General features: G+C 38.0%; 1 protein-coding gene across 2 annotated transcripts; it reads left to right on the forward strand.

Moving 5' to 3' along the window:
- Positions 1–30439: 30439 nt before the first annotated feature.
- Positions 30440–186899, forward strand: ATP9B (ATPase phospholipid transporting 9B (putative)). 2 transcript variants are annotated; one of them, XM_069853751.1, is made up of 30 exons: positions 30440–30586; positions 49706–49879; positions 56966–57116; positions 61710–61823; positions 64604–64712; positions 72960–73018; positions 82762–82813; positions 96725–96819; positions 102800–102880; positions 107273–107348; positions 112850–112926; positions 135157–135317; positions 144127–144269; positions 152884–152996; positions 156230–156478; positions 166184–166345; positions 168400–168492; positions 169606–169689; positions 170234–170404; positions 170925–171023; positions 173528–173617; positions 174026–174170; positions 174504–174568; positions 175014–175169; positions 175330–175394; positions 177972–178080; positions 180335–180392; positions 181043–181246; positions 183498–183530; positions 184979–186899. In XM_069853751.1, exons 1-30 carry the CDS (start codon positions 30489–30491, stop codon positions 185113–185115), a joined length of 3423 nt encoding a protein of 1140 aa, XP_069709852.1. In that variant the 5' UTR covers positions 30440–30488; the 3' UTR covers positions 185116–186899. The 2 variants fall into 2 exon arrangements, with proteins under 2 accessions (XP_069709852.1, XP_069709853.1); XM_069853752.1 differs by lacking the exon at positions 183498–183530.
- Positions 186900–205914: the final 19015 nt, after the last annotated feature.

Here is a 205914-nt window from a genome sequence, read left to right on the forward strand (position 1 = left end):
ATACCTCCATTATATATATATTTTTAGAAGATACTATATTGCAAAAATACCTAGAAATCTTCTTTGGCTCTGCCTGTAGTCCAGTGAGACTCCTCAGTATCCACTTTGAGTGCAATCTCCTCTTGAGTAACACGTCTTGTAAAACATAGAGACATTTCTCATTCTTTAGAGAAAAAGCCTTCAAGATATAAAGCCTACTTCAATTCATTATAATGACTATTCAAATGAAAACAAAAGCCAGAACCTAACAACACTACACTAAAATAATATGCAATTGAAAGACTGTTATGCCAATACCTCAGATTCATCTGCTCTTCAAGCTTCTGTTTGTGTGATAGCAATGGGATTCTGCCTGCTGGAGCATTAAGCATTCTTCTGCAAATTCTGAGGAGGTGGCTGCTAGTCAAACCCCCTGACTGCTGCTGGGGTTATGTCTTCAGAGGCTTAAGATATTGATACAGATTTCTTAGCATTGATTTTTGTGGGGAATGCTAAAATGTAAAGCTTGAAATGAATTGCCTCATTTCAGCTGTCTTGAGTCTTTGGCTAATTAAATAAAAGCCAAATGCAGATTTCAGCTGCTGAAATCATGCCACAGCTAGGACATCTGTGCCAAGATGCCGTTCATGGTCCATGAAGGTTAGAACTTGCACAGTGTGTTGGGTTCCTTGAGCTATACTGTACCTGACTGCTGAACAAAGCACCCACTAAAATAGCAAGACATTAACAGGGTGTTGGAAAGTGGAAAAAAGTCCCTGTTGCTCCACTGCAAGACAGAGATAGACTGATCTCCTGAGCACTTCCAACTGGTGTGCTATTGTTGTCGTGATTAGAGTGTTACAATAGAGCAGAAGCTCTGCCAGTGACTTCTATATGGATTTTTTATGTTTTGTTTTTAACTCATCTATATGCCAGTTCATTAACTTGAGATAAGCTTTTCCCAGCTTGTATTTCACTTTTGATATCGTTATTCTAATAACTGGCTTTTTTCCATGCTATTTTGTGCCCTGGCAAGTTTCACTTCTCTGTTTGCCGTACGTATTACTGAATAACCAGCTGTAGCATAAGTGAAAGTATTCAGAGAAATAAACATCACATTGCTGGTTTTATTTGCTTAGACATCAGATACTATACTCGTTTATATTCTTGCCTTAGGCTTTACAGAGTAGGTTTTTCACCATTTTTTTATTTCAGTGTACACCTTTAAGTAGGGCACAGTACTAAAATTACCTCATATTTGATAGCTGATCCTCTGCCTTGAAACCAAACCAACTCCCACTAGCTTATGCTCAAGTCTGAAGTTCGTATTTCTCCTGGAGTGATGTATCCCTATTATATATTCCTCCAAGAGTTATTTTGTGGTTAATATGTAGGAACTGGGAGGGTATTATTTTCTCCCAGAATGATTCTTAGATTTTAATCATTTATTAAAGCCTTGCATCAAAATTATCAGAAAACGTTGTTAAAGCTGCAGCAAAACCCAAAGGCAATAAGTGGCATAAAGTGATATAGGCAGCCTTACCACAGCACAGAATCAAGTAAGCAGAAGACAAAGAAAATGCACAGGAAGAGATGGAAGAAGAGAAGGAAGGAGGGAAGGAAGGAAGGAAGGAAGGAAGGAAGGAAGGAAATGGAAGAATGACATAAAGAAGTGATGTAAAGCTATCTGGCTGTTACACATTTAGGAAAGAGTCTCATTTTATACAATGTCTACAAAGAATACATGACTGCAGAAGTGATACGAAATGCATTTACACTGTGCAGACTGCATGCTTTTTCATTGGTTTTAACTGCTTGATTTTGCTTATATGCCTTAAGACAAACCTTACAATTTATTACTTTTCTTCAGTATTTCACACTCTGAAAATCACTCATTAATAATTACCAGCTGTAGTTTTGCCTCAGTGTTTATATTTAAAGCTAGAATTGCTCCACTGACTGCTATAAATGTTGGCTTGTTGCAAGTTACAGTAATATAATAACAAATTACATGGCCTCATTCTGAGCATATGAAGTGCATCTCAGTTAAGCAAAGCAATTATCCAAGACCGTCAACAGCTCTTCAGGACCCACTGCCTGTGTTCTGGTCTCACAAAATTGGCCTTTCAGCCCTACTGCAAGGCTCAACTGTTGCTGTAACAATGGCAGACTATGCATTTGATGGGTTTGTTGTGATTTGGCTTTATTTTCTTTGAAGAAGCTAGGTAGACTTGCCAGGGGAAATTCTTGAAGCGCTACTGAACAGATCTGGGGAGAGACTGAGGCTAGTAAGACCAGTGGAATCCTGCAGAATCATTGTAGATTTGCTCTGCTTATGCTTTTGAGAGACCAAAATGCTGAAGGAATGGCTGGGAAGCAGACAACCACACCTTGGAGGCAATGCAAAAATGTCATAGGGATGTGGGGAAACTCAACAGAGCTTTCTGCTTCTTGGTAAGGAAACTGTCTGTAATGAAAAACCCACCTACAAGGCTGCTGTAGGCAAACAAAACTGAATGCAACACGGTTTGTTTTGTCTTTTAAGGATATTTTTTCTATTTGAAAAATTGTTGTGAGCTTTTATTCAAATAAAACTTAGCTTTCCTGATAAGATCTGAGATAGGGAAGACCATGGGGATGGGGCACATCTGTCACTAAGCTGTAGTTGAAACAGAGCTTGGTGATCTTCTCCATCTATACAATACTGAAAATTTCTTAGGCCACCGCCAGCTCTGGCAGATTCTCTCTCTCCTCATTCATTCATTCAGCCAGGGTACAAATTCCAGCCAGAATGTAAGGTCTGTTTCTGCACTCTTTTGAGCTTCTGCAACTCCCAGTGTCTGCATCAGATAGGGTAAGAAGGAAATGAGGAAGGCTAACATCTGTCCTAGACAAAATAGTAGTAGTGGAGATCTGAGGTAGCAAAGAGGAGCAACTGATCAGGAATATAATTCCTCATTAGTTGACATATTCTATGCTTGGGCAAGAGGTAAGTGTGTTTCTTCTAATACGCAGCTCACTGCAGTTAATTGCCTTCAGGCTGATTTCTGACTTTCTGACAGTATTTTAAATGAATCATGAAAAACCATTGATGGAGAGTATGGCTTTCCACTCCTTTCTTCCCACTTAGAATGCACTATAACTGAGCCTGTAGTTGCATTTGCTTTCATATGGTGCCAGATACAATTTATAAGAGTGGTTCTAACTGATAAAGCAACAAACTAATTCCTGTGGAGCTTTCTTCAGGAAGCACAGTGGCTGAGGTGGTGTGCTAAAGCCATCACATACACGCACAAGAAGGGGTAAGCAGGATGTGGGGAGAGGCTCACCCTTGCCACTTCTGAGTTTCCCAGGGTGTGTATTAGTTTGTTTTGAGGGCATGATTCATGTTCCTGCTATTCCCTTCTGGGGAAGCATGGATGGAGTATCTGGGGGGAAATGAAAGGTTGAAATTGGTTGAAAGGAAGGTGTTCTAGTCTGGGCAGATAGAATGGATTTACCTATGGGCATTGGCCAGCCTTAGTTTTGTACATGTGCAAGCATACTTTGTACTTGTACTCAGATTGGAATTATGCATTTTAAAACTCTATAACTACCCCATTTCTGAAACATCTATCTTTTCTACAATAATGACTCATGTTTTCCTATGCCACCAGCATCTCAATTCAGCTGTCCAGGTTTTGCTTTCTTCGGTATCACTTGCTTAGGTCAGTTTTAGATTGATCTGCCTATCTAATGCTATTGAGCTCCTGAATACATGTGTGTTTTCTACCATCCTCCCTCACTCTTTTTTTCCCCTTTAGCAGCTACCACTGTTTGTAAGTCATTACAACTACACTTCTGCTGGTTTAATTAAATTTACCTATGGAAAACAAAGACTTAAGATCTGGCAGTCAGGGAGCTCAGGGAGACAAGGTGGTCTGTTACTGAATAAAGTGATGCTTGAGAGGTACTATTCTTTATGCATCATCATGATCATCAGATAAGGAAGAATCATATGACAGATTGCAAGAATGCTTTGAAGAAAGTGAAATTCTAATCCTTTCCCAACGTAATCATAATGATGTAAATATATCCCTTTATATGGTGTAAAATTGATTTTTCTTCCCTGTTAACAGCTGTACAATTTCTGTTCTGTACACATAATTCTTCAAAATTGCCTACTTCCCTCTGAGTACATTGTTGTTCTTTCCATTCTCCTTTCTGTAAGCCCATTCATTTTTTATTTGTTTCATTTGCCATCCTGACCCTTGGTAAGGTTAAAATGATTATTCAGCAGTTGTGCACTGTCGAATTACTTGTCTTTTGTTCCATGGACTATTTTGTTGTTAGTGTACTCCATAGACGCCTTGGACTCAATTATCGCCGATATTGTTAATCTCTGGGCTACTCAAGATGAATTCCCAAACTGTATAAAGATGACATTGGTCTTTTCTATTCTTAGAAGACTAATTCTTTTGACAGAAATCCAGGAAACTTCAGTCTGTGAATGAGTAAGGTAAAAAGGACAGACTAATGATGTGATACTTTTTATCACACTAACATTGTAACTTGATTCTATTATAACTGCTTTTAGGAATCTAACTGATATCCTGGTCTACAAAGTATGGCAGCTTTTATTTTATGTAACAAAAATCTAGCTTGTTCATGCACACTGCTGGACCATAGCTGTAAGAATTTGGTCAAAGGAGTGCAAAGGGCTGTGCTCCATTCTCAGAAATAACTTCTGTGCTTGGAAGTGTAAAGAATCCCACAGATGTCTCATGATACGAGGAAATTTTAATGATAAAACTATCTCAATTAGAAAAAGGGCAGACTATTGTACTTCTGAGTTCCCACGGAGAGGCAGGTGTGCTGGAATAGAAGCATCTTACAAACTCACTGGACTTTTTCAGCAGTTTGAACTGAAGTAAAGCCTACAATGTCATAGTTTTCTTTAGAGGCTCAGTGCAAGGCCTCGACATACATTTGGGCATGTATTCTGATCAAAAATGCCAAGAGCAACACCTATCAGGACCTCAAAGCAGTAAGCACTGCCAGCTTTCAGCACTGAATACCCTCTAATGTTGTAAGGCTAAGGCACATGAAACATGGGTAAAAGGCAGACTTTTCTGCCTAGTCACTGATTCCATTGTGGAGTTAATACTACAATTCAATGCAGTTGTGAATGTCAACTGTCTACGCTCGGTCTCTCACCTTCCTCCAGCTTCTCTGACCTTTCACCCCTCATCCTCTCCATAGATTTTTCTCATTCCTGCCTATTCCATGTTTACCTGCCACAACTCTCCCCCAACCTTGTCTGTCATCTCACTACCCAAATAAGCTCTGGCACAATATTCAAACCTAACACTTGCCTTTTTTAAGGAATTCCTCACTCCCTTGCCTCCACTCACACTATCTGCTAACCCAGGAGAAGTTGGGTACCTTTTAGACCAAGATTCATTCTTACTTCCAGAGCTTCCAACGGGATCTTCTGAGTGAACTTGCTATGACTTTAGCCTGATTAGGTAGCTCGGATAGGACTTAAATACATGACATGAAGGAGATTATTCAAAAAGGAGGATTAGACAGATAATCACTAAATTGGCAGAGAGGCTAATCCTGTGCATGTGCAAGAGGGACAACATAGCTGTCAACGGACTTCTCTCTCTCATCTGCTTGGCTGCTAAGGTAAGATAGATGGGGAAGCCTATTAGATGAGATGCATGTGTGGAACCAGGTGGGGTTAGGCATAGCTCTCTGACATCTCCTGACGTAGCCAAATTAGAATGCTGAGTCCCACTGCGAGCCTTCACAGCACTCCTAAAATGGGAGTTGGCCTTACCTGTTAGAGATGGATACAGATACTGTACTAAGAGTCATCAGTCGATTTTTAGTATTAAAAACACTGATAGATTTGTATATAATGTAGGTATGTATTTGTAGGAACTTATAAGATACTTCATGCCTGTACAGCTGTTTCATCTATTTGAAACAAATTTGTTACACTACTAGAAAATAGTTATTTCCACTGCAAGTGCAAGAAGAGCCATGAATGTTCTCCATTTTTTGTTTATTTTTTTAGGATGTGGGGTGGTGGTGGCATTAATAATATAGAAAAATTTAATGTTTGGCCTTAGGTGCCTCAGTCACTTAGGACTTTCAGGAAGGCTAGAGCATTGAAGCTTCTATTTTCTAAAAGTATCATAGTCTTGTGTTTTTTAAAAAAGACTATTCAACTGTCTGTCTTTGACCACAGCCTCTTTTAATTTACTATGACTTCTTTACCAGTTTTTCTGACAGTGTGCTTAACAGTGCAGATTTGATTTGTCTAATTCTCTTCATGTGTAGTTTTAGGAATTATCATGATTTGGTCCTCATTGTTCCATGATGATCCTGGTCCTCTTTTCCCCACCTAATTTGCATTCTCTTCAAAGGATGTGATGGTGGTTGTTTTGCAATATTATTTGTGCTATTTAACCATAGTGGCCTTCAAATATTTTTAAACTTACCACAGAAAATCATATTTGTTTCATTTTATTTTTAATTTTGGCTATTAATTGATTTGCCAGTGCAGAGGTCTCAGGCAATTTGTGATGTTTTCATTCTGTGGCAATTCTCCTTGCCTTTCAGATGACTGGCCATCATACATTCTGCTCCAGGAGCCCACAGCAGTCATGCAAGGGTTTTATTAACACTTTAGGAAAGTAAAGAAGAGCTAAAACCAACTCAAATTTCACTCAAGATGTTTATTTTATTCTAAATGAAACAATATGTGCAGGTTTTATTTATACACTTGCATATTATAAGATTTCAGAGATCCTGAAAAATTATTTAATAGGTAGCCTCCCACGGCACTGGCCCACTGAAATGGAGTAAGAACCTCTCTCTCCTCCTAGTGCAAAAATCTGTTGATTGGTGTATTCTTTCTTGGTTTGTTTTTTTTTCTTTTAAATCATTTTAGGGCAATGGACCTTAACTTTCAGGTGATTTTAAAATTTCAGCTAACTTGAAATGAAGTTGCGCTTTCCAAATTAATGCCCCATAAACCAAAACATTGCCTTCAACTGCTGTTTGCAGGGCTTTACAGAGTTTAACTCCATGCAGCCTTTACAATCCCTAGTTTCCTTTATCTCCTACCTAGTTGCACTGTTAACACACTCATGAAGTACTATTTACAGCACAATATGGTGCTATTCACAGTTAAACCAGGATTTTGAATTTTCTATACCTGGAGAAGTACCAAACCCAAGATCTCCAGAGAGACAGATTCATAATGCAGACAAACACTCATGAGATAGTCCTGAACCTAGCCCAGCCAAAATGAACATCACCAGAATCCACTGAAGTGACAAAATTACTTCCCATGCATTTGAACTTAAAGATATAATTACAACGAGATCTGCAATTAAGCTCTTATCACTTACAAGAAAGCCAACAAGGTATATGGCCTTGTGTTCAGCTAAGCTGTCATCTGAGGAATCTCTAGCTTGCTTGTTTGCTTGCTTTCTTGCTGTGACAAACTCATGGAATCACAGAATGATAGGGGTTGGAAGGGGCCTCTGGAGATCATCTAGTCCAACATCTCTTCTAAAGCAGTTTCACACACAGCGGGTTGCACAGGAATCATAGAATCATAGAATAACCAGGCTGGAAGAGACCCACCGGATCATCGAGTCCAACCATTCCTATCAAACACTAAACCATGCCCCTTAGCACCTCGTCCACCCATGCCTTAAACACCTCCAGGGAAGGTGACTCAACCATCTCCCTGGGCAGCCTGTTCCAGTGCCCAATGACCCTGGTGGGGTTTAAATATCTCCACAAAAGGAGACTCCACAACTTCTGTGGGCAGCCTGTTCCAATGCTCTGTCACCCTCACAGTAAAGAAGTTTTTCTTCATGTTGAGGTGGAACTTCCTGTGTTCCAGTTCATACCCATTACCCCTTAAAATGAAACTTATGAAACAGTATTAATCATAATTTTCAATGTTTTTACCTATGGTAAGAAAACAAGCCAAGCTAAGTGAGATGTCTGGTTGTCTAGAACAGTGAGCAGCAACATCTGATTTCAAATGACTGAAAGCACAGACATCCAGTATTGCTACAAAATAAAGGGCTGGTTTATGGATGAACTTTGATTCAGTGCAAATTTTTTTAAATGGCTCAGTAAACAAATTGCCATTTTATACCAGGTTGCTCAGAGAGCTGGTAAATGCCCCATCCCTGGAAACACTCAAGGTCAGGTTGGATGGGACTCTGAGCAACCTGATCCAGTTGAAGATGCCCCTGGTCACTGCAAGTGGTTGGACTAGATGACCTTCATAACCCCTTACAATCCAAACCATTCTATGATTCTGTGACTCTACAAAACTCTACTCTGCTGCTACGCCACAACTGCACTTAAGACTAATCTACTATTTGCAATTGTAACTCAGCAAGTTTTGGCCTCTGTGTAACAAATTATTACTTTCCTGACTGCCAAATATTTATCATGTTATTAACTTCAGGAAAATCAAATGACAATTTAGCAAACCTGAGCCAAACAGATGAGTTTTCATGTATTTTTAAATATTAACATAATTAGTAACACTGTCAAATCAAATGGCTGCTCCTGAAGAATATACCTGGCAATGTACATTAACATGGGAATAAATGGCTATCTTAAAATTATTGGCTTTAATTGCTGATGCAAGGTGGGCATCTTATAAACGTACTGCCTATAGCAAACATGGGCTTTCAACATTACAGTGTTTGTGAAAATGCAACTTGACCTATATTTACATCATTCCTTAATTAAATATTATGGCTTAAATTTACTCAGGAACAGGATAAGTGGAGTTTAAAAAATAAGAGTCTAGAGCAGAGCTTTCTCCCAGGCTATGAAGCTTGTCAGACAATAACTGTGAAATAAACCATCCAAAGGTAATGCACAAATTTGAATGGAACTAAAATGGAAAATAATGTAGTGATTTGCGCTTGCCACCCTTGGGTATGGAGAAAGGGACAAAAATAACAATGAGGGGAGTTAGAGACATTACTCCAAGTCAGGAAGATCAAGGTATTCCTGTCCATGTCCAAAAAATGTTAGATTTGCAATTCTTGTATTAAAACACGGAGATACATAAATTCTGGTGCCCAACAACTCAGCCCAATGAATGCAAAGATTATTCTACTTATTGTTCAAAAGTGACTAAACTTAATGGGAAACAGGACTGAAATTAAAAATATTTTCTGATCTCAAAACTACCTGCACAGGAGATAAAACAATAATGAAGAGCAGTTATGAAAGACAATAATGATTTGCGGGGAAAAAGTGCATGAACTAGTATGTTTAAGACACACGTGTTGGGGTGGTTGGTATGCTTGAACATGCAGAAGGCTTAGACCCAGAAGGTTTCTGTTACAAGCTGGCTGAAAGAGTTATTGATACAAGCCAATTTAGCTGCCCCAGTTGTGCTGGCATCTGCCAGGAGGCTTCTTGCTAAATAAACTTCTACTTCTCCCTTTCTACGTACTGTGCTGGTGGGTTGTGTAATTGTTTTTGTAATAAACAGGCTCCTTAAAACATCAACAATAGCTTCTAATCTGAATTACCAAAGTTCCACTCTGGGAATATATATCCAGATTACACTATGTTACTTTTGAAAAGGAGACAGATGTTCATGGCTGTGAAACAGATATTTCAATATATTGTTTTTTTCTTGTGCAGTTCACTACTCAGTCAGACTTTGAGTACAAGGCAATAGGCATATGGACAGCTTTTTACTTCTGATGAAGCAAGTATATTTGAACAAGATCAGTGCCAGTGAGATCACTGCATTTGCAGGAATGCAGAAATGAAGAAATTAAAAAATGCCCTTAGAACACTTTATGATGGAGCTGCAAAATACGGAATTGAAACATCTTCATGCATAACATACTCGTGGACACCCTTATTTAATTCCTAAAATAAGATTTAGAGGAAAAATGCATACTAAAAACATTATTCAAGAAGGAAAAACTTATATGTTCTGGGAGTCACTTCTCATATCATCAAATCATGGCTGAATTTTAGTTACCTGATACAGACATCACAAAGCAAATTAAGAAGCAAGACATCCTGAAGCACATAAACCAACCATAATTCCTGTTGGTATTCACAAGATACGCTTGTGTGCACAGGGAATTATATATGTAGTCCAGCTGACTATAAGCTTTTTCCACATGAATCCAACCTATATGTTAGCAAAATAGAACTCTCCTGAGGCAACCACCAAGTACACTAGTGCAAGGACAAGGCCATTTGACAACAGTAGTCACCTTCTTCAGCTGGTTTAACTGAAGCTAATGGTTTCTGTGATACAGCAGCTCTGATGGAAAGGATGTTGGAATAGAGGGGGAGTGCAAAGATTGCTCTAGACATGGCTCCCTTTACAGGGAATGCCTCTTACTTTGATAATGTGGGTAGAGATTTTTCTAACTGCAGGAAAGCTTACTACAAGTTCTTTAGGAATGTCCGATCAAGATGCTTAACAGTTTTCAATGCATGCTTCAATCTGTCAGAATGCCCAACTTCACTAACGTATTTTCACTCCAGAGTGAAGGGGAACTTAGTTTAATAACTGCCAGACTGTACCTACCCATACAAGACAACTGTCCTCAGAGCCCAGGTGTGCTTACTATTATAACAGCATATTGCACAAATTGCTCTTTTAGGACAGATCTGTTTTTCAAAGAGGAATCTCCTGTTCTGTAGATATGGCAATTGCCTTCCTGGCACCCTGCTGCTGGGCAGGCACAAGAAGTTTCAATCCTCAGAGGATTGGTTGGTCCCTTACCAGCTTTCATTGAAACAGACTAGTAGGAAATGTTAACATTTATATGCATTTCTAAATCCCCTTTGATTTTACAAAACATATTTCAACAGTAGTGTCTGACCTGGGGATCCAAAGAACAGCTATACAATACAGAAACACTGCCAATTATTTCAAATGTGTTCTTTTTATTTCACAGGGTGTCTCCTCTATCTTGTATTGTAACCTAGTAATAAGGAGTAATTGACTGATAGGTTTTACACTATAATGATATTATGGTCATTATAATATATCACTTCTTATTCATCTAACTCATAAACAGACCTAATCACTCCACATGTGGAAATATTTCCTAGCCTCAGATCACTGCCTGTAAGTCCTTTCAGTTTACTGTATTTCTGCTCTGTTTTGTGAGAAGTTCTCACAGACAGTAAGCAAGATCAAAACTGAAGGGTGGCTATTGATTTATAGGACCACACGATAAATGTCTTCTACAAAATGCCTTCTATTCCATCTCTTAATACTTCCTAAAACACTCTGTTTTCATTGTTGATGGTTTTATTTTCATTTTTAACTGCACATTGAGCAGATGACGTCACTTGAGCCACACACAGTGCTGCTTAGGTCTTTCTTCTGAATGTATACAGTTAATTTAGAACAGACCCAAACTCCCACTGAAGTCAATGGGGAAAATCAATAAGAACTACTGAGGAAGGCCCAGGGGCTGGCAGGATACAGCAAACTGACATTCAGTGTAACTTGAAAAAAAAAGGCAGATTTTTTTCTAAGGCACAAGCTCATTAAAGGGGTAGCTTTCTTTACATAAAATTCATGGTATAAGATGTAGCTATCTATTACTTGGAAGACAGATTGATCTATTTAGAGTATTAACCATATAAACAGGCTAGAAAATTACTTTTCTCGTTATTCCAAGATCATAAGTTTTTAGGATAAAATTTCCACAGCTGGATATTTCAGCATTCTTCTGGAGGCACAAGGAGCTGTAAGTGTTTAGTGTAACTGAGAATCACACCTTTATTTATGTGACTCTAAATGGAATCAGGATCCACTTTAGGTACTCAGTTTTTGAGGTCTTTTCCCCTGGGTCTAACAGTAATTTCACTGAGGACGACTACCCCTTCACACAAACGAAACAAAAGTAATGGAGAGGAGCTGAGTAGTAAGGGGCTGTTGCCATCACTTGTCTCCTCCTTCTCCAGAAAATCATACATGGAAGATGTACAATAACATAGGACTCATGTTACTTAAATCTAGACATACAAGATGTGAACAGCTATATCTCAGCTCAGTTTGTTGACTTCTTCAGTGGTGGGAAACAGATACCAGTTAAGTACCACATCTGATATTTGGCACCTGTGTGGTCTTGACTCTGTCCTCAACTAGATGAGCAGAAAGCATCTACAATACAGACCTCTACAATCCTGCCTGTAGCTAGTAAGAAACCATCAGTGCATTAAGAGCTCTAGGCTCATGCATCCTTGGCACTGCTGACCGCACATGTAGCTGAAATGCCATTAAGACGTCACTAATATTTCAGTAGCTCATTAAGTCCTTATGGGAACATCCTCCATTAAACTCTTGTTTTAATTACTGTATTCTGGTGTTTGTTCTTTAAATTTCATTACATTTCTAAAGAACTATTCATTTCTGTAATGTTTTTTCCATGGCAATATAAATCTATTCAAAAGTGGTAAGTGGAATTTGCATGAACGTAACATTTTATTAATCTAACCTATGCAGTTAAATACTAACTTTTGTGAAATAGTGCATTTTTTGTTGTGCAAGTAGAAATTGCCGTTGATTGTTGGAAATAATTTGGCATTGCAAAAAATATCCTATTCTTTCTCTAGCCATCTTATAAAAAACTTGTGTAATTTGCTTTAAGAATAACTACTTTTATGCATTATATGCTGGAACTGATATTTTTCTTAAAAATCCATGAGGGAATTTAAGAAAACCATATTCAGTTACAGGCTCACTGTGATTTGACGAATAATTTGACAGATTTATTTTTGCAAACTTTTATTTTCGTAGATATTAATTTATCCCTACTGTGGGGATTTTTGCTGTCAAAATATTTCTTCACTAGGTGAACGTGCATTAGCAGCAGAGTTGGGCTAGATGATCTCCAGAGATCCCTTCCAACTCCTATTGTTCTGTAATTCTGTGATTCTGCAGTAGGAATTTACTTATGGAAAACAGAGTATTCTGTGTCCGCTGTCATAGGTGAGTAAACATTTAAAAAAAGAACATTTCTGTGAGGGTCCTACAGACTTCCTGCATGTAGGATCCATAGTTTGTCACATAGCAAGGAAGATATTCTCAGGAAAATTAAGATAAAAGCTACATTGTTATTAAAAGATGAGTTCCTTTTGGTTTCTTATACTGAAAAAGGTAGCTTGGGAGACATCTTGTAAAAGCTTACTAAAGGAGAGGTTTGTATATTTTTGCTGAATTATGTTAGTGACAGTGTCCTAGTCTTCAAAACAGACATATTTACAATGTCTTTGTCTGCAACAGCTACTTATTTTGAAATAAATATGTGGGAAAAAAACAGCATGACAACTTTCCAGACCAAGGTGTTACAGGAAATTCTATCAATAATTAAGATACAAATGAACCAATAGTGTTTGCATAATAGCTCAGTGAAAAGACCTGTAGTTTATGAGATACAAAGCTGAATGATATAGCTAAGTTCTGAATAATCAGAACACTACGAGAATGATGTGTCTAGTTCCTCTGGTCCTCTCCTGAGTAAGAGCCTTGTGCAGTAGTGTGTCCTTTCCCTCCCATTTCTCTGATCCATGTACACAGAGGTATGTCTAAACTAAAAAGCAGCAGCATCAAGAAATGTTAAATAAAATACTGAAGTAATAAATTTTTTTGAATGTTGGCACCTAAATGAAGCAGATGAAAAATCTTAGCTGGCTGTGGTTAGCCCAGGAGGAAGTGAACATGTTTGTGTTAATTCATCCTTCTGGCCAAGATGATCAGAAGTGGCTTTTTACTAGGACACGAGAGGCTTGATTCTGTTTCCCATACATAATAATTTAGTGTCATCTGAGATGCCCTCAAGTATTTCCCTTGGCCCCCTGTTTCAGAAAGTGCAGAGCTCTTCTAGTCCTGTGCCACGCTTGCTGGTGGAGCTCTTGGCCATCTTAGGCTTGGATGTCTTTGTTTAGAAAAGTGAACTGTGTACAAGGTCACAGTAGGAGCAGCTTTGTTCTTACACAAAATTATATATGTATAAACAGTATGCACAGGTTTTGGTGCATTTGTGTTTTGCAGTGTGTGTTATGGGAATGTTTATAAAGTCTGTAAAGGACTGAAGGTAGAAGTAGAGGAGGACAGAGCTGAGTGACAATAACCTAAACTACCATGACTGGTTTTGCAGCGAACAAGTCAGAGCCCCTTCTTGTTTTGTTGGGAGGGGAAAGTGGTGAAATTGACAGGTTTTTTAAAATTATTTTAATTTACTGTGGGATAATAACAGCTTAGATCATTACATCCTAACAATGTTGCAATACTTGAACATTTTTTTTAACAAGGGTCAAGGTATTAATTTTTAATTAAGGAGGACAAAGACAGGTAGATGATGCTTCTATGTGTTCTTCATTTGGTTAAACTCAGTTAATTATCACCTTAGGGACCAAACAATATCCCCTCACCCAAAGACTGTACCATTATCCCTTGTTATTTGCATATTTTTTTAATGTCTGCATTCAGGAGGAGATAGAGGGCTAAAATGAAACACAGATTCAGTACAAATATTAGTTTTGTTTAAAGAGACAATATTCTCCAATGGCTAGTCTCAATCTCACTGACTACTCCCTGTTCTTTAGCCAAAACTCTCATGTCTACCGTGAAGCTCAAGCTTTAATTTCAACTCAAGGTGTTAATTAAGCCTGATTGACTTCAAATGTCTATTGAATCCAAATTTCAGGCTACCTCAAGGAACAGCTTTGAAAGGACTGGTCTTATGATCCTTTGTCTTCATCAGTTCTTTGGAACCTGTTCATAAAGTACACGAATCTTAGAAGGTTCAGGTTAGTGCCTGTTTAATGATGTTGATTAGTAGCTCGCTTTTCAGGACTCTGCTTCCTGACAACTCCTCCAGCACAGGTTCTTCATGGTCTATGCTGCTGATGCTCGGGCTGGACAAGTGATTGCTGTTGAGTATCTTCCAGCTCCTGATAGCGAATATTCTTCTTTTCTTTTTTTTTTCTCTAACTATCTTGTTCTGGATCTAAATGTCCTTGTTTGCTATCCAGTCATCTGATTTCTGGCCAGGACCTCAATGGTTCCTCTCTGACAATTTTCAGGGCTGCAGAAAGCTGCCAAGGGGATAGTTAGCACAAAACATCTGCTGTGAAAGGATTTTTTTTGCCGAGGATAGTAAAATTCTGGAGGAAGTAGAGCTGCCCTAAACAAGTTAAGGAGAGCAGCAGTTCCTCTGTAAATGATATCAGGCTCTCCTGGGAGAAAGGTGTGTTCAGGTTGATGATTCAATGATCTGGTGCCTGACCAGTCTCCTGGAAACTGGAGCTGAAGTGGGAGAGATTTCCTTCTGGAAGAAGAAAGATGGGAACTTAATATCACTTCTGCAAGATGCTGAAGTAAGTACAAGAGCTGGAAAGAACAGTTCAGTATCAGAAGGACAGGGTGTGTACTTGTATACAGGTTTTATCTATATACAGATCAGGATGTGGTCATATTTATGCTAAGGTTTATACAGCTCATTTGCTCATTGCATGGTTCAGAATGTTAAGTGATGACAGTATATAGGTGATCTTACGTAGTGGGTTTTCTATCCTCCCTTCCCTTTTTTCTCCTACCTGATAAATTTGTGTAAGGTGAATGCACACACATGCTTGTGTCTAATTAATGCACTATGTGCAAGGCTAGAAAACAAGGAGTAGACTAATTTCTAAGTAACTGGGATGTCACTCAGTTGAGTACCAGATCAGTACTCAAGTCTGCTTCCCCAGGTGAAAGACAAAGCTGTTTATCCACCCATGTAGCGCCCAGTGGGTTACGGGGAAAGGAAGTGAATATGAAAAAAATTCTTCACAGATTAAGGACATTCCCTTAAAGATAAACCACAAAATCAATTATTATGGGTGTCTGAACATGTTCAATGCCCCTCAAATCAGATTCTAACTGCAAAATAGGTCCTACTTATCTTCAGAAATACGAAGATCACAGAGGAGGTAAGAGAGGAAAATGTCTTATAGGATGAATATATATATGATGGCCTGCTTTGCAGGCATATTGAACAATTTCATGAATCAGTACATATAAATGTATCTTCAAGCATAAAGTGATAAGCAATTAAGTGATGTGATCTAGGGAAAAATTAGCTAGCAAATAGTTTTTAAAAAATCTGTTACAGAAGACAGCGTACTAAAGTATCTACCTTCATGAATTGCTGCTGCTTTCTTTCTGAACAAATAAGTATGATAAGAAACCTAGATAGAAGCACCACCTATGTAAAGACAGGCTACCTACCGGGGGCATTCTCCATGCAAGGTCATGATACTGAAATGGAGGAGAGCCCAAGTGAAACATTCCACCCATCTCCAAGAAAGGACATATCAAATACATCTTTTGGAATCTAGCAGTCATTTTTGCCCAAGATTTTGGTATGAGTAGAATTGGGTCTGAAAAAGAATGAGGAGAATATAAGAGGATTTTATAGGCTAGCCTTTAGAGAGGGATGGCCAGTCCCCATGGTACAAAGACTCTACTATTATCTGTGTACATTTTCACTAAACTTTTAATCAAAGACATCAGCCACGGAGAACTGTGAGAAGGTGGGATTTATTTGCTTGCTCACTGCAGAAATATTTCTGTTGCTTTTAAAAATGAGATTAGGGAAAACATATCTCTCTGCTCATATTAATTATGAGTAGACCCCTTTCACTGATGGCTACTTATGCCTTACAAGGACTATAGGCTTGATATGGCACTGCAGCATTGTCTTTCAGGGATGTGTCTTTTGTCATTCTTGTACATTAACTGCCCACATGTGGTCCCATTACAAGTCTTTCAAAAAGTATCAGTCTTCATATGGTCTTTGCACAACTGTTAGGCTGGCTGGTGCATTCATGGAAAGGCATGTTTAAAGTGAGTGTGCTCTAGCCTTTTCTAGGTGCTCTTTCTGGCCCCTGTGGTACCAGAAATGAGATCAGGCTCATCCCCTCTTGCCCTTTCAAAGCTTCCCATCTACAGTGGAGATAGATGTCTGACTGGTATAGAAAGGAGAAAGAACAAGGGAAAAAAATGGGTTAAAGATCTGAAAGGATAAACTGGCAGGTCTTGGAGCAGACTTTGACTGACAGAGTAGAGGAGTCTGGGATTGACACTGAGTAGTGTGGCTAAATGACATTATAAAGTATATAGAGCTGCATTAACATTGTGTGGGTTTGGAGGTCAAATGATGTTATTTTTGTCTGGCTAAAATAGACTAACAGAGAAATACTGAGTATGGGGTGTTTTTTTGTTTTGTTTGTTTGCTTAGGTTTTCTTTGTGCAACTCTGAAAGTGAATTCATTCTTTTTTTTCTTTTTCCTGACAAGCATATAAAAAAATCCTGCTCCTCAAATTGCAAGCCTTTATGAGGACTTGGCGAAAGCAAGAGCCTGAAAAGCCTAGGAACACCTATTATGCTTGCCTTGGAGCATGTGTTACGCCCTGCATGTTACTAATTATCGAGAGGACTGTTGTACTGCAGCATATGCAGCGACACCCTGCAGTGTGGTTGCTTCTGATATTTATACAGCCTAGAAAACACAGGGACTCGAGGGAAGAATGATCATGAGATATAAATACTTTCTGGTAGAATAAGGAGCAATGACCTGAAACTAAGAGAAGAAACATTTAGACTTGCTATTAGAAAAACGTCCTTAATGGGAAGAGCAATTGGGCTAAAGACCAGATTACAAAGAGAGAGGAACTGCTGCTATTTTAGACTGCATTAGATTTAGAAGAATAGCAAAACTCAACGTTACCTGTGGAAGTTCACTTCGAGTGTTTCATACTTGTAAAGAGTAGGATTCTTTTCTTAAAATATACAGTTATTAAGGAACTTCTTTTCTCCTAATTCTTTTTCAAAGCAGTGAATATGATACATAATGATTGCAAACAAAGGCAAATGAATGGGGGAAAAAAGCCGTAATAAACTGAAAATGCCTGAAGAGGTTGTGAAAATTCCTGACCAGTATGAAGATACAGCACTTATACCTATGGTGTTTCTTGGTTACCCTTCCTGGAACTTTTACAGCAATGCTAAGTACTAACTGAACTATCTGGGAGAGCTGAGCCAGTTAGGACAGGAGGGATGTGTTCTGCATATCCAAATTCGTTGCACTCTTCCACTAGACTGAAGCTTTGCAGCTCTGAGAACTGTCTGATCTGTCATAGTGGATACCTGGAGGAGTTGCCATATGGCAAAAAAATCTAGATAAGTTTTAGCACTAAAGAATGCGTTCAACAACTGTCATTTAAAGAAGGCACACCTCAAAAAGCTTTGTAAAGTTAAGAGGTTTTCTTCTATTTCTAAAAGGCTTACTGCCTTTTGCATATGTCTTCATGTTGAGTCAGATCCTCAGTCATGCACTAACATTAAATTATGACAGTGGTAATAATAAAAAATACTCCAGAGTAACATAGTTTTGGCTTACATCATGATTTGAAATCAGAGAACTAATTACATTATTTGAAACAAGGAGAGGCAAGCATAACATCCAGTGCAAGATGTTGCAGAAATAAAATAATAATCTCATAATGATGTTTTGTTTCTGATTTTTAATAGCAGGCAACATCTGGAATAAGTAAATGTTATCTGGTTTCATGAAACACTGGAAAAGCTACATACCAAGCCCTCTTACTATTGAAAATAATGAATGCCTGTGGAAATATTTTTGAGTTATGACAGACAGGAAATTTTTATTGTTGTCAGCTACTCATTTACACTGTTAACATTAAAATTTAATCTATCTTTGCACAAACTCTCCCAACCAAATACAAATAATCACTGTCTGAGATAAATAATGCTGTTGCTGATGGAATACAACAGCAGATAATGGTATCGGGATGCTTCAAAGCCCCAGCAGATGTTATGGTTCAAGGAGGATGTTCATAAAAATATGTATCTATTTATCCTTTACAAAGTACTTGTGTTTTTAAGCAGCAACTTAATCAATTAATATCATTTACACAAATCAATTAACATCATTTACACAAATGACAAGGGAAAAGTACCTTTGCAAATTAATAGGCTCCAAAAGTATTTCTTGAGCTCGGAATGTATTTTTTCAACACTAATGTTTCACTGCAAATGTGATGATCTAAAGTGCCTCATCTGCTTTTTTCATATGTGAAATATATGATGGCACAGTTACTTTACCTGTGTGTCCTAGCAAGCACAGGGTAATTTACTTCAACCTCCACCTTCTATTGATCACCTGCCATACATTCTTTGGCCTGAGCTGAACCATTTGCTCTTATAATTTAAAAACATATTTAGAGCATGCATTTTAGACAAGATTTTGTTATTGCTAAGACTGCAAACTTCACTATGCAACCACAGCTAATAGAGCAACCCTAATGAGGATTTCAGCACCATCACAAAAAAATAAACTTATCATGTACTCCTGGAAGCTTAATCTAGGAAAGTGACAAAATTAATTTGTTCTTTTCTAGGCTGGCCGTATTTTTATGTTGGGGAATAGGTTTTTGTAGTGCCATTTAAAAGATCTGCTGCATTCCAGTGTGCCTTTGTAATAAAAACTCAGTGTGGGACAGAGGAACAGCTGTGCTATCTGAGAAGCATCTTAGTGAACCTAGAATTGCCTCATTCAGGTTTTTTTCCTATTTGTCAGAAAATGGATAATGTGGCTGAATGCAGATTGATTTTTCTTTCAGTTTTCTCAAAGCTCTTAGAAAGAGGCATTATCTCTTTTCTTTCATCTATAGGAAAGACTTTTTAAAATACTTATTTAAGAATCCAGTTTTCCATCAAAATAATTTTGTTTGTACGCTTTTAATCAGCCTAGCTTAGAACCACAATCTGTCATGTTTTCCCTGCTCTAGAAGGAGACTAAGGCAGTATCTTCGTTTGCAGAGGCAGACATATACTGGCAAGAGTACATTTATTTCAGCTTCTTTCTTCTTGCCTTTGCTTTATGTACTGGCCATACAGGGAACCAGGAATCTGTATGTGGTAATGGATTGTGTGTACTATTTGTAGGGAGTAAGATAGTTTGGTTTTGCCCTCTTGCACAAACGCATATAAGTATAACAAAAATTGGTCAATTAGCATCTTGTCTTTTGATTCCTTCTTCATAAATAAGCATCCTTGCCCGTCAAAGGTAAAGTTTAATCAACTTCACCTGGGCATATAGAAGATGGGTGAGCCCAGCTCCTGATGGAAGCACTAATCCTGCACAGCTCTTAGAAGAGAGTAGGTGAGGAGCAGAATTGCAAACAAAGCAAATAGGTTTGCAAAATATGCCAAACCACAGGTCTGCAGGGCAGGTTTTGTGGATAGATAGGAGGTCACAGACTAGCTAATATCTGCTTTAACTTTTGAATGTGAATGATTGAGGTATTGTTCATGTTCAAACACTGGGAATGGTCAGTCAGTGATATGGCTGAATTCTATTGGCTCCTCTTAACCTATGCAAAGCAAGCAAGGAGGGGTGTCTTGGCTCCTCATTTGGAGATAGTGGAAGAGTGTGACATGGTGCTCAGCACAGTTGTGTATAGCATAAAAATTACAAACTTCTATGGCAGCATAAACCATAAGAATGAAAATTTCTAGGAAAATACCCAGTAGCAGGACTGCAGCTCTATCCAAGAAGGGTATGGCCCACAGTGCCTTGTGAATTGTATCTGCACTTTATCTTAAAGACCAAATTTTAAAATTCTTTCAGCAGCAAATGGATATTTAGTTTTAAACAAGTTAATTCACAGGGAAAATACAAGAAGAGTAGGAAGAAATGTCTGCAGTATACCAAAACTCTAAAAATAATGATAGTACAAAATACAACACTGCAAAGCTGTTTCCTGTTTCATGGGACTCAAGACAGTAGATAACCACTGATCTCCAGATCTCTGCACAACACAATGAGGCTGGCATTTTGGGGCTATGTCTCTGTGCTAAACTGCATTAAAAAACAAGGCTTTTTGTGGCCATGTAGAGCGATTTATTTCTTTTTGTTATATGTCTTTGTAAGAATAAGTTTAACACTGAGAAAATATATGTATGTGTTTATTATTACTATCATAATAAAAAATTATTCTGAAATATGTAGTCTATAAAAACATCTTGGCTTTTTTTTTTCTTATACCAGTGAGAGTGCTGAGAACCTTCAAGAAAGACCACAGTACCATGCAGAAACAGACATGAAGACAGAGCAATTTACCCAATATATGTGGGTTCTCCCTGATTTTTGCCAATTATTTATCACATATTCTTGTTGTTTATACTTTCCTTTGGGTCCCCACATGAAAAAGCAATGCAATACCCCAATCATAAATGTGCCGTGAGATTTATCCAATGTCAAATCACCAGTTACTTGGAACTTAATGATAAGAGATGGGATTCCATGAATGGAAGGCTACATCCAGCTCATCTTCTCTCCCTTCTTTGAGATTGTGCAGCTCTGCAGTATTCCAACCTACTAATGAGCCCTGTTTACCCTGAATGTTCAGCATACCTACTCCAGATCATGACTCCTTATTTTTTGTCAATCAGTAGCGTAGCGTTTCTAGTCCTGTGGCTGACTGGACAAGCTAAATCATGAGTCTATCTCAGTCGTAACTATTTGTTAAGAGAGGGAAGTATGGATAATTTTTTCCTGTTTGTTACTTCTCCGACGCAACATAGGATGGAGGTTATCTATGCTAACGTGCTCCATAAATCTGCAACGTGAAATAAATGAATATACTATAATCACCCATTTAGAAATGCAGGAAGATTTAGACAGAATAATTACTGAAGCCGGAACTTAGCCAGGATGCAAAGGCTGAACACGCTTCCTGCTGCAAATACTACCATGGATCCTTTCCTGACTGCATGTGGCCAGGACCTGAATTTTTGCATGTTTTATAGCAAGCTATCATCTCCCTTCAGTCTTGTCTGAAATTAAGAATGACATATTACATCCAAATCATGGACCTGCATTATCAACAGCTCATAGGACAGTCTTCAACATAATCAGTGTAAGTAATTTACCAGACAAAAGAATGTTAATAGCACGTATAGTATAATTTATGTGGACACAAATTGCACATATCGTTCAGAAGAAGAAAGGCACTGCTGCGCACAAAGAGTTGATCAAGAGCAAGGTCAAGTGTAAGCACTTCTCTTTAACATGCACAGCCTGAAAACAGCAGGCGGAGCTTTAAAAGATAGATGGAAATTATGCCAAATAACTATATTATAAATAATTGCTGTTTTTTCTCTCCTAGTGGGCTTGATATGGGAGAGGCAGTTATAAATGGAAGGTCTATTCATTAGAGAGCATTTGATGAAGACCATTGCATTTCATCAAGTTAGAGTTGAAAGTTTACAACTTGTAAAACTAAAAAGAAATGGCCATTTTAGCTAGCTAAGTTTCTTACCTAGCATGTGTAGTTAAATACATGTAAAACACGTGTCACAAGAGATTTTGTTCATAATTCTTGAATCTCAGTTACATATGTCCTGAATGCAAAACCAGGTAAAATTTTGTCTTTTTATTTAAGGAGCATGTTATCTTTCTGGAAGTACCAGTGCCTACAACGGCCTAGGCCACTGGAGAATGGCAATCAAGTGTCAAAACTGTTCTGTATGTTGTACAGAGATCACCCCAATAACGTATTGTCTACCATTCTGAAAACCCTTATGCTTCAGAGATGAGCAATACAATATGCTGGATGGAGGCCAATTTCTGCCTTAGGGTGTTCCATATTTTCCAACAGAGTAAATAAGCCTGGAACAAGTTGTCAGACAGATATTTTCAGGACAAGATGCAAGACTAGGACAGAGGCAAAGTGGGTTTTGTCACTGGATTGCCTGATCTGACTACACTTTTTTCTTAGCGTTTATTACTGTTCAGTCCTGGTCCTATGCTTTTACCACTGTAGATGACTTCCAGATCCAAATTTACTTGGGAAAAGCAGAGAATGAACGAGGCCAGATGTGTCACACTGATACTACGTTGTCGGCACATACAAGTTCACTTAACCTGCTTCTGGGTATGTACTAATTTTCACTACATTATCTTCATATTCTTTAGTTAAACCTGTGTCCAAGGGCTGTGTCTCGGGCTCATGCCTCAGGAGCTTTACGTAGCTGATAATATCTAATCTAGTCAGTTCTCTGATACTGAGAATTTGGATTTCCCCTAAGTCTATCTAGACTTTTAGTCACGCTCTGACCAATAGCGAGGGTGAAGTGGTCTTAACAGGCAGGTGAATAAAAAGAAATGTTAGCATTCTGTGGCAACCACAATTATTGTAACTCTCCTGAACCCTTTTTTTTTAAGTACTGGCCACAGCATGCAACAAAGGCAGATTTTCCAAACTTTATACATGGAACAGGAATCTCAGTTACAGTATATCACAAATATCTATTATACGCACACATATTTTTGAGTAACTTGAAAAGGCAAGAGAACTTGAAAAAGTCACTGTAGTTTTCATGCCAAAGCATTAATTTGCAATGCATGCTGTGCCACCCTTACCCTACAATGAAACCCTCTCGAGCATGTCTCACTGCCCTCTTCCTTTTCTTTTCCTTACTTGTCTATGTCCGTCATACTTCACTAGCGTAAAAGGAAAGAGAAGGATAGAGAGCCTGGTGCAACACAGCATTTCTCTCTTTTCAGTTGCAGAAAGAAACCTCTCTGCCAAAGACAGCCTGCATAGTATGGAAGCAGATATAACTTGGAAGACTTAGACTGATTAGAGAGTTGATTAGAGAGCTGGAGCACCTCTCCTGTGAAGACAGACTGAGAGTTGGGGTTGTTCAGCCTAGAGAAGAGAAGGCTCTGGGGACACCTTATAGCAGCCTTTCAGTATTTAAGGGAGGCCTACAGAAAAGATGGGGAGGGGATTTTTATTACGGGTGTAGTGATAAGACAAGGGATAATGGTTTTAAGCTGAAAGAGGGGAGATTCAGATTAGATATTAGGAAGAATTTTTTTTCTGTGAAGTTAGTGAGGCACTGAAATGGATTGTCCAGAGAAGTCATGGAGGCTCCATTCCTAGAAGTGTTCAAGGTCACGCTGGGTGAGACTTCGAGCAAGCTGATCTAGTGGAGGGTGTCTTTGCCCATGGCAGGGGGTTTGGAATTGGAATTATCCTTAAAGTCCCTTCCAAGCCTAACCATTCTATGATTCTTTGATCCTCTATAATACACAGACATATATTGAACAAAGGTAACCGAATTAAAGTCAGCCTTCCACAAGTTCCCTTACAGGTAGGTCATGCTCCAGGCCCTGTTTCTCACCATCCTCAATGTCACTTCTGCCTGAGCTCTCTGCCCAAATCCTTTCATGCTAAGTATGCTACAAGGCACCAAAGACATTAGCACAAAGGCTCCTTGCTGTAAGGAGGCAAGGAGATGACCAGGATGCCTGAGGAGCAATTGAATTTCAAATCATCCACACGAATCCAAATCACCTCACAATTATTTTTCTCTCTTTCCATAGCTCATTCTCTTTGATAGTACCGAAGGATAAATAAGCATTTCATTGACATTTCACAGACCCTAGTGAGGTTGAGGTACCTGTTGAATGCTATTTTGAAATGAAGCCTTAGGCCACAGGTCCATTCTGAGCTCCATCTTTTACGTACTACTACACCCAAATTGTTCACTGTTCAAAGATGGCCAAATAATACATTTCTTCTTCCTACCAGTGGTGCTACTATGTCCTCGCAGGGGAGTCTTCTAATAGCATCAGGTTTATCTTCTAATAGAGACTATGTTGCACATTACTAGGGAACACTGCACATTGCAACTAGTTGCACATTACTACAAAGGGCAACTCAGCTAAGACATAAATTCTTATTTTACAGAAGAAATGCCTTTGGCCTTAAAGTTACATATATTTTCTTGAAAATGTTGTATAAAACTTGCAGGGCGCATTTCCCGATACATTTTTAAGACTAATCAGCTTGCTTCTTTCAAGAGAGAAAACTGGATACAACTTGAGATATTTAATAGTGATGTGGATAATAATCCATGATTTTCATAGAAACAAAGGATATTCCAGTGATCTGGGCAGGACAGCACGAGTCAGTCCTAATCCCATCTGAATCTGCTAGTGAGCAGAAAAATTTAGCTTATGTTGCCTTACTGCACAAGAGGTTTGTGAAATTATTTTCAAGCAGCTCTGTTATGGAGTGAAAACTCACCACTCATGTCTTTGCTTGTTTTAAATGGAATTTGCAGAAAGCGGAAAAAAATCAAGATGATAGAAAAAGCATATAATCCCCAAACAAAAGTCCATCTTCAGCTTCAAGAAAAAAATAGTCGGTCTTGTGATATTGATAGAATTCACAAAACAATTGTTGCTTCTTTTCAAAATAGGAAACTTATGAAAGCTGAAAAATTTCCTTAAGATTCCCACTTTTCTGAAGAGCTTCTTCCTTGTTCCTTTCCTTGCTTTCTTCTTGCCAACCAGAAAAGGATATTGCAAGCTGCAGGTAACTCATATTTATAGACTGCTTAGTCTTCATCCCGGTACTTTGTCTGGAGACGACAACTGATGTTCTTTATCCAGTATTATTGAGGGCAATCCTGCATTCAGTTTGCATTGTGGAAGGAAGCTAACCCTTCCTAGTTCTGAACCCTCCCTAGCCATGAACCCATTTTTTTTTTTTTATTTATGCAGAATTCCCCCGAAATGGGAGAAAACATTTGTAAATTATACAAACAGACAAAATCCACTGGAATAATCTGTTAATTAGTGATGGGAAACAATATTTCAGTGAGAAATAATGGGTTGAGCAGAAAATATTGCTGTTAAATCCAGTACTGGGGAAGAAGCTAGAGGAAGGATAGAGAAAGAAACAAGACATTAAAAGTGATGAGCTGGGAAAATGGTGTCTTGAGATCGTGCTGAGTTGATCTGAGAGTAGCTGCCTTTTGCAATACCAGAGAAAGGGTGTAGTAGCAGTTGTGAGGCTAAGAATGTGTAAAATCATACTTCCTATATGGATAAGAGATGCTATAAACGGAAAATCTGTAAAAATCAAACTGCTGCTTGTACTGATATCAGTATACAAAGAAATGACATCTCAGTTTTAACAGGAGCCAGATCTGACTGGCTAAAATGATAGAGACACAAGGTGTTTCCGAAGCAGATCTGAGGCAAGTATACCTTTTCGCTATGAGACTGAGCTACTGGCTGGGGCAGACAGAAAGAGATATCAGAGAAAGAGGAGATTTTAAGTAATTTCTGACTTTTGAAGGATATGCTATAGCAGACAAAAAGTATTTTGTCACTTATCATCTGGGAACTTTCTTTTTCCATCTAATTCTGTATAGCTCTCAGAACAAAGAAGCTATTTCTGGTATTTTATTCTAAAGGAAAGGCTGAGTGTAATACAGGTGAGGTTAGCACATAGCTGGTATGAAGCTTGTGCTGCAGGATGCACCAGGGTGGACTAGAAAAGGAAGAGCAGTTTTAGCAGTCCATAAATCCTGCAGAGCTGTGGAGAGCTGACATTTACCAGAGAGAAGACCTTGAAGGAAGGTCTGAAAGAAATGTAACAGCTGGGAGCACAATTAATTGACAAGTACTGACTGCTGTGAACATAAAATGTATAGAAATATACTTATCCTTCCTGTAGTTATGTAGACAATAGTAATCTTTTTAGTAAGTGAGTAGTGTTTTGTTTCCCGTACCTATTGCATTCCACTTTGGTTTTATGGTATAGTAATGTTTGATATTATTATTTTTACCTCTTGTTGGTGCTTTTAAACTCATTGATTTTGGTGTATAACTGAATTGCATAGTTCATTGTCTGAAGCGATCTTTTAAAACAAAGATCCTTCCAGAGAAAAGAGTACCTCCAATTTTTTTCTTCTTTCCTATAGCAAGACAACAATTTGTAACATCTTACTCATAAGGAGTGAAGATATGAAAGCACCACTATTACAGTCATTAAAACTGGTAACTGTAACTGTTTTAGCTCCCTCCATTTTGTATTTGTTCTGCTCCCTCACTCTGACAGAGTAAGGATTTATTTGGTTTTGTCTTCCTTGCTGCCTTCAGCTCCTCCTATAAAGACAACAGAATTCTTTCTGTGTTGCTGTGCCAGTAATGGGTTGGGGTTTTTTTTAAGCCTCTAGGTGTCCTGGATCAATCCGCAATTTGCTAAAAATTAGAAGACAGTTTGTGAGCTGGTTCATCACTGACAAAAAAGTTCCACAATTAAGATGGAACTGCAAGATGGTTTGAAGGATCAGGTGATAAAATGTCTAGTGTACAAGTAATGTAAATTCTGTATCATGTAACATTATGTGAGGCTTACTGAAACTCATTTATTTTGTTTTATATTCAGCTGATTTTAGTATCACTTCTGCAGATTTACTCCAGTATAACTGATTTTATAATCTGGCTCCAAGAAGGATATTGAAGAATGAATTAGCTTCAAAATGTCTTTCATTTCCGCCCCCTCTTACTCTAGCCCAGACTGGATACATAAACAGGATTAGGAGGGAGGGAGCATTTAACCTTGAACAGCAGAAGTAGAATGGTAGCGAAAGTATAAATTATTATAAAATGCCCTCTGGAGACATCAGGCAGAACTAGTTACAGATAGGTCCTGCACCTGTAGCAGATACATGCAAAAAATGCAAAACAGTTTCCATGCCAGCTTGTTCCTAGTTAAACCAAGAGTTCACAAGATCCATAGGTTCTGGATCTCTGCCACTAGTTATAAATGCAAAAAAATGCAAAAAAGAAACACAGAAAGGATGATACAAAGTTAACTTCTGATTGGTGTTATATTTACTTATTATCATAAATGTATGCTATCATAACATTTAATGATAAATGTTATTTAGCCAGTACTTACGAATCCCAGACCTTGGAGTAAATAAAGTCTAGAGAAAGGAAGACCTTCCTCCCTTGGTTGAAGAAGATTGGGTTAGAGGTCATCTAGGCAAAGTGGACATGCACAAGTCCATGGCCTTGATGGGATTCACCCATAAGCGCTGAGGGAGCAGATGTTATTGCTGAACTGCTCTCCACCACGCTCTCCACCACTAAAATCCACTTTGAAAGACCATGGGGAACAGGAGAGGTGCCTGAGGACTGGAGAAAAGCTAACATCACTCAAAAAGGGCAAGAAGGACGACCCAGGGAAATTCATTGCCAAAGATCTCAGTCATTATCATCTTGTGTAAAACAAATAATTTGTGAAATATTTTTTTATTTCATTGTATTTTGAAATTAGTAAGTTTAATGCATTTTTTTAAATGATTAGTGTACAACTAGACAGTGAAACTTGGCTTCCTATTGCACTATTGCTAAGAAATCTGAAATAATCTATTGCAAAGGTGACCCCAGCAACTTACATTATTGAAAAGAAACAACAATTGTAAAGATAAGCTTTTGCCATGTATTTTGCATTTAATCTTGTGGTTTGCATGTTGGACATATTTTGCTGTCTTCTTTTTGTGGAAATTTCTTTGAATGAAAATTTTTCCTGGTAGATCGTTTTTAATGTTTTATTGGATGTTTCTTCTATCTTGAACAGAGATTTAGAAATTTCTCTTTTTTCACTTTTAGTAAAAAGTCTTCCATATTTGTGACCGTGATAGGCCTTTGGCTCCCCACAGCACCTGATTTTGGAGAGCTATTGAGGGATAATGTCCTGCAGTAGGTCTACCATAGAATGGTTTGGGTTGGAAGGGACCTTAAAGTACTAGGCCCCTGCCATGAGCAGGGATGCTTTCCACTAGGTCAGGTTGCTCAAAATCTCACCCAATCTGACCTTGAACACCTCCAGGGATGAGGCTTCCACGACTTCTCTGGGCAACTTCTGCCAGTGCTTCACCACCCTCACAGGAAAGAATTTCTTCCTAATATCTAATCTAAGTTTACCATCTTTCAATTTAAAACCATTACCCCATATCCTACCACCACAGTCCCTCCCCGTCTTTCCTGTAGGCTCACTTTAAGTACTGTAAGGTTGCTGTAAGGTGTCCTCAAAACCTTCTCTTCTCTAGGCTGAAGAACCCCAACTCTCTCAGCCTGTCCTTGTATGGGAGGTGCTCCAGCAACATCCTTCTTGTGGTGAGAGGCCCAGAAATGAACACAGTATTCAAGGAGCGGTCTCACCAGTACTGAGTACAGAGGGAGAATAATCTCCCTGGACCTGCTGGCCACTCCATTTCTGATACAAGCCAAGACGCCATTGGCCTTCTTGGCCACCTGGGCACACTGCTAGCTCATGTTCAGCCACCTATCAATCAACACCCCTGGGTCCTTCTCCTCCAGGCAGCTTTCTAGCCAGACTTCTCCTAGTCTGTAGCACTGCACAGGGTTGTTGTGCCGCAAGTGCAGGACCCGGCATTTGGCCTTGTTAAACCTCATGCCATTGGTCTCAGCCCAGCGGTCCAGCCTGTTCAGATCCCTTTGGAGAACCTCCCCACCCTCCATCAGATCCATGCTTCCACTCAGCTTAGTATCATCTGCAAACTTGCTAAGGGTGCCCCTAGTCCTATCACTATGAGGTCTTCCTAGAAGCCTTCTCTTCTTCAGGCTGAACAATCCCAACTCTCTGAGCCTATCCTCACAGGGAGAAGTGCTCCAGCCCTCTGATCAACCTTGTAGCCTTTCTCTGGACCTGTTCCAGCAGCTCCATATCCTTCTTATGCGGAGAATTCTCTGGAGGCCCCTCGCCACAAAAGGAGGAGGAGCTCTGGGCCCCTCACCACAAGAAGGATGTTGAGGCTCCGGAGGAAGTCCAGAGAAGAGCAATGAATCTGATGAGGTGGCTGGAGAACAAGTCTTAGGAAGAACGGCTGAGAGAGCTGGGATTGTTTAGCCTGGAGAGGAGGAGGCTGACGGGAGACCTCGTTGCTCTCTACAACTACCTGAGAGGAGGTTGTAGAGAGAAGGGAGCTGGCCCCATCTCCCCAGTGACAGGACAAGAGGGAATGGCCTCAAGCTCCACCAGGGGAGGTTTAGGCTGGACATTAGGAAAACAAAATTTCACAGAAAGGGTCATTGGGCACTGGAACAGGCTGCCCAGAGAAGTGGTTGAGTCACCTTCCCTGGAGGTGTTTAAAGGACGGGTGGACGAGGTGCTCAGGGACATGGTTTAGTGATGATAGGAATGGTTGGACTCGATGATCCAGTGTGTCTTTTCCAACCTGGTGATTCTATGACTCTGATTCCAGAAGTGGACACAATACTCCAGATGAAGTCTCACAAGAGCGGAGCAGAGGGGCAGAATCCCCCTCCTCAACCTCCTGGCCGCGCTCCTTTCGACGTAGCATAGACAACTACCGGCTCCCGGGGCTGTGAGCGCAAACCCCTCCCTCACGCCAACCACGTTCCAGCCCCGACTCCGCCTTGTTTACGCCGAGGCCCCGCCCCGTCAGCGTTATGTGACGTCACGGGGCTAAGGAGGCGGGGTGGGGGGTAAGGAGGCGGTGCCGGCGGCGGGACGTGCCCGGGCGCGCGGGGCGGGACGCGCCCCCAAGATGGCGGACCAGATCCCGCTGCGCCCTGTGCCGCGCGCCGGCCCGCGCAGGGCGGCCTATTACGGCGGCGACGGCGCCGCGGCGCGCGGGCACAGCAGGTACCGGCGGGGCGGGGCGCGGCGCGCGCTGTTCCCTCACCCCCCCCAGCGGGGTCCACCGCGGGCGGGAGCGGACGGCGGCCCCGCGGGGGGCTGTCGGCAGCCCCCGGCGCGTCCCAGGCCGCTCCGAGAGTGCGGTCACATCAGCTTGGAGACTCGTTTTGGAGTTTCGGAAAGCAAGCGCCCGTTACCAGGCCCGGGCAACACGAGGAACGGTCTCCATCGTGTGCCCCGAGGCAGGAGCTGGGGACGGGATAGATTCCTCTCTTACGGGCATGGAATAAATCCTCCCAGAAGTCTTACACGTTTCTGTTACTTTTCAGGGTCTGATTTTGATGTTTTTATGAGATTTAGTTGGGGTTATTCAGCCTGGAGAAGAGGAGGCTCCGAGGAGCCCTTATAGCGACCTTCCAGTACCTGAAAGGGGCTACAGGAAAGCTGGAGAGGGTCAGTTTACAAAGGCTTGTAGTGATAGGGCTAGGGGTAATGGGTATAAAGTGGAGAGGGGCAGATTTAGACTAGGCATAAGGAGGAATTTTTTCACACTGAGGGTGGAGAGGCAGTGGCACAATTTACCCAGGGAAGTTGTGTGGTGTTGTGTGAACAACCTGGAGTTGTTCAAGGCCAGGTTGGATGGGGCCTTGAGCAGCGTGGTCTGGTGGGAGGTGTCCGTGCTCATGGCAGGGAAGTTGGAACTGGATGGGCTTTGAGACCCCTCCTAACGCAACCCAAACTATTCTATGATTCACAACAGTAAGAGCTCTTGCTCAGTTGGAGCTTTGGAGCCAGCTCCACCTGACCTTGCATTAGAGATGGAGAAAGGCCGCAAACAGAGGGGGTTGCAGAAGAGAGAACTGTTCAGTACAGATCACACTGCACACAAGGTGTTGTCATCTTCAGAGAATGAACAGTGTCTGGGAAAAACATTTTGAAAAAAACCCATGCTATCAGAGGGATATTCTAACTTTCAAGAAGTACAATTATTTAGATGAAACTTAACTGTACTTTAGTTTAAATAAAAGATATTCTACTTTTTTAATTAGTAGATAATTATTGTATCACTGTGGGGCACCACCCCCAGCCCTGAGCAGCACAGGCCAACAGTTTGCTTGCAAGCGGGACACCAGTGTTGGGGAGCTTGTTTGGGCATCGTTAGCAAATACCCTGTGAGACAGTTATTGTATATTAGTATGGGACATGTTCTTGAATGAGAGAGTTAAAACTACTCCAAATTTTCCCAAATTGTGGTACCCTAGAATCACTAGGTTGAAAAAGACCTTTGATATCATCAAGCTCAACCATACCTGTCCGCTACTAAATCACATTCCTGAGCACTTGATCTACCTGAGTTTTAAACACCTCCAGGGATGGTGACTCAACTTACTCCCTGGGCAGCCTCAGCCAGTCCCTGATGACCCTTTCAGAAGCAGTTTTAAGATCCCTGTTTTAAGGTCTGTCATCAAGTGCCCAAGTGGCCAAGAAGGCCAATGGTATCTTGGCTTGTATCAGAAACCACGTGACCAGCAGGTCCAGGGAGGTTTTTCTCCCTCTATACTCAGCAGTGGTAAGGCCACACCTTGAATACTGTGTTCATTTCTGGGCCTCTCACCACAAGAAGGATGTTGAGGCTCTGGAGTGAGTCCAGAGAAGAGCAACAAAGCTAGTGAAGGGGCTAGAGAACAAGTCTTGCAAGGAGAGGCTCAGGGAACTGGGGTTGTTTAGCCTTGAGAAGAGGAGGCTGAGGGGAGACCTCATTGCTCTCTACAACTACCTGAAAGGAGGTTGTAGAGAGCAGGGAGCTGGCCTCTTCTCCCAGGTGACAGGGGACAGGATGAGCGGGAATGGCCTCAAGTTCCACCAGGGGAGATTTAGGCTGGACATTAGGAAAAAATTCTTCACAGAAAGGGTCATTGGGCACTGGCACAGGCTGCCCTGGAAGGTGGTTGAGTCACCTTCCCTGGAGATGTTTAAAAGATGAGTGGATGAGGTGCCTGAGGGGCATTGCTTAGTGATTGGAGGGAATGGTTGGACTCATGATCCTGTGGGTCTTTTCCAACCTAGTGGTTCTGTGAAATTAAGTTTTCAGGTGAAGACTGGATGTTTCTTTGCCTCCTGTTATTCTGAATAATTTCTGGGTATACTGTTGTAAGCAAGGAGAAGCTTTGCTTCATAAATTTGGTCTGTCCATTGGACAACACTCTTACAGTGGATGATATGGTTATAGTAGTTTGAGGGTTTTTTTTTCTTCTCTTGTTTTTTCTAAGACACTGGTTGTGGACATAAGGACTGGAGGTGGCAGTTGTAGGATCCGAAGTAAATGGACTTTATAAAAACAAAATAGTTGGTGCTGTTGTTCCAATTAAAACACAGTGATAAATCCATTTCATCATGAATAGAATGAATTCACTTCTTTGACTGATTGGAATAACTAATAGAAAAGGTAGATTAAAACTGTGTAAAATAAGTTATGCTTAAATTATATTCTCTTGATTCTTAAGCTAGACAGAAGTGTTCTTGGAACATTCACAAGCTTGTAGGACAGTCTGTCATCGTAGTAGGTTTTTTTTCCCCATCTCACTAATGCTTGAATGCCCCAACAATTTGTAGTCAATTTTGTCCCCTTTTGAATTAAGGCAGTGTTATAATCGTCGTCTTTATCTCTGTTCCTCAGAGAACTGAAGCAGGGGAAGCTTTTGTTGTGGAATCCATAAGCTTCTCAGTAGGTGTTGTGCTTTGGAATGAAAAGGGGAATGGGTGGATTATGTAGGCAAAAACATAGTCCAGACCATCAAAGGTATGAGGTTCTGTTGAAGGTTACCCAGGGGTGCTTTGGTGATATGAAAAATGCTGCAGATATGGTGGGCTGAGTCCGTAAATCAGGTGGGTACATAGGCTTGTTGAAGGTAGGTTTGCAGCCAGTAATTACAGTTAGTTATATGAACCATTTAATCTTGCCTTTATAGGCAGATTCCAAAGGGATTGAAAGGTTGCATCTTTCAAGGTCGCAGTCTTCTGTAACCTGCATGCTTCTCAAGTGCAGGTTGTATGTATTTAACTTAGTGATCCTCCAAATGATCATTTATGTTTTTTGTTACTTTTGTTCAACTACTCGTATATTTATAAAGTCTTTAAAAGTTGACAGGTATGTTTATTATGTACCTTTATTTTGATCACAATTGAATACATTTCTCTTTCGAGCTCTGAGAATTAGAATGTGTATATAAACCTCTTCACTAACTTCAAGTCTGTATATTTTTCTTAAGAGGAGTTGAGTAGGTTGGTCTTTCTCCTTCAAGAATACCATACCCTGGATTTGGGAGAGCGCCTATTGTGTATTTTGGTCCTGTAGACCAAAGCAAGCATGAGAATGCTTGTGTAGATTCTACCACAGAGATCTTGTGTAAAGTCAAAGAGGAAATATGACAGCACAGGTAGTTCAGCCAAGTCTTAGATTCTAAGCTTGTAATTAAACTACAGCTCCTGTGTCTTCATGATTGATTCATCCTGCTTTTCTAATCTTTATCTTCAGCGCAGACTTTGAAGAAGCCTTGCGTTCCAGTGGAAACTGCAGCAAAGGTCCTGATGTTGCAGATACTTAGAAGTGTTGAAGTCATTGAGGTCACTGATATGCAGAAAGTTATCACATGCATATATGCATGCGGATTTTACCTAAAAGGATATAATTTAGACTTCCGAAGACATCTAGAAACAAACACCAATTAAAATATTATAGAGTTGGTATCTCAGGTTTAATCCAGTACTGTGGTTTCTGGGGCCTCGAGAGTGTTTGACCTGCTGTGATTTATTTCTTCAGTGAAGAATTGACAGCCTTTTGGAAGTCTTGTACACAGATCCTTGACTTCAGTGTGGTTGTGGTTTTAACTCAATTTGATTGCCCTGCAACATCAGTTAATAAGACTCATCAGTTGCAAACCTTTAGTGGCCTCAAAGCTAATTTGTAGGATGGTTTCTTCTGCTTGAGCTAAGCAGTCAACAGGAGTCTTTGCCAGTGTTGCTGTAGTTTGCTTTGCAGTGAGGACAAAGACCTTCTCATTCCATGTTTGTTCTTAATGAGCTTTGGGCTTTTGAGATTATTTTGACAGACTGATAGCATGGATTTTAAAACTGGAATATATTTTTCACACGTACCTAAAGAAACTTTGATACACATCTGAGATTGTACACTTCTGCATAAAATTGTAGTCATATAACAGCAGTGAAATATTCAGGATGTACTTCATTTGTAAACGTGACAAGGTTAATGTATTTTATCTATGCAATTTGTATATGTTAAGACATGTTTAAAACAGTAATTAAAAATTCATATTAAATGCTACCTATGCTTCAGTGAACACATGCATCCTATTCTGCTTTTATTTCTGATGTTGAATGCAATGTGTTACTTTGGCAGTAAAAATTCAGATTTTATATCTTCTGCCAGCCTCTCCTGCCTCAGATGGACAGAGGACTGTGTGTGCTGCTGCTAGAAACTAGGGAAATCTATTTTGAGGTAAAATGCTGTTCATCTTCACATTATAAAAAAACCCTCTGATATATTGTTTAATATATTCAACTTGAATTGTTGTGGAAAGCTTGGGGAAAAAGAGGTGATTGATTCATCAGTTGTTTTTAACACTTTGTCAGCACAAAGGATCTGCTATCTACAGGAAAAAAAACCCTGCCTTTTGTTTATATTGCGAAGGGAAAAGTGAGCCAGAGAACATCCAGGATCACCTTAAATGTGCAGTGAGAAGTAACATGCTTGTTCTCATGTTAGGCTTGTGTTTGTCATCATCAGCCACAGAGTAATCAACTGCTAAACACAGGAAGGAAGTCAACTGTAGTGCGTCTGTGTTGTCTCATGAGGTCGATGAAAGGAAAACAAGAAGCCTGGTGGAAGCCGATAAGGAGTTAAACAGTAGTCAACCCTCACTTATCCATATGTAAAAAATCTGGGTTTCTTTCAGGTGTCCTGCACTTGGCTGCTGCCAGGGCATGCTTATATTTGGCCTAATAGGGCTAAAGCATGTGGTGGTATTGATTCCTGAGCTGGTACCAAAAATCAGGACTTCCTAGTTGTGTCCAATATTATGTAAATTCAGTTGCACTCAAGTATTCACAAAGGCGATGTAATGAAAAACACTCACTCACTGGAAGGAATTCTCTTGCGTGATTATTCATAGTATGGGTGACAGTGACATACTTAGGAATGACCACACTATGATGGGTGGTTGCAGTAGGGCAAGTTGTGAAACACATCAACTGCTGTTGCTTGTCTCTGCTTTGCTTACTATTAGAGCAACTCTGTGTTAAGCTGCTGGCTACACTGTTATTTTGTAATTCTTCTGTCATTAGCAAAGAAGAAAATAACAGCAGAAGGAAAAAAAAAAACCAAACCCAAAATAATAGAATTTTGTCCTTTGTCCAGGTAAATGTGGGGTACTTGTTGCTTTAACGACTGGTGGATTGTAGCTTGTTTTTAGTGAGGTATGTATACTAGAGAAAAAGCGAAACAAACTATTCCATGCAAAATGGACTGGAAGTCTGCAAAACTCAAAGTTCACTGAGCATTCACGTGCTTCACTAGTCATGAGATATCAAACAGATTTTCATATTGCATGGGAAGTAAGATGATTTAATTTAGTATTACTGTTCCAATGCGTTTTGCATAAATGAAAGCCATTCCCAGCAATCCTGTAGTCTTTCTGGTTATAGTTTCTGAAGGAGTTTGGCTAGGTTTCACAGTGAACCACTGAGAAATAGACACATACAAATGTCAACAGATAGTACTAGATGCATATATAGTAATCCTGTGATTTCTTTTATTTCTGACATTGTCTGAAGTGAGCTTTGTGGTGCTTGCTTTCAGTTGTGTGTTAGGAGCATGTGTTCTAGTTCTGAATTACAGTATGATTTTCACAGTTCAGATGGTATTCTTCATATTCCAGTGGCAAATTATCTGCCAGATATTTTCAGTGTAATAATTAAGAATAAAAACTTACCCAAGTAACTCAGAATGTTGTTTGTTGAGACCTGGAGCTAATAGGACCTAACATCTATTGTAGAATAGTGTTTACAGAAAGCTGATTACTTATTTTGCCATAACTATGGGTCTGGAAAGCCTTGTGAAATGTCCATAATTGTTAAAGAAAACAAACATTGATATGTATCAGTAGAGTGTACCTGTTGCATGAGTTGTATGTGGTTATACTTGGTATTTCTTGCAGTTTTTCTGAAATGTTGCTGGTTCCTATGCATCTCTTTCCTTGGGTACTTCTGAACATTTAGAACAAAACTTGTGATGCTATTTGGGCAGAGTTTTACAGGTTTCATTTTAATATGCTCTTCTTCCACACTTACCTGTTTAACTGAATGGCTTTTCTTATTTCATCCTGAAAATGGGTTTGGAAATGAAGGATGAATCTTAAGCATTGATATTGATATTAATTTGAATTTTAATATAGCTTCTGTGGTAAAGCATTCTGAAGATGGAACTGAATTTACTTTTGATCACTTATGTTTTGAAACTGCTGATGCAGTGACAGTAACTTCTTCAAACATCTCTTGCTTGCCCAGAAGCAATAAACTGTTTAGTCCAGGAACATAAACTGTGAATGTTTGTTACTTTTTTGTAGAAATAGCATTGTTAATGCTTACTCAGGATACAGTCACAGAAACTCCTGGAACTTAAGCAATTGTAGGACTTTGAAGGAATGGATACCGCTTCTAATTGTCTGCATGTGTATTGGAAATAAGAACATATTAAAATACACGGCTGTATATTATGCTGATACAGTCAAATGTTGATTCAAACACAGCTCTATCCTTTCTTTTAGCAAAGGATCAAATATGATGCAAAGAAATCTCTGTAGAATTCTAGTTGGAAGAATTTTCTCCGCTGCTATGCCAGTGGTAGATCAGCTGCCAGGGTTGTTTGTGTAGCAGCTTTGTACTTGGGATGTTGTATTTGTCTGACAGTGGTCAGGTCTACATTTTCATGACTCTCTTAGGCTATGAAGCACAACTCGTTTTCGGAAAAAGAAGTTAGAAGTGATTTTTTTTGTTTATTTTTTTTTCCCTTCCCCTTTCTTCTCAATGCTTGTTCAATGCCTGTATTCACATTCTTAGATTGTGTGTTGCTTTGTTTGCTGAAGGCTTTATTCATAGGTTAGTACTGCTTGTTGGTACTGGTGCCTGATTTAGGATAGATCTACTAAATTTTGAGATTTTTGCTTGGGACAAACGTCAAAGTAGTTTGATGCATAACTTTTGAAAAAATAGCCTTACCATATGTTAACATTTTCAGAGCTTTGGTGCAGTGTGTGGTGGTGTTGTTCTTTTAGTTTCTATAGCATTTACTTTTCAGAGCAATCTTTGGTTTAATGATGCAGGTAAAGCATATTACATGTAGATAGATCTGCTCACAAGAGCAACTGTAAAACATTTGTGCACTTTCATTTGTGTCATACCTGGCAAGTATTTTATAATACTTTTTCTGCAAATGTGAAGTTGGATGACGTAGGAACTTTAAGTGATTTTTGTAATTAACTGCCATTCTTTGACTTTACATTATTTAGAACTGAGTATGTGGAAAAAGTTTTCCTTCCTTTTTTTTTTCTTTCTATACTAGTAATACTCTTTCACACCAAGATTTATACACAGTCATAATCTTTAGCATAATTATTCTTAGAATACTTAGTGTGATCTGAAGCACTTAATCATTAGGCAAAAAAATGTTTGAGAACTTTAAATTGCTGTTGCAGATGATGCAGTCTTTAGCAATGAAAACCTGTGACTGTGTGCAGTAGAAGAAACTGTAGATGTATTTCTGAGGTTATTCATATTAAAGCTATTATTTTTGCCCTGTATTCACTTACCTCCATAGTTTTTATCTGTACAGTGATTTGTGTTGCCTGGGCAGGCATTTGGATTGCTAAGAAGAGGGAGAGAATGGGCTAAAATGTCAATAACAGTACCCACTGGCAGTGATAAAATGGTCCTATTGTTGTAATCGGTAACATACCCTACTAATTAAAAACACGGTACTTGTGAATGTAAATGGTATATGCAGCAGAACCTTAGTAATTTTTGGTGCCTATTTCTTAAACAGGCACACACCCATCTTGTTATGGGTTGAAAAAGATCTTATATTAGCATATGCACAGCCCTTTGTAAGGTAAGCAAAGGAAAATACAGAAGAGTTCCTTGTTTCATGAGGGCTTCATTATGCAGATCTTCAGAATTTGCTTCATCTGTGTACGGCTCTGGTAAGAAGTTGTGAGCTAGGATAGGGAAGGCAAATAGTCTGTAGTTTGAGTATCTGTGATTTAAGAAATTCTTGATAAGCTGTTGATGAAAGGGAGCTACCTTGGTGTTATGTAGTCTGTTCTTAGGTCTTTATCTCAACTAATGCAAGGATTTTCCCCTTAGTCCTTCATGACAGAAGAGGCCAGGCTGTGGGGTTTTTTTTTTGGCTTTTTTTGTAGTTTTTTGGGGGGGTTAGGTGTGTTTTGTTTCTTCATTTTGTGTTTTGTGTTTTTTGGTTTTTTTAAGGGGGAGTTGGTTTTTTTTAGATTGTGTGGGGTTTCTTGAGTGGTTTGGGTTTTTTTGGTTTTGGTATTTTTTTTAATGGTAGTGGTTGATAAAAAAATGCCACCTTGCATTTTTCCAGAGTGTCTCTCTTCACCATTTGTAAAAGGCTGGGCAGCCTTGGGGAAACTTGAAACTTTATTTGGTCTCATTGCAGTAAATATTATTTATCAGGGACACAATTTATTAATAAACTTGCCTGCATATAGCAGAACTACTCTTTTGTTCTGTCTGTTCTTGTCCAGTAGATAAACGTGCACCATGATAGGAGTGTTGTAATAGATTTTTTCAAGAAGAAGAGAAATGTTTATGGCCTCTGGAAGAAGGGACAGGCCTCTTGGGTGGACTACAGGAGGGAAGTGAGATTGTGTAGGGAAAAAATCAGAAGGGCTAAGGCTCAGCTAGAAATTGGATTGGCCAAGTCAGTGAAAGATAACAAAAAATCTTTCTACAAATATATAAATAATAAAAGGCGGACTAGGGAGACCATACAGTCCCTATTGGACACAGAAGGAACAACAGTAACAGGGGATGAGGAAAAGGCTGAGGTACTTAATGCCTTCTTTGCCTCAGTCTTTAGTTGTAAGGAGGGTCGTTCCGTCTGTGTACTAACCCAGGAGCTAGAGGAGCATAATGAGTCTCCCATGATCCAAGAGGAGGTTGTCAGAGCCTTGCTAGCCCGACTGGACAGCCACAAGTCTATGGGGCCGGACGGGATTCACCCAAGGGTACTGAAGGAGCTGGCGGATGTGCTGGCCAAACCCCTTTCCATCATCTTCCAACAGTCCTGGAAGACTGGGGAAGTCCCACTGGACTGGAGGCTGGCTGATGTTGTGCCCATCTTTAAGAAGGGCCGCAGGGAGGACCCAGGAAACTACAGGCCTGTCAGTCTGACCTCAGTGCCAGGGAAAGTCATGGAGCAGGTGATCTTGAGTGCTATCATGAAGCACATGCAAGAGAACCGGGTGATCAGGCCCAGTCAACATGGGTTCACAAAAGGCAGGTCTTGCCAGACTAACCTGGTCGCCTTCTATGACAAAGTGACTCGGCTGCTGGATGAGGGAAAGGCTGTGGATGTGGTCTTCCTGGACTTCAGTAAAGCCTTTGACACTGTTTCTCACAGCGTTCTGCTTGAGAAACTGTCAGCCTCTGGCCTGGACAGGCGCACACTCTCCTGGGTGGAAAACTGGTTGGATGGCCGGGCCCAGAGAGTGGTGGTAAATGGTGTGAAATCCAGCTGGAGGCCAGTGACAAGTGGTGTTCCCCAGGGCTCAGTGCTGGGTCCAGCCCTGTTCAAAGTCTTTATCAATGACCTGGGTGAAGGCATCGAGTGCACCCTTAGCAAGTTTGCAGACGACACTAAGCTGGGTGGAAGTGTCGATCTGCCAAATGCTGGGTCCTGCACTTGGGGCACAACAACCCTATGCAGTGCTACTGACTAGGAGAAGTCTGTCTAGAAAGCTGCCTGGAGGAGAGGGACCTGGGTGTGTTGGTTGACAGCCGACTGAATATGAGCCAGCAGTGTGCCCAGGTGGCCAAGAAGGCCAATGGCATCTTGGCTTGTATCAGAAACGGCGTGACCAGCAGGTCCAGGGAGGTTATCCTCCCTCTGTACTCGGCACTGGTGAGACCGCTCCTTGAATACTGTGTTCAGTTCTGGGCCCCTCACCATAAGAAGGATGTTGAGGCTCTGGAACGAGTCCAGAGAAGGGCAACAAAGCTGGTGAAAGGGCTGGAGAACAGGCCTTATGAGGAGCGGCTGAGAGAGCTGGGGTTGTTTAGCCTGGAGAAGAGGAGGCTGAGGGGAGACCTCATTGCTCTCTACAACTACCTGAAAGGACGTTGTAGAGAGGAGGGTGCTGGCCTCTTCTCCCAAGTGACAGGGGACAGGACAAGAGGGAATGGCCTCAAGCTCCGCCAGGGGAGGTTTAGGCTAGACGTTAGGAAAAAGTTCTTTACAGAAAGGGTCATTGGGCACTGGAACAGGCTGCCCAGGGAGGTGGTTGATTCACCTTCCCTGGAGGTGTTTAAGGCACGGGTGGATGAGGTGCTGAGGGATATGGTTTAGTGTTTGATAGGAATGGTTGGACTCGATGATCCGGTGGGTCTCTTCCAACCTGGTTATTCTGTGATTCTGTGATTCTGTGATTTTTTAATGATCCTGCTATGCAAGGACACTGAAGCAAAACTGACTATTGAAACGGTTCAGCTCTACATATCTTCAGCTTTCTTAAAAGCTGTCCAGATGTGTGATGCTTTCTTTTTGTTATAACTGGTGGAATACTGTAGTTGGTTTCATCTTCCATGTCGAGATCTTTGATACACCTGTTGCTGCTGATGCATATAAATTTGTAATACGATTATTTTGTGTGTGTGTATCTATTGTTTTAGACCAGGACTTGGGATTCAGAGACTTCACAAGTGAGACTGATTAGGGATGCATGTGCATTAGAGATACAGCTAGACAGAGTCAAGTAGTGGTAAGCTCTTACAAGCTCTAAAAACTTATGAAATAGCCTTCCTTTGTTTTGGAGGAAGGTGGTAAAGGACGTGCTTTTAAATTTCATGGACTTACCTCTAGAACGTTTTTCCATTTTCTACTTCTCTTGTAACGTAGGAACAGCATGATTGCTCTGTAGTTTAACTGAATTTACTGCTGTGTAAAGCATAGAGGTGTTTCAAATTAGAGGAAAAAACTAAGCTCCAATCTTTACAAATGCAGAAGATTGAGAAAACCAAGTATATATAGCTTGATTTTTCTGAGCTAGCTTCTAACCTATCAATCTGTTTTATAGAGACACTGGGTATTTAAATAATATGAGCAGTTAAATGAAAATACATTGTATACTTATAAGCGTGGTTATGGATGAATGTACTTCTCTTAAAAAAATTTTCCTGCTGCTGTGCAGTTTCCTGGAATTTCTTTTCTGTCACAGGGTAGAATCTGAACAGTTATGTCATTGATACAGGCAGCCTACAGCAGTTGCTGCTTTGGTGGTTTGTCCTTTAAGAAACAGTTCTTGCTTGTTACATAAATATGCCTGTACCTTTTTTCTTTACTCCTCCTGCAGCATCTCTACAGCTTGGTGGTCTCCTTCTTTATCCTCAGACTGGGAATGTGTTCACCTAGGTTAGCCCTTGGGGAAAATACTTGACATATAGCAGGATATGGCTGAGGTATTGTGCTCCTTAATGCTTCAGCCTTTCTTCCACCCATGATCAGAAACAGAGAGATTCCCATGGCTGGCCGAAGCCACTGAGCCAAATTGCCAGTGCTTGGTTGGATGAAACAGTCACCGTAGTGGCAAGTAGTGATAGCTCAACTGCCAGCAATTGGCCTTTCTCAGCTTTTCTACTTGGATGCTCAGCTGGAACTTTCCTTTGCTGTCTGTCTTACATGTTACTCTACATCCCACAGCCACCCCCTGCATCCAATTCCTGTGTACACTTGTGGCCATGTGTTCGTTTTCCCTCCCTCACAAGGTTTGAGAAATGCTGCTGTAAGACATCAGCTTTGTTTTTCCTTCTTGTGAATTATGGTACACAGCACAAGTGATAGGTGACAAGGAAGCTGTATTTATGCGTTATCTGACACAGTACTTATATCTGGCTTGGGTCTTTTAAGCAGACAGGTATACAAAAATCATCATAGGCACTACTTCTGCATTTGTCAAGAGAGTAGAACCAGAAAAATGTGCAGTTGTGACTACCTTGTCCCTTGTACCTTCCTGCTGCACCCTTGGGCATTGCTCTTTTAAAACAGTGGAAAGCTGGCAGAAAATACAGAAGCAATTGCAGATTGAAACAGGTAGCCAGATCAGACTGAAATGAATTAAAATGATTTCCATTGGCGGTTGTGGCACCCATGGAACTCTGCAGCCATAACCATTCTGGCAAACAGCAATACAGGTGACTTGAGGCATCATTTTCACAGCAGATGTTTATATCAAAATTTCATGTAGAAGTATTTATTGTACATGGTTTCCTTTCACTTAAATCTGTTAAGTGATATTCCTAAGACTAGTCAGGTTTTTTTGAAAGTTGTTTAATATTAACGGTCCTTTTTCCTTAGGAAACCATATTTCTGTCAGGATAGTTGTCTCCATGTCTGATTTAGTAGCGCTTATGCTGAGAGTTTTGATGTTTTCATTATGGATTCTTTATTCATGTTGCTTTCAGTGCTTTCCTATTTTAATAAAAGTTTCTAGGATTGTACTTAATTGATTTGTCACTCAAGGAAAATCAGCACTTCAAGCAATTAAGTGCAGAAAAATAGTAGGTAACAAAGACATAAAGATTTTTGTCCTCATCCTAGTTATGAAAAATCCATTATTCATTGTCTTATTGTTTTTAAATACTGATGTACAAATTTCCAACACAATAGCAAAATTGCTTTTGAAAGAGAATAAATTGCTCGCTAGTTTAGAGGCTGTATTTTGAAGTCAGGATTACTAAACATGGTGGTGGTTATGCTCGTTATCATCACTGCTTGGTGAAGCTCCATATTTAGAAGTGCAAACCTAGATACTGATTGTGAAAATAATATTTGTTTATAATATAATGGCAAAAAAAGTAAAGGAATTATGATTAGGACATAAACACACTCTGCAAATAGTACCACATTTACAAGAGTAGATTTAAGTATTATGCATGTCTGTGAATTTTTCTCAGCCATGTCTTTTTCCCATAATACTCTTGCATTAGCATGTTCCTTCAGGAGCAACTTTTAACCATGTTTGCTGTGTTGCCTTTATATAAAACAGGTATTATGTTCTGAATCGGATACTTGTTAACTTTGTACAGAAGTAAAAAGGGATCTGTTAATTCACAGTGTTTTGCTGTATGCTCCAGTACAGCTAGCAGATTTTGATTTCAATGGGTAATGCTACAATTACATTATTAATTGTTTGGATGTCTAAAAGCAAAACACAATGCAACAGAAAACTCAGTATTAAAACTGTGATAATCCAGTTTGCAAATTTAACCAGGAGAGATTATGAAAGCATTGAATGTGAATCTGTTTAAACACAGGCCTGTCTTACTGGAAGTCTTAGCATAAAATAATGTCTTAAGATTTTCTAAGCAGTGGTTTTATTGTCTAGTGTTAAAATTAGTGTAGCCTGAAAGTAATCCATATAATTTAGTATAATATATATGTTAACCTGTAATAACTGCTCCATTTTGTGAAGAGAATTTTCTGTATAGTGTTTTCTTAATGACATTGATAGTAATGGAAATGGAAAAATATATTGCCAGATTACCATATTAAACTAAACACCAGATGCAGCTTTTTGCGAACATTGTTTGTGAGGATGTTTTTCATTTTTGCTTTAAATTTCTTCATTTTTGCTTTAAATTTCTTCATTTTTGCTTTAAATTTCTTCATTTTTGCTTTAAACTTCATTTTCTTGAAGTGGGTAATGATGGTAATTACTCTGATAGCATTTTCTATGCCGTGTTTTCACAGAACTAATTTTATGAGAACTTGTAACTTTAAATAAATTTGTGTGGCTTTTAGTTTGAAACTTTTGTTGTGTTTTCTGCAGTGTGGTTGTGCCTTCGCATCATTTGAAATAAATAAAAATTTTTCTTCTCAAGAACATGGTTAAGGTTCCAATTCTCAGTTGACTTGCAGCCAGGGGTGGTGGGATGTGTGTGTTTATTACTCCTAGTTATGCATTATTTTTTAATCTGGCCTGAACGCATTGTTAACATCCCTTAATGATGTTCCATGCGAAGTGATTCAAAGGAGGCGCGGAAATCGGAGTGTCATTTACCAACCAAAAGAGGGAGTGTCAGTAAGATAGGACAGTGCAAATCCACTGATGGCACTTTCTCATACTTAATGTTTGTAAAGTTACTTACTTGTTAAAGTATTGGGTTTATCTGTCAAGATTTTGTACTGAATACTGTTCGGGGTGCTGTTCTATGTCAGCAGAATCCCTCCATGCTCAAGCAGGGCTACCTAGAGCTGGTTGCCTAGAGTCATGTTCAAACTGCTTTTAAACCCATCCAAGGCTGGAGATGCCACAACCTCCCTGGACAACCTTTGCCAGTGTTAAGTTATCCTCATGGTAGAAGTGTGTTTCCTGATGCTCAGATGGTACCTCCTGAGTTTCGGTTTTGTGCCCATTGGCTCTTATTCTGTTGTTGGCATCACTGAGGAGAGCTTGGCTCAGTTATCTTTGCAGCCAGCCTCTAGGTATTTATAGACATTGATAAGGTCTTCTCCAGTCCCGGTTCTGTTAGCCTTTCCTCATAGGAAAGATGCTTCAGTCCCTTAATAATTTTCATGGCCCTTCATTGAAGTCTCTAAAGTATGACCATGTCTCTCCTGTACCAAGGAGCCTACAACTGGACACGAGAGTCTAGTGTGGCCTCTCCAGTGCTGAGCAGAGGAGAAAGATCTCCTCCCTTGACCTACTGGCAATACTTTGCCTAACGCAGCCCAGAATACCAGTAGCTTTCTTTATGGCAAAGGCTTGTGTTCAACCTGGTGCCCATCAGGATCCCCAGGTCCTTTTGTGCCAAGCTGCTTTCCAGCTGGGTGCCCCCCAGCATATCCTCATGTGGGGGCTTGTTCCTTGCCAGGTGTAGGACTTCGCATTTCTCCTTGCTGAGCTTCCTGAGGTTCCTGTCAAACCTTTTTTCCAGCCTGTCAGTTTTGCACTGGATGGCAGTACACCCATCTGGCCTGTCAGACACTCCTTCCAGTTTGGTGTCATTTGCAGATTTACTGAGAGTGCCCTCTACCCCATCATCCAAATCACTAACAAAGATGTTGAACAGGATTGGACCCAGCATGGACTCCTGGGGAACACTGGCCTCCAACTAGACTCTGCATCAATTTGCATCACCACCCTCTGGGCCTGCCTGTTCAGCCAGTTCTAAGTTCACCTTGCTGTCCTCTCGTCCAGCCACTGCATCACCAAATTGTCTATGAGGATTTTACAGTAGACAGTATCAAAGGCCTTACTGAAGTCAAAGCAGCCATTATTCACTGCTATCCCCGCATCTACCAGCAGAGTCATTTCATCGTAGGAGTTTGCTAAGTTGGTTAATCATGACTTCCTGTGCTGACTATTCTGATGTTTTTGATGTCCTTCCTGTACCTGGAAGTGGTTTCCAGGATGAGCGGCTCTATGACCTTTGCAGAATCATGATGAAACTGACAGGTCCGTACTTCCCAGGGTCTTTCTTCTTGCCCTTCTTAGATATAGGAGTGGCATTTGCTTTCCTCCAGTCTTCAGTCACTTCTTCTAATTGTCATGATTGATCAAACATTGTCAAAAGTGGTGCCACAGTGACATCTGCCAATTCCCTCAGCACTCTTGTGTGCATACACTTGGGGCCCATAGGTTTATGTATGTCCGTTTGCTTAAGTGATCCCTGACCTGATCCTCTTCCACTAGGGGTATTTATTTCTTACTCCAGCATTTTGCCTTGCTCTCTAAGACCTGGGACTCCTGAAGGCCAGTCTTGCTAGTGAAAACTGAGGCAAAGAAAACATTCAGTTACCTCAGCCTGTTCCATATCCTGTGTAACCAGGTCCCCTGTCTCATTTGGCAATAAGCCTATATTGTCCCTAGTCTTTACGGGGTTTTTTGACATCCCTAGTCAGATTAAATTCATTTTGGGCTATAGCTTTCTGAGATTTGTCACTGGATGCTTGGACAGCGTTTTTGTATTCCTCCCAGGTTACCTGCCCATAATTTTACCCTATGTATGCTTCCTTTTTGTGTCTGAGTTTGGGCAGGAGCTCGTTGTTCATCTAGTCAGGCCTTCTAGCATTTTTGCCTGACTTCCTGTTCATTGGGATGGAAATCTTTTGAACTAAGAGGAGCTGATCTTTGAATACTCAGGAGCTTTTTTTGGGCCTCTCTTGCTCCCAAGGCACTATTCCATGGGGTTCTTCCAAGCAATTCTTGAAAAGGCCAAATTGTTCTCCCCAAGTCCGGGGTTGTGATCTTGCTTGCCACACTTCTCCCTGCCTTCAGGATCCTGAACTCTACCATCTCGCAGTCACTATCCCCAAGACTTTGTTTGACCTTCATGTCCCCAGTAAGCCCCTCCTCGCTTGGAGTGTAAGAGATCTAGCACAGCACCTCTCCTTGTTGGGTCCTTTAATTACATGGAGCAGTACAGGACCCTTCAGCATTACTTAAGTCATTTTGTGTTGTCCCTCCAGCACGTATCAGTGTGGTGGAAAACCTCCCTGAAGACCAGGGCCTACAGATGTGGGACTGTTCCTGTCTCTGTGTAGAGGGCCTCATCTGCTTGTTCTTCCTGTTCAGGTGGTCTGCACCTATTATAATGTCACCTTTCCTGTCCTCTCTTTAGTCCTACCCCAGAAGCTCTCAGCTGGCTCCTCATCCATTCCCATGCAGAGCTCCTAGCACTCCAGCTGCTCTCTCAAGTAAAAGGAATGGATTTTTTTTGATTTTTACCCCTTTTTTACATACACTTGTTTTGGGTTGCTCTGAGGAAAATGCAAAACACTCATATTTTTCTGTGACTCAATCCTTTTTTTTGTTTATATTTCACATTCCTGAGCTCTATGAATTATTCTTCATTATTCCCAGTGCAAGAATAGTTTCAAGGTAGATAAATTACACATTACACAACGAGTCGATTGATCATAGTCTTTTGAAGTTTAACGTATTTGGGAAATGTTGAAAATACATATGCAGATTATCTTTTGATTTATTCTGGTTGGATATTTTTTTCGTCACCTGTGCCTATTTAAAGGCTGCTTAACTGCCATTATCAATAGTTGTAAGTAATATTTTAAAATATATTCAAAAGATTTTCCTTTTCAGTTTGATACATTTTTCATGTATTTTGTTAGGCATTTTCTGACCATTTTATCTTCTGTATTGTGCATTTTTATTGATTAGGGTTATTGTATCTGTTATTGCATACAAGTAGATGATCTTTGCTTGACTTGATCCTGCACTTGGGACACAACCACCCCATGCAGTGCTGCAGGCTTGGGGAAAAGTGGCTAGAAAGCTGCCTGGCAGAGAAGGACCTGGAGGTGTTGGTTGACAACTGACTGAACGTGAGCCAGCAGTGGTCAAGAAGGCCAACAGCATTTTGGCTTGTATCAGAAACAGTGTGGCCAGTAGGAACAGGGAGGTGATTCTGCCCCTGTACTCAGTGCTGCTGAGGCTGCACCTTAAATCCTGTGTTCACGTTTGGGCCCCTCACTACAGGGAAGAAATTGAGGTGCTGGAATGTGGCCAGAGAAGAGCAATGAAGCTGGTGAAGTGGCTGGAGAGCAAAGTCTTACAAGAAGCAGATGAGGGAACTGGGGTTGCTTAGCCTAAGAAAGAGGAGGCTGAAGGGAGACCTTATCGCTGTCTACAACTGCCTGAAAGGAGGTTGTAGAAAGGTGGGTGTTGGTCTCTTTGCCGAAGTGACAGGAAGAGAGGGAATGGCCTCAAGCTGCACCAGGGGAGGTTTAGAGTGGACATGAGGAAAAACTTTGCTGAAAGGGTTATCAAGCACTGGAACAGGCTGCCCAGGGAGGTGATTGAGTCACCGTCCCTGGTGGTGTTTAAAAAGACTGTAGATGAGGTGCCTAGGTGTATGTTTTAGTAGTGGATGGATATGGTTGGACTTGATGATCTCAAAGGTCTTTTCCAGCCTAGGGATTCTATAATTCTATGACTGAAAAGCTTATTTCCTTTAAAAACTTTATTCTAATTAATATCCTTGTTAGGTTTTTTTTAGTAGTCTATAAAAGAAACCTGAGTAATAGTGCAGTTTCTTTCAATCATCTTCACATGAACTGAATAAGTTTTTGAATTCACATGTGCTTAGGAGTATTTTCTTACCAAATATTCCAGTGTTTTGTCTCTACATAAAAAGCATTCCAGAAATGTAAAATTGAAGTGGGGATTAGATTCTGGAGAGGACAGGACCATTGTTAGCTTAGTGTTATTACCATAGGTTCCACAGGCAAACCTGTTTTGACTCACTTTGAGTGTTTTTGTGTTGAATTATAGCAGTAACTATGATGTTCTAGTAAATTAAGGTACTCATGAGCTGTGTAGAAAGCGTGTCTCAAATAGAGGTCTGTGCACACAGAAATAGACATCAGGGAAGTTGAAGAAGCTCTGTGGAAATCTGAAGTCTATACTTCTAATGAAAACTCAATCATTTGCATTTGCTGTAAACTTTGCCAAGTAAATTCTGTTTAACAAAATCTTACAAGGAATCCTTTGAAAAGTATGAAGTTGCAGCTCTTTATGTACAAATGATATAAGAAATAAGAGTTTCCTAGACTGATTTATACTATCATTGACAATGGTTGATTGCAGGCTTTTTTGCTGTGTTACATGTTTTTTAACTCAAATTATAATTTCTTGTTGATGTGCTAGCACGAATATACATGAGATGCTTAGATGAATATATCTCTCTAATAAAACTCCTTATGGCAAAAATGAACTTGTTACTTTAGGAGATTCCTAGTAATAAAAAGTGATGTATTGGCTATTTATTTAGTGTTTTTATTTAATTTGCCAGGTACCAAGTGGAAGATGAGTCCTCTCATTTGGACGAAATGCCACTAATGATGTCTGAAGAAGGCTTTGAAAATGATGAGAGTGATTACCATACTCTACCAAGAGCCAGAATTTCTCAGAGAAGAAGAGGCTTAGAATGGTTTATCTGTGGTGGCTGGAAGTTCCTTTGCACTAGGTTTGTTGCATGCCAGTACTTCTTACTAAACTATTAAATGAATTAAGTAAATAGTAACTATATATTTCGTGATATGTGCAGAGTACAGGGACACGGTAATTTGCTTGTCATATGCTTTTTGATTTCTTTGCTTGAATTTTCCCCACTAGGACAGTACTAGCTGTTAGTAAAAAAAGTTCTGAAGAGCTGCTGCTGTGTATTTCTCCTGCCTGCTTTGCTGAATTGCAGGAAAAATAGAGGCTTTTAAGAGAGATCACTTGGTCAACCTCTGCTGGTCTGAGGTCCATCATGTGTCATGTAAGCCTGGTCCTTACTTCTGCTGAAAACTGCGTCGGAGCAGAGGGGTTAAAACTTTCTTTTGATACATGCTGTGGGGATAGGGAGGCTTCTTCTGGGCTGAGAGCACTATTGAGGCTTTATTATTGATAAAAATCAGGGATATGCAGTCAATGTTAAGTCATCCTTCCTGATGGTTTCTCATTGTAATCAAACTGAGGTTTTGCTGAATTGCCCACAGAATACTAGTTTTTGAAATGCCTGTGCAGTTCACAAAGTTGCGTAGGATCATGCAGAAGATGATACAAGAAACCTGGAGGATGCACGTTGTTATTACTTACACTGCGTAGTAGAATGAGTTACACTGGTTTTATGTGGCGTAAAGTATCAGTTTTGGTTAGAATTGGGTGTCTATGCCTTCACGCTTGGACTGGAGAGGAGCATGTGAGAAAACAATTTTGATGTGTTGTGATGGTGGATTACACATGTTATGCAAACAACTGAAAATTATTTCCAGAAGGCGTGCTACATTTTTTGAAGTGTAATGTGAGATTAAATACAACATAGCAGTCTGAAGCCTGTTCAGTTGAGCAGAATTTAAAATTTCACTCTGTTTTTAATGGAAATTTGTATCTCATACCTGAGACTGAGTAAGATTGAAATCGCAGTGTCAGCATCCACCGTATTCTTTTGTGCTTTGAAAAATTTACGATTTAGTTTAAAGCTGTGACAGAAAGATGAACACAATAAAAGCCTAGGCATTTGTCCGGAGCCAAGCTCAGGGGGCCCCTGATTTCTTTTGGGTGAAAGTCTTATGTTTGTGTTCAAAATCACTTTACTTATTGCAAACAAACACCACCACCCCCCTCCCGCCCCCCCCACTAGTTTTTTTTGTCTGCCCTGCATTGTTAGGATTAATCTCATTTTTGTGAGAGGGAGTTTTCTGTGTCTTACTTTGCAGCTTTAGAATTTTGTATTCTGTAGATTTTTGTTGCTGCATCATAATCTGTCACTGTTTAGTTGAAAGTTTCACCGTTTTGGCAGGAGCAAATATGGAAGGTTTGACAAAGTTTACTGTACATTAAAATAGATTTTGTAGAAGTCCTTTATTCAGTGTTTAGCTTCTGTTTAGACAATAAACTTTTGATCAGAACTGAATGTCATGGACTTGGTTTGCAAATCTATAGCTCTTTAAACATTTTACATTTGCAAGAAAAAAATCATAATTAGATCAAATGTTGTCTTTGATTTTGAAAAAACTGAAGACTTAATTCAACCAATATAACTTTTAACTTCAGAAACTGCTTATTTCTTGCTTTCATAGCACAATTAATAGAAAACTTTGTGATATAGCAGCTGTTTCGTGGCTGTAATCATTTCTCCTTTAACTTACAAATTCTCCTCAAGCTTGTGAAATTATAATGCACATAGATCAATACTCTGGGGTTCTTTTGGCTGGATTGATTTCTTTCTCATGAGATTTACATTCCACTTGTTATCAAAAACCACTTTGTTCCTATGAAAATGGTGCTATTGAATGGCATTTCCATATGAACTGAAGGGGATATCAAATGCTCGGATTAATTTGGGCTCTAAGATGGCCTGTACACTTTCAATTAATCTGCAACGCATTTGTTATGCAGAAGCATGGGAAAATGCTGATCTTTTAAGATGACATGACCACAGTGTTGCTTTTGGCCTGATTACTGAAGCTACCTGTTGAGTACAATAATTACAGTATGTTTTCTTTGCAGAACTAGTTTCTGCTACTTAAAACCTAATAAGGAAAAGCTGACCCTTGCAGACAATATAGAGCTTTTATATTATCTTTCCATTCTGATGAAAATGCTGTGTTGTGAAAGATACTGGCAGTTAAGCTTGTAGGATAAAAGTAATGAAAAGAGAAAATAAAAAAGCTCTTTATTGTTAAAGCCACAGAGTCAGTTCAGACTTTTACTTTAGCTTTTGACTTGGAGACATACTTATGAAAAAGTTAAGGGTTCTTATTTAACAATTACTCTTTTTTTTTTTTTTTAATATGGCATCATGTACTAGTATGAAGACTATAGATATTCTTCCTTCAAATAAAAAAAAGGTACATTAAGAAGCAGGCAGGTAAAAAGCCATTTAATAATATTCTTCAAAGTTCTTTTATCAATTGTAAATATGCAAAAATTAACTAATCTGTTGTATTTATATAGGCAACATGGCTTATAGCTTGCTTAAGAAAAAAAAAAGCTTTCTGTGCATGTGTTGAATTTTCTAGGCAAGGACATCTGAAATAAATGCATAAATCAGTAAACCAGAATGTGATTTTTAATTGATGAATCCGTAGCATAAGGTGCGATGTTACATTAAAGATTTCAGGAAAATCTAAAGTGCTTCTTGGTCATGCTTCATTTTACATTATATTTTTAGGATATTTGAAGCTCTGAGAATGCTATTCTGATTTATCCCCTGATACTTGCTTCATACAAATTCGGCAGGTACAAAAAGCCCATGAAAGGGTCCATACTCTGGCACAAAAATGGTTTCTGTATTAGGGAGTGTTAATTAGTTTCTGTATTAGGGAGTGTTAATTTGTGACAGATTAAGTATGTGTTGGGTGTTGATAATCTGAATTTCAAAAATTTTGTGTCGACATCATTGTTCTTAAAAACCTGAATAAATGTAAATTGATCAGGATTTCTGAGGCCAGCATGTCCATCTCTTATTCTTCCTATGATATAACAGTGATTACTGCCAAGGCTGTAAATGGCAGAATAGAACTGATTTTTGCTTTTAAGGTAGTAAAACTTATCTGAACTATTGCCATAGTGATTTGGGCATAACCTGTAGTATTTCCATCATCTCAGAACTCGAGTGTTTTGAGCTCTGTGTCAGTAAAGTTCCTTTTATCAGAGGTATCGCAGTTGTTTCCCAGTCAGACATCATTCCTTTGTCTGTACTTCTTGGCAGTTGATAAAGCAATGGTCATTATGGCATCTTTTTCAGCTTCAAAGCCAATATGTAATGGGAAAAGTAGTTTCACGAATGGGGAATTATGGCAAGGAAGGAAGTATAATTCCACTGCTTTAGTCAAATGTTCAGTTTCAGCACTGGAAAAATCCTCGGTGTCTGAGGAAATTATTCTGCCAAGAGACCGTGCCTAGTCAAATATTCAGTCTGTTTACAGTTTAAATTCAAAAACTGAGATTTAAATGTGAGATTTCAAAGGCTGCTGGGAAATTTCTGTCTACAGGCTAGTAGGGAGAAACTGTCATGCTTGTTCCCTTCCCCCAGGAACTTTTTTGCTACAGATCTGTTGACACTTCTTGCTGTACAGCTAAGCTGTCTCTTACATCTGTGTTGTCCTCTCCACTTCCCTGCACTGGAAATTAACACATTTAAAGCCTTAATTCTATTAGCAGTTTTATTCCAAGCTGGCACCAACTGCAGTTATTGTTTCAACTATTTTTACAGTTTTATACAAGAGTGGATTCAACTTAAAATAGTCCCCATTTTTATTCTGTGTTAGCTTACAGCTGGATCAATTTGCAGGTCCAGTTTACCCATGCAGTTGCATGAGCAGTTCTGTCAGCACAAGGGGCAAGAATCCACACCTTTGTTGTGGGAGGAGGGTGGTACTTGCCACTTCAGCAGCAGTAGGATAAGTTCACAGACATTAAACTGTGTAACTGTGACATAGGAAGACTGCTCTTCATTTTGCTTTAAAGACAAATTTAAGTAATGATCAAGGTAACTTGATTTTTCTGACTTGTGTGTTACTAAATAACAGGGCTGATCTTTGAATCTTGAACTAACAATGTACAGTTTGTATGACAGAATAATTCTTCGTCACTATTAAAAGTGGTGGGAAAAAAGTTGCTGAAGGGTCTTTCTTGCATTTGTAACAAAGATAAAATTCATGTTTATGTAAAATCAAAACAAATTATGTCTGTCCCATAGTGAAAGGTTCAGGGAGGATATCTTAAGAAACCAGCATTTAAAAATTAAGTGCTTTAAATGTCAGCATGTGAGTATTGGTGTACTGACATTTTCATAACAAAGTGAATGTTATTTTGAATTATTTTACTACTGTGTGACTTCGAGTTTTCTTTAAAAAGAGACTGCAGCTTTGACTTCCATTTGTTCTTTGGAAAAGTTAGTTTGTAATAGGCCTGCATTATGTAGGCTAGAGACAATAACATTTTAAGTGGGACTGTGGAGATGTAAGCTAACTGTTAGCCTTCCCTCCCTGTGTATTTGTGTACACATGATCCTGTAATTGTGGAAAAACAGAATAGGAAGGTAACGTAAGAGGTCATCTAGTCAATTCCCTGCCTGTACAGGATGAATTACACATATCGCTTATGTCTGATCTAAGCAGATCTTGGGGACCTGCAGTGGTAGCAACTCCAGCCTTCCAAAGTGATTGTTTCCACCGTAGTCATTAGAAGCATTTACTCAATGTCTGTGCCCTCTTTGCAGCTGTTTCTTACGTGCTTGAAACCATATTAGGTTCACACAGCCTTTCCAGTCTTCTAGTGTAAAGTAAATGAGCCTGCACTGCTTTCTAGACCTATAATTGTTTTGTTGTTCTTGTGTGTGATCTTTTTTTTCCCAATAGGCCTGTTTGTTGAAATTTGGTATTCAAAATGGTACTGTAAACCAGCTGAAGCCTTGCTAGCACTGGATTGAGAAAAAGGAAGGCATTCATGATTTGCTAGCAATATGTCTGTCCACACTGACCAGGCATATGCCTTTTTTTGCACATGTATATCATGCAGTAACTGAGTCCTCCTGAGCAGGCACTAGTAACTCTTTTCCAGTTCTATATTTCCATAGTTGATTATTTCTGTGTAAACGTATGACGTTGCGATGTTGCCTGCATTCTGTCTCTTCCAGGTGGTTTTTAAAATCTGTCAAGATAGCTTTGAAGTCTGATCTACTCATTGCATGAACTCCTGTCACTTCTACCTTTTTGTTGTCTGAAAAATGAAATTTTCAATAGTCAACTACCCAGGAAGTTCTTTTCAGAACTTTACCAAAGTTACTTCGGCTTTATAACAAGCTACTCTGGAATTACGATTTTTCCAACTGTGTCTATTCCAAGAATATGTTCCTTACTTCCGTTATGAGAATTGTCTTGAGATCTAAGTTTTAGTAGAGACAGAAGATCATAGAATGATTTGGGTTGGAAGAGAACTTTAAAGGTTGTCTTCTCCCACCTCCACAGCCATGGGCAGGGGCACCTGTCACTACAACATGGTGCTTAAGGCCTCAGGAATCAAGAGAGGACACACGCTCTCAAGCAGTAGTGCGTCTTGTTCTTAAAAATTAATTCCATTTTAGAGGTTGCTCTTGACAGGTCAGTGTTGTTTATGACTTTCTGTTTTCTTTCAGATGTGTACAAATACATACAAATAGATTGACTATACAGAATTTACCCCAGAAACAACGTGGAGGTGCTTGGATTGTTGTTTCCCCCTGCTGCTCTCAGCAAAATCCTTTCTGTTGCTTTGAATACAATTCAGAAGAGCTTCCAAATAGTTACTTTTTTTGCATCAAAAATATTGTCAGTATACTCAAAAGCCTTACTAGAAAACATGTGAGTTACCTTCACCTTCAGCTTCACCTGCTGACATAGCTAAAATCAACTGTGACCATTTAGGTCTGTGCTTTGGCTGCAATAAGTGCTCATGGAGGCCTGTCTGCTCAGTCTTCCTAGTTCTCTTGCCTAAAACAGGTTCCCAACGTGATTAAGGCACTCCTCTCCAGTATTGAAAAGATGCAGAGGAATTCTCCTTTAACATACCAGGTTGTAAAACATGTATATACAGTGTATTGCAAACCCACTTTTCACACTACCAGTTCTTTCAAAACTGCATTCATCTGCATTAATAATCTGCCCCTGTGGATAGTCCAAGCAAGTCTTGGCTGGATTGCATTATGCAAGTTGAGTGGCATCTATGTTTGTTTCCTGTTTTACTGTTGTTAGTAAACAGTCTGCTGAGCATCCCGGAGTCATTCCATTTGCCAGCCTTTTGTTCCTGCTACATTGTGATCCCATCCTGTCACTTTCGTGTCCTTGTCCAAATTGCTGCTGTTTAAGGTGGCTGTGAGCTCTTCCTGTCTATCTCCTTGCTCACAGTTTAAACCCTCTTCAGTAGATTTGTAAGCTGCTTAGGTGAAGGATGCTTTTCTATTTTCCTGTGAATTGAAGTTCACCCTTACAGATGGTCGTATGATCTGCGTTTACACTGGTGTTTTTCTTTTCCTTTTGTTGGAGACATTTTGACAAGTGTGGCGTTGGATATGGTTCCCTGCTATGCCTGCTATGGGCAGTCTGGTGGAGGAAACCAAGCTGTTGAAATTTTTCTAACTTTATCTAACAGAAGCCTTATTTACTTTTCAATCATTAGCATAATTTGAGTATCAGTAATACAGTAAAGAGGTTGCCAATAAGACTGTACTGTATGATGGATGAGTTAATTATTTAACAGTGAGGGAATTTAGTCACTGTGAATGCAGACTTGTGTTAACTAGAATTCTTTGAACCTGCCTCAGGGCAAGATATAGTGAAACTTGTCATTATTTTATTAGGATTTCCTGTAAAGAATGTGCAAGTATTTATATATTTATATGTCTGAATGAGTTGAATAACATGTAATTGCCTTAAATACTACAAGTCAACATCATGCTTGTTTGCTTAGGTGTGGCAGAAATTTTTAAGATTGTTTTTCTCAGTTATTTGCCTTCAGGTTTGGAAACAGTAATGAAATGCAGTAAACTTCTAGTCTTAAAGTAAATGATTGTTTTCCTTTTCAGTTGTTCTGATTGGCTCATAAACATTTGCCGAAGAAAGAAAGAGCTGAAGGCCCGCACAGTGTGGCTTGGGTGTCCTGAAAAGTGTGAAGAAAAATACCCCAAAAATGCCATAAAAAATCAAAAATACAACGTCTTTACCTTTATACCTGGGGTAAGGTTACTAACTGTTTTTTGGTGTTAGGCTGACTATGTGTTCTGCATAGGTATTTGATGATTCTGCAAAAAGATTTATTTGTCTACATTCTTCTTCTGAATTAATCCAATGTCTTCAATTAAAATTGATAGTCGAGATAGACTGCTTTTTTCCTAAATTGTTTTCAAAGAGATCTTTACTAAAGGAGTGCGGTATGATTGAGTGGTTGGAATTCAGTGAAGCTTAAGAAATTTAAGATGGTTTTCCTTGTACGTTTCTATTAATCATTAGAAATTTGTAATCCTCTTTTTAAAACAGAAGCACTTCTCTGTTGGCTGTGAAAATACTACAACGCACTCACTTGAATGGAGAAATAAATAGTTGAAAATATTAAGTTGATATTAAATAGTTGAAATATTTTATCCCATAGATATTTTCTCATGCTTGTTGCCATTGAAAAGCATAATAAATAATGTGTTCTTAAAACAAGCAACTCCTTGGGGACAAAAATAGGCTACCTCTTCAATTTATATGATAACAGCTAAGAACTAGTTTAGTTAACTCGTACTTTCAGAGTTGTATTTCTTATTGCAGTTTTTAAAATAGTGATATCTTTTTGGTTTTGAGCACAGTTCTTCAGACAATATTTTTGTTGTGGAGCGGAAGGGGTTTTTGTCATTATTTTTTTTCTAAGGAGACATTGCATCATAATTTCATTTTTTTATCTATAACGTTCACAGTGTATATGAAGACAAGAGACATTACAGTTTTAAAAGTATGAACTAGGGAAAAAAATCTTGTTTTAATGAAGTATAGCAATAGAGATGACAACTTCTGAAGCTTCTGTAGTTTAAGGCTAAAAAGGTATGCTGCTGTGGTATTATGAATATTACTTTTTTACGAATACCACCCTGGAGTCCCGTGTCTTGTTGCAAAAACTGCATTTCTTCTACATTTGAATACAGACATGCTTTGTCTGAAGTTTTTCATCATGCTGGTTTGTAAGAGTATTGACTCTGTTCTTCTGTCCTCTTTGGTCCAATGAAAAGCAGGTGCTTTCTAATATTTTTCTTTATTAAAACACAAAAAATATAGTAAAGAGTGATCTGTTAAAGAAAAAATGTTGCTTTCCACAGACAGATAAAATATTCTCATCTTTATTGAACAAAGTAAATGTTTTCTTCCAAATTTAAATTATTAAATACACTACAATTGGTTAAGCTACATGCTTTCCTAAAGGTCACAAAATTCATTAAACATATAGTAAGCCATTGATTATTGTGATGAGAAATCTGTAGCGTAGATTACAAATTCTAAACTAGATTCATGTTTCCTATAGGGATCAGCCATAACTGGCAGTTACCACTTGAGAGAGAGAATGTTTATTCTTTTTTTATCTTTTGAAAATCTTGGTTTTTTACAGTATAGGCAGAATCATATTTTTGTTTTGGTGCTACTATTTGGAAATTCAGTCATAACTTAAAAATAAAGCGAGATCCTAAATGTAAAGCCCAACAGTTGGTCAAAATAAAAGGTTTCCTACTTTAATTTTAGACATAAATTAACACTTTTCATTGATTAGAAATACTGTGTAGCTGTCTGATTTTTTTTATGCTATTCCTCTAGAAGTAATTTGTAGGGAACATAGTTTTATTGGTACCAAAGCCATAAATGTTACTATGTCATAAGTACTGACTCCAGTGATTTACTCCGGTTGAAATTTTCGTCATGTGGAGTTCTGTCTTCTGTTTAGAGTTGTATAATTTTTAATGTTGCAGCTGGCAGTTGGTAATAGTCCATGATTTTAGATCAAAGCACAAGCTTAAAATAATGTTCAAATTAACAAAATTTTACTTAGTGGCTAAAAGAGCTGTAACACTTCCAAAATATCTAGTTCCCTAAGGCTTATATAAAGTACTTGTGGCTTCCACCTTTACACCAATTTGTTCAATTTCCATTTAGTATTTCATATATGGTTTGGTGTAGCTGGTTAGGAGTCTTCTATAAATTTCCATAAAGAATATCTTCTGAGGTGGGCAGGTTTTTAAGATTCCTATGCCTCTCCTGAACTTAAAGCAGTGGTCTATTCTATCAGTTTTAAGTAATTGGAGACTTTTGAATTTACTTGACTAGACTGAAGTGCTTAGCTTTGTATTGAGTGAACGGTCAGTGATCTGCCAGGATTTCAAAAGATTTATAGAAAGGTGCTTTTTGACTCTCACCTTCTCCTGCAAGATGGATACACTTGCAGATCTGCACATCCCAAAGTAGTCTGTGGACTTATTTTTGACCTGGTGTTTCAAGTCTTTGTAAACACTTAAACATACTGTTAGAAGCGAGTAGGTGAACTTCACGAGTATTAACATAAGGTACAGATTCAAGCTGAATTAGTTTCATTTTGCAAGAATGCTCCAACTTTCCCTGCAACTTAAAATTTGACATTTTTTGCTTTACAGTTTTGTTGGTAAATATTGGAATGATGTTGCGTGCTTTTGAGAAAAATCTTCTCATCTGAGACTATTTAGGTAGCATTTAGCTGAGCACTAATGTAGTGTCTTTGCAAGAAACTGGCAATTTTGAGGTACCAGCAATTTTGAGGTACCAGCCAGAAAGACACTTAGAAATTAACTTTCCTGGGTTTTTTTTTTCCTAGGGATCGGGTTTTTACATAATTGAATGATAGCGTTGGACTGATAAGAGCAATAAATAACTTTGATTTTCACACAGAAGTAGTATTAAATGAATTGTAAGATTAAATGATAGAAACACTCTTTAAATGTGGCTTTTTGGTCTATTTTGAATCTTATAGCTTTGAAACAATTGATTATCCATTTTCTCAAGTGTCAGTGTTACAAGTTCAGTAACCACCTCTGATCATCGTGCTGGAGGTGTCGTTATCGTAGCCTACTAGAGAAATACGTGAAGTCTTTGAAGATTCAAAATGTTATAAAAGGAAAAATGTTCTTAGCATTGTATTTGTAAGTAAAGCATTGTTGAGAACATGCACTTGGTGAAGTGCTGCTTTTAATTATGAAAGGAGTCTGCATCTGTCACTCATTTGGAATACAGGACAGCGTATTCTGTGATGTTACCTTGTCTTCACTTAAAACTTGGACAATTATTTTGGAGTTTAGACCAAACCTTTGATTTATTATTAAGCAGATCTTATGTACTAATATTTATTGCAAAATAATCTTCTGAGAAATTTAATCCTGAGCATTTCTTCTCAATTACTTCAGAAGCCCATGTTATTCTGTTACAAATCTTTTGTAGTTTAAATTCTCTGAAAGTTTAAATCATGGTTGCTTTTGTACAGAGCATATTTTACTATGGAAACTGAAGACTTTCCATAGTAAAAAACTCTTATTCTGAGATTTCCACACATAGTAAAAAAACTCTTATTCTGAGATTTCCACACAATAGCCATTTGGAAAAAGGGCAGTGTCACTTACCCCTACTCACTGGATCTTTTCTGTAGTGTTCATTTTATCTTCCTTAGCATTTTGTTCTTGAACGTTAAATAGCCCCACTATTTTTAAGAGAAGTGGAAATAGTAATATTGAAGGAATGCATCTGACTTGATGGTAGCCTTTGTCCCTTTAAAAACCAAAGGACTTCAGAAAGAAAGCAAAGGAGTTGTAAAGCTCCTGCCACTGCAAGAGACGAAACTTCAATGATGGTGTTGAGGCAAGAGTGTTCTGAAGGACTGTGGTGAACAGAAGTAATGAGTTCATGGATCCTGTTTTCTGAATGTGCTGCAAGCAGGGCTGACGTTCTAGGGTATTCTCACAATGATGCAAAGCAGGACGGTATAGCCTACGCAAAAAAAAAAAAAAGCTCCTACTTTTATTACTCTGTAGGATTTCAAATGACAAGGACTAGGATAATATTTTTGTAAATGTTTTCTGTTCATTTGATGCCTATTATTGTTAAAGACCAGGATATGAAAATTTTTAAGACAAAAAGACATTGTGAGACACATAAAACAGAATGTAAGTACTGATACTTAAGGAAACATTAAGATTTACTTCTAATGCTGTATTTTTAGGAAGAAAATGTTTAGCAGTTAGGAATGAAAATGTAAGCAATGAAAGTTCAAATACTCACAAACTTTTTTTGCTTTTTAATTGATATTATAAAAGAAAATTTTCAAAATCTGTTTTAACTCATGAACATGAAGGTGACTATTGTAGATATAAAATTCTTGCAAGATGCTTCTACAAACATCTAAATTCTGTTTACTGTTAAAATTTCAGAGTAAATCTTTGTGCAGTGATATTGATATATATTTAGTATTTGTAAAGATTTAGTTCACATAGTAGTTTTCAAAATATCAAAATGTAGCAAATTGCTTTTTCAGAGTGAAAAGAGGCATTAATATAAAAGGATTTTTCTCAACACAAATAGCAATATAATATTGAAGTAACTTATAGTGCATGTAGTACCTTGTGACAATATATAGCATATTGTGCTGTATAGTACTATGATAGAACCATATAGAACAATATGTCATATAATGGTTTTATATCTAATACCATGAAAAAGTGAATTTTATGTACATTATGAGTACAAATTTTAAGGCATTTATCTTTGTTGTGTTTTTCATTTTAGGTTTTATATGAACAGTTCAAGTTTTTCTTGAATCTCTATTTTCTCGTCGTGTCCTGCTCACAGTTTGTACCAGCATTGAAAATAGGCTATCTGTACACGTACTGGGCTCCTCTGGTAAACAGAAAAATACTATTAAATAGAGGTTTTGGGGTTTTTTTTAATCTCACATGAAAAGTTTGTGTAACGTACAGTTCGTAGATTTGCATCTGGTAAGCTACAGTGAGTATGGTATGTGACAGAAGTAAAACGCGCATTTGAAATTAGGGTATTTTACAGCAGATGCACCAAAAGCTTTTGTTTGATAGCCCTCCCTTCCACCTGCCTACCATGCTCCTGCCCCACAGGCTGAAATTTCCTTTTGTTAACCAGCTAGTCTAAGTAGTGCTCATTTCTAGCCACTGGTCACTTGAGAGGTTTAAACAAGCAAACACAAAAACCTCCAGCTAGCAGAGAACCTCATTTGGTAACACAGGTAATTTGTGTGTTAAATTTCTTTCAGTTTATTGTTTTTGCTCACTGTTTCATGTTTTCAGGCCAGGTCAGAATTGAAAGCAGAAATCTTTCTTATTTCTTTTTTTTTGATCATATCTTTTTTTTCACAAAAATTGAGATGAAATATTTTAAGCCATGGTTAAAGCAGGAGGAGAATGCATCTTGAAATTAAGTTGTTCATAAAAATGCTTTTCCTAATTGATCACCCTACCAGTTACACTGGATTCCTTTCAGTACATTTCTTCTATTATTGACCCCTTTCCAGTATTTTCTTGGGAAACTGTTCAAATCAGTTGCTTCTGACTCAGGTTTCCTAAGGTTAGGAAATTGTATTCTCTAGCAAGGAGGCCATTTGGGTAGTCTGCCATCTGTATGCCTGTGATGTGGAATTCTTTTCTTGTTTATAACCAGATCATTACCTTCTCTTTCACCTTCCGGTCCCTCCACCCCAGCTTTAAAAGCAAGGCAGGAAGAACAAACATTTTGTTTTCCAAATTCATAAAAAACATTATTTTTCAGTAACATTTATTCTCAGTGGTATTCAAGAGGAACAGTGACATGCTGACTACTTGAGTAAAGGTCGTTTTAAACAAGTCAATAGAGTAAATATTCTGAATTGATTTCATTGTTTTAATATGTTGCAACATATATTGATAAATGGAGCGACTGTTGTGGAGGTTCTTCACAACTCTATTTCAAGACAACTTTTGGTTTCTGCTGAAACCAAAAGCACTTCAAGGCAGAAAGCTTGTTCAACAGTGGGATTTGAAATGTATATTTACAAAAGTCTTTGTCACTGACCCAGTAAGAAAAGACAGAAGGCAGTCTGGGTCTGGAGGCTGGTCTCTTTACTGTGTACGGCTATCTGTGTTAGTGGGTTAGTAAGGAAAAAAAGTCATTTAGTATCTCAACCCATCTCATCCCTTCCCAGAGAAGGGAGAAAATACTGTATTTCGCCAACACAAGTAGTTTGTTCTGTGTAGACATGTTTGTCTTATTTGAGGATATTTTGTTTCCCAGTTTTCATATGGAGCTTACAAATACAACAGTATCTTAGTTAGTGCTAGATGTACTCTTTTTTGCTAAACTTACTTGTTTCTACTTGAATAGCATTTGTACTAATGATTAACCTGTAGATAAAAGAGATTAATTGGATATTGAGTAAGGCTCACTATATATGATGGAAATACAAAACATTTAAGTTAGACCCATTGGGCTGTCTTCGTTGCTTAACAAATAAGCTTGCTTTTCTTTGAAGGGCATGTAATTGTTGATAAATTTTCAGTAATTTTCAGAGGAGGAGCTATGACTTGGCTTATTTTCTCTCAAGAATTTACATGAAAAGAAAAAATTGTTTGGCCTGACACTTAAAATCAATTGAATAGAAGTTGGATACGTGCTAAGAGAAGTTTGGGAGTTTTGGTGGGATGTGTGTGGTTTTGGGGGTATTTTTTGGTTTGTTTTGTTGTTTGTTTGGTTTTTACTTCAACAGTTACTACAGCAAACAGTCTTGATACACTTAGATCAGGCATTGGAGTTCTTAAAACAAGATTGTATTGTACTGGTTTGTTGGCGTTTGCACAGTAGGGAATGGACTTCTCGTTGTGAGTCCAACATACAAGATAAGAAGCATGCAAATTTGATGGTAAGCAGTATGTTAAAGATATTTAACTGCTTACAGGTAAAAAAACCTGGTGGTTTTGGAGAAGTTTCAAGTTCTTTTGAGCAAATGAGGAAAAAGGGAGATGTCTGTCTTAAGTTGTGCCTTGTCGTCACGGTCAGTTGTACTGAGCTGTCTAGCAAGGTATGGTGACTGCTAGGGGAAGTTCTTGTGATTAACACCTTGCATTCTGTGCTTTGATTAAGGTCTAGTTAATGAGGTATGTGCAAGTGGCAAATACATTCAAAGGTTCTTCAGGAATGCCTTTTTTTATGCTTCTAAAATATCTATACTGCCTTAGCTCATGAATATGCTGCTGCCAGAGAAGGGTAAAAACCTTCTGCTCATTCAATTATGCCCTGGAAGTGAAAAGGAATGAATTTCACAGAGGCACTTTTTTTGTTCTACATAGTTCTAATATAATCATTGTAGCTAATATAAACCTGAACAAACAAGTTTTTAACTATAAGTTTGCAACAGAGTAAGGATTGGAATTTTGAGCTGGAACTGGTATTTGGAGATTTTTTTATTCTAGCTATATTGGCACAATACATGATTTTCCTCATTTTTGGATCAAACTAAGATACTATTTTAACAGATTGAAGAAAGCACTAAAATCCAAATGAGAAAAAAAGTAAATATTCTAAGCACATGTTCTTACTACTCTTCATATTTTTCCTACTTGTGTGTTTCTACTCTTGCTATTTGAGAATTCTGAATTGCATAATTATATCTTTAACAGGGATTTGTTCTGACAGTCACGGTGGCACGGGAAGCTGTTGATGAATTTCGACGTTACAAGAGAGACAAGGAAATGAACTCACAGTTATATAGCAAGTTGACAGTACGAGGTTAGCAAAACCATTTATATAAATCCTTAAAATATTTCAGCTTTTTCTTCTACGCACATTTGCAGACTTCTGTTGAAAGAAATAGTTATTTCACTAACAGTCTCAAGCTGCACTGTTTAGAGTGAAACTGGTACTGGACTAAATAAATTGCTTGATTTCCCTTAGATAACTACAACTGTTAAACTTGACTGTTTAAGGAGTGTTTTAAGTCTTCTGTTGTTTGTAAAGGAAAGGTGTATGTATATTATTGTACATATGTTAGAAGCTTTTTGCTGTTCTGTTCTGTTACTTCAAAGTGCAGTTCTCCTCTGAAGCTGATACTGAGCAGTAACTCAGCAACACTGTCAGCTATGTATCAAGTGTATTTAGGAAATAAAGGTTCGGCAACTAAGAAATACAATCTAATTAAAATTCACTAGAGCCTTTCAGACTTGGTGGATATATTTGTGCTTGAGAAAAGGAAGATGTATTATGAGTCAGCTTCATTATCAAAAATATTGATTACAAATTTTACATTTTTTTAATATATTTTGGAGTCTGTGTAATCATGAAGTAGGAACAGCCAGTTCTCTTTCCAAAAATAATGAAGTGAGAAATCACAGTTATCACTTTTTTGAACTTGAAACCTCTGACATTTTTTCACAAAAGCTTTTAAGGGAATGAAGCTCGTCAGCTGGGAAGTGGCAATTAAATTTGGTAGGATATTGTAAATTTTAAAATGAGCATAAGTGGTGATACAACCTGGTAACTGAGAGGAATTGTATTTCCTTTCACTGTGGAGACTTACATTGTTTTCTGGAGTTTGTATACATAAGGGAGCAACTTTAGGGAATATTTGCCTTTAGTTCTTCCCTTCCTTGTCAGCTTGAAATAGACTTATCAACATTTAACCATACCACTGTGGAAATTTGCAAATGGGATAGCTATCATTTGTTTAACACAAATGGTTGCATTGCTGGACTCCAGATCTTTACAGCCTTTAAGATGATCTGTACAGAAGTAGACTTTTAAGAGCTTTTCTTTCAAAGTTGCAATTTAAAGTACTAGTTGGTTTATTCACTTTTTAGATCTGTTATGATAGGCCTCTGAACACACCTTTGAAACAGAGAGTACAATTCTACCCTATTCACCAACAGTGTAAGTAATTGAAATTGTTAGTTCTAGAAGCACATGTATAGTTTATAGTTACTGCTATTATGTAAATGTCTAGACCAGTACTTGCTGTTTTAAGAGTTAAGTTTGGTGTCTTTTGTGCTTCTTTTTTAACTTAACTTGTTTAGAGTTAATATTGTAGCTTCTGTTAAGTTGTTAGATACTTAAACAGTGTAGAAGATTTGGAATCCTGACTTCCTCTTTTGCAGTTCATGAAATATTTTGTGATGTTATGTGCATTTGAGAAACTTTTAATTTTGTAGCTTCTCCTAGAAGTAAAGAAGTTGTCAGATTAAAATTGGATTTGGTCTGCTTGACACAGCTGTTTTCTATATTTGGAGTAGAGATTTAAAAGTAGTATACAGTAGTATATAAGTAAAGCCCAGCATTTTTATCAGGAGCTGACGTGTAGAGAATAGCTTGTTCAAAAGAAGTTAAGTTGTGCTAAAAATTGCCACAAACACTTACAGAAAATAATTAAGAGATGATAAATTGCATCTTTTTCATAATACAGGGATCTTTTATAATAAGGCATTCTGTAACTGAATGGTGTCATTTTGAGGCAAAACATGGGACCTCCTACTATGAAATATTAGACTGAGATTTTTACAGTTTTTGAGAAGGATTTAGGTATCTGTGCAAATTAATAAAGTCAAGTACTACACTTCTGCAAGCATTTTTTGTAAATAACTTCCAATATAATCTACCTAATTTTTAATATTGGCAGTACTCTTCAGGTGGAAAAATTCAGTTAGGCTTACCATGCTAACCTACAACCTGGTGATTTGGAGAAAGAAGGCTTTGATACTTGTGAATGAATGAACTTGATACTGATTTAATTAAAAGCCTGGAAATTGATGCCACTCTTAAGAGAGTGACTTTTTAGAGTGGAACTGCGCTTTATATTGCTCTAGCATCTTTTATTTTTCCTAGTGATTTTATAACCTGTATAGGTTTTACAGTCTTTTCTATGAAGTGGGTATTTTTTCCATCTCAAAGATGGAGAAACTGACGTGGAGAGATTAAGCAGGTTGCCTTTGCTCAAACTGGACACTTAAAGTTAGCAGTGTTCATTGTTACACTTAGTTTAACTGCACCATTCATGGAAGATAAAGTTGAGAATTTAATCACTTCTAGTTAGCTGTTTTGCAAAATTGTTTGTTTACTATAGGGAAACTAAGGTATTTGTAGCAAGAGCAGCAGCTGGCATTTGAGTTGCAATTTATTACTTATATAAAGTTAGTGTAGGTAAGATGATATGTGAGTTTAAATCTTCCAGTACTCGGGAAGTCTTTGACTACCTAGCAATGTTGACTTTCTGTGGAGTCATTCTTAGCCTCATGAACCCCCAAACAGATAAAACATGAATGTTGTCTTGTAACCTACAAGTTGCTGGTGTAAGAAGCACCAGCTTTTTGAAGATGGTGAATTCATGTTAGTGGCTCTGAAGACTTGGAATTATTTTTTAGTAATTCAATACCTTGAATTAGTATTTGTTCTAATCAGTAAGTCAGCTTTTCTTATAATAATGAGCTGTTCCAAGCAGGAAGCCAAGGGAGAATGAGACATCTGTTTTAACTGTTACTTAATTGTACTTAGGTAGCAATGGCCAGCCTAATATCCGCAGGCTAATTCTGATCCATATGAGATACTGAGTGTAACACAGTTTTCTATTTGTCATGTAACATGGCAAAGCTCAGTCTTCAGTCATCCCTTGGTGAGTTTGATGTGTGTAACTTCATACTTGTTAGGAAGATGATCCTGTTATAACTGAAGTTTGAACATTTTCTACTTTTTCAGCCCTTTATGTCAAGTCACAAAACATGCAAATCAGTAAATGTATTGAATTTTTTTGTAAGCAAGTCAATTAAGTGTACCTGTCTCTGTTTCTTTCTTGTGAATCTTTCCTCTTGTACACTTTCCTAGATTATGATATTGAATCTCTTTACTTCGTTGAGTTTATGATGCATTCTGCTGTCCTTTATTGAGATGTCTCTTGCAAAATCTGCGTTCTTTTTTTGCTTATCAAAGTCTGCAAATTCTTAGTTTTCAGTCAGTATGCAAGGTGAAGTTGGAGGGAGGAAGAGTATCTGCCTGTAGAACTGAAATTATCTTGCTACTGAAGATCCTGTCAACTTAATTGCCTTTTTCTGCTTTAGAACAGTTCACCTATGTGTTCTTGTGTAGAGCAGAAATAGCAATGGAAAAAATTTGGACCTGTGCATGCAGGTCTGTTTTTGTTTCCCAGGAGACCATCCTACTTTTGGTGCAGCTTTTTGTCTCATGAACTTAGGTATAAGCAGTTAAGTGCCTGTGAAAAACAGCTGATATTCTGTAGAACAACCACCTCAAGTTCATAAAAAGGCTGCTATCTCTAGGCAATTGGATAATAAAATTCAAAGCAATTTTAACTTTTTTTCCCCTTTCCGTTCTTGAAGTTGGCAGTCATGCCCTGAGCCTTTCCTAGTTAGGTTTGCTTGTACTGTGTTACTGATGTTTTGAAGAAAAAGATCAAGAATAAAATAACTAACTGTAGTAGTTATAGCTGCAAGTTGCAGAAGAAGCATGCATCTGTCACTTCATCTCAGGATGTTTAAGGTGATGTTTGGAAGTGTTGCAGATCTCTCTCTCACTTTGCAACCTGCAAAAGAAAAAATGAATGTCAGTAGAGATGAATTTAATGAAATAATTCCATCTGTGCTTCAAATGTGAAAGACTTTTGTCCACTGTATCCTTAAAAGATGTTTAAGAATGTAGTGGAGTTGAAAATATATGCTGAAAATGTGTGAAATTTAACTGCTCTACATAAGAGAATAGAGTGTGAAAACTATGGTGTTTCCTCTAAAATCAGAGAATTGAGAAGTCTGTTCTAGAAAGCTACAGCAATTTGAACTTTTTTTTAACTTTTGAAGTTCCATTTATGCCGTGGAAGTCGCTCTGTTCCTAAAATGCCACCTTACTCAGTTTATATCTCAGTTACCTTTTTTTAAATTGCAAATTGGTCTCTGTCAAGAGGCAGTTTTCAATCATTTGTACCTATGTTATCTGTGACTTAAAAATAAAGTGTTTGTCAGAATGGCCTGATTATTGTAATATTATTCTTTTCCGGTTATTTGAAATCTGTATTGAAATCTCTTATAATGTTAGAATTTCAGCGTTTCAAGAACAGATTGTCTTTCTGCTTTTTTAAAAAGCCACTGCATTAAAAGAAGACAACAATATTTCTGACTCTGTAGGTACCACATTAGGTCTTTATTGCTTGCAGTGTTTCAAACCTACTGACAACTTCACTCCTGGTATTTAGACCATTTGGAACACAGAATTTTTAAAAGAATTCTATTAATTTAATCTAGCTGATTAGGGGAGCAAAAACTAAGAGCAGAAACAGAATTTGAAATTGTTATGTAAAAGAATTCAAAAAGAGGCTGGAAGAGAAGAATTGTCAAGGAGGCTGTTTTCTTCCACAATTTTGCAGCGTCCAGGAGGTTGGATAAGAAAGAACGAAGGCTTTCCATTTCACCCAGTAGAAGACATTACACAGGGGAGAGGAGCTAAGAAGCTGGTTTATATTGGTGATTAAAACTAACCTCAGTTCACTATGCAAGATGGACTTGGAAAGAAGGCCCAAAGAACAGCACTTGTCTGGAAAGATCAGTGCCCTCACCTTGGAGTCACTGTAGCTTTAAGCCTACCCACACTGCCTGCCTGCCTGCTGCCCCCACCCCTGCTCCCCCTTGTATTACATACACTAATTACAGGGAGCACTCAGGATAATAGTTGCCAGGTAAAACTTTCATATGGTCTGTACTTAATTCCTTTCATTCAAGAGTTTTATATTTATGGGTTAGAGACAAGCTCTGTTACCAACTCCAGAAGCAATACTTCAGACAGTGCTTTAATGTACCATGGGTAAGATCTAGTAGCAAATTAAAAAGAATTTGCAAATACTGTTCTCTGAAGTTACTGTTGCTTCAGGAGTGACTTGCACTCAGGTATCAGAGACACTTTTTAATAAAAAAAACAACAAGGTAGTTTCTGATGTAACCTATACCCTCGTTTTGTTTACTTGATTTCTTAAATTATGTGAAATACTTGTTAGCACATATGAGGTATTTATTAGTTTTTCAAATCATTGCAATTTGCTTCAGAAGGCTTTATCTTGGGAGTATAATGAATTACTACAGACACATTTCGATGTTCCAGTTTTGCATAATTCTGTATGTTGCTTTAGGCAAAAGCCTTGTGCCTTGGTGGACTATAAAGTCTGGATGCGCAGCCACTTCTGACAGCTTTGGACTTTTTATTGGTAATTACACAGATGGTGAAGAATGCTTTGCTGCAGAGATGTTTTTAGAGAAAAAATAGTTTGCAAAAATAATTTACGCAGTGAATAACATTCAGTGTCTTTTTTTCTCTAAATGCATCTTCACTAAGATATAGTATTACATTATTGTAATGTTCTCTGAAATGGTATCTAATGATTCTCTTTTTTGCCAGTCTAAAGGAAAGTGTTATTTGTTGACTTTTCAAAATTTTAAGCCGCTTCTTGAATTACTGCTATATTTTACCATTTACTTTTTAATGGGATATGTCCTCCCATCCAAATTCATTGTAGAATTAGTCAGTCTTGTGCCTCACAGGCCACTTTGTTGTGTATGAGGATGTACAAGACACATTAGTGTGTAATAAAGGTGATTATTCTATATTCTTATACTAAGCCACCTGAAAACAGTCAGATAAGAAAACTTTTCAGTTCATTATGTGAAATTCCAAGGATTATGTGCAATGAAAGTTGTAGTGTGGGTGTACTTGGTACCAGGAGTCTTTTGCTTTTTGTCTGCCCTACCACGTGTTGCAAATGAGGGTTCTACCTTCTCTTGTTCTCTGAAGGCTTTTGATCTTCACCACAGATGCTGTTAGAATATGACTGTGGGAAATTCAATTGTTTAAGTCGGTAAAGTTGCTAGTAGTTGCATTTGATTAGTATCTCTGAATGATTTTGATCACACATGACCGTGTAGGTGGCATAGATTTGAGACCTAATGCAGCTGGTAGTAGCGTTTTTGAGGCTGTTACTACTATAATCAGTCGATTGTCTTGGTTACCACACTGATAAACTGATGAAAATTGTTAGTAGAGGAACTGACAACAAAATACGAAATGCTATCCTTTTGCTAAAGCTAACAGACTTAAAAAGCGAAGTAAACGTTATGAAGTTTTTCTGGTATATACTCTTCGCTTCTAGTCAAAATCTGAGAATTTTTAAAGAGAATTCACAGACTTGTGCAGTTAAGCAGACCAAATACATTGATTTGGTATAAGACTGTTCTTTCAGTGGTTGAGCTTCAGTAATAGTTACTTTAGATTAAAAACAAAATTGTTGAGATTGACACTAGCTTAATTTCCATAGGTATCTTGGAACTCCTGTAGAGAAGTGCTAATGCTTCTTGCTACAGCTTTTTATACCTGGGTCTTCTGCTATTCCTTCACCCTCACGAATGTGCTGTGGCAGAGTTAGGAGTCAGATTGGAGACACAATTTGGTTTATATTTAGGGGTGGAAGGAAGGTAGGTCATTTTGTCACCTGAAAAATTGGAACTGGTGTAAAAGACCATTATCAATAATAAAGACTAGCTCTCAGAAATAACTTTGCCAACAGGCCAAACAAGTTTTGATTTTCCTCTGACATTGCACATTTGGGAAGTGCTTATTTAGTGGAAAATGTATTAAAAATTACATGTAGGAATACATTTATTATTGACAGAATTAAATATGAAACAACTGTTGCTTTTGCATGAAATGCAATTGTAAAGAGCAAGTACTGAAAATAATTACTTATAACATGAATCGTACCACCTTTGACTAAATGCATATGTAAGCAGAAGGAAGTTCTTGAGGTTAACTGTCTGATCTCCTTTCACTGAGAATTAGTGAGGAGCTTTCATGCATGTAGAAGCTTAGTTTTTCTTTTATACTTAGTATAACTTTGAGAGATGATAGAATGTGCATTGATAAGTCTACTCTTCATAATACCGTTGATTAAACTCCAAACTGATTGCTGCTCATCCTGTGCTTTTGTGGATCTTGTAATTTATTCAGTGTGATTTTTATTTAGAACCCTCGCACCTTACCGTATCTTGACATACTTGTGATCTGATACCTGCTGATCAGATACCTGCTCCTTGGAATTATGATAGCGTTTCTGATGGGGAAAAGATACTTGCTATGGGTGTGTGTTTCAGCCTGTCAGGCTGTGTAAATATGTATGTGTTTATAACCTGAGTTAGGAGGCTCTGAATTATCACTTGTTCTATCTTGGAAGGGGATATCCCTATGTTGTAAGTTGTTCGCCTACGAGTTTTTGTTTGGTTTATGTTTGTTTTTAGCTCTTGGAAGGAACTTTTTCTAGCAATGTAGCAAGGATGTGGGACTAGAAGTCCTGATTTCGGAGATCTACAAAAGCTCATTTTTGGACAGTAGCTTAACCTCTCTGTCTCAGATTTTCAGTCCATCAAGTAAAAATGCTAAAACTTAACAGTCTTAGAAATATAGAAATATTTCTAAAATGAAATCTTCAGGCATTTCTTATGACTTCAGAGAGACTTACTACTTTTCTGTAATTGCCTACAAGTGTCAGGCAGTGTTGATTACATCGGTAACTTTAGTGGCCAAGCAATGCTACCTATTGGTAACTGGGCTGTGACTAATACCCTGTGTGTGAGAATGCTCCAGGACTGTAAGGTTAACAACTCTTGACTTATCAGAAACAGGAGTGCTGTCTAGCAGGATCCTTTTTCCAGTTTTTCAACTCTGTTATTGATCAGACTTGAGCATATTCCACACATAGTTTTTTCCTCTAATGCTTCTGGCATAGCTAACTGGCAGAATCTAGACTTTTTTAAACCAGTGAATTATTTATTCAAATAGATGAAATATATTTGTTATTGTGTTCATCAGAGATCAATTTTGTGTAAATTGTAACATTTTCACAAAACAGTAACATCTTTAAGTATAACTTGCATTCTGGGATATATATTTTTGTGACTCTTCTATTAATGTCTGCCTAAGTTGATTACGTTTCTTCTTTTTTTTAAGGTAAAGTGCAAGTTAAGAGTTCAGACATACAAGTTGGAGACCTCATCATAGTGGAAAAGGTTGATATTTTTTAAATATATTTTAGAGATTAAAAATTATTAACATGCTAATTAACTTCCAGAGAAAAGTATATTGAGGTACTTACCTGTGAAGTACTAACTAGCTAGTAGTTTTAGTTCAAGTCTTATTTGAAAATCTCATGGAAAACTATTTTGATTAATTATAGACTTAATTGAATGTAACTATTTATATTATGCATATGCTTAAAGTTATCTAGTGGAGGGAATGCAGTTAATAAGTTAAATTCTCTGACTTGTGCTCTGGTGAATGTTCTAAGCTGTCTGATTACTGATACCGTCCTTCTGATGCTCAAATCAGTGTTTTTCTATGTCTGAAGCCTTTAAGGATAAGTTTTATTTATACATATGAAATATATGTTTATATCATGTTATTATAATATATATAATTAATGTTAAAGTTAATATATTTTTTAAATGAGAAAAAGCTTTCCAGTTTGATTGCAAGTGGAGAGTGAGAGCTGTGAACAGTTTTTCCCTCTATATTAGTATTATAATAAAGTGAGTGTTGCTTATTTCAGATGGATTTCTGGGATACTAAGAAATTACTGTGACCTTGAAAGTCAACTTAATTTGCCTTGTCAGAGGAAGCTACTTTTGCTTAAGTTCATTCTGGAAAGGTGACTCATTTTCTGTGTGCCGGCAGGTGACTCCAATCGTGCTTTGCATTAGGGAGCTAATCTGGGGAGGTGCTGAAAGGAGGCACCTCAAGTTGAAGCATGTATCTACAGCTTTGTTTGAAGTGTTGTTTGGCAAATTGCAGCTTGGTAGAGTAATTCTTAGTGGAACCTAGCCTAGGAGTGACCAGGCTTTTCTAAACTTCTTGGTAGTTTTTCTCCTATTTAAGTGGAGTAAATTACTTCTGATAAAATCTTTCAGTAAAGGTGGCCTGGTGCATTTTGTGCTTTCGTATTTGTTAACACTTCTCCTTTTACTTGGAGAATTTGGAGAACTCATAAATTGTTAGTTGATAGAGATTATTTTCTTTTTTTCAGATGTATATAAGAAACCATTTTTCTGTTTATTTTAGAAAACTGTTTATTTCCTTTCTGTTTCTTCTATAGTCCAAAGAAAGAACTATACACTCAGTCTCATTTGGTTTGTTGCACTCAGTTTGATATATATGTAGTTTATACTGTTTATTTCTTTTTTTTCTTCCTTTTTCTTTTGTCTCCTGTCTGTATCTGATAGTATCTTGGGCCTGTCTGAGCAGCGCCTACTAGCGTGTATACGAGATTAGCACTAATACGTTTGGTCATTACATATGCTTTCCCTTACAATTTGCTATTTTAGAGTGCAGGTGGAGTCAGCTTGCAGCTGCTCACTTGCACCAATTCCAGATCTTATAGGAAACTGAGGTGATGTTAGTTTTGATTTTAATGAGGAAACTTTTTAGGGCCCTCTGAACTTGTAAACCTGGAATTAATTATTATAGAGTGTAGGGAAGACTCTAGTGGCTATATTTGTAATCAGCCTTCCCTGGAATTTACTGAGATCCATCAGTCTGAATTATGCTAGAACCTGGAAAACAGGAATTACTTTTGGGAATGGCCCAGTGTCCAGATGAAAAGTGGTGACTAGTGGTGTCCTTCAGGGATCCGTACTGGGATCAGTACTGTTTAATATCTTCATTAATGACATAGACAGTGGAATTGAATGTACCCTTGGCAAGTTTGCAGGCAACACTGAGCTGAGTGGTGCAGTTGACAGGCCTGAGGTTTGGGATGCCATCCAAAGGGACCTGAGAAAGCTTGAGAAGTGGGCCCATGTGAACTTCATGAGGTTCAACAAAAGAAAGTGCAAGGCCCTGCACCTGGATCAAGGCAACACCCAGTATCAATGCAGGCTGAAGGATGATGGGATTGAGAGCAGCCCTACAGTGAAGGACTCCAGGGTGCTGATGGTGGACGTGAGCTGGTGGAGTGCGCCTACAGTCCAGATGGTATCTGGGACTGCATCAAAAGAAGTGTGGTCAGCAGGTCGCGGGAGGTGATTGTGCCCATCTGCTCCACTCTGATGAGACCCCAGAGCTTTGGTGGAGGTCCAGCTCTGGAGCCCTCTGCACAGAAAAGACCTGTTGGAGCAAGTCCAGTGGAGGGCCACAAAAATTATCAGAGCTCCTATGAGGAAAGACTGAGAGAGTTGCGACTGTTCAACCTGGAGTATAGAAGTCTCCAGGGAAACCTTAAAGGGGGCATGTAAGAAAGATGGGGACCAACAGGGTCTGTAGTGATAGGACAAGGGTTGATGGTTTTAAACTAAAAGAGGGTAGGTGTAGACTAAATATAAGGAAGAAATTTTTTACTATGGGGGTGGTGAAAGATGAGAGAGGCTGTCACTGGGAACTTTCAAGGTCAGGTTGGATGGGTCTCTGAGCAACCTGATCCAGTTGAAGATGTCCTTGCACACTGCAGGGGTGTTGGACTATATGACCTTTAAAAATCCTTTCCAACCCAAACTGTTCAATGATTGATCAGTCTGTCTTGTATGAGGTAGGTCATTAGCATCTATTTCAGCATTATTTGCAGCAGATTACAGGTAGTATGTTGTGAGTACCTAAAGTTTCTAATGAAAAAAAGTGATGTTTAAGGATTTAGGGAAATAATGAGTAGAGTTTTACTTGGGTATCTCAATAAAATGCATACAATTTCTTGAAAGTTGTATTTCAGTTAAAGCTCCCTCCCGCCCCAGCAGACCTTTGTTTTCTTTTGGCCTTGCTGAGAGTGCCTTCAGACTAATGAAATGAAATGTTTTCTGGTTCTTTTGAGCAGACTTTTTTGTTGGAACAAGCAGTTTTCAATTTCAGAGTATGACTTGTAAGCCAAAGAACCAGTCGGGAGTGAAATGTTCAATTGCTCACTCGAATGGCAAAGGAACAAGTTAACATTGTATTTGACTGGAGGATGCATGAACAGCGTTTCTGCAGTGAAATTAATGACTTATTTGAGCTGAAGATCCATATGTTAACTAGTGACTGCATTGCAAATGCTAACAAGTGAAAGGCTTTTCTGTGTTCAAACCTTGAATATCTAATGATTGTTGTCTTTCTTTTTTTTAAATAGGTCTGATTAATTTTAAAGCAGCCCTAAGTGACTGAAATGTGCTTAAAACAGATTAGTTCCAAGTAATATATCTATTGTTTCAAGTGGAAATTGTGTAATGCACTAATACTAGAGCAGTAAGAGGCCTGAAGAGAAGAAAATATTGCCTGTTTTTAAAAGCTAAAAGGCATTTATATGTTAGATGAAAAATAGTCTCCTGCTACTTCCTAGATGTTCTCTTTTGCTTGTATTGAGATACATTTTTAGTTGCCAGCAGGAGCACAGGTGTGCATAGTATTCCTAAATAAGACAATTGAAGGTTTGAATTGAAGAGTTCAGATATTGTTATTTAGACATTGTAGCATATCGACAGTTTGGAGTACGTTTTAGATGTGTGAAGAAGGCATAAAACTTAATACAGTTATTAATTATTAACATTTACTTAATGACATTTAATAATACTACAGTAGTGTTTTAAAATGTGGAAGAGTAATGCCTTATCTTAAAACTGAGAACTTTTGTTGATCTACAAAATGATACAATTGTTTTTTCTTAATCTTAGGTGTAAAGTGAAGTTAATCAGTGGTGTAAATAAAATATTTGTAAGGCTTACAGTTAATGCTAGCATACAGAATTGTACAGCATGCAAATGCAAGAAGGCAACTGGGAAATGCCTCTTCCCTCTATAACTCGGATGCAAGCAGAAATAGTTTAGTTAGTGAGAAAAGTACATGGTTCATTACATGAATGGAGAAGAAACGACAGTGCAACATACTGAGGGTCCATAGGTATGGGCAGTTGTAGGGGAACTGGAAGAGAGACTAGGGAGTAGGAGAAGCTTATGTAAATAACAATTTTATGATTATCATTGAATGGTTTGGGTTGGAAGGGGCCTTAAAGCCCATCCACTTCTTAACCCCCTTGCCATGGGCAGGAACACCTTCCACTAGACCAGGCTGCTCAAAGACCCATCCAACCTGCCTTAGGGATGGGCCATCTACAATTTCTATGGGCAACCTGTACCAGCCTCACCACCTTCACAGTAAAATATTTCTTCCTAATATGTGATCTAAATCTCCCCTCTTTCCACTTAAAACAGTTACCTCTCATCGTCCTACTACACTCCCTGATAAAGAGCCCCTCCCCAGCTTCCCTATAGGGCCCCTTTCAGTACTGGAAGGCTGCTATAAGGTCCACTGGAGCCTTCTCTTCTCCAGGCTGAACAAGCCCATCTCTCTCAGCCTGTCCTCATAGGGGAGGTGCTCCAGCCCTCTGATCATCTTCATGACCCTCCTCTGGACTTGCTCCAACAGAGCTATGTCTTTCCTATGTTGAGGATTCCAGAACTGGACACAGTGCTCCCAGTGGTGTCTCACAAGAAAAGAGTAGAGGGGCAGAATCCCCTCCCTCGACATGCTGTCTATGCTTCTTTTGATGCAGCCCAGAATATGGTTGGCCTGCTGGGCTGCAAGTGTGCACTGCCGACTCATGTTGAGCTTTTCATCCACCAGGAATATAATAACATTAGAAAAGTGAGAAAGTAATTTGAAAGCTATTAGAAATTGTATTTGTCAAGTGAATATTGTAGCCTATATTGCGGGGAAGCATAGGTGTGTAGGGGTTTTCTTGTTCTCCAATTTGACCAGTATTTCTGGATGGCATGAAGTTAGCCATGGGAACCCCAAAGCTGGGGGAGCACTTACCTTGTGTTGACTATTGTTTTGCCATAGTTAGATCTCTAGGAATAAATCTCTAAGTGTGTAGCATAGACCCTGTGAGAAATGGAAGCCCTCCTTTCCTGCAGCTCTAATTCTGCCACGACTTAAGCAAAACAATGTTTTCAAACCATTTTCATTAATTACCTATTCAAATTTCAGTATAGATCCATAAACATATCTAGTGTCATCTCTGTGGTAATTGAGATTACATAGTTTCTCCATGGGTTTCTGAATGCTTGAAGTTATATATGTTGTCATTTTAACTTGTTCCACTTTGATAAATATGACATAGGAGGGCTAACATGATTGACATATTGCTGCCGTTTGTCTGTGACAATGTACAACAGAACTTAAATTTTCTCCATAATGAGGTGTTAAAGATTTTTGCAGCATACTTGCCATCTGTTTCTGTGTAGTCAGTCTTTTATAGTGACTAGGTACATCTTTGCAGGGGGATCTTTGCTCTCCAGTGTCAGCAGTAATAGTGACAATGCTTTTTGGTATCTAATACTTCTGAATTACCTGTCTCCCCACTTCCAAAATAGGTGAAACCTGATGAAAAACAATACATCAGTCTCAATACTGTTGTGGTTTCTTGTTTTGGTTCTGATTTGGGATTTTTTTTTCCCCAAAAGTGAAGACATGACAGTCTCAAGCCTTCCCTACATGGAAGGGTATGTTCAGCTACGTTAATTCAGAAAAGCAGTGTTTTGCAGGAAAGAAAAACAAGCAGAGAGGAAACATTAAAAAAACCCCATAAAATCCAGATGTATTTTTTCCTAGTAAAATGTGAAAATAATCACATTACTAATTTGATCACAGTCTGCAGCTTCCTCAAGGAAGGTAGTGGGAGAGGTGCTGATCCCCTGTCTCTGGTGACCAGTGATAGGAGAGAAGGAGATGGAATGCATCAAGGAAAGTTCAGTTTGGACATTAAGAAAAGACTCTTCACTGAGAGGGGGGTCGGTCACTAGAACAGGCACCCGAGGGAAGTGGTCACAGCACTGAGCCTGACAGAATTCAAGGAGAGTCTGGACGATGCTCTTAGGCAGATAGTTTAGTTTTAGGCAGTCCAGCAGGGAGCTGGGGGTTGGACTCAATGATCCTTATGGGTCCCTTCAAATTTGAGATATTCTGTGATTTCCAGTTTTCTTGGGCATAAAGACTTGAATCTTGGATAGGAAGTACCAGGGGAATATTTCATTTACTGAATGTGAAACAGCATTCTTTGTGGAAATCGTAATTATTTGTAAAAACATGATACTTCATTTGGATTAACAGAACTTCTGTGTAATTCAGTATTAGGTAATTTGACTGTTGTTTTGCAAAATTTTTGGGTATCTGTCAAGTATTTTGGCTTGCTTACAAGTCATTGGAAGTTTCTAGGCGCAAAGCCAGTAACCTGAAACTTGTGTAATGGATTCATGCCACAGTTGGCAGGGAAGCTGCAAAAATGTATAGCTAATCTATATGGAGACTGGATATCTGTTTAATTGTTATTGCCATGTAAGGGAAGATTTATTTAATTTTGAAGTTCCATTTTCCCTTTCCTTTTTACTTCTTTGCTCTAATAGATGCATAATACTATATAAAGAGGTTAATATTTTCACTGCATTTTTTCCCAAATCTGAATATGATATATTTCTGGCTGAATCTGGGCTTAGCATGGATAATAAACTTCACTATATGCTTAATTATTTTATGTTAGGAGACAAAATTCAAAAAAATACTACAGTTGCATTCTCTTCAAAGTAAATACTGTTGACATAGAGATAAGCACATGAATTTTTAACTCTCTGTGGTTTTACAATAAATGGGAATTACAGAATCACAGAAACATGGTAGCAATCCAGTACATCTTTAGCCCAGCTTAGTTGCCAGTTCTTTAGCCTTTGCTTTTTCAAGCTTTGCAATGCGAGCCACTGATTTTGGACCCAAGACATTACCGCCCCAGTGACGACGGATCTCATCGTATCTGTCATTGTAGTTGGTCTTGACAGCCTCCACTACAACTCCACTCTGACAACTCCACTCCATTTGAATTGATGCAAATGGGGAAGTACCCAAGGATAAAAATGCACAATTTGAAGGTTTAAGGAGGGTTTTTTGCTAACCACGTAGGATTTTATCTGTTTTCAGTGTTCCTAAATTTGTTTTCGAAACATCTTCCTTGAGACGGTGCCATCTCTGTAGCCCTTCATGGCCACTCTATACTGAGTGTCCCACTGATAAAGAATACAGCTGCAGTTGCTTTCAGTCCCACTTCTGAGTTGACATCCTTGAGAGTGCGTTACAGGGCCAAGAGGTACCAGCCTCCCAGAGATATAGGGTTTACATCATGTTTTGAAAGCTGAGTCCATACCACACAGAATCTGGCAGTTGACTCTTGATAGATCTATTCTGATCACAGTGTTCCCAATGGCAGTGTTATGGTGGTGTGCTGGTCTCAGGAAGGTTTCTTTGGAGTAATGGAAAACTATCTGCAGCATCCAGGATGTTTTGTGGTCAGAAATAAGTTTGCTATACAAGTGTGGCTTCTTGAGAGCCAAGTAAAATGTTAGCACTGTATGTGGGAAAAGGCATCACCTTCTTCAGTGATGTTGACTGGTGTAAATACACATTTATTTTCCATTGTAAGTGAGACAATATGAATTTTTTCACTCTCTGAACTGCTTTTTATAGATAGTCAGGTGTGGTATTTTGAAGGTCCCACACAATGTCATACAAAGCCGTGTTTGATTATCTTGACATGTGTACTTTGAGCTGTTTTGTTGGAGGGGATTAGGAGTGTACATACTTATATCATTTTTCTTGTGACATGTAGTAATGAAGGGGAAGTGCTGCCTTCAAAAAGTAAAAGATAGAAGGCTGAAAATGAGAAACTTCGTGTCTGATTTCAAATCAAACCAATTTGACGATACTGGATTTTGTTCTGTTAATAGCAATGTTGTTGTGTCTTCCAATGCTGAGGTGGTCTGTCTTGACTGAAATGAGTTCCTCTGTTTATGTTGATTCTGTTAGGTGGTTTTGAATGTCTTTGCTGATGTGGTGTTCTGGGCTTTTGCCTGGATTCCTCTTGGGATAAGTAGGTTCAGAGCTGCTACATGCTGTATGTGCTTGAATTTCATGTAAAGATAATTTTGAACCGATTACATTTTTCTTAGTCTGTTACTAAGATGTTACTATCAATTGAATTTGAATCAATTGAATTTGAATCACTGTGATACAGTGAATCAAAGTGTTGTGACTAGGATTGCCGTTATAAAATTTACAGGCAGGATTCTGTATTCTGTGTTCAGTATGTGAAATGGTCCATTGCTTGGTGTCTTGAATTGAAGTTTTCAGGTTAGCTTGACCCTCATCTTCATTGCTGTTTCTTCTGTGTAAAATAGCTAACCCGTTTTCTATAGCCGGTAGTTTGTGCAAAGTAGAGCCTCAGTTGAGTAATTATTGCTGTATTAATTTTGCGTTTTGATTATAATTGACGTATGTTATAGGGAGCAATTCTGTAGTTTCGACTTTCTTATGTACTGAACATACTTCCTAACTTCTTATGTTGAGTAAATTCAGTCAGGTTTCTAAGGCTGAAATCTGTCAGGTTCATGTATGCCATGTGGTGGGCTTTGTCAGCTACATTTATTTTCTTTTCCAGTCAGCTGAGCTCTTAACAAAATTAAAAAATGAGTCATTAAGTATACAGTGGCTTTCAAGGCAGTATCAACAGAGTATAACAGGAAACCCCAAAATTTATTCTCAAATGGAGGTACTTTGTGTGTGAAAAATATTTATGATTATATCCTCTTAACAAGTAATCTGACTTGAATATTCAGAAATATTTTTTTAGCATGAAACTAGTAAAAACATTACTAATAATCCACTGGGAATTCTTAATTGGTTAAAGGTAGTCTGTAAATGAAATGCAACTGAATCTTCATGTTTAGCTTCAGTATCAAACAGGACAGCATGTGGCATACTGGACATAAGATGTGATGGAAGAAGCAGAATTTCAGTGTGGCATCTTTTCTTGTTGCTCTATCCAGTCCACTGTTCACTCTGGTCCCTGTCAACTTAGTTTGTCACTGTTTTTCTTCCCAGTCCTGTGTCTCTTTCAGATTCTCACGTTTCTTATTTTCACTTCCTCAGTTTTTTGTTCTTAAACCCTCTGTTGGCTCCATGTAACTGGTGCGTGTAGATGCCTTGTGAACAAGTGGTGGGAGAGCTGAGCATGTTGGTAGTCAAGCAGCAGGTAGCATGTGCGTGGGAGGGTGCTGTTGTTCATTTTGTTTCATGTGCAAAAGCTTAGATTGGCTTTTTTGTGGGCAGCAAAACGTTGAAAGCCTGATTTGATGCAGATAGTTCTGTGCTTGAAATGGGAATGCCAGAACAGTTGTACAAGTGCGTCTGACTGCTTATGGCTTTAAGCTGTAGATACTGAGGAAGAAATTCTATTCATTTTTGTCTTTGTGTAGGAGAGGTTTATATATACATCAAATAGCAAAGTGCTGTTCCCTGGCCTCCTGTTTCCTTTGCATACATTTGTGTGTTTTGAGAGGAAGGAAAATATTTTGTATGCTTAATGTTTGCAACCTGGGTGTCAAGACAGATGTTTTAAATTTTATTGTTTTTTTTCTATTGTATATGCTAACTTGAGTGTCAGAGTTTTGCTCAGTGGAACTACTGGTTTTACTCAAGAAATGTAAATGTGTTGTAGTTCTTCAGGTATTTATGATTCACTTATAAAGAGCATCTGAAAGGATTAGCTGTTGTTTGCTTATTGTATAATTTTTTGAAAATATTGATTTCTGAATTGCAAATGCTGAATGAAAGTACTGTGAGAAATCCTATTTTAATTGAGTTTCAATCCAAGTGTGACCTTTTGGTGATAGCTCTTACTGGGCATTTGATTGGAATTAATTTTTTTTTCCTACTTACAAAAAAAAGTACCTTTTTTTTCCTCTTTTCTTAGAATCAACGAATCCCATCTGACATGGTGTTTCTCAGAACATCGGAAAAAACTGGTATGTTTTGATAGTTCAGATTGGTTACATTATAAGTTTGTGGTTGCAGTAAAATTTTAGATTGTGCATTCTGGCCAATTTGAAGTGTTCTTCATCAGATTAATGGAAGAGGGTCTGTGTGAGAAATACAGTATGCTTGGACTGTAAAATGAGGTATCTTACTGTGAGCTTGAGACTTTTGTAGATATGTTCCTCTAATTAGTTGATGTTTATGAATATTTATAACAAAATGTTTAAATAAAGCAAATATTAAGACTATACTTAAAAGACTATGTTTGTTTAATATGACTTGGCAGTATTTTTAATGGTTTTTTGGCTAATCATGATCTTGCAACACACATTTAAATGCCATCTGATTGTATTTCTGAAATAAACTGAAAAGAACTGAAATCTGAACTTACTGATAAATTATTAAAATTTTTTATAAAAATCTATTACACTGACATAAAAACACTGAAATAACTGATTTTTTTAACTTAGGAATAGCATTCCCTGTTTGGGAAGTGAAAAAAAAAAACCAACAATTTTCTTGAATGAGAGAAAGAAAAGTACATCTTCTTAGCTTTATTTCTCTTCACATGGTGATAAGAGAGTATTCTTAATCTTTGAGAAACATGTATCTCTTTTATAGGAACACTGTAAATAATAGCTGAAATGACTACTGGATGCCCCCCCCATAACTGGTATCAGTATCCTTCCTTTATATTACCATTTCTCTTCAGATCCTGAAGAACTGTCTAATGTTTGTCAGACAGCACTAAATTTCACAAAGCTCGTAGCTGGGGTATTGGTCAGTCGTGCATTAGTGGCACTTAGTATTTCACTGTGGCACTGGAGTTCTATCGGATATTTCAGATAAAAGGCTATATTGGTAGAGATGACTTGGATGAGAAGACCGTAGTATTTCTGATAGCCTATTAAACACTACTAGAGCTATAGATTTGCTAAAAGAAGTAAAAATTACTATATGGTGACTGTGCCTTGCTAATGACTTTCAAATGATGATTAGATGCACTAGATCAGTTATAACTGATCAGGACTGACAAATTTTCATAACAGTCTTTATATAATCTCCATTTTGGTTAACAACCCTGTTTTTCAGGACACCTAGGCTTTTCTTTTTATTCTCTCCCACAATACCACATTCTATTAAAATGCATATTGCTTCTGATAACTGAAATCTCTTGGATCCAGCATGATTATGAGGGAATTAATAATGGATTTTTTGGACAGTGTCGTCTTTTCTACTGATCCAAAAACTGTTTCAGCTGAAATCATATCTCCTAGAAAAGTAGAAAGTGGGAGGAGTTCTGCACCTGTAGAATTACTTTAAATTGGGTCACCTGCATGCAGCATATAAGCGGCAGAAGGTTAATGTACCTTCATTCAGAATTTTCCTAGCCTTTAGTAGCTTTGCTGGAGTAGGTGTTGCATATAATGAGATAGTGGCATGTGCTTGTTTTCCTTCCCTTCTACTTCCTATCCCTTCCACTCCCCCCAACGCACTTTTAGTAATGTTTAATTTTAAGTCAACATTGAAGTTGAATTCCAGGTAATCAAGCTTATTTTGATAAAACTGAATTCTTGTTACATGTCTTTTTTTTTTTACTTACTTTATCAGATAAATTATCTTTTAGCTACTGTGTTATTTTCATGTAATCTGATATAATGGCTTGATGCTAATTGTGTACATATATCTGATTTCTAAAACCCTATGTTCTTTTAATAAAATTTTTTAGAAAACTTAGTCTAAAGACTCATGTAGATGGGTTCTTGTTTTGTATTCATGTTTGGTAATCTCTGGCACTGGTGTTTGTCTTTCATGAATGGAGGCAGCTAGATGTCTGCTTGAGTTTACAGTTAGAATTAATTTCCGGGTGGAGGTAAGCTGCATTCCAGCTCAGTGGCCCCCAGCATATACATGTGGATGTTCCTCGCCGGCTGCATGAGATTATGTAAAATTTCTTGTTGAACTTTCAGATTCTTGTCAGCTGTTTCTCCAGCCTGTCAAGGTCACTCTGGACAACTCCCGTTACGTAGATCAGTTTCTTGGATTTCAGTCATGAAACTCCTTGAAAATTATGTGTTTACTTATGCATAGATTAGTAGTCAAAAACATGTTTTTATTTTTCAGAATTGTAACAAAAAGAACAATCTCTCTTGTATTAAAATTTGTAGTTAAGAGTTTTCAGAATTCTTTTCTTGTAATTGACAAGAATGGTATGAGTAAAATGTGGGAATATAGCAGGAAACTAATTTTTCTTCTGAGGCTTTGTAGCAATTTCTTGCTGTAGCAATAGAACTGCCTCAGATGTGATTTTTTTTTTTTTTTTTTTGCCATTTCACTGGCATAAATTATGCAGTGCAAGTATGGACTAAATTATCATTCCTCTAGCTTAATTTGCTGCTGAAAGGGATTGAATAAACTAGTAAAGGTTTACTCCAGAGTCTACCCTCTCAAACTACATCCGTTAATTAAAGAAAAGTTATTTTGAAAATGAAGAATGCTTAAGCATTTTTCCACAGAAAGAGAGCATTGTGTTGGCAAGTGTGTTTTACTCATATAAAAGATCTAGTTCTGCACTTGATTATGCAAATATTAGTAGGACATTGGTGTCTTAAAATGAAACTCCAAACTCACTGCAACTAATAATATAATAATAGTGATGCAAGTATTATCTATTTATTGTAGTGAAATGGTAATAAAAGACAGTTAGGAATAAATGTTCTACAGAAAACTTAGCTGTTTGGGCCCCAGCCTTGTTTGGAACTTCAGATATTTGAAAACCAAAACAGAAGAATAAATGCCAGATTGAATTCAGTTGTGCAACTGATGTCACATTTTATCTCTTTATAAAATCAACTGAAGGAGTTGTGTTTGTCACACATTCTGGTATTTTCTATTATGTTTAGAAAACAAGTGTTGTAAAACCTACCTATCTGGGAACTAAAATGCTTTGAAAATCTATTACTATAGAGAATGATAAATGACTAGAGTTAAGTTTTGCCCATATGGCCAGATAAAAGTTTATCTTCAGGGCATGAGTAGCTGCCAACAATCTGTCCAAAGTACTTTAATCTGTTTCTCTGCTTCAGTTCCTATTCCTTTTTTAACCTTTGATTTAACTCAGGCTTGAAATGTTTTGGTATCTACTTTTAGCCACTGAGTAATACTGATTCTATGTGAATCCTTCTTTAAGATATAGTCAGATAGTATGTGTGTTATGTGGTGGAAGGAGGAGGTCTTAGCAGGCATTAAGCTCCTGATATTATTATTCTCTCTATATCATTGATATAAAATTACACAGTAAAATGTTATTAGAAGACATGACCATCTGTTTCATTCCCTGATTTTCTTTTATTTTTTTAATGAATATTTGAGTGACTAGCGCAGTGCATGTGTTTCATTAGAATTGCAGCAAAATAAGCCGTAACAAATATTTTTTTTAATAGAAAGCAGACTTGTAAGAGTTGAAAAAGTTGATCTGTGAGGAGGCTGTATATTGTGTTAGGCATAAATTTGCCTCTTCTCACTCCCCACTGATAATGCATTTCCCCAGAACTGCAGAGCACTTGGCTAGAGTAGCAGTCTGAATATCTTGAAATCCCAAACAATTCCCCAGTTTTGGGAAACAGCTTAGGAAAGTTGAAGGTGAAGATTGTCAAAACAGACCTCAGAGGGAGGGCAAGTCAGGAAAACAAACTGTGTGTGTATTTATTACTGATAAGCTATGGATGTATTGTTAAAGGCTTTGAAAATAAAAGACAAAGAAATAACTCTTGCGGAAGTTAGGTTCAGGAATTCCTTATGTAGAATCTGTTTATAATGTCTTTACTGTAAAGTGTTGCATTATGGGTTTTTAAATATCATGTCATTTTTTTCTTCTCTTAGATTGTTTACTTTTCTGGTTTGTTGTTTTGTTGGTTTTTTTTCCTTACTCTTACATAAAGGCTTTCCTAGGCAAGCTCTAAGTATTGGCGTGATGATTATTTGAAACCATCAGAAAACATCTCTTGGTGGTCCTCATCTTTATTATGAAAAAGGAAATTCTCTGTAGCTTATAAAGTTCTGGTTATTAGGTTTAATGAGGAGCGCAGTAGTTTTGAAGTTGCCTCAACAAAAATTTATAAGTTATCTTTGAATCAGCCTTCATTATTCATTAGGGAAGGCTGGGTTGCACATCTTGATCTGATGCTGACTTTCACGTGGGGCTTGACACATGTGGTTGGCTGGAGTTGGAAAGGAAGCTTGTGTAAACTTGAGCTACCTTGGTCCAGCAACACTTTTTCCAGTGGTAGAAAATCTAACACGGAGAAACCTGCCTTGTAAGGAATACACAGCTGAGGAGGGCACTGGGTTCTCCATACAAGCGCTGTGGTTCTTGTTGCCGTGTTATGATTGTTCTTGGTACATATGGAAAGTAAATGAAATTTACCTCAAATATTTAACTTCTTCAGTTACAGTTCTGATTGCAGCTGTCCATGTAGTTTCCTTCCTCTGTCTGTCAAGTAAAAAGAAATTGGAAAAAATAGAAAGCTTTTTGCTGTAATGAAGTCCAGTGATAAATCTTTGCAGCTGGGACTGTTGTTTGCTGGCTCCTGTTTGATAAAGGAGGATGCTCTTTTCCCTGCTAAATTTTTAACCAAAGATTTATCCTCTTGTTTTTCACATGTCTATTGTAATCCGATGGCTTTGTCAACTTCTTTCACTTGTACTTTTCTGTGTTTAAGCTTTATGAGATACCAAGGCTTTGTTTCCTACTCCTCCTAATTTAGTTAATGGTATATCCTTCAAGTTGATTACTATTGCTGCTGCTAAAATCTTCAAGAATAAATGTACTTTCAGCGGATCCTGGCGTATTTGGCCATATGCTTTTCTCAGCCTCCTCTCTTTCCTTGTGAGCTCTGCTTTCGTTGAGGCAGCAAGTGTTCCTTAAGTCACCTACAAGCACTCTTCTTTAAGGTGTAGGTGCATATGTATATTTTGTATATTATTGGTCTTTAAAAATACTTAAGTGCTTTAGGGAGGTTGATAGGCAAAGCGGGTTCTGCTGTGCTGTCAGAGCTGTCAAATCACGGATCCTATTTAATCAATATTAAAATATTTTCAGTGTTTTGAACCTGTACTTGTGGCATCAGTGTTAATGTGTGCTTTGCATTAGGATTAGAAAATTGATTTTGATTTTTCTACTGAAATTGGAACTGAAAAAGAAGGAAAACTAGTTTAAAAATTCTGATTCCATTTCTGTTACGATAGGCAGCAATTTAATGATTGTCCTAGGTAACTTCTGCATATCTAATTATACCTTGTAAGAGGATCCTATTGAATCTTTAAGCAAACATGCACTACTTGCATTTAGAATAATTCTCATAATTCATTTTAAATAAGAAGGAAATTTCCAATTGTAATTTTGAATCATATTTTTCCTCTGAGGACCTAATGAGCACTATATGTTAAGGACAGAAAAATGGAAAATGCCAGGTGAACTCAGTACTTAGACCAGAATAACAATTCAAATAATGAGAAGATATCAAAACGGATGGTGCTCATGGAACAGCAGTTATGAAATAGTATCAGTGTTAGACAATTTCCCTGTTTTAGTTGGGGCTTAAAATGGTTTGCAGTGGAGCAACGTTTGTGTTAAATGACTGTAACCTCTCTGGTTGCAAAAGGTTCAATTTCATCCTTTTTTGCCTATCTGGATGTGCACCATATTTTGTATCAAAGTAGTCTGTAATCTCAGTGAAATTACCTTGCTGTAATAGGTTATACTAGGTAGGGTTTTTCTCCTGCTGTGTTACAATTACTTCTTCTAGCACATATTTTCATCCTTGATTCATTTGAAGGGAGATATACCACGTACTGCTTGACAAATATGCTACTAACTTATTTAGTAAATATTACTAATGTGTTGACGATGTGAGAAAAATTGGTTTACAAATGAATGAGCAAAACTGAAAATATTCTTAAAATTCTTGAATTGGAATCGAGTGATGTGTTTGGATTATTCATGGGACAGATCAGTATAGGTTATTCAAAGTCTAAATGTTAAAACCAGTAAAACAGCAGACTAAGCAAATGCATAAATAGTGAGTAGTGTCAGTGAAAAATACTTGGGTGATTGTATGAAACTAATGGTAACAGTGACATCTGCCATGTACAGTATGGATTTCCACACCATTATAAATTGGCATTCTGGCCTCCTTCACCTTTTTTAGATCTGAAAAGCAAGATTTTTTTCAGCATTCTAAGCATTCTGTATGGCAGAGGTTTTTGATTGAGTTCTTAATCTGAATATGTAAATAAGTCATATCATCTTTTTCCGGAATCTCTGGGCTTCTCTAAAAAGGGATTACCTACTATACATTGGAAGAATAATAGAGCAAAGTGGTGCATCAAATCCTATTAAATGCAAAAGATAAGTTAATGTTTTTGAGTGTCTTTCTTTGTATCTCAAAATAATATAAATCAATACGTTAGAATTCGGGAATGTGGATATGAATATACACGTTTGGGTTTTTTTTTATTGGAACGTTGTTTGCTATATATAAGAAAATTCCATAATGTTTTTAATAACAATAGAGATAAAAATTCCTAAAGCGTACTGAATCAATATAGCAATTCAAAAAAGATGCAATGTGATCAAGCTTGGATTAAAAGCATCTGTGTGCTTGTCAATAAGGAACTGTGATGAGTTTGGGGTATCATATTGACTCTGTATTAATACGTGGTATCCTATAAGACCATCAGGTGATTGTTTAGAATGTAAATGAATGTTGATGGATCCAGTGACTGATGGCTTAAATTCCAATTAATCAATTGCTTCATCGTTTTCTTAATTCAGATCAAATATCTCAAGTACACACAGTTCTTTCATGGTCTTAACAGAAATTAATGTTTTAAAACTCATTTAAGCACTTCTGTATAAATGTCACTACATTTTTCAGTTGCATCCTGTGTGATAGCATTGTAGCTTAAATGTTTGGGGTGTCTTGGGTGGTTTTCCTCCTTAGAAGCTATCATAATTGAAAGCTTCTTCTTACAGTAGTAAATGAAACTCTGTACTCCAATGTGTCCTCTTGGTGCTGCTATTCATCTTGTCATCAGTTTAAAATTTTCATGCACGGGGTCACTTAAGTAATATAAATGATTTAAAATAAAGTTATTTGTAAATGATCTGGTGTTAGGTGCGCAAAGTCAAAGTCCATTTTTCTTTTGTTGGATATATTCTAGTAATACATCTCTTGCAATCCTTTTGACTTAATGAAGGAAGGCTGGCAATACTACCAGACAATATATAGCCGTTTATGACACCACAGTTCAAAGTACTGTGTTTTCCAGCGATCCATCAATTAATTCATCAACACTTGACACAAGCTCTTCACTGTAACACTTATACCAGTTGATCTTAATTTGATTGCCGTTAAAACCTTCCTTCCTGACAACTGTTGTCAATTATACAAAATAAAATCAAGTATTCATAAGTAGGCTGTAATAGGATATAGACAGACAGATTTAATAATTCAGTTTTGCTGAGGCTTGAAAGGCATTAGTTATAGCTGTTGTTCTCAATTGTAAAAAATTAATTGGATACAGCTCTGGAGAGAGAAGGCAGACATAATTTTATTTATTTAGATTTGACGGAGAAGAATCCAGACATGTAGTGGTGGTTTTGCATTATCTCTGTTTAAGAATAACTGACATGAATTCTTATCAGTTACATGTTATAGAAAGAAAATGTAATTTAATTTTACAATTTTTTTCTTTTTTAATAATTTAGCTGCACACAGTATATGGTTGTTTATTGATGATATATCTGTAATGGAATGTGGGATTCAACCCTGCATTTATGCAGATAAAACAATTCTAAGACTGGGGTGCTTGGTCTTTAATATGCTTGTAAAATATGCGCATACACACACATATCTGCTGTATAACAACTCAATTATAGTTGCTTCCTTCTGATGCATCTTCAGCACAGTGTAATATTAAAATGCGTGCTATGGCACATTTGAATTATACCTGTAAGTTCTCTTTAGTGCTTACTGGCAAGTTTCTTTTCTTTAAGTTTACTGATACTTGGCAAAATAATTACAAGCAAATTAACTTTAGTGTTAACTTTAGTGTTCTCTAGGAGAAAGGTTTGAAAACTTCCTCATTGTGGATTGGCTTCTTGCATCCTGTTCCTTACTGTGTATGCTGACATTTGTGTTGGATTGGCTGTTAAGGCGCTGTGGAAGGGATTTCAATGTACTTGTGAAATCTAAAAATGGAAATATTTTAGATAATTACATTTGAAAAATTGCTGATTAAATAGGTGTAATTGATGACAAGATCTGTTGTAAGTGATTGCTCAAAGCAAGAGCAGAAGAGTGAAGCAGAAAAGTGTGGAAGTATTTTTATAATGATGCGTCGTTCACTTTGACAGTTTTTAATGATAGTCAGAATAAGTTATACCTTAGGTATTTCTTCCCCTGAATTCAGAATCCTCTCTCTTCCATCTCATCTCCTGACTTAAAGCTTCTTTCTTGGATTCTTCTTCCAGGCCAGAGCAGGGAGTGGGGAAATGAAAATTACATTCGGGTTACAAGACAAGTTGGATAGTTTAGTTTCTTACGACAAGAAAACCATCTGAAATTCTGATGTTGCTATTAGTTAAGAAACCTGGCCAGTCTTCGAAAGCAAATGCTCTAAGTAGTAACATACTTTCTCACCTTCTCTTTGTAAAAACAAAGCTGGTAGACTTCACAATCAAAAAGGAAGAATGAAGGAAGCTCTCTTTTTTTTCATGATAGCACTGTACCTAAATTTTTCCTTGCCTTTTTCAGAGTCTGATTTGCAGGGTTTCCATGAGTTCATGCATGCATTTTGCGGTATTACGATTCAGTTATCCAGTCTTAGATTACTCAAGAGTATTATTGCATAACAAAGGACATGAGGACATATTTGTATACCTGGTAGGATATTTCACTTTCGTCTGATTATTTTATGACACTATTAGGCTGCTAAGAAAAGTTCTGTTAAAGTTTCCTACTAAAGGGCCTTTACCTAAAACATCTCTGAAAGAACAATGCATGTAATACACAGGAGATGCCACAAATGGCATGCAGTTTTGCTTCTGCAGCAAACTAAACCAATAAAATGTCAATAAATAATTTAATTAATACACCACAGTTTTTCTCTTTCAAGTGTATAAGTTAGAATACGTTTAAGAAAATATATAACATCCCAAGTAGTAGCTTGTTTTCAAATAAAACCCCTGCAGTTAATAATCAGAAGTGTATATATAAAGGTAAATTTTGTGTGCTTGGTGATAGGACAAGATTATGTATCTTGCTATAATTTCAGGAAATTAAGGGTTACCTACACATGCAGAAAATAATGCATAAAATATTAATAGCAAGATTGGTAGTATAAAAAACCCACAAGATTTGGCTGTCTGATCATGATGCACGGTATTAAGAGAAGGCGTATGATGTAATTGGTTTTTACTTCATCAGGAAGCTTCAGTTTGTAGTTTGGGAGGCAATTTCATTTTTTCTCTCTTTTTTTCCTCTCATTTATAAGTTTAAGACTATAATATGACCAGCATTTCCCAAATACAACCTGTATCTAGTCTGAAAATTTTTGTTGAGGTCCTTTTTCTTTGGGATTTCTAGAGGTAGGTAGGCCCACAGAAGAGGTCACTGTACACGTAAATGTAAACCATTCCCAGAAGCATTTGACATGTACATGTCCTGCACGTATGTTCTGAATAAAGCCTTAAGTCCAGCACACCGAGTAAGTATGATTCTTCATGCTTACTCTGTATCGAGCACAGTGCCTTTGTTTGACAAATCTGGGCCAGACATATCAATGGCCCTAAGTTAGTGCCTTCATAGATGAGCTTTTATTTCTATTTCAGAACCCTATAGAAACTACTGAAGTAAGTATTATTTTTGTACAATATTCTATCAACACACAAAATAGCTTTTAAAAATACGGGGTTTTATCCACAGTATCTCAAATAACCTTAAACAAGAAGTCAGTTAATAATTAGCAATGTGTCCTTATATTTTAAAGTTACATAGTTACTGCAGGTTCTTCAAATGATTTTCATCCTTTGTATTACAGGTGCTGCTTTTCCACAGAAAAGCAATCTTAGAGTAAGTTCTGGACAGGCCTTAAAAAGTTGAGCTTTTGCTAAAACTCAGAAAATGGAGTTGTAGTCCTAAGACTTTCCTAAGCAGACAGGTTCACAGTTTTCAACTTTCCACACATCTTGAATGACTGAGTATTGTTACAGAAAATTAGCGTCTGAGTGCCCTCATTGTATCAAGTTATAAGTTTAATGTTATTCATTCTCCTTTGTATGTATGTTTATGTGTGTGTGTATATATGTATATATTCCTTACGAAAATTTCTAATCTTCAGTGTAAATTTTTTTTTTTTAAGAAAGCTAGGCTTTGGTAAATATTTAAAGTAGCTCATGAATTTTCCCTTAACCAGCATAAAAAAAAACTTTAAAAAACTTTCATTCTTTGTGTGCTATAAAATAATCATCAGGTTCAAGAGTTGTCACTGAATTCAGAGGGAACAGCATTTCCTGATGACTAGGGCTGGAGTCAGGACTTTTGTCCTGCAAACTCAGTTTAGGGAGAGAAAGCAAGATAAATTGCCACGGACAGCAAGCACGTGTTTCCCAGCCAGAATGCCCCCTCCTCACAAAGGGAAGGCAGTGAAGTTGCTCCTGCAGAGCTTTCTGTGCAGAGGAAGGAGTGTGGACCTGCTATGCTGGAGACTGCAGTGATACAAAGAGGGGTAGTGGTTTTAAGCTGAAAGAGGTTTAGATTAGGTATAAGGAAGAAATTCTTCACAGTGAAGGTGGTGAGGCACTGGCAGACGTTGCCCAGGGGAGTTGTGGATGCCCCATCCCTGGAGGCGTTCAAGGCCACACTGGTTAGGGCCTTGGGCAGCCTGTTCTGGTGGGAGGTGCCCTTGTTCATGGCAGAGGGGTTGGGACTGGATGAGCTTTAAGGCCCCTTGCAACCCAAACCATTCTGTAATTCTGTAAGGGTATGTTTTTCCTGGCAAGTCATATTTGGGTTAGAAATGTAAGAGATTTTTAACACTGACCTAAAGCATACAGTTAAGTACATAACACAATTTATTACTACATTTGGGTTTGGAGTGGTTTTTTTTCTTCACTACTTTTGTGATGGGGGAAGGTGCAGTGCTTCCAGGTATTTTGAAATGGAGTGGTTACAATAGCTATTTTGTAAGATGGCTTTGATTTTAAGAACTTTTATGTACTGCTAACTCAAATACCTTCCAAAGGTAAAGTATCTCTGACTTCCACACAATGCACAGTGGGGAGTATTCAATTTAGGTCCAAGGGCTTGGTAGAGGTGAAGAGTTCTATTATACGTTGTTTCCAATTACAAGTTTAATCTCCTCTGTTTATAGCTTAGTTAAGCCAGGTTTACAATCAGTATCTCGTAGTGTAATTAAAATTACTTGGTCAAATCTGCTGGAGTATTTGAGATAGAGAAGAGAATTGTATTGTTTTGGATTTGCTGTTGTGATGACTATTGAAAGCTGACTTGGCAGAAAGCAGTCCTTTTTTCTGGATAAAAGGAAAACAGGCTATGAGATAAGTTATTGATGAAATTAACTGCTGAAGTGGAGAGGAAATGTAGCTGACCAATACATGTCATAGTGTGAGCTCTATTAAATGAATATATGTGCAGTCAACCATTCACAGGAGCCACACTGGTCTTGAACTGCATTGATCTATAGTATAATGCTAAATGAAATTGATGGAAGAGAGCAACCATTGACAGGAAGGGTAAAGAGAACCATTAAATATCTTTTACAGGAAAAGTATGATTGCTTATCTGTGCCATGGATAGAAAGTATGGTAAAACTGTGGTATTTCTAGGCGTTCCTAGGTACCTCACCCTTACTAACAATGCAAGGTATGTCAGTGGACTCTCCAAAAATTTCTTCATGGTATTTTGGTTTTAGAAGCGTATCCATAAAGAATGTAAAACCAGCTTTTCAAGAACTATAGATACAGCTTCACAGCTTGCAGCTCTGAGCTTTGGGTGAAATTTAGTTGTGAAGCTGTGTTCTGAGAGTTGTTTATATTATCATTTAAATGTTTGTGTATGGATTATCACTTAATACAGGTGTGACTTGAATGCTTGTAAACTTCTTTCAAGACTGTTGTGCAAAAATTGCTACCTTCTAGGCAGATATAATTTCTGGTGGCTTCTTGAGCATGTCCTTTCAGACCATTAGCTCATTGAACTGCTTAACTTACAGACCTTGATGAATAAAACATTGGGTTCTGTTAGATTTTACTTACACCAGGGGCCACATGTCCAATAAAAGAATCTCTCTTTTAGCTTTATGTTCACTGGTAGGTGCCCTTTCTTGATGTGTTGCCTACTAGTTTCCGAGCTTCTAGCACATTGTCTTGTCTTTGTAAGAACACTCACACCTGCAAACTCCTTTGCCAGAAGCTACTTTGTTAGTTTTATTAGATTGGTTGAAATATAGAAGGAATTAATGGTATATATGCATGTATGTCTAACATGTTGTTTAAAATTTACAAATAACTAGAAAAACCTATTTTTATTTCACATCCATAACACACGGTAGCAATAGTGTATGCAGTTGCTAGGATGTAGTGTAATGGAAGTTGTAATTATTACATCAGGACTATTTAAAGTTTTAGTGTAGCACTTGTGCAGAGTGCAGAATCTCTTCCCTGCTCTTGCTGGCCACACTTTCTGATACAAGCCAGGATGCTATTGGGTTTCTTGGCCACCTGGGCCACTCATGTTCAGCCAGCTATCAACCAACACTGCTGGCTCCTTTTCCACTGGGCAGTTTTCCAGCCGCTCTTCCCCATCCCTGGTAGTGTTGCATGGGGTTGTTATGACCGAAATGCAGGACCTGGCACTTGGCCTTCTTAAACCACATACAGTTTACCTCAGCTCGTTGATCCAGCCTGTCCAGATCCCTCTGCAAAGCCTTCCTACCCTTAAGCGGATCAGCACCCCTGCCCCATTTGATGTCATCTGCAAACAAACATTATACAGTGTTTGTGCGCAGTCTTTTTTGAATATTACATTATTAACCCATGCAATAGTCCAAACTTGATGATATCTATCAAACTAGTTACTGGGATGTGGAGAGGCTCTGCACTAGTCTCGGTTTTCTGATTCTTGAATATTTGTCTTCTGTCTGTAAAGCATACAGACTGATACATACTGAAGACAGGCAGTATCTTGGGCTTCCCTTCTATCTTAAGTACTGTGCAGGTGTTGAGAGGTTTCTTTAGCCTTGGATTCTTGCAATTACAAATGATTCAAAATTATTTCTTCGAAGTATAATGCACTAAGACCCATATTGTTTTGAATGGCATACATGTTAAGGATTTGTTTTATTTATTTTTTTTCTGAGATGCCAGGAGACTGTAAGCAGCAGAATTTTATGATCTCATACTAGCAAAGAGACAAAAATCACAGGCATGAGTTCATTGTTCTATTCTGTTGGACAATTCTAAAAAGAAAATAAAATTAAACCTGTTTCAGTTTCAGCCCATGACGTTGTTGCCCTTCCTGATAACATTTGGAAACCTGTTTAGAAACTACTAAGAAAAATGTAAAATACAATTCCCCTCTCCTGTTCATAAACAAGCATATTGTTAATTTTATCAGAAAAAATTGCACTATTGTGTGGTATTTGGAGCACTTTTGGAAGAAAGCACACAGGCAATGCAGAATATGAATCCTTTTATATGCAGCACGTTAATTTAAAAATTGTTGTAAATTACTTTGTTTTCTCTTTTCTGAAATTTTTAACCCAAACTGAAGTTTTGAGATTAAAAAAATAGTTTGATGTCTCTTTATAACTTCAAGGTTCCTGTTTTATTCGAACTGACCAGCTTGATGGAGAAACAGACTGGAAACTGAAGATTGCTGTCAGTTGCACACAAAGACTTCCAGCTTTGGGGGTAAGCATTTTATCTGTTTGCTTTTAAGATTTCTTCCATCTAGGCACGTGTGTGTCTTACTCAAAAGATTGTTAAAGTTATAAGTATTGGAAAATATCTCTTACCACAGTCTTAGTTTTTGTAATAAATAGGAGCTAGATATTCCACTGAATCTCATATGAGAAGTTGGTTATGTAAATATTCTTGGCTTTACAATGAAAAGAAACAGGGACAAAATTAGATCTTTCAGCTTGGTGATCCTTATTGTGGTCCCCACTGAGATCCATACTGTGCAGAAGCAGGTGTCGTTGCAGAAGCAAATGCAAGTTATTCTTGCCTCGGGAGCTGTTGCTTTAATCACTGACTTGTAATCTTGGGAAACAGCAGTCTGCTCTTGGAAGGCAAGTTGCTTTTTGTTGTCAAAATGCCCTCTGGTCTGACTAGTGCAATATAAAAGTTCTTGCAGCAAGGGCTCACTAAGGGCTGCCTGACTGCATGCATTTTTTGAGTGCACATATATGCTATGTCATAACTATCAAAATAAGGAAAAAGTAGTTCCTAATAGTTATAAGGTATATCTTTATACAGGTCCTACACTTATTCTTTTTTTAAAAAAAAAAAAAATTAAAATTCATTGGTCAGAATTATTTATACAGTAGGTTGGAGCAAAAGTTGCTTTAAATGTGCAGTGATAGAACTTGTCTAAAAAAAAATGTTTAAAATATGTCATTGAGATTTTCTCATGTAACAGTTTTTAATCTTTTTTATACACATGAGGAGAAAAATTGAAGCGACTTGGTTGAAAGTAAGGTTCATTTGAGAAATCCATTTCAATTGGATTTTTCCAATTTCTCACCTTAGGCCTCTATGACATCATCTGTTCCTGAAAACTTCTCTGAATGAAGCTTGAAAACTGGCAGCTTGCTTTTAGATGTTAACTTGAAAATGTTTGTTGCTTTGTAAATCTTCCTTGTGCTTGTGTTTCTATTCCTAGCTTGAAAAACCACTGTTTCATAGCAGTTATCTCACTAACCTGTACAGGAGCAGATGCTTTTGATAGACTTGAAATCAGTTTTGCGGAAACTTGTTGGGGTTTCGTAGAATCATAGAATTGTTTGGTAGGAAAAGGCCTTTGAGATCATTGAGTCCAACCGTACCTGTCCATTACTAAACCATATCCCTGAGCACCTCGTCTGTCCGTCTTTTAAATACGTCTAGGGATGGCAATCACCCACTTCCCTGGACAAGTTTGTAGTAGTGTGGCAAAGGACTGGGCTTTGTGCCCCAGGCTGGCATCAGTTCTGGTTTCCTTTCCTTTGCAAAATGCTAGAAGCATTTGGCAATGATCCTTCTTTTTGCTAAAAGCTGTGGCAGGGACAGTATCCTGCTTTCCTTCAGTTTGCGTTAACATGCTACACAAGGTGGGTAGTGCATCGTATTTGCCTCTAAATTAACTGGCATGATGAAAATATGGCAGTTCAGGAAACACTTGGCTAAGTATTTTCCTGTATCTTTTGTAAATCATAGAATGGTTTGAGTTGGATGATCTTTGAGGTTCCATCCAGTTCCAACCGCCTTGCCATGGGCATTAATGGAAACTCTTTCACTTCAGGAATTTTGGAAAATGAAACTTCCCAAATACCCACATCATTCATACTCGATAAATGCCAGCTTTTATCCCTTCTGTAACACAATCAAACTACATTGCTACTCCCACAGGCACCATACGGCTGAAATTCTCCTGACGTGCCTATGTTGCAGAACATGCAGTGGTGCCACCTCCCAGGTTCAGTTCTCTCCAAAATTGTCACTCTTTTTGATTTCTTCAGTTATCTGATGTAAAAATGATGAGTGTCTTGTGTTGGCATGAGCTGTCAGGGGAGTTAACAGAGCAGCACCGTAACCCTACTCACGGTGAAACCCAGAAGGAACAAACCTGCAGAACATTAGAACTTTTATTAAAGAACAGATGATACCACCAAGATGATCAGCACAGATTTTGTTGTCCTTCTAAAGTACTTAATGTGATAAGAGAATTAAAATTTCAACAAGTCATTTAATAACAGCTAAGCAGCAAATATTGTAACACCTAGACTAGGTTTCTTGCAATAGGCATGTTCTTGAAGAATTCTTCTCCAGCTTGTGTGTTCAAATAATTTTATTAACAGCAATGAGGTCATTAAGTTTTGGTAAATGGTGACTTGCTGATTTATTTCAGAAGATCCATACAGCAGTAAACAATACCATTTACATTTAATTAGTTTTATTGAACCAAAGGCAATATTATTTGTAACGAACTACATGTTATTATTAAGAATGTATTTTAATCATCTTTAAGTGAACAAATGTTGCCTATGACTTAATAGAGGAGATTTTTTGATGTTATTAATAACTTTACAGCAATTTTTACATTGTGAAATGCAAAAGAGAACATTTTCATTATTATACCATCATCAAGTTATTTCCTGACTTTCAGTGTAGTTGGATGAAAGATATTCTCCTGAATTATTTTCAAGTATGAGATAATTGAATTCATATAAAGTTCTTTTAAGCAACGTTTAACTTTTATACAAATTATTGTTGTATAAAAATAATTCAACTGTTGTTGCTAAATTATTCAAGTCTTTCCTATAGTTTCTTTAATCTAGAACTGTTACAATCTCTATAGCCAAGTGGGTTTTTTTTCCCTTGAATGAGAAAACAACTGAGGTCGTTTGCTGTCACTGCGTCCTTAAAGCAAAGTAATTTTAGATGTAGAATACTGTTCTGCTGCTATGTTCAATGAAACCTACTTGGCTTCAGTGAGCCAAAAGTTGTATAGTGTGAAAATAATTCTTCACTGAAGCTGAATTTCACTAAGATCAAGTCCCTAATTAGTTAATTCATTAATAAAATGTAACTGTGTTATTTTCTAAAAAAATATATAATTAAATTATTTTTTTAAGGTAATTAACTTTCTCCCTGCTTTTATATAGAGGGAAGCAATGACATAACCTAACCAGGTAATTTTTTTTTGCTTAGTGAGCAGGAGTTGTATTTACATGTAGTGCTGTGTACAAATCGTGATGTGTTCTTGTTAAATTCACCATCGTGACTTCTTTCAAGACACTGAGATGAGAAATGCACAGCTTCTGCTAGCAGGAAGGCAGCACTAGCAGAAGGAACACCTTTATACTCCTAGAGCAACCTTTATTGTTGAATGCAGTTCATAGCTAATGTCTTTTATAACTGCATCATTCTTTGGATTTCTTTTTTTCCTGTATTATAAAACTTCAGCTGCTGTATATTATTGGGCTAAGAATGATGTCTGTTTGGAGTACAGAGCACTGGGCTATGGAAAAAATGTCATTGTCCCTTTTCTTTACCTCAACAATGACAAAAGACTTCAGAAAGCTATGGAGCACATGTGTAATGTGGTTCTATGTCTTTTCTAGTCATGAATGAAATGCGAATGAGCTGCCACCCTGAATTTCTCTCAAAGCACAAGTTTTTCTTATATTGTTTTGCAGAAAAAAACTTGTAGTTTTTGATACTCTGGCAGTTCTATTTTGTGGCATTCCAAGTAATTTGTATTTTGTAGTTTGTATTTTGTGGCATTCCAGAGTCATGCCACAAAGGTATAAGGAATATGCAGATCTCAGTTTTTCGGAAAGATGAGTGAGTTTGATTCAGAGTTGAAATTCAAAGAAGAAAAAAAAAAAGAAAAACATGGAACTTCAGGATTTAAATCAGAAATACAAAAGGTGAACCAAAACATAGAAAGAAAAGAATGTTGTAGGTAACAAAGGAGAAAATAGATCAAAACCCAGGAAAATATATTACTGTACAAATGCCAATGTACTTTAAAAGGTGGATATTTCTGCTTGCTTTTATTCTAATGTTGCTTCCCACTAAGGCACTCTTTGAAAAGAGAGAAGTTCTTGGTTGACACATTTCACTAGCAGTTTTTATTGTGTATATGACTGTGTGTGGTATTAGTTTTCTGCTGTGCTATCCGCTACTGAGAGACTCTTTTATTTTTCTTTGCATAATAAAGCACATAATAGCTTGGATTAGGTAAATTGTAGGTGATAACAGATTGGAAAGAAGTTAATGATGAAGATATAGGACACCATCTGTGTATTAGTTTCATATGAATTATTTCTCATGAACCTGATGAAAGTAGATTGGAAGAACAAGGATGCAATGAATGAACTTTGTGTGAAAGACTACAGTAAATGGCTAACAGTTTAAGATAAAGATAATTTGTGAGAGTTAATGTTCAGATTTGATTCATGTTTTAAGAAGCATATGGAATGCAAAGTGTGGTTCTTGCAAAGTATAATGTGAGAGATTTCTTGTCTGAGAATATAAATAGAAATACAAATTCATTATTTATAGAGCTAGACATTTTTAAACTAATTTTTAAAGTCAAACATGTTTAGTAAATGTACAGTAGACTTAAAAACGTTCATTTTGATCTAGAAAAATTGAAAAGTAATGTTATTCAAAAATCTGTAGGTGTTATATCTGAGAAATAAAAGGATACAAATCTGCCAGGTTTTAAGACAATTGTGCCTGTAGTTAATATTTGTAATGTTCGAATACTATAATGTTCTTATATTCAAAATCATGGAAGAAAAATAATGACATGCTTTTAAAAGTAGCTGCATTTGAGCCAAGGTGTGGTTGTGCGTCCATGAATGAGGCTGTAAAATTAATTCTTCTTTTGAAAACAGCACATTCTAGCTAGCATAAACAGGGTATGGTATCGTGCAATCCAGAGCTCCCCAGAGCTGCTGTCTGATTAGCCTTCTGCAAGATTCATCCGCCAATAAAGGACAGAAATAACCCAGATTGTTAGACGCAACATATAGTCAGAAGATAAGACACTCTTGGATTTCATCAGAGGTTATGATTCTTAGATCAACTGGAGTTTGGCTATCAGGCATCTGCTTCTCTTGAGTGGAAACTAGATTATGGATTCATGCATTCCTTAGTTGACTCATATGGTTGGACTCGATGATCCGGTGGGTCTCTTCCAACCTGGTTATTCTGTGATTCTGTGATTGAAATCTCTTAGCTGCTGTTGGACACGACTATTTGAAGAACACCATGGTTTTGCTTCTGTGCTTCTGTGTCCTTTGTATCAGGTTTTTAATGATCAGTCTGTGGTATTCTTTCTGTGGGAGGTAGATGTTTCAGAACAACTACCTGATGAAATAATTGTTTCAGAATTTTAAGATGATCCTCCCTGGTCCTTTAGGGACAGCTCGTAAGATCTCAGAGTCATCAGATTTTTTTATTTTTTCCCCCCATTTATACTACTGCATTGCCATCTATTTATAGATACGGCTACTGTAGTATCCACGTCTCTTATTTTTCTTAGTTCCGGGGTAGGTATGTTCGTGGGTTATTTGTTATCATGAGTAGGAGTAATACCATGTATAGTAGGCCCAATTTTATCAGACTATTTTAGCATATCCCTGACTTTAAGCAGATGTATCCAGGCTTTTTCGAACTGATGGGAGTTTGTCATGGGTTGACTGCAGATGTGCTTGAGCATTTAAGAGAATTTGAATCAATTTTATTGTTTCCTCTTGTATTTAGTTGGCTTTGTCCCTGCTGGAAAAGTGGGTTTTTTTCCAGTTTAATTAAAAACAAAACTCACTTTATTTTTAAAAGAACAAATATATAGAAAATAATTCAAAATCTTACTGTTACAACGGGGCTGTTACAAGAAAAATAAAATAGATAAAGTTTGTAACTCATGTTATGAATGTAAAATGGTTTCATGTTTCGACTATCGACACATTGTGTTGAATATCGTCTTGAGTCTGATTCCATTATAGCAAAACATGCTGAAAAACCCAGCATGTTTCTTTGTTGGGTAAAAATTTCAAGAGCTTAACTTGGGGTGGGGGAGTGTCATAAACTGGAATCTTTACCACAGAAAGGTTCTTCAAAATACATGATTAATTTTCAGTTTAAAGAATAGTAAGTACATTAATCTGTTTTACAGGATCTTTTTTCAATCAATGCTTATGTTTATGCTCAGAAGCCACAGCTGGACATTCACAGTTTTGAGGGTACCTTCACACGGGTAAGTAGTGTATGTAAATACAGCTCTACTCCTCTCTTCCATTTCTCAGTGTGAGACCTATACTTAGTGTCAAAATTCTATCAGATCTTTCCTTAGCTTTACAGCAGTATTTTTTTCCATGGTCCTGCCGTAGCAGTACTAAATATAAAAGAAACTCTGGTAAATATATATTGCAGAAAGCTGATACAAAAGGAGTATATGAGAAAAAAAAGCAGATTCTGGGAACTGACTATTTGTTGACATCACTATAATCTTTTCCTATGAAACAGTTGGTACAGTAGTACGTATTGTTTGTCTTCAGGCATCTAATCTAGTGTTTGTATATGTCAAAAAAGTGGCAAGTTGAATATATTAAGTAGCCTGAGACAGTGCAACTGCTAGTTTATGTGCAATAAAAATATGCCTTGTTTACCTTGTTTAGCAGCATTTCTGTTCAAGGGAAAGCTAGGACGTCATAAGTCCAGTTATCTCAAAAAGTAAAATAAAGCTAAAAGCTGTTTATGGGTGCTTTATGAAATCTTTTTTTTTCCAGATGTAATTATATTCAAGACTGAAAATGATAACAAGTGGTTTTCAGGTTTACATGTGTTGTTTTGACTGTAGGAAGGGCAATTTAACTGGAACTTGTGTGTGTGTGCATCTGAAGAAGTTGCCCTCAGGTTTGTTTCAGAGTGAGTCTCAGTGTAGATGTTTATAGAAGATATTTTTTTGTTAACTGTATACATTCTACATAGCGAAATGTTGTTTTGGGACACTTGTTTACTCGTTTCTCTTTCTTCTTCTGCTGTGAGCCCTCCTAACACTAAATCAGTTTTTCATCTGATTTCTATTTTATGTTAAAGTAAAAAAAAAAAAAGCTTTGCTTAGTGATGCTAATGCATACATTTTTCCTACTTAAGCACTGATATTCAAAGAATTCTTGCAAGGGTAGGTTGACAGGGTAATAGCACATTGATTTTTCTTTTATCTTTCTCCCCATTATGAAGACAGGGTACTAACAATGTGGAAGACGAACTTAGATAATTTAAGAAAGTGTATGACCATAAAACAAAACAGGAACTGGTGCACAGCATTACATCAGTATGGACTAACATGGCCACTATTATGTACATTTTGCTTACTGCATCTGTGCAGAATTATGGAAATTCTGCTTTTGACGTCAGCTGTTTTTTGTTTAAATTTTGGTCCCTTCTTTCATCATTCCCTTAAGAATCCTAAACTTTAATTTCTACTATACTGCAGATCTGTGCTGCCACCTCAGTCTCTCCATTTACTTTGCAAATATATTTAAATCTATTATTATTATTATCATTATCATTATTATTCCAGTATGGTGCAGAACTATTTGGTGTAATTTTTTCCAAAATAGTACCTTGTCAGATGTTTTAAAAATTCTGCCTTGATGTAAAACCTGTTACATGTAGCTGTTGATACTTTGGAAAAATACATACCAAGATGTGAGCACTGAGAATTAGCTGATTTGAAGCAATAGTTGTGTCACTCCGGTATGTCTTAATTTTATGTTGGCGCTGAGGGAATGCTGTAATCTTGTGCAACTCCTTTTTAGTCACCTGTCTTGTTCTGGCATTGACAGCCAGACTAAGGAGCCAGCATGTGCAGAACATAATCTGACCCTGTCCAAAATGCATATGCTAGTAAAATGAACCTAGCAGAAATAATTGGGGAAGGAATCTCTTTCAACTGATGTAACTAAACTAATGTGTATTCTTCCACTTTCTTACAAAAGCTGGTGGGGTTGTTGTACAGCATCCTGCTGGGTGGGAACAGTGCTGGAAAAGGTCAAATGAGAGTGGTGCACTGGTTCATTCAAGGATTTAGTCTCAAAGCCCTCTGTTATTATCTAAACAGATTTCTAATAAATTGGAGCATTGAAACCTTTTGAATGACTACTTGAAATTTGACTTACTCCTTGGTCAGCTGTATTATGAATTCAGGACTGAGAATAGGTTATATTCAATTTTTATTTCACTCCTCATCTGTTCCTTTTTCTCTGCATGTGCAAGAGCTACAGACTAATTTGCTAGAATAGGAACTGCAGGCGATTTAAACCTGTTGGATCAGTACTGCACGTGATTTCAAAAACTGAGCCTGAATATGAAGATAGGATGCAATACTGAACTGTATTATTCTGGTAATGAACTTAATTGAGAATTTAAAAAGCAGTAAACATAGAGCTGCCAAATGAAGTTCAGCCTAGCAGACCTGAAGTGGAAATTTTGTCAGCTAGACAAAGAAGCCCTTACATGACAAATTTCTGTTACTAGAATGAGTGTTGGATTCAATTTATCCTAAAACATTATGTTCCGTTAGCTGTAGTAGTGTCAGAAAAATTGCAGAAACATTTCTCCTTACCACAGACCAGGTCTTGTTCAGGAATCAGAGTCCTTGTCCCTTCCCTGCTTCATCTGTCCCTACCATCTCTCCAAAAGTAGAAATAAAAATAACGTGAAACCACAAAATTCATAACTCATAAATATATTTTTTATTTTTCACTGGAGTAACTTATGACAGATGAAAAATAAAGTTAAATCTTAATCTGGGTATGTAAGGTGTGGTATTTGGTAAATTGAATGAAGTGTAGAAAGGTGGAAGTGTTAGATGAGGAATTATAATGGTTTATGAAGAAATAAACAGAAGCTAACTGCTTGACCAAGCCATTCTGTTGATAAGGAAGGCATGAGTAGAAAGAGATAGAGCTCATTAGATGTTTTTGCTCTTTTGAATGATCTAAAAGGAAGTATTTCACTAAGTCTTGTAGCAGGTAGACATTGTACAAGTGACTTTTTCCTGGCTGTGTTGTCAGCTCTCTATAGTCACTGCAGGGCTTTCTATTTCTTCTTGTAATAGGAAAGAGTTTCATAAATCATTGTCTTAAAATCTACTAGTTTCAGAATACACTGAATACACTTGGGCAGAGAAGAAGTTTCCAAGCTTATTATCCTGTTCCTGACGATAGCCAGAAGCAGACTGCAGAGAGAGAGTGTGTAGACTAGAGTAAGGAGATGGTAATGCCACGTCAGAAGATTCTTCTGTCTCTTAACACCTCGTGATGTGGGAACATCATGTTACTCCATTAGAGTGGTCTTGCGATTGCTGTTGTCTCAAACCTAATGTACTTTTATTGTTGGAGTATGGCAAATAATTCTTACAGTATTAATTCCTTAGGTAAGCATCAAAAAATATTTCTCCTTTTTCTTAATGAAAGACTACTCTTGCAGAACATTGGTGATTCTTGACAGAGTTTTTCTTATATAACGTCTTCATTCAGAACATGTTTTTCTTCTTCTAGCTAATTCCATATCCTCCCTCGTGTCCCCTCTTCTCTTTACAGAATGGTTCTCTGTGGCTTTTAATGAATGATTTTACCACACTTAAGAGAATAAGGGCTATGTCCTTGCTATGCAGGGACCTTTTGAAGTACACACAAAAACATATCTGTTAAGTTTGAGATTTTTTTCTTTTTTTAGGAGCAGAGATTTGTAAGCACCTCATCCTGTGCTTGGTTGTTAATTCAAAATAGAGATGAAAAATGGACACTGGATTTGATTATTATATGTGGAATTTATTGTGTACTTCGATAAATCGATCTTCCCCCTTTTCCTGCAAAATGTTTAGCGCAATCTGTAATTGTCAAATATACTTGATTATCCTACATTCTGAAGTTTCCATGAGTTGTAAACAGCACATTTCACAGCAACTAAAAAGTAATAAATGTGTAGATGCTCCAAATTGATTATGAGAGATTAAATCTGTTTATAACTGTGAACCATTGTTACTTGAGAGGAGAGAAAGGAGGGGAAAAAAGTTTTAAATAATCATGGAACATGGAAATTGCCTGTTGGAAGTATTTTCCTATTGGATATGTATTTTGTAAGTATATGGTAAGACAACACAACTGCACTTTTCTTTTTTAAAATCTAAATATTCCTAAAGTTGATATGATATCTCTTGGGTTGCAAACTGATGATGATAACTGCAACTTATTGTATGAATTACAGATTATTTAAATAGTCATAGAGAACAGGGTATTAAATTTTGGTGTTCATAACTCACTTTGCCTGCTTGGTATAGCAAACTGTTGTGGCTTGATAAATCTGAGGAAAAGAACATGGTCCTTTCAAAACACTATCAACTTTAGTGTTTTGAATATAATTTGGTTTAAGTTATATCAACTTTAATCAGTATTTCAGTTTTGGGAGGTTATTTTTGTGTGTGTATACAGCCAAATAAATTATGTGCAACAAATACTGTTTTACAGTGATTGATAGAAGGACGCAGGCATCCTATGTAAGTTATTCTGATGGTTTGGCATTGTTCATAACTATGATCTGTGATGTTGATTTACTTATTTGCTGTTCATATTCTTAACAGGAAGACAGCGATCCAGCAGTTCATGAAAGTCTAAGCATAGAAAATACATTATGGGCAAGTACCGTTGTTGCTTCAGGTAAGTGTTGCAATAGTAAAGCTGATAATGTATCCAAAAACTTCTGCAGAAGCGTATCTTTATTTTTACAATGTGAAATATTAATGACTTTTGAAAATCTTTTTGTCTTCCAGGCTATTAATCTCTTACTCTTCAGTTTTCTGCCTTCTTATTGGTTTTATTGTGGCTTACGATACTTTTATACCTTTTTAATTTTCCTTTTGATTTTCTTTTTTTACTTAAATTTTGCTATTTCAGTATTGCTAGCCCTTGTACCCCACTAAAGTCCTTAAGTTAGCAGAGAAAAAGAATTTTCTTCAGTAAATGATTTTGTGATATTAATTATATCTTCTTAATCTAAACTTTGGTATATTGTTCTTTTCTGTAATGTCATCTTATGTGTTAACTACAATTTAATACTGTGATAATGTGCTCCTCACATGAAAGTGCTGCAGTTATCAAGCATTTTAGATTTCTGTTTGAATATTTGCTTGTTATATATGGCATCATAAATCCAGATCTTAATTGCTCAGCTCCTCTGTGAGTTCATTTTAGCAATTGACAGGATTAGGCCTTTAACGAAGAGTAGGACATTATTACCTTCAGTCTGCGTATCTAATAAGGAATTGATAAAGTCTTACAGGTGCGTTGTGCATATAGTCATGAAGAAGACAGAACAATTAGTGGATTGTTAAAGTTAAGATGTTCTAGATTTGATAACTGTTGTTTTCCTCTCACTTCCGAGTTGAATGTACATTGCTAAGTTAGGATACTTGGTGCTAAGCTATATACATTTGACCTTTTATAGTTGTTTTTTAAAATTAAACCCTAATTGAATTTCCAAGTTTTATGACAGCTGAAAATCTTAATAAAATACTCGTCAGTGTCTGACTGTATTTTAAACACATATACGCTGCCTCGCTTAAAGCCTGCCGTGACAGGATGTCAGAAGTGGACTCAGCTACACAGATTTGCAGGCATCAGTGTGTCCCCTCCATCCATGGCCTGACACAGTCCTTGAAGATATCTGAAAAATTTAGTGGAAGAGTATGCCTGCACATAACCTCAGCAGATGAGTGCTGTCCAGATTCCATGAAAACAGACAAATAAACAGCCCATAGCATGTGAAAGTGTACTGGTTTTCTACTTTGTAGGTATAGCTACCTCACTTCGGCCACACTTGTGTCTTATTTCAGTGTACTTACTGTCTTGGTTTGTATTAGTTACATTCAGGTATTTTTACAAAAGTGTACGTTATCTCTGTGCAAGCCTGATCTGCTGTTTCTATTGCCACTTTGATTCAAGAAAGTGGGTTTGTAGCCTGTGTTCCAACCTTAGGAGGTAGAGTTCTGCCTTGCAACCTTGCAAGTGCATCTCTTCGTTTACCTTAAGACTTTTCAGTATGGCAGCCTTTAAGGCATCCTGGCTTCCCCCAGAGCTTTTTAAGTAGCCTGGACAGCATCTGTTAGTAAGCCAAGCAAACCCATTGCTCTTGGGACTGTGTTATGCCCTTGCCAACCCCATGGAGGTTGTTACAAAGCATTCCAGGTCAACCTGTGCAGTTATCGACCTACTACTGACTAATGCTCCCAGTCTTGGGTGGAGATAGAATGCTGCATCACTGACATCCAGGAAAGGAATATGTAACTAGGTTGTAGATAAGAAGCCTTCTTTGATTTTAAAACAGATTCTGCGTATGACGTACAGGACAATTGTTGACTGAGGGAGTTCTCCTTCCTTCCCATTTTACTCTTTGCAGTGATTAAATACATGCAAAATCTCCTTTGATATACTACATAAAGCACATTCCATCCACTAGGAGAGCCCTCTATCTCCAAGACACATGCCGTTGCTATTTGTCAAGGTGATCTAGAGGGTCAGGGTCAGGCTTTTGGGAAATTATATGGGAAAAACCTCAGGAAACTTGAGCTCTGGTTGCTGTTGTCCTGAAGTTCTAGAAGAGAGGCCACAAAACAATCATCTTGTAGACCAGGAAGAGTAAATATAGGTGTAGAAGGGTTTTGAGGAATCTTATCAACTATGTGCTGAATGCAGATTGCCAAAGCTCAGGATACTACCATAATGGATTCTACAGCAAAATAATAAGAGCCGTACAAGTTACAAGAAAAATATTTTTTATAAAATTAAGACTACTTTTATTTCCCTTTAGAATTTTGGGAACCAAAAAATTGGTTTAACAAAATCGTGTAGTGTCAAGCAGCTGAAGAATAAACTATTTCACAGCCTTTTTTATATCAACAAATAAAGTTCAGGAGAGTGAGGCTACTCAAATTTTCACGTCTGGAAGGTGTTTACTTCCCTTGGTTTCAGTATTTCTCCTTACCACTTAGAATAACAGTAAACTAAATGAAGGTGGAGAGGGGGGAGAAGGGGGAAAGCCATTTTGTCACACCTGATATGTACCCAGATGTTCTAGTTTCAGAACTGATAATTTAGAAATCAAAATGGAGATTCCTACTGCTACCATATCTGACGTATTGTAAAGCCCTGACAGAGATCTGGTGACTGTGTGTATGATGTTGTAACATAACCACAGAAAGTACAGAGGCTAATGTGCCAGGATCACACTGGAAGCCTCTGGCAGGGTGGAAAATCAGAAGCTCCTCTATCAAGTTCAAAGCATGCAACCATCCTTTTGTTTTTCTTTAATAAGTGAGATAGGAAAAAATATTCTGACTTTTTTTACTACAGGCAACGTCCCAGTGAGTTTCAAGAAGGTGCGCAGTGTATGTGCTATTCTTATCTGGTTTATTGATGTGGAATTAATAACAGTATGTGAAGTTTTTGTTAGTGAAAACTGCTGTCACTTAAGCAACAACTTTAAGTATAACCAAATAATTTAAACCATTAAGTATTTTGAAAACTTCTTAAGTTATCTCTGCTTACTTATCTGTCAGATCGTTCATGTTCGTGACATCACTGACTGGTGGTTTTTTTAGTTGAAAGCTTTGGTAGATTTCCTTTTTGAAAGGGAGAGAGGCAAGTCAGCAGTTAAATTTTAAAAAGCTTTAAGGTCCACTACATTTTGGACTTTTTGCTCTCCGTTTACTGTAATGAGCAGCGTAGATCAAATTGTAAACAAGATAATGCAGGTTTTTGAGAGAACTGCTGAGATACCTATTAAGAGGAGATTAGTATTAATGGAATTTTGTGATCATTTTGGCAGGTGTCAGTCTTGCAAAGCCACTTTAGATAAAATTTGAACAATTTGTATAACCTTACAGCTGTAAAAAGCACTATTTTGTGCAAAGTTCTACACATGATTTTAATTTGGGCGCTCCTTTGTCTTTGCATGGTTTACGTAGTGCTTGGGAGATGGCAAAAGTAGGTGCGATCACACGCCACATTCAGTATGCCAGGCTATTTATATGTGTTAATTCTGCACAAGTCCTCTTTTATCTTTTTTTTCCAGGCCATGTTTATTCTAATGGTATCTCTTGAAACTTCTCCTTCATTAAACGCTCTGCCTTTACCAATCAGTGGTTGCCCAATTTACATGAGTGCCAGCTTGCATGGAGGCCCATACATAAAAATGTTACAGCTTTTAGTAAGTCCAGGCTTGTAGAACAGCTGTGCTTCTAGGAACCCCAGACTGGATTCACACTTCTGCTGTGTGCCGGGGTGGAGTTTAGTGCATTTCTCTTCACAGGTGATGTTAAACTTAGATTTGCTGGGGATAATTAGAGAGAATAGTGGGTAAAAAAAAAATCCTCCAGAACATCAGAAATGTCCCTGCTGCAGCCACTGTGGGACAACACCAAAATTAGGCTTGGAGTTCCCTGCGCTGGTGTTGTTCAGGTCTAAGGAACCCTAGAGTTACCAGTGATATTGTGCTAGTAACAGCACCAAAAGTTTCATATTAAAGATCAGCACCTCAGTAAAAGCAGCAGCTCAGCCAGATTTAGGCAAATTATGATCAAAATTTAGTAGTCAAGCTGTATTTTATCTGACTTTCACCTTTGAAATCAACTTTTCAAGGAGCAAAATACAAGACCAGTAGGACAGCTTGTTTACCTAAGCTGCAGCAGCCTAGCCAGGTGAAACTTACTGGAAAGAGGCTATCTGGAACAGAGAAGTCCTCCCCAACTTTTACTGAAATAAGGAGCTACACAGGCAGTGATCGTTGGGGAATGCAGGCAGGGATTCCCTACAGAACATCATTCAGTGTGTTTGACCATTGGACAGAGGTCAGCTCAGAGGATGACTTCAAAATATAGTGCCCTAGAGGGTTCTGGTCGTTGGTTGGAGACCAGTAGAAAGAGTTCAGAAATTAGTGGTTGATGACTGTTCTTGTAGAAAAGTGAGGAGGAATTTTGGGGTGTGTTGGGGGTAAGTTATGTGTATACTAATGTGCAGATTTTCATGTGCAACTGTCATCGGAGGCAAACTAGCTTTGGGGAAAATGTTATGTCAAGGGAAGCCCTAAGGAAAAGCTTTTGCATGGAGAAGAAAATAACAGAAAAACTAGTTTTTAGTTGTCCAGAAGTTGCATTGTGTAATTACTGATGTTTTATATGTAGATCCCAAATTTTCGCTTGCATTCTCATTTTTGAGTAAAAGAAACTTCCTTTTAATGCCAGTGTCTTTAACTGTTATCTTTTTTTGTGTGCTGCTTCAATTTTTTACAACCCGTTACGCTGCAGGAGTGTTAATAGCAGGTCTTGCATGGGGTCTTGATTGCCAAAGACAAATTAAGTTACTTAATGTCAGACAAATATGTAAAACTTCTACGGTTTTTAAAGTTGTCTGAGCAGGGTGTTTCTGCCAAGTTATGTTAGTTATTTCTTTATAGCATAAAGACAACAAATATTTCACATTATTGGTTCTATCATCATAAAGCCATTTCAGGTGAAAAAGTAATAGAGATAAGGGTTTAATTTTGTGCTAGGAAGTGTAATGATGGCATATTATTATGAACTTAATTTTTTATTTATTGTAAAAATTTATTTAGTGATGCTGAAGCCAAGTTTTCTTATACCATCCAGTAAAAATTCACTGAAGCATTTTTATGAGTTAATGGGCAGAAGAATATTTTTGTATAGAATTCTATAAAAATAATTGAGTGAACTAGATTTCACATCATTATAGATAACAGAGCTAGCAGGCAATTTGTGTACAGTGCATTCAGCACCATTATATTATTTTTGTAGCCCTTGTTAAGGGCAGTCATTTATGCTGGGTGTTAACTTCTGAGACAGTTGGAGACAATTTTAAGTTTAAATACAAAGTCTTTAACCAGTTACATTGAAGGTATAGCTTCCATTAAAAAGAAGGAAAGCATGTTGTCTCTTTTATGAATGTTAATTAAAGAAGTTACAAGGATCCTTCATAATCCGTTTTGAAAACCAACATTCACAATATTATGTACATTGTATAAGTGCTTGGGCTTTTTTAGTACAGTTGATTTATTTGAGGGACTGTAAATTACTGCAAGTTTTAATTCAGACAAATTTTCTCTTAACTACTTCACACCTCTGTTTCACTTTTTGATTGTTTTTCAGGAACTGTAATTGGGGTTGTCATTTACACAGGCAAGGAAACTCGAAGTGTAATGAACACATCCAATCCAAAAAATAAGGTAAACTAGCCTTACTTGGCATTTCCTACTTCTGTTTTCATAAAACTTGAAAATAGATGAACCTAACACCAAAAATATACAAGCTTTTACTCTGATATATTTTATGTATGTTGGGCTGACTTGAACTTTGATATGAGAAGTGAATTCTGCCTCTCCGTCTCATTTTGGAAGTAAAATTATTCTTCCTTCAGCTAGGAGTGTTACACATACTTATGGAAACACTTGTCTTCAAACTGTAAATGGGCATCTTCAGACTTCTGTGCATCTATGTCACAGCTAAATATTATTTCACACTTCTCTCAGATTATTTTACTGTGAACTATTTGGCCAAAGCTATATGGTAGTTTTAAGGAGCGTTTATAACAGACTACTAAAATGTTATTGGGCTCCCAGAGGAAGTAGAGCAAGATAACTGAGGATCCACTCTATACCCAGAATGCTCTTTCAGGGATTTTCCTAAGCAATGCAAACATTGTCAAGAGACTTGTCTGTTGAAAAGATACCGTAAGTTTGAAAGGTTCCCTTTGTAGAAGATTATTTCAGTTCAAAACAAAGTAAATACCTCTTAATTTCATCAATGATGTTTCTAATGTGAGTAAAGGAGGTTAGAGAGAAATGAAACATCTGTTTTGGGTGGTATCTTACAACTAAGACCTGTAAGAAGATAAGAAGTAGTAAGAAGATACCTAACTATATTAAGAAAGGAAAAATTTCTTACAAGAGAGTTAGAAAGAATTAAGACAGGTTGCTGTTTTCATGCCATTCATAATAAGTTGCTCTGAGTAGGAACATCAAGAATGAAACAATAATACCAATTGCTTGAAGCAGTTTATTGCTGTCCCCCGAGTGTATTGATTTGTGTTTCTAATAAAGAGATGCTTTTAAATGTCTCATTGACAGAGATAAGGGATATGTACCATTACATGGATTAATGTAATTAATTATTTTTTTTAATTATTTTAAAGTTTTACTTTAATTTTTGTAACATAGATTTTAAAATAATAGATTAATATGGAACCAGGATATTTATGGTACATAATTATTTTTTATTCCGTCTGATACAAAGTTGAGCCCTTTAGTAACAGGATCTTTCTCGAAGAATGCAGAACAACTTCTGACTAATAAATAGTTCTCACAGGTGTTTAAAATGAAATTATTTCATGTATTAAATTGATAAGGGAATAGACATAAATGTAACATGCTTAACCCCATTCAACATATTCTAGAGGTGTATTGGGTTTTTGGTAAATGTTTTTTAACATTTTTTTGCATGAGTATTTCACACAAAACTGTAATAAAGGATAAAAGGATCTGTGATTAAAATTTTCCTGATGTTTTCAAAATTTCCATTCGTATTCATTTAGTTGCTCCAAATATTCATCAGCAAAAGATTAAGTAGCAGGAAAATGGTTTGTGGCAGGAATGGTTTTCACTGTTACGACAATACACCTTTGCTCGCGTAATGCTTTGTTACAGCTGCTGATGTAAATGTGTAATTTCATCTACATGGGGAACCTAAATAAACTTATTTTCATGACACCCTAAGATGCCAAATACTCTGTTTACACATGCACATACACAAACTAACTGAGCCAAATCCTAAAATTATTTGGCGTATATTGCACTGTCAGTGAATTGAACGCCATCTAAAATAATTAGCATAGAAACTATTCAGGGAGGTTTAGAATGGACATGAGGAAGCATTTCTTTATGAGAGGGTGCTCAGTCTCTGCAACAGGCTTCCTAGAGAGGTTCATGATACCCTGTGCCTGTTAGTGCTTAAGAACCATTTGAACAACACCTTTATAATAACATGTTTTAATTTTGGTCAGCGCTGAATTGGTCAGGCAGTTGGACTTAATCATTGTTGGACTCGATGATCCTGGAGGTCTTTCCAACCTAGTGATTCTGTGATTGTTGTAGGTCCCTTCCAACTGAAATAATCTTGTCTAGTTTAATTATGCTTTAAAATGGCATTTTGTCTGCCACTGATGAAACAGATGATGCTTCTGTAACTAAACTCTACTTATTAGTTGTCCAAAGGCCTTTCAAGGAGTTGTTGACCTATTAAGATATTAAGATATTCAGTATTCCAATTGGATATTTATTTGTTCTTTGGAGGAGCTTAGTTCTTTGTACTATAGTCACCTGATAGGAATCTACTGAAATGTGAATAATGAGGCTTCACAGAGTATATGTAAAATTACCTGCTCTAAATATCTCTGCCTTGGTGATTGCTGTACAGAATATTTCAAAAACATAGAAATTAATCTGAAACTGAGCACGTAAAGCCTTTCTCTAGAGCCAGTTTTCTGCATTAACTGCACCAACTCTGCATCTGAAAACAGAAAGATTTAAGGCTATCATAGATAAGTAAGTGATAAAATGCAGTACTTCATTGTATAAAATAGCTGTTGACATTTTTTAATTCTACCTTTCTGTGGAATGAGCACCTTAGCTGTCTGTGTTTTTTCTACCACGGGTGAGATTTGTTTCCATACTTCTGTAAGGTAAGACACTGCCTGTAGGTGATGTTCTTTGCTAATTAGCCTTGTAGCAGGTAGACAAGCAGTAGTCAGTTCATTCCTCCTCTGTATGTTTGGCTGGGGGAATCTTCCTGTGTTTTTTCAAATTTGACAGTAATGATTACATGTTGGGTAGGGTTTGTAGCATTAGGAGCCAAAAAGAGGACAAAGGGAGACTTTGAGATTAGAATAATAAACTCAAAGAATCATAGAATGGTTTGGGTTGGAAGGGACCTTAAAGTTCCATCTACTTCCAACCCCCTGCCACGGCAGGGACACCTCCCACTGGATCAGGTTGCTTAAGGCCTCATCCAGCCTGGCCTTGAACACCTCCAGGGATGGGGCATCCACAGCTTCTCTGGCCAACCTGTTCCAGTGCCTCAGCACCCTCAGAGAATAACATTTCTTCCTAAGATCTAATCTAAATCTACACTCTTTCAGCTTAAAACCATTAGCCCTTGTCCTGTCCCTGCAGTCTCTGATAAAGAGCCCCTCCCCATCTTTCCTGCAGCCCTTCTTTCAGTACTGGAAGGCTACTCTGAGGTTTTCCTGAAGCCATCTTTTCTCTGAACTACCCCAAGATCTGAAATAAAAAAAATCTCCACCTAACTGTTGCTGAAACAAAGTTGAAATTGAGTTGGTCAGTTGTGATATTGCTGCAATCTGTAGAGGAAATAAGTCTGCCCCCTCTTCTGCTTCAGGGAGGAATTGTTCCAAATACTATTGGGAACTGGTTTGAAATGGCAGGTGTTCTCTCTGCTGTTCTTTGGAAAGAAATAAAAATAATATTCTAGAAATTTTCAGCTTGGTAAACTTGGTTGATCTGTTCTTGTTGGCAATATAGTTCAGTGATTCTTCTGGCTCTGGGAGAAGCAAACACTGAAATATCTGATTCTCAATTTATGTTGCCATACTGAAACTTCTGTGCCCAGAAGTAAGCAAGAATGTGGGTTCGATTGTTGTTTAGCATTCCTGTCTTCATTGAAATACAGATTGATAACTTCAGTTTTATTTCCTGCTGGAGTACAGCATCACTACTGTACTTTGTATTATAAACTGGCTTTTTCTAATGGTAATTTTTTTTTTCCTGCGTAAAGGGTAGATGCTTTTTGACTAAACCAGTATTAAAATTAGAAGATGCGGACCTGCTCTATAAAGACTGAGCAGAAGACTAAAACTGAAATAAGGTCAAGCAAGCTTATATAGGAAAAATTGTGAAATGTATATACCTGTTCAAGCATGTTGTTTATCTGTATGTTAAACATGGAAGGATTTATTGTGTTTACGGAAGTATTTAGTCATTCAAGCAACAGTTTTCTTAACTTAAAGTCAACACTTTGTTGTTTTATTACAATTATAAAAATTGTTTCATTGCCTAAGGATGCAGACACAGTCTGAAAAACAGAGATATGAAGAAGAGAATTTTCTTAATGGATCAATTCAATATGGTTTTAATTCCAAAGGAAAATTATAAAGCAAAATTATTTCTGCTAAGGTTTAATTTCAGTCTAAAATGATATGTGTTCTATGCTTTAGATAAATGTAGAAATAGTAACATCAACATTATTACAGTGTAATGGCTCCACATTTTACCTCATTGGCAGTCACATCAGCTTACTCAGGAATGCAGTTCTTTTAAAAAACAAAACAAAACAATAAAAAAAAGCCTGGATTGAATTGCGCTCATCACAATGTTCTAATCAGTAATCAGTCCTATTTGGATAGATGTTCTTAAACCTTGGCTTTCTGGATGAAGTTGGACTTGTCAATGCTGAAGGTCATTTATAGGTGTTAATTAACCAGGAGGGAAATTAAAAAACTAAGGTTGTTTTTTTATTTTGTCTAGCATTTTTCAGTGTTTGGATTTTTTACTTCTTCGAAGTGCAGAATGGTTATTTGTTATCAAAATCTAGAATTGCTTTTGCAATTTTAGTCTTCATAGAAAGCAAGATTGTTAGCAGAGCCCTTCTGCAAATGTGACCTGTTTCCATCAGTGGCAACAGATTTTGGGTATAAAGTAGAAATACCACGATACACTTGGAGAGAGACAGAAATAAATTCAAGGGTGTGTATTTTGTGTACTAAGATTGGAACATTAAAATTACATGTACTGTAATATATATATACACACTGAGAATGCACACAGTAATACATCAAAACGAGTCAAAGCTATTTTAAATAGAACTCCTGAGAAATCAGTAGTTTCTGTAAAGTTGCTACGGCATGTAGCTGTCTCATGTGCTTCAGATCAGTACAAAAATAGTTTTTATGTTGCTAATCCTTACAAGGAGTGTTCGAAACACTTTTTTTGCCTCATATTATAGATTTTATGTCTGCTGTTATGTTTTAACATCAGAAGTAAGACTTCATAGTAACCATTTGCTGTTCATCAAAATAGTAATACTGTTTTTTCCCTAATTCTTAACTAGCCTGAAAGCTAAATACTATATGTCTTGTGGTTGTTGCTTTGATGATTTTGTAAGTGTTCTTTGTTTTTTTTAAAACAAATGAAAGTCTAAGAACTGGTATTGTTTTTCTTCTGTGTGTGTGTTGCCCTTGGTTATTTGAAAATGGCCTCATTGGTGAGACTTGAAGTAATAAAAAAATATTTCTGTTCTGGTAAACTGAGGCAAAACCACTTCACACTTCTCTTCCTATCTTACCACAAAATTTCTCTGCCTAGTTTTTTGTGACCAAATTTACTTCTCCACACTTAAAAGGCTTCTTTATGCTTCTTCTCTTTCTGCCATTTTATGAGAATACTTTTTGAAAAATATTTCCCAAAAAGGGACACTCCCCATCCACTTGTTTATTTGAAGTGAAACAGAGTGGCTTAAGCAGATTCCCAGTAATTGATACCACTTTACCAATTTACCTGTTCAGCCTAGCATTTTCAGTACTCAAAATACATGCTTCTGCCTTGATACGCTTTTTGAACATCCTTAAATTTGGTTGTCCAGCATGTTGTAGCTGCTTTAGTAAGCCATCCTTATCTGCTCCATCTCAAAGAGTGACATTCCCAAGTCTGACTTGCATTTCTCTTCAAGAGTACCTGTGTTAACATTAGTAGCTTTTCCCTCCTATGCCACAGATCTTCTCCATAACAGAAATAGAATTACATCATCAATCTTGTGTGTTGGTATAGATTGAGGGAAGATGCCCCATGAAATCCCCTGTCACATATGAGAAACAAGAATTTGCTGTTACCTAGAGAACTTTGGAAGGGCTTGAGAAATGTGTTGGCTTTATCCTGCTGGTACACTGTTATGCAGGGGCCCAGTAACTTCACTTGCATATTTTTCTTATTAAATTGATAATTTAATGTTCATAGTCATATTTGAGAAGAATGGCTTTCTGTGGCCTGTAGGGTCTAAGACAGAAGAACCTTGAAAACAGTTACGTGGCTCTTCGTGACAAATTTCAAGGATTTATAGCAACAGAAGTGTTCATGTAGTACTTTCTATTGGAGTATGGTCTGCTGTGCTAAATCCCCTTAATAGCTCCTCTTTGTATGGGATAAAATTGAGAAAACTGCCATGTGCGGGTACTAAGTTTAATTTGTTGCCCTTTATCTAGATCTTCTTTTCAAGAAAGTGCTTAACTACCAGCTTCCCCTGAAGTATGAGAATCCCTCTCTTGGTGAATGGGAAAATTGTTGGGATCAGGCTACAAGGAAAGGCATGTAGTGTAGCGGTGCTTTTCTGTCCTTGTGTCTCTGGGCAAAGGAAGGAAAGTAGCAAAAGATGGAAAGAGAGGTGCCCCCTCCCAAAGACTAGAGTGTGTTAGAGAGATAGATGGAGCAATGTTAGGTAAAGAGGAGGACAAAAGATGTCTTTCCTGAAAAGTTTGGAAAGAAAGGACTGAATAGCAGAGGAGCCACCTTTATTCTTTCAAAACTGGTATTAAAACATAGGAGCGTTGATGCTTGGAAGCCTTCTGCGGTGTTTGGCAACCAAAACCAAAATATATGTCCTTTGCTCTCAGGAAGAACACCTACCTACTATCAATACCAGAAACTGAAAAGGTCCAAGTGTGAAGTGGGGATCTTAGTCCTCAGATGATGTATGAAAAAAAGTATAGTTCCATATAAAGGAACTGAGGGTTTCAGCTTTGTTTCACATATAGAAAGCTCAAAGAATACTAGATTTATACCACTATAGTAAGACTGAAAGCTTGATTGACTTACTTGAGTGCAAATGTGGACAGAATTCACTTAATGGAAATTAGTACGTTGTACCAGCATTTTTTTGTACACTCCTATATTTTATTTACAGCATGCTCTACAACTGTTGGAATAGTTTCTTTTCAGAGTCGTGGTCGGGCATTTTTCCCATATTACCAGTGCGTCTCAAGTAGCACTGTATGGGGTTTTTTTTATACTTTGCTTTTACAGTCTTCTCTCCAAAACTAATAAAATAGTAATAGCACAAATGGGAAACTGGGGTACAAGGCATCAAAGCTGGGGAAAAAAAGACAACCCACAAACAACAACAAAAACCAATAACTGAAAGTGGTCAGTTTACGGTATTGGACTTTATTTCTCATGCAACTTAGTGTTTCATTACACTGTTATATCTTGAATCCTGCTGCTGTTGCGTTTGCATGCACATTATGTCTGTAGCCTTAGAGCAAGTCTGATCCTAATGTATTTTCTTTGGCATCTGGAAAATATTAGATCATCTCTTGCTTATCTACTTCGCTGTTCTATCCCTTGGCTAGAGAATAAGTTGTTCCATGATGTGGCCTGCTACCAATTCACAAGTTAAAGTCGCAGAATGCACTGTGCTCTAACTTCTGATTTGTTCTGAAAACAACAATTAAGCATAATATGCAAGTAGTATACCAAATCATGTGATAGATCTTTTCTGGCTCTATCTGATTTAGCATGGTGCACTGCATTGCTGTGCGGCGTCTGAGTTAGCCAGCTGATCTGCTGCTCAAGTACTGAACCTAATGTATCGTATTGTATTATATATTATATTAGGCATAGATGTTGAATCAACATTTTTACTTTAAAGTGTTTTCTGCTTACAGTCCTACTGCAAGGCACAGTAGGTGCATCAATATACAATTTAGTTGTAAACAAAATAATTGTTGTATAATGGTATACAAAACAAGGAAGAAGAAAGCTCCTTGGTAGTGAGAGAGAATTCTCACTGTACTCTGGTAAATTTCTGGGGTTTTCTGTATATTTTAGAGTTAGTGGCAAACTATGCCATTGATTTCACTAAGCCCAAGCATTTATTCATAGCTGTAAAATTCCTACAATATTAAATTCATTCCCTATTACAAGAATACAGGAAGATAACAATTTCTACGTTCCAGAATGAGACTGACTAGCCATCAGCCACATCTGACTCTGAGTCCCAAATTTTTCTGGTTTTCACCAAGAATTTAACTTGATAATGTTCCAAGATTTGTCACTTCCCAGCTTGGATCCTCCCATTAAAAGTCACTTGGATTTTGTTCTCTTTTAGTGTGTTTTAAAAGTAAATATGTTAATATTTGGCTCAGCAGCTGAGCAGCTGTTATTTCTCAACAGCATTTGAGGAGGGATCAGTGGTGGCGTACACTGTGACTGCAGTAGTCCTTAACATAGGTTAATCTCACTAAACAGTCTCAGCAACTCTTAAATAGATAAAATTATGGAATAGCAACAAGTTGTTGCTTATTCACCAGAAATTAAGTGTATTTTATGCTTAGCAAACTATGCTAAGACAAATTAGTTTTGGTAAAATATGGAAACCATTTGAAATTTATCGTTCGACAGTATATAATGGAAAAGGGAGCTGCTTTGTGTAGTTGGCTTGTGCAGGGTATCCCAGTGAGCTTGTAAAACAGGTGGTCACTGATGCTTAGGCTGTTTCCTCTCAGCTGCTGCCTCTGCTGCTGCTCATCAGTTGCAGGAGTTTGCTTTTTTCACTTGCATTGCTTCTTACAGTGTTGTTGCTGTTCAGCGTTAATCATGCCAGTGGCAAATGCAGCTGCTGGGAGGTGGAGAGGGCAGTGGCAAAGGACGCAGCCTCTCAGATGACACTTCCAGCCTCATCTGATGGCTTAGAACTGTACCACCTTCCTAATGTTCTGCCTGTAAAGCTGGGCTAGCAGCATGCAAGCCAAAGCAGTGGTAACCAAAATACTAACAATGTGGAAATGAACAATTATGTGTTTTCATATATCAGGGTTACATTCCACGTATTGGCTGCTTGTAAATAAGAGTACTGTACCAGAGTTGGCACTGATTTTCATGTGTGGTTTTTTTTTCTTACTGCGTGTGTTTTATTGGCAATCAGACACCTTTAACTTAATTGTGGAGTTGTTCTATATTCTTCCCTTAGTAAAGATGCATGCGCACGTTCCTGAAACTTACCGCTCTATGAGCTTGGGACTGCGACTGTGTAGAAAGTCAGATGTGCCTAATATATTTGTTTAATAACTCTAGTGATTATTAGCAAAGCCTATATAACTTTTCTTTTGCATCATTTTCCATGATTTGTACAATTATTTTCATTTTTTTTCCTGAATTTGCTCAGTTTTTTCCAATATGGAAAAGATTTATATGAGGAAGGAATAGAGAGATTAGGTGGTGTTGTGGGTCTGTTCCAAGTATATTAATTATATTTTTTCATTTTAATGAAGGAACAATGCCTTAAATGTCAGAAACTAGGATCTTTCAGAGACCCTGAGGGCATTTTTGAAATAGACACTCATTTTTTGTTCAAGTTTTTTATTTGAATGTTTTACAAGCATTGTTTAGCTGGCTAGCCTTTATGTCTTTATGTAGAACAAGTACCAAAAAACCAGATCTTCCATGTTTTCTTATTTACAAGACTTCTTAATTTATGCAGCAGAAGTCTGAAGTATTTTACTAAGTAATGAATGTCTCAGTAGCCATCCTGGTTCACATGACTTGAAATCTTAGTCTACAGTGATGACTATCTAAGAGGGAAAGGTTTATCCTTATCATAGAATCATATCAGGGCATAGTGTTTGTTTTGATATAGGCTGAACATAGTGATCATAACTTAGATAATTTGCTTAGTTTTGTTTGCACCCTTAAAGTAACAAGCTTGTCATATTCTTAACAAATATGATCTTTGTCCTTCTCTTTCACCTCAGTTCAGAGTGCAAGCCTGTGGACAGATTTAGCATTAAAATCAGCATTCCAGCTTGTACTGCATAAAAATAATGTAGTTTAGATTGTGGATTAGTTTGCAAAGAGTGGATTTGTCTTCATGTTCTTAAAGCTAATTCTCTTCCCGTTCTATCTTTCGGAATGTATCCCTAAACACTGTTTATACAAGACAGCATTCAGTTTCATTTCTTTTATGATTTGGAGACTTTGTGGAATGTTTTCTTAATCTCGTAGTCCGCAAGGAATCCACTCAAATATTTTCTTTTATAAAAGCAAAAATAGATGATTTGTGACTCAACTGAAAATAAGATTCTTACTGATGCCCTCAGGGTTTGAGGGATTTTTTTTTTCCTTCCTACCCAAGTGGTTGGGTAGTTGTTTATTTCCCTATTTTTGAAGGAGCTGTTGAAAAATTTTATTTTGCTGTGTTTTAGTTGCCTGCTATTCGTATGGTCTCTTTCTCAATATGATTCTGCCAGCACCAGTCCTCTGCTTTGTATTGCATATCTCTTTCTTCTGACTACCTTCCCCTTTGGTTTGTTCTGCTTCTCCATCCTATTGCTCTGGTCTCTCTAGTAGTTCCAGTAGTTCTACCTACCTCTTTTCTTTCTTTCATCTTCACACAGATCTTACACATCCTTGTTTTCCTCTGACCACGCAGGACTGTTGTGAGGAAGAAAGTGTAATTCTTTGATAAGCTGACATTATCAAAGAATATTCTTCATCTGTCACAGTTTGTTCACCTTGAAATATACTGTCTTGGTTAATTTGCAGCCATTGCGCAACAATGAAGATCATGATTCTGATTCTGCTCTTCAGCTCTGTCTGTATACCTCAGTGTGCTGCTTTCTCCCCAGCCTATCCAGTACTGTCACCCTCCTTTAAAGCTTCTTTCAGTGCAACTCATGTATCTGTCATCTGCTCTGCTATCAAGTTGTTGGCTCCAACTTGTGAATGCATGATTGATTTCTTAAGTTTTATGCATGGGAAAAGATTTAGCATAAGCAACTAAGTAGTCATTTCATTGACCTTCTCTAAATGCACCTTTGAAATTCCACGCTGTCACGTTTACCCAAAGGTTCTCTGGCTGTATGGCCACCTCTTACTCTCATTTCTGGGCTGTTATTTAAGCTATTACTGTATCATTACTTTTTCCTTTATGTTCAAATCAACTTGGCTTTGTCCTTGACTTGTTGAGGTAGTTTATGCAGTACCTAGTGCTGGGCTCTCCATGTAAGGAGACCTCTCTCTGGGTTTACAGTTAAAATGAATCAAATCTATGCATGTACAGATTCAGGGGGGTGGTTGAGGGGGAATTAGTTTTTGTGAATGAGATGCACCTAATTGTGCTTGGGCTATGAAACAGTACTCTTGAGAGCACAAGGCAGGTGTGTGCAAGAATACCCATTGAAGTGTTTTATTCCACATATGCATCTTCCATTGGCCTCCTTTTGCCTTTTGCATCAAAGTGTGGATTCAGTCAGCTTCTTACTCTTGCAATGAAGAAAAAGTGTGTTTATCTAGCCCTTCCTCTGGGACACAGGTTTGAATTGTTTACCAAACACATTAGCTGGTATTCTTTCTAGTTTTGTAATGGCTCACCCCATTGTGAGGACAGATTCACTCTGTATATACTGTTTTATTTTTAAATACAATTAATCCTGTAAACAAGAGGCAATCTTTTAATGCCTTGCATAATATTTTATATTCTGTTTTGACCTTTCAGGTTTTATTAAGAACCTGATTAGTTTATGTCTAAGTACTTAGGAGTTTTATAGTTGTACTACACAACAGTTTCCTTTTGGAAGGTTTGCTAGCTTCCAATGACCCTTAGCTGCCATCTGGTACAAATTCTAAGTGCTTCTGTCATCTGCTGCTAATTGCTGTCACCTGCATATTGCAGTGACTCTTAGCAACTTGGATTGCAGTGAAGCAGGAAGCATACAGCTTTGTATAACTGCAGTCTATCAATAATACCCATGATTTCTTTATTAATATTAATTTAATAATAAAAGAAAGGCATGCATCATGAAATGGGATGATTTATATAAATGAAATTTCATGTTTATTTTAATGACTTTCAGGGTTTAGTCTGACATGCAAAAATGTGTATAGATTTGTATTATGAATATATTTATTATTTCAGTATTCTTCAGCCTGTTTATGCAGGTAAGATTGTTCCAACTGAATCATACAGAAGAAGTTCTTCAGTCCTTTTTGTACGCTGATAAGCTTTAGTCAGGGCACTAGCCCACAGCACCATATTATATTAATGTATTTTACTTGTAATTTAGAGAACAAGAAGAATATTGTAATCTGAAGGCTAAACTGTCCCCTGTGGCATTTGCACAGCTGATAATCGTGAACTAGAAAGATGTGTATATCAAACAGTTTATAAAATGAAGCCAGCTGTGTTTCCCTACATACTGTGGCTTCCTGACATGCATCATTAAACCTTATTAGCTACTTCCTTTTACAAAGATTCTTGTAGTCTTGAACATTGCATATTAACATTTTCTGCCCCTCCAACTGGAAATTATTTGCTTTATTGTAGAGTGTCAACTTGCTCTAGTTTCTGATGCATTCTAATTGGCACTTTGGAGTATAATCATAGTGAAATACCACTCCATGCATTTCTTTATTTGGAAATTAATACAGACCGTTTCATTTTATCTGTCAATCTGGGCAACTTTTCACACAATTCCCAACTGTTGGGATTGCTTACAAACCATTAAGTATGAAATGGTTCATAAAATGTCTTCAAGAAAATAAACACTATAAGCAGGGGATCACTTTTGTGGTAAGATTTTTTTGCTGACTTAATAGTAAAAAGGTTATTTCAGCTGATAAATTTAATGATGTCAAAAACTTAAAAAATGCAGTATAATAAAGTTCTTTTTTTTGCAGATGAGATTTTTGCTTAAAAAAAATACCACACCATGCATGTGTGTGCACACTGCTTGATCACTCAATCTTGGTGCTGAATTTCAGCTCTCAAAACTTAGGAAAGTAGAATTTTAGAAATATTAAGCTTTATGTGAAAAAACCCCAACAAATTAGTGATTAAGTACAAACATCAAAATATGTAGTATGTAAATGTATTTGTTTTACAACTCTTTCAGATATTTGAACAGAAAAGCAGTGAATTCTCATCTCTGTGAAGGAGATTGTGGGCAATATTATTCCAGAACCTTACTTGCTTGCATGATCCCAATAAGAATCATTTCAATGCAACATCTTCTACTGAATTCTCTCTAAACATATTTTGTGTTTAGGACAGGAGGCACAAAATAGAAATAATATAAATTCTGAATAATATGTAACTGTTTAGAGAGGAAAACTAAGACCCATCTTAATCATCCTTTTTTTGATATTCCTCTTCTGAAAATTTAGATTTTTATTCCAGAAGGCCATTTTTTTCTGTAAATGCATGAGTGTATTAAAATTGAGCTAGAAATTAATATAATTTTTTTAATAAGTAGTTGAGTCTGACGACTAATATTTTTACATAATAGTGTTGCAAAGTTGCACATGAAATCTGATCTAGAAGTCTTCATTGAGAAGAGTGTTTTTTTCCTGTGTCTTAAATAGGTGTAAGCATGAATGCATACTGGGTATTTCCACTCAGGCTTCAAGAAAGCTTCTCCAACATTTTTCAAGCATTTCTTCACAGCTTGCATCCAAACAAGATTTTATACTTGGGAGTAGCTAGGGACAGAAACAAATGTAGATGTAGTCAAAATGTTCTGTCTTTTTCTTGGCTTGGATTCTGCTAACTTACAAATTCCCTGTTCATGTTTTTTTTTCCTAGATTCTTCAATATTATTATATATAGTGATGTATTCAGATTTCTTCTGAATAGCATTCAGATAGAAATGCTTTGAGAGACATTCTGAGATACTTTGTGATGTGTTTGTTTATTTTTTTTAACCTGATGTCCTGCGGAACAAAACCTAGGTGGTTGTGTTTGCATCCAGACCTCTGCCAATAAAAGCTGGATGATGGAGTTGAGGTATAAACAGTGGAGGAAGATTCCAGATGTGCTCCCCCATGAAAGAATCGTTGCATACTGCCAAAGGAGATTGTTTTAATTCTTCCTTCAGTTTTCATTTATAGACTTGCATTATTGGTGAATCAATCTTCAGAACGTTGCCTCAGTCACTTTAATCAGCTCTGTATTGTATATATCATGTTACTTGAATTACACTTCCGTGAAGAAAGATTACAGGTCTGATTTTGCTGTATTTTTACAGCATAAGCACCAACTTAATGTCTGCCACTGTCACCTGATGAAGGATTTTTTTTCCCCATTTTCTTGTAAAATAGCAAGATATAATTAAATGCAATGTATTAAATGTATGTGGAAAGGATTTTTCAAGTGCGTTTCTGAAGTTTTACCTGAAATATGATGGGGGAAAAAAAACCCTTTTAACTGCCTTTAAGCTTACTATTGATTTAGGATAAAACAAAACTGTAAACTTAAAATAAGCTTAAACTTTGTGAGTTCTTGGCTTCATTTATTTAATTGAGCTCTTAATGGCAAAATTGCTATATGTGTTTTGATAATCTTAGGTCTGACTTCTCTTCCCCTAGCCCTTTTGTGAGATAAACTCTAAAAACTGTAATTATCTCTGGTAGTAGTTTAGTCTAGGTAGTCTATGAGGAGCACAGTTACTAACACCTTATTTTTAGTGTGGAGTAAGCAAATATTGGATTTCTTTAGATCCATATTTTCAAGTGTTTGCTTAATTTCAAAGATGTCTTTTAAAAAGAGAAGGTTCTCAAATATTTATGAAATCTTATTACGCATATGGTATAACATATGTATAGAACATGAACTCTGTCCCTGTAATGACAAAAATAAATGTCTTCAGCTTTCTGTATGAAAAAGTTTAGACCAGCCAGCTGTATGTATGTCAGTTTGTTAGATCCCTATTATAATTGCTTTTCTTGAAGAAAGTAGTACCTATTACCGAGTTATTTCACTTACTTTTTTACATATATGTTATTTTAAAATATTATTTATATACAAATTCTACACAACAAAAACTTTGGGACTGGTCCTCCCTGTGCCAGTTTTGCAGATACTTTGCAAAGCTGATTATTTTAATCTGTGAGAAAGTAAGCCGTGTTTAAGATTTGAAAAAAACCCATCTCCATTGACTGTATTTTAATAATAGTGTGTAGTGTGTAAAGCTGCTTTTTCTGTATTCTGACCATTAAAAGAACGGATTACATGACAGAATGCTAAAAGAAACTTGATCTGAAGCTAGTGGTGATCAAGCTTAAAGAAGACATAGAAAGCATTTTTAAAAGTTACAGATTAAATATAAATTTGAAGATAGCATTCCAGTGTAAAATCAGATCTCTTTAAATCTTGATCCTTTTCCCCACAGAATTCATGCCTTATGAATTTTGATCAGATGTAAGGAAGATTGTGAGTGCTTAGAAAATCTGAATGTCTTCTGCGTGAAATCTTGTGCCATAGATTGTTTAAATTGAAAAAAAAAATTGTCTTAAGGTGTTTGGAATGCTTTTGATTGTTGAAGTTTCCAATATGACTAGTTAGCTTAAATTATTGACATAATTAAATTGATGGGTGGTCTTGAGAAAACGTTTTCACCTGATAGCTTCTAATAGGAAGTAGGTATGTTACTAATAAGGAGCGATCCTTATATGGATGCCAGAGTTTAAGAACCCATTCACCTTTTCGGTCCCTTAATATCCTGTGTGCATGTTTTTATCATTCTTGTGTGTGACAAATACGTAGCAAAATCAGAGTCCATATAGTCGCACGGCATGTGACTACCGGCACCCTAAGCTGCAAGTCTGTAACTGGATAAAGGTATATGAAGTGTAACTTTTTGCTGAGAAGGAAATGTAATAGTTCCAGTTCACAACCTGAATTGTCAAAGCCCTTTGAGTAATTGTCTCTGAGCATTTCAAACTAAATGAGGTAAATGCTGTCAGCCAAGGAAGATTATGCAGAAATACAGGTCTCCCTGTGACCTGAGGAAGAAGGTTATCAGGAGTGGTCAGCATGGGTTCACCAAAAGGAAGTCATGCTTGACCAATCTGATAGCCTTCTATGATGGCATAACTGGCAGGGTGGATGAAGGGAGAATGTTGGATGTTGTCTACCTCAACTTTAGCAAAGCTTTTGACTCTCCCGCAACATCCTTGTAGATAGGCTTAGGAAGTGTGGGTTAGATGAGAGGACTGCCTGGATGGCATAGCTCAGAGGGTTGTGATCGGTGGTGCAGAGTCTGGTTGGAAGCCTGTGGCCAGTGGTGTTCCCTAGGGATCAGTACTGGGCCCAGTCTTGTTCAACATATTCATCAATTACCTGGATGAGGGAAGAGAGCATACCCTCCGTAACTTTGCTGGTGACACAAAACTGGGAGGAGTGGCTGATACAGAGGAAGGCTGTGCTACCATTCAGTAAGACCTGGACAGGCTGGAAAGCTGGGCAGTGAGGAACTTAGTGAAGTTCAAAAAAGGCAAGTGTAAGGTTCTGCAACTTGCGATGCACAACCCCCTGCACCAGTACAGGTGAATGGTTGACTAGCTGAGAAGGACCTGGGAGTCCTGGTTGACAAGAAGTTAACCATAAGCAAGCAATGTGCCTTCATGGTCAAGAAGGACAGTCGCATCCTGGGGTGCATTAAGAGTGTGGCCGACAGGTTGAGGGAGGCTATTCTCTTCCTCTTACTCTGTCCTAGTGAGGCCACATCTGGAGTCCTGTGTCCAGTTCTGGGCTCCCTGGTTCAAGAAAGGCAAGGAACTACTGGAGAGAGTCCAGCGGAGAGCCACAAAGATGATTAGGGGACTGAAGCATCTCTTATGAGGAGAGACTGAGCTCAACCTGTTTAGCCTGGAGAAGAGAAGAGTGAGAGGGAACCTTATCAATGCTTGCAAATATCTAAAGTGCGGATGTCATCAGGATGGGACCAGACCCTTTCCAGTTGTGCCCACTGACAGGACAAGGGGCAACAGGTACCAACTGGAACACAGGAAGTCCCACCTGAACAGGAGGAAAAGCTTCCTTACTGTGAGGGTGACGGAGCACTGGGACAGGCTGCTCAGGGAGGTTGTGGAGTCTCCTTCTCAGGAGATATCCAAAATCTGCCTCAATGTGATACTGTGCAACCTGCTGTAGGTGAACCTCCTTTAGAAGGTGGGGGGGGGGGGGGGGGGTGGACTAGGTGGTCTCTAGAAGTCCCTTCCTACTCTTGTGATTCTGTGAAAATAGTGCTGTGCTTGGTACTGCGTTACTGATGGACAGCCTTTGAAAACAGTAGCTGGCACCAATCTTGAGCACCCTCTGCTGACCAAACTGTGCATGGCATTTCTTAACCTGTCACAAGTCTCCTTTTTAGCCTTCAGTCAAATTAGAACAAAATACTGAAATAAGTTAGAGGCAAATATCAATTGTTTGTCTTCATTGTTATATGCAAAGACTGATTCTAGAAAAAGACATCAGAATGAAGAATGTTAAGAGAGATTGGGAGTGTTAGGCAAACTGCAAAAGTGTTAAAATCAGATTTATAGTTAACTGGATAATAAGAATGGGAAACTTTGATCTTTTGAACAGTGTTTTACCACAGATATAGTAAATCATTGACATGAAAAATCAGGACACAATTGAAAAAGAAGACACAATTAAGAAGTCTACAAAATCTGTGGACAATATTTGTCAAAATGAGTGCCTTACTTCAAGCAGCTGAGTCCACTGTTTAAATGTTATGGATATAGGCTGAACTAGAGAGGGCTGAGCACCTCTAAAAACCTGGAGAGGACTTTCAGCTTTCACTTTGAGTGTCCAGGGGTGATTTTGAGTCTGGAAGAGGCAACAATATAACATAGAGTGAATAAAGGAAATGGAGAAAGAAAGAAGTGTTTGAGTTTTCATTTCATTTAGCATTACAGATGTTACTAGGTGCAAAAGGGATACTTTATCTGAATTGATAAGTTTATTTCAAACATAGATGCTCTGCAGTTATGAATGGCTTGTTAAAGTAAAAACAGGCAAGTCAGAAGGGTAATTTCAGACTTGTAAGAAACTTACTTTGCTTTTAAGAGCATTTAAACTTCTGGGTTTGAATAGGTACCAAAACATTCAAAATATTTTCTACTTGCAGCTTACTCTTCTTCCTTTGGATGATAAACCATGCATTTTGTCCTGAGTTTAAAAACATTTCTACTGTTTTAAGTGCCCATCTGTTGGATGTGAGCTGGTTTTGCTGTAAGAAACAGATAAGTAGTTGTAATTTGTTGCTTTGGAATACAACAAATGTTGAATATCTTTGGAAGTTTCTTGAAATCAGTGTAGAATAGACATTATTCCATTCCATAAATCTACAATATTAATATAATGCCAAACATTTCAGTCTGGTAGAAGTGGTAATGGGTTGCATTAAAGCTGCTATGAAGGATGCAGACTTTTCTTTGCCAAAGGAAATGCAGAAAACGTTACTGGAATCGAATGGACTGTTTTCTGGTTATTGCTTTATGTAACTCCACTGGAGTGCACTGAATAACTAAATTTAATTCAGTTTTACTAAGTCAAGTAGAATCCCTCCACACTCCCCACCACCATTATTACTCTAATTCTAAAATGAATTAAACTTGTAATAGGTTTTTAGTGCTTCAGAAAATGTTTTCAAGGTTTTATCATTTTTGCTCTTGCAGCTAAACAGGTGGTTGGGATATTTGAAAATGGATCTAAGGAAAAGAAAGGACAGAGATGACTTTTCACTAAATGGTCACTTTTTTATTTCAGTGTTTTATTTGCTTTTTCTACCTTTGAATCTACTGCTTAAATGAACAAGTAAGATATTGATTTAAAAGTCTAACATACTCTATGCAAGATTTGGTGGAGTTTATGTTTGTTTATGTATGAGTACAGTGAATTAAGAAAAGATGCTTCCTAAACTTGAATTCGCTTGCTTTACTTGTTTTGATTCATCATTATATTACCTTAATGTGTTACCTGGATTGTTGAGCAGTCAAGAATTTGAATCATAGGAATGACCTTAGAATTAGGAGACTTAACAAAGAAGCAGCATTAAAAGATTCCAGAGCTGCTGCATATGTTTAGTGTCAAAGATTACGGTAAACATATAACGCTGCCTCTTTAAACACAGATTAGTAATCTATTATTCCTACGGAGTATAAGAAAAGTTTAATATTATTAAAGAAAGTCTTAAGGGTTGAGTTACATGCAGCTAACTTTTTATACTAGTCTATAAAAAAATTTTTTTAATAAATGATGAAATGCCGTGAGTGATTTTTCTTAGGTAAAGCTTGGTTTTTGTCAGCCTAGAGAACAAAGATATATTATTTAAATTTTAGTAATTTGAAATATTTACCTTACTGTTTGCATAGCTCTTACGTCTAAGTTTATACTAGAGTTAATGAAAACATGAATAATTGACTTAACTTTATTAAATCTTGAATACTAACAGAACACCTATTAAGAACAGGAAAAAAAATTGTTATGTTTATGGTACAAATTAAAGCTGAAGTCTATCTCAAACATACATTCCATGAAATTTCATTGTAGTCAGTGCAGAGCCAGACTGGTTACTGAAATATAATTACTTTTATGCAGGAATTTGGCTGCGGAGTGGAAGTCTCTCCTAACATACTGCCTTAATACTTTGATGGTATTAAATTAAAACACTTAAAAAAGGCTGTTTATGAGCAATTATTTCTAATGTACTTTGAACTGTAATTCAGTATGATAATGACTGCACTGAACTGTTTTGAGAAGTCTTTACCGTTGTGCAACATTTAGTTGTCAAATTCTGCATTTTAATGACTTCTACCTTGTGGTCTAAAGTATGTTTCGACCTTTAATCATCCTCTTATTCAAAACCAAAGTATTTCAAAAACTTGTAGGCTTTTTTTTGGTGCAAGTAGACAATGCCATAATTTTTATTGATGGTATAAGCCATTATTTTACTGAGAACCATTAGCTATATAAAACTTTGTGCATAAATTAAAGAGGAGCTAAATGGATTTGCAGTTGCCATTAGTAGCATTTTAGATTATACAGGCAATTATTGTGTTCATTACCGTAGAGCAGCCGCTTTGCAAAACTATTGTGGTTGTCTTAGACATTATTTACAAATTTTCCCTTGGAGATTAAAATTTCCAGTGGTGTGTTTTACTTTGTTAATACAATTGTTTCAAATAGAACAAATATTATGACAAGTAGAAGAAAATGTACTTTTCTAACATGGAAAGAGGTATAAATGTGGAAAATTACTCCAATTCTTAACTAATCTGTTTTTTATACTGTCATAATTATTCTGTTTATGATTATTTTCGAAAGGAAAGAAATGTTTTTCTCAGAATGGTATATTTTACAGATGCTTTGATGAAATCACAATGTAGTTAAAATTATGTTTGCCCTCTTTCAAATATTCAGATAAACATTAGAGAATGTTAGTAAATTCCTACATTAAATGTTTTTGGATAATTCAACAGTGTTTCATTAGCGTGAGTGCAGAAGTTAACTAAAAAGGCACAGAATTAAACTAATTAAGTACATTATAGTGACTAATTTTTGAGCAATGGAGAATGCATTTCTGTTAAAACTTGCTTTCTCTGTGTGCCACCTTCAGTAGGGTTTTGCAAGGGCCTTCATTTACTATATTAAATGAAAATATTAAAATTGACTATGGACAATACTAAAAAGGACAACATTATTACAACAAAACAAATGTTATTGAGCAAGTGATTTATCATTTGAAAATTTTTCACCATCACCTTTTATAACTCTCTTAATATCTCTCCAAACAAATTTTTGTTGGATTCCAAACTTAATTTCACGTTTGTCTTCATGAATTAGAAAGGCATTAATGCTTTGAATTAACTACATAGCAGTGTGCAGCAGACTACATTTAATGTTTCTGTCCAAAAAGTGGCATTCTTTCCAAAGAAGCTCTTTATTCGTTTCTGTTCTGGGGTGGGGTTTTTACAGGAGGTGGACGGGGGACTTGAGGGGAGAGATAGCCTTTCACTACCATGATGCAGGAAAAAAAAAAAGTGTGAGGTAGTGGTTATGCATATTGCAAGACAGTGATTCTTTATTTTATTACAAAAAAAGACCAACTCTAGAAGGCCAGATTAAATCATTCCTTTCACTTTTTAATGGGATTTGGATGAATAGAGTAAAATATGCACTTTACATTCATTGATAGCATCTTTAGGTTGAGGTAATTGAGTCTTTTTTCCCTGACTGAATGAATAATGACTTCATCTGATCCTCAGCGAGGCCTGAAACTTAGGCTGCCTTTGTCAACGCAAAAAGATCTGGACTTTGAAACATGCTTTACTTCCCTGGCTTGATTTTTCTTCATTTTAATCCAAAAACCTATTTTTCTCAATAATTCAAGCATAAACTATGTAGTAGTTGAAGCAGCGGAAATTGCAAGATATTTGTCCTTGTTGTGCTGCTTTTTAAATGCAGCTGATAAATCAGCCACTGTGGTCTTCAGCTGCCTGGTTCTCTAGGGAATGGACAGCTCATGTATAAGCAAGATTGCTGGAATTTTTAAGAACTATATTTAAAGTTGTGGTTTTGCAGACTGTTTGTTATCTAAGGAAGTTATGTTTTACTGGTCTTACTGGCAAGATGTGGAGATAAAAGCAGCATCTGTCACGGGCCATAGGAAACTTCCTGACGTAATTTTCCCACGTATTTTGCTGACTACAAGAGCATCCCAAAAAGTGGAGTATAAATATTTAGCTTACAACATACATTATTGAAATGGTGAGAGTCTTAGTTACGTAACTTACAAATATTTTTTCATGAGAAACCGTAGATGAAAGATAGTCTCTTAATGTTTTTGCTAAAATGTTTCTAAATTAAATCTTTTTGCTCATGAAAAGTTGAAGCTTTCCTAGTATTTTCATTTGAAAATGGATATTTCACTTGTTTGCTGTTTTCTGTTGCATTGAATAACTGAAAACTTCATAAAATTAAAAATTATTTCTATTAAATTACTTTAGGTTTACAGACTAGTTTATGGAGTATACTTACAAATTGCAGTACACAGTTTGTGTGAATGAGAAGGTAGCCACATTTGTCCATTGGTTCTTGAATCTGACAGGGTTTTGATCTTCTAGAAGTAAACGCGCAGTAGGCACTCTATAAATAAAATATACAGTGCTGGTATTTTTGCTGCATGTATAACAGAAGAAAATTGTTCCTGTTCATTTGTTCATCTTTAATTGTATTTTCTTTGTGCCCTCCTGTGTTGCAATCCTGGATCAGTAGATGGGGGAGGAATGTGTCAGACATAAAGGCATTCAAAAGGCCTGGCTGGGATGGTTCACACTGGTTCTGGGAATTGTTGTCCTATAACCAGGGAATACCTATTGCATGCAGGCACGGGAACAATAATCAGTGTATCAAAATGCAGTTAATTATTGCAAGGGCATGGGGTTTTAATAGGTAGAAAAAAAAAACCAAAACCAAAACTAGGTAATTGCTTGCACTTCAGAAGAGTCTATTTAAGAAAATGTCATGACTAACTTGATTTTTACTTCTTTCTCTAGGTTGGCTTGCTGGACCTGGAGTTGAATCAACTGACCAAAGCCCTCTTTTTGGCTTTAGTTGCACTATCAGTTGTTATGGTAACTTTGCAAGGATTTGTAGGCCCATGGTATCGCAACCTTTTCCGGTTCCTCCTCCTGTTTTCCTATATCATCCCAATCAGGTATGTATAAGAATGAAAGAAAAACACAGACGTCTAATTTCACTGAATGTGGCTTTCTTGAAATTTATACTTGCTTCTCATTGTGAAGGAAATTAATCTTATCAGGAAGCTGAAGGCGAAGGTGCCAACAAATCTGCTGATTCTTGAAGGATCACTATACAGGAAACAATACTGTTGGGGTTTTTTTGTATAATGTTCATCTTGCTGGAGTTTTCAGGATATCTAATCCTTTACTAGCATAAATGTATTAATAGGGATACAGTTTTGGTTATTTGAGAACGTGGTTTTAGGAAACACGCATTTGATTGAGCTGTTAGGCATGTTTTGGAATTTTATTTTTAATGCATAAATACTGAAAATGTTCCATTTCTTTGCTTAAAAAAAAAGACTTTTTACTACAACAATGATTAATTTAAATTGAATGGCTGTATAATGTAGGTGCACTTTTACAATGAAAGGACTTTTAACATGTGTAACCAAGTAGAGCCTTGCCCTGAATTAATTCATTAGGCATGACTACTGTATATTCAAATTGCAGATAAACTGGAACAGGAAATAATATCCATGTGTGTAATCAAGTCTTCTGTGGACACAAAAGTGAGAACACTGACTCCGAAATGAATTTTTTTCCTTGAATTGGTATTGCCTTTACAAAATGGAAACGCTCTCTCCTGTTAAAATACCCACAGTTTAGCTTAAGGCGATTGTTAATTTTAGATGCTTTCTGTAACTCTTCAGTTCAAGAAACATCATTCACTAAACTTCATGGCTAACCACAGAGTTAGCAGGAGCTGAACTGTACCTAGGTTTAAGACCTGTCCCCTTAGGTTTACACACAGTATTTAAATCCATGTAGTGTAAGAAAAAAACCCAAGCAAGCAAACCACAAACCGGAAGAATTTCATTGGCTATTTTAATCTAAGCTTATGTGACCTATGCATCCCTGTGTTCAAGTTTTTAAAGTACATGTCTGTGTGAAAGAAACTGTACCATATTCGACCAATTTGATACTAGCAAATATCTCTCCTAAGGTTTTATAACTCAAAGAACTTGTATTTTTATATTTCTTCTGTGTTGCAAGAGCAACTGATTCTGTTGGGAAGTTGATGGAAAAGGTTCCAGCAAATCTACTGGAATTTTCCAGTGGAGGAAATCTCATTGTAGAAAATGGTTATCTTAGAGTTTCCACTTCCTTAACTGGCTCTTGATTTTTATTTACACGTGCATGTTTCAATTTTGTGACACCTTTCTAAACACTGTCATTTTCATAAATCCCTTACTGTTTGTATGATGCTGCTGTTCAGGTTGCGTCATCATTCTCCCCATACACATACAGTTTTTCGGTATTAAGAGGCTTATCCACATGAAGAGGCAAAAAGTGCTGTATTTAAGTGATAAGTAAAGTCTGCATATTGCTGAAAGATGCACTTAATCATCAAAGTCGTGTAGGGGAAATGAAAAATGAGCTAGGAGTATAAAGGATCACTTGTCAGTCACTTTGTTCTTCCATAATAAACATTCTAAGCTAAAACTTACTTAAATGTTTAAAGGACAGGTGTACTTGATGCAAGAGGATTAAGAGCATATAGGTGATGTGAGTAAATTTGCCTCCATATTGACAGTTCAACATATGCTATTGAAAAACATGTTTATTGAGCAGCTCATTTTCAACTTAAGAGTGGTTTAGTGGACTTGTGAAATAGTTCTTCTCCAAAAATAATTTCTAGTATACACCTAATCCTGTATTTCAGCTGCTTGTGGGATACAAAGTGGAAGTATCAGAGATTGTGATTGTTTTATAGTTATTCTATGGAAGATGAGACAGCAGTATATCAGAAAATGCTTATCTATTTCTGTACCAACTTGTCTTCAATTTGGATCATTCGTGTACAGGGTCTCTTCCCACGCTGTCAGCAAAACAGATGACTCCAGTCATACCAGTGTTCAAATAAAACTATACTTTCATTCCTCTCTTCTGGATGTTAAGCATGGAAATGTCTTATTCTTTAGGTTGTGTTTGGAGTGTAAACTCTTGGAGATGAAAATTACAAGGCAAATGAATCTGAAGCACCAGGTGTTGTCTCCTCTCGTTATTTTTTAATTACCTATATGGGGGAATAATGAGCTTTTCACAGGTCAGATAAAGGAAATGAACATGGGAGAGTAGGCTTTATGATTAGAAGCAAAGCATGTCTAAATTTATGCACACGTGAAATGTGTTGATTGGTGGTTTTAGAGAATTCAGGAAGTTTCCAAGTATGGAGGTTTTTTCAGTTATGTTTGGCTTTTGGTTTGCAGGGGAAGGGAAATTCCAGTTATGCAATAAAAATAATTTTCCAAGGCCAGACGTGTTTGATGAAGATCATCAGGAGGAGGAAACTAACTGTTAGCAGAGTTTCACTGATCTATATGTGGCCATCACTTGAGCTGCCATAGTAATCAGTTCAGAACTGACAGCCAAAGCCAAAGAAATTGCTAGCCTTAGAGATGGTACTGCACCACCAAACTTGTTCCCCTCCACCACTAAGTAATGGGTCTTTATTAATTCATTGTCCAGTCTTCTTCAACACCTTGAAAGAAAAAGTGAATTGCACTTTGACATGATTAATTTTGATTTTTTGTTGTTTTTCTCTGAAAAAAATGTATCCAGGTAGGTTTTTCCTGGTAATTTAGGTTTAGCCAAGCAGTATTTGGTGAAATTACTGCCTGCAGTATACAGGCCTGTGAATCCTGTAGCTGTCCATACTTAGCTGTTAAGATCTGTAGAGGACTTACCATAAAATCATAAGGCATCAACTGGGGATCTGGGAAAAAGTGTTTATCAAGCAGGCTTTGTAGTTAGTAGCAGTTTAAAGCTGGATTGAAGGGGGCTTAATAAGTCATCTTTTTCAGAGGATCCTTTAGTGTTGATGTACAAAGAAACTATCTTTTGTCCTTTCCTTCAGACCCTCCAAGACTCCTCGACACTGAACCATTCTGCTAAAATAAGCTGTCCTAAACATCTGGAAGGAACTGCCTTGCGCTTATGTAGTAAAGTTTTAGGATACTTCTGGCTCCTGGCTGTCTTTTTTTCTGGGTCTTTAAAAGGAGCATTTAAAGAAAATCCTTCAACTTACGTCAGTCTATTTTCAGTGGGCATTGAGAAGAACACTGCTAGGAAGTCTTGTATCTTAAATTCATTAATATCCAATCAAATACTGCATCGTACAAACATTTAAAAGGAACATTTATTCAGTGTCCTTCTGTGTATTCCAACACCAAGGGAACTCGCACCTGTGCAGGACTGTAGTGTCTGTCAGCAGCTAGCAGCTATGCTTTCGGTCATCTTGTAGTTTGTTCTGTTGACATTGGAGTTTTCATCCGTATAACGTATAGCTGTGAGAGTATTGGTTATGTAGTCTCACATATATGGACAGAATATATGTTAGATACACAATGGAAAGCGTTCAGTGTGGAAGAGTTAAGGAGTCACTCATAAAGTAGTTTAAGCAATTCTTATAAATGTGTTGTATTAGGCTTCTATACCATACCATGATATATAATGCAATCTAGATAGAGAATAAAAATATTACATGAACCTTCTTGATGTTTTAGAAACTAATTCTGAATACTTCATGCCTGTGGTGTGTGTGTCTCATGCTAAGCATAAGCCTTACTGTGCCCATTATGTGGCTGTATACTAGCCTGAGCTAGCTTTGTGCTTTTCTTAAGAGCTCTGATACTCAGGCTATGCAGAGAAAGCATGATCAGTTTAAAAAAAAAAGGTAATTTTTTAACGCATGTATGTTCTTTCGAACCTTGCAACTTCACCATTTGCTCCTAGTTGTTTTTCTGGTTTTAATCTAATAGTATTATAGTAGTTAAGGCCAAACCTGTCTGGAATACACTAAAAATATACTAAATGTTTTAAAAATTATTAGACATCTAATGTCAAAATTGTTGCTGTTTTATAAGAGGCTTAAAGAAAGAAGGCATCTGACCTCATAAATGTGAAAATAACAAACGTTTTTAATAGAAGTAATTATTGTTATTCTGAGCTGCATACATTACTTCTCTTGTGCCAAGGTACTTGTTTGACATGCATTCTATTTATATTTTGCACTCCGCTGTGTTTTCAACCTGTAAGAAATTCATAGATGAATTTTCTCATTAATTATTCCCTAGATTTCCTCCTGGAGTTCTATGTTACAGCTTCTAATTGTCTGTACCTAGATTGCATATAACCATTGAAAAGCTACATGGGGCATGATCACTATAGCAATGCAAGGTTGATGGGCATTTTTTTGCCACACGCATTTAAGTACAGAAGTGTAGCATTAAGCTGTCTCTTAAAGTTAAATTCGTTGCCTGGGTTTTATGTAAAGTGCTGTGTGCACCTTCTTTCATTTTCTTACTTCATAGACAAATTTTAGAAAAATCAGGCCAAGAGAACTACTGAGACCAGTCAAGAAATAAACAAGAACACAGACCTGAGGCTTTTCTTTGGAGCATCAGACAGCAGAGAATACTAAATAAAAATATATATAGTGGGCTACTCAAAACAAGGACTACTATATTCAAATTTTCTCTCCAAGTAAAAGGTGGGAGAAGGGGAATTAGGGGAAATAAAAGGGATGAGCTATGGGTTGGTTTTTATTTATTTAGATTTTGATAGAATATTGTGTTTAAAAGAAGTAACTTCTGTTTTTTTTCTGGATTTATTTGTTCACTGCCTGTTAATAGAAGTTGTCAGGCTTCAAAAATCACTTTCTGTGAAGAATTAACTTTATAGGCATATTGAAGCTATAACACCTCTGCTTGTTTCCTGACAAATAATTTTTAAATTATTCCATATTGTTTTCTAGATTGTAAATACTGTGTGCATCTGTGTATAGCTTACGGCTGTTTCAAGCAGGTAGCGATAAGGGAAGGTGAGGGGTTTAGCCATTGAGGATTGGGATTCTGTACAGTATTTGGTACTAGCATGACCCATATTTGGTCTTAAGTATTTTACTTAGAAAGCTAAGTCCTGAAAATAAAGATTACATTTCACTTAACTTTGTTTATAAATTGGATACCACTATGGGTACTCTTAATGTATCTGGAATATTAGCAGGGCTTTGTTTTTTGCCATGAAACTTCTGCTTATATACAGAACTGCTCAGGAAGTTCTGCCTGCCTGCCAAAGCTGAAATTAAATTCTTACGATTTTGATTCAAATTCATACTTGAATTTTATTAGGCACACAATCATTGTTCACAAAATTGTCTTTGCTAACTTCATTAGGTCTTGATTGTTTGTCACTGAGTCGTGAAAGGCAGAATGTTTCTAGAGTTTCTAAATTTATCTGAAACCTTCTCAGTGAAGGTTGTTGATTATTGGCAAATTTGTCCACTTTGACTATAAACAAAATCAGAAATGTTTTAAAAGGGATCCTAATGTTTTTAGCATTTGGGAACAAACAAAATTTAGAAGTCCGGTAAATATGAATTTGTATAGTCTAAAACCCTACTGTTGTTTTTGAGGGAATAAAAGCAAAATAACTGGCTTTAACTTGAAGTAAAAACCTGTGTGGAATCTGAAATGTTGTGTTGTTGACTTGTTCTAAAGCTGAGTTGCAGAGAAATGCCACCCTGGGTCTTAGTGGAATAAATCCCCAAGCTGGGTAAAAGTCGTGTTAAGTTCGCCTGCTCTAGTTGAGAGACAAGAAACTTCACACTATTATGCTTACTAAATTTGCCAGTTCTCTGCAACAGCCTTCAAAGACCTATGGTAATATACTGTGTCTAAAGACTGCATGTTAATAGGTTTGCTAAAAATTAGTGTTACTGATGCAGCAATGCTAATGCTACATATGATGTTGTTCTGTGCATTTTAATTAATAACTGATATGTATGGAGTCTTGTAAATGGGATGAAATTTAGAAAGATTTAAAAACTGGTGAATGAAACTGTTTTTGGTTATGTGCTGAGGTTTCTTAAAGTCGTCAAAGGATTTATGAGAAACAATAGCTAATATTGTCAGGTGCTGAAAGTCGCTTGATGTTGACTAAGATCAGTATCTCTTTGTTATATTACATAAAAATCCTTTAACTTTTCGGTCAAGTATTTGTATTTGTTCCTGTCAAGCTCTGTTGGAGAGATTTCTAGTTTCAAAAGCAAATGCAGTTTTAATAGGCCTCCATCATTTTTAGTGTTACAGCCATGTCTGTAATGTGGTGGGTGATAGCTCCAGTGATTTCAAAGACAAAAATTTCCTCTAAGCCAAGAAGCAACAAGTGAAGGAAGTCAGAGTGTGATACAGGGTACAAATTTTAGAATTAATACTGAAAAAGCATCTATAGCATCTCAGCAAGAGAAACTGCCTTTTTTTTTCCTTACCTTTAAGTTATAATTAAGTGAGACTATTATTAAATGCATATAGAGAGCATTTAGAACATCAAAACCAGGTAACACACGTGCTTAAAAAAGATCCAAGTGAAGATACGAACTGTACTTCAGCTTTGAGAGACTTTTCCAATCTAATCTTACCGAAGTACAGTTTGTCCTATCTAGATGACTTTGTAGGTCTCTACTGGTAGAGCAGCCATGTGGATTTCTCTCTTTGTGTGCCATACACTTGAGATTGCAGCTCTTAAGTAGAGCTTTCATTGCAGAAATCCTGTTTCAGTAGCCCTGGAAGAAAAATAGTATTTAGAGCCCAAATGTCTCTTTGAAGTTGGGTAATGAGCGGTTTTCATCCTTCATTTACTCTACTCACTTCTGGCTAGAGCAAACGTCTAGATGTTCTTAAATAAAGGAAGTGTACTCGTGTTTCTCTTCTCAAGCTAGGCAGCTTCACCTTGTACTTGACTGGCTAGCTAGCATGTTCTCGTCCCTAAAAGGAGTACATCTTTTGCTGTTCCTTATGTTGACTAATACATCTCTCAGTGTGAAGTATGTTATGTTGGTTCTTATACTCTCTCTAAATCTGCAAGTTAACAGGCTTACATAATACAAATATTGGTTGCTTGGTACTGGCTCTAGATTGATTAAGACAGGGTAAAACTGTAGTTAACCAGTCAGGCACAAGTGACTTACAGCATTTTTGTCCTTGTAGCATTTTCAATAAAAAGAATCTGGTAGAGTCTTCTTCTGTCCTCTGTTCTAATTGTTTTTTATAAATTTCTGTGTCTGAAGGCAGCTGAAGGTTAGGTATGATATTGCAAAACTAACTGGGGAACATTACCAGATGGAAGGATGGTTTCCTGATGGTGATTTTAGTGGGGAAAATAAGAGCTAAAGAACAAAAAAATTTTGAATGGTCAAGAATCTTGTGTCAAAACGACTTGTTTCTTTTTGTGCTGGAACACACGTCTTCTGCTGTACAAGTTCAGGAAGGAGGGGATGTGGAATAAACTGAATCTTTTCAGTGTGTCTTGAAACTTCTATGTTCTGACAATTCTGGTTAAATGCATTTCTTCTTTATGGGATACTGTAGTTTGTGACTCGCTGCTCCCTCCACTGTTAACTCAGGTAATCCATGATCAATCTGTTGCTGTGATTGCAAGAGGACAGATGAAAACTGTGGCTGCTGTTTTGGTTATGCAGTAAAGGAGTACTTCAGGACTGTTCAAAAAGGTCTGAAGTGCATTAGGAGTATTTTTACATTGATCTGTACCTTTGAACAGTTTTAGAAGTCATATTACTGTAAACCTGTTACTAAACTTGGGACTGTTGAGTGCTGTGCCCTGAAAAATTAGCTACGAACAGTTCATGTAGCCACTGTCCTAGCTGGGTTTTTTTCAGTATTTCTGTTGAAGCAGTGTTAACAAATGAACATGTGCCAATGCCTTAGTCGCTGTTCCTCTGACATGGTAGCAGGAATGTGAATAGCTAAAGAAAAGTAACATTTTAAAGTTTTAGAACAAGGTGGCATAGAGTTTTGAGTTGGAGCATTTAATTTTGTGGAGGAGCAACGTGATTAAAGTTATCTATGACCAGCATGAGTGAAGACTTTATTATCACATAGGAATACGAAGTTCAGGGGCAACTGATTCTTGCATCACATAGACATGAACATGTTAATAAATAGATATGCAGATGCTGAGTAAACTGGAAAAAATACATTTGATTTTGCTGTTCTATTTATAATCAGTAAAACTTGTTGCATACTGTATAGAGCTACGCAAAGTTTCTGTGTTGGTGCTAGCAGTGAACTCCAGGCCACATGCTGTCCCATGAGGCTGCATTTCACTGCCAGGGCACGATTCTCTTTTTGCAGTAGAGAGCCTTTTGGTGAGGACAGCAGCATTGCTGATTGGCTGTGGTGGGAAAGAGAAGTTGACAAATACAGTTGTACATTCATAAAGAAAAATCTGTTTTTTAAAAAACAGTGACTTGAAGCGATAAGAAAACACTTGTACTTTCACATCATACAGAAAACATAGGTGTTGTGATTTTTTTAAACAGATAAAACCTGTGACTTGAATAGAAATCTGTTCTTGTTCATGAGGTGTATAGAAGATTTGCATCTGTATAAGTGTAGCAACATAATTATGTTAAGAATCCCCACAGAGTGCTGCAATCTGTTTCATTGCATTTGTATGTATTGCAGTAGCTTCTAAAAGTATGAGGTGGACCCTGAGTTTCTCATGTGATATATACTCTACAAATACGTAACAAAAGCATTATTAAAAAAAATTTGGTGCATATGATTTTAAGTTGGATTTGGGTTGTTGGTTTGGGTTTTTTTCAGGTATCCTAAAAAGATCTTCTGGTTTTATCCTGATTATTAGAACTTTCACTTTGCCTAATAATCACACTGATTATGATTTGAAATTCCTTTGCAGTTTACGTGTGAACTTGGACATGGGTAAGGCAGCCTATGGGTGGATGATTATGAAAGATGAGAATATTCCTGGAACAGTTGTTCGAACTAGCACCATACCAGAAGAGTTGGGACGATTAGTTTATTTACTAACGGATAAAACAGGTATATCAGTTTACAATTCTGAAATATGGTGTCTTTATAAAATTTCTAAACTTTATGCTATATTTGAGTGTGTTAATGTAAGAGCAGGTATACTGATTTTTATTTTTCAGTAAAATTTTAAGCATGTTCTTGAGGACTTTGTATCAGTACCAGTAGACTTGGGTAGGCTGGTACTTACATTTTAAAGTCTGTGTTTGGTAGTAATCTAACTTATTCCAATGGGAACACTCCTAGTGTAGCAGCAGCACGCTGGCTAGCATTAGTTAAGATTACCATATATCTCACTCTGGAAAGACACTATATTAGCGCTCAGGATGCTATTTTATTCTGCACGTCATTCTACTGCAACATTATATAATAGTAACAGTTAAGAATGGCCTTCCAGAAAGCAAGGTTTTTACAAAACAAATCATAAGATCAATCTCCAAAATTACATCGTTATCCCCATGAAGTTAGTTGCTCCTTATGTTACAAAGACCAGTTCTAGAGCTGCTGTATGATTTCATCTTCTTAACTGTGAACTGTTACTACGCCTGACTTGCTATACTGGGAAACCCAACACTTAGCAGAATCAGAAGGTAATTAAGTGTGTGAAGAAGTAATAGCTTGTGCTAAGCTGCTGTCAGCTGTTATAACTGAAACTTGTTATAGTCCTACCATACTCTTAGTTCTAGATGTATTTCAGAAATCTTAAAGTTTATTTTGGAAAATACTATAATAGATGTCAAGTTAAATTCTGTAGTAAAATATGGTATTTCTTCTCATTTCTTGATTCTTTCTGAGATTGAATAAATCAGTTCTGGTGGACATACTGTTTTTATAAGAAGGTGAACTTTTGAACCGAGAAAGATGTTTCTCAAACAACTGAAAACATTTTTTAGTGGTATCAAATATATAGCTCAAAATAGTGAGAAGGCATTTGGGGATCACAGGTTGTACTCTGTTGTACTGTTCAGAAAGTGTCATACACAGTTTACATATCTTTCTGCTTGAAATAGTCCTGCATTCCCTCCCATGCTGAACACTTTCATTACTGCACATTTCAAAATGAAATGTAAACTTAATATATTGTCACATTTTCAAAACATGCTTTCATTTTTTTCTATAAGTACATATGTTGCCCTATACACTTCTGAATGCTGTTCTGTTTTGTAAAAGATAAAGACAACTGCCACCTCCTTTCTTAGCATGTAGAAAAGTGTATTGCTAATTATAGTGTAGTAATTCTTGAAAGCAAGCGAACAGTTCTTTTAACAAGTTTTGTTTCAGTTAGCTAATGATGTATGCTATTTGGAACTGCTTATTGATTTTAATTGCACCCTTCATCATGATAATTTATGTAACTTTAAGAGTGCTGTCTCATCAAAGACTTGAAATATGTAATTTATAGCATATGTTTGGGGAAAGGGAACTATGTTCAAAAATAATGAATTTTCAAAACAATGCAGTTGAGTACATTTGCCCAAAGCACTACTTTGTAAGCAAAGCCAATGTATACTTATTAAACTTTTCTGATGGCGAATCCAGATACCATAACAAAGGGCAAATGTGGTTCAAATGTTGAGGTTTCTGCTTACAGTTAGACTGTATCGAAAATTTTAAGAGGCTTGCTAATGAAAATGCTAACAGTTCGTTCACCCAACTCTGCAATTATATTCTGACTCCGACTAGTCTGTTTGAGAAATAAAAAACTGATTGTGAAAGAAAAAAGAATTTAAAAAACCCACCTGCTGTTCTGCTTCTAGAAAGACAACAAACACACTTAACCTAATACAACAGTAATTAAAACCAAAGTTTTTCTCCTTAAAGAAGTATTTTTTGACAACATAAAATCTAGTGATACTGGATTTTTCAAAGCAAAAATACTGTGTTATGTTTATAAAGCTTTGGAAGAATATATCTAATTGACTTGCATATGCAAAGAGAAACAACCCTGTGCTGCTTCTAGTTGGTTTTTTGGTTTGTTTTTTTTCAACCCACCTTATGCCACTTGCAATCACAGTAGTTCTGTTTAATTTTAAGAAGCACTTGTATTCTGGCCTTTCAGAGTACATACTTAGAAGAGGCACAATAGAGAAATGGCTTCTACCAGCAAATATGTTTTTCTACAGTTTGGAAGTTTGCTGGTATTCAACCTCAATGGTTTTTCAGAGCACTGAGGGCTACTGAGTTCTGGAGGAAGGTCTGAATCTGTAAGCTAATGATATAAAAATGAAAATAAAAGCAGTATTCTAGGGCAGTACTTCCAAAATATTTAGAACTAACAGTCAGCATTTGTGCCCTGTGCACTTTTATTCGAGTATTAGCTGAAAGCTAATAAGCCTGCAGTGCAGCAGGTGCTGAAGCCATCCTTACTCTTAAGATCATGATGGGAAACACTGCTCAGTTTTGTTAGTCTTAAATGCCCTGCAAATTTTAAACTGCTTTTAATTCTGGACAAACATGTAGCCAATGTACCTCTTCCAATTGGTAGCTGCTTCCTTTTCTGGTTCCTGAATACATTTGGTCTCATTCTACATTTTAGCATAAATGTGAAATGTAGGTAATGAACAGGATCTGTACAGTTAATCCATGATTGCCATTGCATGATTATACACTGTTCCTATGAGCTGGCTTCAGTACTTTCTCAGTTGAATTTTCAGTTCTAGTCATATAAACCAGTTGATTTTGTTCTTCTGCCCACCTAGGGCTTGGCTTTCGGGGGAGAAAGAAGAGAGCCAGGTTTTTAGCTGTGTGCTACCCAAATAGGTGCTACTAAAAAGCAGGATTGAAAAAAAAAACAGGTGAAATTTTTCTCAATATTGAAAAAAAAAAAAAAAAGGCAATCCAGAGAACTGTTTGCAAAAATCTTATATTGTGGTCCAGGCTTCACTGGAAATGATTCAGAATTAGTTGTTGAGACTAAGGAGCATAGCATTACTAACATAATTGCAAGGTAGTCCTTTGTATGATTGTAAATTGGGTTTGTGCTTCATCAATAAGGTTTTTGACAAGAAGCGTCCATCACAGTGGCGCTCTCATTTGCCACAGTAGAATAGAAAATGAAGTATCCCAATAATTGCATTATAGTTTCCTTATTGTGGGACAAGAAAGCAATGTGATATAATTAGGTTTGATTGGAGTGCATGTTTCCGGTAAGATCTGAAATTAATGATGTTGCTATAGTGACACATCTGCGGCCACCAGTGCGTGAAACATAAAGTAATTCATTCGACAAGAGAAGACATCTGTTAACTGCAATGATGCAGAGCATATTGACACTGACCAGAAATACTAGACGTTATGTGATAAATGAACAAATGATGCTGAAACAGGAGGACAGATAATTTGTACTTAATCTGCTGGGAGAACTTTAATCTTCTTACTGGTTGCATTTGACAATGCCATTGTTTAAAGAACAATGCTGCAGAAAACTCATAAATTTTAAAACTTAACTCAGGGTGCAGCCTATTAAAGCAATACATTAATTCCTTTTTTAGGGAGTTTTTATCTTCATGTAGAACAAAGCCATTACTAAAAACACCCACTAAAACAACAGTTGTTTTAGGACTCACATTTTAATTATAACATCCATTACCCAAAATGCCATGTTGTTTGGACTTGGATCACATGTAAGTTTGACAGAAAGGCGTCATCCGTTATGCCGGGGTAGCCATTATCAGGAAGGAGTGGTTTCCACCATTTTCCAAGGGCAACTGAGCATGGTAGCCTCTCCTGGCTGTAAAAGGATTCTAATTGTGAAAGAAAAATATATATATTTGGCAGTATTTATTGAACATTTCTGTTGCTTAGGACGTGGGATGGCAAACATTCTGCCGTTCATGACAACCAGCAGAGTATTCAGCTAAAACAAATGCAGTCTTCCAAGTGTCGTTATTTAGTAATGCGTACACTTGTATTTGAGTTCTGTAATTAACATTTTAGCGAGTGTTTGGACCAAATGAGATACTTAACAGATATAATAGTTGAACAGATGCATAGAACAATGGGATTCTTGATTTTCTGGGGAAGCCTTGTGTTAGAGGTTGGTGGATATGGGTTTTTTCATTAAATGTGCCTAATGTGATGTTCTGTTAAGAGTAGTGAATTTCAGTAAAAGTTTCTGAAAATTAATCTTTCAAGGTATGCTTTAATTGAACCTTTATTTCTTCAGCATAAGTTACCAAGAGAGAAAGGGTGATTAAAAAAATGCTGATAGAATGATGTCTCTTCTCTATGTAGGGCAATAGTGTGCATACACACCTTACACTTCATCTACCATTATGACTTCTAGTACCACTAAGGTTGCAGGATGAGTAAAGCAGACTAGGAATGGAAAGGTTTGATGGAGAGATTCTGCAAGAAGTTTCCAGACATGCACTCAAAATAGATCAATAAAGGCATCTGTACTTTGTGGCTTCTTCTGCTCTCTCATAGACTGAAAATACAGGGTGTATCCAGTGCCCCTGGATGTTGCACTCGGATATTTTTGCAATGCTTCTGGGAGACAGAAGGCACAGAGGAAATAGCTAGGCTATTCATAATTGTGTTAACTTACCTCTGCTGTTACCTGCTGCCCAGGAAAGTATGAACACAGCTCAGCTCTCTCTGCCTTCATATCGTTAATAGTCGGTTGTACTGGGATTAGTTTGGCTTGGGGTTTTGTGGTGATTATGTTTATGGCCTCTTAGTAATGAAGCAGCTGAGTAAGTAGGCATAGTCTAGATATGTGTTTACCATGAGGTTTTTCTTTTTTTTCTTTTTTTCCCCTTTTTTACATTCTGTACCAGGTTATTTTTTTTTCCTGGGTTCACAGAAAGGATGTGTACTTCCAGGTTGTTGCCAACAGTCTAATTATTCAGAGTGTAGGTCCCAAACTCCCTAAAAGTTTCCATAAAAATGTTTACATTTACACTGATTTCTTTATCCTTTTAAGCAAATAGCTCAAAGTACTCCTATTTTATGAGTTACCCTCTCAGTTTCTCACAATATTATGAATTCTTCTGCTGTATGTATTTTCTTGCTTTTTTGTTTTGGCCTTTTAGACTGTTGGTATTGGTCCAAATTATCATGTAGTAATACAGCATCAGAAAGATCTGCATCTGCTTCTCAAAAACAAAATAAAAAAAACTTCTACAGTTCTGTTGTGAATCACATCTGTTACCACCCAGTGAACGATGCCTTCAGGACTTTTTGCTTAGAAATTAATTTCCTCTTTGCCTGCTTTACTCTGTGTTTAATGATACAATTGTAGGGAAAAGAAGAAGGGAAAAAGGACTCTTGGCTTCATTAAAGAACATACTAAATTTTTCTTCAACAATTATATACTAACTTCTTTTTGTCACGATATTTTCCTTGTGTGGTACCTGCATTGCAGAGCAAAGTTTAAGAATATATGATAGTAATAGTAGATCATATATTGACTAGCATAACTTCTGAAAGGTTTTCTAAAATAAGCTTTTTTTGTCTAATAATTGTTCATATTAGCAGTGTCCTGAGAGCAAGAAATCAACAAGTAGGTCTTGAAAAAACATTATTAAAAATAGAAATCTCTTTCACTGTTCTTTATCACTCTGAGCAGTCTCGGGAGCTCAGTTTTGGGTTTCTTTTCATTCTAAGTGGGCTATGCTGCAAAATCTAGGTATTTGAAGGGCCTGCATTTTGGGGCATAAAGTAAACGATGTATTGTTTGATCAAGGTGTATTAGCCTTCAAGTAATGACTAATATTTAAGACAGAACTGCTGCTAAAATTATAACATCACTGACTGGCACCAGATAGTACAAGTGGGGAGTGTTTCTGTTGCATTTTGGTATTTTGTTCATTAGAGGAATTTAGAAGGAAATTCTTAATTTGCATACATGTTGAAACTCCACTTCCATGTAGATGATTGGAAAAGGTGTATTTTGTATTATTTTTGCTGAGATTTTTTTTGAGTGCTTTCCTGAGTGCAGCTACCCATGTTTATCTAATATCATGTCAGGTTTATAGTGGCTGTTGTTGAAAGCCTTATACTAGTCTTAAGAAGCATGAACAAACTGAAATAGTTGTTTCATTTCTTTCATTTGCTTTCTGGGTTTTTTAGTTACAATTTTGTGTAGCAGGTGCCAGCAAAAAAAAAAAAGTAGTAGCCTCTTTTTGTATGTCATAGATGTTTCCTATTACTGTAGCAGATAAAAATGATTATATAAGTAATGTATAAGATGCAAGTATTGCATGAGGATTGCTGCAATGTTAATTTCTATGTCTTTACAAGCTGATTATTTTTCCTTGCTCCTGTTTCCTAAACTCCCTTCCCCCGCTCCTGATTGTTGTAAGATAAGAAAATCCAGACTTTACTTGTCAGAAGCTTTTCTGCATTTACTGGTGAGGTGTTTGGAGACTGGGGAACACACAAATTTTCCCCGTATCTACCTTTCCCTCACCAAGCGTGATTTGAAGCTGGACTGATTTAATGATGTCAGAGGAAATAATCTTTCCATACAATAATCATAGGGCTAATTTTGTTTCCTGCTCCATTCTCCCGAGCAGCAGTTACAGAACTAGTGGGAAGTGGGTTTGACAGTTGCCTGCTGTCTCCAGTTTTGAGCAGCATTTAGTTGCCCTACTCCTAAGGAGTGTTTATTTTAATTCAAAGACTTGGCAAAGCTAAGGGCATTGAGAAGATACTAGAATGCCTGAAAGGTAAGGAAGGTGGTGCAGAAATTTCTTGCAATAAACATTGTTGAGCAAATCAATGGGGTTTGTATGTTTGGGTTTTTTAAATGGAGATTTTAGTCTTTTTAGTTTCTTGTGTTTGTTAGTGGAAAGCTTGATGTTTCTCATGTGCAAGCTGGAGACTGGATTTTTCTGGTCTACACTTAAAGTATAAAATGTAATCAGCAATTTTAACAAAACCTCTCAATAGAAGTACAGGTGCAAAAGGCAGAAGAAGTCAATCCTCATAGCTTTATGTCATTCCTGTAAAAAAAAAAAAAAATCTTCTTATCCTTTGTATAAAAGTAACCAAGAATTTTGAACTTGCTAATTCTAGAGATCAGGAACTCTCTTTTTTTTCCTGGGCTGTTATCCAACCTTGGGAATAGTCTACTTCACACGTGAATTTTTAATGGTGTTATGCAAATTTTGTTCAAAATTTATGCGCTTCACATAAACCTTTATTTTAAATATTTTTTAAAATTTCAGTAATACAACTATAGAAGAAAAAATCCTCAACGTGGAGGGAAAAGCAAAACAGAAGTGTAATTTTTAGTGATGGGGGGAATTTGGAATGATCATCTAGTGCAGGAAGACAAGGTTTGATAGTGCGGTGTGATGGTACTACAATTGAGATAAATTTCATTGTACAGATATTATCGGAGAGCAGGAGTGGAATACATCTCAAGCGTAACTGAGGAGGCCATGAGAATTTTATAGACCAAGTGAATCTTTGAAGATCACTAGATATTCTAGCCCTATCAGACACATAATGGGATGCTAACTGTCCAAACAGTTCTGTTTTCCACATAGTAGTTATAGCATATGTCTTGCTTTTGGGTTTCTCTCTTCCTGTGGCTTACTGTGTATTTTGACATACTGGGACAAAGACACAGTATAAAAATAGTCTAGATAAATAAAATTAATATGAAATATTTTATTCTATTATTTTCATTCATAGGTAATTATTATATCCTCCATATTAAAAATATTCTAGAAGCTTCAAGAATGTCACATTTGGTTCTGTGTTGTGGGGGCTTTTTTATCAGCATATTTATGCATTTTAATGACACAAAAATGTCATTATACTATGTATAGTATGCTATGGCTTTATACTATATTAATTTCACTTCAGCTGAGCAACCATAGGAACAAAGTTTTGGGAAGGGCCATTGTCAAAATAACCTTTTGTGAGCTGACCACAGGAAGCTAGGTGGTAGTGACCTCTTTTTGCCTAATGTGCCCTGTCATGGAAGGCTGAAGCCCCCACCCCTCAATTACAGCTTTTCCAAACCAGAGGATGTGACGAGTTGGCAGAGGTGGATGCAAAGTGTCAGCCTGTGACTGACACCCAGTAGTTTCTTACAAATGTGACGGGAGCTCTGAACACTGATTTCATTTGTTCTGACTTATTCCAGTCGGTGGTGAAATCTGCCAGATTTGGAAGGAAGTTGGTTCTGAATGACTTACTATAGATAACATTGAATTTGCCCGTTTGCGATAATGTCTGGCTTCATACACGAAGTGCAGGATATCTGTATGAATTTTGGGGGTCTGATGGGGGAATTTTTTGTCTTAGGTTTTCTGATACATGCTGCAAACTCTTGCATTTGCTTTTGAGAGTCCATTCCATACAGATACTGCATCTTATGTCTCTGACATGAAGAGGTTTTGTCTTTTTTGAGATTCAGTATGTGGTTGTGTTGCACAATCAGCTTGAAGTTGGAATCGACTCTTTCTCCTCAAACATTCCTTTAACCAAACTGATGCTAACTAGGGATTCATTCCTTCTTTCCAAAAGAGATTGGCGGCGGGGGGGATGGTGGTGGGGGGGTGGTGGGGGTGGTGGTGGGGACGACACAGAGAAGAAGGGTGAGAAGAGCTGTGGCCTTCTCATAGTACTTTTTGCTGCTTTGTGATATATTGCTGCTTTATTACAGGAACACTTACACAGAATGAGATGATATTTAAGCGCCTTCACCTAGGTACTGTGTCCTATGGAACAGACACAATGGATGAAATTCAGAGTCATATTATAAACTCTTATTCACAGGTACCTCATTTCATAAATTATTTACCTTTAATATTGAGATTTTTTTACAGCATTGAGGCATTGTTGTTGCTGATTTTGTCTAGAGATTTGAAATGCTATGAAAATTCTTTCATTTCTAGGTATCTTTTAACAGATATGATGAAAGGGAAAAACATAAGACAGTATGTAGTTCTCTCCTGATTCTGAAGTTCATAATGCCCACTTAAAGCAGTTTGCTTTTCTATTCCCCACTAGCAGAAATCTCTTAACCTGTCTGTGTAGTGCAGTCTTTCTGCTGCCAAATCTTCTAAGAGTAAGCTATTCATTACTGAGACTGCAAATTAGAAATAAGTGGCCAGAACAAGACAAACAGTAATTATATCTTTGAAGATATAGACATTGAGAAACCACATTAATTGGTATAACCAAAAAAGTAAAAAAATAGTTGTCAAAATAAAGAACTAAGATGACTGCACACAGCATAAAGTGGGGGATAGGGTGTGGGTATAGGAAACTGAAAAATCTGTATTGCTAGAGAGCAAAGTACTCCTGTGATATATAAGAGTGCTTGGACTGGAAAGTGTACAAAAGGATTGTGCCTTCCTGTCTGAGTCAATTTTGGGGTGAAGGTGGAAGATGGAATTCTGCAAGCATCACTTGCATCTCCCATGTATTTGGGTGTTTTCTGCAAACCCTTCTAAGCACCTTATTCCACTCTGAAATTAGGAAGAATTCTTTATTTTTCATTTCTCTTCTTTAAAACAAAAAAAGGAAAAAAAATGGCACAACAGGAAATAAATGATAGGTTAACTAGTATTTCTACATGTTGTGTACAGTATAATAAAACTTTTTATATAAAAGTTCTTTTCCGTAATTAAATTGAATACACACATGGGCTCACTCAGTTAAGTTGTAGATTGGCCTCCTTGTCTGTGTCCTTGTTTTCTCTTGTAAAAGGATTTTTGGATCCTCAACTGATTTGAATCTTTAGTTCTGCTGTGTTTTGCACCATGGCTTCATTCTTATTTCCTTAAAATAAAAATTAAAAAGTAGTTGTTTGATGCCATGCTGGACTCAGCTAATATGTAGCCTTTGGGAATAAAGGCAGGAGGGAAAGCAGTGATTAAGCAGTGTGTGTTCTAACTTTTCAGTCTGTAACTTCAATTTCTGTATTACTTCCCATCGAAACAGATCCACAAATCCACTTCTTGACTTCCTTTTCCTTGTATAAATCTGTTTCAGTTTAATTCTTTGTAGGTATAAGTATAGCCATGAATAGTAACAGAGATATAATATGACTTAGAAATGAGATATGGAACACTTTTGCTTAAAGATTGGCAGTCCAAATTTGGTTCGGAATGGGTTACTGAAAGTAATTGCTGCCTAACTATGTTTATGAGAATCACCCACACATAGTTTTCTTATAGTAGGTTGTTTGGCTATTCACAGTAACAACTGTAGGAATAAATAATATTAACTAACAGTCTTGAGCTGGCACACATAGGTTGGAGTTTGGTGGCTATGCACCAGTCTTCCTAGAAGACTGGTTTTGTATTTTCTGGATTAAATATGCTGTCTGAAAAGAATTGCATGATTGCTGGAATTCTTACTTGCTGAAAGCTTTTGCTAGTTTGCTTTAAAATTTAGTGGGTGGTACCTGTGGTTAGCTAGATTTTTAATAGCTGTAACAGATTTGGCACTAAAATATGTCAGTGAGGTAAGAAATATGAGGGAAGCTTTTTTTCCCTCAGTTGTGGGAAAAGGTATCCCCAATCTAGGTTTGCTGTTCGTTGATGATGAAGAGAACTTTCTTGAAACTTCCTTATTTTCAGCTTTGTAATAACACTACTTGATGTTAAGCAACGCTGTAATTATGCCTGTGTTGGTTGCAACTCTTCAAAACAGAAAAATGAAGGAATCTCGGTAACAAAACAAGCAACTATTAAACAATTGTTTCAATCTGAAAAAGTACACTGAGGTTTTTGTTTAATCTATGATAACAGAAGCTGCCAGTTAGCTAGGCAGTGGTTCTTGTGTGACATTGATTTTATCCCTTGTTTGTGTTCTGGTTTATTATTACAGTGGACCTACTAGACTATTGTCATCTTAATGTAACACACAAATCTATTATAACCTGATTATATTTCCCCACTGGAAGCATTTTGTGATAGAGGGCATAATCTTTAATGGAATTTGTGTGAAATTAAATTATACAAGCATCAATAAACATAACATAATTCAGAAGGAGTAAATCAGTTTAATTTATCTGTGGCTGTAATGGCATCAGCATTAGCAGAATGCAAATGCAGAGGTTTAAAGCTGAAAAGCAGTGCCAGATGAGCAGAAAGTTAAACCCTTTATTAGACAACACTGTAATTTGATGGGCAGAATGTTCACGGTTCAGCAGATTGCAGTCAGGAGGAAAAGAGCGTGGTTTCTGAAGAGGTTGTCTGAATTACTCTGGAGTGAACAGAGGAGCTTTTGGTAGTACTGCTGATGTATTTAATGTCCTGACCTTAAAGAAAAAAAAACAAACCAAAAAAACCCCACAAAAACCTCCAGCAAAACCGATCGACAATAAAACCTAAAACAAACAAACAAAACAACAAGCCCATTTATTTTCAACTGATTATAAATATATAGTACTTTTTCTTACAAGAATTCAGTCATATGCTTAAGCATTGCTAGTTTAGTGGTTATGCAACAGAAATGTGGTCTTCAAATATGTGTCGAACTGTTATTTTGCACAATCAATTTAGTAGATTATTGAATTTTTGTAAGGACAAACAAACTTCAGTCTACAGCAAAAGCATAGAAACTGCATTAGTTCGCAAATAATATAGAAATTGTAGGGTTGTAACTTAAATCAGCATAATTTGTATTCTAATGACTCCTAATATTTGTACTTAACAATGATACTTGCTTTTGTTCTTTTCTTCCTTATCAATGTGGCCCTTTTGCTGTATGCTTGGTTTTTATTTCACATTTTTCAATTGTCTTCAGGCTATGTTACTGAAATCTGACTACGAATGTAAGGTGATGATCACATAGTTATGTATCGGTTCTGCAGAAAAGTAGATGAGGGGTTTATGGATCACAAACTGAAGGAGTTAACTGTAGTTTATATAAAATAAATAAATGGTTACTACCTTTATCATTTATCAACTTTTGTAAAGGTAACAATCATATATTAAGATTTGGGTTTTTTCCATTATTAAACTTTGTATTGTGGTTCATTGTGTTGGGTCTTAAAGGTGCATTCTCAGAATAGTGGAAACAGTACAAGTTCAACACCATCTAGGAAGCCTCAGTCGTCTGCACCCAAAGTACGCAAGAGCGTCAGCAGTCGGATACATGAAGCCGTGAAGGCTGTTGCACTGTGCCACAATGTGACCCCAGTGTATGAATCACGGGCTGGTGTGTCTGGAGAAACAGAATATGCAGAAGTGGATCAGGACTTCAGCGATGAAAATCGAACTTACCAGGCTTCCAGCCCTGATGAGGTTAGTATGCAAGGGTGAAAAAATGGATCTCATAAAGAACACTTAAGCTAAGTTTAAAAGAGCAGAACTGTGGAAGAAGAGTGTTTTGGGCTGGGGTTTCTTAAACATTAGCAGTAATCTGGTTTTATTTCCTCTACAGCTGTAGAGCAGTGAGTAGGTTGATACGCATCTTTGTTTTAAAGACATTCTAGCAGTGTTTGGAGCTTGGATGTACTGTTGGTGATGCTGCCACAGAAAACAGTCATAATCAAAATGAAGTTGTGGTAAGATGTGAAGAAGGGACTTCAAAGATGGAAGCAGGTCCCGGGAGGTTATTCTCCCTCAGTACTTGGCACTGGTGAGACCGCTCCTGGAATACTGTGTTCAGTTCTGGGCTCCTCACCACCAGAAGGATGTTGAGGTTCTGGAGCGAGTCCAGAGAAAGAGCGATGAAACTGGTGAAGGGGCTAGATAACAAGCCTTATGAGGAACGGCTGAGAGAGCTGGGGTTGTTTATCCTGGAGAAGAGGAGGCTAAGGGGGGACCTCATTGCTCTCTACAACTACCTGAAAGGTGGTTGTAGAGATCAGGGAGCTGGCCTCTTCTCCCAGTTAACAGGGGACAGGACAAGAGGCAATGGCCTCAAGCTCCGCCAAAGGAGGTTCAGGCTTGACATCAGAAAAAAATTTTTCACGGAAAGGGTCATTGGGCACTGGAACAGGCTGCCCAGGGAGGTGGTTGAGTCACCTTCCCTGGAGGTGTTTAAAAGATGAGTGGATGAGGTGCTGAGGGGTATGGTTTAGTGATTGATAGGAATGTTTGGACTCGATGATCCTGGGAGTCTTTTTCAACCTAGTGATTCTGTGGCTTGTGGATCTGAAAGCCTGTAGGTTTTTCTAGCTACAGAAGTTGATCTAGTACAAGATCATATTTCTTCCACAAACCTCATCTTGCCACAGCATAGTCTATTACTCTTGGCATACATTTGGTTTATGTGTCTAATATATCACCATATGTAACACTAACAAAACTTTAACAATTCACACTGCAGGCTGTAATTGCTAAAAGTAGCAAGTCTATAACTAGAATTTTTCAGAATCAAGAAATAAAATTATCTGTCTTCATGTATTTTTGAACTAGCAGGCATTGCATGCATTTCAGGTGCTATAAACACAGTTTGTAGTATCAAAGGCTGGTAGAATATAAAGAAGTAGCTGGTTCTCAGTGATTAAAAGTGGCAGTTAGAACATTTTTAAGAAAAAACTTTAGGCAGGACGTGAGATGCTGTTCTTTGGCTGAAATCAATAATCCATAATACTATATGTAGTGTTATATAGTGTGAGTTGGTCTGCATTTTGAACTAAGAATGCTGGAAGTGCATTTGTTTATGCCTGAGATAACTGTAAATATAGTTTGTTAGTGTAATTGTATGATGTTTGACTTTTATTATGCATATGTGTGCAAATGTTCATATGCACATATATTCATATTTGCTAAGAAGATCAGTGTAATGAGCCTATGAGGTATTACTAAATATAATGAAAGACTGCATGAACAATTATCTACCTGTGAAGGTATGACAACAGCTATGAATTAAGTAACCATTCTGCTTTAACAGCCAAAAGTGCAAATAAATCGGGTGAAGAGGCATGCGGTTGAGAGAAACTGAGTTTTCTCTCCCACTGGCTCTTCTCCCTCTGTGGGCTTTTGTATATTCATTCAGTTGTTTGGAACCTGAAAGTATTGCCATAAAGAGCAATTTTCCTCCTGTATTTGCTGAAGGAAACAACTTGTAAGGCTTGAGAATTATGCAAATGATGCCCTTGGAAGACAGTAGGGAATTTGACCTTGGAAAGAGGAAAGGAAACTTGATAAAGTGCTAATACGACAGATTGGGGACTCAGAGTAGAAAGGGAAGTGGGAATCGGCAACAAAGAATCTGTTAGTGCTGCAAGGAAGTGAAAGCACAGGTATCATTTTAATAAAGATCTTTTTTTTATTATCTCAACTCAAACATTCAAACTATATAAAAGTGAAATCAAAATCTTACATTTTAGAACAGACAGCATTAAATTTATTTTTTGTTTCTTAAAGATAATGCTTGAAACACTATTAAAATTATCATATTGAACAAATATGCTTTAATTTCATGAGAAATTGATGCTAAATGGAGTCTTATAAAAAGATGAAGCTACAAAACATTTAAACAGCATAAAAATTGCAGCATGACAGCACAAAGCATAAGAGTTGAAAGACTAACAGGTCTTTATCATAATTTTTTAAAGAGTTCTATTGATGCAATGTTTGCAAATCACTGGAGCCTAAGGAAAATAACGTAAATGGTTCATTATTTAGCTTATTGAACTTTCCTGCAGTTAGGTTGACGGATGATGCCAATGTTTCCCAATCACCAAAGTACCATTTTAAAAGCATTTTTTATTGAATAAAGTGCTTTGAATATTGCACCCTGGAGCTTTATTTAGGGAAATGGTTCAATTGATGTTTTCTGTTTAACCTCAGCACTGACCTATCACAACATATTTGGCTAATAAGCAACATTATCATTTAATAGACTTAACCAGTTTTATGCATTGTACTTTCTCAACATTACAACTCTGTTCTCTTAGATTTTGTTTATGGATCTGACTTGACTGCAGTCTTTTGACAGATGATGTTATTTGCACACTTGTCCGTTGAATTATATAATATTGCATGTTACCACCGTAGCACATAAAGAGCAGAGAACTATGTGTAAGTATAAACTCTTCTTCCATATAGGAAACTATAAGAAGCAATTTAGTAGTATTTGGACACACTTAACATATTGACTTGAAGAATTCATTTGAAATTCTTCACATCTGTGTGTGTATGTGTGCATCTATACACAAATTAAATATAACCATAACAAAGTATGCACTTTTAGAAGTAGGTACATTCATCATAAAAGATGTATTTATCCATTGTTAGAGTAACCTGAGATGAGTAACTGATTTTGTATTCATAATGTGAAACCTACTTATGCCGAGCTCTTTGTTTCTTATGATAAGTGATCAATATTTCATTTTCTCTGAAAGAGTCGAAAGTTTCAGTTGTCTGTCACTTGTCCTCTACAGCTGTAGCATAGAAGAACACATACCAAGAACTCACTGAAAAATGTGAAAACAACTCCTACTTGGCTATCGTAGGTGTGAGTTCAGCTCATCTGTAGAAAGCCATCTACCTTAATGTAATGAACAATCATAAAAGGATATAAGTTAAGTAGGTAAAGCAATGGAGTTCAAAGGTCACAGACCCAAGCAATTCAGGGGCATGCTATGAACAGGAGGCTTGAAGACCTTTGCTCCCCTTGGTCAGAAAAGATTGATCAGTCACGATTTTTAATGACTGCTTACTCTCATAGACCAGCTCTTTATTGGTTATGCTTTGTCCTGCACTGCTATATTCTCAAGCGTTTCTAATTATAAGATTATGAATATTTAAATGCTACCTAAAGTGTGGTCAGTTATTTAATTCCAACATTTCTGTCTAGAGACAAGAGAGCTGCTAAAATTAATTACAAGGATACAAAGCAAATCATTTAAAAAGAGATAGGGAAATGATATACCCTTAGTGAAGCAGCTTTTGTGTTTACAAAAGTGAAGCTGTAATGTATGAGACATGTTGTATTGTTTAATTCATTTTATTGTGTGTGCTTATTGAAGCAAGACTAATTGTGTTGTTTTGTCAATGTATTGTGAGAAGCAAATCACTCAGTAGCATAAACCCATCACTTTCATGACCTTCAAGACCTGCAAAGAATAACTACTCCATAGCTTGTCTTGAATATTGATTGGCAGTTTTTTTACATGATCAAGCTGTATTTTGTAAGTTAATAATTTTATTTTAATTTTTAAGTTTCTCGGTGAAAAGTGATGGACTGCAAATGTTAGTTATCGCATCATTGTTCATAAATACAAGCAAACCAATGCCGATTGGAAACATACGCAGCTTGTTGTTTAACAATCCAAACAGAAACTATTGGCAACACTCAGGCAGCTGGGGCTGGGTGGAGGGGAGGGGTGGGGAGAAGAAGTCTCACTGCTTCTTCCCTGCTTCCAACCAATAGCTTTAACTTCAAAAAAACACGCATATAACCTCTATATACCTTTTACGGCAACCTGATTTTGAAAGTAGATCCTATTGTCTGAAAAGAAGATGCTCTTAAATACTCTGCAGTAAATGAAGGTTGGTTACATGAAAATTCTTTTAAGCATCAAAACTAGCTTACAAATTTTCCACCCCTAGTCTTTCTTTCTCACTCTACAAATTGGTCCCTCATATATGCCAAAACCTTCAAAGCCTTTATTCATATGGGTTATTTTTCACTTTAAGTGGTCAGATTCATAGCATGGCTCCAGAAAAGCTGTCAGCACAACTTGGGGGGGAACTCCCAGACTGCTGGATGGGGAGGAGAACTGCCACCATCAGCTGTGAGGCGAAGGACCTTTTTCTCAAACTGATGTTAGCTGAAAACAGAATATTGTATATTGAAAGTAACAATCAGTTGGTCATAAACTGATTTGAGCAACACTTTTTAAATATTGAACAGTTTGCTGCTCCCAAGCAGAAGTATCTGTGGCAGGCTGACCTGCAAGGAAAAGGAAGCTGGGAGCTGAGCTTGATAGCCAGACTTCTAGAGGCAGTGGTCTCAATTATGAGGTGTACAGCCCCACAATATCCAAGGTGAAAAGAGCATGTCCTGTGATGGAAACCAGAGACAGTCAAGAGTATGATTTTTGTACAGGTCTGTGGTGATGAGACACACCTGAATTCAAGCCAAAAAGTCAAATCATTAAGTCAGGATCAGGTCCCAAGACAAGTAACCACATTAGCCACAGTCTGGTGTTTCCAAGGAGAGTTCATGGCGATGGAGCAGGTCCAAAGCCAGGAGGTCCTGTCTGCCTTTCAGGGCCAGGTCAGTGCAGTGTGTGGCAAGAGTGGGCATAGCTGCAACACGACTGCAGTGTAGCTCTCACAGGACCAAGTGTGGGACCCAGCTGAAAGGGAGAGGGTAGCCTCCGTGGAGGCTTCTTTGAGCCATTTCTTCATCACAGCTCTTAACAGTGAGCAGACTTTGAACACAGGTGGTTAAACTTCCAGGAAGAGGGGTGCACTCAGGGCCTTGACAATTTCAGTCTAAATAGGTTTTTGAATATTGTTTCATAGAAATTGCAGTTTTTTCTTGGTTGATAAAAGTTTATGTTTGAGTCAAGTAATGTCTATTTCAGTTTACCCAAGCTAAGAATGGGGTTGCATTTGTTTCTGGGTTTTTTGACTCACTTCTGCTTTCTCTGTCAAAATGTTCTATTATAAAAAAAAAAACAAAATAGTGGATTAGGCTCATAAGACAAGCTATGTTCCAAGTAGCCCAGAACTCAAAGGGAGCAGTAGTAGTATGGTTGTTTCTGTGTTCCAGTTCTGACTGCTGTGGTATCTCAAGCAAGCAAGAACAGCCTTAGAGCATTTTTTGGCCTTCTGCCAAGCAGGAACAGCCTTTTAGGATTGATTCAGTAACTGAAGGTCTTGAGGATTCGGCAGGGTGCTTCAAATCCTCACTTTCTGGATTTATAGCCCGATGTGCCCAAAGGCAAGGTGAGTTTCTTTTTTTTTCAAGTGACCATACCGGGTTTTAACTGAGACTTTTTCATGCCATCATGTTCCCAAGATGACAAATAACTAGAGGTAGTTATTTTCAACAGAGCAAAGGTACTCTGTGTTACAGTTCCCCAAATTGGTGATTTTTTAGACGGCTAAAGACATTTTTTAAAACAGCTGGGTGATAGGTGATAATTCCTGTTGACATGGAGGAAGCTAAGGAAGATGTTGATCTGAAAGGGAGTGTCCATCCATGTAGAAATTATTCAGCCTTACAGGGAAATGTCTGGAGAATTCAGAGATGGGCTTTGAGTCGGGCTCAAGAACAGTCCTGTAGAAGCCATACAACACCATGTCAGAGAGAAGCAAACTCCTGTTATTTGATAGGGCAGGGATGTACTCTTTCATCCCTGGTGTTGAAAATTAATAGAGATATGGCTCTTCCTTTAAATGCATTCTATGGGCAATCTGTTTCATCTTGCATGTTGGCCTTTGTTTTGACTCGTGTTAGGTCTTGTAGCATTTTCTGCCATGTAATTATTTTAATTTGAGTTCTTAAATAAGCTAATGGAACTTGCTGTAGAAGAGTTTTTTTCCTAAAAAAAAAAATAAAGTTGGTACTATTGTTAAAAAAATAATTTAGACTGTAATTGGTTTCTAATAAAATTAAACATATGAAGATTTTTGTGGCCAACCAGTTTACCTGTTTTCTAAGTTTATTTTAAACATGGATTAGTATTTATTTTAGGATAAAATCAGTATAATGTTGTAATTAAATATGCAGCTGTGAATCCACAACAGAAATAATGGCTTGGATTTTTTTTTTCTGTGATTGGTGTGGGGTTTATGAAGTCCTGAACTATTCATTTTCTTAGCTTTGGTTTTGTAACTGATAAAATAGGCAACTGTATCGTTGTCATTTAACAACTCTGTGTACTTTATGGAGCTTTCTAGAAACTGCCTAAGATATTTATAAGCTGCTTATTTTGATTTATTTGTATAGATGAACAATTCTAAACAAGTGGGATGATTGTGTTTCCAAAACATGGAAATAATATGTAGAGCTGCCATGGTCTGTAACAACAGTGCCTCTGAAGTCTTCCCTCTTCATGCCCCTCTCAAGATACACACTTTCCTTGGGTAACTGAGCTAGACACATCACCCTGCTTGGGCAAGCTGCTTCCACCTCTTGAGCTGTACAGCTGTAGGTTGTGTTGCGGGTAGCACAATTACTGCATGAGTTGAGACAGTTTCCTTGTGAAGTCTCTGAATTTGGCTTTGAATGGAAATCTGTACTGTGATAATTAAAGGCTGTGATGTTTGGAGCTGTGAACTATGGAAGCTCTGAGGGTTTGGTGGCCTCTAGTGGAGAGACACTGCTGCCTGAGGCAGAGCTGAACAGAGGTTATGTGGTAAATAGAAACATCTGAAAAATATTGGGTAAGAAACACTAAACAACAGGTGTTTCTCAGTAGCTTTTGTCAGATCTATTGAATTTCCATTTCATAATGCAAGTATTTCCTACCTTCATTCCCAATTTGGAAGTTACTATTTTGACCTTGTTATGTGAGAGTAGATAGCTGTCTTTACCCTTAGGTTTGCTATTGAGGAGGAAGACAACTAGCAAATTAGAAACCACAAAAGCTCTCTTTGACTCCGTATACATTACCTGTCCTGGGAACACTACAAAGTTAGTAAGCTCAGGTGCATGCCTGTGTCTCAGTAGTGGGAAGACCCTGTATCTACCAACATGCTTCTGTCTCCCAGGCACCCAGGTTCTGTAGAAGGGAGGTTTGATGATAAATCAAATAAGATCAAGAAAATTTTCAAATGAGCCTCTAACCTGGATTCAGGATACTTGGCATAAAATGGTAGCATCACAAGTGAAGGCCATTGTGCTCATTCAACCTTTGATTCCTTTACCTGACTCCATCTAATCTGTCATGCTCTGTAGAAGCCACAGTTGCTGTGTTTACCTGGCATGCTAAAGGTTCTTGATAAATGTACACTAGATTGCAAGACTATTTTAATGTAAGGTTTCGTTAAGGCATTGAAAAGAAGAGAGTATACTCGAGGAGGGAAAACCTCAGGAAGAGAGATTTATGAACTCTGTATAGCCAGTTATTCAGTGTATATAAATTCGTTAAGATTTATAATGCAGATTTTCATGCTATTTGTGAAATACTTAAAAAATGTGTATTTTAAAAGGTTCAGATATTTAATGGTAAGGTCTCGTTATGTTGGTTTTGATGCTGTTGAGGTCTAGATGCTCTGATTAATTCTGAATTATAAGAGTCAAACTTAATGTCTTACTCTTGAGTTTGTTCAGTTGTATTTTAGGCACCTATTTGATACTTGAGCTCTATTGCCTATTTCTGCTATGATATTTGTGCTGATCAATTTAAAATTAAAAAATAAAAAAGTAGTTGTGTTTAGACCAGGTATAAGAATCCAAAACGACTGTGCTGCAAAATGCTAATGCAAATGGTAGGTGAAGCCAAGCATAAACGAAATAATAAACAGATGTGAGTCACCAAATATAGAACACAAGTCCTAGCTGCAAAGGGACACAAATGAGATGATAGGGTATTAGTAGAAAGATGCAATTTACAGGTCAGAATGTAATAGTAACCTTTCACTGTGAAAATTGAAAATTAACCTTGGGAGTATTGGATCATTTACAGCTTTTATGGTACTTCTATTGAAAAAGAAAAATCTACAAAAATACTTCCTGTAATTTTCAAGATTTTTTAAATTATACTTTTCAAAACGTGTTCTTTTCTCTTCTGTAACTGCATCTTGCTGGATTTTCATTTTGTGATGGCTACACAGATGTCACTACTAAGGCTTCTTAGGGGTTCTCACAATTTTTTTCCCCCCAGTTTTTAATTTCATAGAAGGTATGGTGATTTACTTGCTTTGGGTGAAATTCTTAGTGAGCGTTACTCATAATGTTGAACTTATCTAGAGATCTTGCATGTCTTTTGTCAAACTGCTTGATTTTTATTTTATTTATCTTACCTGAGATTAGTAGGAGAGGCATAATAAACATGTTAACTTCATTATAATTACCTTTCTAGTCATTTAATAATCTGATCTCCAATAATGATTAGCATTTGGAACAATAAAAATAGAATTGAGGAGAATTTTTTTTTAATCAAAACTACTTATTCAGATATGGGTTGTATATAAACTGTAACAGTGAAGCATTTTTTCTAAAACATTTATATTTGGAAGGAATAAACCAGGTAGTGTTGTTGATAGAGAAATGTCTGGTGTGTTATTTAAAGCATGCTGTAGGAGAAAATAGAAGCTAGATATCACTCACTTTAAAGCAGCAAAGTAAAATAAATAAATAAAAAAAAGCTACTCTAATGCATGCGTTTACAATACCATGTAGTGGTAGCTAATAATGATTATAGTATGATTCAGCATTTCTTGTCAAAGGAACTTTCTCAAGGTTGTTCGTGGGTTGCAGCAGTGTAAGTTTGGTTTCTATCTAACTTGATAGATTACGAAGTCAATGATATTACTGTTGAAACAAAGTAATAAAGTGATACAAGTGAACAAAAGCAAAAAAGAAGGTGCTTTGTTTATTTATTTATTACATGTTATAGTGTCTCAGTTTGAATATAAGTGTAGATCTAGTCAAATGTTTTACATGGAAATACTTGCAAAATCTTTTACTTGTTGTCATTGGTGGTGTCATTGGTACAGAAATTGTGTTCTGGTATTGCATAATTTCTGCTGTATATTATTTAAGTATCATTGAATGGTGTGTTTGGTTTGGGGTTTTTTTTTTATTAGAACTACTATTTCTCAACAATAAATATATCATTTGCAGGAATGAGACCAAACATGTTTTTATATTCAGAAGAATTTTTGTAAGCTTTCTGAAGGAAAATACTCACTTTATATATTAAGATTTCATACTCAGTCTTAATGCTAGTCACATTTTTTTCCCCTAGGTTCTTGGAAGAGTTTAGACTTTTACCCTAGCAACAGTTGTTTGGCTTTAGCCTAATTTATTTAATAGCATAATAGACCTTTCACACTTAAGCATGCCTCTTTCTTCCTTTTTTCTTTCTTTAGGTAGCTTTGGTGCAGTGGACGGAGAGTGTCGGCCTTACCCTGGTTAGCAGGGACTTGACCTCAGTGCAGCTGAAGACCCCTGGTGGCCACATTCTGACGTACTATATTCTGCAGATCTTTCCCTTTACTTCTGAGAGCAAGCGCATGGGGATCATAGTTAGGGTAATTTTAGGGGTGTTCTGGGTGTTTGTTTCTCAAAAATGTTTTCACTGAATGTTTATTTTTATAAAATTTAACAGAAATTTGATCCTTCAGGGAATTAATTTCACAAGGTTTTCACATGGAAGGTATGCCTCTGACATGAGTACACATGAAATACTAGGCAAGCAGGCTAACCTGATGTTGCAGAGAGCTTTGTAAAGGACAAACTCTTCTCTTAGGTGGGAACATGTTAATCTCACTACTTCAGGCTTAGCTGCTGATGCTGCAAGTTGCCTTTAAGCCTTTGTTTTTCATTTTCTGTTTTTTTCTTTCATACAAAATATGTTGCCTCTTCAACAGATAAATTGATGGTTGAAATTTCTTACGATAGTAATTAGTATCTTTCTATACTGGTAGTGCTGCTGCTTTTCAAGACGTAGTATCGATATGTGAACTGGTGTACATACACACCACAACCCACAGGGTCAAAGATTTACGAGATATGTCTTTAGTTGTTTCCTAGATGCCTAGTTGGGAGCATGGTAATCATCGTTAAAAGCTCAGGTGAAAGGAAACTGCAATACCATACTAAAAGAAGAAGAAGAAAGGAAGTTTTAAGTTTCTGACACTGTTAAGCCATCCACACTGCGTACTTCTACCTTTTCCCTACTTAAATCAGACAGAACAGCTTCAGACATCATTATTAGATGGTTACATAAGTGCCAAGTCCCAGCTAAACAGATGTCAAACTCATACCATTTTTTATTTGCCCATGATGACAAACCACTCATGCAGTCAGCCTTAGGCAAGGATACTTCAGGCAGAATATGTGCGTGCTCATATCTGGGGAGACCTTGGCAAGCATGTATTTCATTAGGTGAGATTGGCACTAATTGTCTGTTTAACAGTGACATGTTCAAAGATACTCTGAGAAACTTGCAGACTGGACTAATCCATTCCTTGTGCAACAGACCATACATTAGAAACTCCTGGTTTGGACTATATGAGGTCTGACACATGAAAAAAAAAAGAAAAACAAAAAGTCTGTTTCTGTAACTCTGTTTAACAAATTGAGAGAATCAGCTATGATCACTTCCAAAATGGTTCCTTTCTGAGCTGGCACACAACTGCATATGATGCTGCCAATGTCAAAGCAATTCTGCAGATTGCTTTCTGAAAAGCTGTTGAGGATCTCCATTGTTTTTGCTTTCCCATCTTCTGCTAATTAAAAAAAGAGTTCCTTTGAGCATCAACTTGATCTTTGGGATCTCTTCATCATAAGCCTCAGTCAATAATTGAAAAGTTTCTATCATGGATTTCTTCAGTTCCACAAGAAATTTGATTTTAACTCACTGTTCACTCTTGCACACTGACATTTTCCAAACAGGGATAAGAAAACATCTGTATTTTAGCACGCATCCGCTTGTACTGAGTGGGACAATGGAGGTGAGCCTTGTCTTGCTGCGACAGATTAGAATATGTTCAATAACCATCTTTTTTTTATCTCCCCTCCCACTCTTGGTTCCTGAACTATAGGGTTAGTCTTGGGATTTTTTTCTGTGTCAGACCTTTGGTATTTTCCTGTGTCTGAATTTTATGAATATGCAATGAATGTCTCATCATTAAAACATCTGTAACAATCATTTACACTAAGTTATTTGTAAATTTCTAATTACTGCGATATTTTAAAGATAAAGAGCAAATGTTTTGTTGTGGGTTAGATAGTGTATGCCACCAAAGAAACAAAATAGTAGTTAGGGCATAACAGTGATGTTCTAAAATTTAGGCAGTCAGCTTAAAGATGCTGAGAATCTGTTCTTCTCATTGACTTCAGTTAGAACTGATCCTCTTATATGAGAAAGTAGTAGGGAATGTGCATCTCAGTGGAATCAGAGATGTCATTGAAAGTAGTAACATCAAGTAATAAAACTTACCCACCTCTTGGGAAGATACTTGTCTTTTATGAGTGATAATCCATTGACTAGCTCAAAAGTCAGTTAGGTTATTGGTAGGTAATTGTTTTGACTGTATAAAGACAACTTTACTTTTCCCTCTCTTCTTTTGTAAAATTTTAGGATGAATCTTCAGGAGAAATTACATTTTACATGAAAGGTGCAGATGTTGCAATGTCCACTATAGTACAGTACAATGATTGGCTAGAAGAAGAGGTAAGAAACAAAATCAAAATGTCTAAAAATCAAAAATTTGTAAATCTAAAAATTTAGATCAAAATATTGAGTGTTATTGGAATAAGTTTAAAGGAGAACCTGAGCCAATGCAGTAATGGGTTTTGAAGTTCAGTTACATACATCCTGAATGGTTTTTAAGGGATTAGAGTTATTTCCAATTCTTGAATAACCCACAGGGGAAGGAAAACTGAACACATTCCTACTTAAAATAAGGAAATTTGTTTTTCATTGACCTTTCACAGAAAACCTAATTACTTCTGAGAAGTATTCTGCTATTTATCCTGAAATTCCCTTGTTTTATCAAATTCTGCAGTGAGGTATGATTATGAATCACAAAGTTTAGTAAGGGTTGCAGCCCAGTTGAAATATTTTTTGCCACATTTATTAAACTTAATATAAAATATCTAGTGACTGGATTTCAAAACTGATTAATATTTTCACTGTCTGGCTCTAGTAGGTACCAGCAATCATCTTATTTAGACCCTACATACAGACAATATGTTAATACAATGATTACACCATGTATGTTCATGATGGTATTGGCAATATGAATCAATATGTGCTGCAGGGCAGTTTGATTTATTTGGGGACATGAATAAATTAAACTCCCTCAAGACCTAGCAAAATGTCATAAAAATTACTTTTGGCGATAATGATGCACAATTAATTGTAAAATACTTGTTTAATTTATTTAGCTTTATGAGGTCAAATCAATAAGTGTTTTGCATTGGACAGGCAGCCTTGTTTTTCATTAAGACATGCTATTCCATGGCTATTTTAATGTGTAGACATTTTTCTGATAAGAGGTATGTTCAGTGGAAAAAGAAAATGTAGCTCTGTTAAATGCCTCAAAAATAGCTTAAATTCATTTTAAAGCTTCAACTTAAAAGATATTTTCTTAAAGCTAGGTGAGGAAATCTAATTGGCTTGCCAATAGCATACCATTTCATTTCAAGGGCTTTTTATTCTGTTTGTGGCTTATTCAAAATTATCTAGGAGTTATGGTTCAGGTATACCCTGTTAGAGTATAGTATAAAATATGTAAGTGCAGTTCAATATTTGAATAACTATTCTGTGGTTTGGTCCATTTAGTGTGGTAATATGGCACGAGAAGGACTGCGTACGCTGGTTGTTGCCAAAAAATCACTAACTGAAGAACAGTATCAAGATTTTGAGGTATGAAAGGACAGAGTGGTCTTGTGCTTCACCATATTTAGTTGCCTCAAGTGGAACATTCCTCTTTTTTGTTCTATTAAGGTGGCAAAAAAAAGGAATGTAAAATATTGGTAGTTGAGCTATGGCACACAATCTGTTAAGAGATTTTGTGATTTATAATTGGCTGTTCTGCAGTCACACATGAGATACTGTTTTGCTTTATTATGTGACTAGATGGTGTTTTCCCAGAAGCTAGCGAAATGTTAATTCTGTAGCTTCAGCATGACCTAAAACATCTACTTGATCTCAAAGTTAAGGGCAGCTCCTGCTTAGATGCTGTGATGCCTTATTTTTATAGTTCTTCAAAAGTCTTTCTCTTGTGGTGGTTTATCAGAAAAAAAACATGCATAACATTGGCTGTAGAGTAAAATTAATCTTGTTGTTCATTGAAGGTCTTTCAAGACAAGCATTTATCCTAATGAATCCATATTATAACTGATGAGTAGACTGATTGTATGCTTTATGGGTCATAGCAAACTCTATAAATGGTTTTGTGTTTGTGCAGAATCGATATAACCAAGCAAAGTTAAGCATACATGATAGAAACCTGAAGGTTGCTGCTGTTGTAGAGAGTCTGGAGCGAGAAATGGAATTGCTCTGTCTCACTGGAGTAGAAGATCAGCTGCAAGCAGATGTTAGACCAACACTGGAGATGCTAAGAAATGCTGGAATAAAGGTATTAAACACATACTGCTGACACAAGAGGTTGTCATTTATTAACTTTTTTTTAACAAGACAGGAATTCTATTTGACTGTATTCAGGTTCTTTCAAAGTAAGAAATACACCACGTCCTAAGCACATTCTGGGCATGAGCTAGCAGAAACAAACAAGACACTGTGTGTGAAGTTCCCTTGTCCACCTCAGGCTTCATTAGACTTAAGCTTACTTCTGCAGGAAAACTACCAATGTATAAATGTATTATGACTCCCGATAATTTATGATCCGACTGTCTACAGTAAACTGTCTTAGCTGGCACTAGATGAACCTGGCTAAGGATTTGTACAATAAGAATCTTTTCAGGCTTGTCACTCGTGAGAAGCTCATTACTTTTAGTTGAAAATGCACATATCAGTATATTTTCTCTAGTAATCTAACCCCAAAAGGTACCAGAAAAAGGTTGGAGTGAGATGTTGTTTAGATTTGGAGAACAGACACATTAGTGTCCAGTGGAGTAAACTTCTACGTTATTTTGCAGATATGGATGTTAACAGGAGATAAACTGGAGACAGCAACTTGCATCGCAAAAAGTTCTCACTTAGTGTCTAGGACTCAAGATATTCACATTTTCAGACCTGTAAGTATAGTTCCAAGCTTTTTGTTGGTTCATCAAAGGACAGCTGATAACGACATTGCTTTATTTGATTAGTAATTGGCAGCTTGTTGAAAATTGTTAGGTTATTGTAACAAATGTCATAATAGTGGTGCAGAGAGTAGCACTTAGGTTGTTATTCAAGGATGCGGGATTGCTAAGGATTGCTTCTGTTAAATAAGTTTGTGTCTAGAGTTGTTGATATGCCACAAAAATGTTTGTAGCCATGTTCGGATGATCCCCGTTCCACGTGCGTTTTACATTGTTTACTTATGCAATGGACATAGTAAAGTACCTCTGAATAATGATGGAGAGGGGTCTCTGTGAGGTGCTGAGCCAGCAGGAAAGAGCATCCAGGAATTTAGGTTATCCAAATGCGCTTCTTGTTTGTTCTAGCATTTTCATTGATCAACTCTTTAAACTCAAGCATAATTAATCCTGATTTTAGCTGTGATGCCAAAGTCCTCTGCGGAGTAGTTCGGATCAGTATGAGAGAATTTGAACTTTTTTTGTATATCATAACTTAGTCTGTTAATAAAATGTAAATGTATTTATGATAATTATTAGAAAGGTGAGCTAAGTATTTTTCTGTACATTTTGGTTATATTTCCATAGCATCAACCCTTACTGAAGCCAAACAGAAATAGATTTTCTAGACCTTGATTGATGCTGTGTGATCAGATGTAATAAGTCTGTGTTTATTCTAAGTTAACCACTTGCACCTACAGAAATAATTATATGAATATAATTTACATGTAAATGTAGCTTCTTGTGAACCATCAGAATGGCAAATTAGGCCCTGCAGACTACTATTTGCAATTAAATTATTAATGCTTCTGGTAAAACTTCAGATCAATTTTTGTTGACCTTTCCATGTTGCAACACCACAAATTAAGTTTTCCTGAATAAAATCTATTTAGTTGAGTCAGATTTTTATTTTCATTACCTCGGCTGGTAATAAGCGATCAGCATAAAACTCTGTTAAATTAGCGTACACAAAATTTTAAATTAGAAAATGGATTTATACAGAATTATTTCTGAAATATACTATTATGAAAGATGCGTTTTGATTTCAATGCTCTTAGAACTTTCAGCTGCTTCATTTTGTAACAAAATTAACTGATATATTGTTCCAGAAGTATTTACAAATTAACAAAATACCTCTGTTAGGTGAAAGGTAGAACAGAGTGGGCAATTGTTACTCGTCTGTATGCAGCAAACGCTGACATCTCTTAAATTCTGTAATGTAGGAAGTTTATAATGAACCAGTGCAATCTGGGGTTCCTAACAGCTGGCAGACAAGGAGCTCTCTCTTTACTTGTTTACTTGTGGGAAAGGAGGAAAAAAATTATCAATTGGGGCACATGCATGTGTTTTTCTATTTGCAGGTGCTTTTTAATGTCACTCAAATTCTGTGAGGTATAGCCCATCTGGAGGGAGAAAGGCCTTTTGCCTGTGTCTGATTTTCGGTAGTGGTGGACAAAAGGCAAAACTTTACGTTCAGTGTAACCTAAGACTCATATATTTTAAAAGAGACAAAATTAGACATTTAATCAAAGTTTATGTTTTGTTTGTGTGTGCACAGTAGCTCTAAAATACGTTGATCTTTTATTGGGCAAAAAAAACAACAAACCAAAACAAAACTGCCAGTCTCCTCAAAATCTGGGTTATAACTTGAATTTTTCATGTTCTCTGTTCTAGCTCAAAACTTTCCAAAATCCATTTGGTAAACTGTGATTGTTACTTGCATTTCACAGCTGGGCCTTTCTGAAACAATAATTATGTACATTAAAAAAAAATCTATGGTGTAGTTCTTTTGTATTATGCTGCTTGATCCTGCTTGCATACTCATGCACGATCCTAAAGGATCAGTACTAATGAGCATTTTTATGAGCCTTTTGAAATTTATGTCTACCTTACTCAAACTGAAGGAACTATTAGTGTGAATGTTTTGTATTATTCTAAGAACCTTCCCTGGAGGTGTTTAAGGCACGGGTGGACGAGGTGCTAAGGGGCATGGTTTAGTGTTTGATAGGAATGGTTGGACTCGATGACCTAACGGGTCTCTTCCAGCCTGGTTATTCTATGATTCTATGATTCTATATTTTACTGGCTAATAAGTAAAAGTTTTGGGGTTTGCTTGGTTTATTGTGTATTTTACCTCTAGCCCTGCCTAGATGGAAAGACTTGGGTCAGCTTGAAATTAAGATATTAATGTCAATAATTCATTAATTTTTTAGCCCTGGTCTGCTTCAGTGAGGAACCAGTTAAGCTGACTACATAGGTTTTCCTTATTTGAGGATTACTGTTTCACTCCGTAAGATTTGAGGCTTGTAGTCACATCCCATGTGTATTGGGCTTGAACTGGGATAAAACACGTGTTGAAGAACCAAGGCCTTCTGGGTATGAGTTCTCAAAACTTGATTTATTTAGGCAGGTCTTTTTTAAGAACATAATCAAATCTTCTAAGTGAGTGTTTTTTATTGAAGGTTACCACTCGAGGAGAGGCTCACTTAGAACTGAATGCCTTTAGGAGGAAGCATGACTGTGCCTTGGTGATATCTGGGGACTCCCTTGAGGTAAGAACTTGGTTTCTGTCAGATTAGGTATATCTATACGCTTATGTTCAAAAAGTAAAGTATGTCTTCATGCTCTTAAACTTTTTTCCAGTATTTGCCCATGTTACTCTAAGTTGTTCTTAGAGATACTTTGTTTTTCTCTAAGTGCTAATTAGAGGATATATGTTCTAGTTGGGTGAATGTTGTTGATTCTCTGGTCTCCTGTACAGTAATCCCCACAGTGTGTTGGCTTTTTAAATGGAAGAAAGTGTCAGTTTAAAAGTCAGGGGGATGTGACTTTTTTTTTCTCCTAGGTGGATGTTGTGCAAGCAAAACTTTATAGAAGTATTCTTTTATACTGTGTTTTTGTGTTAGATTACATGGAGTAGCATTAAACTGTAAGTAAATAGTGTGGTTTGTTTTCCTTAGGTTTGTCTGAAGTATTATGAGCATGAATTTGTAGAGTTGGCTTGTCAGTGTCCTGCTGTAGTGTGCTGCCGATGTTCTCCTACCCAGAAAGCTCATATTGTGAAACTGTTACAGCACCACACTGGAAAACGCACGTGTGCAATAGGTAACTGTTGGCATGGTCTTCATTTGCAATACCTAAAATCTGTAATAAATTTAAGCAGTAAATGGCACCATAGAGAAATAGTTGAAACAGAAGCAGAGAGGCTTCTTCATCAAGACCCAGGTATTGTGTAGCTGTAGCAGAAAATGCCATTCCATGAGAAAAGTATGGTTATCATCTTCTTTATTCTTGATAGTCTGGATTGCTGAGGTAATTAGTTATAATCCATAGATTAATTGTAAGAATTTAAAGGTGTATATTAGAGGTTTCTATAATATTGTGAGGTCAGGAGAGTAAAACCTCTTAAGAGCTGAATATTGCAGTGACATTTTCCAGGTGATGGAGGAAATGATGTCAGCATGATCCAAGCAGCGGACTGTGGAATTGGAATAGAAGGCAAGGTAATGTTAACAGTTTCATTGTTAAATATGTGCCACATAGTAGTTTAGTAACATGAGAGTAGAAGATTTATTCTTAAACAGTAGCAAGTTGATAATTTCTAATTATAGCATGCTGTAAAGGTGATAAAAATGCTTAGTCTTTGAACTTTGCTTCTTTGCCCTCAGCTTTATCTTTTTAAGTGATATTAAAAAAAAAAGCTATGAAGAGCAGAAAACACGGTAATTACTTCTGTGTGTCACTCACCTGAAAGAAGCAGGATAGGCAATTAAGTTTATTTGTTACAGCAGCCACATCTTAGAAAAGTTGTCTTCTGTGTCCCATTGCAGGGCTGATTTCTGAAGCAGGAGCAAACTTGGCTTTCAAAATTGTCACTTAGAATTTTGAAATTTGAAATGCATCTTTTACACTGGGTTTCATATTTGCAATATTTTTGTTTTGTTCTAGGAGGGGAAACAGGCTTCCCTAGCAGCTGACTTTTCAATAACACAGTTTAAACACATAGGTAGGCTGCTGATGGTACATGGTCGAAACAGTTACAAAAGATCAGCAGCACTTGGTCAGTTTGTCATGCACCGGGGCCTTATTATTTCAACTATGCAGGTATTTAAAACTGTTTTCTGAATAGTTAAAAACACTACATCTGTCTTTTTGAAATACCAAAAAATCTTAATCAACCAGTATCGCTGTTTTGTTTTTCCTTTATTGTAATGTTTTGTATGTAGAATGATATTAAACACATATAATTATTTGCTTTTCGTAGGCTGTGTTTTCATCAGTCTTCTATTTTGCATCTGTTCCCTTGTACCAAGGATTCCTAATGGTAGGGTAAGTTATTATATCTGTAATAAATATAGCAAATTAACTTGTTAAATAACATTGTGTAGTTGATGTCTGCGACTTTCTTCATACATTTTCATGGGGATGCTACCAAAATCTGGAATGAGCCTACTAAAAATAAAAGTCAAACTAGGTTGAATATGCACTATATGAGGGGAGGAAGTCTCATTATCAACTCTCTAAAGAGAGGGATCTGTGTAGACTTAGTAGAAGATACAAATTTTACACATACAGGTGAAAACAGTAGACAAAAGGTCCCAGACCAGGTTCAACCGTTACAGAGATCAACATACAAGCCTCAGTGAGAATCACAGATTTTTCTCTTAAAAATGGAGCTGAAGCTACTGATTCTGGATTTTTCTCTGAGAATGCACTATGCAAGTCTGGCCTGTAGATTTCCATTCAGGTGAACATATGCAAGATTAGGAGAGCCCTTATCTTGTTGCAGAAGCTGCCTTAGTAATATGGTTCCTCAAGTTGTACAACTGAGGCATATGCATATATTCATGTTTGTCTCTCTCTTCATTGTGGTTGGATGGTCTATAACAGACTTTCACCATGCTATCTGCCTTGTTGGCCTTCCCCCTGATTCTTACCCATAACAATTAACCCTATCATCACCATCATTAAGCTCTAGACAATCAAACCACTCTCTATAGCATACAGAGCTACCCCACTGCATCTTCTTCTTTGCCTATACCTTTTGAATAGTTTATATCCATCCATTGCAGCACTCAGGTTGTGCAAGTCATCCCACCACGTTTCAGTAATGGTGACTGTATCATAGTTTTCCTGCTGCACAATGGCTTCCAGCTCCTACTGTTTGTTGCCTATGCTGCATGCATTGGTGCAGAGGTACTGCAGCTTGACTGTCAGGCGTGCCACCTTCTTAGAGACATACCCCTTAATTCCATTGAGGTGTTTCACTGGTGTTTCCCTCTTGGCTCCTATTACCTCAGCAGCCTCTGGCTCATCTTTGTACAACTTCAGCTGTGCTCCTGTTTACCCAGCATGTCTCAGAGATGCAGACTGAGGGCCCTCACTAGCGCCCCGTACCTCTAACCTTGCCAATATCATCCTTCTGCTTGTCTCAGGCAAGGCCCCTCCCCTTTTCAGTCTAGTTTAAAGCCCTGCAAGCTTCTAAGCAAAGATCCCCTTAACCCTTCGAGAAAGGTGATCCCTGCCAGGTGCTTGTAGTAGGCCTGGTGCTGTGTAAGCCACTCCATTATCAAAGAACCCAGAATTGTGCAGTATATCTGATGAATTGTTAATTAACCTCATTTTGAAGACTGGATGTGTCTGGTTTGCTGCCCACAACTGAAAGGAGAGACTTGTGCTCCAGATGCCCTTGCTAGCTATCCCAAGGCCCTGAAGTCTCTTTTGATTGCCCTGGGACTACACATTGCAGCTCCTACATGGAAGAGCAGTAATCGGTAATAGTCCAAAGGCCATACCAGGCTAGGAAGTTTCCTAGCAATGTTCTTAACCCGGTCCCCAGGGAGGCAGCAGACTTCCCTAAGGGGAAGGTCTTTCTGGCATATTGGACCCTCTGTTTTCCTTAGAAGGGAGTTGCCCACAACTATAACCTGTCTTTTCTTCCTTGTGGAGGTGGTCTTGATGTGGAGAGTAGACCTTTCTGACCTTGCCAGCACCTCTGGTGTAGGATCAGCCACCATCCTTATCTTCCACTGGCTGAACTTCCACCTCCGGTCTCCTACCTATTATACAGAGGCACCTGGGAAGGTGAGGTGGGGAAGGATGGGGTTCACCTGGCACCCCAAGTATGGACTTGCCTCCATTCACTCCTTTCCTTTGAGGTACTGCTTTTAGCCTGCTCAGGAAGGGATACAGGATCCCCTTGGATTTTTTCTGGAGGTCATTCCCGTATCTCTCTCAGGAAGGGCAGAGCCTGGCTCCACCAGCCCCCCTCTTTCTTGTACTTCCTGATGCCCCTTAGCCTTTCTGCTTCCTTGCATAGCTTTGCCACCAGGCTGAGCAGATTGTCCATAATCAGTACACCAGAGGCAAGCAGCAGACCTCTCCAAAATAAATGTAAATAATTGTGCTACGTTCTAGGAAAGTACATACTATCATATACACTTGGCACATGCATACTGAAATCCGAAGCCACTTACAGACTTTTGTTCATTTACCTACCTATACCATGACGTCTGGGATGCAGTGTTTGCTTTTTCTTCAGTTTTCATGCCGTTGTCTGTGGATAAATTTAAATGGTAGGTCTTTAAACTGGTTGTCCAAAGTGCATGTGCACAGGAAGTGTGGTAGAAGGCAATAAGCTTAGCTGATATGTAGACAGAAGAAAGAAGTGTATTTACTGGGTTTGAATGTGTAAAAGCTCTGTAACTTCTCACAACTGACAGCTCTCAGAAGCACAAGAGCAGGTTGCATATGTAAACATGTATTGGAAAGGTACCTCAGTCCTGGGTAGAACAACTAGTTTAATTCCAATTGCATAAAAAGAATAATTGAACTCTATAGATAAGTTTAAAATCATATAATACAAAAGTGCCAGTTTGCCAATTTATGTGCTTTCCTTTCACCTAGGTATGCAACCATATATACTATGTTTCCAGTCTTCTCTCTAGTGTTGGATCAGGATGTGAAGCCAGAAATGGCATTGCTATATCCAGAACTTTATAAGGATCTCACAAAGGTATGAATGTCCTCAGTGCTCAGATACGAACAAATGCTGAAATCTCCAGTGAGTAAAACTGGGAATTCTTACTATCATTTCCTTAAGATAGTCCATGAACATGGATGCCCAGCTAATGTAATGCAGACTTATGTACTGTGAAAATAATCCACGGTGGCAAATGTTCAACTTAGTTTTAATACATTTGTTAACCTACCAGTGGTTGGACTGAAATAATTCAAACATTAAGATACGTTGATGTAAAAGTTGCTTTCAGTCCAGCCCCAGGATCTCTGATCTGGAGTTATTTACACTTACATTTTCACACCTCCTTTTTTATTTTTAACTGGTAGATTAATTGTGGGGGGGAAGGGGAAGTATTTTCCATAGCTCCCAGAAATTACTACTGACATCTCCAAAAGCTGACTTTCTTCAAATAGCAGGTATTGGTAATGAGATATTTGAACTGAATTATCTGTAGATACTGTTTCTGTGGGCTTGCACATACTTTAAAACAATGAAAGCATATAATTTCTTTACCCAAAAAAGTGAAACAAATCTCAAGATTCTGTTTCCATAAGTTTTTTGAAAAGTACTTCTGCTCCATCTTCAACTTTTAGTTCAAAAAGTTATGATCCAAGGCTGAAGTAGATACTCCTTTTCAGGATAGCAGATTCCTTGACAATGTGTCTAAAAGTTCAGAAGCAGACTGTAGTTGAAGAGGGTCCAAACTTTTCAGCTCCTTTGTCTTTTTAATTGTACTATGTTACCTATTAGCTGTTTTTTCCTCTTCTATTGGAGATCTTGATTTTTCTCTTTTTCGTCTTCAGAATCTCTAAAGATTCTTTGTGAGATTTCAGCCCATGATTAACCTCTAAAAAGCGGGCCTTACACCTGCTAAAGTTAATTGTAAGCTTGCCTGTGGAAACCTGTTGATGAGACTTGGAAGCATCTTATTTCCAAAGACAGAAGTTAACCTGTAGTTGGAAACTGCTCAGGATGAGCTAAGTTTTTTGTTTGGTCTTAAATGACAGTTCTTGGAGATGCTGAATCGCTGGCTTTCTCAGCTTGTGTTGCACCTCTATGAACATTAAATCAGTAGAACCTAAATACTTCTGTTTAGAAGAAAAAGGAGGATGTGGAGAAACTGGAGAGTACAGTTCGGTGCATTGTGTGGAGCAGGTTATGATCAGTGAATAATTATGGATGAGTAGCACAAAAAGTTGTGTTACATTTGACTTCGGTATTACAAGGTAATCTTATTGTGAGTGTGTATTACAACAATTTATGATCATGCTGCCTTAGTCATGACACTGTGAAGCCTTCGTATTTCTGAACATCGTTTTTCATATTATGAACTCTAAAAGGAAATCTCTACCAGTGCTGTTGTGCTACTCAAACATATGTTGATGTGGACTATATTTATATTCCCTGGAACTGGTTTCTTTTCTGGGTTATGCTAATGACGAAAATGCTTTTTCGATTTTTTAAAAGAAGAAGATACAGTGGCACAAGTCGTTGACAGAGTCTTGCTTGGGTGCAAGAAGAGAAAATTAGCAAGGTTCAGAGAGACAGATGTGGCCACTTACCCTGGAGGAGACACTGATTCAGTATTACTGTGGCTCCTATGGAGTTAGAGCTAGAAAAGCTGATGAAAATTTGAAAGGAAGTATAAGTAAGAGGACTCCCTGCTTTCATCTGAAAATAATTCACAGCCTGTTGTGCAGCATTCCCCAGAGGCTCAGGAGTGACTTAACCTTTCTAGTTCCATAAAGGTGAACCAAAACTATTTGGTAATAGTTACTTGCTGAAGATTTATAGTAGCCCTGTTTTTTTTCTGTGAATGCAAATAGACAGTTTCTCTAAAGTTTAGAAGTGGCTAGTAACTACTGATTTGCTTTAGGATTAGGTCACAGTGCTATTTTTCTTGAAGACTGTGTTTTACAAAACAGACATAAAAATATTTTAAATAAAAAATAAACTAATTTTACTGTAATAATGCCTCTGAAAACCAGCCAGAGCATTGCAAGGTAAAGCATCTTTGGTGTTTAAGGCTGCAACTGTCCCACCCCCAAATTTAGACTTTGTGCAATTCCTATACAAGTTTGTAATGAAGAATCATAAAAACAAGTAGAAGCTTTTTAGCCTATATCACTTCAAAGACTGTTTATTTTACTTTTAAAATGTCCCCCTAGTGATTAACTATTAAAAATATATGAACTGAATAGATTTATGCTTTTTTATGTTTAACTATCCTCTCATTTGTTTCCCTTAGGGAAGATCTTTGTCATTTAAGACCTTCCTCATCTGGGTTTTAATCAGTATTTACCAAGGTAGGAGCGTGTCCTAATTTTACTGAACTGAGAATTTTTTGTCTGCTATTAGCAATATTGTTTTTCAGCTGCAGGTTGAATTTTACATGTATTGCTTTCTGTTTATCTCATAAATCGATATTCTTGTAGTGTGCCAGACCCATTCAAAATATGGCATGGATTGGTATTTTGATCATGCATGTCGCCTAGAAGAGGACACACCTTTAATTAAATGCTAATCCAGAAAAATTTTAATGAGTGCTTATAACATTGCACATATTTACACAGTAGTTTTCTTTCATGGAATGACATAAGTACTGTTGAAGAAATCTGAACTATGTAATCAGTTAAAAGTAATTACACTTTCAACAATATCTCATTTATTTGCGGTGCTTGAGAAAATGAGGTTAATTAACAATTCATCAGATATTGCATTAAAAGGTGTTTAGTTTTCTGATAGTTTTATTTCTTTACAGCTTTACTTTGGTGGTTCTACTTCACACAAAGCACAGTAAACAATTTCTGTTCTTTTAGAAAGATCACTGTTGTTATACAAAATTTACTGGGAAGTTTTTATAATAAGCAATCAAATGTTCAGTGTGCAGTTATAAAAACTGGTACACTGAAATTTCACTGCTCAGTGCATCACTAACTTTATGTGCCTTTCCTAGGTGGTATTCTGATGTATGGAGCCCTGCTGCTTTTTGAATCGGAATTTGTACATGTCGTTGCCATTTCCTTCACTGCCCTAATTTTGACCGAGCTCTTGATGGTTGCACTGACCATACGAACATGGCACTGGTTAATGGTGGTGGCTGAATTCCTCAGTCTTGGCTGCTATGTGGCCTCTCTTGCATTTCTAAATGAATACTTTGGTGAGTAATAGTAAAAGTATTATAGCAAACAACGGTGCTTTTCAATTTTTTCTCTTTTTTTTTATGAAGATCAGATGCTTTTCCCGTCCTTGATCTGATCTTTACAGTCCAAACTGCATATCTTAAATTGGCTTTGAGATTAGCACTATTGAAAGGAATGTGATTTTAAAAAATCATTATCTTTCACTGAGCTGGTGAATTATTTTGCATGCCAGACCAGATGGACCTCATTCATCTAACCCACAAGTTTAAAAGAGCTGAAGTACTGCTCAAGAGTGGGGCAGAAGGCTATTAGGGTATTTTGTATAAGAATCATTATTTCATAACTATATTGAGCTTATTTTAAGCTCGCTTTACTTTAAACTGCAGTGGGTCATACTGTGTCTTAAGGTTCTGATCATTCACAAGAAAAAGGAATGCATCTTAACTGAAAATCATAGCAGTCAAGGATATGACCATCAACATAATACGTATTTCTTTTTATAACAAATTATCCTTCAGTAAAAACAACTATGTCAGTCTTAGTGTGATTTTACAAATGTAACTTTTACAGAAATACATGTAACAATTCTGATTATACCTCTCAAGGAGTAGAATCCAGCTCCTCCTCTCTCTTTTTTTTTTCCAGGAGCTGATCAGTAAGGAGTTGTCAGTTCTTCAATTGTAACTTTTCATAGCAAAATTAAATGTTATATGGTAGTTTCTACGAGTCTCATATTTTTGCTTTCACTCTCTGATGTTCCAAGTGTTCAACACTAGAGTAGTGTGTTTACATTATATAATTAATTTTTAATCTGTAAATGCTTCACCTGTCCCAGGTGTTCTGTTACTTCCTTGGGAGTCAAATTTTAATGAAGAAACAAGCCTGCTGGGCATGGTTCTTGTATTGTACATTATTTCAGGTTTGCCAGGGTACCTTTTTATTTTCTCTGACACCGATGCACAAGCTCTTTAGTAGAGATTATTGTATTGATTCCCATAAACTCCACAGCCAGATTACAAATGAAAGGAATTAATAAGGGCAGATAGAGGTGCTGGCTCTTAAGTCCAGACTTCCAGGAACAACTTCATAAAGCAGAACTTCCTGCTTCACCTTTGCAAGTCTTTAATATTGGTGACAGCCAGTCCTTCCAGCCTTTGTAGCTGTTGTTCCATGAGAAACACTTACAGGTAATGTTCACAGTTGTGTAGAAACTGCAGGGTCTTTGTTTCTTGCAAGCCTTCCTGTAAAGGGGAGTGCTTTATAATCCTCATATTTGCTGGACAACTCCTAGCAACTGAGTAAGTAAATGGCTGCATGGCTCTTGCAGCTTGAGGACTTCTGTATTTTTTTCATCTTTAAGGGTACTGAAAAGGCTGCAATTAATCAGTTAATTTGAGAAAATGCATTTCAATTAGTCTCACTTTTGCTTAGTGCTTTACGCGTATTTAATTGTCACATCACAACTGGGGGGAGGGAGCCTTTTTTGCATGTTAATATAGTATAAACCTAAGTTATGTTTTACAGTTAAAGGTATAGAACAACTTCCATGTATCGGGGAGAACAATCCAGTCTAATAGTGCTTGACATAACTGGCAAATTAACTGTTTCTTTCAATAATGTTACTTATAAGTATCATATCCTTGCCAAAAAAATGGTATAATAAGTACAACAGGGGATTTCAGATTAGAAAGGCGAAAACACTTGATACTGCTCTACAGCTCTGAACCATGGAAACAAATAGATTTTTAGGTTTCTGAATTAATTGCACACAATAGCCTTATTAGGTATGTCCAATGATATGTTACGTAGGGTTTTAGGATGTCTAAGCAGGCTTAGGCTGAAACTGTAAAACGAGTTTATACATTGAAACCTAACATATGAAGTATTTCTAATGAGTGAAGTTGGAACAGTAAATAATTTCTTTACTGCATTTTCTGAAGTGAATTTTCATTCACATTAGAACAGTTCTGATCAAGTTGCTTGTACAGTAAATCATACCTTGAAGTCAAATGTAAGAAAAATGTCTGCCTACTTACAGCCTTAAAACACAACCAAATATAAAATCACTGTATTTTCAAAATGTTTTGGGTTAATTGCTGTTTAAAATATTCTGACTGTGATGTGAAAGGCAATAATATTTCAGTTAGTGCTACTAATGTTTCTTTCATTACCTTTTTGTGTAGCTAACCTCTGTGGGTTTTTTCATGTAATTTTCGTATTTTCTGTAAATCTGTCCTTTCATTTTCATTCTCGCTATTTGTGAAACAGGTATAGGCAGAGTGTCTTTTGGAGCTTTCTTAGGTAGGTGAACTTTAACTTTACTTGACTTTTTTTTTTTTTTTAAGTCTTTAAAGATTCATTAAAGAGTAGTAAATTATTTAATATACACATTTGTAAATAAAGAAAAAACAAAACAAAACAAAACAAAAAAAAACCCAGTTCTTCACCTTAACCGGGTTCTGGGATCTTCCCATGATAGTAAAGTATGATCTGACCATTGCAAATATCATAGAATGGTTTGGGTTGGAAGGGGCATTAAAGATCATCTAGTTCCAACCCCCTGCCCTGAGCAGGGACACTTCCCACCAGACCAGGCTGCTCAAGGCCCCCTCCAACCTGGCCTTGAACACCTCCAGGGAGGGGGCATCCACAACTTCACTGAGACAGTTCCTCACCACCATTTAAGAATTGTGAAGAATTTTCTCCTTATGTCTAGTCTAAATCTTCCCCCCTCCAGTTTAAAGCCATCCCCCCCTCATCCTGTCACTCCATGCCATTGTAAAAAGTCTCTCCCCAGCTTTCTTATAGCCCCTTCAGATACTGGAAGGTCGCTATAAGGTCTTCCCAGAGTCTTTTCTTCTCCAGGCTGAACAAACCCAACTCTCTCAGCCTGTCCTTATAGCAGAGGTGCTCCAGCCCTCTGATCATCTTCATAGCCCTCCTCTGGACCCATTCCAACAGTTCCATATCCTTATGTTGGGGATTCTAGAACTGGACACAGTACTCCAGGTGGGATCTCATGAGAGTATAGGGGCAAAATCACCTCCCTCCACCTGCTGGCCACACTTCTTTAGATGCGGCCCAGGATACAATTGGCCTTCTGAGCTGCGAGCACACATTGCCAGCTCATACGATATGGTCAGAGAATTTCAGTAGCAAGTGTAGTGTGTCATCATTCTTGTTAATCTTTGTTCAAAAAAAATAGCTTTCCACTGTGACCTATGGCAATGTCACTACATTGTTTTCCCTTTATTTTGGGGGGTTATAATTTAATCTCTGTGGTTTAAGAATCTTTCAGTCCAGTGGTTGTGACTGTGTCAGAGAAAAATAATCTGAATATGGAATAAAGGATCTGAAGTGGTACAAAAATTTCTGCTTGGGAACTTGTATTATTGTGGGTAAAAATTGTTCTTACTAGTAGAAAAAAAGGCTGGCTTAACAGGTTGTTATGAGAAAGCCTTATTTTTAAACTGAGATTCTGTTTCCTCTAAAACTATTTTGTGCTGCAAACCAGTGTAAGGACCATAAAGGAACTCTGAAGTTCCTGTCCAAAGAAAATAGTCGGCAAAAGAAACCAAAATGTTGAGGTTAACTTTCTCTATTGTTTTGTTGCCTTTTTTAGTTTTGCATGATCTCGAACAACAGCATAAGCAAACAATTAAAGAAAGTTTTATTGACTTTGCACTATGGAAGTTCTAGTTTCTGTGTTATCAGCTCCCATTTCTTATTTGCCCTTTTTGTTTCTGCAGATGTTGCCTTTATCACAACTATGACCTTCCTGTGGAAAGTGTCAGCCATCACTGTTGTAAGCTGTCTTCCACTTTACATTATCAAGTACTTGAAGCGCAAATTTTCTCCTCCAAATTACTCCAAGCTTACCTCGTAAACGTAATTATATCACTATGGGTTTTCACTCACGCTGGTCTGCAGATTGCACATTCACTGTGCTTTAGTATCTATGGATTTATGTTGGACTAAAGAAATTAAAAGAAATCAAAAGCTATAGAGTGAACAGAGCACAAAGACAAGGAAACATCTGACAGGTACAATAACACAGAAGTACAATAACAAGACTATCAGAGATAACTAAATTTTTTTCATTTTTCTTTTTTTTACTTTCTGCTGCTATGATTATAAAATAAAAATGAAACACCTTTGATTTGACAGTGCTTCTGAATTGTTTCATTGCTACTATAGAGGATTATTTTTCATACTGTGCTAATCTTCTGCAAGTTTAATTGGAAGTTTTGTTATTTATTATATAACTTTCTTTCTTTAATTATTACATAACTTCCTAATTCAAGTCCTTTAATGTTTATATACAGAGAAGTTCATTCACCCATACTTACTATAACAAACCTAATACCTGTAAATGCCTGTGTCTGTATTAGCAGCTAACTGTTATTCCTCATCAGACATTGAGTAATATGCACTATTTGAATTATGTACAGATGTCTGCATAGCACAGTATTATTTTAGGAGCTGTTGTCCTGTTGTGTACTCTCCATTTCTGGAACCAGTAAATATTACAAACCTGTGATGTTGACAGCAGTTCTTTAAATGCACATTACAGCCAGGTTGCACAGAAGCTGTTAAAAATAAAATGATAAATTCTGTACATAATTCCACTGCATCTGTTGATCTGTACAGATGTCGAAGACATAGCTGCTCAGTGAATATGTTTTAAAATTCTTAATTCATTTTGTATTTGTAAAACTGCAAATAGTGTCAAAGTACATTTCTATATATGAGGAGTCCAGTAAACCTTGTATTAGCTTATATGTTTAAATTGCCTTGTAATCTGTTTACTTAGGTTACTCAGGTAAGATAAGACAAACACATGAACATTATGGTAGGAAAATCTATCATCTTCCAAGTTGTAAACATTATGCTTCTATAACTCAGTTTGGGTGCAAATTTGTTTAAAAAAAAAATCAAAACATTTTTTGCTTGTTGTAAATTGTCAGAGTTTAATATCTTGGCTGAGTTATGACACTTCACAGCAGTTGAAGATTTGTTCCAGAAAATCATATATACTGATACAATCTGAAGGGTCCAAACCTTGCACACTGTCCTGGAAAGTAGGATATATTATTTTAGTTTTCCATTGTGATACAACTTTGCTTTCTCAAGAAGTACATATAACAAATTTGGCATAGTCTGTTCATCGGTGGAAAGGAACAGCGGAACTATATCTGTATGTGTGTGTTTTTAAAAAATACTTAATGTGGATGTCATTTTTAGGTTTTGACTGTATGCCTTTACAACAGAATTCCTTGTTTAGTCTCACATAACTTTCCCCTTATGCCATTATTATATTGGATGAGTAATACTTAAATGATGAATTTTACTTCCTGGGAGAGCAGAGGAAACTGCTGCAGAGCTATCTGGATGCCACTCTACTCCATCAAATTTTGTTTTGAAAGTTTTTCTTACTAGCCATTTATCTGCTTTTTTTATTATTATTTTCATTCCTTATTATAAAAGCAATAAAGCCTAATTTCTACCAAATATTACTAATTGTATATGTATTAAATTAACTACTGAAGTGGTGTTTCTTTTAATTACACAAGGTTTCTAGTAGTTGCTCTGTCCCTCTGTGAATTCACTTCTGTAAAACCCCCACAAGATGTCACTGTTCTTGCACACTAGTAGAAGCCTTTCTTCATTTTGCGTGATTTTGGCAAGAAGCTCTTGGTTTATTTTTAGTTTAGTCCTGTGATGTTTTTGTTGCTGATTTGCTTTCATTTTCTCCTTTCCCTCAATAAGTGGTAATTATTTTTAATCCATTGAGAAAAGTCACCATAGTGCACTTGTTCTGAAACACTGATGACATTTTTCTTGAGAATTTTTTGTCCTACACATTGTGAGCCTCTCAACCACACGCAAAGGATTCAGTAGATAAGCAAAAGCTTCTCATTGATCATCCTTCATCTATACGTCACATCTCTGGCATTAGGCAGAAAACCAGAAAAAGTCAGCAATTAAACTAGCAGTATGGAAGTCTTAGTGTTACCGTAATACAGCTGTATGAGATAAAATCGTATCCATACGTACAGAATTTATAACATACATATATTAAACTCCAGCATTAAGTCTGAGGTTAATGTGATAGCAAATGTGTAGGTCCTACACAGAGACATAAGACTTCCAAAAATGGTGTCCATCCTCTAGAGTGCCTGCTTTCTTGAGCTGTTTTCAATATAGAGCAGAGGTCTCACTTCAGCTAATGCTTTATTTTGAAGGCTGCAGATGTCTGATTTAGGTGACCTACCTTGCCTCTGAGGTTCAATCACTGCAAAACTATGTATATCGGGAAGGTCTGCTTTCTGTTCATTTGCGTCACAGCCACAGCCCTGTAAAGGGGAAGCACTACCAAATCACAGTGGTTTACATATAACAATATGAATACAGAATTTAAGTACTGTAATATGACATTTTTCAGTAGAAAGCTTTAATGTATTGTAGATTTCAGCACAAAGTAAGCTAAGAAACATCGCAGTCTCTGGCTCTTAAAACAGACTAGAATGGTAACATGTCTGGTTCACAAGTGAATAAATGTTTTGTAAGAATCTCATTCTGTTGTAATTTTACATCAGTATATGTCAGGAATAAGTCTGGAGCACCAGTTCAGCTTACATAAACACAAGTTTAGGCCTTGGATCTGCAAGTTACACACAGAAGAAGCTTAGTTTTATTTGCTGTCAAATACATGTTCAGTTTTGTGAGCTGCTATGTCAGATAAGTATTTCTGAAATGGTAAACATTTGTCTTCGAAAATATATTTGGAAAACAATTTCAGAATTGCAGCAGGTTGGAGGAGCAAGATGTGAACAGGAAATGTGTCTTCATCAGAACAATATGTGTAACAATAGTGGCCTGTTGTGGACCATGTTTAATAAGCAGATGAGCTAAACATCTGCTCAATTTATGAGGTAGTTTGATGGAAGAACACAAGGGAAAAGAAGAGATCCTGAAAAAAGAAGAGTATTGCTAATTATTACACTGGGTTTTTTTCTGCTGGTATTCTGAACTTATGTGTTCATGTAATTGCTGGAAAGCATTTTGCTACACAAGGTATTTTGCAAATGGAAGCCAAAATTAAATCCTTGCATATGTAACATTAAATCTGTAGCACTCTTCCATGAATGTGAGTGTTTACAACAGTGTTTTTATGTTGAAGCTGAGCATGTTAGTCTGAGCAGCTGTTAGTCATGGAGGTTAACTTCTGTAGACAAAGAAGAGATGATTTCTCTGTCTGTCCTGCTTTTACTTATGGCCATTTGTGTATGTTAGACAGCAGGCCTATACAGTATATTCTCCGGACTCCTCTGCAACATTATTGCTGCCTCAAGACAATCTTTGAGGAAGAACCGGCTTCAGATCTTCTTGCTCATGAGCTAGGCAATACGTTCTTGGGATCATCCTCCATCCGTGCGCTAAGGCACACCTCTGCCTTGTGCACAGGATACACTGGAGGGTTCCTTCATTGCTGGAGGCTGGGGCTTTTCATGCCTGAACCACCTTTGTTTGCATATCTACCACATGAAGGATGGAGAGTCAGGCCTGGAGAGGTGCTTACTGTTTAAATGACAGTATAGACTTCCTTAGAAGGTTTGGAGATGCACTGTCAACAAAGATACTCTGACATGACCTTTTTTCCCAGTTTTGCTGAGCTGCATATCCCTGGGTTTTGTATCGGTGGGACAACTTGAAAGAGACTTCCATCTATTCCACATTTGCATCCCTTCACATGTCCTAAAGTATTAATGTGGTTCCATCAGTCCCTGTGGGGCAAAGGAACTTACTGTGCAGCACATGCAGAGGGACAGTGCTCCTTAAAAAGTGATAGCTACAGCAAAAGAGCGGGCTGTTCTGCTCTCATTACTGATGCAGAAGCTATGCTTGTAGGTCCTGCTTACTCTGACATCCATTTGAATTTTAGCTTCCATGGAGTTTCTCCTTATTTTTGCTAGGTAGATGGGAAAGAATTGGGCCAGAAGTCTCTTATAACACTTAATAACCTTTCTGTATCTAGGCTGTCATGATTATAACTCAATTGAAACTTGAAAGCAATCAAAAAAAGCTTTCTGATATGTTAGTCCCCTGTAGGAAGGAAAATTGGTAGAAGTGAACAAAGACAACGTAGATCGAACATTATATGTAAACAAACAGGAGGTGCAATATCTTTTAACACTGTCTTAAAAAGCATAGGAATTCCTTTTGTAGACAAGACACACTTAAAGTGAGATACTTCCCAACAAATATTAACTACCTAACAGATGACCTCAGCAGGGTTCACAGCTGTTCCTGTGAGTGAATTTGCTCAGCCAATTGCTAATGAAATCCTTCTCAAATAGGAAATAATACTGAAAGACCTAATTGCTACTTCATCGACCAAAACTATAGTTTTGATAAAAATGTTTTACAGGAGGTTGTGAAAAATGAATGCCTTGAACAGAATAAGGCAACAGTGCGCGACAGTTCAGTTGACAAATTCTGTTTTATTCTCTCATTCGTGACCAGGTTTTAGCAAAAACTGCAGCTGAGATTTCTCCTTATTGTAGTGTCCTCCTGTCCTCCAGCATGCTTCCTACTTGAGATCATAATCAGTAATGGTAAATCTCTAGATTGTTAAGAAAGAAGTGAGTTTGAAGGATACTCAGCCTTTTTGCATTACTGAGCTGTGAGAAAGATCATCATGTGCTCTAAGAGGAGATACTATTTTCTATAACTATGATGCATTGTAAGTATTTATGGCCCTGCATTTATTCCCTAGCACTAAACAATGTTTATTTCCTCTTCTGACAACAGTAGTAAGAATAAAAAGGGCTTTGGTTGTAGTGCTTATGTAGCTTTTAGCACGCAGTACACAGAACAGACTTGTGATTCTTATTTGTTGAATTGTTTTCCGTTGTTTCTCTATAATGCACACAGCTAGGGGTTTTTTTCTATGGGCCTTCTGTGTTTTGCTGTGTTTTTCTCTGGATTCTAAGTATGAACTTGATTTTGCAAAGGAAACAAACACTGTCTGGAAGCAAATTATAGATAACTACTTCAAAAGTCTGTTGTAAATGAATTCCTGGCCATTTGGGTTGGAAGGCTGGAGGATGTCAGTGGATGAGCAGGGCCAAGTGCATATACGTATATTTAGTACTTACTGCAATCATCCATTGCCTGTTCGAAGGACAGATCTGGGAATGTTGAGTCAAGATTCTCCCTTGGGAAAAACCTGTATGCCACATGTGCTCTGTAGAGGAAGATGAGCCAGTGTCTCCCCTGTGTGCAGTTGCTGGTTGCTGCCTTCTCATTGAATTCCAAACTCATCTACAGGAACACTGCACTACATATGCCCTTCCTTCCACAGCTTCTGGTTTCCGGCGTCTTCTCCCTTTATCTCAGGGTACTGACTCTTCCATGACAATCTTTTGAATATAAGTCTGTTGCTTATCTTGATTCCAGCTGAACAGAGTTTATCCTAGCTGTAGGGGAGGTAATTTTTTCCAACTGCAGCTAAAGCAATTTTAGGCAATCTGCAATTTAAAAAAGAAAAAAAAAAAAAACAAAAAACCCACCAACAAGCAACTAATCAGACAAGCATCTACAGTTCTTCAGATTCTGTGAAAGAGCTGAAGGAAAACAAGATTATTCTAACCTATGGCTGTAGTGGGTTTGCCTTGCATATAGGTGCTTTTCAATTTTTGGCATAAACTTCTTCACTATGAGAAAATAAGTTATTAAAAATAATAATAATAATATAATTTTTTAAACTATCCTAGGTGGAGGCCTTTATATTGCCTTCTTATTTGTGCTTGGCTAGTTATAATTCTGCTAGATCCTTTCACATTATTTTTTGTATTAGAATAGATGGAGGGTTGAAAACAACATATGATGACATCTGTGCCTTTGTTAGGAATTGGATGTTACAGTGGAGGATGCCAAAACATAAGAAATAAGTGTCTTGGAAGTGTTTTAATCTTAAGTATATCATACGAGCTTGGAAATAAAGGCAGGGCAGAGAAATAGGCTGCTCACAATAACTTAGGTTTGTGATGCCTTTAATGTGTGCAGTCTTCAAAGCAAATCTTATTAAAAAAAGAAAAAAAATACATTCAGTACCATTTTCAGAAAATAAGCCTTTTAAGGCAACCCACACCTGAATGAGTGGAACTACTGCAGGAAATCATGTTTTTAACACTCTAGCTCAGGAACACAAGACAGAAAGAAACTATTTTAGACAATCAAAATGCCATGCGTTTCTGCATAGCTCTGCTATTGAGTCTGGCCCTGCTTGCGTTAGAAGAGATTTCTCCTGACCAGGATGGGCTCTACCAGTAACATCAAGCAGCATCTCTGCATGTTTGCCTGTTATTGCATTATCCTGAGAACAGCGATGATGCAAAGGTGCCTCTGTGCTTTGGTCCAGCTGTGTCCACTTGTATGTCAAGAGACAAAGGATTAAGTAGCCCCAGCCAGAGAAGTTCTCTAGTTGTTGAAGCAATCAGCTTCTGTGTAAACTGGTTTGTAGTGCTGGAAGGGAAGCACGACAGAGAAAAATAAGCTATCACTGTATAACCTGAAACAGATTTCTTTTGGGAGGAGTGGGAAGAAAGCCAAGCTGCTAGCCACATAACCACGCAACTAGCTTACCATCTGTCCAAAAGCAATTACTTGGAAATGGCAGGTGAGGCAGGAGAACAAGGTTATAGCTCGGCTGTAACACAGAGCCAGCCTGAGTCACTGATCTAGTACTTGGCAGCATGAGAGTCTCTCTTCTTGACATGCAGGTAACTCACTCTGCCAGTTCAGATGTACCAGTGCAGTGAGTGATGGAGCTTGCTGCTGGAGAACTAGGGAAAGTCTTCTTAAAGCAAGGCTTGCTCTAGAGGCAATTGCCTTGGTGCACAGGAGCGGAGATGTCCAAAACTGCAGAACTTTGCATGTTCTGATCAGCTTCGGGAAATGCCTTCAGAGGCAGAAGGCTGGGGGAGAAAATGAAAGCATGGAGGAAACGTAATTTTGCCTGAGACCCAACAAAAACATTCCCTCTACTCTCTTTCCTGCCTCCATGCCTTGCCCAATGTGGTGAAAAATCCAGGCTGTGCTGTGCTGCAGGGTCAGTGCAGGTCTCCACAGCTTCCTTTCCTCATTCACTACTGTGGCAGGAAAGGGTTTACTGTTTGAAGGTGTTGAATTCCTGCCTTTTTTTTTACCCTGTATCCAGCTCCTTTGCTGCCTAACATGATTAGCAGAAGAACCTAGTGACTCCTAGTCCATTGGGGGGAAAATCAGAAAGCTGCTTGCAGTTATCTTGAAGGACTCCAGCCTGTGGGGCTTATCTGTCTGGTCCTGTGCTGCCCGGTGCTCAGCATGGAGGTACGTACCCTAGGCGCAAATTGCTGCTTTGATGCAGGTAGGAAGTGGACCCTGCACTCATAACAAGCCACTTGGGGACATCAGGAGGTCTCCCTCATGAGCTCATCTTCCTGAAAACCATCTTGTAGATCATTTAATTGGCCTAGCCATTCCTCAGAGTCTTCCTAGCATTCCTGCTTGTGTTTTCCTCCTGAATAACCTGGGCACTGGGGCCTCTTTGAAATTGCAGCCTACTGATCTTAGAATCATAGAATCGTCTGGTTGGAGAAGACCTTTGAGATCATTGAGTCCAACCATACTTGTCCACTACTAAACCATATTCCTGAGCACCTCATCTACCCATCTTTTAAATACCTCCAGGGATGGTGGTTCAACCATATCCCTGGGCAGCTGTGCCAGTGCCTGAGAACCCTTTTGGTGAATAAATGTTTCCTGATATCTAATACGGACCTCACCAACACCCACCTTGCTACCGCCTCTTTTCATGTAGTTGTAGGCAGTGATAAGGTCTCCCCTCAGCCCTTTTAGCCTGTTTCTCCAGGCTAAACAACCCCAGTTCCCTCAGCTCCCTTGTGCTCCAGCCCCTTCAACAGTTTTGTGGATCTACTCTGGACACACTCCAGCACCTCAATATCTTTCTTGTAGCGAGGGGCCCAAAACTGAACACAGGATTTGAGGTGCAGCCTCAGCAGTGCTGAGTACAGGGGCAGAATCACTTCCCTGGTCCTACTGAACACACTTTCTGATACAAGCCAGGATGCCATTGGCCTTGGCCACTGGGGCACACTGCTGGCTTATATTCAGCTGTCTGTCAACTGACATCCCCAGGTCCTTTTCCACCAGGCAGCTTTCTAGCCATTCTTCCCCAAGCCTTTAGTGCTGCACGAGGTTTTTGTGTCTCAAGTGCAGGACCCAGCACTTGGCCTTGTTGAACTTCATCTTGTAGCTGTTGACTCAAGTGTAGTCACATCTGCGTGGAAGTTAGGGTTGGTAACTATAGTAAAAAAAATGAGTGTATTTATGTTGTATTTATTTTTAAAGATGGGGCATAAATTCCATGAGACAGTCTCATCTGGTGATCATGGGAAGAGACTGAGCAGCTGCTCGTGGCTAAGCTTCTTTCAGGCAAGTTAGATTCAGCACATGCACTGCCAGTTCAGCTAATGGAGAAATTTTTCACGGGAGACACCAGACAAAGAGCCCTTCAGTAGTTCAAGGAAAGGCTTCTCTCTAGTCTTTCTTGTTATCTGCTAGTCCTGTTTGAGTCCCAGACATCTCCTTGGATCTTTGCATCCTTATGCAAATTTCAGTGAAAATACAAAAACTCGAAGCAGGAATGTAGAACTTAAGAGTCTACTTAAGAGAGTGGGTAAAGGAGGAAGACTCATTTTTGCCTATACAACAAGTTCTGTTCCCCATTGGAGAGGGTCTCTACCAGAAGTGACTGGTGATTCTAAATGCTACTATTATATTTTTAAGGTGGTTGCTTTGTGAGTAGGAACTGGTTTCCAAAAAGAAATGCTACAAGTACAAGAAATGCTACTGTACAAGCCTTCAGTCTCTGGATAGATCTCAAGCTGCTCAACCAAAATCAGTCAGCAGGGAATAAAAAGAAGAGTATAGGAGCAACAAAGAGATAATTGTTGTTGGTATCACATTAGGGGCCCTGAGGAGGATGCTGGTGAGGACAATACAGGTTACTCAGAGAGAGCGAAAAAGCCCCTTTATCCATTAATTAAGAGATTGACAAGGGAGAAGGTTTTGCCATCACTGAGAATGGATGGAAGTGAGGAAATACGACAAGAAGATAGAGGTGGGACTACAGCCAGTGTGTAAGGAAGAAGGTCCTGAGACCTCCCCGAAGTGACTGGGGTGGAAAGAAATGCTACCTTTTTCTTACAAAGAGGCAGAACTTTAATCAAGGTGGTAAACCCACTAACTTAAAATCTCAGATATATGGGGGCTTGATGGTGTAATTTAGACAAAGTGCAAAGGACAGACTTAACTTTCAACCTGAGTCTTGACTGTCCTACTTTTGTTTGAATGAGACTTTACCTTAGCGATTGCTTCCCTTGTGTCTTAATTTTTTTTCATGTAACTACATTGTGATTTTTTTTTCTGTATTCAGGAGTGGTCACTCTAGAAGTCAGCTGTTTAACTTCAGTGAAATTCCATACCTGTCACTCCATTTTCTTTTTATTCTCCTGACTACTGCAGTCTTAGGCAAATATGTACACTTCTGAGTATGGGAAATATATCTACAGGGGCTTCTGTCCTGCTCAAAGCTCTAACTTGGTACTCTGGCTTGGTACTGATTGGAATGGGTCCCACCTCCTGCTCTGCCCCTTACATTGCCCTAGGGGTTCCTCTACCAGAGCCTGGCTATCAGTTCTCTGCTTCCAGCCTGCCTTCCAGTGCATGAATTGCTTGAACAGTTGTTGTTAATCCCGTCAATGGAAAGCATGGTCAGACTGCCAGAAGTGATTAGCATGGAACTTAGTCGATAAAACTGAAATTTCTTAGTACCCAGTTTTGATTGAAATACTTGTAAACTAGTGCTAGGGAGCAGAGAGGGAACGACCACAACTCTCTATGCCAGCATGGTTTCACATGCCACGTGGCCTTTTAACCCAGCCAGAAGCACCGTGTGCATCCTTTCCCTTCTAGTTCTGCACTCATGCTTTCCAAAAATGGTCTCGAGTTCTGGCTGAATAACTGATGCTTTCAAGTAGCTCGGAGTCGACATCAATAAACATGAGGGGGTCGCCTTACTATTTTATTTCTGAGGGAATCGCAAGATTCTTGTGAAAGCTGCTATTTTTACGCAGGCCAGAAGAGGGAGGCGGAAGCTAACAAATGAGTAAAATCCTGCATCCACTGCTAGAAAACCAACAAAAAAACCCCATCTCTTTCAGGGTACGAAGAGCCGGGTTTCTAAAATTGTGTTTCCATTGTATGGGCAAGAAAAGTTTCCTTAATGTCTTAGTCTTAAATCTTCCAGAGAAGACAGAAATTACTGTCATGGAAAGGACTTATTTCCAGTGCAGCCACTGTCAAACACCATCACCTGCTGCTGGGGTCACAGCCTCCAGCTGACAGGCTAATTTATCAGTACTGAAGGGTGGAGGGGTTTCTGACAGCAGTCCATCTAGGTTGGCTTCAAATGAAAGTCTTGGGTGTTTGCAGCCTTCACCCTCCGAAGTGAGTTTGTGCTTTTCCTGTTGAACTTTTAATTGGATAAAGGGAGGAGAAAAAACCCTTAAGAGAAAACTAACCCAGGTAGCGTTTACTGTGATAACCTATGGACAGCTGTTTCAGTAGCGTTGGTGACAACTGGATCAGAACAGTCTTCATGTCAAGGCCCTCATTAGCCACTTTTTGCCAGATTTGCCAACTATTGGTGGTGGCCATTGGATGCAACACGTTCCCATGCTCCTTAGCAAGGCAGGATATTTCATCTCAGCAAGACATTCCCCTCCTCACCACTTCTGAATCATCAAAGACTGCTGTGTCAGACCCAGCTCTGTGGTTCGGTCCGTGAACCAACATCCTGCCTATTCCTGCTCTGCTCCAATCTTCACATTGACATTCCCAAAAGACCCCCATCACTGACCTGGAGCTTATGCCTTGCCCCCTCCCTAGTTACCCCAAGCTGATCTCTTACTACCCTGCCTTCACCCTCTTATGATCTACCACGGAAAACAGACTTAAGCTGCAGCTTGGTTGTTCATCCAAGCTAATCCAGGATAAAGGGTGTCGCTCTGAACCACCTTCAGATCCCTCAAGACAAATTTTTACTCTCAAGTCACCAAGTCTAGCCAGACAGAACTCCAAATGGAGAAGGTAGTTATGAATGTGTGTGTACGTGTCCATGCATGCACAATTTCTGAGGACTCTTTCTGTCGGATCCCTTGTTTGCTCTATACCTGCTGGGATTCAGACAGCAGTGACCAGAGGCAGGAGCCTCCAGGTGAGGTGCTCCGGAGCTCCGTGCAGCACTGGACCTCTGCAGCCCAGCGACAAGCACAGGAGCTTTCCAGGAGTGGGAGCAGAGGCTATGTGTGGTTGGGAATGGCCTTTTATTGTCCTGCTAGGGGTTGCTGGTCACTTCTGTAAAATCGGTCTGCATCCACTTATCGGAGTGCAGCCAGCAAAAGCTGGAGCCAAATCCCAGACTTCCAGACTTGACAGCTTTGACTCGTGTAACTTGAGAAACACCAAGAAAAGCATTTCATTGTGGCACGGCTCTTACGGAGTGCTCAATGCATCAGTGCTGGGCAGCAAGCAGACAGCAGCCCTTCAGTAGTAAATCTAAACGGCTTTAATCTCAAAAACTCACCTCTAGTGATGGATTCTTCAGCAAAAGAGCTGGAGTGTCCTGTGAACCAATTTTCAGCCCTAATCTTCGATCTGTCTTTCTAAGCTGCCTTACCCAGAATAAGCTTGGTGGATAGATCCAGCCTGAGTCTCTAGATCAGGCAGGTTATTCTGCCATCGCTCCACCTCTTAGCTTAACAAAGTTGTCACTGTCTGCGTGTATCTGTCTATGCAGTTTGTTTTCTCTTACACCACACACATGTCTGTGGGGAGCCTCCTCACACACCACAGTTGAGAGGCTTCTTTAATTTCATAGTTTACTTAGTCTGCTTAAAAAGCAACCTGAAAGTATATTTAATTGGACTCTTGAGAGGAAGGGAGTAGGGAGAGGAATGTTCTGGAAGGAAAGAGGTGGAAGAGATTAATTTGTATCATCTTCACGGTTTGCTTTAACTGTTCCAGACTTGCAGCTGATACTTCCCTATTCATTTGATGTGGAGCAGTCTGTTGATGAGATCTGAGACACAGAGCAGACCCAGGGCCTGGTGTCAGGAGGTTGTGTGGTGTCACAGCACTTGTAGTTTCACTATTGCACTGGCACACAGTTTAAAGCAGAATAATTGTGATGTGCTTCCTGGCATTTTTCTTAACAGAGAAAAATGATTCTCTGGCTTTGCACAGCTGAGAGTCTCATGTTTGAACTGCTGGGCCTGAAGAATTCATCCTTGAAAACTTCTGCATGGCCTTTGCAAAGTCCTGCCCTGCAATGTGTGCCAAGCAACTGCAACAACTTAAAGGAGACTTGACTGAGGGATCCTGGATAGAAGTTTGACCTGCTAATGTTTGCAAATGTGTCTTATTCTAGTTGCTCATGAATTTGCACTCTCACACACAGCAACAGATGCAAGAGAAAAGATGGGGTTCTTCCCGAGACTTTCTGGTTCTGCATGCTCATTTGGAAATCAATTTAATGCATTTTAATTGCCTATTTTTCTCCTTGGTTTTCTCTTTACAGCTACACACCAGAAAAATATAATCAGGTAGAGTCTAGCCGGGCAGCTGCTAATGAGGAAGCTTGACTCAAGAAGATTTTAATTTTCAGTGTTTGTTCTTCATGACAGCTATTTCAGCATGCAGAGATGTTACAAAACAGGAATGCTGCTGGTAGCTAATGGAACAAAAGCATTGGGCTTATATATCATTTTGTTACATGAAGAAACAAACACTTACATCCTTGACCAAACTATAGGAGTCTAGCAATCCCCTTCAGGATGCTAGTCCCCTCAGCCTAATCATCTCTGTAAAGTAAACAGCCATAGTGTGTGAAAATGGTGTGAAAAGAATGAGTGAGATACAATTCAAGCTGTGACGAAGGAAAGGGATATATTAAAAGCCCAATCGCTTGCCAGCCTTTCACAGTCTCCCCGCTAAAGAGAAGTTTCTGTCTCTGCCAAGCTGATCAAAGGGCTTCTCAGAACCCCCTAATCCATTGGGCATTTTTGTGAGAAACAGGATTTAGCTGAGGTCTATGACATTCCCTGGACAGCCAGAGCAGGCAGGGTTGCATGAGGTTGGACAGGGGTAGGATCAAAACCAGCCCCCAGCTGAGGTGTGCCAGACTTCACAGCTGATGGAATTCAGCCATGACTTAGGTACCACTGAATACTCTGTATGAAACTCGCCATTGCTACTGAACTAGTATAGTGCAGGCAGCTACAGACAGTTATGTTCAGCAGCTACAGACAGCTATGAATCATAGAATCATAGAATCACCAGGCTGGAAGTCACCGGACCACCGAGTCCAACCATTCCCACCAACCACCAAACCACGTCCCTCAGCACCCCATCCACCCGCCCCCCAAACACCTCCAGGGAAGGCGACCCAACCCCCTCCCTGGGCAGCCTGCCCCAGCGCCCAACGACCCTCTCCGCGAAAAACTTTTTCCCAATGTCCAGCCCAAATCCCACCCGGCGGAGCCTGAGGCCACTCCCCCTCGTCCCGTCCCCTGTCACTTGGGAGAAGAGCCCAGCTCCCTCCTCTCCACAACTTCCTTTTAGGTAGTTGCAGAAGGTGAAGTGTAGAAGGTAGAAGGAAGGTGAGCCTTTAGAAAGATTCTCCATTTCATCATCCAGCAACTCAAAGCAGCTCATCAGATGCCGTGTCTGCGAGAGTAATTAATTCCCTATGAAGACCCTGACTTTGGGGGTCAATGTATCTTTCCAGCTTCACCCAGCTCCTGCCCCAAAGCTGCTGATCCTCATGGAGATCAAAGGACTTTAAGCCCTCAGGAATCCTAAGGGAGATAACGGTGTGGTAGAAGTGCTTCGTATATGACTGGGTTTTTGTTTGATTCCCGTATGCCTACCAACATCTGACAGCCATCATTCGCACAACCTTTAACTCTGAAAGTGCATCACACAGAGAGAAACTGCTGTGTCGCCCCTGTGATTCCAGCCTAGGCTGTGTCTTAACGACTCAAGTGCCCAAAAACGTGTCTCGACGGGCTTCTTGTGTGAGTCAGCCTACCCAAGGGTGCTGGGCAGCTTGCTGCAATCTTTCTCATGTTCTCCTAGGAAACTCCTGTGACCAGCTGCTGATTTCTTTGCTTGCACTTGGTGTTTAGATAGCCCCATCTGCAGCATCTCCATCATAACCTTTCACATCCAATAGCACCCAGCTTCCTATCATTTCATCTTTTAGGCTGAAAAGCTTGAAGTTTCATCTCTGTCCAAAGCCACTGTCTTTGGAAAGACTGAACAGCTCAATGTTTGGTGAAAATAAGAGGGGAGGACAGTGTATTGCTTTACACCATCAAGCAGTAGCTCGTCATTACCTACTTCACATTAAATATAAAGGATGCTCCTCAATAATGCAGAGCCACAAGTGAGTGAATAAAACCTTGGCACCTCATTTCATCACCTGGAAAATATTTGCTTTCTCCCTCAATACTTATTCCCTGGGTTGTCCTATCATGCTGAAAGTACTGGGGAAAGGGGGAGTAGGGACTGGTGTTTGCAAGCATCTGGCACAAGGGTCATAGTCAAAATTGCTGCTAGAGTAGTCCAAATCCTATTCATAAAGTTTGTGAAGGTGAGCCCAGAAAAGCTTAAAGCAATAATTTTGTTTGCTGGAGTTTAACAAGGTTACTCACTCTGCATCAGAAAATGAGGTCAGTAAAAAGTATACAAGTATTTGAGTATCGATATTAGAAGGATAAACTTGGGTTAGAGAAAAATGCAATAAATAGGACTGTGCACACGAAGAGAGCTAACAGGCCTGATCTCCTGGGGCTCTTCTGTTTAAGAGTTTTGTACAAATGAGCCCGAGGTTGGCACAAGCTACTGGGTGTCCAGACATGAATGACATCATGATAGGAGGGGAGGCTGCTGATAAATTTTAGGAATGCACCAGACTACAGGAGGTTTTGGAGAGGCTGGGGGAACAGGCTAACGCAAAGGAATTCAATATGACACAATGGAAGGTTATTCATTTAGGGAGAACCAACAGCACATTTAAATGCAAGTTTAATGAACTACAGAAGGAAGAAGCTAATGAAGGAAAAGAGCTGGTATTGAGGAGCAGTAGGGAGAGCAGCAACCTGATAAGTAAATAATGAGATTTTAGAAAAGAGGGCTCAGGCTGCAGCCAGTGAGTCTAGGACTTCACATCGGGTCACTTGTTTCATGTGGCAAGCAGGGTGCTTTCAGCACCAAACTGGAAGTCCAAAATAGGCCGGTCCCTCATTACAGAGAGGGAGGCTACGAAGGGTAGCTGCTGCCAGACCTGTTCTGCATGTCAGGACACAGAGCCTTGGATCCAAGAAGAGGTGCTAGCGTAGCATGCGTCTTGGTGAAGACAGTTAAGGACGTGTTTGGGCCCCCAGCACGCTTGATTGTGACCACCGCTCAACAACACATGCTGCCTTTGGTGTAAATCAGATCAGTCTAGGTCTCTTTTGGCTGCAGGGAGGAGATGCACCCCAGGACCAACTAGCAGCAGAGGGAGAGGACAAGGAAGGACAGGGCTTTCTTGCTAAAACCAGACTTTCCAGGGAACATAGAGCTGATGGGTTTGTCAAGAGGGTAAGGAGCCCCTTTTACAGTGGAAGAGCCACAAACAGCCTTTTCTAACTCCTGATCAGCACAGGCTCAGATCCTTGCCCCTGGGCTGCTGGGTGAAGCAGCACTGCTGCACACGCAGCCAGCCCGGGCCTCTTGTCCGTCCTCCTGGGTCATTGCTTCCACAAAGCCTCCTGCAGCAACCCCACTCCTACAGATGAAACATAGACATCTGGGAAAACCTGCTTTGAGCTACCTGAAAATGAAGATGCAATCCCACACCTCAGATGATGGATGAGAAGAAAGCCACAGTCCCCCCAGTACATAGGAACCGATACGTACCACAGGTCCCAGTCTCCTGCAGACATTGTGATTCTGATATTTCCCACCCCGCTTTCCTGGAAAAGAGTCTGTTCTGCTGCCAGCTCGAGTCTCTGTGTACCCAACCAGCCTTTCCTTCATTAAGTATTATTTTTTGGGGTGAGGCAAAAAACTTGTTACCACTTTCTGTACCAGCAGCTGGGGAAGTCAGAAACCACATGAACAGTTTCTGGAGCTAAAATATGTTGTCTGGTAGAAAAATCTGTCACTGCTCCTTTGCAAGTCTGTCTATACTGCACAAGCATGAAAATTTACCAGTTCTTTAGTACTATTTTACAAACAGAGCGTTATACATGCTCTTATTTTTTAACCACCCACTGTATTCCATAGTTCACTGGTAGAGTCCAGGAAGAAATGCAGAGTGTCAGTGTCTTCACTCTTGATAGTTGTTTTGTCAGGGAAAGGGAGTACCTGAGTCAGCATGGTGGGACCCCTGAGTCATGCAACAGAGCCGGCATTCAGCCCACTGCCAGCACCTGCCTCAGCCCAGCCACAGAGAGGAGATGTTGCACTTTAACCCCAGCCAGCAGCAACGGTTCTGCCCAGAGCACAAGGCACGTACCTGCCCATGATTTGGGTTTGTAGAAGGGGCAAACTCCAAAGGAAACAAAGCGGCTCTGATGCAGCGTGTATCATTATGAAATTATTTCTCTGAATTAATGTCTTGGTTTAATTCAGGCTCTGCTTTCTGTATATGGGTCTGGTGTGGCTGTCTGATGTCTGTCTTGATTTTTTAAAAGTCGCTGTCTAAATGGATGACTGTAGCTCCATAAAGGTTTAAGGTCTTTTGCCTGCAGTCTCTGGCTGCATTGCTAAACAGTCGTTTAAAAAGAGTCCACTAAATCAAAAGCCAGGTAAATCAACAGAGCAGTCAGCATTGTAATGAGACCGGTTATAAGGTAAATTACAACATTATTCAAGCACACAAAATTCCTCCTCTGGCATTTGTCCTGCTAAGCGCAATGCAGCTTTAAAGTGGTGAAATGATTCTGGCAGCCTGTGAAAGAGGCTGTGTCTGGGGAATGGGAGGCTGAGCCCAGCCCCTGACTTTGCATCAGCTTCTAACTTTGCAGGGGCTTCACGCAGTAGCTGGCCATTGCTCAGGTGCACTCCATGCCTTGTCTGGATGACCCACAGAGGTGTTTTCAAGATGGTGCAGTACTGGTCACAAACGTTGCCCATGTGATCTCACACTTTCCAGCAAATCTTGTTACAATTGTCAAAGCAGGGTATAAGAAAAACTTTAATTGGGAACTTGGTTAGGGAGACTTGAGACTTATAAATCTTTTCTTACAACAAATGAAATTCTGAACAGATGCTGATGCTTTTCAAGCTGCCAAAACCCAAAATATGGGCACCCGAACTCTAAGGAGATGGGCATTATTATGTGTGTTAGAAATAAAAGGCTATGAGGATATAAGGGCAAGAAGCCCAAATTAGCTCTCTCTGCAGAGCATGGGTGGCTTTTTACGATGGATATCATGGATTATGGGAATCTATGCATTTCATGTAAGAAAAGGTAAACACTGGAGAAAGAGGTTCCTGCTTTTGAAACACTTTTGTGCAGATGAAACTGAAAGATTCTCATTTTACAGGACACGATATAGAGAAACAATTTGTCCCAAGTCTTCCAAGCAGATCAGGATACAAGTCAGTAAGAGCAGTCCTGCCAGTCTGTTGTGACATGCTACTGGCCTATATTCTCTGGTGAGGCTATAAGTAAGACATTTTGGTTAAATAAGAGGTTCCCTGAGAAATAGTATAGCTACTGCATACAAAGCTCAGTGCAAACCCTCCTTCCCAGCCTGCTGAAGCCCAAAGAAAAGGAGTCCAAAGGAAAGTGCAAGGGGGATACACACTCACACAACTTAATATAACATGAAACTAATCTAGTGAGCATGAATTAGACTCTTCAGTGATCAAAACACTCTGTAGAAATACTCTGCAGGTTTAGGAGTGGGATTTTTTTTAAAGGATAGCACTACATTTACAGGCAAGAGCTGAAGACAGAGGGCAAATTTATAGCTTTGCTTGCAAAGATGAATTGAAGGAGTTAGAAACAATCAGAAAGTGCCCGTTCAAGCCTACAGTGTTTAGCTGCTTCCTCCAGCAGAGCAGCGTGTGTGTTTTGGAGGAAGAATATGTTGGATGGCCAAGCTGCTCCGGGCGGCTCCAGCGTTGGAGGGGTGCAGCTCCTCAGGGGAGCAGAAAATCACTAGGAACCTGAAAAGGCTATTTCTTATGACAGATGCTCCACAGCCTGCTCTATTCCCTGCTGCACTACATCCACTTTTAACAAACTCTTGCCCCGGTCCAGCTGCTTCCCTTAGGGGACAGTGTGCCCCACTGTTTCCCTCGAGCATCACTGCAGCACACAGCTACACGGGCCACAGAAGCTACTGCATGCTCTGTCTCATCCAAGGCAGAAAGGTAGAGCAGGGCAGACAACCTCTCCTTGTCAATTAACCTCATTGCTGGGTAAAAGCAGCAAGTGCTGTGTTTTCAATCTGCCTTTACTGCACTACAAGGGAAGGAGACCACTGGCTCGTCTCCTCCTCCTTGCTATGGGATGTGTGGATGGAGAAGGACTGCTTAGGCACCCTGTACAACTCTGCAGCAGAGATGGGGCCAGTGGAAGTGGTCGCATGGAAGGCTAGAGAAGGCTGACGGCATGGCCACGGCGGATTAAAGGTGGTCAGCGTTGGACATGAGGAGCCCATGTGTGGTCTTTGTGCCCGAGCTGTCATGAGGGAGAAAAGGGGTGATGGGAAGCAAGGCAGTGGGAGCAGGCACCTCTCTTTCGCCCCTGTGCACTGCCAATCCCGCTCTGCACATGGGCTGTAGCAGACAGTGGTGCCATCCCATGGCCCAGGGCACAAGTGGAGGTCAGGCTCAATGCAGAGGCCTCTGCCTCTTTCATCCAGCACCTGGGAGGCAAGGATGTCCAGCCCTGCTTCAACAGGCATGGCGGGAATCCTGTTTCAGGTCCTGCTGACCCAGTGCCGGAGGTCACTGTAAACTGCTCCAAATACTCCAAGACACTTTTTTTCTTTCCTTTTCCTTTTCCTTTTCCTTTTCCTTTTCCTTTTCCTTTTCCTCCTCCTTCTCCTTCCCCTCCTCTTCCTTTACTTTTCCTTTTCCTTCTGCTCCTCCTCCTTGTCTTCCCCTTTTCCTTTTCCTTCTCCTTCCCCCCCTTCTCCTCCTCCCTCTGCTCCTTCTCCTTTTGGTCCTTCTCCCCCTTTCCCTTTTCCTTCTCCCTCTGCTCCTTCTCTTCCTTGTCTTCCCCTTTTCCTTCTCCTTTTCCATCTCCTTTTCCTTGTCCTTCTCCTTTTCCTTCCACTTTTCCTCCTCCTTCTTCTTCTCCTACCCTTTTTCCTTCTCCTTCTCCTTCTCCTTCTCCTTCTTCTCCTTCTCCTTGCGTTTCTCCCTCCCCTGTTCCTGCTCCTTTTCCCGCTTTCCCCGTTCCCTCTGCGGACGGCGCTCTCGCTCCGTGCCCGCACCCCGGGCTCTCGCCTCGGCCCCTCGGTTAGAGCCTTTCCAAAGCGGCCCAAGCGCGCTCGCTACAATAACCCACTGAAACGACAGCCTGCTAAAAATAAGGTTGTTTTCTGCGCGGAGGTCCTTTTAACCCCGTTACTCATCGCCGGCTCCCGAAATAAGCCCCGCGAGCCGCCTCTCCCGGCAGCGGCCGCGAACGAGGGAAGGAGCGGGGGCGGCGGGGCCGGGGGCACCGCGGGGCCGCGCTGCGCGCCGGCTCCTTGGAGCGGAGCCACGGTGCTCCGGGCAACGGCATTAAACAGGAGGAAACAGACGGGGGATTCCGTCATTCCAGTCGGGAACGGGAGCGGGAGGGGGCGGAGGTGGTCAGGAAAGGAGAGTCCCGACTAGGGCAGCGCCCAGCTCCGCAGCGCCCAGCCCCGCAGCCCCCAGCCCCGCAGCGCCCATCCCCGCAGTTCCTATCCCGCAACGCTCATCCCCGCAGCGCTCGCAGCCCCCAGCTCCGCAGCCCCCATCCCGCAGCTCCCCCACCCCCGCAGCTCCGCGCCGACCCCGCGCCGCCGTTGGGGGGCGCTGCGGTGCCGCCCCACGCACACCCCGCCGGCAGTGCCCCCTGGCGGCGGCCCTCACGGGGGCGTTCGCCACGTGTTCGCCACGTCGAGGCGAGCGGCGCCGGGTACCCGAGGGGAGGCGCGGGGACGGAGACGCCGCTGGGCGGGGCGCTGGGAGGTTTTCCCTGTATGGAAAGCGTCGCCGGGTTGGTTCTGGTTCTTCCCCGCCAGAGGGGATGGCGGGGTGCAGGGCCCTGTGCTCCTCTCCGGGCGCGCGCTCCTGGGGGGGAATCGGCTTCCAGCGCGGTTCAGCGGAGAACCTCGCCCCCAGGAATCAGCCGCGGCCTCCTGCTCCCCAGGAGCAGGCAGGATTTCGTTTATATTTGGTTTATTTTTCGACCGCATATGGGTGTCAGGCACTAGATTTATGATTTCAGGGCTTTTTTTTTTTCATACACTAGATATGCTCAAAACCACCCCAACTCTCCGCACGCCGCCGTCCA

Source organism: Phaenicophaeus curvirostris, chromosome 3 (genome assembly GCF_032191515.1).
Source record: "Phaenicophaeus curvirostris isolate KB17595 chromosome 3, BPBGC_Pcur_1.0, whole genome shotgun sequence".
Lineage (NCBI taxonomy): Eukaryota > Metazoa > Chordata > Aves > Cuculiformes > Cuculidae > Phaenicophaeus > Phaenicophaeus curvirostris.

Coding starts and splice junctions, on each gene's coding strand:
- ATP9B (XM_069853751.1), top strand. CDS start 30,489: ATGGCGGACCAGATCCCGCTGCGCCCTGTGCCGCGCGCCGGCCCGCGC. Junction 144,270..152,883: donor TTTACTAACGGATAAAACAG/GTATATCAGTTT, acceptor GCTTTATTACAG/GAACACTTACACAGAATGAG. Junction 171,024..173,527: donor ATATTCACATTTTCAGACCT/GTAAGTATAGTT, acceptor TTTTTATTGAAG/GTTACCACTCGAGGAGAGGC.